We start from the raw sequence: 206,953 nt of genomic DNA, 5'->3' as shown, positions 1-206,953 counted from the left end.
ATATACAAATGATAAAGCTATGTACAAAACTTCATCTCAGGGGCGTAGGCTGGGGGGTGGGGGGTGGGGGGTGGAGTTGAAGCAAATGGTCCGCTTTCAGAACTAAAACATACAGGTTTATACATATGGAGTTTCTGGTGGTGCAACAACAAAATAAAAAAAAGGTCCACTTGGTTCATATTTGAACCTCCCCAGATCCAGATCACGCTATGCCCTTGCATCTTGATACCTCCAGGCTTTGCAAATATCAGGAAATTTATTTTTCACGTCCGTTAAAATGGGTAAATCGCCATGAAAGTCAAACTTGTAACAGTACGTGATAAACCTATACACAAAATCTGAAAAAAATAGAAAAAAGTCCGGCAAACAAATTTTGACATCTCCTAAGTTCACGGGCCATAACTCCGTCAAAAATGGGTAAATCGTCATGAAAGTCAAACTTGATCTGAAACAGTACATGATGAAACTATACACAAAATTTCAGCTCATTATCTCAAAACCTTCTGCAAAAAAAGAACATCCGGAAACCATGTGGGACAGACGAACGGACAGAGATGAAAACTATAGTCCCCTCCGGTTGGATCGGTAGGGGACGAATAATAATAAAAGCTCTTCATGCTGTACGTTTGTCTCTATGCTTTACCTCATTCAAGCAAAGATTTTAAGGGTTTGTTTATGTTGTTCGTTTTTGTAAAATTCGACAACCCCTCGCTTGTATTTGGATAGGCCTACTCCCAAATCTAACGTGGGCGGGACGTAGCCCAGTAAGCCTCCTTAGTAAAGTGCTCACCTGATCTAGGATCGTTAAAAGTTAAAGTTTGTTTTGTTTAACGACACCACTAGAGCACATTGATTTATTAATCATCAGCTATTGGATGTCAACAATTTGGCATTTTTGACATGGCCTACTCTTAGTACGGAAATCTTGCTACATGCTTCCTTTAGTAGCAACGGGATTTTTTATATGCACCATTCCACACAGGATAGCACATACCACAGCCTTTGATGTGCCAGTTGTGGAACACTGGCTGGAACGAGAAATAGCCCAATGATCGCTCGTAGATTGACAGCTCATCAGGATACCATTGGTCTACGTCCCGCCCATTTTTACATGGATTTGGTCAACTAATATTATTGTGGGTAGAATTATGGAAATAGGCCTACATGTTGAAAAGGTTTCGGACCAGCTCATTTTGTCAGAATTTACTTCAGCAATGGAGGGGGCAATATTCTTTCATCTGTGTCAAATAAAATATTCCTTCCATCCCAAACGTAACGAGGAGAGGCGGATCCAGAAATATTTTTCTGGGAGGACCAACATGAAAATGGGACAAATTAAAGAGAGAAAAAAAAGAAGAGGTCACTTTGTACGGGAGGGCGGGCTGTGGTCCCCTTGGTCTACACCCTCCTAGATTTACTTACGATACTTTTATGGGTTTTTCCAATAGTTCAAATAACGTTGTAGTCTTTCGACATGAATGGGTACACGAGGTTAGTATTCCAAATACAAATGTGTAGTGACTTTAGGGCTTTGTAAATCTTTTGGAAATTCCAATAATCTAAAACAAAATTTGGAATGGGTTTTTTTAATGTTCCAACTCGTGCCTCACGATTGGTGTACCAACGGCCGTGTTGTGTACTGTTCCGTCTCGTGGCCTACATATAAAATGGCTCGCGCTTCTTTTTCGGTAGTAGGCAATTTAGTTTTGGGAGCGGGTTTTCTCCATTTAAAACAATCTTCGCACAGTACTCACCGGCTCTTGTTGTTTCTTGTACAAGGGCAAGTTTTGTGGTTTTGCTTCGAATAGCACTGGCAAATTTCATTGATATATCTTTATATGTAATTATTTTGTTACACTTGCTCAACAGTATTTTTAACAAATATATATATACACATGTATATATATTTTTTGATGCGTTAAATCCTTTGCAAAAATAAAAATCTTCCAAATTTTTTTTTATTATTAAATATGGACCATTCACCCACATCCAGTTTATAATAATAATTATTATTGTTATTGGAAGTTAAAACAAATATATTTAGGCCTACAAAGCCCCTTATTAAGTATCAATCACATAAAATGACCACAAGGCTAAACAAGAATCGCCAAAATGTTAGGTTATCGGACATGGGGATCCCGTTATTAGGAGTCCATTTCATTATTACATACGTCAAGTATGTAAGCTTCTATATAGGATTTAAAAAAAAAATTTAAAAAAATTATTTAACGACGCACTCAACACATTTTATTTACGTTTATATGGCGTCAGACATATGGTTAAGGACCACACAGATTTTGAGAGGAAACCCGCTGTCGCCACTACATGGGCTACTCTTCCGATTGGCAGCAAGGTATCTTTTATTTGCGCTTCCCACAGGCAGGATAGCACAAACCATGGCCTTTGTTGAACCAGTTATGGATCACTGGTCGTTGCAAGTGGTTTACGCCTACCCATTGAGCCTTGCGGAGCACTCACTCAGGGTTTGGAGTCGGTATCCGAACCCACCTACCAGCCGGATTTTAAAAATGCAGTTAATAAAATCGCTGATTATTCTTCATTTTCTGTTAGGCTACTTAACTCGACCACATCAAAAAAAAAAAAAAAAAAAAAAAAAAAAAAATATAATAAACGTCACCTTGCAACAAAGGCGATGTAGAAAGAATATGTATAATCATGTCCATCCATTTAAAAACAATTTTTTTTTTTTAAATAAAGTAGATTCATTGTAAAAAGATTTACACTTGAAAGTCTATGAAAACTATTGTACTATCTTTTGTACCAGATTTTCTTCCCCTCGGTGCTGCCAATAGCAGATGGCACTTTGCAAGTCTAATGCTTTTGGAACGTAATGTTACCCAATGCTACGTTTGTTTAAAATTTAAAAAAAAACCTAATAACCCCCACCCCCACCCCCCCCCCCCCCCCACCCCCCCCCCCCCCCCAAAAAAAAACCCCTGAAATTAAAAAATATAAATTTAACCATCCAGATCGTTTTTCATGGATCAATCTTGCAGCACTTTCCAATCACATTTCACTAGAATCAACAAATGGAACACAAAAACCAGTGTGACAAATTTATTAACAGTATCCTGCAATTTTAATACCAAACCATACAATGGTGGTTTAAGTTATTTACAATACATGCTGTCAAGTCTGCATGTTTCGATATTCTTTTCTTTTTAATCGTTTTAATATTTGTAGCACCTTCAGTTATTTCCATTCAGAGTAGATAGATTAACAAAAAGTTTCAGCAGCACTGAAAGAGGTATTGCAATTTGCCATTTTTAATCCAACATTATCAAATAAAAAATATATTTACATATAATTTTACTGAAACACTTGGTATGAAAATTTACAAGATCTGCAGTCTTACAATATCAAAAAATAACGACTAGTGTGCAGACACAAAACAGATCGGTTTTGTTTTATTTTCACGAAAATACATCCCTGGGGTGGATTCGTTTCACAGTACTAGAATTTCTGGGTGTGGTCAATGATATAGTAAACATTTCCTGTAATAACAAACTTATAAATCATGGGCCACCAACCAGAATGTAAGGTCAACGCAACAGTCCACCATTCATTTACTTTTGAGGGGGGAGGAGGGGGGAGGGGGGGGGGGGGGAGAGACATACCAGGTTTTCAACATAAGGGCACTAATATTTCAGAATTTAATGGATACATTTTAGAGATTATATAAGGAGAACTGCAGCTTAAAATCGTCAAATACAGTATCCAATTTCAAAACATTTCAAACTGACAACCACCTAATAGTAACACTTATGGTCGTTTTGTATTCATTACATACCCTAAAATTATTTTCTGCCATGAAGCCTGTATATAATAACTAATAATTTAAATAAACAGCAGCTTTCTATTTTGACACATCTTGGCAAGTTCTCATTTTTTAAATTTTTTTTTTTTTTTTTTTTTTTTTGAGAGAACCATGATTTTAACATTGCCAGTTTGGGTCATCGGACCTTGGAATTTTAAAATTGTGTTATTACAGTGGACTCTGTCCACACCAGGGGCCTAATTCATTAAGGTCTCTTAGGCTCTGCTAGACAACAAAGCATCCTCTGCAAGTCTTTTAGCATTGCACTGTGAGATCGCAAAGTTGCAAGAGTTTAGTGAATTAGGCCCCAGCTATATATAATCCGGATTTCTGTGTAAACCGGCATGATTCTAAAGTTCTGTCAAGTGACAACAGCTGTGTATACTTGTACGTCAGTGACACTTGAATTCAGTTCAGACAGTCTACTGTATAGATAACAATTTACAAACAATTTTGTTAACTGGTGTTAAGAACCACTATTTAAAACCCAAATTAAGAGCATTTGTTAAACACATACCAAAAAACCCACCATATATATCTATATATATATATATATATACACAAACAATTAGTAGTCCCACAGGGTTGGCAACATACTGTCCCCCTGGTTATATCATACCATTACTGACCCCAAAACTATTTTCCCCAAGAACCTTTATGTGCATAGAGGATTTTAACAGCTGCAACAAATATGTACGGCTTCAATGGCTTCACATACCAAATTCAATGTGTCAAAAATTCTTTAAGATACAATTGCTTTGTTACATTTCCTTCATTGACCAATAATTAAAAGTGACCAATTTTAATTATTCCACTTTAATTTGACCCCACAAGTTTGAATTTTAAAAACAAAAATTGCATCCTGAACATCTGAAATGTGTCATGTAAATCATTGTCATCTGTCCTTGATTTTTATATATATAAAAACCTGCCTTTAATGAATCATGGCATAACTATCTTTAATACTACTGCATAGTCTAAAATATGGACACATTAAGCTAAAACATTGTTACAACTGGTTTAGATCAAAAGCAACATCCAATTCATCCCATTCACATTACATAGCTACTAACTTTGCCATAAAAAAATTGACTAGCACTTTGTCCAATTATACATTTTTTTGGTACAACTATTTGTTTTGTATTTCTCCTTTATAAATAAGCATTAAACAAGTCAAAACATCCTTGTGTAAAGCATAAAATGAAATTTTTCAAGAAAAAAAAGAAAGAAAGTCTTGTCACATTATTTCTTAACATTCCCACAGACGGGAAAGCACATACCACAGCCTTTCATTAGTTGTGGTGCACTGGTTGGAACAAGAGATTTATCTGACGAGTGAAATAGATTTAAAATGAATAGATAAATGTTATCCAATGGACATGAATGTAGTATTCTACTTTTTCTTACATTAGTCACAACCAGGTTTGAAATATTTTATTAAATGTCTTTCTCAACTAAAGCATATTTATGGCCTTTTCTCTTCGTTAACTTGTACGTCACAGAGAACATCTGCTTTAAAGCAGTGAATTTTGATGCTTTTTGATGCTTTCAATGGATGGTAGGTCATCATCTAGGAGCATCCAATTTTATATTTAAATCAGCATCACCAGTTATTTCAGTAGACCAAGCATATAGAGGACGACCACATCCCAGCACTAAAAACACCAGTGCTTATGGTTTCAAAGTCTATGGCGAGTACTAAAACTGCCCTCCTGAAATTATGTAGGAGAGTAATTGCTTTTAGTATACATATTCACAGTAATTTTGAGTAAATAAATTAGCGCCATCAATGTGTGACAAAGTGAGCAGTTTTTCACCCACAAGAAAATCATTTTGCACAAGAGTAATTTCTTGCATCAAACCATAATGATTGAAACACACTGTAGATTACTGAAGTAAACTGATCAAGATGCAAATTAGTCGTTACAATAAAACAATTTTTTTTAGTTTTAACAGTTTAAAAAAATTCCAAAAAAAAGAAGAAAAATCCCCCAGTAAGTGTTCTTATGATGTATAATGGTAATACCCGAGCAACAAAAAAACCTGGAGATTCCTGCAGGTAACAGATCAGGAACAACAATTAATTTCACAATTAGTTAATGTGCAAAGATTAAATAAACCCCCTTACCAAGTCAAATGCATACCAACCACAGACACGTTACTGGAAAATATAGATGGCCCCTGCAAGTAGACACCAAGACAATACAAGTGACTACAGATCATGGCAGGTCAATGCACGTTTAAGTAACGTTGTCAAACATTTAGAATGCTAAGAAATAAATCATAATTGTCTAAGAAAATAAAGATATTTCAGCACTTGTAATTTATTCTCTCTTGAAAATTACTAGATTTTAAATTTGTCTGCTCAACATGTGTAAATCTAAATGCATCCAACATTCTCCGAAGTCTTCTACATGTGACCAACATCAAACCTCTGCGTTAACATGCATTTGGTACATTTAGTGCTACAAATTCCAACAGCAAAAAATAAACAAATAATGTCTTGTAAAAAGACAACTATTGGGCATCAAGTGTTAACAAGAAAACAGAATGCAGCACATGAAATGTAAAGCACTTTTCACTTTTGATCATCACGACTTGCATGAAGTAGATTCGAGGCAAGAAAAATCAAACAAAAAATTGTCACTTCTCATTTATGTAAGCTAACACAACGAGCTAGGAACTTCTGCTTTCCATAAAAAAATAATCTTGCAAGTCATGCAATAAATCCAAAACTTCAGTGGGTTTTTTTTTTTTTTTTTTTTTTTTTTTGCATTCTATAAGAAACAAAAATACATCTTTGGAAAGTCCACCACAGAAAATTGCCACTCTTACTAAATTTTCTTATTCAGGTGACAACATCTGTCCTTCATTTACACAAACAATGAAGTCATTTTCAACAATGCAAGGGCACAAATGGCAGGATTTTTTTTTCCCCCCCATGTACCAACAACTGAATTTGCGTGGCAATCCTTGCAAACTATCACTGGTTCTAGGTTTTCCAAAATACCTTCATCACTGGTGCTAGGATGTCGCACAACACTACTTATCAGTGCTCAATATCCGTTAAAAGTACAACATACGTAACACTGGGACGATAATGAAATGTTGGTCACGACGACATGTGAATTAATAACTAGCCACTGTCAATACTGCCAGTAACACCAGTAATCAACCAGGTCACATTCCATCTCTGGAACAAAAACCAAGCAAATGCCACCTTTCAAACTTTCAGGTAACAGATTTTGGGCAGGCTTTAAGATTTGACACCAACTCTCTGAAATAAAATAAAATGTAAATTTAAAAATCATTTTACACTTAACACACTAGACATGTGATTAATAAATTATAAATTAAATATAAAAGTAAACATTAAAAAACTGAACCTCTTTTTGCAAATAAATATCCAATATGTTTAATCATTATCATATAAAATAATTGACGAAAAACAGAAAAAAACACAAAAAACTTGCAGGGCTAGCTCTGGGTTAGCAGAAGATTTCGCCAAATTATCTACTAAACTTCAAAAATGGCAGAAACCTAATTATTTTCTAACAAAATACGATTTATTTCATGAAATTATTCTTCCAAATTAAAATAAAATTTGCCAGTTTTTGAAATTTGCAATTTGGCGAATTTAGCGAGTACCAGAGTTAGCTGTGTCTTGGAAAGCTCTTTTTGGACATTTTTATTCTCCATTACAAATGTAGTCTACAAATTATGTTGGCATATCAAGTTAAACAATGAAACAAGCAAGCAACATAGTAAATGTAGAAAAGACTTTTACCTCACTATTTCTGTTTGATGGTGGACCTCTAGATGAATCATAATCATAATTAACCCAACCCTGATTTCGCCGTCCACCCCTTGCATAACCACCTCTTCCACCTATAAAATTAAATAATAAAATTATAAACAATGCAAGTGAAGACCAATAAATATTCGGGGGAAATCTTAAGTTTTTCGCAATGATTGGATAACAAAAAGAAATGATGAGCCAAACTATCAAAATCCAAACCTATGTTATGAAAAACAGGTCTAGACTATCAAATACACTTAAAACACTTGAGTGTAAATAAGATCAACTTACAAAATCTACCAAAGGAAATTAATGTTTATATATTAGTACATTTTGAACTACAGCTATTGTGAAATTGTTTATTTTCATAGGCTGAAACAAAGTTCGTTAGGTATTTAAATTCATGGATCAAAAAGGTAGCATCATAAATTTAGATATGTATACAGGGAATATTTTTGTTTTCAAAATCTTGATTAGTGATATTTCTAGTCAGTTGAAAATTGATTAGCAACTACTGCTTAATGTTTTAAAATTGTGTAGCAGCCTCTGAAACTTGCGTAGTGACGCAATACTGAACAAAATGTTGTGTTCTTTACATCATTGCCTTCACAAGTCCTCAAATTACACAATTAAACCATCACAAACAATAGTTATTTCACAGTATTTGGAAGGAATGAATGTTATATTTAACAATGCACTAAACACATTTTAGCTATATGGTATCAGACCATGGGTGTACGACCCGGCAAAACAGTGGGGAAAATTCGGGCAGTTTTTATCTGGGTAAAATTTCGGGCAAATCAACCCATCCAGCCCCCCTAAATCAAAGTCCCCCCAAACGCCCATGTATCAGACATATGGTTAAGGACCACACAATAAGAGAAAACCCACTACTTAATGGGCTACTCTTTCCAATTAACAGCAAGGGATCTTTTATATGTAGCATCTCCTGTACATACCACAGCCTTTGTTACGTCAAACGCCGAGCTCTGGCCGAGACCAGAAATAGTAGAGGAGGACCGATACTAGTCAGACCACACACCAAGCATACATGTTACTACTGGGCTACGTCCCTACCACAGTATTTGGTGTTCAACAGTTCTTTCGACATATGGTTGAAAAAACAAAATGCCACCACATAACTGGATCCCAGGACTCTTTCATTAAAATTGCAAGAAGGATAGTTTCATTCGCAAATCTAATTTAGCATAATCTAGTTTTACATGGACATAACAGGTTAAGCAAAAAAGAAAATGTGTTACCTGAATTATTTTTGCGTAAGCCATAAATGGTTTACGCAAATATCCAATTCTCATAGGCCTGAATCCTACCACCATTCAAAACTGAGGCAAGTAATCTACCACAGAGCAACATTCCACACCAGTAAACTATGATATCATGTGCAAGTATACAGATATCTTATGTTAAATTATCAACACTGCTTTTCATTAAAACGCAGCATGTAGCAGTAAAACAAACCTTTGATTTTAATTACCTCTGAAACCACCGTATCCTTGGTTAAAATCACCGTAACCTTGGTTTGAACCTCCCCAGCCCCCTCTGCCCCGACCTCGAAATCCTCCTCGTGGGTTGCCACGGTAACCACCTCTACCTCGCCAATTCCTTCGCCAACTATCTGCTACACCAAACGTTTCCACATTCAATTTTCGTTCATCTCGCCAACTCATTTTGGTATTGCTGCTGGAAAGAAGTATGGTTAAAATCAATATATCATAAATTTTATGCAAATTACCAACAGAAGTGTACTCATATCAGCAAAGATGAAAAAAAATGTTTTGTTTTAATGACACGACTAAAGCACAATGATCTATTAATCGGCATATGGTCATTTCTGACTCAGTCTCGGAGAAAACTTGCTATATTTTCAGAGACAGGACAGCAAACACGACCGATACATCAGTTGTGGTGCACTGGTTGGAACGAGAAAAACATCCAATAAGAGAATGGGTCCACCAAGGTGGTTCAATCCTATGACGTGGGGGCTCTGCTGACAGCTAGATCCTGTCCCCCAGCCAAGTAGAAAGTACAACGGACTGCTGACAAAGTGTAAAAAATTGCAGTTTTCAATGATCATAAATGGCCGTCAGTTAACCCGAGTACTGCAGGCGAGATATCTCGCCAGACGTCATGTCAGTCAATATACTGTACACAGTGCATTCCCCAATTCATATTTCCCGCCGTTTTGCACACGACACTCACCGGAAACGGAAATATAATTAAAGAAAAAAGATTTTGTTTCAAAATGGTGGCTTTTGTTTTGATTTTTTCAATTGAAAATACCTTGAAATTTTGAGTTCAAAAAGTGGTTTTCGGCAAGTATTTTCGCTTGACAACAATGGCGGCAAGTCGCTGTCATTTTCAAGGATCGATAGCTGATTGTGACAGCTAATTTGATAATAAATTTGATCGTTTTACCAACAACGAAAATTACCAAATATTGCAATATGAATCGTAGTTCGGGGTTTAAAAAAAAATTCTGGTCATTAAACCAGTTATCGGGAATAATGGACATAAATACTGGACAGCTGGCCAAAAATGCCCGTAAGTAAACACAACTTTTTCGATTTTTTGCCTAATTTTAATCACCATTAGCCGATCTAAAATAATAAAAATTACAAAAAAAGACACGAAAATAATACTTACCAATTCATATATGAACTTTATTTCATGTATTTATAAAACATTTAAGTGAATATATTTGAGTAAAAATTATAAACTTGTACCCACTCAACGTGGTTTTTGTTAAAAATTAATCAAGTAGTCTAAAGGTCAAGTTCATAGCACCAAGGTAACAATATTGTATTTATAATACAAGATGGGAGCAACTATATGGGACTTGTCACCAATAGTACCAAGTGATTAAACATCCTATACACAACGGTACTATTTTTTCAGTCTAAAGTTTCCCTTCAAAGACTGAAAGTTTGTCATTGACTGCATAATAAAATATAAAATCTACAAACCCTTTAGCCCTTTCACTTGCTTCACAGCTGATTTTGTCAAAAAATGATTTGTTCTTGTCGTAAAACACTTCCTCTGGCTCTGGCTCAACAGCTTCATTGGGTTCTTCTTCCCCTTCTTTCTCTTTTTCTCCATTTACAACTTTTTCATCACCTTTAAGAAAGAATTACTGTTATGAACAACCAATTGGTGAAACAATGCAAAGTAAGAAATATAATAGTTAAGTATCATTGAGCATCATATACTGACTGCATCTATATGGGCTGCGTTTTAACAGGAGTTCAGTCTTTGTTATAATGCCTACACAACATTAAAAGAACATATGTTAATGTCTGGCTTATGACATAAAATTTCTTTACAACTCAGTAGCAGTACACTATTTCTGAAATAGAAAACCATATTGAAACGAGAACTAAAAGAGTACTGCTAAAGCAATACATGTCCCCTACCAGACCCAACAAATATCCGTATCAAGGGCTATAACTTTGTGAACAAGAGTACCAGTGAGATACATAATATGACCGTCAGGAGACTGATGGAAAACCATAGGTAATGAATATATTACGGGTAAGATTCAATTTTAATTATGTGAAATGTTTGCAATGGGATGGATGAAGAGTTTGTTTTGGACCAATTACTGATGATATTGTATCCACTGGAGAAGGTACTGTCTGATTAATGAAGTTATTGCTCTTCATTAGAAACCTTGTGCATTGATCTGCTCTTCTGGGAAAGTAAACCATCCAGAAAAGTAAACAGTCCTGACTTCTTCAAAGGCTAAACAAGATTTTCCTATGATGTTCAGAATATAGCAGGGTGTGCACTTTACGGTTGCCCGATTGCCCATAGCGGGTCAAAATAGCATTGAGCAAGTCAAAACCTTATGTGTCGCCCACCTGGCTACCGAATTTTTTTGCATATTGTATTATGTATCAAAATGCAAATAACTAATGTCTGTAAGAAATTGGAAATATATTATTTATCGTTTTCAACAGGTTTCCTATTAGTATCTGCGCAACCAAACCCATTAGGATATAATAGCGACCACTTCCCCAGTCTATCGAACAGTCTGAAACCATTCGGAATTCCTCGGCCGGTTCTGATTATGTACTCGGTGAAAACCTCGGCACATAAATGTATTCGTAGGTTCAATCGGAACACCTCGGCCATGTCCGTCTTTACTTTCCATTTAGTTACTATCTGAACAACTCGTCACATTCTGCTACACTATGTTTCACAGAAAGATTTTGTTTACGAGCCTCAAGTTTTCCAAGTGACATTGTGTTGGAAAGTTTTCGTTTCATATGGAATATACCGATTCTACTAACCAAACACCCAATCGTCACTGCGGACAATGTCAACAACAGCTATCATTGCCTGTGCATGTGCGAGTGTTGTTAAATAGTGATTATGCCTGTAACTTGTGTTGTGTGTTTATTTCTCTAGCGGATGTGATTATTGTTTGTATAGATTGATGTCAGCTTAGTATTTTTTTAATTCCTCGTCATACGGCCATAAAAGCACCTTATTCATTCCAAGACCGAGCCTTGGTAAAACATTCCAGATGTACAAGTGTGTGGGTCCCATGACAACATAATAAGTATATTTTAATTACAACAGTTTGTAATAAAACTAAAACAAGTTCTGTTTCCTTCTTTTGTGTTGTTATTATTGTTTGTATGATATAACATGTTTTTAAAGTGCAATTTAAATTAAAAATTTACGAAATTTGGTCGCGGGTCATTCAAGAGTTGTACGGGCGAGTCAAAGTGTTGCTGTGAGTAGCCTGGTTGGCCAGTAAAAAAAAATCCTAAGTGGATACCCTGTATAGACAAATTATTTGATTTATTTGTATGACAGTGACCTAGTAATAGTATGCGACACACAGATATTCCGAAGTTGTTCCTACATGTGAGGTTTGATGGGTCCTGTATGCATCTAAGATATGGTCCGGACTAGAAAACATTAACGTAGACACGCATATAAAAATGGACAACTCACGGGAAAATTAATTTTCATTTTTTCCCCAAGTTAACTGAAAAATGTGTGTAAATCGCCATAACGTCAAACTTATCTGTAACGTTACACGATATAGCATTTCGTGTTATATATTACATTACATTTCAGCTCAACAACTTGAGGCATTCTGAAAAAAACAAGAAATGTGACACGTTGGACCAAAAACAATTTACATTCATAAAGGGCCTGTCACCACCTTTGTCAATGGTATATATTTTTTTTAGTTCATTGTTTTGTTTTTTGTTTTTACAAGGTTTTATCATGCTTTTATGAAAGCAATCCAGCAAACTCTATAGTGGAGTGTTAACACGCTATAATTTAATGCAGGTTATCAGTCTAAAAGCATAATTTGGCTTTGGTACAATAAAATACCAGTATTATCATATTATCGACTATAATCATATTTTATAACCATATTCTATAGATACAGCACCAAACAACAACTCACTAATGGTTAGCTTCTGTTTAAGCTCTTCCTCAATTTTTTCTTTATCAAACTGAGCATTAGAACTCTCAAAATCAAATTCGCCTTCGAATTTGAGTGGAGTTCGTTGTTGGCCTCCCCTGTTCCGGTTGCCAGCACTCCGTGGCATTCCTCTGGGACCTCCCCTAGGACTACCCCTGTACTGCTGCCCAACACTGCCATCTCGCCCACCTCCACCTCCACCTCCACCTGAGAAATAAAATTAATCTTTTAGATCATCCATCAATACTGACCCTGTGATGTAACTGAAACATCAAGGCCCAGGGCTCGCGCTGTCAGTAGCCAAATTAGCCATTGGCTAATTTTTACAAAAAATGGCTAATAAAATTTGCAAGTGGCTAAACTTTTGGCTAAGCCATTTTCTGTCTTCTGATGTGAACAAACGGTTACATAATCTATCCGACACCTCAAACATAATAATAATACCAAATATTAAATTAGCGTAATGGCGATCTCGCGACTGGTAACAAAAAAAAAGGTTATTAATTTTAACGGCATGCATTCAACATGTATGACAGCAATTTTCACTTTGTAAAATCTTTGAACCAAAGTAATAAAAACAGCCCGACAAAGCGTGTCAATTTTAATACACATGCCAGTTCAGGGCCAAAAGACATGTAGGCTATCTCAAGGGCAGTGCAAAACAAAACATTCGCTAGATTGGTTTGTGCGCTTCACGTTAAACCAAATGGACATGACGAACACCAATCAAATAGTTCGCGAACGTTAGGAAGAACGTTCATTGGCTGAACTGAGGACAGCTCTCGGTGCGAATATACGTCCCGCTTCAGTCAGCAGACACCCATGTGTCAAGAGATATCGTTGCGGACATTAAACAATACGATTACGCAAAAGTAAATCTTGATGTAAATTTATAGAAAAACAATAGTTGTTTGCACCTAACTGCAGTTTTTGTTTATTCCTTTGTCTTTGTTAATTTCGTACCCATGGTCGAGAGCACGCATGCAGATCGCTATCGCGGGAAATGAACATGCAGTATTTATACAAATTGCAGTTAAATGTACACTGAATAAAAGTAGTTTACAATAATCATATTTGTTAGATAATTTTAGCTATAAATTTGTAAGACTGAGGCGACATTTAATAAGTTAGCTGGATTTTAAAAAGACCGTACATTTTAATTTTATTAAAGTTTTTGGGGTTTTTGTTTTTTTTAAAAATGGAGTGTACTGTGAAGTCGGTATTCTTAGCAGAGGTAGGCCTATTTTGCAAGCAGAAATCACAAGCATTTAACACGACGCTGAAATCAACAGCAACAACATGACACAAATTATGAAATTGTTTGGGATGGGGAATTGATGGGTCACTTAATAATAATAAAAAAATAAAAAAATAAAAAAAAAACTATTCAAATTAACAAAGATTGCTATTTAAAGAAATAATGAGCTCTATATAAAAAAAAGCTCTCCAATTTTTATTTGGGAAAAAAGGAAGAAAGAAAAAACAATAAACATCCACCCACCCCCATATTTCTGTATGTTTGTTAATTTAATGTCATAGGCCTTAGAAGTGGGAGTGGGTGTATGGGGTACTGGCTTCAAACTCTGAAGATAATGCATAACCCCATCCCCACCGCACCCCACTCCCGCTGAAAAATCGAAGTAATATATTAACTGCCCCTACCCCCATTGAGGTTTTATTATTCCTATTTATTCCAGTTTGTACACAATTAGCTGAAAAAGATACATTTTCAAATTCATATATAAATACTCTATACAGTACTGCATAAAACAAATTTGGCTAAAGCATTTTCAATATGGCTAATAAAAATTCCATTTGGCTAATATTTTGGCTACAGGTATTTTTGATCCAGGGTGAGCCCTGAAGGCCCAGTGTTTATAAACTGTTTACGAGTCCAGACACAATCTCTGTTGACATCACACGCATACAATTTGTATGGCGTTGTCATGACAGTGTCTCGAGTCCAAGACTAAAAGTTTTATAAGCACCAGGCCAGTCTTAAGAAAAGTTTGTTTTGTTTAATGACACCACTAGAGCACAATGATTTATTAATTGGCCCATGAAAGGCAATAAATCCTGTGACCCATCGCAAATGACCACAGCTATAACCCACCACCAACACAATAAATTATTATCTGTCCACCCCCCCCCCCACAATGAGTTCAAAATTCAAACTGCAAAAAAAGCCTCGTCTACTAGATCAACTAAAGATGCTTTGTTAGAATAAACCTGTCCTAGTATTTAACATATCCCCATTTGCACACGTTCAGTTGGCCAGAAATAAATGTTATCCTATTTTAATAATTTTTATCTGCAACAGTAATTTGACATTTAATCGAGTGACATGGAAGTATATGTTTGTGGATAACCCGTTAACCTTCTGACTACTGCAGGCGAGATATCTCGCCTGACGTCACACCAGTCGACATACTGTACACAGTGCATTCCCCAATTCATATTTCCTCACAAGTATTTTCACTTGACAACAATGGTGCCACGTCGCGGTTATTCTTAGGGATCAATAGCTGAATGTGAAAACTAATTTAATAATAAATTTGATTCGTAGTTTGTTTTTACAGAAAATCAGAAAACCAATGTTATTTGGAATAATGGACATAAATACTCGACAGCTGTCCACAAATGCCCAATTCAAATATAAACTTTATTTTATGTACAATATTTATAAAACATTTAAGTGAATATATTTGAGTAAAATTATAAACTGGGACCCACTCAACGTGGTTTTTATCAAAAATGGAGAAAACTTGGAGTGTTTTCTCTTTTATAGATACATTACCTGTCCTCAAACAAGGGCACCCCCCCCCCCCCCCCCCCCCCCCACGCAAGTGGTCTGGTCTGAACATCCCAACAGCCAATGGGATGGCCTAAATTCTTTTACTGCATACTGCTCTCTAGTTCCAGTCACACGACTGTAACTTCCTTCTTTTTCCCTGAGCGCATCGCATGGAGAACAGGAAGCGGGGAGGCCCGGGCGGGATGAAATCTTGAGTACAGCATTCAACAGATGGTGGTGGGTGCCGAGATCCGTAGATGCTTGTGATAACTCCCCAAACCGGAAAGAGGCTGACTAGTGGAAGAATGAGGCCAACCCTGGTAAGCCCTCCTCCTAGGGATGCCCGTCACAGACCAATGCAGGTGATGTTAGTAACAACAACCAGAATGGTGGCATCCGTCAGCAGTGGCAGGTACGGTTCCCAGAACAAAGGACCAGGAGGCGGCTGCCATATCTCATGCTGGTTCAGACAGGGTGGGAATTCGTAGCCACCAGGGATGCAGGTGTCAGACAATAGTTGGCGAAGATGGAGTCCGTAGCCCGGAAACAACCAGTGATAATGTGCTGAATGGGTGTGTTGCAGTGCAGGAACATCGTGGCAGCCAAGGCACGGAGTTCATGCAGATTAGAAGCAGATGGAGCAGGTAAACCCTCCTTCTGATAGGCGGTCAGGATAGAAGACCGGATCCAGGTGGCCACCGTGTTTTTGGTAATATCCCTCAACCGACTCTGGTTACAGGAAAGGAAAAGTCTTTTGCGATGTTGTCGAAAAGATCTGGTCCTCTCGATGTACTGGTGCAGGGCTCTGACAGGGCACAACGCCAAGTCCTCAACGTCCGCTGGACCAACGATAGAGGAGAGGGCCTGCACAACATAAGAACGAGGCGCTTGGTCTGGTAACTGATTCTTTGCAACAAAGTTCATGAGTAACTCCAAGTTGACTGCACGCCGATCTCGGTGAAAACGTACCAAGTCTACATCAAGAGCATGGAGTTCTGAGACACGGGCAGCTGTGGCAAAACAGAGTAAAAACACCGTCTTCAACGTCAAGTCTTGCAGGGAAGAGGGTTCGATCGGCTTATAAGGTGCGGCCGATAACGCTCGTAACACCAGATTCAGGTCCCATCTTGGTAGCCGAAACCTGTGTACTTGATCATCAAGGCGAAACCCTTTGATCATCTTATGGATCTCAGGAATACCCGATAACTTCGTTCCAGTAGCAACATCACGAACAGTAGCGATGACCGAAACGTACCCAGCGATGGGTAGACCCCTTCAATCGTAAAGCAGTCCGCAGATACAGCAAAAATCAGCAAGACGAGGTATCTGGATCGTCTGAGGTTTGAGTTTTTGCCGGACACACCATCGGTGAAAGCAAAGTCATCTGACGTTGTAAGCCGCAGTAGTGATCTGTGCGCATTCAAAATGGCCGCCGTAGACTGAAGAAAAACCTTTCTTCCTCAAACTCTTGGAGAAAGTCCACGCGTGCAGTTGGAACAACTGCGGACGTGGATGGTATAGTCTTGACGTGGGATGCAGCAACAGATGATCCCAGTCTGGCAGCGGTAAAGGATGTGGATTGGCAAGACGTATTAGATCTGGATACCACATCCTGGATGGCCACATCGGAGCAATGAGCAACAGGCGACAATGGTACAGCTGAAACCTTTGAAGCACTCTTGGAAGGAGGATTGGTGGAGGAAAAGCGTACTCGTCCATCTGTTCCCAGCTGATGGCCAAGGCGTTGAGATCCAGAGCTTCGTGTGGCGAAGAGATCGATGTTTGGTGTCCAAAGTCTGTCGCACACCCATCAAAACGCTTCGGGATGGAGCATCCATTACATCGGCTGTGGAGACGACGGCCGAGACAGTGTGTCGGCTAGTACATGGGAAACCCCTGGAATATGGCGAGCCCAAAGTTGCAACGGAATCTCGTCGACCAGCTTGTAGAGACGATAAGTCGCTGGGTGAGTGCAAGAATGCTGTATATACAAAATTCCCATTTTGAGAAAACGAGCATTAAAAAATAATATCGCTGGGTCAGTGCAAAAATGTAGTATCTACAAAATGTTGATAAATAAGGTCTTAATTTTCACAATGTAATGGACCCTATATGTTCCAGAGCAAAAATGTTGTATGTTCATATAACAGGTCTGGTTGCTTAATTTGAAGTCAGCTAAACTGTTGTAAATGTATTGTAGTTGACTCGGAGCGAAAGTGTTTAAGTGTTATATCAGTGTATGCTGCTTCAGATTTTGGAGGAAACTATCAAAAGAAGAATACAAAAAGTCATGGCTTCCGCGATTATTTGATTAGTTTTTAATGCTCGTTTTCTCAAAATGGGAATTTTGTATATACAACATTCTTGCACTCACCCAGCGAAGTCAACTGCAGCAGACTGCTGGAGTAGGTTCCGCCCTGACGGTTGATGTAAGCCGCCACGGTGGTACTGTCTGTGGCCACCATGAGAGAGGCCCCTGTCAACATCTGTCGCCAATTAAGGATAACGTAGTAGACTGTCAGCAACTCTAGCCGGGAGTTCGCCGGGAGACCACAGCCCTGAAGTAGTCTGGTTGCTGAGATGAGCTCCCCAACCTTCCAGTGACGCGTCGACGAACAGGTGATGAGTGGCTAGGAAGGGCCGCATAGAGACACCGTCTAAGACGTTGATCGGAGCGTAGATTGTCCGGGAGCGAGATGATCAAGTCCGGATTGTTGAAACGAACAAACGGGTTGAGAAACATCTGCAAGCGCCGCAACTGGAGACGCCCTCTGAGTGTCAAATCCTGGGCAGAAGTGAGGAGACCCAGGAGACTGCCAACCGTGGAAGGTCATTGGAGCAGTGAGGGCTATGGCAATCATGGTCTGGATCTTCTCCCAACGGTCTAGAGGAACTTGAACGAGGCCCAGGTGTCAGGTCGAAGCCAAGCACCTATGAACTGTAGAGACCGCGTGGGAGCCAGTCGAGATTTCTCGATGTTGATAATCCAACCCAGATGCTTGAGAAAGTCCAATGAAGGCAACACGTGCAGTAAGCCCTGTCTTGATCTGACACTTCATCAAGCAATCGTCGAGGTACGGGTAATAGGATATACCTCTGCGATGCAGAAGCGGGACATCGGAGTCGTGATTCTGGTGAACAGCCATGGCGCCATGGATATCCCAAAGGGCAGGACTGTCTATTTGTAATGCCGACCCTGTAGCACGACCGGAGGTAGCGATGACAATCGGCATGCATCGGAACATGAAGGTAGGCATCCTTGAGATCTAGCGAGGCAAGCCAATCCCCCCGTTTGATCACGACAAGGACATCTCGCAACGTTAACATCTTGAAGGACGGAGGAGGAAGCAGGTAGTGGTCGTTGAAAAACGCCAAGTTGTGGATCATTTGCTGCTCCGGAGAATCTTTCTTCGGTACGAGGAAGATGTCCGAGTAAAAGCCGGGTGTTAGGCGTGCTTCCGAAATGCTGCGAACAGCTCCCTTCTCCACCAGTTTGTTGACGGACTCCTGTAGGACCTCGACTAGTGATACGGAATGCCGCGTTTCTCGAGGTGAAGTGGTCAATGGAGGGATGGCAGAGAATTGCAGACGATACCCTGTCTTCAAGATCGAAGTGACAAACGGATCTTGGCAAAGTGTCTGCCAGTTTCGCCAATAACGGCGAAGTCGACCCCTGGGTCCGAGCTGGAGGACCGGATGGTCATTTGTCCGGAAACCATCGAGAAGGTTCACCTCGAAAGGAACCTCTCCAGCGCTTAGATGGTGGTTGTGCAGTGAAAGTAGACTTTCGCTTCGTGGATTCCAACATCGAAATAAGTTGTAAAGCTTCGACAGTTGCTGTCGACTGTTGGTCCTTATCATTGGCCTAACCACATCAGAAACCTTGCCTGCAAACAGCTTTGTTGTGGACCACGGTTGAGCTAACGGCTCCTTATGCTGGAAATCCAAAGTGGACTTTTTCAGATAAGCCTGGCGACGGTACTGCATCAACATCGAGACAGGTAACCGAAGACGTCAGGAAAGCCAGCATCTGCGCCGATTGTTGAAACAGCGCGTAGCACCGTGCATCTTTTGCCTGGGTGGCCATCGCAGCAAGGAAAACGTCCAAGTAAGACAACACAAACGAGCAACGTCTCTGGGCAGTATCCATGGCTTGGACCTGTTTGTCCGTCAAATCCACAGTTGACGACTTCCCAAGACGGTGAACATCATCCACAGACGGAGCCCCATCCTTAAAGGGCACGTCAAACACTGGATACATACAGTGATTCCAAGACGGGAAGGTGACAAACGACGCCGTGTCTTTAAAGGTGCGGTCTAAATCCGTCGCCACGTCGGATACGAGTGTACCGGCTGCCAAGGAACGCATAACCACATCAGTCGCTATCGGTCCCTTCTTGGACGGCGTTGGTGGATTTGGCAAGGACGGCAACATGTCATAGACGGCCGCCAAGCAATCCCTCATAGTCATATGGTCAGGAGAGTCAGGCTCATCAATGATAGAAACCGCTGTAGGCGCTGCATCTCCAAAGTCTCGGAGCACTCGAGCACAGGCTAATCAATCTGCCGAAATGGAAGCCGCCGGTGGTCCCATCGAGAACCCTCGGAGGCCCTGGAAGTCATATCAATCGAAGGTTGGCGCTGACGATCCATGGAACCCGTAGGGAGCCGTGCAGGTCGTGGGGAATGGCTACGGTCCTGGCTCCGAAGATGACTTCCCCACCGAAGATCGGTGAGCCTTGGAGTCCGTGGAACCGCGCATGAGCCGGCTTGTCAGAGGGCTGTCATCCGAAGTCTTAGGTATCGGTAGAGCTGAAGAAGCCGCACCCCCTGAAGAGGGGACTTGCACCAGACTTGACCCCGAAACCGCCGGTTTGGGTAAGGTCGCCATTGACGCCATTGTTTCTTTCAGCATGGTCGGTAGAATTGAATGTAACACTTCCGCTACGGAGTCAGCAATTGAAGGCGAAGATTCCACTTTCTTAGTTCTCGTTGACACCACCTTCAGATAAGCCGCGAACTCGACATCAGACAACCCCGAACACAGGTCGCATCTCGAAGAGAGGCCACAAGGAACACGACAACCCGGACATAAATCATGAGGGTCGCCGCCGGCAGCAAATTTTTTACAGTGTAAACACCCTCGTACAAGTCGCTGAACATTAACATCAGACATGATAACAATCTTTCAATCTGTGAAAGAGAAAGAAAAAACCAACCATGACACAAACACAAAGCCGGTCAACAAAGACACCATTTTGCAAATAGCGTCCGACACGACGATCGGCAATATAAAAAAACATTTCATGTAAATAAACGCTTGGAAAGTCAAGCAAAATACGCGAAAAGACATACGAAAGCTAACGAAAACGAAGGTGAAACACATTTCACCCAAACACGAATACAAAACTAAAGGTCTTATTAAAAAAGTTGACTCCAAAACAGAGCCAAGCAAAAGAACATCCAGACCCTTTAGTGAAGAGAAAAAGAAGGAAGTTAGTCATGTGACCGAACTAGAGCAGTATGCAGTAGAAGAATTTAGGCCATCCCATTGGCTGTTGGGATGTTCGGACCAGACCACTTGCGTGTGTGTGGGGGGGGGGGGGGGGGGGGGGGGGGGGTGCCCTTGTTTGAGGACAGGTAATGTCTAAAAAAAATAATCCAGTAGTCTAAGGTTAAATAGAATGCACTGAAATGCATGGATGTGCTATGAGAAAAATTACTTGAAAGATTACGAATGGCTCACCACCTCGGTTTGGATGTGTAGGTGCACCTCCCCTATTGCTACTTCGTCCTCTGGAGTATGTTGTAGAGACAGGTTTGTTTTGCCGTTGTGATGGATGGACACGTTCGTTCTTCTGATCGTGTTGATGACCGTGCCTATTGGTGTGCTGTGAATGTGGTGCTTCGGTTACTGGACCCTTATCATTGCTGGAAATGCTGCCCGTTGATGACACTTGCGTACCTTGGTCGGATGTGGGCGACTTGCGGTTTGGCGGTGGTGTTGCTCCTCGTGATCCTACAAAATAGCAAGCAGAAATTAAGAGAACTAACAAAATATGTTTTAACCGCACATCTTTGAACAGGACAGAAAATACCATAGGCTTCACTGTAACTTGTTAAAGCACTTGTTGGAATAAGAAAAGCCTTTATGGGTCCACAAAGAGATCAATTCTATGATAAAGTGCTTCTTCACACCTGCCATTAAACAACTTTTTACATATATATTAAAATTACCACCAACTTAAGACAAATAGTTGCCGAATGAAATGGTATCCATAAGTATTTTTTGTTCATTTTAGCAGTTCACCAAGAAAAAATAAAAAAATAAACCAACCTAGTAAGCAAATTATTCAGATTTATTTTACCAAACTTGTCAATAAGTAATAGCATTTCTGATGCACACAACAGACAAGTCATTTTAGGCTTCACAAAACTAGCAATGCAGAAAATGCTTATAAAATGACAGAAAAAAAGTGTTTAGCAAAACAGGCCAAAACAAAATTAAAATTCAAGTACAGATTAACATTTTTAACTGTGCAAAATATTCAACAGTGCAGTTAAACAAAAGCAAAGCTTGGAAAGAGACCAATAAATCCAATATATGTGGAAAATTTACTATTTGTAATGTTTCATAATTAAAAACATTTAAAATTAAATGTGCCTTTTCCCCCAAAGCTATAACAAGAATTTCCGAAAATTTAATCTCTCGCGGACGTAACTTTTTCGTTGTTATCAATCGATGCTTTATAGGTTGAGGTGAAATGGAGCTATACTTATTTTGGCCACGAAGTTTATCACCTTAGCTTTGATGCAATCTAATTCCACGTAGTGAATGTTTTAGTCAAATTTTCTGTAAACAATTTAAGAACATTAAATATGATCAAAACAACTTATTGTGACCACAACAGTGGCACAGGTTCACTCTCTGGGTTGGTATTGCACTTAATGAGGCCATCCGCAAAATTCAAATTCAAACTGTAAACAACTGTTTATTTATTTGTATTTTAATTTGGCAGAAATGGTGTTTCTCTTTCATTTCTGAAGTTTAATAGATAATTTGGAAAATTTGTCTGCACACCTAGAGCTATCCCCATCAATGTAGAGAGATGTGTCCTTATGGCATTTTTAATTTGGCATCCTCAACATGTTCATTACTGTTGTGTTGTCATGTAAATAAAAAGATTTATGTAAACAAAACGAAAACAGGAGATTTAAACAAATTTTTACCAAAAAACCCAAAATGATTACAAAATCACTCGTAAAAATGGCACTCAAATTAAGTGCAGTTTGTTCAAACGAGGGACGTGATGTTTAGTCTCAGGTTCAAGTGACGGATATGCATGGTGCAGTCGTGCTTGCAAAAAACTGAAAGTGCAAATTAACTTCAAATTTCAAACAAGTGGGTTCACATGGTTCTTTGTTAACACAGACTGTAAAAACATGCACAAAGTAACCACACACAACCCAGTATGAGAAGTTCAATCGTAAAATAAGTTTGTTGCTGCAAAGATTAAAACAGTGAGTAGTTTGCAGAGGGGAAGACAAATAGTGCTGTTTTTACCCGGTCTCTTGGTCAACTGCTGGGGACCCACTTGTACCCCCTGATCCACTGTCGGGGACACACGATGCCTAATAGGCGAGGGGCCACGAGAACCTATAGGAAATTTAAATCCACCACTCAAAAACCAAATTATAAATCACAATTAAAAGGAAACAAGAGAGAAAAAAAGGAAATAAATTATGCAAAATTAATCATTTTAAAAAGCACACGCACACATGCCAAACAAAAATTGCATCAAAGGTGAAAAGTCAACAGATCACACCTATACACCAATCTAATTAAAATTAGCTCCACTATTACATGTGGATCTAACAGCAGCCAGTTGGAGCTCATGTCTACCAATCAAAACCTTACTTGCAGAATGATGCCAGTGATTTAAAAATAATTTGAAAACATTCTGAATTATCCTGAGGGTATACAACATGTTTCGTGTGAGTTACGAATGCCATAAAACATGTTTTATTTTATAAAATAAATAATTTGTAATGTAAAACTGAAGACTGATTTAGTTGGGGGGGTTTTAATAAATAAAATTGAAGACCGATAACCCATCCCGTACGTATTGGTATGGTTCGCTGTACTGCGGCCACTAAAATAGACTCGCCCGATATTTTTAGAATTTGTATGCTCCCAAATAACGTTATAAAAGGCGAAGTGTGATTGGTCAACATTTAAATTATTATTTACAGACGAAATGTTACCTGGACATTGGAGACTACGCATTATTAGCAATCCGATTAAAATTAGTTCTACTGGTCTAAAGAAGGCATTTGTAATTCACATGAAACATGTCGTATACCCTCAGGATAATTTGGAATGTTTTCAAATTATTTTCAAATCACTGGCATGATTCTGCAAGGTTTTGATTGGTGGACATGAGCTCCAACTGGATGCTGTTAGATCCACATGTAATAGTGGAGCTAATTTTAATTAGATTGACCTAGACACATGCACTTCATCAGTAATTGAATGTGTGTAATTCTTGAACTGTGCCATTCTAATACAATTCCACTGCTAGAAATTACTTTCCTTGGTAAAAAAATATATTCGATTCAAAGTTATGCAGAATGAATAAGTCTTTAGGACTAAGCACACCAACATGTCAGGGCTTCTAGAATTTTAATAAAAATTCACTAGTCGAGGGATAATTTATTTTTTAATTTATTAGCCACGATTACAAATTCACTAGCCCTACTTTAAGTAAATTTATACAATTTTACTAAATAGGAATAATTGGATAGAGCTTAATAACCCTTAGATTGGGGGGCAGGATATTCATATTTACAAAATACACTTAAATACAGCAGTTTACAAGTTCTTTGTTCTTCACTAGCCGTCAGGAGTGCCGATAGCAGTTATTTACCAGCCCAAAATTGACTATCACTAGCCATAGGAGTGTGGCTACCATATCTAGAAGCCCTCCATGGTTATGTGGATCTGTGAATTGCATGTTTGTAATGCTACAATATTACCTGGACCCCCTTGAGGTGGAAGACTTCCAAATGCTGCAGGTGGTGGTGGTGGTGGTGGTGCAGCTCCTGGAGCCTGGCTGTAATGGGGGTGTCCATACATTGGAGGTGGCGGTCCATACTGCTGGTAATTTGGCTGTCCAGGGAAACTCTGCGGGGCTTGGTGCTGAACATTTTGACCTTGTGCCTGAGAAGACTGTAAAAAATTAGTTATTATTGCATTTTAGTGTTAAAAAAAAAAAAAAACTATTTATACTTTTAAGACACACTTGAATGCATTCATCAATAGAAAGATTAAATGCATAATAAATAAAACCAACGGAATCTATTTTCTTTCTTTATACATTTGCAAATAACAGTAGTGCAATCTACTACTCTAATTAAAATTTCCAGGTGACAAAATTCAAATATGGAAAGCAGTTTCACAAATCAATTTATATTACATTAGTTTAAAACCACAGACATTAATTCTGCAAAATTAAATGTCTACCATAAACATATTCAGTGTTCTTCACATGCATAGATGTTTATCTCAACCATCGTATGTTAACAATAAAATTTATTAAATTATTTATTATTTTTAAACATCTGTAGTATAAATTCCATTTCAAAAGTTTATTTTAAAACTTAATTACTAAATTAAAAAACAAAGTTTCATTGATCTAGGAACTATTGTTTGTGAGAAAGAAAGAAAGAAATGTTTTATTTAACGACGCACTCAACACATTTTATTTACGGTTATATGGTGTCAGACATATGGTTACGGACCAGAGAGATTTTGAGAGGAAACCCGCTGTTGCCACTACATGGGCTAAGCTTTCCGATTAGCAGCAAGGGATCTTTTATTTGCGCTTCCCACAGGCAGGATAGCACAAACCATGGCCTTTGTTGAACCAGTTATGGATCACTGGTCGGTGCAAGTGGTTTACACCTACCCATTGAGCCTTGCGGAGCACCCACTCAGGGTTTGGAGTCGGTATCTGGATTAAAAATCCCATACCACAGCCTGTAGACCGATGGCCTACCACTACGCCGGTGTATTTTTTGTGAGATGCAACGTGAAAACTAACAAACAAAGCATCTTATTTAAAATGTTAATTTCTATACATAGATTAGAATGCCTCATTCCAAAAAATCCTGAATACACAGTAGCTCATTTAGAAAATTGTTTAAAAGGACAATATTTAGAAGGTTATAATAAAATGGGGGTATTTTTGAAAATATAATGGACTGAAAGGCCATTTCCTGGCATCTGTGTAAAAAAAAAAAAATCCTTTTCTAATTATTAATTAAGGGTTTTTTTGGTTGATTTTTATTTTTATTGTGGTTTGGCAATATTTTTAACTCTTAAATTTCACAATACAGTTTACATATTTTTTCAATAGTTGACATACATTAGTTAAAAACATCTTTGTTAAAAATGTGTAAAAGGACGTTTTCTACCATTCTTTTTGGTTTATTGCATGTCAAGACTTCAGATGTAGGCTAAATTTTACGTGCTGTTAACTTTCAGAAGTATTTTTTCCTCCATAGACTATATATTATTCAATATTATATTTAAATGATGCAGACGTAACAACAGCTGCCTTATTGGAATTTGCAAACAAATTTGTAACTTGTTTGTTTGGCTGGCAGGCAGGAATATGTTGGTTACGTAATGGCACATCGACCAGTGTTCGCCATTTTTGTTCAAACAAGTAGGCACATTTACACTGCTCACAAATCTCGTTAGATGAAAATGGACCAATGGTGATGAAGATAACATATGTGGATAGGTCTCACTACACAGATGTCATCTGCCACAGAAATTCATGTTAAAATGACCAACTTCAAATGAAGATTGCCAATAGAATGGGTTCTCGTTGGCAATAACATACACCATTGCAAACATACATTATATCATTGCAAGAAACCGTTTCCCTCTACAAATGACTACTTTAATTACCTTAACTATGGCTGGATCATGTGGCACTCCTTGCAATGGTTGAGTTTTTGGAGGTTCACAAACATGCAAGTCCTTGATGTCACTCCCACGGAAGATGATGTATTCGAAGATTTCATCACGAGGCGGTACAGGGCGATCTGTAGGACGATCTTCTGTACCAAATGATCTCACTGAAAATATACAAATTAACTGAAGTAGTCAAATTGGTATATAGATCTATATAACAATTTGACTACTTCAGACACTTTTTTATATTTATAACCAGGGGTGCAGAAAGTACTCTCCCGCTCGCCAAATGAGAGTAAAAATTCTAACTGTAAATTTAAATTTTATTTTTATGTTGAATCCGCGACTGCATCAGCCATGCCAGAATTCAAAACCATTCAAACAAAAGGGTCATGTACTGTATTGCTGACTTCGGAGTTCCAAACTACGCCGGCGTGACGTTCCAGAAACGGAACAGTGCCAAACGGCCCCAAACAAAAACAGAACCAAATTGAACAAAACGGGTCCAAAAATTTAAAAATGTACGGTTAAAACAGAATTACAAGCTGTGAAGGATGATATATTCAATAAAACAGCAGCTATATTAATTAGTTATTACTTTGTAACACAGTTTAACCCAATACATTGAAAAGACGTTATAGCTAAACAAAAAGAAAAGAAAAAGGTACCATTTTCGCAAATACACTTAGGTGCCATTGTAGCCAATTCGGTTCGGTTTTGGCCAACAAAAATGGTTCAGTTGTGATAGCAATTCCGATTAGCACAATTTCCCCAAAAAGTATTTCAAAGGTCAATATTTCCCTAAAAAGTATTTGTTTACATCCAGAGTATGTTGCCGGTGTATTTTGAATAGATTTTTTTTTTCATTAAATACTTTGAGAATGCCACTTGAATTTTGTAAATCTATATGAAAGAAATGTGTAAAGGTTAGTCTTCAGCAGTTGGTTCTAGTCCGGCAGGCTAGTGAAATATTTTCCATTTCTACACCCCCGTTTTATAACAAACAAATGCTGCATATTAACTTGATAAAGATGTTTTTATCAGTATATTATATTACAAACTTATTGGGTAACCAAAGAATTTTAAATCTGTCAGTATCTCCAAATTAAGTTTTTGACGATGTGATTAGAAAGCTACGTCAGGTTTTTTTAGAAAGATTTTACTGCAGCACTATCATGAATCCAAGTCTCAGTAGTACTTTTTTTACATCACATTTAAACGCATCTGTTGGGATTCGAACCAGACTACCTTGGCTCGCACGTCATTGCACTAACCACAGACTGAATCAGTGAACTGGTTTTGCGCATGTCACTTGATTGGTGGTGGTACTTGTTGGTTCAGTGTCTCCATCATAAGGAACTTTCCAACTACAAGTCCCGTCACATTGACTGTCCAATCATAAGGAATATTTGGAACTCAGGTCTTCGTCCACAAGAATTATCACGAAAAACACGTGCATTTTAGGGGATTTTCAACCAAAAGTTGTTCTTTGGAAAGTAGTGCCATGATTTCATGCAATAATGAAACAGCAGAATGCACATTAAAATTTGTATTTGCAGCCAAGAACAATATGGCACTTAAAAAAGAGAGAGAGAGAAGTACTGTATTGTTCCTTTTTGTAGCGCCCGGGCGCGATGCAAAACACAAAAGAGGGCGCGCTAATTAGAGTACTAGAACACGTTTTGTAATACGTGTGAAAAATCCTCGTATCAAACTGTCAATGCGTCTGGCTCGCTGAGACATCAAAAGCTTTGCCACCGAGTCACTCCACCAGCGACGTTTTCTTGTTGAAATGACGTAGTGTACTGTACATCATCAGCTGATTTATCGAAATACATGGTACTGTGCACGTAGGCATACAGGGCCTGCGGAGTGTATTTGATTGTCACTGTGTACACAAATTATTGTCATTTGACTCCAGTTTTAAGTTTAGTTAAAGTTATCATTTACCCGTTTTTTAAACGGTGTTATGGCATCGGTGTAAATACCTACCGGTATGTTTGTACTTCCGGTTTTAAACAGCGTTACCGGAGTGTCGTGCGTTCATTCTGCGTGGAGATAACAGCAACATACATTTGATAAACGACATGTGTGACATACTGTTCACCCATACTAGTGTCGTAGTGCTTCACCCGTTTGGATTTTATTTGTTTACCGATGATAATCATTGCAAATCGGCAGTCAGGTAAGCCAGTTTTACTATTTTACGGGTACCGTTTCATAATACATTTCTCGTGATCATAGGGGGCGCTTATATTAGAGGGGGCGCTACAAATAGGAACAATACGGTATTTCTTAATGCAGTACATACAATATACACAAGACAATTACCAAATCAATGAGACATGTGCCCTGATCATTCAACATCAATAGCATGAGATGTGTCATTGTAGTAACAAGTTTATTAAATATTTTTGCAAGTTGATAATGCATAGAAAAGCAACCCACTACATTGCAAAATGCTGTTTCATTGTGTAGGCACTTTCTGCACCAATTCCTTGTTCCTCGAATTGCATTCATGATACATCAATGTGGTTTCACGATTATCCATTCTAGCATACTTCTTCAAGAGGCAGCATAGACCATTGTAAACATTATGTTCAGATTTTAGCAAAAATGAATACATTCATAAGATGTTCTGGTATTATTGTTCCTGACAGAACTATAAATGTCCTGGGTATTGTAATATGAAATAAAGAAATATCTCCACTGATGTTTTGGCAGTAAAGGGATAATAAATGCATTCATCAACATGCATTGATGCAACATCAAATCAGATAACTAACAATAACATAAAAGTAACACGTTTTCAATTAACAACACTAACAACAAATTTCTTAACAATGAATAAGAATATTTAATTATCAACAATTCTTCTTATTATATTGTAACTACAGTCAAACCCACTTATTTGCATACCCTCGGTGCTGCTCGATTTTGTGCAATTAACCGGGTTAGTCGATTAACCGATAGAGTACCGACTTTCACTTTGTAACAGCCATTCAACTACAAAGTGGCATGGGAGACAGTCTAGCATAATGTGGTACTTCATACCGGAACTATTACAGTGAACACATGTCACATGCAGTTGGATATATATAAATGTAAAAAAATATATCGATCGATATATATATAATTAGCATGACGTTTTGTTTTAATCTGCCAGACCAGAAATCATTTTTAAAAAAACCCAACCCAACAACGTCCATCACTGGGCGTCGTTTTCTAAAAACACAAACTTTGTGCATTAAATAAAAAACACTGACCATCCACTCGTGTACACAAAGTGTATTAGCCATGTAGTTAATGAGATAAACTTGAAACAGAAACATCAAAAAGTTCACGTTTCATCGGTGCACGTGTTTACAAAATGACGTCAGTTTCCGGAATTACCGGGCTGTTGATTGACCGAATGCACCTTACCATAGAATTACGTGAACTTGTATGAATTTGCTGGTATGGTGTTCTTTCCCTCCCAAAAGATATGGCAAGCTTTGGTATTATTTGTGATCCCCAAATAATGATTTTGCTATTGTTAAGCAATTAAAGTTAAGCTCGGCTAGTGAGTCGTTATCAGTTCCAGCAGTCTGCATTGCATGCATGACCGGTATAACACAATTGACTGACCTTCATGGTGCGGTCCGACTGATTGGTGTCTAACAATATAGCAGAAACTTAGGGACGATCCATAAATAACGGTCTTTGTTATGTTTGTTTTTTGACGACCTCCCCCACCAGTCTTTTTTTTTCCGCTACATTTTTTGGGAAGCAAGTGATAAATCGTTTCTTTTGCGTTTAACAGATATAGCGTACACTGCATCTAATGAATAAGTTAACAACAACCCTTTCTCGGTCACATTTATTAAAAACATAACCGCCTAGGACGATTGATCTGTAATCTTTTAATTACTAACGAGGCTTCTCAACATAACATAATTGACACAGAACAATGATTGCCCTGAACACGTCAATCGAATAGGGCCTCAATAGTTGAGTGCGCATGCGTACAAGCACACAGGCGGTACTTCTAAAAATAATAGTCTGAGAGTTACCTGTTATTGAGATGGCCTCTGATTAACAGCAATATATTGCAAACAAAACATTAGGTCTTAGGTTTATTCAACTTATTTATGTCATTCTTAAATCTTGTAGTCGGGTATTGTGATTCACCAGTAGTAACGTGCACACCATGTCATTTGCATGTCACACGTCGACTCTGTAAACAGCGATTACAGTCAGCTTGCCACACTGAGCTCAAACAAAACACATTAATCGGTGATTTATTTGAGTTTTTTTGCCAAAGTTTGATAGACTTTCTCAGTCATTTGTGACATTAATTTAGCACAAAAAAACTTTATTTATATGTGCAAATAACCGATATATAGCCTGTAGTATGTGCAATTAACCGGATGTTTTGTAGTGTTATACGGGCAAATGGTTCCGTGTTGGGTGAAAATAGTCGATTAACCGAATTATGCTATAAACCGATATGCAAATAAGTGGATGACTGTATTTGCGAAATTATAATTACAATAAAAATAAAAAACGGATTCAAGAGTTACATTCTGGGAAACCAATATTTTTTTTTTAGGCCAAACCTCCACTCCTTGTGAATTTAGACTTACTCGTAGATTTGAGGACAATGAAACCAAGGCTAGGCCTGCGACAGATACATCAAATGCATGTTAGAAACTTAAAAGCAATAAGACGCTCTTTGGCCTACAATTCTTTGACACAATGTCATTTTGAATCTGCTAACCACACAGACCATCAACCTTTTCTATCTGGATCAATGGCTAGCAGATTACGGACTTTAAAACTGTATAAAAGAAAAATGAGGAGTCACTTGTTTAATATTGTACAAATCTGATGTGGCAAACTTGGTTGACAGCAGATGTATCAGACTAAAAGAGTACTGGAAAACATAACATCTTTAGATCTTACACACCAGTGTTACTGAGTGTAATTTTAAGTATAACCTGTTCAACATTAGGCCTACTGATTACAAATACTGACGACATGGCAATATTACAATATTTATTTTTAGATACAGTAGTATGAATTACTACTGCTACTGAGCTTTACTATACCTTTAAATAACAATTTTTAAAAAACCGGCATGATTGCACACAAACCTTTAAAAATATACAAGGAAGACACCAGACTGGTTTTTGGGTCAACTTTCGTTTTAGAATTTTACAAAGAAATGTCCAAACAGAAAAGCCACAGTTTGTACATATGACAAAGTAACCGCTTTGTTCATAATCATCATAGCATGCAATATTATTAACAAGCAGCTTCAATGGACAAAAAGCAAGAAATTGTTTGTAAGAAACCTTGTTTATCAACCTAATTTAACGCTTCTGTTCTCACCTTTGGCAAGAGCAACCGTCGATTCGTTTGGATCGATGGTGTACAATATGCCTTCATATCTAATTTCGGCTTTAGATATTAAGCTAATTTTACTGCCAAGATATGGAATGCCTCCACTCATGGTGTTAGCCTACAGAAAGGCTCACACTACGGAAGGATGGTGAAGGATTGTAACAAACTATCCCTTCTCTCTACAAATGGCGTTAAATTTACTCTTGTCACCAGATGGCGCGAGTCTTCAAAAACAACACACTTCGGAATTGATCGACTCTTTTCGGTCAACGTCGGAAAACCGAGTTTTGGTAGGATAAAGTTATCTTTCAAGAGTCAGAAACATCGAGCGGCCAGCGGGAGTTTTGAATACTGTACGAGATCAGATGCAGTTTTGTTGTCCTTTCTGCGATGATAATCAGGAACTGAGTTTATATCCTAAAACTTTTAAAAAGGAACACAAGAACACTAAATAAATATTTTGGATGAAAATGTTATTAATTAAAAGATATTTAGGCTAAGTTACCACATTGATCTTTTAAATTTTTTATTATTATTATTATTATCATTATTATTATTATTATTATTATTATTATTATTTATTTTTTTAAACTTAAGCCACGTTACAGGCACGGCGGAGCATTTTAAAAAAACTCATTGTAAGATAAACGGTACCTAACGACCGCTCAAGTTGTATTCTTTGTGTATATTATCAAAATTATGCTTCAAACGCATTTTATTTCATTTACCCCCCGAGTTAAACACAATCCTAATTTACTTACAATTGTTACCGGTATGTCATTTGTCCACATACTTAATATATATATTTAGGGGGGACCTGGGCCCCTGCCCCCCCCCCCCCTAGATCCGCCTCTGTGATGTGACATTTCTATAAGAAAATATTACGTTATTTATGCCTCTCAGTATATATACGTGTGTGTGTGTGTGTGTGTGTGTCTACTTTCTCACAAACAAAGCAGCATACACCACGGCATTTTACATACCGATTATGAGAAATTGGTTTTGGGACGTGAAAAAACAGTCAGAGAATGGATCCATCGACTGGATTCGATCCTTCGATCGAAGCACCTGAGGCGATCGCTTTATACCGACTTTAGAAGCTAGGTCCCGCACCTTGTACGGTCTTTGATATACTAAACATAGGGTTCTGGTTGGAAAAGGGAAACCCAATGGGTCCTCTAGGAGGAATGATCGATTTTACGAGTGATCTGAAAGAAAGGAATATTTACATAGCACCTCAGGACATCTATGGCTATTGTGTGTGTGTGTGTGTGTGTGTGTGTGTGTGTGTGTGTGTGTGTGTATGTATGTATGTATGTATGTATGTACTGTTATATAAAATATGGTAGGAGTATCCCGTATGACGGAAGAGAGATCTGTGTCTCTCTCTGTCTGTGTGTATCTCTCTTCTCTTCTCTCCCCCCCCCCCTCTCTCTCTCTCTCTCTCTCTCTCTCTCTCTCTCTCTCTCTCTCTCTCTCTCTCTCTCTCTCTCTCACACACATACACATTTTCGATCTCTTTCCCTCCTCTTCCCTCCCCCTCTATCTCACACACACTATCTCGAATGAGTGTACAACTGAGCTACATATATCATGCCTCCTTTGCGCCTGTTGCATCCCGCCCACTTACCCGTTAAAACTAAATAGCCAATTTACGTAGGTTTCTTTTCTTTTTTTTCTCTTTTTTTCTCCTTTTTTTCTTTTTCTTCTTTTTTTGTGTGGACCTGTTTTGGACACATCCACTGGGGAATCTTGGAGGATGCGTCCAAAAAGGTTGTGCTTCAACCTGCAGGGGACTTAAGCACGAGTTAAATGGTTGATTGATTGATTGGGGATTTTGTTGTTGTAGTTTTGTTTTGTTTTTGTTTTTTTCTTCGTTATCGTCATCATAATCGTTGTCGTTATCATCATCACTATCAGCATCATTATCATAAAAGTTGTCGGCATCGACATCATCATCATCTTCGTTATTATCATCATCATTATCATCACTATCGTTATCGTCATCATAATTATCAACACCATCTTCATCATCATCACAACCACCGTCATCTTCATCGTTGTCGTGGTCGCATCATCACCACTATCGTTATCACCACCATCGTTGTCGTATTCATCATAATCATCATCATTTTTATTATTATCATCATCGTCAACATCATCGTTGTGGTCATCACCATCTTCATGGTCGTCATTATCTTCTTCTTCTTCAGCGTTCGATAGGTTGTCCCGTGAGAGTCGCAAAAAGGGCTGTTAGGCGTAGATCTTTTGCAGAGCCCCACAGCTTAGCATACATCATAATACTCACAGGCCAGATTTGTTGCCTCTCTCTCTTATTGAGTGGACAGGACTGCAGGAAGTGTTGTGGTGTTTGGTCATCTTTTCCACAATCACAGAGAGTTGAGGGCTGAATTCCAATCTTTTTAAGATGTCCTTTCAGTCCGCAGTGACCTGTTCTCAGGCCAAAAAAAAATGTGTTTGCCCGTGGCGAGACAGTAGTTGGTGGAGAGGATCTTGATGTAGATTGTATCCGCCATTTGAAGCAAGGAAGGTGGATTTTTGCCTGTTGCGGATCAGAGTTCTGGTTTCTCTGTAAGATAGATCTGAGAGGGGCTGATCTTTTTTGCTTCCCTCCTTTGCCAGCAGATCGGCGATTTCATTGCCCGCTTTGCCTGTATGTGCAGGGATCCACTGCAGAGCAAGTTGATTGGACCTGCAATGCTGAAAGGGTACCTAAGAAGAAGACTGCTTTCTTGGGATTTCTTTCCTACAGTTTCAGAGTCTCTGTAGCGTTGCAGAATGCCAGGAGTTCAGCTTTATAGTTGGAGCACAGACTTCCACCTGGTTTTGACAGTGAAACGGGAGGCAATCCTGGGGCCATGTTCCCGAAGCTATCGTTGTACATAACGACATCGTTAAGGCGTCGTGGAGGAACAGTTGATGTGCCAGAAAGTGTCAGTTACTAGCGATATCGTTATTTTAACAAGAGCTCCTACCCTGTTGTTAGAGTGTCGTAAAGTAAAACGTTTGTCGTAGTTGAGCGTGAAAAACACGGAATATTGTTTTAAACATTCGACATCCTGCACAATGACAACTGCGATGGTTGTAATGCTTTGCAATTATGGCCGTTATAGAAGAAGACAGACGGTGCCAAGAGTCTTCAGGAATAGAAATAATCGTCTTGATTACATGGATGACATTGAATTACAAGACAGATACAGAATGGATAGGAGAGTAATATTGTATCTATGCAATACATTGCAAATGGATCTCGAGAGACAGACGCTCAGAAGTGGTGCGTTACCGGTGTCGATACAAATTGTAGCAGCCCTACGTTATTATGCTACAGGACATTTTCAGGTAGTAACGTGTGAGGTACATGGTATTAGCCGGTACTCCGTTTCTAGGTGCATAAACGCAGTTTCAAAGTCTATTGTCACCAAATTGCAGAACGTACATATAAAATTCCCTTACACGGATGCTGAAATGAGAAACACAAAAGAAGATTTCTTTAAATTGGCAAATTTCCCGAACGTTCTCGGGGCCTTAGATGGAACTCTCATCCCAGTGCAAGGTCCTTCACGTGACGAACACTTTTGTTTCAGCCACAAAGGATACCATGCTATCAACGTTCAGTGCACAATGTCAGCTAATGGTGTTTTCTTGGACATCGTGGCAAAATGGCCTGGTGCAGCACCTGATGCATTGATATGGAGAAAGTGGAATTGCGGAATTGTTTGAGAATGGTCAAGTTGATGGCGGTATGTTATTAGGGGATTCAGGATATCCTATAAGACCATGGTTAATGACTCCGTTCTTGCAGCCGGTATCATGACAAGAAAGAGCATACAATAGAGCCCATAAAACCACTAGAAGCTCCTGCGAGAGGGCATTTTGGTGTGTGGAAATCAAGATGGCGGATTCTACATAAGTCGTGAAGATGCATGATGTTTATTCCAAAGCGATGTGTCCTTGTCATCGTTGCAACTGCTGTTCTTGAGATCATTTGCAAAGGTATGTTGATCCCAGATCCCCCAAATGACGTCATTGATGACACAAGTGATACACAGGTGGTAGATCACGAAGTCAATGATGCTAGAGACGATCAATTGCGAAGAGATGGAATAGCTACCCGGAGTCGACTGTTATCGGCGCACTTCAACAACTAATGTGGCTTTGTCTGAACATTTCATTAGTTATCATAAATACAAGTAGCATGGACATTGTGATAACGAATCAAGATTACAGTAGACATGATAAAGCTGTTTCAGAATCACTCCCATCTCATCCTTGTTTCACGGAAATAAACCTTTCTATTGCGGCCAGTTTTAGTTTTTCTACAGCTAAGTCACATTTTTCAACTTCTAGACGTTCCTTTTCCACCGCAAGTCTTTGTTGGACAGTCTTCAGCCTTTCTCTTTTGATGGTGACGAGTTCGACAGCAGGGTCATCAGGCAAAGGGGCGGTTTTCCTAGGTGATGACGCAACAGATTTATGATCAATCGGTTTCCTGTAATATAAAAATGCAATTGTGATAAATCATATGAAATAGGGGCGGGACATAGCCAAGTAGTAAAGCGCTCGCTCGATGCGTGGTTGGTCTGGGATCGATCTTCGTCGGTGGGCCCATTGGGCTATTTCTCGTTCCAGCCTGTGCACCACGACTGGTATATGTGGTATGCACTACCCTGTCTGTGGGATGGTGCATATAAAAGATCCATTGCTGCTAATCGAAAAGAGTAGCCCATAAAGTGGCGACAGTGGGCTTCTTCTCCCAATACCTATGTTGTCCTTAACCATATGTCTGACGCCATATAACCGTAAATAAAATGTGTTGAGTGCGTCGTTAAATAAAACATTTCTTTCTTTCTTTATATATAAGTACGCAATATGACTTTTATCATGTTTAACCTAGCCACTAAAAGCAGCCTAGAAGTACGATAAAAACTGAATATAATATAATAGGTCATATAAAATTTAATTTCTGAGATAAGTTTCGCATCTATTTCGCACCTCTGTACCAAACGACACAGGGATTTCCCATGTTACGACATGCTTCCAACGACAGTATAACGATACTGTAACTGCACGTTCGACTAACTGTCGCTCAACCTATCGTTGTGGTGTCGTTATTGTACTTTTGCCACGTCGCTAGGGCATAACGACCGACAGCTTCGGGAACATGGCCCCTGGTCTCTTGATGTAGACGCCACATCATCCATTTCGTGTGGCATTTTTCTGCAGATCCATCATTGAAGATGTGGGTCCAGGTTATTGCACGGTAGCGTTTATCTATCTCCTTCATGGCCAGAGCCTTCAGCACAATGTCACTCTAGTTTTTGTTCACAGTGATGTCAGGGATGATGGTCCTGACCTCTCCTAGCAGAGTGTTTTGGGGCCAGGTGCTTGGGTTCAGTCTTTCGCATACCTTTGGATTGGCTGTCAGAATGTCAGCTCGTCTGCGTTGGTACTTTTTAACCAGGTGGTTCAGGCTTTTTCGTTTGAACATGTTTTTGGTGAGGTCCTGAAGCCTGTCGTGCAGTGGATGGTTTGGCTGTCTCTTCATCTTTTCGGCATGTGTGAGAAGCTTTGCCTGTCTCCTGCCCTCAAGAGGCTCGACTCCAGCTGGGGTTTTTTCCATTTTGGTAATGGGAGTACTTTTCATGGCTCCAAGGATTGTTCTTAAACCAACATTTTGGACACGGTCTAGTTTGTTGGTGTGTGTGTCTTGGCTGTGGTTGCCCATGCGCTGGTCCATATTCCAATGTTGGTCTGACTGCTCCTGTGTACACAGTCTTGAGTATCTCAGACTTAGCTCACCAGTGTGTTCCCAAGAGTTTTTTCAGCAGGCTAACTTCCTGATTCCTTTTGTCGTCATCATCATCATAATTATCATCACTAACGTTATCGTCATCATAATTAGCATCATCATTATCACAACCATCAACATCATCATCTTCGTCGTCGTGGTCGACATCATCATCATTACAATCTATATCATCGTCGTTATCGTCTTGATCATTATAATCACCGTCATCATCAGCTTGTCACGACAATAATCTTAGTAATGTGTTTTGGCATTATTCATTTAAATGGAGTTTAAATGGAGTTACATCTCTGTTATAGTCGCTTATGGCTGGTAGTTTTCTGACAATATAGACTCGAGTGTGCCATACATAGAACTGAGAGCTTATCAGCACCATCTTCAAGCAGAATATCTTGCTATGTTTTGGAGCACTCGCCTGATTCACGATTCACAAAACTGTATTTATATGCAATGAAGGCTCAGGCATGTCCACTCTAGACACAGTATCTGACTACCCCAGTGACTGTTTGAGGAGGACGGAATTTGCAGTAGAATTGAATAAGTTTCTAAAAGATTCATGAACGGTCATAAAGATCAAGGCCAAAAAGAATTTACTACTCTGGTTTTCAGGAGATTGTGAGTAAATTAAGACGTCTGCCAAACTAAAGTGTTTTAGACTATTTTAATTTTTTTTAGTAATAATAAAAAATAAATAATAATAAAAAATAAAAATAAAATAAATAAACACAAACATAAGATTTTGACGAGTTACCTAAATGGTTGCGGCGGCGAGGATCCGGAAGAGTCGGTAGTCATCTCACAATGTGAGGACCTTCGACCAGTAGGCGCTCAATGGAGTGGTTGTACATGTAGTGGTCTAGTCTAGCTTATTGATATAGCTTTCCTCTATGAACCGTCACGACCATCGAAGGTGTCCTGCCTGGTCCATGATGATAGGAGTTGACGTGGGTGCAGGTCTTCTGAAGATACTAGTATCGCCCGTAGCTTGCTGAGATCCAGCCGTATGAGGGAGGAGGTGTCTTGAAAACAGACTTTAATTTCCCGGTGATGTAAATTGGGCTCTGTAGCGATATATGATTATTTCCACATTCTATATGATGAACTAAATGTGGCATCGTTTTCATGTATACACAAAGGAGACGGATACTAAATTGGCAGTAAAAGCAAAATTGGCTAAATTTGTAGTGTTTTTATCCCGATGATTAGTCAAATTAATTCAAATAATTTCTAAAGTTTTTGCATGTTCTAAATCGATTACATATTCGAAAGTTGATATTTTGGTGTCAACTGATGTTTATATTGTTGATGATCCTGGATGAAATTCCATCCTTTTTTCAACACCAGTATAAAGTTAAAGGTTTGTTTTGTTTAACGACACCACTAGAGCACATTGATTAATCAATCATCGGCTATTGAATGTCAAACATTTGGTCAGTAAGGGATCTTTTATATACACTTTCCCAAAGATAGTTTGAGCAGTTGTGGTGAACTGGTTGGAACGAGAAAACCCCCAATCAGTTGAATGGATCTACCGATGTGGTTCGATCCTGTGGCGCAAGCATCTCAGGCGAGCACTCGACCGACTGAGCTAAATCCCATGCCCAACACTAGTATGTGCTTGGAGATAAAACTATATACCTGTATATCATATATGTAAGTGACGGAAATAGATTTATTTCCTTATTCTCTTGGGCGAGTCGTAACTCGTGTAAGGTGTTTCCTTGTTTCTTTGGTTGTTTTTTGTTTTGTTTTGTTTTCTTTTCTTTTGGGGTTTTTGCGTTTGCTATTTTTACTTAGGACATCGGCTCATCCGTCTCTTGTCCTCCCTCTCTGTTTATTCCTCCCTCCTCTCTCCCTTCCCTCCATAACCCCTCTCTATCTCTCTGACTCCCTCCTCCCTCCCTTTCTTTATTCCATCCCGCTCCCCCACCCACCCCTCCCTCTCTCCCTCTCCCATCTCTCTCTCTCTCTCCCTCTCCTTATTTCACCCCGCTCCCCTCTCCTTCCTCTCTCTCTCTGTCTGTCTCTGTCTCTCTCTCTCTGTCTGTCTGTCTGTCTGTCTGTCTGTCTCTCTCTCTCTCTCTCTCTCTCTCTCTCTCTCTCTCTCTCTCTCCTGTGTGTGTCTCTCTCTCTCTCTCTCTCTCTCTCTCTCTCTCTCTCTCTCTCTCTCTCTCTCTCTCTCTCTCTCTCTCTCTCTCTCTCTCTCTCTCTTCATTTATTTCTGTTTGCATGAGGTGCAATGGGTTGCAGATGTCAGTGATCTAGGGGTTTATCTCGTCTTAATCCACTGCTACGATTCCACAACGGCACAAAATGTTTGGTCACCTTTCCGCTATCGATAGAATCGACATCACCATCAGTGATACAAGTTTACCCGATTTTACCTTGTTACCAGTATATTTGAAAATGTTTCCGGTTTTAGACGAACTAAAATATGTCAATGTTTAGGTCCATAAAAAATATGGAAAAAGTTTATTTTTAAACCTAAATCATGTAATGTTTATTCAATGTTTATTAGTTATTGATAAAATTTCTCGACTTTCGTATACTTTTTTGTGAGATTTTGTAGACAAATTACTTCTTTCTTCATTTTAGTGTAATCTTTAGATAGAAGCCATAAACGAATCATAATCTAACCTGATAATAAATCTGACAGTTTTACCATAAAAAAAATTCAAAGTTAAAAGTTAAAAGTTTATTTTAATGAATGCCACTACTAGAGCACATTAATTTATTAATCATTCCCTATCGAGTATCAAATATTGGACTACCCTGACAAATTCTTTGAAAAAATCCCGTAAGAACTCAAGAATGAAAATGTATGGGTTGATTTTACCTACTCTGTGTAAAGTTACAAATATGACTGTGCCCCCCCCCCCCCCCCCCCCCCCCGCACTAGAGGTTGTGTCCTTCACTCCAGATATCATTCCTACGGGCATGAGTAAACGATCTTTTATGCGCACATTCTCAAAGGCAGGACCGATGAGGCAACTGGACCCCCCCCCCCCCCCTCCCCAAGTACTGGGGCAAATATACTCATTCGGGCAAAAACCTTGGTGACATTCGAGCAACATGAGCTGGCCTGAACACTTATCATCATGTATTTCCATCATTCTGTCGTGGTAAATTTTATTTGTAGAATGCAAGAAATTGCATTTCTAGTTTTCAAAATGTTCTGGGAAGGGATTCCTCGAATCTTTCTAGAGCTGACGTAAACTCTACCAAAAGTCATTGAACCATTTTAGCTTCTTCTTTTTTAAATAGGCTTACAAAGTCCTACATAGTAAATTGAAAAATTAATAGTACTTTGCAAAATAAATAAAAAATGTTTTATTAATATTCATTATTTGCTATGATTTGTAACTGTAATTGTAACAAATTATTGATTGCATCGTACAGTTGTTAATTATAAGTAATTATTTCATTTGATCCAATAATTTGGTAATCATAATGACTGGTGTTTATATAAATGTATATATTTTCAGCTATACATAAGTACATGTATACAAAAATATATTGTGGAAAATGCCAGGCTAATTTTGCCTCAAATTTGCCGCCTTTGAGCAACTTATATCTGTCTCTGATGGCCAAATCCAGTCAACTTGTCAGATTTTGTGGATTCGCCGATTTCCCAAGATGATTTTTACGATTTGAAAATACAGAAATTTTGTGAGTTTACACGGTATAAGCATATTACAATTTCGATATTCTTGAGTCAGTTATATATGCAAAGATTGTGTATGGGATCGATTCGTTTGCAGTTAAATCTAAAACTAACGAAATATGTCATTTGTAACTGAGATTATAGAACCTTCAATATCAAGGAATACAAATTAATCATATTGCCCTGGTTATTTTATTATATTATTCTGATATTAGAGTCGGTTGTTCACATTTTTGAAGTTTATTCCTTTTTATTACATTTTCGGAATTATTTGTAAATTATCTGTCCTAATCTAAGTTTTCCAGTGCTAATGTTTAATTCACTACTTATTTTTTAAACATTTTGTATATGGTTCACTTTCAGCTAAAGCATCAGCTGTTAAAAAGAAAAGAAAAACCTCACACAAACAAGAAAATATTCAATATTTTATTTTAAATGAATACACAGAAAAACTAAACCGTACACTGTTTTACTATATCTTATGACAAAACCAAACACAGGGTAGTGGACAAAACCGTTGAGTTGATTTTTGACATGCTGCTTATAAACAACCACTACATTCTACAGAATACACCAAACATTGCCATCATAATTGCATTTTAAAGATTAAAGATTGAATTTTCTTAAATAAAGCTAATACAAATTATAGTGGTTTATTAAATGGTATAAATTTATGTTAAATGTAAAAATGATGGAATTGAAAAGGTAAACATCACGTTACTTCGTTCATGTTTTAACTTTTTGGCAATATATGTACTGTAAATCGTATGGAACATAATGTCTTACATCCTGGCATGCGAAATACTTAATTTTAGCTCTCTATAACCAATATTCGTCATCGGTGTCTAGCCGTGTTTACACGCGGAGAATGATCGGAGGTGTGACCAAACATTTTGGGCCGTTGTGGAATCGTAACAGTGTAATCAGTGCCCCATGACTTGTAAATCAAATGATCCTGTCTATGAGGAAAGTAGGCTACATGTATATAAAAGATCCCTTGCTGCTTTATCGATAAGAATATAACATATGTGGTCGGAGCGGGTTTCCTCTACTCTTATCAACCACATATTGAAATAACCATATGGCAGCACCCGGTTTCAGAGTTGGGGCCAGTGTCCCCCCTGCCCCCCCCCCCCCCCCCCCCTACCTCGTTTCCGACGTCTATTTAAAAGGTGCGGAGGTGTCGATACATATTTCTTCCTTCCTGGTGCTGGATTTAGAAGACATACAAAAAGAATATCCCTACTGATCAGTAGACGTTACATATTTAGAAGATTTCGTTAAGCAAAAATAAACAAAACAAACTCATCTAACAAACCCATCATCCACACCACCAATGTCACTAATCGATATTATTAACAATATTGGACCTGTTTACCAGAAAATAGTATTCTTGCAGGTGGTCTCGATTAATCCCACAATTCCATTCTTTGCGCATGCTCAACTTCAGTCTAAAATTTGGCGAGCTAGGGAAATGGCGGACCCAGATTCTATAGAAGATTTTCTATCATCTGAGATAGATGAGTATGCAGTGAATGCGTTAGTTGGCTCTTTAGAGTCTCAGTTAGCGTCTCCAACAAATAAGGAACCACCAAGAACACTATCAGACAGTGTTGTAAATAACAATCACGTAGACAACACATCAACAAACAGTACCAGTGCTTCTTCACTTCCCCTGTTTTCTCAAAATCTCACAAACGTTGGCGCTGGCCATAAAATAGTGTCACAGCATAACAACAGCGCACTAAACTCACCCATTAACTCTGATGTGAAAGTCCATACTACTGGATCACAGATTATCGGTATAAGTTCTATAGATTCTCATTTAACCAGTGCTGGGGGTACCCACCATGTTAATGTAAACACTGTCAATGCAGTGAGGGGCAATGTAGTCATTTCAAATAAAGCCCCAAACACCCCACACACAGTACACATTATGGGACCTCAACATAATAATGCAATCAGTACAGGTGTGCCGAATGCTCTTATAAATGCAGGAAGGTATATAAACAATATTGCTAATAGTGATGTGCATACTGTGACAGCAAACAGTGTTACTAGCAGCAATCAGAATGTCACTCTTGGTGCAATATCTGGTAGTACAGCCAGCCACACAATGCATAATCTTGCTAGTATAGCATCTGAGCAAAAACCAATAAAGAACTCTCATAATGGGAGTCCTCATCAACAACCAGTTGTGTACCAGATTAAGCAGGAACCTTCCAATGTGCATCTTAACAAGAATGACAGTGCGCCAAACTCGCCATTTGTAATGAAGCGAGAGGTCAAGCAAGAACATTCGTTAAATAATATGACGCAGTCAAGCAGTCCGGGCCACATTCTGCCGGTGGTGACTCAAATCGGGCAGATGGTGAATACGACTATGAAACAACCTGGTTCCACCAACCCTAGTGTTATCACAGTGCGGGCTCAGGCCCCGCACCAACAGGTTACGGTTGTGAGACCACCACAGACACAGATTGTGAATCTTAGTACGGTATCGCCAGCAGGTCCCAGACCCCCTGGTGGTGCATATGCCAAGACAGGGCAGCGTGTTGTGACTCCTATTCGAATTGCAGCACACCAGCCTCAGATCAGCATTGCACCAAGACAGCCAGGTGCTACATCTGTGAGTATATTGGTTATGTTGCAAGCATGATCAAATACGGTTCTATAATAGTACTTAATTTATTGAAAACATGTCAACAGGTCATTCTATAGGAACTGTCACTATAGGTTTGTCAAACCTGTTAGAATTATGTATGTATACATGTATATTCATTAAAAAAAATTCTTAAACTGTTTCTTATTTAAATAAAATATTTATAATTTTAATGAATGTTGAATACTTTTACATGAACAAAAATGTAAATTTTTTAAAATATAAAATCAAAACTTTTTTTCACCTACTATCTTCAAATCAGTGAGAGAACATAACATTTGTTTGAAATGTTATTTTACAGAGGTCGATCTGGGGGGCCAGAGGCCAGAGGCCCGTCCCCCCTTAAATTTTGCTACAGTTATAATTTTAATTTTTTTTACGATCCCCCTCCAAACCTCCTGCAAAGTTCCCTTGGCATTCCACCTTATGTCATTGCCCCTCATCCCCAATGATTTTAGGAATAAAACCAAAAAAGTAATTATAGCCTACCTACCAACCATATGTTTTTTTTTTCACATACATGTTTACAACCAGAACCAAATATATTTTTAATTTGGCCTAAATATTATGAAGGATGTGCTGTGGCATCAGTGTTATTGTAATGGTCAGGCCTCATGTGAGCGGGGGAGTGAGCGAAAACATAGCTTTCATCAGCTTGACTTTCACCTGTCAATAACTGTTAGGCGAAATTGATAGATAAAATAGTGTTCACTTGCATTGTACACAGTGGCAGACAAATGGATTATATGTTATTTGTTGGAGACTAGTTTTATGCAGACTTTCTCACAACAAATAAATTGAATACACAAATGAAGATGTCAAAATTATAAAATAATATTGTGTTAATTAATTTACAGTTCTTTTTTTGTGTATTTTATTATATTATTTAAAAAAAAATTTAATCTAGTTTTTTTTCTGTTAATAACTTAAAGTTTGAGAGAAGTGACTTCGAGTTATAATGTAGACCTCACTTAAGACCTGATGGCTTTTTCACAATTTGTTTCTGGTAAAACTGTGAGTGAAATATAAATAATGGTAATTAAAGGCAGGAGAGTAATTTATCATAGGTGTTAACTATGTGGTTCCAGTCCTTTAGATTGCACCAGTTGAGATGCAACAGTTCCCAAATGGATATTTGGCCACCAGTAATCTATACCCCATCCCTGCCATGAATATACATGTATACCGATGTAAGTCCAACACTTTTGCCGTCATTTTTCTCTAACTACTGTCACCCAAACAGTTGTTACTCATAATAATGCAAACTGTGACAAGTCTATGAAGGTTGTATGTCACCATTTATGTTTGTGCACCTTCACATGTATTATTTAGTTTATTTTTAAAACATTTAATTACATTTAATACAATTTTCAAAACATGCAACAGAATATTTTTTAAGGGAATTATATATGATGAAATAACACAAATTTAACAACAATATTTTATTTTTGACTTACTATTTATTTGTGGGTGGGAGTATAATATTATATATACGCCTTTAAGAATATGACATTTTTGTTTGTGGCTGGGGGTGGGAAGGGTGAGTGATTTCCCATTACACATGTAAATAAATATTAGATACCAATTTAGAAGTAACAAAGCATGCATTTATTAGTGTTTAATATCATTCATTTGTTGATTGCCTAGATACTTAGCTAGATGTTTTATACCCAATAACCACACAGTATTCTTTATGCTGGGGTGTTATACATATATATATATATATATATATATATATATACAGGGATGTCATTAATAGCCGGCACCCAACGATTTTTCGCCGGCTATTGAATCAATTGTCGGCAGGTATCGAAATTCCAATAAACAATGCTTGTCGACTTTTTGTTGATTAATGGCCACCTATAATTTGATTTTCACCTGCTATTTTTATTTTTAATGACATCACTGATATATATATAATATATATATATATATATAGAGAGAGAGAGAGAGAGAGAGAGGTTATTACCAGAGTGTTTTTCGGTATCGTCAATAAAAATTGTATTATGCGAGCATAATACATTATTTTTATTCCTAATATATGATATTGACGATATCGAAATACACAAGGGTAATAATCTCTTTATCATATAATCTTAAGCTTAATAGTATAATACAACGTGTTTTTGTAAACCGTACACGCAACTTTAATTCCAGTCCGCCATTACTAGATATTCAAATGACGTAAGAATATGTGGCACGGTGTATTTTTGAATGGAAATGACGTCAAACTCGAATGACGTCATTTTGGATGTCCTTACATCAAAACAAACTAGGGCTTAACGGTTTTTTGTTTTCTGAATGCTGGACAGCTGTCAGTGTCAAATTGCCATTGAAATGTTTTTATTAGATGACTATGAATGCATACGTCAATTATGGAGTGTCACACAAGTACGTTTGCTTAAATGTCAACAAACCTAGTGCCGTGACCTCGATTAATTTACATCTAATTTGCAAAGTTATCAAATTCTTAAAGTATGTAATCTTAAAAATATCACACACTTTAATTGCACTGAAAATGTAAGATATTATATAATATATATATATATTATATATATTTATATAATATATGAACTTATTTGATTTTAAATGCAATTATTTTTGTGTTGTCAATTGTTATACAATTATTACCTCTGCAAATATGGATTTCATAATGGACTCTTCACATTTGTAGTGGACTCCCAATTTTAGTGATGAGTCCATGGACTCAGTATTTTTGGATGAATGAGAACCCTGAAGCCTTTGAAATATTAAGCTTTAATTAGACTAAAATTTAACGTGAAATACATTTCTGAACATCCACAACTCTTCAGCAGCTATTAATATTATTAACAATACAGCATTAAAAAGACCTTGCTGTGCTTGGAACAGAAAACACCTGGTGGTGCATGTATGTTTTTAACATGTGGCAGTTCACACAGTTCAATTGGGCTATTTCTTGTTCCAGCCAGTGCACCAAGGCTGTTGTATGTACTATCCTGTCTGTGGGATAGTGCATAAAAAATATCCCTTGCTACTAATGGAAAAATGTAGCAGGTTTCCTCTCTAAGACTATATGGAAAAATTTCCAAATGTTTTACGTCCAGTATTCGATGATTAATAAATCAATGTGCTCTAGTGGTGTCGTTAAATGAAACAAACGTTCTTTCTACAAATTGTCATTTGATGACCACTATGAATGAACACACTGCTCTGTGCTTCCCCATATCATCAGGTCTTCAGATCTAACTAATTTGGGCATGATGTTCTTTTTTTTCTTTTTTCATAAGAACACCAAGGTTGGTTAGTGTTGTTTGTTTGTTTGTTTTTGGGGGGGGGGGGGGGGGGGTCCCACCATAATATTATTAACAGCTGTTGGAGGATTATAGACATGAAGAGTTTATTTTCAAAGCATTTACCTCATTTTAAGAGAGTAAAAAATATTTTGCTGCAACATGCCATAGCATATATCATGAAGTGGTGACAGTTTTAAGTTTCTGGTTAATGTGTTTTGATGGAAACTCTGTTGTATTGTTAAGTTGTATCAACATCAGTATACCTTCACTGCTAACTGTAAATTTTGAAAGAGTATATTGTGTTTTGGAAATTAAAGTTACTTTAATGAAAGTAAAGCTCAACATTTCAATCCCTGACAATGGCTTTGAGGTGAAGGTTTATGGTCAATATGTTTGTACTTTTGGTTTGCTTATTTTAGGAATAGACTTCGCTACATTATAAAAGCCTAAATGTAAAAACTTTGCATAGGCTAAAATGGAGTTATGCCAAAAACATTTGCAATAATGCAGTGTTCTCGCTGGGTGAAAATTAAAGGAGGGCAGCCGCTCGGCATCACACCCTTTAAAAAAACCCCAATAAACGAAAAGCAAAAAAATAAAAAAAATAAAAAATAAGGTGGGGGGTCGTTTGGTTACCATATTGATGTGTGTTTGTAGACTTTGTGAAAAGACATATTCCTTATTTCCTTATTTTGCCTACAAAAAGGATTATAAATAAGAAATACAAGCAGACTCGTCTTTTAATTGAACCGAAGATAATATCGATCTGACATTCACAGGCAGTTCCGGTTTTGCTGAATCGATCAAAGTTTTAATATTATTATTTTTAATAAAGATTTCAAGATATACGAAAAACAATAAAGATGTTTGTAAAGTGGATCCCCTAATGTCGGATACATTTTTATTTATTTCTATGTTCATCAAATGAATCGATCGCTGTGATAAAATATTATCGCCAGCTAATAAACAGTAGTTTCGTTTTTGTAAAGGCAGTGTACATACTATTTGGCACTCAAGATAAATGATTTTAATGCTAAACACTACCACTTCCGTTGTGTTTATAAGCGTTCATCTCCCCAAAATGAAAAGTTTACAATATTTTATAAAGAACTGCTGAATAAACAGAATGACAGAAATGACAGAAAGTAAAAATCATCAGTTACAATGAATTATATCTGCAACTGAAGACAAAATATCAGACGATAAATGGAGCAGCGAGAACACTGTAATGTCTAAAAACTAAATAAAAAGACACATAATTACTAAAACTGATCATTCAGTAAATTTCATATTAATAACAAATTGGTCATATTGAAGGTTCCTAAAAGGGAACGAAGTCTTAGTCAACTTTGGGCAGAATGCATGCAACATACTAGGTGATCCGACACTTAGTTTTAGTAGAACTCTATATATACTCTTCCAAAAAAGTAGGGGAACTCTAATAAGAATTTACAGTTGCCAAAATTATACGGTATATTTGCTGTGGGGAATGGTTATATGATAATAGTGAATTAATTGGGCAAACATTGCAACCAGTAGTTCAGTATTACAGTAGGTTTTATGACCACCAAAGATCTTGAAGGATGATTGGGGTCTGAAGTGAAATTTGAAAGTTGACGGGTTTTTTATCAGTAGTGAGTGATACCGCCACGATGTGTCAGACATTCATTCAGTCGACGAGGCATACTGTGTATGAGTCTCCCAATGGCCATGTTGTTTTGGGATTGATCCCCTTCAGTGGGCCCATTGTGCTATTTCTCGCTTCAGCCAGTGCACCACGACTGGTACATCAAAGCCCATGGTATGTGTTATCCTGTCTGGGATGGTGCATATAAAAGATCCCATGCTACTAATCGAAAAGAATAGACAGCGGGTTTCCTCTCTCAATATCTGTGTGGTCCTTAGCCATATGTCTGACGCTGTATAACTGTAAATAAAATGTGTTGAGTGCATTGTTAAATAAAACATTTCCTTCCCAATGGCCATTTGAGGGAGTCTGTTCCACTCCTCTTGCAGCGCCTGACCAAGTTCCACTAACATGGTCAGAGGTCTTTGACGTTGACCATCACATCTCCCTATCATGTCCCAGACATGTTCAATGGGGAAAGGTCTGGGCTCATTGCTGGCCATGACATTCGATAGATGTTGTGCTGCTGAAGGTGAGCATTGACGATTCATGCACAGTGAGCACGGGCATTTTCGTCCTGAAAAACAAAAATCGTCGACCCACACGCCTAGCAAATGGGACGACAAAGGATGTCAGTATGTTGTCCCAGTAGTACTGCCCAGTGACCCTTCCTTGCAGAATATGGAGGGGGGTTTTGTCAGTCATAGTGATACCACCCCACACCATAACCGATCCACTGCCAAATCTGTCATAAAATCGCATTGTGACGTTGGCGTGCCATTCATTTTGTCGTCGCCAGACCCGACCACGCCTGTCAAGGAAGTCCAAAGTAAAATTGGATTCATCTGAAAACATGACACGTGACCAGCGACGAATACCCCAGTCCTGAGCCTCCCTACACCATTCACGTTTGTGGGCAATGTGACGATTTGTCAAGGTAGGCATAACCTGTGGCCATCGAACATGAAGATGGACTGCATGAAGACGATTTCTAATCGTCTGACCCGTAACTCAGACACCAGTAGCCTGATGAAGGTTTGCAACAATTTGATTTGCTGTTTGAGCTCTATTTCTTAGAGCCTGGTTACGGATGAATCGATCCTGTACTCCTGTCGTTACCTAAACGGGGTCGATCGTCAACATTTTGGGTTTGTTGGTACCTGTTCCACAGTCTGCTAATCACTGACTTCGAAACATTGAAGGTATTGGCCACTTCACACTGACTTCTGCCCGTTTGCAGCATGCCAATAGCCCGTAGACGCTCATCACATTGCATACAAGGCATCGCAAATTCAAACAATAAAAATGACTAAAAACAAAACAATAACAACTGTATGATCAACAGAATGAAAAAGATTGACAGAAATAATGTTCCACAGTGATTAATCGACCTTCCTGGAAATTGTCAAAATCGAGAATGACACCCAACGCACGAGTACGGGGCAACTGCGTGATGCATATGCAAACTATGGAATGTGTTTCGGTGTGTTGATAAACAGACCTGAATGTTCTTTACTAGGATGTATGTGGTCAAAACGTATGTTTGGTCTAATAGTTGATATTAATATTTCAGGTTTCCCTACTTTTTTTGAAGAGTATATATACAGTCAAACTTCAATAACTCAATCTTGAAGGGGGCGAGGAAATAGTTCAAGTTTCAGGAAGTTTAAGTTTTCGAAATTAATATATAAGAGTTCAAATTTGAAACAGGAAGTAGATGATATAATTAACATTGATGTATTTTGCAGATGTCAAAACATGGCAGAACGTAACAAACAAATAAAACACAGAATGCCGAATAACACTATTAAAAAGCACTAATGCAAATCAGGAACTAGTATATATATTTTAAAAAAAGAAACAGCGCTAACAATTATTACAAGTGCTCTTTGAAGTTAACCAGTCTATGTCTGTAAGTATGTATTAGTTTACGTAGCAAGACTATATATATGAATGTGAGAATAGAAATTTCATAGCATTATAAATTGTCAATTTTCAAATCTCAAATGATTAAAGGGTCGTTAAATATTGAGTTTAACATACAAATTTGTTATCAAATGAGATTCCTCAGTCTTTTAATTAAAAACAAAAAACTAAAAATATGTCGCGGGAAAATAATGTCCACAGCATTTGCCACGGTAGTTTTATCGTTAACATGTTTGCAACACTGGATTGTAAGTAAATCTGAATGAGTTTGTTATTTGTTTTGTTTGCCAATATGCTGTACGATTCATTTATACCAGTGGCGGTATTCACCGACTGAAAGTGACACACGCGAATGACACATGCACGATGAAGAATAATGGGGTTGTAAGGGGATGACACTTTATATATACAGCATAGTCAGTCCGCAGTGATGTGCCAGTTCAATCTTTATCTTATAATTATATTATATCATATCAAAGTCTCAGAATATATTTAATGCGATATACAATTAAAATAATTTTATTAATGGCATAATTTGTATTATTAGGAAATCTGTCACCAAGACAGAATGCCCTCCTTTCAAACCCAAGTAAATCAGTATAGTTTTTTTCTTTTGGATTAGGCCACTTGGCACCAGGCCATGTTTGTGCTACCCTGTCTGTGGGATAGTGCATATAAAAGATCCCTTGCTACTAATGGAAAAATGTAGCAGGTTTCCTCTTTATGACTGTTTTAAAAATTACCATATGTTTGACATCCAATAGCCGATGATTAATAAATCAATGTGTTTAATGGTGTCGTTGAACAAAACAAACTTCTTCTTCGTTACACTCCCAGTTCATCATATGATGCTAAAAATTGCTTCACTTTGAGCTACATGTAGTTAAGACTATATGTTAATTTTATTTTTTAGAATACGATCACTATTCCATCTGGTTTTCAACTACCACCCGGAACTCTTCTTATGAGAAATGAACAGGGGCAGCTCATGTTGGTGTCAACTACGAACCAAGGAGGAGCCGGGCCACATTCGGCTACAAAAATACAGGCAGTCAGAGTAAGTTGACGGTGTTGGTTTTTATTAAACCCAGGAGAGTAAGACTTCGCACTCCTCAAAATAATGGCTGCATAATCACTCCTGTAGTGTCTTGAGTGATATTAATGTATAACTTTCATAACTATGTAAAGAAGTGTTTTGTTGTTGTTAAAATGATGAAGTTGGAAAAAAGTAAATGCACAGTTTCTTTAAAGTTGTGCACACAGTGTTTGTCACCCCTGAATGCATGGTTAGTATATGACATCAACTTTATTATGAAGTTAACCTTTAATAATTAATGTCAAATCCTTTTCACATTACAATACGTGTATCCTATTTCTTTGACATTGAAGTTTTGTGATTTGCCTACAGAATATTTGATGGTGCATTGTTAGTCCCCTGCCAGTCTAATCGTTATGGGACTGTAGGTTTCATCTCTGTCCTCTCCATCCATCTGTCCCACTTAGTTTTTCACAATGAGCTGGAATCTTGTGTATGGCTGTATCAGATACTGTTACAGATCATGTTAGACGTTTACAGCAATGTACCCATTTTTCACAGAGTTATTGCCCATGGAATTTAGAAGATTTAAAAATTAGTTTTCCCTACATTTTTTTAGCAATGTCTCAAGATATTAGGATGTAATATTGTATATATCTGTATCATGTACTGTTACAGATCAAGTTTAACATTCATTATGATTTACCCATTTTTTTACAGAGTTGCAGCTCTTGAATTTAGGAGATTCAAACAATTTGGGGGGACATATATTGTTTTAACAGTACTTTCAGAATGCTAGTTGTATGTGGTAATACATATATTCTGCATATGATTCCAGGCAACCACAACACAACAGACCAGCAGGCCGACAGCTGGTCAGACGATCATGACTGTACAGCAGGGTCAGCCTCGCCAACACCAACCAAATGTGCTACAACACTCTACACCAGTGGGTGCACCACATCCCACCAGCTCTCCTCATAATATACAGTTGGTTGGCACTCCGCAGGCAGTCACAACCAGTGCATCTCAGATGGGTAAGAATTGTGCTGTATCTGTTGGATACTGCATTATATGATGATAACAGATACATTCAACTTCACTAAGGTACTAGGATCAATCCCTGTCGGTGGGCCCATTGGGCTATTTCTCGTTCCAGCCAGTGCTTCACAACTGGTGTAACAAAGGCTGTGGTATGTATTGTCCTGTCCGTGGGATGGTGCATATAAAAGATTCCTTGCTGCTAATCAGAAAAGAGTAGCCTATGAAGTGGTGACAGCAGGTTTCCTCTCTCAATACCTGTGTGGTCAATAACCATATGTCCGACACCATATAACCGTAAATAAAATGTGTAATGCGTTGTTAAAGAAAACATTTCCTTCTTCACTAAGGAAATTTGAGCCACAGACCATCAACGGACAGTTGAACTGATATGGGTCCTGACTGGGTTATAAATGTATTCTTGTGATAACAACACCCCAAGTCCCAACATCGGCTCCAAATGTGATAGATATATCAAACTCTTCTGAGGGGGATTTGAACCACAGACCCTCAGTATAAGAATCCTGTGCTCTACCAACATAGCTAATGGGTAAATCCCCACCAGCTACAGACAGTGGAACACTTTATACCAACACTACTACATGATGAGAATATGTGGTTTAACAATGATATTTCTTAATTTTTATAGAATTGATCACATGAAAGAGGTAGCAGGCAGTTTTTTGTTTTATACCCACCACTCACAAAATAAAACTAAACTATGTCTGCATAGATGGGGAAAAAAAGCTTCAGGTATAAAATAATAATTAAAGTACTATGTGATCACTTTTGGAAAAACCCTAAGTTTGAAATTTGTGATGTCGTACTTTTACATTATACAGAAAGTGTTTGTAAAATAACAAGGTATATATAACTGATACAACCCTGATAGATCAGAGGTAACAATTTATTACTCTCTTTATTTCAGGTCAATTGCCGCTTCCTGTATTTGAGAATGTCAAGAAGTGTAAGAATTTTCTCTCCACGTTGATAAAGCTTGCGTCGAGTCAGCCGCCGGAAACTGTACGCAACGTTCGAGATCTAATTCAGGGCCTTATTGTAAGCACATTCAGATCACTTTTTACTCTCTCTGTTTTGAATGTTTAATAGTGTTCAGCAGGGGTTGAAATAATATGTAGCGGTTCAAGGTGGGTCAAGTTAGGGGAACAGTTTTAGCAATAAGTGATGAGCGCTATTTTTTCTAAATGCAAAAGAAATGTGTCCAAGTGGCTGACGGTTTCAACACATGTCTTGTTTAAAACAACTTGATTCCGTTGATAATTGGAGCTGCAATCTTAAGTTTATTTTTAGGGTTCATACAGGTTATGGAATTTTTAAATGTCATTTTCCAGACCTTCAAAGTCATGGAATTTGTGAATTTGCAAGCCCAACAAATTTATTATAGAAAGTTATGGGAATTTTGTTGTTGTTGATGATGATAATTTTTACCCCCATTTTAAATAATAAAAGAAGAAATGAGAAGTTCTTGTCAAAACATTGTACACATAATATTTTATAAGATTATTTTTATGATTGTAGAAAAATCCTTTAAGGTCTTTAAAAAACGGTCTTGGAAAATACACTTAAAAAGTCATGCAAAGTTTAAAATAAACAGTTGTTTAGGAAAGTTACACACGACTAAGAAATAAATACCTTTTATAAATTCAGCCTATTAGATTTGAAAGCTTTATACTGCTAAATGACATTGCTAATTTTGTTTTTACATTTCTTTTGTTTTTTAGGATGGGAAGGTCGAACCAGAAATGTTTACTGAAAGGTTACAAGTCGAACTCAAGTCATCTCCACAACCATATTTAGTCCCATTTTTAAAGGTAAATATTTTTAAAATATTAATTTATAGGAGAAGACAAATATTTCTTGTGTGTTTTGAGTCGTTGAACCTAGTTTGTATTTAAAGCAATTTATCCCAATTCCCAAGGTACGTATCAGGGTTGTTTTTTAAAAATAAAATGAATTTTATAGGCACATGGATTAATCATGAAATGACATTCATTTGTACCAAGCGTCAAATTTTAACTCAACCACAATGGAGGGAATTCCAATTTGGCAATTTTCCTTTTTGAATCTTAAAACTCTTCTATGTGTGTAATGTCCAAGTTTATGGTTTAAAAAAGAAAGATATAATAGCCAAAACATTTTATACAGCCTAATAACTTTTGTGTTTAACTGCCCATGCCACTGAATGGTTCAGGGGCATATGGCTTGACAATCGTGCTTATCCAAAGTTATAAAATAATTCACTTTCAGGCATTTATAAATGAAGTTACAATGAAGAACATAAAACCTCGGAAGATGGAAATTGGCAGATGTCACACTGGAAAGAATTTTACTTTAGCCAGTTTTCAACTATGTACACTATTTGTTTGAAAATATTGAAAAGTGGAAGGACATTGGATCAGCCAGGTGATCATGGACTGGATCTTGTCCCACCGGTCGTTTGAAACTTGTAACTGAATTTTAGAAGTCGAATACTAAATGTTGTTGCCACTTTGTATAAAATTGAGCAATTTGGCAATGGGCAGGGTGAGCCCTGTATTGTCGACCCATGTTCATTAATAACTAAATGATCATTTACAGTTTAGGGTTCCAGTTCTTTGTGTATTTGTCTTGATTTCAGTTTGAATTCATTTCCTTCTTTCTGTTGTTTCTCTTTTCAGAAAAGTTTGCCCTTGTTGCGGCAGTGTTTGTTAAATAACAAAATGACGATAGAAGGGGTGCGGGCGCCCCCTCCAGAAGTCCTCAATCAGATGCAGCACCAGGCAATACAACCAGTTCCCAGTTCTTTACAGCAGCAAATGCAGCCCGCCCAAAGATTACCCATCCCACATAACATACAGGTCAAGGTAAAAAGAACTGTCAGTCCAACACTTTTTTAAAATCACATTATTTGAGGATTTCTCATTATTTATTGAAAATAACCCATAAAATATTTTTGTGCCAAAAAGTTTGAAACCTTTATTAATAATATTTATTTCACACTAGTTAATCTACATATTGTAATTAATATCAATTATAGTGTGGTGATTTCATAGTCATTGTAGGGTGGGTGGAGGCACAGTGGTTTTTTGGGGGGTTTTAAAATATTTTTGACATGTCCAATCAGAATAGAGTAAATCATACAACAACGGGAAGTTTGTATTACATACACACACACATATATATACATTAGTATATATATGTATATGTGTGTGTGTGTATATATATATATATATATGTGTGTGTGTGTGTGTTAATGAGTCTTTTATAGGATTCATATATGATTTGTTGTGTTTAAGTACAGACTGAGACTTATTTTAGGCTCAAAAACATTTCTTGCAGACAAAGGTTGGTGGCCAGGCTATCTCCTCATCTCCCCATATACAAATCCGACCAGGCAGCAAGTCTGTAGCTCTTCACAGCAGTCCACAGGCCATGCAGCCCCTGCAACGAAACAAACAGAACATCGTTGGCTCCATACCGTCCACAGTGAACGCCGCGGTGCAGGGGCACATGGGAGCGGTCAAGGTGGAGGGCAGTCCCGTGTCTGCACACAAAGACAAACGGAAATTTGAATCTCTGAAGTGAGTGATTATCACATTTTGAGATTAGCCCCAAGTTCATCCAGCACATGTTTTGCTAACATTCACAAACTATTTGATTGGTTCCCAACATGGCCATTTGGTTTATTATGAAGCACATAAACCAGTCTAGCGGACGTTTTTCCGCTCTGTCTGGCTGAACGCTGCCTAGCTAACATTTTGTTTTTAAATAATTTGATCGATGACAGTTGGTGATTAGTTGAAAACTGAGTAGCAACTACTATTTAACGTTTTAGAATTCTCTGAAATATGTGTAGCCAATTGCGGTGAAATACTGAAGAAAATGTTCCCAGATGTATATAAGATGGTTTGTTAGCTGGTGTTATTTGCTTAGTGGTTATACCATTGGCTAACTGATAATATACACTGGTTGTGTGTGTATTGGATTATATGCAGTTTAAGGTCAGCCAGTATTGTAATGGAATATTTCTGTTGTATTTGTAATACAATATCTGTATAATAGACTTACTTGCCTATAACTCATGGCTGTTGTATTTGTAATAGAATATCTGTATAATAGACTTACTTGCCTATAATAACTCATGGCTAGTTGTATTTGTAATAGAATATCTGTATAATAGACTTACTTGCCTATAACTCATGGCTGTTGTATTTGTAATAGAATATCTGTATAATAGACTTACTTGCCTATAACTCATGGCTGTTGTATTTGTAATAGAATATCTGTATAATAGACTTACTTGCCTATAACTCATGGCTAGTTGTATTTGTAATAGAATATCTGTATAATAGACTTACTTGCCTATAACTCATGGCTGTTGTATTTGTAATAGAATATCTGTATAATAGACTTACTTGCCTATAACTCATGGCTAGTTGTATTTGTAATAGAATATCTGTATAATAGACTTACTTGCCTATAACTCATGGCTAGTTGTAGGTAGTCGTACATTTTACCTGGGCGGGACGTAGCCCAGTGGTAAAGCGCTCGCTTGATGCGTGGTCGATTTAGGATCGATCTCCGCCGGTGGCTCCATTGGGCTATTTCTTGCTCCAGCCAATGCACCACAACTGGTGTAACAAAGACCATGGTATGTGCTATCCCATCGGTGGAATGGTGCATATAAAAGATCTCCTTGGTGCTAATCAATAAGAGTAGGTCATAAAGTGGCGACAGCGGGTTTCCTCTCTCTACATATATGTGTGGTCCTTAACCATATGTCTGACGCCATATAACCGTAAATAAAATGTGTTGAATGTGTCGTTAAATAAAACATTTCCTTCCGACATTAATGGCATAGCTGTTAATCTAAGTTTTACAGTTTATTTATAACTTAATTTTCTTTACTATAAGATGTTTCATTAAAAAGAAAATTCTAATTTATGGAGTATAATGCATAGCTTTGAATTATTTTTTTTAATTGTTAAAATGAAGGTTTAATTTTTTCTGATTTTGATTATTACAAACCAAACACCTCCATCTGTAATTGTTATCAACAGAATTGACAATTAAATGGAACAATGGATTTTTATTTATGTTATTAATTTGTTTTCAGGGATGATGATGATATAAACGATGTAGCAACAATGGGTGGTGTTAATTTATCAGAAGAATCTAAAAACATTTTAGCAACCAATGCAGAATTTATAGGAACCCAAATCAGGTCCTGTAAAGACGAAACCTTTCTTTATCATGGTCCATTATTTAACCGGATTCATTCAATAGGTAAGTTCATTTCTCTGTCTCTTTAATAGTTCTGTTTATTTTTCAGTCTTTAACATTAGCTATTATATACAGTATTCATGTAAACACATTTTCAGTACATATCCACTTATACATCCCTTCGTTCTTCAATCCAAACATCCATTTATACATTCCATCTTCCATCAAAACACTAAATTTTCTGTCTGTCCATCCATCCATCCATCCATCCATCCATCCATCCAAACACTGAAACATTTAATCCATATTGGAGCATTCATCCATCTACCTTAACCCAACAAACCATCCATCCATCCATCCATCCATCCATCATCCATCGATTGACCTTTAATCCATCCATCCATCCATGCCATTCATTCCATCAAAATTCCTATACATTTTTTGTCTATGCATCCATCCATTCAGCAAAACGCCTACACATTTTCAATCCATATTTCAAGCATTCATCTATCTACTTTTACTCAACCATCCATCCATCCATCCATCCATCCATCCACCAGTCCATTCATTTATTCATACATCCACACATTTTTAATCCATATTTATTTATCCAGTCAGCCACGTAATACATACATATATTCCTCCATCCACCCCATCCTTTCATCCACTGATCCATTCACACCTTTTAAAATATTTTAACTAGACCATTGTTTTCTTATTCTATCCAATGATATTAAATATTTTAATATTTTAAATTTAATTTTTAGCAAAAAAATATGGAATAGATGAAATATCACCCGATGTTGTAAATATTATATCCCATGCTACACAAGAGAGACTTCGAGATGTCACAGAAAAATTATCTACAATTGCAGAACATAGAATAGAAATGTATAAGGTTAGTAGGGTTCTTATTATTTAGCATCTGGCTTTGAGTATGAACCTTTTCCATGCTTTGACTTAAAATCTTTGTTTGAATAGATAATTGTTTTGTGTCATGATTTACATCTTGTACCTTATTCAATGTACACACTTCACATACTTGATTAGGGAAATAAAATGTCATGGTTGTAACTAGGAAGAGCAGTTCCCTCCCCTTCCTATTTTTGTTAAAGTTCTCTTTTAGTTAATAGTGCGCTTTTGGTCTAGCTAGGGAAGAATACGTTACTCTGCCCTGATTTTGTTCACACTGCACCCTCTACTTGTTATAAGTCGGGTACAACCCTAAATTTATGGATATTGCCTTTGTGACAGTGATATCTTTATGTGTCGTGAGGATGAATTGTCTCCCCTATTGTACATTTTATCATTTAAACAGGAATTAAAAATTTGCCCTGACAATACTTTTTGTTGTTAGTAACTTCTGGAAGGTGTTTTGTTCAAGTATTTAACAAATAATAAAAACAATAAGCTCATGGTGTAAAATTGTTTTTGGAAAAGACCTACGTATAAATGTAGTGCTGTGCGAAACGGTAATAGTTTGACAGCAGCTTTTGTTTAATATGATGACAAACAGTTTGAAGCTGTTATAGTGTTGTTGATTTACATTTGTGTTCTTACTGTTACACCATTCTTTGATATCCATTAGCTGTAGGCACTAATCTACATCAAGCAAAAAAGCATTTTGCTCTTGGAGGGTTCTTTTCCAATATTCTGAATTACCAACTATTAAAACCCCCATAGCTACAGACTTGTATGAAGGTCGTTGAAGAGAACTGTTGATGGACATATACAGATATATATGTACTGAAACTGTAGGTATGTTGTTGGTATTTGGCATTGGTAAATGATGTTAAAAATGATGTGAGATTGTCATTTTAACATTTGTATTTTAGGTGGACCCCAGATACGAGGTAACATCCGATACAAGGAGCCAGCTGAAGTTCATTGAAGAATTAGACAAGTTGGAGAAGAAGAGACACGAGGAGCAGGAAAGAGAAATTTTATTACGGGCAATCAAGGTGAGATTCTTTTAAAATATCCTCAATTGTCATCGGGTGATAAATGTTACATCTTCAGTATTACAGATAACTGATTTAAAAAAAAAAATCCTTTTTCATTAATGACTATTTGTGTATCTTCCATGAATATTTACCATTCTTGTACTTGCAATATTAGTGAAGCTTTTTGACAATGTCTGTGTTTATGTGCTGAATATGTGTTTGTTTACTCATGTAAAATAATAAACCTAACATGGGGTAATTCATGGGAAAATACAATTAATTTAGAAAAAAGACAAAATAAAGATAACTGCTAAATTAGGAGGAAGTATTCATGTATACTTTTGTTAATAGTTTATGAATTTCGGTATTTTCATTGTGAGGTTAAATAATGACACCATGGCAGTAATCTAATTTAAAATCTTTTTTCATCTATGTACAGTTTACCTTTGTTTGACACCCAATAGTTGATCATTAATTTATTCATCTACATACAGAGAAAGACCGATGAAACAAAATGTGACATACTCTAGGGATAAGTGTCTAACACATGTTTAACCATTTTGATTACAGAGTCGGTCTAAAAATGAAGACCCAGAACAATTAAAGCTCAAACAAAAGGCGAAGGAGGTAAGTTGAAGATCAGTTTAAATTACCTCTTACAGGGATGTGCCTACTTTAAGAAATTTGGGCTTCTTGCCCGGCACTAATATTTTGTCAGAAAAATAACCCCAAACTTAATTATTAAATAATATGCAAAAATTTCTATGAATATTTTACTAAACATTTGTTTCACTTCTTCAGACTTTTTATTGACGCACGGTCACAATTGCACTATTAACATTACAACTATATTAATATAATTTTAACTTCAGACAGAAAACCAGTCTAGCAAGCTTTGTACAATCGAAAAACAAAAAAGCTCGCTAGACTGTTTTTTGCACTATACGTTAAACCAAACGGCCACTTCGGGAACCAGTCCAATAGTTTGCCAACATTAGCACACATATCTCGGTACTGAAGACATTCGTAACCATTCGGCCATTCTTGTCAGCAGTGGAAAAACACTCTAACGGAGAATAGCGACTGATAATCCGAATGCTTCATCTGTCTTATTTATTCATTGGCTACTATAGAATATAACATCCAATCAAAACGCTAAATAAATTTTTTCTTTGCGACGTGACTAGTACTACTAGCAGACGATATGGTGAAAAATATCAACAATGTCTTTACTAAAATACTTCCAGAAAAGTGGCAAACAAAATTATAATAGTGAATGTGAAAAGATAGCTGAGCCTACAAGGTCTATTGTCGGCAATGAAACTACGTCGTCCGTTTTGAGGGAAAGTGTCCAATCTACCTGTATCAATACGTCCCCGGTTAGTGTTACGGGAACTGTCGAAGATGTTGACAAACGGCAAAATACATTCGAAAAAATTACACCGTGTTCTAAAAAAATGAAATGGGCAAAACCTTTTAATATAAAATGGAAATTAAACAGGCCCTGGTTAATAAATATTGATGGATTAGGAATGTTTTGTGAACTTTGCAAAAAGTATGACAAATGTCCTTTTGATCGCGATACTTGGAACAAACAACCATGTAGACGAATCCGACTCGAGAGTGTTGTCGATCGTGAAACATCCCATGGTCACATTGATGCAGTACAATTAGATCTTGCCCAATCACACACCAGTAACATCGCTGTTAGTATCATACCAGAAATACCACTGGCCGCCATGTGCCAAATTTTTGCATGCCTTTACTTTTTGTGTAAACAGAATAGCACATACAACGAACTTTGAACCATTACTTGATTTACTGGATTATTTAAAATTGAATTTGAGGTCAAAAATTAATGTTGGTCTTAATGCTATGTAAACAAGCAGGAAATCAATCCAGGACATGCTGAGTAAACTGAGAGAAAGTAACCACTTTTCTCTCATGTTCGATGAGACAACGGACTGTTCTGTGAAGGAACAAATGGTTTTAAGAACTCGATTTATTCATAATGGATCTATTGAGGTTAGGCTTTTGAAAATATTAGACTGCCTGAAAGTTCAGTCAAGTGTTTCAACTGAAAAAAATGACATTGCTGACAAACAGATGTTAATAACATTAAATGCTGATAATATATCTAAACATTTGAAATATACATGCCTGAGGGGCATTGAAACTGACGGTGCTGCTGTAATGACTGGTGTTCATAATGGGGCTGTTAAATTAATACAGAATAAACAGATTATTTCTCAAAATGCTGTGGGTGAATTACATAAATGTGAAGCAGTAAGCTTACACTGTGCTGCACATAAACTTAATTTAGCTGCATCTCAGGCTGGAGATGGCATACCATATGTCAATAAATTCAAAGCTATTCTTAGACATTTGTATCACTTTTATCATAATAGTGCTGTTAGGTCTGCAGGACTTAAAGCTGTCCAGCAACTGCTTGAAGAGCCTGAGCTTAAGATACTTGAGCCTTCATCAACAAGGTGGCTGAGTGTTGGAACATCAGTTGAACGTTTGAAGAATATTCTTAGCAGTGTGATTATCAGCCTTGGGCATGAATCTGAAGAAAGGGGGAATGCCACTGCCAATGGTTTATATACTCTACTGTTTTGTGATGTACTTCCAACTATTAACTGCCTATCCAAGATATTTCAAATCAGTAACCTTGATTATTCATTGGTTGCAAATGTAGTAGCTGCTACAATTAATAAGATTGAAAAACTGAAGGTAGATGATGGTGATAACCTAAAAAACATTACTGATTTCATCACAAAACTAGAAAGGTTAGGAGTTGATATAAAGTACAAAAGAAATCTTATGTCAACCAGATAATGATCTTGCCATAGTAGCAAAGTGTGACTTTGACAAACTTGTGAAGACTGTCTTTCTTGACAAAATCATTACAAACATTAAAAATCGATTTACCAACAATAATATCATGGAGGTTTTCAGCTTGTTTGACTCGCCAAAAAAATGATGGAAAAGCCGATGACTATGCAATTAGTCACATAAAAACACTAATCGAGAGGTTTGGTGGCTATGAAGAGGCAAATGCAGTTCAGGAGTTGGGTGATTTTAAACAATACATGAGTGACCACATGCATTCAAAAACTGCTTCAGATGTTGTTCATGATCTAGTTGCCAACAAAGGCTTAAAACTTGTTTATCCAATTATGGCATTTCTTGCAGAGATTTACATGGTTCTACCACCACATACAGCAGACTGTCAAAGAGACTTCTCCCAAATGAAACTGATAAAAACAATTCTTCGCAACAGAATGACAGAAACGACTTTAGACTCAATTATGAGAATTGCAATTGAGGGTCCTAAATTGGAAGATTTTCCATTTGAAACAGCTGTTAAAATATGGTCAGAAAAGAAAAACAGACGCCTTAAAGTTTAATACACTTTATTCAACTGTTAACTGATTGGCACCAAGTAGTAAGTTATTGCCTTTCAGCCTTTGTAAATACCAACACAGTACTTTCTGCTTTTTCTGGGATGTTATATCTTTTCATTTAGCAGCTCATATATTTGCTAAATAATATAAACCTGAGTTATAAATATAAATTAGAAAAGCTAATTAAAAATAACCCAAAAGACCGATAAGAGCATCTGCAATGTAAAAAAAACATCAATGGGGAGCATGCATTCAGCCCTCCTAAATTTATTGGACGGACCTTCGAATTTTGCCTGGCACCTAAATTTACCTAGGCACGTTCCTGCTCTTATAGGTAAACAAAGCAATTATATGGTAATATTAGTAGTAGTAATCCTTATGGTTAAAATGTTGGCACGGACGTCATATTTACTGATAACACACTTGCATTTTAGCAGTGATACAGGCTGTTGCTACATCTAGAACATGTAAGCTTTAAGAAGAGTAAGATATATTTACTTATACATTTGCTAATATGTCAACAGGATATTGTTACAATATATCTATAATGATAACCTCCATGAGATGTTGATCTTAATTGTTAGATCCCGTAGCTGATGATAAGTAAAATTTAAATATATCGAAAATAGACTTGTGGCTTAAGATGAGTTGTTTCCTATTTTATTCATCAGTAATCTTGTTTGTAATATGTACAGCGTCAGACAGTTATTACTTAATGTTGTATGCTTCTCTTTGTTTGACACCAATGTGTAATTCATACAGGAATGTCGGTGACAATTCATTTCATTTCATTGGTCTAGTACTTGATTTGGCTTGGAATGAGATAGATGAGTTAACTGTAGATAGGTTTGAGGTTTAAGATGCGTTCTTTACTGTTTATTCACTGGCAGTGTTACTACTTGTTTGTAATCTGTGCAGCAACAGAAATGGAGGAGATGTTAACTGTAGATAGGTTTGAGGTTTAAGATGCGTTGTTCACCATTTATTCACTGGTAACGTTACTACTTATTTGTAATCCAGGCAGCTCCAGGCAGCAGAAATGGAGGAGATGTTAACTGTAGATAGGTTTGAGGTTTAAGATGCGTTGTTCACCATTTATTCACTGGTAACGTTACTACTTATTTGTAATCCATGCAGCTCCAGGCAGCAGAAATGGAGGAGATGTTAACTGTAGATAGGTTTGAGGTTTAAGATGCGTTGTTCACCATTTATTCACTGGTAGCGTTACTACTTATTTGTAATCCAGGCAGCTCCAGGCAGCAGAAATGGAGGAGATGTTAACTGTAGATAGGTTTGAGGTTTAAGATGCGTTGTTCACCATTTATTCACTGGTAACGTTACTACTTATTTGTAATCCATGCAGCTCCAGGCAGCAGAAATGGAGGAGATGTTAACTGTAGATAGGTTTGAGGTTTAAGATGCGTTGTTCACCATTTATTCACTGGTAACGTTACTACTTATTTGTAATCCATGCAGCTCCAGGCAGCAGAAATGGAGGAGATGTTAACTGTAGATAGGTTTGAGGTTTAAGATGCGTTGTTCACCATTTATTCACTGGTAACGTTACTACTTATTTGTAATCCATGCAGCTCCAGGCAGCAGAAATGGAGGAGATGCGTCAGCGCGAAGCCAACATGACAGCTCTGGCAGCCATCGGTCCTCGGAAAAAACGTAAGCTGGAAGTACCAGGACAAGGAGTAAGTATCACAATGTTTGTCATTAGTTAGACTGGTCTTTTAAAAAACAGTGTTATAAAATCAATGTCTGTCTGTTTATATGAAGGAAGGGAGGAAATGTTTTATTTAACGACACTCAACATATTTTATTTACGGTTATATGGCGTCATACATATGGTTAAGGACCACACATGTTTTTAGAGAGAAAACCTGCTGTCGCCACTTTATGGGCTACTCTTTTCAATTTGCAGCAAGGGATCTTGTATATGCACCATCCCACAGACAGGTTAACACATACCACGGCCTTTGATATGCCTGTTTTTATGATCACAATAAGTGTTTTACTGAAGGCCATCTTGTCAGTGATGATTAAAAAGGCTTTTGATGAACATTAATGTTATGTGATGCATATTTAGTTAGTTTACATGAAGCTTAAGATTTTTGTATATATATAGTCTTATTCAACTTACCGTACTAGCACAACAACTATGCTATACGACCCTGAGTTATAACCTCCACTGCAGAATTATCTCCCCTTGCCGGATGTATAACCTACACCCGCGCATGGGTAGACCTTTGTTGTGCTAGTACTAGGTAAGTATGAATAATAATGAAAATTAGAAAAAAAAATTATAATGTACTTCTTTAATTAGGGAATTTTTAAGTTTGCTAATTGTAAAAAAGTAATCTTCGTAGATCTTCGTGTTTGCAACATAAAATGTTGCCGTTGCCATATGCTAACATATTGATTTTTGACTCAAATTAGGATATCTGCCTAGTAGAAAAAATAACTAGTCATCTGTTTTATTCATTTATTAAATCTACAGTACATTTTCTTTTACTTAATATTTAGAGAAGAATCTAAATATGGTGAACTTTTGTTAAATATATATGAATTGCTATGTTCAAGATGAACCATTTACTGAGTATTAAACATCTTGTTTCAGTCTGATTCCAGCACCAGTCCAGTAGCAAATGGTCCTGGCTCATCCTCACTAAGGCCTTCTGTAAGTGGTTTATTCTCAGCAGACCTTGCCATGAACAAAAATTAGCAGAGTGATTAATTGCTCCCCTTACTTAGATTATAGCAAGCCATATAAGATATTACCATATTGATACTGTATAAATTCACATGCTAAGGGGGTAAAAATTACTCTCCATGAACTAGTGTTTGGGGTGTGATCTAGCCATATAAGATATTACCATATTGATACTGTATAATGTTTTATGCTAAGGGGTGTTTAAAATTGCTCTCCTTGAACTAGTCTCAGGAGAGTGGTTGGGAACGGGAGTGATAGCTTCCCTTTAATGACAATGTCTGACTTGGTACTCGTCATTGTGATTGGCTGCAGATAATAATTCTTGAGGGTTTTTTCATTTCACAAATTTATGTAGAAAAAAATATAAGATTCTAGTTTAATGTGTAAAAACATGGTACGATATGTGTTATGTATAGTGTACGAATCCAGAAGGATAGTACCACGATGTCTTGTTATAGATGTCTTGCTTTATGATGCTTGTTATAGATGTCTTGCTTTATGATGCGTGGTTTGGTGGCATGATGTTAGACTATCAATATATGTTAAATTACAAATATCTGATGATTTAACTGCAGGGGTGTCGTAATTTTCTTGAATATATAAATGACCAACTCATTTCTCAAATTTTTGTGATCATATTTCAATGTACATTTCTTTTAACTTCCAGATGTCCAGACCCAGGATAAAACGTGCAAATCTCAGGGACTTAATATTTTTGCTGGAGCAGGAGCGGTCCTCCACCAAGTCAAACATACTCTACAAAACATTCCTTAAGTGAAGCGTGAACACTGTGAAATAAAACAAACAAAAAACATGTTTTGCTATTCCTACTGACGAGGCTCAGTTCCGTCGTCAGTCAGTGTTGGACTGCCACCGACACCCTGCTGTCCGGCAGTGTCAGTTGCCACGGTGATGTGTGAGGTTGTTGGCGTCATGCAGACATATCTGACTAACCTCTAGTGCTGTGTAGGGAATAGTCTTCACCGGTAGTTTGACCACCTTTGTTCGGTCCGGCTTAGAGCCTAGTAACCAATGGTGTTGGCTTCTTGAGGTGTATGACCTATATGATGATATCGTAGGACTGATTTTCTCCCAACTGTTAAAAAGTTAAGAACCTTCTTTTTTTTTTCCCCCAGTACCTGTTAAGGATGTCGTACTGGCATTTCTAGCCTTGTTAAGTATTTGAATTGGCTGTTTCCACTATGTTAAGAATTTGGAGCTCATGTCTCCAGTCTGCCTTGGTTAAGAATGTTGTTTCAATACCTGGTAACTGTGTTTCCAGAATGTTGTGATCAAGAGCTTTGTTCTAGAACTTGTAAGAATTTGGAACTAAAGCCTCCAGTTGGTTAAAGTTAAGAAATTAAAGTTTCAAGATTTGGAACATAATCTCCAGTGTTATAGTACCCGTTACAGATTTGGAACTCATGTTTCCAGTCCGTTAACTATGGAACTCATGTTTCCAGTCAATTAACTTTGGAACTTGTGTTTCCAATTGGTTTAGAATGTCTGACCGATATTTCCAATTTGTTAGGTTAAGAACTTTTGTTCTAGAACCTTGATCTGATGGTTCTAGACTTTTATGTTGAAGGACTTCAGAATCTAAGGCATTTCGAACTGGGATTTTCAAATTTAAAACTGTCTGACACCTGTGAAGAACATGGGTTTGGTACCAGGTGCATCGTCATCCGAGGTGGGAAAATATGATGTTTTATCGTCATGCAAGTTGGGATAATTCGAAGTTTAAACTATCAGCACGTAGAGGTTAGGAACTTGGTGGTGATACGATAGGAGAACTTCACATAGATACCGGCAGCTTGTAAAGGTTAAAAACGCCTGATGTTGTCAGATACGGTAAGGACACTGCACCAAGTGCAGTCAAACCTCTTGAAGTTGGTCATGTGGTTCTGAAGCCAGGCAAGAAGTTAGGGACGCTACACGTGTGAAGGCTGTGTGTGATTGTGATAAAACAGTGATAATTTGATGTGTGATAATCTTTAAAAGCAGTAACAGTGCGGTGTACTCATCAAGCTACGAGTAGCTAGAGAGTCACCAGTCGATGCAGCATCAAGACTGAAGATAAAAATTGAAGCAGCAAATTTATAGACATGGAGAACAAAGAGAGTCAATGTTATCGCAATAATAGGACAACGCAAGCATAGGGCTTGCTCGTAAATTTTGGCAAGCACTGCATACAAAACTTGAGAGTCTTGTGTGTGAAGTAAATTTAGAATTTACTGTGGTGATGGCATTGGATTGTGGTTCTTTTAAACGTTAAATTTATTATGTTTATCAGCAGTGTAGGCAGGTACATTTACTGTGCACTGTTCATGAGTGAAAAAAAGTAAAAATGAACAAACAAATAGATCTCTCGTTTATAAATTTTGGGTTAAAGTAAATCGACTTCCATCTTATAATATGTTGTAGCCTTTTTTGAAGTGTTTGCTGAAATTTACAGAATATGCAAATGTTTAAATACTAGTTCAACAGATGTGAAATATAATTTTGAAGAGTTGTTGCTGAAAGTTGTCTTATTTGATCTTTTTAACTTTTTTTCTTTTTTTTTATCACCATAAGAGCAAAGGATTCTCTCTTCCTCAGGAAATCTTTAAATATATATATATATATCAAAGAAAATGGTAGATTGTTTTTTAACTGGTGTAAATATCAGGGAATTTAGCTGTTATTACTCTTGCCAGGGTGGGTGGAATCTAGCTTAATTGGTAAAGCTCTTGTTTGAGATGCTTTCATTTTAGGATTGATCCGTAAGTGGACCCATTCTCTGATTGGGTGTTTTGTCCGTCCCAACCGGTGCTCCACAACTGGTATATCAAAGGCTGTGGTTTGTTGTGTCCTTTCTGGGGAAGTCCAATGTCTGACATCCAATAGCTGATGGTTAGGAAATCAATATGCCCTTGTGGTATTGTTAAACCAACATTTTAACTTTAATTGCTGCAGAGTTTTTAGTATACATTACTATAGTATTGGATAGTAATATCCGAAAATACTTTCCTCAAACTTCAACTTTCTTAGGAGATCACAAAATTTAAACATTGATTGAAAGCAGTTTACAAGCAACTTAAACAAAAACAATGTACAGGCATATTAGAAAATTGGGGTAACTTGTGGAATCCCAGTATGACACAATATTAGAAACCCTTTGCTGCAAGCTATTTATATTGTGTCCCCTTTATGTATTTCATTCTGACCAGCAAAACATAAAATATCTGCTTGTGTGCACATATCTGCTTGTGGGACTCCTTGATGCTGTGGGTTTACATTTATAACACTACTGATAGAAATAACTGTTAACTTTGGCCTTGTTCAGTACCATAGTTATTTCCATCAACCCATTCTTGGACTAGGCTCACCCTGTACATTGGCAAATTAGCCAATTGCTAATTGTTATACAAAGTGGCTACAAAATTTAGGCTTTGATTAATAATATTTTATTTAAATCGGCCACTTTTGAATAATTTTCAAAGAAAGACTACATATCTGAAAACTGGCAGAAAAAAATAAAACAAAATATCCAGTGTGAGCCCTGCTTGGTAATTCAGGGTTTTCTTGAAGGGTTTTCTTGAAGGGTTTTCAATTAACATTTTCTGAACTAAGGTTACCTATTTGGATGTTTCCATTGTTTTAACCTTTTGAATATTTGACCTTCACAATGATGTTGAAAAAGAAAGTATGTCGTATTAGTTTCTTTCGAGTTAAAATATTTAGTCTAATATTCTAATTATTACTATTAGCTATAGAAAAAGTTTTAAATAGTTTTAGGATAAATTTTTCTACTGTGTAATCCTTGCACAAATATAAGTGATGTTGGAGTTATAAAATTTAAGTTTATAAAATTGTAGAACCTATGATAAATTAGAAGGCATTATTGCTTTTACATTATGAGACCATGCTAGATATAGGAAAAGGATTATTTTGCCCCACTTTTATTGTTACACTACTGACCATTTAATTTTATTGCAGTTTATTTAACTATACAGATCTCGAATGACGACACTGACGGCAATTGCCATTGTTGAGATATAAATTGCTGATGGTCGGGAGCATCACCGATGGCACAACTATCGCAAAATGTATACACCTGATGTACATTATCTGTCAGGGTTGTGTATTTGAAATATGTCTACATACAGCAAAATAACCTTTTGGTCATGTTTATTTGCTGCAAAAGTAACTTTAAAAAAAATATATTGTAAACGGGGTCAAAATTGTCATCGGTGGGTCATTTTCACCTATGGCAATTAAACAAAAAATTGCTGTGAGAGACCAATTCTTAATTTTGAGCCCTGCCATATAACATAGATTAGGTTTGCATCACTACCATCTCCCATCTACATTTAAATCAGATTAATTTTTATTAATTCACTTCATACCTACGTGTGTATGTAGCCTTATTTTTTGGAATATTAACGACTGCAAACATATTATCATTCATCTTTGGAATCAGACTCTATTCCCACCTAGTCATATTGGTGATAGCAGGGAACATTTTGTTTTAAACATATGTTTAGTGATATTTGAAAATTGAGTAGCAATAACTATTGAACATTTTAGAATTGTGTAGTGATCTCTGAAATTTGCGATACTGAACAGAATGTTCCCTGGATAGTGTACCATGCTTGGCTGTTGCAACTGTCAGTATTAGTTCTTTGAACATGTACACATTTACCGTCAAATTTATTTGTATTATTCCACCATCTGTCGATTTCTTCAAAGCTTCAGTGCATCTGCATGAATACTTGTCAAAAGACTGGACTGAAATTTAATTACATGTATCATTATGTCTTTATCAAATATCTTTTTTTTACTTTTTTTTTTTTTTATAAACCACTTGTATTTTATATTTGATATACAATGAAACCTCTCAAAACTGGACCCTCTGTAAACCAGATTTCCCCCAAAACTGGTCTTTTTTTAAAAATCAGTACAGAAATTAACATATCTCAACCGGATAACTCCTAAAACGGGGCATTTGACTTGGTCCCCAGGGAGTCCAGTTTAGAGGGGTTTCACTGTATATTAGAACATTTTCAAAAATAAGTTGCCTGATTAATATAACGGCTGTTTTATTTTATATTACTTTGTTTCTTTTTTTTTCTACATTATACATAATTATAATCTGTATCTAACTTAATACTAATCATATATTATGGTCTCATTTATTATGAATGGACTATTTTTATTTTGAAATTAATAACTGGACCAACAGTGTGAATACATTTGATCCAATACATTGATAATGATATGATTAGGGTTGGACAATTTTGCATAGATTAGTATGAGCTTCATTCATGTTAGTAAAACTTGTACGCTCTAGTCTCATGCTCACTTTATAATTGTCATGCAGCTTTACTTCCACTTCACAATTAGATTCTTTAAATTGGCACAGACCCTGGTGAACAAATTATGAAACAAAAGCAATAAAGGCCAATCTTTAAAGAAAATTTAATAAAATGAGTTATTTATGATAACGTGACAAACTCATAAAAGTCATTTATTTTCCCTTGAATATATTTTTAATATTAAAATGGCAACAAGCTACATTTAACATGGTTCAACTTACAGGAAACCAAACATTGTTTTAATGAAGTGTGATCGATGTTTCAGCAAGATCGGATGTCAATTTTGGGATTTGTTCTCAGCAGTATCTTGTTTGTGTAGAATAATTGTATGTTAATTTGTGTATCTGTTACTATTATTATTATTACAATGATAAATAATTCTAAAGAAAAGTAAAGTGGTGGGTGTATACATTTTGTTTTTCTAATTATGTTTAGAAAATTTACCTAAGAAAACTTCAATACCCGGTACTAATGAGAAAACAGATTTTTATTTTGTTATATTTCAGAAAGTAGAAATCGTCACCAAAACCTAGTTATTATTATGCATATATAAGTAATATGAATATTTTATTGTCTAAGGAAAGTATCTTTAGGACAAATCCACAGTGATGTTACGGTTTTAACCAATTTTTTATTTCAAATACCTGTATTTCTTATTAGATTCATATCTGGTTCTGTGCTTGTAAAACTCTTAGGAGTCTTGATGACAGACTTTATACTTTAACACCATAGCAACACTACAAACTGTATGTGTATAATGCCATTACACATTTGAGTATGGACTTAACTTTTGTAAGCATGGGCCTAGTTAACCATAAACAGTTTTTCAGAAAGAAAGAAATATTTTTATTTAACGATGCCCTCAACACATTTTATTGACGGTTATATGGCGTCAGACATATGGTTAAGGACCATACAGATATTGAGAGATGAAACCCGCTGTCGCCACTTCATGGGCTACTCTTTTCGATTAGCAGTAAGGGATCTTTTATATGCACCATCCCACAGACAGGGTAGTACATACCACGGCCTTTGATATACCAGTCGTGGTGCACTGGCTGGAACGAAAAATAGCCCGATGGGCCCACTGACGGGGATTGATTCCAGACCGACCGCACATCGAGCGAGCGCTTTACCACTGGGCTACGTCCCACCCAGTTTTTTCAGATTATTCAGAATATCGGATTTTAAATCGTCTGTACAATGATTCTAGATTTTCCACTGTTTGTCCATAATTTACGATAAGGTTTTCAGATTATTCAGAATATCGGATTTTAAATCATCTGTACAATGATTCTAGATTTTCCACTGTTTGTCCATAATTTACGATAAGGTTTTCCGATTATTCAGAATATCGGATTTTAAATCGTCTGTACAATGATTCTAGATTTTCCACTGTTTGTCCATGATTTACGATAAGATTTCAGCTGATACTTTGCAGACATTCTGAATGGGTGCCTCCATTTTAGACATGATGCAACCATAACCAATGTTTTTGTCATAACCCACTTTCTTCTCTCATAAGGTGCATGGCGCCATATAACCATAAATAAAATGTGTTGAATGCGTTGTTAAATAAAATATTTCCTGATATGGCACATGTTGCTATCGCAGGAAATGTACAACCTACTTTAAGTAATATTTGGTGGCCATTTAATTTTTATACGGTCAATCTCAATGAAGTAAATGGCAACCAAAGACCACTTTAGACAGTCTGGTGAATCTTTTTCCAGCATTAAGTAATAGTAGTCGATGGTCTTGTGATATGAACCTAATAGCAAGAAATACATATATGTGTACCTGTATTTAAAAGCCAAAAAATTTGCCAGAATATCATTCATCCTTAAAACGTCACTCTAGAACACTGCTGATTAAGATTTATCCACAGATAAACTGTTCTTACTTAAGAATTTGTGTGTCATTGATAGTAACCTAGTGTTATCAAAGTTGTCTACAAAAGCATGGGAAAGTCTGCTATACAGTGTGTGGTAAATAACATTCTGGTTTCATTTCATATAAACATTAATAGCTTCTTTTTTTAAAGTTTATTTATTAGAGCATTCCAATTTTCATTTTTAAAATATTAAAACTTTTGTACACTGACTTGTTCTTGGAAAATTCTGTAGAACTTTCATCTTGGTGCATGTTATTTGTACAGATTTGGCAGTATTGTCATTGTGTGTAAAACAGTACTAGTAGATTTCTGTTGTGAACAAGGGGCAGTGTGTGTTAAAAAGTTCATATATGTGTATGATTGCAATTAACAGTTGAGAAATGTGTTGTTATATGGAAACATCTTCATAATAAATGTGCAGTGAAAAATGGCTATTATAAGCAATGATATTAAATATGCAAAAAAAGAAAGAAAAGAAATATGTTCTACAGAATATTGATGAAAACTTTTTTATTTGAGGTATTCATAGATACATGTAGGAATTAAGCAGATTTATTTAGTGAATGAAATAGAAAAATAGGTATTGTAAAGATTAGACATTGGTAATGAATAAAATGAGATAAATACTGGTCATTTTGGTATTTATTTTTCAGGTCTGTAGAAACTGGGGTTGGTTTGTGGACCCATGTCCACCCCAATCCCACCCCATCCACCACCCATTTGAGTCTATATTTTGAGGATACTTTACAGGAACACTATAATTATTTGAAGGAAATTCAGAAACTATATTGGAATATCACATTTAAGTGCTGGGTAATAATAACAATGTCCATCTTGCATTTTCATGAAGGGCTACTATTTGTTTTGTCCTACCAACCTTTTTGGTTTTCTGGTAACTGCAGTCTGTATATAGAAGTTAAATTAATTAATACTGATATTTTTGAATCAGTAATATCTTCCAGTTTTAATTAAGGTTTGGTCAGCTTATATTTAGTGTAAAAGTTTAAATATTTTAGCAAACAGACGTGGACCATCTGTCTCTTATAAAAAATGAAGACCGTTATTATACAAAATGTAAACTTCATAGCTTACAGAATGTACTTAACTATTAAAAAATCATTTATGATATTATTGTTTCAATATGGGGGTGGTATAACTTATTATAGTTGACATTTTTTGTACTGATTTGAAACATCACTATTGAAGCATTTTGTTTATTATTTGATACAGTTGGCAGCTTTATTATTTCTTTTAAAGTCATTCATATAAGTAAAAATCATTCTTGGGGAGGATTTCCTTAATAGAATTTTACCACTACTTAAAAAAACAAAACAAAAACATTATTTCAATGGAATAAAAGGTTGTGAATTAAGAAATAATATCTTTCAGGTGTATATTATGTTATTTTTATTGTATAACATATTTTTATATTGTTAACAAGGAACCATGTTACTTGTGTGTGCTAGTTTATGTAATGCTTTCTTTGTATGCATTTCATGTTGGTTGTTAGGTAAGATTAACAGTTCTCATTTATTAATAACATTTTGGAGTATTAAGACTGCTGTTTTACCAATGCAAATTTTCCTAAGTTTAATTACATCATAGCTTAAACAGAACAGTGCTTTCACCAGCTAACATTGCATATTATGTTTATTATGGTTGAATAATTTTAAAGTCCAAAGTTTTTTTATATTACTTTTTTTTTTTTCATTTATTATACAACTGTAATTGTTTTTATTTTTATTTTTTTAAAGAAAGCAGGATAATTCAGGTTACATCCAAACACTTTTAAGTATGGTTCCTGTATTTTTATTTTTTTAAAGAAAGCAGGATAATTCAGGTTACATCCAAACACTTTTAAGTATGGTTCCTGTATTTTTATGCAGCTACCAGAACTAAACTAGCTGCTTTTTCTTTGTAACTTCAATAGCCAAAAATGTCAATATACAGTTTGTGGGGTTTTTTTCATTAATGGTGTAATTGTAAAAAAAAATAATATATATATATATGTCTACTTCTTTATCTGTGATTTTTTTGGTATTTTCTGTACCATTAAACAATAAACCAACAAAACCATAATTAAAACCATAAAACAGGAGCTTAACAATGTACTTAGCAACTAAAAAAAACTATTTTGTTTTCTGATTTATGTTTATTCAATACTCTTTATAAGTTGATATAAATTATCTTTTACTGTTAGTTGCAGTTGTGATAAGAAATGAATGGGAGGGGGATATTGATTTTGGGTGTCTGTCCAGCGACGGTATCGTCCATCCCACTGGGAGCTGTAGTGTAACTTAATAATTACTGAATTTACTATTTGAAAGTTTGTTTGGAAGCATATTTTACCAGGTTATAACCTGGGATTCTTAGTGATAACATTAGCCTTTTTTTCTTTCTCTTTTTTTTTTTCTTTCTTTTTTCTTTCTTTTTTAAATAACAGACTTTTAAAACTTTGGTATTAAGTACAGATGTATTAGAAACTCTGTCTTATGATGTAACTGTTTGATTTTATTGCTTTTGACATTTCCTACGGTTCTCGTTTCTTTTATCTTTCTAATAAAATGATATACTGTTACTTAGCTTTTGAAATACATGCACATTTAAATTTTAAATACATGCAAATGTATTTCTTATGCTGCAGTCTCAATTTTCAAAGTTGTGATGTCATTTTGACATACAAATAAGCTCATAAGTGACTATAGAACAAAGCCAAGGTCATTAATTAGTTTATGGTTTCTAAAACTACTCAAAGCGGTGTCAGGGTTTGGTAATGTTTACCTTCTGTATTGTATTAAATGTAGAATATACCAGAAGATGCTTTTTCTTTAAAGAGATCTTTATTCCAAATTACCTTTTTAAATTGTACTTTTTTGGTGTGTGAAAGGAATAGTTAAATCCATCAACAAAGTTTCTATTTCTACCAAAAGGCCTGAATATTATTATTTGAAAAAATATATAATTTGTGTGGATTGGAAATATTATGCATGGAAAGAAAAGGTTACTATAGTTTAACAAGACATTTAACATCTCCATAGTTCTTGCATGCTGTTTTACTTATAGGTCATATACTGTATATATATATATATATTTCTGTTGAGCAGCATTGGAAGTGTACGAAAACTTCCAGTTACCCTGAGAGATACAAAGGAAGAACTTAGAAAGTCCTACATGATGCATCTACAAAGCATTATCATCATTTTGTACAAAACATTTCCTCATTCATCATTTGATCCATTCATCCATAATTAATATATTCAAGGGCCAAATTTGTTTTCATTGTTTTGTTATATTATAACAATTTGTATATTTTTACGAAAGAAGACATAAGATTGTTTTGCAGTGTTGTCTAAATTATTACAGATATTCATTGCTGTTTTTGTATATGTACATTGTAAGATACGCTAGCAGAGAACCACAGTCTAGCAAATTTAATTTTTCCAGTACTGGAAATGCATTATGTGATCATGTTTTTTTAAATTAAAAGAACGAAGACTTGATTCACAGTAATCGTATGTGGTTTGTTCATCTTTAGGTCACGTGAGCCAAAGGTTCGTGTAACCTGTTGCAAGCAGTTTTCATTTGTCTTTGTCCCTCGTCCAGGCAATATAGTGAAAGACCCATCACAAATTGCAAAAAGTTTGAACTTCAACTGTATTCAACTCTGTTATGTGTATAATACAAAATAACATCCAAAAAGTAGAACAATATAATTTGTGGAACAGTTTTAAATTCAACTGAAAATATGTTAGTGAAAATAAGTTTGGGATCACTAACATTTAATTTTTTATTTTATTTTATTTTATTTTTTGTATTTAATTGGTAACTCAATTAAACATGAGAATAACTTTAATAGCTAACTTACACTTCAAAAGTATTCGAAAATTAATGTGAATTGGAATTTAAAGAAACTAATGTATGTGTTATTGTAAATAGTTTTAATATGCAGTGTTAGCAAAAGCATGTGGGGTATACTCTACCTACTACCTGCAGTGATTGCCATTTCATTCTCATTGTTTGTTATTTCACGTGGAATATGCCTTACTGGCTTCATTGATGTAGTCCGTGGGTCACCGGTCTAAAGGCTGGTTGGTGCAGAGTTCGCACCCCAATAATGGCTCATACCCAGGGTTTTAATAGCTAACGGGGTGTAATGCCGTACACGATCCTTTAGAGGCAGCCAATATAGACGAGCTGTGTTGTACCTTAATTGGATATATGCACGAAATCAAGTGAAAATGAATGAAACTAATAAATATGCCTTTAGTATATACCACATATGTTCACTTGAGGCCTGTGAAAAATCCTTTTCAAATTTTGAAAACGCCTTGCTTATTGATGTCTGTAGTTAGTTTTCTGCATCTTGCCCGATCAAAGTTCGAAGTTTGACAAGTGTTGTTTCATTTGGCCACAAAACGTTATATTAATTTGAACTGGTATCGGTTTACGTACCTGGGAACAATTTCACAAAACATCGTAAGTTTACGTCTGCGACTAGCAGTTATAGCGGGCATATATTTACAAGTTTTTGGCATCTTATTTCACGAATATTAATTACATCATTAAAGAACAAGGAGCATTTTAAGGACAAAAAATGAATTATGTGTATTTCAAACTATATTTGTTGTACTATAATACTAATAAGAATTGTGGTTTAGTTATAGATTTACGTTTACGTGCAAAACTAGGCTTGTAAACGATGTTTTGTGAAATTGGCCTAGGTATTATTGCGTCTGTGTGGAACGGGGTAGCCAAGAGCGCTTTCTAGTACATATATCTCAAACTGGCATCATAACCTCATATTTTCTGATTTAAAGATGAAACGTTGCATGTAGCAGCTTTAGCAACATTGCTATCGCCGTCTATGAGATTTGATTTGCATATTTTAAAAGATGGTCAACACCTACTTTTATGGTGTGTTTCGCACCTGTACCTTTCAATCTGTCACTTAGTACATTTATGAGACATTAATTGTTTTCCCAACACATCGAGCCCTTTCACTAAATTCTGAGCAAACACTTAATTTTATTACTTTTGCAATTTGTGATGGGTATACCACATATTTGGGCATATATTGCCTGGACAATATGTGTAAACTTTTCACATTTTCGACTTATCGAGAACCACTTGACCAATTCCAATCAAATGCTGTGGGATGCTTCCTTGGAACATTGAGAAGTAAGTTTGTGAATCTGGTCATTCTGACCACTGAGAGGTGGGGCCAAAAAGGGAACATTAAGCCAACTTTTAAACATCGTCTCAAACTACTTAACCAGTTTTAACAAAATTTTATGGGAAGCTTCCTTGATTCATAAAGAAACAAATGTGTGAATTTTCTTTTCTCTCTCTCTCTCTCTCTCTCTCTCTCTCTCTCTCTCTCTCTCTCTCTCTCTCTCTCTCTCTCTCTAAAAAATGTTACAACTGAAGTCTTCACATATCAATAGATAATTATTGAATGTCATTTATCCTCGGGATGGAGGTGAAGTTTCGTACTAGAGTTCTATAGAGAAGTGCAATTAAACTAATTTTGTTTACAAAACTTCTAGAGCATTTCTAAGTAAATTTGGTACAAAGCTTTCTTGACCTATGGAAACAAAATCGTGAATATAGTTATTCTGATTCAGACCATTTCCAAATAAATTTGGTAGAAAGCTTTTTATGACCCATGAAAACAAAATCATGAATATAGTAATTCTGATCTAACCCCCTCTCTGGGTCTTGTAGGTGTGGTCAACAACTTACACAGATGACGTTTTAGCCCACTGGCCTCAAATAGTCATCATTTCCAATTAGTTGCCTATTTTAAGGTTTTAAAACCTGACTGTTTGGTACGTACTTCAGCTATCTGGCCTGTCTACCCAACGAGTCAACGTCACCTGGATTTGGCCAGTAATGTGCTATATTGTGTTTAATACCTGAAGATTTTCCTCGTCACATGATGACATTGTTGCTTAAAACTGGTAGCTGAACTAAAAAAAAAGAAAGAACAACACTACTAGAGCACATTGACTTATTAATCATCGGCTATTGGATGTCAAACATTTGGTAATTCTGACTTATAGTCTTAGAGGAAGGAAGGAAATGTTTTATTTAATGACGCACTCGACACATTTTTATTTATGGTTATATGGCGTCAGACATATGGTTACGGACCACCAGATATTAAGGGAGAAAACCCGCTGTCGCCACTTCATGGGCTACTCTTTTCAATTAGCAGCAAGGGATCTTTTATATGCACCATCCCACAGACAGCATAACACATACCACGGCTTTTGATATACCAGTCGTGGTACACTGGCTAGAGCGAGAAATAGCCCAATGGGCCCACTGACGGGGATCGATCCCAAAGCAACCGCGCATCAAGCGAACGCTTTACCACTGGGCTACATCCCGCCCCTATAGTCTTAGAGAGGAAGCCCGCTACATTTTCCCATTAGTAACAAGGAATCTTTTATATGCACCATCCCACAAACAGGACAGCACAGCACATACCATGGCCTTTGATATACCAATTGTGGTGAACTGGCTGGAAAGAGAAATAGCTCTATAGGCGGTATTGAACTGGAACTGTATGGTATCATAATGTATGAGTGGAAATTAGCTGATATAATTTTATGCTAGATATTGGGTTCGATATGATATGTTTTACAGGTGCTAATCCATAGACACGACAGTACTAGTGGGTCCTCTGAAGGTGACCCATCTCACCTCAGGCGAGTGCTCTAACCACTGGGTTACACCTTACCCACTATCAAAAGGAGAAGACTTGTCCACTGGCATTGACACAATGGTTGAACAAAATATTGCCTAAAAATATACTTATTTCATTTGTGCCGAAGTGTATTTTATTCAATATAACTAAACAATAAAAAGGTGCATAACCTGTTTACATAGTTTTTGCGAAGCTCCAAAGAAAAAGGCAGAAAGATATCAAACAACCAATCAACTATGGCAGCCTTTGCAAAATTTGCGTTTGGTTTTGAATGTTTTAGGATTTGTTGTAAATAAATGGTCACACATCACACAATATCACACACTTTCACGCGTAAAACATGTCTGACAATGAAGACGAACATGACGAAATTATGTCGGATGAAGATCCTGCGGTATGGTTGACGTTTTTTTGAAGCATTTTGTCAGGTCAGGTCAGGTCATTGGGTTTTACGTGCACATTCAGAACAAGCTGTTGTAGCGCACGCCCGTCGTCCATGACAGGAAAGGTGGGGGGAGGGGAGAGGAGGGACCGCCTGCACTGGCAGGTCCAAGGGAGCACCAGCAGCCCGATCGAATCGTTAGCAGGCGGGTGGGAGTGGTGGTGGTGCTATGGAATTTTGAATGGAGCTGTTAATGCCAAAGAGAAAGTGGTGTGCAATTTTGATTGAGGAAATTTGGAGCAATTTTGAACGGTCGGTCGAAAGGTAAATGGCGTTTATTGACATATATGCAAAGAGACAGAAGAAAGTATGTTTTTAACAAATACGAACAAATCAGTGTGAAATTTTCCGTTCTTTTGCAAGTTATAAAAACAAATATAAATCATGCGCCATTTTCACAAACCTTGAAATAGTAATTGATCCCCGTCTTATTATTTCCTTCCAAGTCACACTCCGACTTCCCACGTGTCCCAGGCCTGTTGTCTACTATTTGGAATTTTTTTGTAATGACGTGTTACGGCTTGTATGGAGGTGCATAAAGGCCACATAATATTCACATGAAACTGTAACGTCACACATTGTTGGTTGACTGAATCACGTAAAGAATGAGCGAGATCGTCAAAATATTTGTCACTTTAAACATATTATTATTTTTAAAATTATTTATAAGCACAGCTATAAATAATGAGGGGTACTGATAATAATATTTAAAAAAATAAAAAATAAAAATAAAATAAAAGTAAACAAAGCACTGAAAAGATGATAATTGGAAAGAACACAAAAAAACTTACCTTCATCACCCCAGCCTGGACCATCCACCTCAATGAAAACAATTCAGTTTTCCATGAGGAAAGTGAAGGGTCTGATTTGGAGGAATCGAAATGCTGTGTAATTTGTAAAGTTTTCTCTTCCGGCACACAGAGAGTGTAAATCTTGTGAATGTCAAGTGGGTACAATGTGATAAAGATGATCACTAGAAACGTTTTATATTCTCCATTGATACCAAGGTTGTAATGGCGGACAGCACGTTTCTGTGCCTTCATTGCATGCATAATATACTCAGCAAGTTTCTACAGTGTTACTGTTCTGTATATTGAAGTTTATGATTTGTTCCAGTTTAAAATATCTTGCATTCCATGATTTGTTCACAGATTATTTGTAAAGAGAATGTTTAAGTTATTGGTTTTAGGTACCTTTAACCATGATAATAGGATGTTAAAAGAACAAATTCTGGTGATATTCACATCAGGACTTGCTTGATGTTCACGCTCAATAATACAGTAACATTTATTAACATTTTGTCCATAACGGGCCTCCATACTAAACAATCACAACACCTGCGGTAACTGAGAGTTCCTTCCCTTTGCATATGTACGTCACTGCATCAAAACTGGTACATGTTTCTTACTGGAAATTAATGACTTGGGTGGGATTTTTTTTATTTCATTATATACATGAAAGCATGAATAACAAAACAGCAAAAAAAGTCGTTAGATTAGACAAATGTTTTTATTCAGAATCCCATTTTCCGATAAGCCACGCGGTGATAGGGCGTGCTATGCTAAATGCCTAAAATGGTTATTTCCCTTGTAATGTTACGGAATTTCAAGACCATTTAAAAGTATTTAAAGTGTGTTATTAAATTCAATTTAACTAATAAGTGTTAGCTAGGCGGTCGTTTAATGACAGTGAGGTTGATAAATTATTGGATTGATTCTTCATACAGGAGACCATTGGTAGCCTCTAAAATTAAGACTACCGCTACCATAGATGACAGTCACTTTTTGCACCCTAGTTATGGTGAAATGTGAAATTTCTGCAGAAAAAGTATTAAAACACTTCAGCCCCCATATCTGCTTAATGAACAATTTCAGTTTATTTTGTCAAGCAGCCAAATGTATCTAAATATGTATAAATTTAAAGTCCAAACCAAATTGTTAACAACTACAATAAATTACTCTTCTACCTTTAATTACCGTTACATTTCCACCAAATTTTGCCCAGACACAAATAGTGAAAAAACCATTACAGTGACACCGATTCCATATATGAGACTGTAATGGTGTCACTAATATCAACTTCGCTGAGATTGCATAGGGCAAAATACTTGCAGTTTTCTGCCGTCTGCCATTTTACTTTTTTATGGAATAGTCTTCAAGAAGGGTGAAAGCCTCCGAAGTATGTGATGTAATTAATATGAAATTAATGTGCTTTAGTGGTGTCTTTAAACAAAACAAACTTTAAAAAAAATTATATGACGTCATCACTGTAAGTAATGTAGCTTTATGTTACAAACACAATTGATCAAACCTCCTAAACAAACCAAGTTTCAGCTACAAAGTTCATTATACATGTGTATATATGGTCCTATAAACTGGTAAGAATTGTTAAAATCAATGAAGTTTCATTAAACTCACTATCATATAACATACCGTGTGACCAGAAATTATTCTTAACCTTTTAGAAGACAATTTTGCTTGTTACTGAATTACCAAACTGCTTATTTTTCTTTGTTTATTCACTTTCAGTCCCCGGACATGGAACATGAAACCGAGCATGATGAAGATGACGAAGAGGACATGCAGCTGGTGCAGCAGGAATGTCTCGAATCGTTTGCCAGCAAGGACTACATCATGGAGACCACAATATTCACCACTCTCAAAAGGTCAGGCCTGTTGAAGAAAAGTGGGGGAGTTGTTGACAGTTGCTCTCCCTTCCATATTAAATATGTTAAAAAGAAGTTTGTTTTGTTTAATGACACCACTACAGTACATTGATTTATTAATCATCGGCTATTGGATATCAAACAGTTGGTAATTTTGACACATAGTCTTAAATAGGAAACCTGCTACAGTTTTCCATTAGTAACAAGGGATTTTTTTTATATGCACCATCCCACAGACAGGATAGCACATACCACAGCCTTTGATATACCAGTCGTGGTGTACTGGCAGGAACGAGAAAATAGCCCAGTGGGCCCACTGATGGGAATCGATCCCACTACACTATGTCCTGCCAATCCAAGAGAAGAACCTATATTACTGTGCCACAAATATATTTTTCTATATGCCCACACCACACCAGTTATTTTAATGCAAATGCATCCCTGCATATTTGTGTAAAATCCTGTACAGATATTATGTAATATTTCACCACAAGCACATAGGTGCACTTTTCTGTCTTTACATATTGTTTCTTTATCTATTTATCCTTTAAAAACAAAACAAAAATAGTCCTTTTATTTATGTGTTGATTTACAAAAAGTGCTGTATTTGTCATTGCAGGGCTAGCTCTGCCACTCGACAAATTCACCAATTTTAGGAACAATTGGCAAATTTTATTTTCATTTGGCGAAAAATTTTAATGTAATAATTGGTGTTTTGTTGGAAAATAACTTTGGGTTTTGCATTTTTTGAGATGATTTGGCGAAATGTTTTACTCACCCAGAGCTAGAACCTGCATTGTGATTTATTACCTTTTATTTTCAGATTTTTGCAGGCAGGTGGGTCTCCGGAGAAAGTTGTGGAACTTCTGTCCACCAACTATATTGCTATGGCTCAGACAGTCAACCTGTTGGCAGAGTGGCTCATACAGGCAGGTCAGTCAGCAATACATAGTTATGTTTTCAGCTGAACAAGAGAACAAGAGATAAAATAACACCTTTCAGGCATTGGATGTGGGAATATTTAAAATGGATTCTGCCAGAATCATAAAATGATGTTATATCTATAGATATTTTAGGATTCTATCTCATATACTGTATTTGACCGGGAATAAGCCCATGCCTGTGAATAAGCCCACTCCCATTTTTAGCAGATCTAAAGAATTAGGCCCATATCCTTGAATAAGCCCATACCCAAATATGTAGTATGTTTGCTATCAAAATTCACTGAAAGTTCAAAAGATCGTTGGGTGACAAACTGGTCCCAAGATAACAAGTATTAAAATGATTTAAAACAATGTTGTAGTTTGTGTTGTTTTAATTTTTTATAGCTTAATAAATACGATTATATTACCAATAAAGTGCATACTTTTAGTACTATGTACCATCCCCCCACCCCACCCAGGCACAAACACACTACAGTCATATACAGTCAACAATTTCACTGTCGGCTATTGTACTTTGATCAACAAAGCGACCATTTCGTGAAACCTAAAGTATGTCTGTTTCACTTGTGTCTTTGATGAAAGCCGACCTTCCTGGCTTACAGTAAAAATAGCTACAACAAAAACCTTTCTGATTGGTTGATTTGTAATACTACTCGTGACGTCCCATGAACTGACTGTTGTGAGGTATGGAAGAGGGCGTGAAGACTGCCTTGATTGACAACCAACTCATGATTGGTTGAATGGTGTGGTAAGCATTTTAATTAATTGACTGTTGTTTTTGTTGTGAATTCTCAGTTGAGGCGCACTGACTCATTAATGAATAAAATAAAAGAAATAAGTGTTTAACACAAACGATGCAGCCACATCTATGTTTTTATAATATCATTAGATTTATTTAGTACTAATCACACATAAAACGAATTGAGAGAAAATATTATGCATCAAACAAAATGAATAGAAAAGGTGAGTAATATTGATAAACAAGCTCGCTTGGGGTAATTACTGAGAAATGCTATATAGTGGGTCTTAAAAATACACATAGTTTCTGTTTTCACCAATATACACTGAACATGCCTTTCGTACGCAAACGGTATACTGTAAAAGATAAGTTAGATGTTGTTGGCTGGTTTAGACGTAATGGCCGAAATCTGTCCGCGGCTGAAAGAGAATATGGCATTTCAAGAAAACAGGTTCGACTGTGGGACAAAGATTACGAGAAATTGCTGATGTTTTCGAAAGGCAAAGATAGCGAACGAAAGAATATTGGTAGTGGAGCGGAAGCAATGAACACCGAAATGGATCAAGCCGTCTTCGAATGGTTCAAGGATGAGCGGGCAGAAGGTAGATGCGTGTCAAACTACTTTCTGCAAAGCAAGGCCAGAGAAGTTGCCAGTCAGATTAGAGTACAGAAGTTCCAGGCATCAAACGGGTGGCTACGTAGGTGGAAGCAGCGATATTCGGTGGGAATCAGACGGGGGACAAACGACGCACAGAAAATCCCGAGTGATTACAAGGAGAAAATTTCAGGTTTTCATTCAGCAATCCGGGCTTTAAGACAGAAATGGGACTACACCGATTACAACATAGCGAATATGGACCAGACGATGGTTAGATTTGACACTGTACCGAAATACACAAATGAGGTCAAAGGAGCAAAGACTGTGCGAATCTCTCACACCGGCGGTGCTAAAAAGGGGTGTACAGTAGCTTTGACGGCGAGTGCTAATGGGGACAAACGAAAAGCTTTGATCATCTTCAAGGAGAAAAATGGTGTTATCGGCCCACGAGTGCTACCCACGTTGAAAGTGCCAGACAATGTATTGATTACTGCTACGGAGAACGGTTGGATGACAACAGCAAAAGTACACCATTTCATCCGACATGTCTGGGGACCAAACGACGACGACACTCGGCGACTTCTCATATTGGACGCATACAAGCCACACACGTGCCAGTCATCGACAGATCGTTTTGACGAGTACGAGACCGACATAGTAACAGTACCAGGAGGTATGTAAAAAATGTTTTTTTAATTTGATATTTTGTAATTTGATATTCAAATTTGTTTATTTATTTATTTATTCACAGCGGTTTTTACCTAGTCATCTACTATTAAATATGTTATGAAATGTAATCAAATTAACTAGCAATTATTTGGTCAGTCTCATTATTTTGATGATACATTAATTGCGTGAAGCAATGAACAAATGGTTTACAGTATTCAATATTTATTTTTCAGGCTGCACGGGACTTGTCCAGCCAATGGATACTCACGTGAACAAGGTGTTCAAAGAGAGAATAAAGCAACAGTGGTGCGAGTGGTTCAAGTTGGCAAAGCGGAACTGCAGAGGAAATTATGTACAACCTACAAGACAGAACATTATAGACTGGATAAGTGTCGCGTGGGAAGCTGTTGAGGAGGGAACCATCCGGGGGGCTTTTAAGTCCTGTGGGATTTCGCTACCATTGGATGGAAGCAGAAACTATCTGCTAAGTTCTCGCTTGGTCGACGATGTTGGACTGGAAATCAAGGAAGTGCCACCACATGAAGAGATCGAATCTGGAGTTCATTTCGACGATGAGGATGGCGACACTGATGACATCGAGTTTGTTGGGTGGGACCAGGATGAACTTGACATCTGATTATGTACTTTCACTTTGTGTGCTGGATTATGTGTGTTCATACGTTGTAAAATAAATTAAAAAACGATATTCTTTGGATGTTGAAATTAAATTTATTACCGCTTTTGTTGTTTTATTTATTGATAATTTCCAGGTTCTTTTACTCATTAGTGAACATTGGAAATTTTTAACAAAACTGGCCCCATGTCTGGAAATAAGCCCACCCCCAACAAAGCTACAAATGAGTTGTCTTGGCCCCCTGAGCTTATTCCCGGTCAAATACGGTAATCAAGATTGCGCTTCTGACATAAAATCTATGATTCATGAAACCACGGAAATTCTGCTAAATTCATAGCCTGTCTTTTTAGCTCTTGAATATTAGTGCACTGTCAATGCCAGTAGATGGGTCTTCTCCTTTTGATAGTGTGCAAGGTGTGGCCCAGTAGATAGAGCACTCGTCTGAGGTGAGATGGGTTGTCTGGGGTAAGATGAGTTGTCTCGGGTAAGATGAGTCATCTGAGGTTAGATGGGTCGTCTGAGGTGAGATGGGTTGTCTGGGGTGAGATGGGTTGTCTGGGGGAGATGGGTCGTCTGGGGTGAGATGGGTCGTCTGGGGTGAGATGGGTCGTCTGGGGTGAGATGGGGTGAGATGGGTCGTCTGGGGTGAGATGGGTTGTCTGAGGTGAGATGGGTCATCTGCGGTGAGATGGGTCGTCTGGGGTGAGATGGGTTGTCTGAGGTGAGATGGGTCATCTGCGGTGAGATGAGTTGTCTGAGGTGAGATGGGTCATCTGGGGTGAGATGGGTCACCCTCAGTGGTCAACCAGTACTGTCCTGTCCTGTCTATGGATTAGCACATATAAAACATATCATGCTGCTAATCTATAGGAGTAGCTTATGTGACGGCAGCAGCAATCTCCCTCTGTTATTCCCTAGATCACAACACCTTGAAATATTGAGCTATAATATTATGTATAGCCTTATCAGGTAGAGTTACAAATCAAATCTGAATTTCATGGTAATTTACCTATTTTTGACAGAGTTATGGCCCTTGAACTTCGAGGTACGGAAATGTATTGGGCTCGGTAGGGTACATGTATAGCTTTAGCAGTACTGTCGGAATGCCTGTTAATCACTGTGTGTATACGTTTGTTAGGAGTTTCCATTGAGGCGGTCCAGGAACTGGTGGAGAATCACTTGAAGTCTCTGATCATCAAACACTTCGATCCCAAGAAGGCTGACTCCATATTCACAGATGAGGGAGAGGTTCGTGTTTTGTATTTTTAATGTACAGTCATTTTCATTTCTCATTTATTTTAGTGCCTACGTCCTTAAAAAAATTCAAGAACTTTAAGGAAGAGGTTTGTTTTTCATGCTATTAGCATGCACTCATTTTTGTTTCTAAATTTTATTTTAATGCTTACATCCATGTAAGATTCAAGCAGTTTGAGAGAAAGATTGGTGTTTTGAGTTCTTAATACATCATTGTTTCATTTTGCTTTATATTTTCATGCGTATATCCAGTTAAAGTTGAAGCACACACCTCGGCTACCTGGGTTGTCTGTCTAGGAAAAAAGTTAATGTTGAGAAAAAACACTGGTGTATTAGCCTTACGCCTCCCAACTTAACTATAAAAACTTACTCTAGGTTAGAGCTGGAACTGTTTGATTAATACAATGTAGCATGCAGAGAAGGTTTGACACTAAAATACTCTAATAAAAACAAAAAGAACACTGTGGGTTATCTTACTAGTTCCAAATACATCAAAGCATCATTGATTATCCTAATTCCGCAAAAAAATTGTCAACTCAATCTTTGAGGCACCCCCATACATGTTTGAAGCACAAGAATACCTGATACACCAATACTAATTCCAGGAATGACTGGCCATTCGTAACAATTTATGACAGTAAGGCCTGTGACAGGGCACAATATTTCACAAGAACCATTGTTCTGTTCGTGTGTTGGTTATGCAATTTTAAAATCACGAGAACCACCAATCGGTTATGTGGTGAACAATTAAATTCTAAAATTAAAAGTACCATATATGAGTAATGAAAGTGAAAATCAATTTATGTTTTTAAATACATTTGAACCACCACTGTATCACAGAACCGTAGTTCAAGTGTTTTAGTATTAGGTAACTCTATTCATGTAACCGAACAATTAGTTACCTAAGTAGACCTCACGTAAACTAACTTCTGGTTATGGAAGATTTTGAAATATTGTCCCCTGCTGTAACATATCTCACTCATGGCAGGCATGGCACTTTCACCGGGTCAGATGCTGTTTAGTATACCAGGGCTAGAACTTAAGAATTTTTTCACCTACAGCAATTTTAAAATGTTTTTGCCATAGTGAAAATGCTCACCTATGGCAATTTTGAGCCTGACTACAGCAATTTGAAACCAGTAACTTTTTGTAATAAAAAAAAATAAATAATAATAATAATTATCCGATCAACAGAAGTCAATAATTTGTTTCCAGTGACTAAAACTGCTATCGGTAAAGCTCCTGACCAATGGCAGTTCTTATCACAACAATGGAAGTTGCCATCAGTGCAGTCGTTAAGTTCAAGCTCTGGTGTACTGTTACCAACACAACTGCTAGTAATAAATTTTAAAAAAAGTGTGTAAACCATGTGGTACAATTTTTAGCTGCATTAACCCATTGGGATGCTGTCTGGAATACTGTTACTAATTTTGTTTTAAAGTGGTGTTTAAACATTCCTTTCTTCTCTGTGTTTGTTTCCAGACTCCGTCCTGGTTGGCCGAGATGATTGAGTATCCAACATGGCGGTCTCTGTTCTACAAACTGGCCGAGGAGTATCCAGACTGTCTCATGCTCAACTTCACTATCAAGGTATGTGTGGGTAGATTCGCAGCAAGCACGTCAGGCAGCTGTCCACAGCACAAATAAATCATATGGGTAGTAGTAGCAATGTACCAATGAGGTTTTAAATAGAAGCCTTCCCTGGGCAGCCACATTTCTAGGTTAAACCATGTAGGAAGATGTTTATTGGTATATTTTATACAAGTTCTTGTATATATGCGCTTATGGCCTTACATACAATAAAATGATTGATTGAAGATGTTTATTTCTGACATGAGGCTAATATGAGGATGAGATGATAAAAGAATCTGATCATTGTAAGGTCTGCTGAAGTTTAATTTTTTTTTTTTTTAAATTACATAGTGATGAACTCTTGTGGTTTGTTGATTTGTTTATTTACACTTTAACCTTTTTTGCCATTTTCAAATATGTGGTGAATTTTACCTGCATATTACATTTTATTGTCAAAGATTTGACACTTTTCTTTATACTCTATCCTGACCTTTGACCGTGTGCATTTCCCCCTTTTTCCACAGCCGAATTGCTAGTTCCCATTATAATTATACATGTAGTAATAAAATAACGTGAATTACAACTCTATGTTCCAGTTGATATCTGATGCTGGGTACCAAGGGGAGATAACCAGTGTTTCAACAGCTTGTCACCAGATTGAAGTCTTCTCACGCGTGTTGCGGACATCGATATCAAGCTTTTTGGAAGCTGGGGAAGAGGCCATAGAGAAAAATCTCCCAGAATTCACCGTAATTATAAACTATTATTACCCATATGGTTACAAATATCTTGGTACATATCAAAGTGATACATCCCACTAGAACGCCAAGTGGAACGTAACACTTTTGACATCACACAATGACGTCATCAATTGATGCACTACTACCTAACACTGTAAGTTACAGGACCGTCTTCCAAACGAGTTGAGTGAGATAAATTAAGATCGATTATGGGTAATAAATTGGATATTAAACTCGCTACCATTTCGTATCATGTTTATGTCTCTCTTGAAATAATTTTCATTATCACTCGCTAAAGCTCCCGACAATTGAAAATTATTTCACTCGGGACATAAACATGATACGAAATGGAAGCTCGTTTAATATCCTATAATTACTGCATCTCATATTGAAAGTAATATAAATCATGAAAATTGTGTGACGTTAATTTAACAGAACACAAGCTGTAATAATCAAACATATTTTACTTTGTCTGACAGCAAGGCTGCTCTACTAAAGGGCAGTAAGTGATGAGTTAAAATCACTTTTTTGTGACTTGTATTCATCTGGTAAAGGCTTTATTAAGCAGCTGAATGGTTTTGTTTTTAAAGTCAGTCCTTCAGGAAGATATTTCTCTGGCATCTTGCCACATTATTTTGTGACTTGTATTCATCTGGTAAAGGCTTTATTAAGCAGCTGAATGGTTTTGTTTTTAAAGTCAGTCCTTCAGGAAGATATTTCTCTGGCATCTTGCCACATTATTTTGTGACTTGTATTCATCTGGTAAAGGCTTTATTAAGCAGCTGAATGGTTTTGTTTTTAAAGTCAGTCCTTCAGGAAGATATTTCTCTGGCATCTTGCCACATTATTTTGTGACTTGTATTCATCTGGTAAAGGCTTTATTAAGCAGCTGAATGGTTTTGTTTTTAAAGTCAGTCCTTCAGGAAGATATTTCTCTGGCATCTTGCTACATTATTTTGTGACTTGTATTCATCAGGTAAAGGCTTTATTAAGCAGCTGAATGGTTTTGTTTTAAAGTCAGTCCTTCAGGAAGATATTTCTCTGGCATCTTGCCACATTATTTTGTGACTTGTATTCATCTGGTAAAGGCTTTATTAAGCAGCTGAATGGTTTTGTTTTTAAAGTCAGTCCTTCAGGAAGATATTTCTCTGGCATCTTGCCACATTATTTTGTGACTTGTATTCATCTGGTAAAGGCTTTATTAAGCAGCTGAATGGTTTTGTTTTTAAAGTCAGTCCTTCAGGAAGATATTTCTCTGGCATCTTGCTACATTATTTTGTGACTTGTATTCATCTGGTAAAGGCTTTATTAAGCAGCTGAATGGTTTTGTTTTTAAAGTCAGTCCTTCAGGAAGATATTTCTCTGGCATCTTGCTACATTATTTTGTGACTTGTATTCATCTGGTAAAGGCTTTATTAAGCAGCTGAATGGTTTTGTTTTTAAAGTCAGTCCTTCAGGAAGATATTTCTCTGGCATCTTGCCACATTATTTTGTGACTTGTATTCATCTGGTAAAGGCTTTATTAAGCAGCTGAATGGTTTTGTTTTTAAAGTCAGTCCTTCAGGAAGATATTTCTCTGGCATCTTGCCACATTATTTTGTGACTTGTATTCATCTGGTAAAGGCTTTATTAAGCAGCTGAATGGTTTTGTTTTTAAAGTCAGTCCTTCAGGAAGATATTTCTCTGGCATCTTGCTACATTATTTTGTGACTTGTATTCATCTGGTAAAGGCTTTATTAAGCAGCTGAATGGTTTTGTTTTTAAAGTCAGTCCTTCAGGAAGATATTTCTCTGGCATCTTGCCACATTATTTTGTGACTTGTATTCATCTGGTAAAGGCTTTATTAAGCAGCTGAATGGTTTTGTTTTTAAAGTCAGTCCTTCAGGAAGATATTTCTCTGGCATCTTGCCACATTATTTTGTGACTTGTATTCATCAGGTAAAGGCTTTATTAAGCAGCTGAATGGTTTTGTTTTTAAAGTCAGTCCTTCAGGAAGATATTTCTCTGGCATCTTGCCACATTATTTTGTGACTTGTATTCATCAGGTAAAGGCTTTATTAAGCAGCTGAATGGTTTTGTTTTTAAAGTCAGTCCTTCAGGAAGATATTTCTCTGGCATCTTGCCACATTATTTTGTGACTTGTATTCATCAGGTAAAGGCTTTATTAAGCAGCTGAATGGTTTTGTTTTTAAAGTCAGTCCTTCAGGAAGATATTTCTCTGGCATCTTGCCACATTATTTTGTGACTTGTATTCATCAGGTAAAGGCTTTATTAAGCAGCTGAATGGTTTTGTTTTTAAAGTCAGTCCTTCAGGAAGATATTTCTCTCGCATCTTGCTACATTATTTTGATGAGGGCTAGACGTAGCCCAGTGGTAAAGCGCTCGCTTGATGCACGGTCGGTTTAGGATCGATCCCCGTCGGTGGCCCCATTGGGCTATTCCTCATACCAGCCAGTGCTCCGCAACTGGTATAACAAAGGCTGTGGTATGTACTATCCTGTCTGTGGGATGGTACATATAAAAGATCCCTTGATGCTAATCGAAAAGAGTAGCCTATGAAGTGGTGACAGCGTGTTTCCTCTCTCTATATCTGTGTGGTCCTTAACCATATGTCTGACGCCCTATAACTGTAAATAAAATGTTCTGAGTGTGTCGTTCCTTCATTCATTATTTTGATGCTTGTTTTAAAATTCCACAATTTGTACCTAATTATAATTTTTTGCCTTTTGTGTTAGCAGAACAGAACGGTCAGTGTCATTTTGCGAAAGAATAAATTACTGATCGTAACTCCTCACATCATACAAGCGTTCTAACACTGAGCTATAGCCTGCTTCTTTGTGGAACAGAGTTATTTCACATTTTGTATTTATTTCCTGAAATATACTCATTATTTCACTGTTTTTCTTTCATAGAAAATGGTGTGTCACGGAGAACACACCTATCTGTACAGCCAGGTGCTCATGCACGTGCTGGCTCAAGAACCAAAGGGAGGATCCAACATCAGACGTCTCTGCCAGGAACTCCAGAAATGTGCCAATGAAAGGTGAGCGACCCCTGTGGTCTATATTTATTTAAGTAAATACATTTGTTTTCTTCATTTTGATATGGTATTAAATTAAAATAATGATCACATACTGTGTTTGATTGGCAAGCCATGCATTGTTTGTATGCATACTAAGGTGTCGTATCAGCAACACTTAATATATTTATGGTTGTCGAGACATTTAATTCTGCAAAATTCTTGTTTATACATATCCTAAAAATATTTTTTGAGCAAAAACATTCCCCTAACACTTATCATCCATCACTTGCCTCTTCTCTTTCTTGTGTCTGTGTGTAGTGTGTAACCCATGCAGTCGTTACTCTGCTTTGATACCCAGCTGCCATGTTCCTCCCATGCACAAATCACTCAGCCTTTGTTGTAATGATTATTGTGTATATTATCAGAGGACTTGACGTCACCCCGATCACCATGGCACTGAGTGGAGCAGCGGCCTACCCGCGAGCCTGCCAAGCACTGTCCTCCATGCTGTCGAGACAGGCCCTCAACCCGGCAGACATCACAGTGGTTTGTGCCTTCACTATGTTACTTTTTAGTTTTTCGTCATTTAAAAAAACAAACAAAATCTTTAGTGTTTAGGCTATATGAAAAAAATCTGGGGAGCATTGTTCCCCAACTCATCTGAAGAGGCCCCTCACAATAAATGTTTTTAACCTTATCGTTTTGAATTTATGACCCACTGTTATGACCAATGTCACTCTTTAAAAACTAAAGGCACTGTAGAAATTTTTATAAAATACCATTACCTCTCAAATGTCACCAAAATCATTTGCTTACATGAAATATTGGAAAAAGCTTTCATTTGATGAAGTTCTTGCCTTGAAGAGCTTTTTCCAGTTTGTTTAAATAAAATACAAATAAAAACCTTCCACCTGCCTGTCCACAATTTTGTAAAAGAATGCTCACAAACTAGGTGTTTTTTTCAATGTGGTCTTATATCTATTTAAGGGTCAATAATGCTGTTAGGTATTAGTTGTTAATGGTTAGTGAAAGAAATGTCTGTGTAGTGGCCTAACCCATATCCACTGACACAATGAAATGTCCAAATTGGAACAGGTACTGACTTGTGATCCTAGTACCCAATACACTACTGATGTTGGGGCCATGCTCAATTTTGACATTATAATAGAACTTCTATTTACTGTATAAATCATTGTCAAATTGTTTTTGAAGAGAATATTTTAAATCTCGTATATCACAAATCTGAAATGTTAATGTCATATTTTTAAATGCAAAACATAAAGAATCATAAATACCTTTTATGACAAAACTTGTGTTTGGGTACACATATATGTGTTTCATCCCTAAAATATCAATAATATTTTTAATAATACAAATTTTATATCATTTTTTTGCAGCTATTCAAGATGTATTCCGAACATGACCCACCACCTGTTGACTTGATCAGAGTGCCTGCATTCTTGGGTAACTTTTGGTTAAGATGTTTCTGTTTTTACCTCCAGAAAAACCAAACCCAGAACTGATAAATATTGGAAGCAAAATGTCTGTTTCCACAAGCTTGGCATTAACTTTGGTCACTTTAAAGAAATAACAACTTTGTTAGTTTTTCAGGTCAGTTTCAGAAATATACAACATATTACATTTTTTCTTTATTTTTTTCAGACCTGTTGATTGACAACTTGTTTAAGCCAGGTGCGCGCCTCAATCCCGAACACAAGCACAAATACACTAACCTTCTGGCATACGCGGCCAGTGTGATCGATATCTACAAGAAGGTAATCATTGATTGTTAAGTGGGTGGGATTTAGCTCAGTTGGTAGAGTGCTCACCTGAAGTGCTTGGCTTGTAGGATCAAACCCCTTGGTGGACCCAGTGTGATCGATATCTACAAGAAGGTAATCATTGATTGTTAAGTGGGTGGGATTTAGCTCAGTTGGTAGAGTGCTCACCTGAAGTGCTTGGCTTGTAGGATCAAACCCCTTGGTGGACCCAGTGTGATCGATATCTACAAGAAGGTAATCATTGATTGTTAAGTGGGTGGGATTTAGCTCAGTTGGTAGAGTGCTCACCTGAAGTGCTTGACTTGTAAGATCGAACCCCTTGGTGGACCCAGTGTGATCGATATCTACAAGAAGGTAATCATTGATTGTTAAGTGGGTGGGATTTAGCTCAGTTGGTAGAGTGCTCATCTGAAGTGCTTGGCTTGTAGGATCAAACCCCTTGGTGGACCCACTGTTTTTTTTCTCCTTCCAACCATTCCCATAGCTGGTATATCAAAGGCTGTGGTATGTGCCGCCCCATCTGTGGGACAGTGCATATAAATGATCATTTGTTAATAATAGGAAAATGTAGCAGGTTTTCCTCTAAGACGTAACGTCAGAATTATCAAAGGTTTGACATCCAGTTGCCAATAGTTAATAAATCAAGGTGCTCTCATAAAGATATTCCTTACAAAATCAACATTTTGATGGAAAGAGGAATACGGTTTTTAAAAAAGTTTCTCTTTGTGTGCTTGTGAAAATGTTACTAATTATGAACAACCTGTACTACTTAATTGTTAGGAGTTGGAGGGGGAGATTTAATCTGAGCAATCTGAGAATTAATCTATGTAATTTTTTTTTTTTAAATAGCCCATGTAATATTTTATTGACATTTTAAAAATTATTCAATGAGTAATTATGTTCAGGGAGGAAGGAAGTCTGTGGATCGTAACGAGTTGAAGCCGACGGTGCAGGCCCTGGAGAAGACTCAGTCATTGTGCAGCGAGGGGAAGGGGGCATCCGAGCTGATAGCTGACGTCGCCACACTCTTCACCTGTCTCAGGTAAGATAGCACGCGGGAGAGAGAAATGTTTTATTTAAAGACACATTTTAATTACGGTTTTGTGTCGTTGGACATATAGTTATGGGTTACAGAGATAATTAGAGAGGAAACGGATAGAATAGTACATACCATATCCTTTGTTCCACCAGTTGTGGAGCACTGGCTGGAAAGGTAGCATGAAGACTCAATCGCCATCTGTTCACTATGGTTTATTACCCCATCCCAGCCAGTACCATACCAGTAGTACATCAAAGGCTGAAATGGTAATCATATTTATTTTGTTTGCATATAAGTGTTAACTGGGCACAAAATAAAAATAAAAAATGTTTTATTTAACGACGCACTCAGCACATTTTATTTACGGTTATATGGTGTGAGACATATGGTTAAGGACCACACAGATGTTGAGAGAGAAACCCGCTGTCGCCACTTCATGAGCTACTCTCTTCGATTAGCAGCGAGGTTTCTTTTATATGCACCATCCCACAGACAGGGTAGTACATACCACAGCCTTTGATATACACCGGTCGTGGTGCACTGGCTGGAACGAGAAATAGCCCAATGGGCCCACCGACGGGGATTGATCCCAGACCGACCGCACATCGAGCGAGCACTTTACCACTGGGCTACGTCCCACCCCAGGGCACCAAATAAGACATGTATCTGGTTAAACATGGTTTTCATAAATTATTATATATACACGGCTGTGTAATAAAAAAAAGTTAAAACTAAAAGTTTGTTTTGTTATTCATTATACCAGTCGTTGAACATTAATTGGAATGGGAAAAACACAATAAGGGAGTTCAATCATATGATCAAAGCACCTAAGGCGAGTGTTCTACCAACTGAGCCAAATACCACCCAATGTTTGTAATAGTATATATTCATTGTATACTTTTTTATTTTAATCAACATTTGTTTTTCTGTGTTTCTTTCAGATTTCCTGTTGTATCAATGGGGGTACTGAAGTGGGTGGACTACACGGTATCGGAAGCCAGCTACTTCAAACTAAACACCGACCACACGCCTCTTCATCTAGTCATGGTCGATGAGGTGCCTACTGTTTGATTTCTGTGTATTCACCATATAGACAGTTTGTTCATTGCTTTAAAAACATTTTTAAACATCTTTATTCTGAAATTGTGTTATCCTTGTCAAAATAATAGTCTTTTTTAAAGAAAATACTGCACTATAAACATGTCTCTGAAGAGTGTAAAAGAAATTCATAATAATCTCTTTGTAGATTATATAAAAATGTCAGCTTATTTTCAATTTTTTCTAGTGTTCCAACAATTCCAGATTTTAGCTTTGCCTAGAACTTGTTAAAAACTTTGCAAAATTGTTTGGATTTTTTATCCAGTTTCTTTGTTCAGGACTAGCTCTGGCACTCACCAAATTCGCCCATTGCAAATTTTAAACATAACTGGCAAATTTTATTTTAATTTGGCAAAAGAATTTCATGTAATAATTGATATTTTATTGAAAATAGTGATGGGTTTCTGCCATTATTTTACTTTAATAGATAATTTGGCAAAATTTTCTCCAGACCCAGAGCTAGCCCTGATTGTTATATCTGTTAGTGAATAATAAAATAAATCCCTGCTTTTTTTTTTTTCCTCAAAATATAAAATAAAATCCACCCTGTCCCTATTTGAAAAAAAAAAAAAAATCAATTGTGGATGCAAATTGGTATTTATTTAATTATGGACTTCGGTTGTTTTGTCTTTATAGTGTCTTGTTAGTGAGAATATGCTCATAAAAATCCTCTGCCACTTATAATCTTAAAATAATCAGTAACCTACCTGTATTTAAGGGACAGTAGGTTTATTTTATGTTTTGAAACATGACACGATTAACAATGTACAGGAGTGTTCTTGTTGTTTTGCTTTCTAAAGCCAGTGCTAAACTCTGTAATTTCTGTCTGTTTAAACCAGACTAGCCAACACTAATCATTCAAGATTTCTGTTTGTTTTTCAGATTGTCACAAATCATATTCTGCTTCACCAAAAAGCTTTAGACTTGCTCATCCGAGTGTTTAAGTCGTCTTTTGATGAACTGGATGTCTTGGTCAGAGTAAGTTCTAATGTTTATCTTCTAAGCCCAGTGGAAAAGCATTCGCTTGATGCACAGTCGGTCTGGGATCGATCCCATTCAGTAGGGCCATTACGCTATTTCTCACTCCAGCCAGTGCACCATAACTGGTATATCAAAGGCCGTGGTATGTGTTATCCTCTCTGTGGGATGGTGCATATAAAAGATCCCATGCTACTAATCGAAAAGAGTAGACCATGAAGTGGCGACAGCGGGTTTCCTCTCTCAATATTTGTGTGGGCTTTAAGCATATGTCCGACGCCATATAACTGTAAATAAAATGTGTTGAGTGCGTCGTTAAATAAAACATTTCCTTCCGTCCTTCTAAACCAGGGCTAAAACAATTATTGAATCTGCGAATCAGGATTCATGACAGAATTTGCACAACCATTAAGCCACATGGATTCATGTGAAATTTTTCTGAAAATTTATCCAGTATAAGAATCTGGTCATACAATGTCATCATACAAACTTTAGAAAAAATAAAATAAAATAAAATAGTCTTGTTCTCGAACTAAAGTAATAAAATAGTCTTGTTCTCGAACTAAAGTAATAAAATAGTCTTGTTCTCGAACTAAAGTAATAAAATAGTCTTGTTCTCGAACTAAAGTAATAAAATAGTCTTGTTCTCGAACTAAAGTAATAAAATAGTCTTGTTCTCGAACTAAAGTAATAAAATACTCTTGTTCTCGAACTAAAGTAATAAAATACTCTTGTTCTCGAACTAAAGTAATAAAATAGTCTTGTTCTCGAACTAAAGTAATAAAATAGTCTTGTTCTCGAACTAAAGTAATAAAATACTCTTGTTCTCGAACTAAAGTAATAAAATACTCTTGTTCTCGAACTAAAGTAATAAAATAGTCTTGTTCTCGAACTAAAGTAATAAAATAGTCTTGTTCTCGAACTAAAGTAATAAAATAGTCTTGTTCTCGAACTAAAGTAATAAAATAGTCTTGTTCTCGAACTAAAGTAATAAAATAGTCTTGTTTTCGAACTAAAGTAATAAAATAGTCTTGTTCTCAAACTAAAGTCTAAATTGGAAAATGCCTTTAAAAAGTAATTCATTAATAACAAAATGTGTGAACCTTGAATATTATGTCTGATAAAACAAATGTTTCTTTTAAGTTGGCTAAGTTTTTTTCAATGAATATGTTTGACAGCTGGAGTTGAAGAAGATGGTGCTGGACAGAATGATCCACCTGTTCAGTCGCGGCTGTGTCATCCCTGTCGTCAGCTACATACGGAAATGTTTTGACAGTGAAGATACCGACATCTCCTTAATACGACATTTTGTTACTGAGGTATGAAGAATATTTTGTATGCTAATTTATCACGACAATACTATAAAATGGGTAATTTTAAAATTTAAATATATATCAATTATTCAATAGATGAAATGAGCTGCATCACGTTGTAGGTCTATATAAATGCCTCTCCATGAGATGATCGTACATACTGTATAAAATTAATACCTATATCTTTGGCTTTTTCTTTTTAAAAAATGCATATAAAAGATCCCTTGCTGCAGATTTCGTCTCTCAATATTTGTGCGGTCCTTAATCATATGTCCGACGCCATATAACCGTAAATAAAATAAAATGTGTTGAGTGTGTCATTAAATAAAACATTTCCTTCCTTCCTTTAAAAAAATGTTTTGCGATTGTAATTTAGCTGATCCCAGACACTTACTCATCTAAGTTAAAACTGTTTGCTTAAGATCATTTTATGATTACTACCGTTTCAGCATTGTATAGATGTAGGTAACAATATTTAGATTTATTTTGCCTCTCAAAATAAACCGTTCATGGGGTATGCCAAAAAATATTATACGTAACCCATTTAATTTTGCAGTAACCATCATCACCATGTATTATATGATATCCTAATTTTTAACATGCAGATGAAAAATGGATTGGTAAACTTCGCAAAAACCAAAACTATCACTGGCAATTTCTAGGGGCCTGAACAATACCATAAACATTGTCAGATCTGAGGGGATGTAATAAAAACAAAACAGATCATAAGTATCCCTACTAGGTGGTTATGGGTTTGGAATCTTTTAAAATTGGACCCTGCATTTCGTGTACTTAGACAGATTTTAAACAAAAGTTCTCTAACTATAATCTTTCTAAAAAAAAAAAAATGTGTGTATTAATTTTTAAGATTTTACCCTTTGGACCCTGTGGCAGAAACCCTGTTAGATAAATGTGTATTTTATTAATAAGATTACTGACTGTCATCATACCACTGTCACATCAGACATTTGTTTTTGTTCAACAGGTTCTTGAAATAATAACACCGCCATACACCCCTGAGTTTGTCGTTCTGTTTTTACCCCTGATTGAGAGTGAGGAAATTACTGGTATGCTTCGGGCTGAGGATGGAAACGACCCCGTTTCTGAATTTGTTGGTACGACATCTTTTGAGATTTTTCAAATACAAGTACAGTGAAACCTCTGTAAACTGGACCCTCTGTAAACTGGAATTAACTCAAAACCGGATGTTTTTCATGGTCCGTTTAAATATCTGTACATAAGAGAACCTCTGTAAACCAGATACCTCATAAAAGCAGACTTTTTGCTTGGTCCTGAGCCTGTCCAGTTTAGAGGAGTTTCACTGTATTAATTTGGAACATTTTAACATAGCAATGGTAGAATGTGGTATCTACATTAATATGTTTTGCATGATAGTCACTGTTTTTACCATGCAGAACATTTTAACATAGCAATGGTAGAATTTGGTATCTACATCAATATGTTTTGCATGATAGTCACTGTTTTTACCATGCAGAACATTTTAACATAGCAATGGTAGAATTTGGTATCTACATCAATATGTTTTGCATGATAGTCACTGTTTTTACCATGCAGAACATTTTACTATTTGAATCTTATGTGATAACAGACAGTAGGATTTGTGACAACTTACTGAATGAAAAAGTCTAACTTCTGCAAATGTATATAACGAACTATTGCTATAGCGAACTGATGTGTCTGGTCCCTTGCAGTTCATTACAAGAGTACTTTACTGTATATCGTATTAATAAAAAGTTCTTAAAACATTTTAATACTTTCTTGAACAATTTTTTTAACACTTTCTTGAAAATGTGGACATCTTTTTTTGTCGGTGTAAAAAAATAAAATTCTATATTTGGCAAATATAATGGAAATTGTATGTACCAGTACATATTTTATTCTAATAGTTTAACACCAAATAGCAAATGTGCTGATGTGTTATTGAAGAAATAGTCCTCTTCTTTTTTCATAAACATTTGCCTTTTATTTGTTGATCATATAGTCTTTTTATTTAAATTTCAGGGCACTGTCGAACCAACTATCATGACATAACTACTTGAAATTGGTGCCATTCGTCGACATGGACATTTATCACAAACAGCATCAAGTCATCATAATCTTGGGACCACAGCGTGTCTGTTTTCCATGAAATTAAAATTGTCACTTGAACATCAAATCATACTTTCCGTCTGGGACCATTCCTCTTTACATGAACATAAATTGCTAAGATAGCAAAACCTAGTCTTAAGCACTGTCACACTGATTGTCTCAAAACAGTTTTGGCTTTCACTATCCCTTTAAGTGAAAGAAACAATATTCTAAGCAGAACTGATGTCTTTTTCGTGAAAATTAACAACAGTATTGAATATGCTAGGTTTTCATTATGTTCTAAAGGAAGAGTGGTGCTTATTCATAATGTTAAACATCTTCTGAAACTACTTAATTAGTCTGTAATGAAGCCGGAACATTGTACTTTTGTTTGAAGTAGAAGATGCAGACGTCACAAAAGCCAGTGAAATACGGCAGTTGCTGGCGGACTTTGACATACTTGCATTGGACATATATTTATTCTGCAAAACAAAAGTTGTTTTTATGAGGTTAAAAGTCTTCAAACTTTCTTTTAGATACATTGAACTTGCTCTTCAATGAATAAGTCTGCTTGATGTCTAAGCAGTTATGATGTTGTGAATAACTGAACCAAGTGATATTTTTACTGCCAGAAAAAAGAAGAAGATTTTTCTGGACACTGTTTCTGCCCTTGTTCTTTGATAAACTGATTATAACAATATCCTTCATTTCAAGACGAACCAAAGGTTTCCTGATTTATTTATTTTTGTATTCGAAGGTTCATTTTCATCTTGCTAAGGGCAAAAATGTGACTCTACCAAAAATAATGAAGCAATTATGAACTGTTGCAAATGTCAACATGGTTACAAGCAGCTGGGATGTGTAGTTATTAAAAATCAAAACAAGAAATTGTATATAACTTGGTGTTCCAAGCATCAGAAAATCATCCATTCATTGTGGTAGAAACTGAAACCTATGCTGTAGACTTCACAACCAAAAAGGCAACAACAGAAGTTTGATTATCTTCTCATAATGTGTATGTGCATCAAAATTCAATACATATACCTGGTTCATCAGTAGTCTGGAAATGGTTTGGGGAAATCGGAACATCTGTTTTATAGAAATCGGGATAGCTCTGAGTGAGAGAAACATTTCACCAAATTATCTTTAAAAATGTAAAATCCAGTTATTTTCCAACAAATATCTATTATGACATGAACATTTTTCACAAAATTAAAATAGCATTCGGCAATTGTTCCTAAATTCACAACTGGTGAATTTGGCAAGTGGCGGAGCTACCCCTGAAAATTGTAATTGTTCAACAGCAATTGACATGACATGCTGAAGGAGAGTAATCGGGATACAATGTGTTGCTCAAGAAATAAACCGTTCTGACAACATTCTAAACATAATCTACATCACAGGGGTACGGGCTCCCTTTTTTACAGGGGCAGGCTACTTTTGCCCAAATTAAACGAAAATGCTCAAATGTGGAAAAAAACATTTAATCATATTAACATTACTACCAAACAGCTATATAGGGTTTCAAATGGATGACTACCCATTTTGACATGGATTAAAACTAATTTTGAGGGTAGAATGTTGGAAATACATGGTAAAAAGGTCTCGGGTTAACACATTTTGCCCGAATATCTGTATAATTTTTGCCCGAATTTGAAGTTTTGCTCCAGCACTGGAGGGGATGGGGGAAGTTGCAACTGCCCCACCACCTCGTACACTTATGATCTAGATAACTTTCACAGTATCTAGAGAACATGTCACACTGGAACATGAAATATTTATTCTACAAACTAAACCAAAAATGTAGTGTCTGATGTTAGTCTTCAGACATGGGACCTGTTCTTTGATGAATAAATTTTATTGTAACTTATCGAACAACAAGCTGATGTCATTGTTATTTTGTTTCACAATACTTATCTTAACCTAACACTTGGCTGAACAGTGCCCTCCCTGCTTCAGTGTTCGACATATTTGAGAAAGTCACTAGCCCTCACAGAAGATAGAAATATTTTTGTCGAATGCCAAGACCCTGAATCTGTAGAAAAAATAATAACAGTATATCATGAAAAGAATGTTTTGGGTTTGGTTTGGTTTGACTTCTATTGGTTTAACTGTTTTTAGTTTTGTTGTTGTTGTTCATGGGGAGCTTGTGCATGATTTTAAAATCCAAGTCAAGAATATAGTGGGGAACAGATTACTGGTAAAATTGGGGGATGAAGGTGGGAGTAATGAGAGTGTGTCAATCGAACCATCTAGGAGTGTGACACCAGGCCAGAAATGGAATTGGTTTGTGAAACAAATAGTCCACCAATGGTGATCATTGTAGCAGAGGAATATTCTGCACAGCCGCATATTTCCAAATATGGTAAAGACTCCAAAACCAACCCATCCCAGTAGTTAACCCGCTCGCTCCAGTATTTAGTCAACTCGTCCCCAGATTTACCAGTTCTCCCGAATTTTGATGAATTTGTGCCAATGCTGATCAGGGCTCACACTAAAATCATTTATTTTTACTCCGTTTTTAAATATGTAGAACATTTCTTTAAAAATTATTAAAAAGTGGCTAATACGAACAGACTTTTATTAGCTAAATATTAAATGTTGTAGTCACTTTGTATTTTAAAAAAAAATCAGCAATAGGGTAATCTGTCAATGGGCAGGATGAGCCCACACATTTATGCTTATTGAATACAAAATGTTAACACTGCAATTCTTTGACCAAGTGTTTGTATTTCTACCTGTGAGACTGGGAACATAAATAAATGGAAGGTGGTTTGTTGGTTTTTAACAAAGTGGGAAAATCCCGCGATTCAACAGAATGCGAGTATATTTTTAATTTTTTAAAATATAAAATTGTAGTTTTTTTCGTAAATTGACGATTTTTCGGTCAATCCAGATTCGGTGTTTAGACGCCACCAAAATTGACTGGATCATAGTTACATTGCGCATTTATTGAAACAATATCAGTCCATATTATATCCACTTCCGGTATTGTTTTTGACGTGATGAAAAGTTAAGAAGTTTGTCAAAACTCGTGTAAGTATGATTATTAATGCTCCATACTTGGCCGTGAGAATAAAGGCAGCACGGTACAATTGTTCATTGGTTAATCAAATGTGTTTACGGTTGAGTTTGTATTTCATTACCGGCTCCAACCCAATTTTCACGTCCGTCCGTCCATCAAAATCGGGTGTCTGGCACCTTTATAAGTTTATAATTATACTTTATAGTTCGTCCCATCATTCCATAAATTAGCTTCAGTTTGGTTTGACGTAAGAAGAAAACTAAGGCAAGATTATAAGATATTAAACAGTAGTTGCTTATCAATTTTCAATTGACTAGAAATATTTCTAATCAAAGTTTTGAAAACAAAATGTTTCCTGCTTTATACTATTTTTCACACAAAATTGAAAATTGGTACTTTTAGTTTAATTTAACTAGATCCTACCATGTAACAAATGAAAGTAAACTATGCCCCACTTTTGTAGAATATATCTATAATAATTTTTTAAGCCAATTGTTTAATTAAGATGCCATTCATGAAGCAGACATCCTTTACTGTAGGTAAGTATTGCTGTTTTATCTTGACTGAAGTTGTCACAAATTACAATTAAAATTTGTTTGATGTAAACTTAATTAAAAAAAAAAAAACCTCTTATATTAAAGCTGCACACCCTAGTTCCATCCAGCGAAAATAAATTATAATTTGGTTAATCTACAAACCTGTAACACACTTAGATCACGTTTTTATCAAATGGAGTGAAAAAGCAGGTTTTATATCGATAAATACCATGGGAATCCCCATGTCCCAATTGCTTGAAATAATTTTGAAAGTTAGTATTCTGATGTCACCGGTAGATGTCGCTCGAAGCACAACAATGCCTACGTCACGACAAATTTCACAGACTTGGGGTGCGTTCGTTTCACCTCTCCTGGACATGTTCCAACTGTTCTGTCCTGGTTGTATCCCCTCTCCAGATATCGTAAGACTTAGCAAAATTATTGGTTTTAAGGGTTTGTAATGTTTTGTATTGAGACACTTACTTGTCTGAACTTTATTGTTACTGAAAATGTTCACGAACTGTGAAGAAAAATCTGACAAATGAACAACAACAAATCGGATGTTGATTGTGCGAACCGTGCACGAGAAAACAAACCGAACCAAAATGATAACGGTCACGTGATATACCAACGTCTGACATTGAAATGGAAATATCCCCTCTAAAAATAGATTGGACCTCGCTTGCTTAACGGTTTTATCTCGACAGAACATCTTGTGAAAAAATGCATTTCGTGGTTTTACAAACATCAGGATTACCAAAAAGCACTTCAGGTGAATGGAAATGTGTATTCTAAATAATAAAATGTAAGTAAATTGCAATTTTATTTGTGAAAAATGGGGTTTAATAGCGAAAAACAATGCCGTAATGGTTAACAAATAGCTGTAACTAGGGTGTGTCCCTTTAAAGCAAATTTAAACTGTTGACAAAAAACGGACAAAACAAAACAAAACAACGTGTCATGACAGAACATCACTAGTGGAAGCTGGGATAGGGTATAGTAAAGCATGACATTGTATTTATAGCATTTATGTAAAAAAGAAGACTGATATACAGACAAAACATTGAGTTTTTAAAGTGGATAGTTTTAAGGTAAAAGATTTTTCTTAGTGTTTTGGTTTGAAACTGCAGTGGTAAGAATTGCTCTTTAGGATTGGTTTGATTTTTGTTTCAGAAAAGCACAATGGTAATAGCCATAGGGTTTGAGGGAAGTGCAAACAAGCTGGGGATTGGGATTATTCAGGATGGAGTTGTTCTATCAAATCCCCGACACACATACATCACTCCTCCAGGAGAAGGTAAGTTAAAAAGGGGAGAAAATAAACAGTTGTCTGGGAATAAGCCCACCCCATGCTAAGCTCACAATGAGTTGTCTTGGCCCCCTGGGCTTATTTCTGGTCAAATACGGTACAATACAGGTTATTAAAGGGTGGACTCTTTTTGAGAGGGGTGAAAATAAATGAAGTAGGAATAAGTTTGTTTCAGTACAGATGTATTAGGAGTGATAAAAACCATTGTCATGTATTAGGAGTGATAAAAACACATTGTCATGTATTAGGAGTGATAAAAACACATTGTCATGGATTTAAAGACTGTATTTCTCTGATCATGGATTAGAAATGAAAATTACATTCCTTTAGATTATCAGACGTCACTGATTGAATCATGATATAAGGAAATCCATGTCAACCATCTCAGTAAATTTTGTTTTTAAATCTTGGAACTGTTCCAGGAGTCTAAAGAACATGAACTTGTGACCAATGTGGTGATATTGCATTTGCACAGTATTTTAGCATGCAAATTCACAGTTTTGTGTCAAACAAGACAATTAAAAAATATCTGACTAAATCCATTTTTTGTTTTGAAAGTAAATACGTAACATGCCGCCATTATTTTTATTAATTAGCTGAATGTAGCTGACAGACATGACAAGAAAGCACATGTGGCAACTAAAACATTGGACTAGTACACCTTTAGGTACACTTAAAAAAACCTTGTATTAATTCCTACGGCATGATTAATACTAATATATATTAAAATCCATGGCATATTCGGCATAATAATGAATGTTAAACAAAACAAACTTGAACTTTGTATTACATCAATTCCTCCTCCAAAAAAAGCTCAAAACAGTTAAACAATTACAAACAATACAAACGTGTATATACATATGCACAAATAAATTTCTTTCATCCTTTCTTTTATCTTCCATATAAGGATGTTCTTTTCTGATTTTATCAACAAAATAACCTTCAGAGTTTTGAGTGTTCATGCAGTCAGAATCTAGCAAAACAGAAGAAAGTTGAAAGTTTGTGATTATACATGTATATGTATGCTATTTTATTTAATAATTTTTAGGATTTCTTCCCAAAGACACAGCAAAACACCACCGGAAGTATGCATTAGAAATCCTTCAGAAGGCTTTGGATGAGGCCAACATTAAGCCTGACCAGATTGATGTCGTCTGTTACACAAAAGGTATTACATAATACACATGTACATTTATACAGTCAGATCTGTTGATATTATACAGTAGAATACAAAAGGTATTACATAATACACGTGTACATTTATACAGTCAGATCTGTTGATATTATACAGTAGAATATAAAATATATTACATAATACACATGTACATTTATACAGTCAAATCTGTTGATATTATACAGTAGAATACAAAAGGTATTACATAATACACATGTACATTTATACAGTCACATCTGTTGATATTATACAGTAGAATACAAAATGTATTACATAATACACATGTACGTTTATACAGTCAAATCTGTTGATATTAATCAGTAGAATACAAAAGGTATTATATAATACACATGTACATTTATAGTCAGAACTGTTGATATTATACAGTAGAATACAAAAGGTATTACATAATACACATGTACATTTATACAGTCAAATTAGTGCACGGGGCACATTAGGTCAATACTTTTCTTAACGTGCACGGCGAGTTGCTTCCCTCTATGTAGCATATTTAAAATGGCGGGGGACTTTTGACAGTTGTCGTTGGAAGATTTATTTTGTTAATAATGACACAAGTACTTCAATCAGGATTTAGTGAGTATGGTAGGTTAAAGGTAGGATCAACTCAAACAAGAGCCATATGTGTTGGAAAGATGCATACCCGGACCACCAACACATACTGACACTTTAGCAAATGAAAAACGCGTAATTTTAGAGTTAATAAAAAAACATGATTATTCCTGCTAACTGGGGGCAGCCATTTTGTTTAGTTTTTGTGACGTCCGGTGGGATAGCTTGGGGCGAAGTGACGTCAGCTCCTGACCATCTCCTGTAAACAAAAGCAGTAATTTTCGACAAGGCGCTTTTCTTTGATCAACCTGACTTGTAAAACAGCATAAATGACGTAATAATATAATAAACTATTTAACTAAATATATTTCAAGTTGCATTAACGGAAAAAAATGGGGTTATAGTATTTTTCTCTGTTTAATAATCCAAAGGAAAAATGTACACTATTAGGCCTATTGATATGCTACGTTGGAGCAAAAAACGACAACCCACGATACCCAAGCGCCAGATATTAGGCCTCAGACCACAATTAATTTCGCTATATGTTTCTATATAGCCTTAGTGGCTATAACATTTTTATTAATATCAGCAGGTCTGTGAAGTTTTGTGTGTACCTTTGCCTGCATGGGGGACACATACCCTGAAAAGGACAACCCCTGTTGTCCAGCTCTTTCTCCCAGCATATTGGTTTAAACAGACACACCCTCTAAACCAGGCCGGAGTACACCCATTTTACACAAAAAGCACTACTTTTGCATGGGCCGGTATTACCACAAACAAGTCTTCAATGTCAACAAGTTACACATGTTTACAAACTACATGCTATCCCCTGTCACTTCAGTCAAACAGTTGCCACTTCATAGCTGTCTGCCATGAAATAATCACAGTCAAACAGCAGACTACTTGCGCGGTCAAACTTCCGGATTTTGGACAACCAAATGGGAAGATAACTGTGATCTGAGGCCTATCAGTCCATTTTTCCCCCTAAAAACTGGCCCACACTAATGCATTCCAATGATATACATATTAAAGCAATGCTCAGTAAGTATCAGGATGTCACCTTTAAACTGAGAGTATATAGAGGCTGTGTTAAAACACCTACCACAGTGCCTTGCCATGGTCAATTTTAGCAATGGAAACTTGAGGGACACCAACTTCAAAATGTAATAACTTTATCAAATTTTGGAATTTCTTCATACAATGAGCAGTTATTTTTTCTTCTACATATGTTCTATCTGCACAGTGTTGTCTTGGAAAGATTTTGAAATATTTAAAGGAAAACAAATCGATCATTAGATTTTACTTCATTTTTAATTAAATATTAAACCTAAATTTAAATTTTTGAAAAAAATTAAAATCTAAAACTGTAAAATTTTGCATTTTAGATATGATAAGTGGAGGCTTATTAAAGATATGGTGACTGAATTCATGGTACATTATTAGAAATGTGTCAGAGGGATGGTGAAAGTCACAAAATTGAGGCCATTTGCAACACATTTTTACACACTAATTTCAGGGAAAATTAGACATGATAGACCTCAGATTCAATTTTGACCTGCTGTATTTACTTAATCTACTTCATTTACTGTATTAGACATGTAGCCACTTTGTAAAAGGCAAAACAGTCCTTATAAATGCATATTAATATGAATATGCCCTACAGATATTACTTAGGTATACACCATAATATGTTTTTTGTTGACGACAACTTTGAAAATGAAGATTTTGTCACAGAATGCTGATATAAATCCTACCAAGAGGTACTTGCACCATATTTTTCAGTTTCCAGTGATAACTGTTAACAAGTGTAGTCATGTGCCAGTGTCTTGGATACCTCAGTGTAGTATTTCTTGATTGGAAGGATGTTTGTAGTAATGACCACTGAATATGCATTATGGATTATTCTGCCATATGTATTACAAGCCAAATGTTAACCTTTTTGGCACATTTTCTGCAATAAACTTGACAAGTATACCAGCATCTGATTACTGAACACAATAAATACATTCAGACAGCATAGAATATTAGCCTATTAGATTTTCTAAGGATAAAAGACCATTTTTGAAAAATGACTGAAGTGTGTAATTTACATAAATGTAGGTGAAATGTATTATTAGAGTACTTAATCTTGTTAAAAACTGTATACTATTTATTTAAAGTGTTTAATTACATTTAGTAGTGATATATTCATTATATTTAGATCTTCTGTCCAATTGCAATAATTGAGACTCATTAAAATTCAATATGTAAAAAAAAAAAAAATCTCAATATTGACTAACAAAATCCAACTTTTGCTCTTTTTTACCAAATTATTAGCTCAAAACTGTTAAAAAATATTGCAACAACCTGTAGTAACATCAGAGGTCATTTTATGCTATTTTGGAGGATATTGAAATTTAAAAGTTGAAAATTTTAATTTTAAGTTTTAATAAATTTAAAAAAAATGTTTTTTAATTTAATAAAATATTGAGAAAATAAATAAATGAGTTTTCATATTCCTTGTGGTATTCACAATCAGTCTGTGTAATTTCACCTCTCTGGTTATAATACTTTCATCAGAATCAAGCATTTAACCGGTGTAATGTGTGAACTATATCAGGCCTCAGACCACAATTAATTTCGCTATATGTTTCTATATAGCCTTAGTGGCTATAACATTTTTATTAATATCAGCAGGTCTGTGAAGTTTTGTGTGTACCTTTGCCTGCATGGGGGACACATACCCTGAAAAGGACAACCCCTGTTGTCCAGCTCTTTCTCCCAGCATATTGGTTTAAACAGACACACCCTCTAAACCAGGCCGGAGTACACCCATTTTACACAAAAAGCACTACTTTTGCATGGGCCGGTATTACCACAAACAAGTCTTCAATGTCAACAAGTTACACATGTTTACAAACTACATGCTATCCCCTGTCACTTCAGTCAAACAGTTGCCACTTCATAGCTGTCTGCCATGAAATAATCACAGTCAAACAGCAGACTACTTGCGCGGTCAAACTTCCGGATTTTGGACAACCAAATGGGAAGATAACTGTGATCTGAGGCCATATTATGTTAGCAACCTTAGTTGGAGTTATCTCCCTTGATGTATTGGGTGAAAGTATTCGCCCTTGTTTTTCACTCTTCCTTCTCCTTTTGTATTTCTCAAGTAAAGTTGTGTTTCACTTTCTAAGTTTGTGTTTCTGATCAGTAACTATTAGGGTGGCAACTTTTCTCTTAACTGGCGTGGTGGCAGCAGGTATCGAAACCATGCGTCTGAACACAAGCAGACTTTCTCGTAAGCTGTCCTGTATAGTTTTACTACATCACGTAGCTGATCTGTTCGACGTTTAGCTCGGCTGTAACACACATTCTTTCATCGTAGTTCTACAACACAAACACACCATGGCACAGACACACCGCACTTCAAAACAATGGTCTCTAACAAAAGTAGAAACAGTAAATTCATTCGAAAACTGGCGTCAAAATATAATGTACACGTTGTCACTCGATCCCAACTTCAGCCGTTTCCTGGCCGATGGATATACGTGGGATAAGAAGTCCCGTGCAGAACCCACAAGAGGTTTCGCTGACGATGGTGAACATATCCCAGCAAGACAACGTCTTACAGCTCAACAAAAAAGCAACTACTTAGACTTGATGTTGGAACAAATTGCAAATTATTGCCCCATCATATCTCGCAACACCATAATCAAAACATGCACATCTCTGCCTTGCATCTGGCAGTCAATACGCCTACATTTTGGCTTCCAATCCACCGGGGGTCATTTTCTGGATTTTGATGAAATTCAACTACAGCCAGAGGAAAGACCGGAAGATCTCTTTCAGCACCTAACTGCATTCGTAGAAGACAATTTACTCACACATGATAGTGGCATCACTCACCATGGTGACCAGGTTGCTGGAGATGAGGAAATGTCTCCATCGCTTGAGAACTTCATTGTTCTTCAGTGGCTGAGACTTATCAATAAAGACCTACCTAGACTTGTCAAACAAAGGTATGGCACAGAACTTAGATCAAGAACTTTAGCATCAATCAAGCCAGAAATATCACAAGCTTTGCCGTCATTAATCGATGAATTACGCACATCTGAAGATGCAAAGGTCATGCGCTCTTCAGCATGGCGGTCGCAACAAATACCCAGACACCAACAGGCTAAACATTTTACCTCTCGGAGACCATCCAAAGTATGCCCCATATGCAAAGCAGCAGACCGTTCCTATGATCATTTCCTGAGCCGTTGCAAACACCTTCCTGAAAGTGATCGCAAATTCCTTCTAAAAGCTCGATAAATAATCAACATAGCTGACAACCAGGACTCTGCAGACACTGATGACGACGAACAAAACGAATCACCATCTGAATCTCACCAGTCTTCTAGTGCTTCTACACTGAGAGTGCAGATCAGACCGTCACCGTACATAAATGTGTTTTACAAACATAACAATGTTCGAGTAACTCTTGACACCGGCGCCACCGGAAACATGGTCAGGTTATCAACTGCACAAGCATTGGGATTCCACATCAAGAAAACATCACTATCAGCTCACCAAGCAGATGGCTCATCTCCGTTGAATGTGATTGGAGAAACTACTGCCACTTTCTCTCGGGGAGATAAGGAATTCCATTTTGAAGGCTTGATCGTGGAACAACTAGACGTAGACATACTTGCTGGTACACCATTTATGGAAAGTAACGACATCGGCATTCAACCTGCAAAGCGTCAGATAAGTGTTAAAGATGGTACACTTGTTCACTATGGCTCTATATCTGAAACAAAGGATCAACACACCATTCGCTGAGCTTGTGTACTCAGAGCACTACCCACTACTACCACAGTGTGGCCTGGTGACTATGTTGAAATATGTTGACTACGAACTTCAAGATGATTTGTATGCTGTAGAACCACGAACCGATAACATTCACGCTACACAAGCCAAAACATGGCCTCCACATAGTCTCCTCCAAAGTGTATCGGGGAGAATTCACATACCAAACACAACCGACAGTCCACAACTCCTGAGGAAAAATGAACATTTTTGCCAGATTTGACCAGTATTCATCCCAGAAGTTGACAATGTCAGTGACAAAGCACATCTCCCCAGAACATATACCAAATCACAGTCATATGGCAAGTTCTCAGATCAAATTCAAATAGACCCTCACCGTATTTTCTCTCCAGAAATCAGAAAGGAATTCAGTGCTCTGGTTCAGGAATATGATGATGTATTTGACCCTTCCATAGAATGCTATAATGGTGCCAGTGGTCCATTCCAAGCAGTAGTTAACATGGGTCCAGTACAACCTCCTCAGAGGAAGGGAAGAGTACCCCAGTACTCCAGAAAGCAACTCGGAGAACTTCAACAGATGTTCGACGACCTCGAGGACAAGGGAGTTTTCAAACGTCCTGAAGATGCAGGTATCAAGGTTGAATACGTTAACCCTTCCTTCCTTGTCAGAAAGCCATCAGGCGGCCATCGCCTGGTCACATCATTCGGTGATGTTGGTCGTTACACCAAACCTCAGCCGTCCCTGTTACCTGATGTAGATTCAACATTGAGACAAATCGGTCAATGGAAATATATTATTACCACTGATCTGTCCAGCGCTTTCTACCAAATACCACTTGACAAGAATTCCATGAAGTATTGTGGTGTCGCTACTCCGTTTCGCAGTATCCGTGTATACACCCGATCGGCAATGGGTATACCAGGTTCAGAAACTGCACTAGAGGAAATTATGTGTAGGGTTCTGGGAGATTTATTGACGGAAGGGGTTGTCACTAAACTCGCTGATGACTTGTATTGTGGCGGAAATACCCCTGAAGAATTAATCAACACTTGGCGTCGGTTGTTGACAGCCCTTCGACACAACAACTTAAGACTGTCAGCACACAAAACAATAATCACTCCACAATCAACCACAATCCTAGGATTGAATTGGCAACAAGGCTCTATTCAGGCTAGTCCTCACCGCATCACTACTTTAGCGTCGTGTTTGCCTCCCAACACAGTCTATGGTTTGCACTCATTCATTGGTGCATACAAAATTCTCGCCCGCGTTATACCCAGCTGTTCGAAGATCCTTGCCCCTTTTGATGATATTGTAGCAGGTCGCCAGTCAAAAGATGAAATAGTTTGGAGCAATGACCTTCATGATGCCTTTTCTCATGCCCAGACAATGCTCTCGTCAAACAAAGCAATCGTTTTCCCAAACCCAAAAGACCAACTTTGGATTGTTACAAATGAAGCTGTCAAGGACCCAGGCATAGGAGCAACCTTGTACGTAACTCGCCACAATCAACCTCGCGTTGCAGGATTCTTCAGCGCAAAACTCAGACCACGTCAAGTCACATGGTTACCATGTGAAATTGAAGCACTGTCGATTGCCGCTGCCACAAAGCACTTCAGTCCTTACATCATCCAGTCCAATCTGAAACCTATCATCCTCACTGACAACAAACCTTGCGTCCTTGCTTTTGAGAAGTTATGCCGTGGCGAATTTTCAGCAAGTCCTCGGGTTTCAACTTTTCTATCTACAGTCAGCAGATTTCAAGCCTCCGTCCGTCATCTAGCTGGTAATGCAAATATCCCATCAGACTTTGCTAGCCGAAATGCTCCAGAGTGTCACAATGAATCGTGTCAAATATGTACTTTCATCCAAGAAACTGAAAATTCTGTTGTTCGACACATTCTCATAGATGACATACTATCAGGTAAGACTCGGATACCCTTCACCACAAGATCAACTTGGCACTCACTACAAGAAGAGTGCAAGGATTTACGGCGTACCCATTCTCACCTGATTCAAGGTACTCGCCCTTCGAAGAAGCTCACCAACATCAAAGATGTTAAACGTTACATCAATACGGTAACCATTGCCAAAGATGGTCTCCTCGTCGTAAAGCGAACTGATCCACTATTCCCCACACGAGAATGTATTGTTGTTCCCCGACAAGTTCTAGAAGGTCTCCTCAATGCTTTACATATTCAGCTGAATCACCCATCAGCATTTCAACTGAAGAAGGTAGTTCAAAGATACTTCTTTGTGCTTGACATGGATCGTTCCATTGACTCTGTATCCAACAACTGCCATCAGTGTGCTGCTCTGCGCAAGACTCCATCTACCATTGTCGAACAAAGTTCAAGTAATCCACCTGAGACTGTAGGCAGTCTCTTTGCTGCGGATATCCTTAAACGAGAACGCCAAGTCATCATAGTTGTGAGGGAATGTGTTACATCCTTTACAGTCACCTATCTGATTGATAATGAACATAGTGATGTCATTCGACAGGCATTGATTCGTTTGTGCATAGAATTACGCCCTCTTGACGGACCCCCAGCAGTAATCCGCACAGATCCTGCTCCAGGCTTTCTCGCGCTGGCAGATGACAGTTTTCTACACAAACACAGAATCACTCTTGAAATCGGTAGGGTCAAGAACATAAACAAAAACCCAGTTGCGGAAAGAGCAATACAAGAATTGGAAAATGAACTCTGTCATCAAGATCCTACTCGTGGTCCTATTACTCCTACCGAGTTAGCCATAGTAGTCGCTAGTCTCAATTCCCGCATTCGAAACCGTGGCGTATCATCTCGTGAAATGTGGACTCAGAGAGACCAATTCACAAGCAGCCAATTACCCCTTTCTGACCAACAACTTATTACAGACCAACACTCCGCCAGATTATCAAACCACCCACACAGTGAGTTATCCAAGACTCCTAAAGGAATCCAGTCAACCATGCCTTCAGTACACATTGGTGATTTAGTGTATCTATATTGTGACAGAAATAAGACATGTGCACATAATCGATATCTTGTTGTGAACATTGATGGGCCATGGTGCGACATCCGCAAATTTGTTGGATCACAACTTAGAAATAACTGTTATCGTGTTAAACGTACTGAGTGTTACATAGTACCAAACAAGACTTGTCAAATTCCACAGTGTACTTCCGGTGACACAGATAATGATGATGAAACACCCCCAGATCCTGATGTTGACACAAGTTATGATCTTCCTCCGATTCCAACTGAGATTGCCTCGCCTCTACCAGACATATCTTCCCAATCACTGGACAACATCCTGGACACAACAACGGAGGACTCGCTACTCCCCTCCAGACCACGACGACGGATAACTCTACCAGGTCGATTTAAGGATTTTGTGTTGAACTAACATTCACCATGTTTTTGTTCTAACCACGACATAGAAATATACTGTGTCAGTGTCATGAATCTGCATTTAACTATCGTTTACCATGTTTTATTCCAGACCCCAATGACAAGAACATCTACTGCGTCGATTTTGATGATTTTGTGTTGGTTTAATAGTAACCATACATTTATTATATACTCACAGACAGTAAGTTCTAACCTTAACATTAACAGTACAAAAACAAAAAGAAGAAAAAAGTGGTTACGCCAGATATTATGTTAGCAACCTTAGTTGGAGTTATCTCCCTTGATGTATTGGGTGAAAGTAATCGCCCTTGTTTTTCACTCTTCCTTCTCCTTTTGTATTTCTCAAGTAAAGTTGTGTTTTACTTTCTAAGTTTGTGTTTCTGATCAGTAACTATTAGGGTGGCAACTTTTCTCTTAACTGGCGAAGTGATATTTTTTTTTTTCTTAGGGACTACGTAATTGGTCAGTTCTGTGGGTTTAGATGAAAAAGTCTACTTAATCAATAGTTTTACAGAACTATTTACAGTAATAAACCATGTCCATTACAATTTTAGGGGTGACAGGTAATATTCCACAATACCGGTATGTATTTTTGTGTCTAGACAGCGTCAGTTAATTGGCTCGTCTGGTTACCAATCAAATACACACCTGCCAATCAGGAATTACAGGTAGAAGCAACTAACAGCATAGACCAATTAACTAAGAAAACACTCCGTGTATCATTTCAGTACGTAGGTTAATGCATGGGCAAAACATTGTTAATTGTTTCGACTTGTGTAGCCACTTTAACAATGGTATTTTATTTTGTATTAAAACCAAATATATATAGTGCTGGATATACTTATTGCTGGCTTACTGGGATGTGTATTATTACAGAACATTGCAATGTATGACTATTTATCATCCCGCAAAAACCAGGTAGATTGTGTTTCTCTAGTTTAAGGCTCATTCCTGACGTGACGCGTTAAGTATTACGTAACCACCAGCTCGCCAGAGGGCGTACTCACTGAGATGGTACAAAATGGCTGCACCCGTTATATATTATAGCCGTCACATTTAACCGTTTTATTAATTAACTATACGATTATACGTGTTGATATTAAGCAATAATGTGCATTATATATCGTTGAATATGCATACCAGGCCAAATGCCTTAATTGTCCTCTCCTTTAAACATTTTTGGTTTGTGTGTCCATTTGTAGCATTATTTCAGTTGAGAAATGTTTGAAACATGGTGCCACAAGTTTTTAATACCAGCTACATATAGGGTATGTAACAAGGTTCAGATGAAGAAGAACCACACATTCTACATCCCTTCAGACTACGGTCAAATCTGTTGATGTTATACAGTAGAATATAAACAGTATTACATAATATACACACATTTATACAGTCAAATCTGTTGATATACAGTAGAATACAACAGGTATAGGTATTACATAAAACAGTCAAATATGTTGATATACAGTACACAACAGAACAGATAAGTAAGCTAGCAACCTACAGTTTGTTTCAAAAAGTCTTAGTGAGATTTATCTTCTATTGTTTCCAGATGGGGATATCAGACTTTTATTTTTGAGGGGTGCAAGGCAATTATTATTTTCTCTTGCTACTGACATATTTGCCAATCACAGTATCCCAGTCAACAATTTTGCGGGAGAGGTTTTGATTATTTTTCAGGAATCATTTTACATGGATGTTTTTTACATGGCTTTTTTTTAGTTAAAATATATTTATTATTTTATTATTATGCTTTTAAAATATATTTCATAGCATTAGTAATGATAATTAATTAAATATTTTTGTTTTGTAGGTCCAGGAATGGGAGCTCCACTTGTGTCTACAGCACTGGTAGCTAGAACAGTTGCACAGTTGTGGGGAAAACCCATTGTTGCTGTCAATCACTGCATTGGGCGTATCCTTGATATTTTAAGATCATCCTAACCTGTGTTAATGAATATTGAGAATCTTTGTTTATCAACGCCCCAGTATTTAATCCATGACTGATAGCTGTGTAACATGTTTATGGTGAGTGTGACATGGTCTAGAGATGGACTGAAGAAACCTACTGTATAAAATAGGCTATGCTTACTTATTAAATAACAGCAAGGGATCTTTTAGTGTCCACTTTCATAGACACAGCAGTGTTTGATATACTCTTTTACCCATTTTTCCATAAGTGAAAACGTATTAAGCACAATGGAAGATAAAAGTTAGTCTACTGTAATATGAACCTGTCCCCCTCTCCTAGTGTGTCTTTGAAACCTCTCTTCAAGAGAATCTTTAGGATTAAGAGTTATTGCTGATAACTTTATCAAACATTATACAATTGAAAAATGGTTGGGGCACTTACTTGAGTTGGGATCATAAATTAGGATCGTTGACCCTATTTATAACAAGTTTACCACAATTAGCTCCTTGCAAACAGTGGTAGGTATTGTCCTGTCTGTGGGGAAACTTCATATAAAAGATCTCTTGCTGCTTAATGGTAGCAGCAGGTTTTCTCTCTCTGTCCACTGCTGAAATAACCACATGTCACACTCTGGTTATGGTATTGTAATGGAAACTTTCACCTACCTTTTCAAATGTTGGCGTTACATTATCGTATCTAATTAGACACAGGATAAACATAGTTTAAAGTGTGTTGAGGCATCAATAAACAAATAGTCCATTTCATTCGTATTAAACGTATCAGTGTATTGGAAAACCCCAGCTTTAAAACCGCATTGTTTCCTTGATTAATACCACTAGACATTGAGATGGGTCGTCTTATAACTGGAGCTGTAAATCCCACTGTTCTCTACGTCAGTGGAGGCAACACTCAGGTAAGTTGATTTTGAACCACATTTTCAATGCATGAATACATAAAAATGCTTTTATTAAGGCAGATCATATACCTGATTACACAACGTAGATACAAAATATGTGAACTAATTACTAGTATTGGTATGTACAGTGTATTTCACCTATTCAAGATTATACAATATATAGAACGTGAACCAGGATAAAAATTAAGACTAGCAGCATTTAAATTGTACTTATTCTTGGTATTCGCGGTGGATCCATTCAGCTCATTGTTTTGTTTTTCTCGTTTCAACCAGTGCACCACAACTGGACAAAGGCCGTGGTATGTGCTTTCCTGTCTGTGGGAAAGTGCATATAAAAGATCCCTTTCTGCATTAGAAAAAAAGCGGGTTTCGTCTGATGAATATGAGTCACAATTACCAAATGTTTGACATCCAATAGCCGATTATTAATTAATCAATGTGCTCCAGTGGTGTCGTTAAACAAAACAAACTTTTTTTTTTATTCCTGATAATTTCTACTCACCTGGGGGGGGGGTGGGGGTGGGAGGTGGGGCAAGAGGATGAGTGTTTCATTCTACTCCTGTGAACTACAGTGAGTAATTTGTTTTTGGTATTTGGGTGGGTTATTTATTTTAAAACTAATCTGTAATTTAGAAACTTTTATCTTAGGTCATTGCTTATTCTCAACGAAGGTACCGAATATTTGGAGAAACAATCGATATTGCTGTTGGAAATTGTCTTGATAGATTTGCCAGAGTCCTCAAGGTATGTTTCTTAATAATTTTGATATCTTAATCATTAAATTTTCTTTTTGTTACTTTATGGCAATCTGATTGCTTGAATAGTGCTTACTTTCATATCTTGATGAATGAAAAAAAAAAATTAAGCTATGTCTCCTCCTCCCACAACTGTTTTCTACAACTAGTTGGATTATTTAGTCTGCTATATTTATATATTTTGAAGGAAACACGTGGAATATACAAACAACAATAAAATAATTACACATGTACAAAAGTGCTCAATAATAGTTTATTAATACTGAGTATCTATTTTATAGTTTACTAAATTTGAATTCATAATATTTGAAAAATGTTGTTTTATTTGATGGGATTTTTTTTTTGTACAGCTATCAAATGATCCAAGCCCAGGATACAACATTGAGCAGCTTGCTAAAAAGTAAGAAATGTTGAATTTATTATACTGATTCTAATTGTATACTGTGGAACCTGCCTAAGCAGGATTCTAATAAAACAGGATTCCTGTTAAAACCAGTTTTCTGTTAAAACCAGATTAGTGTTAAAAGCAATCAAATTTTTTGGTTCGGTTAATCATATATGACTGACTGCTTTTATACATAACCAATAATTAAAAATAATACATTCTTCCAGCAACTTGACAAAAAAAAGTGTTTTCCTTCAACATTGTTAATAAAAATATGATTTAATTTCAGGGGGTCCAAGTTTCTGGAGCTGCCATATGCTGTGAAAGGAATGGATGTGTCATTTTCTGGCTTGCTTTCCTATATCGAGGTATGACTGAGATTTTGTTTTTTATAAACATGGATAAAAAAACTCCAGATTTTTTTGATATCCTGGATTTCATTGGTCCCGTCCTTGTTCTGTGATGAAAATGTCACAGTAACCCCCCAGCTTTTTAAGATCCTGGAAAAGTTTCCCCATTTGATACGATAGATTTTTATTTCTCGTCATGTTTGAGTGTGGAATATATTTAGAGTTTTTGCCTGATGTGTGATGGGCGATGAGATTAATTACTATCGGTGGAATCAGGGGTTGTTTTTTTATCTCTTGGGGCAGTCTTGAACAAATTATTTAACCATTTTTTAATAGACCATACACATTAATTATCCTTGTGTTGAACACACTTATATTGCTTGTCTATACTCACTGTGTATGTCACATGAAAAAAGTGTATTCATTTGAAAACCAGGGTTATTAAAATTGTAGTTGTGGTTGTATTTATCATTAATGATACTATAATATGAAATGAAATTGTTTTTTGTTTTTTTGTTTAGGAGAAAGCTACGAAGCTGATAGAAAGTGGGGAGTACAGTCGGGAAGACCTTTGCTTCTCTCTACAGGAAACGGTTTTTGCCATGCTGATTGAAATTACAGGTAAAATGATTACATGTCATGTCATGTCATAGGGTTTTACGTGCAAATTCAGAACAAGCTGTTGTAGCGCACGCCTATCGTGGGCACAAGAGCCGGCCTTGGCCGGCTCCTCCGTCCATGACAGGAAAGGTGGGGGGAGGGGAGAGGAGGGACCGCCTGCACTGGCAGGTGCAAGGGAGCACCAGCAGCCCGATCAAATCGGTAGCAGGCGGGTGGTGGTGGTGGTGGTGGTGGTGCTATGGAATTTGAATGGAGCAGTTAAATGCCAAAGAGAAAAGGGTGTGCAATTTTGATTGAGGGAATTTGGCGCAATTTTGAACGGTCGGTCGAAAGGTAAATGGCCGAGCTAATATAGGTTTTAATATTAGTGAATTGAGAGTAGCTCGTTAATTTTAGACCTTTACGATGCTGTGGTGTCTCCCTAGGTTGCCCATAGGGCCCTTATAAAGGGCCTGACCGCTTCTGGTCGAGGCATCACCAAGTACCAAGTTATTACCTGCAGCAAGTATTGGGGGTTTGGGTGGGGGAGGCCGATATTCTTTTGTTCAGCTTCCCCCGGGTGCATTGCATTTGTGTACTCGGAACGGTGTTCTTTTGTCCAGTTCCTTATTAGAGTACGTGCTGGACCATTAAATGGGGGCGGATGCATTGTTATCATCAGTCAATGAACCCTGTGTACTGATGCAGTGAGCGTGTAGTCCGTGTGTGAATCCTAGTTTTGTGTTAAGGTTGTACCTAATTGTCTTAAGTCCCTATTCTAGTGAGTGCAACGGTCATTCATGACCACCAATCCCCCTCCGTCCTTGTATAGCATTGAATACAATGATGGAGGGGGAGTTAAACTAGCCTAGCTATCTAATTTGAAGGGTTAAACCCTTATAGTGTAGGTATTGGTTTAAAAAGCCTAGTGCTTGGCATACTTAACTTTATTACCAATGCAATAAATGAAACTAACGGTGGCAAGTAGCAATTGAATACATATATTCACCAATCTAGGTATTTAGTTTGAAGAATTTTGATTCCCGCCCCCTAAATATAGGATTTTAGTAGGCTTACTTGGTTTGTCTTCAGGCTATCTGGATAGTTGGGTATCGGTTTTCCTGCATGTCTTTGCTTCTGGAACCCTAGTTGACTTACCGGGTACCTTAGTTAGCTAGGATGGAATGCATCAGTAATAAAAAAAATAAAAAAATAAAAACATGGTGCGGGTGCAAAGACAAATTCGTGCAGTTTATTTACAGTTAGATGTAGTGGGGTTCTTGATCCGTGATTGGCTGGATTGGACCAATGAGAGTGCTGCAAAAAATAGGCGATAATTAGTGGTGTCCTATCTTGGTTGATTATCTAACGATGTTGATTGGCTGGTTAATTAGCCAATTGGGTTACTGCGACTTCGATCCTGTCTTAGTGAGAAAGACAGAAAGAAAAAAAAAAAAAAAAAAAACACGAAAAAAAAATAAAAATAATAATAATAATAATAATAATAATAATTAACGAAAATTAATAATAATGTGTCGTTAGCGGGTGGTGTATGCCAGTTGTCAATCACAAGCTTCAGAACATGAACATATTTACAGTAGAATAATATGGTTATCATGGTTAGGTCTGGATGGCATTGGCATATCTAGTGGTTATTAATCACTCGCTACCGTCCCGCCGTTAATCCCCAGGTTGGAGTGCCTGGTCGAGTGCTTAAGGTCGCTCTTCCATCCAAGGGATGTACAGGCGGGTGGTTTTGAGTAATTGTTAATTTATATTGCTAAATTTATGCCAACTAATTTGGTCAAGTATATGCTTTTACTTCTGTCGTTTCACCGTTCTCCCCCCGGGTTGGAATACGTGGTCTGTTCGAGTGCGTAGGGTGGATATTCCACCAAGGGGGTCACGATTCAAGCATTGTCATATCTAGCGGTTATTAAATCATTCGCTACCATCCCGCCGTTGATCCCCGGGTTGGAGTGCTTGTTTGGTCGAGTGCTTAAGGTCGCTCTTCCGTCCGAGAGATGTACAGGCGGGTGGTTTTGAGTAATTGTTAATTTATTGCTGAATTTGTGCCAGCTAATTTGGCTAGGTATATGCTTTTACTTTTGTCGTTTCACCGTTCTCTCCCCGGGTTGGAATACGTGGTCTGTTCGAGTGCGTAGGGTGGATGTTCCATCCAGGGAGTCACGAGTATCACAAGTTAAGCAGCGTATTAATTACGTATCTTAATTATAGATCGCCACCTTCCCTCCATTGGTCCCCTGGATTGGAGTGCAGAAGGTCGCTCTTCCCTCCGGGAGACGTACAGGCGATCATTTTCAAATTTTAGTTTTTAACTTTGACTGTCAGGAGCCCGATGGGTGTGCTACGGTTTCCCATCCTGCCTGCGATCAGTCGGGTTGGTGGTCCGCGTCGACCGAACGCTGGCAAGGCGGGCAGTACGTGGCACTTACAGTTTTGGTTTGGTGGACTGGACGAATTGATATACTACTTTGAAGGTTTTATGTTTTAGATATTTATCAGGGTTAAGTAAAAAGTTAGGTGTAATTGGTTTATTGTGGTTAGCTTCGGTTATTGATTCTATCATTAGTTTTCTCTGGCTGTTGTGTAGCATGCAATCCAGGAGATAGTGTTTCATGTCTTAAATAGTGGAAATGGAGTTGAATCCGTAGCTTGTTTAATTAGATATGGTGTGTGGCACTCGACTGGCTGATTGATATGGTATAGTGCCACTGGCGTGTTATCTATACCTACTTCTATTTCTATTTTACTAGCTTTAGTGGCGAAAGAATCATTAAGATTTTGATTGGTTTTGAATACTAGTCATGGTTTAGCTATGATAGGAGTGAGTTCCTGAACTGGGTGATCTAGTTTAAGAGAGTGGATTTTTAGATGATAATTAAGATGTTGAAGATTGCGACGATATTTCAGTGGCATAATGTTAAACTCAACTTCTAAGCTCTGTCCGCTGGTATTTGATGGAACTTTAGCTATGATTCTAAGAGCTTGGTTTTGATTAACATCTAATTTATGTAACAGTTTGGGGGTGGCGCAACTGTAGGCTTGGGCTCCATAATCGATTCTGGAGAGTATGCATGCTTTGTAAAATATAAGCATTGCCTCTGTTTGCGCTCCCCAACTGGTACCTGAGATGGCTCTTAACAAGTTTAGAGTATTTTTTGAGTTCCTGACTATGTCATTGATATGGTCACTAAAGGTTAGTTTTGAGTCAAAAGTTACACCTAGAAATTTAAATTTTTTGACTCTTGGAATTATTTTATCCCCTGATTTAAGTTGGTGATTATCTGATTTATTGACTTTATTAAAAAGCATATAGACAGTTTTAGTTTCTGATAGTTTAATGCCCCAGTCCAGGGCCCATTTGTTAAGTCTATTCATATCAGCTTGCATTAGGTGAAATAAATTAGTGGTTGTGTTGCCTGTGCGCCAGATGGCGCAATCATCGGCAAATAGTGCTGTGTTTAATGGCATGGTCGTTTTTGTTTTTCCTTTAGCATTAAGTGCTTTAGTTATGTCATTAATAAAAATGTTGAATAAGTTTGGTGAGAGGACCGAACCTTGTGGTATGCCATTAATTATTTCGGTTCTATCTGAATAGTGACCGTTCACTTTAACTGAGATTGATCTATTATGGATGAAATTGTTGATAAAATTAAACATATTACCTTTAATACCGTTACTCTGTAGTTTATTTAGTAGACCTTGACGCCATACCATATCAAAAGCTTTTTCAATATCTATGAATATTGTTAAAACCTTATGAGATTTTCGAAATGCATCATTAATACTATTTTGTAATCTAACTATTTGATCTATTGTTGAATGTTTAATTCTAAATCCACTCGTAGATTAGTTATTAGGTTATTTTCGAGTAGGTAATTGTTGAGTCGTTTATTGATAATAGTTTCTAAGGTTTTGCACATGTGGGACGTGAGTGTTATCGGTCTATAACTCCCTGGGAGGGAATGGTCTTTTCTCGCTTTAGGGAGACTAAAGCATTCTGCATGTTTCCACGCAGTGGGCATTTGACCCTCCCTCCAGATTCGGTTAAAGAGCGATAACACTACCTTTAGGGATACATCCGGCATATGCTTGAGTAATGTGTAACTTATTTGGTCAGGCCCGGTGGCAGTACTTTTTTTTAGCTTTAAGAGCTGTTTTTAATTCTAACATTGTTATCGGTTTATTAAATTCAAAATTATCAGTAGTTGGATGATTTGCTGTTTTTGTATCATTAGTTTGTAGAGAGTTATCTTTCTTAAGTTTCTCAAAAAATTGTTTAGGAAAATTTTCGTTACTACTGTTTTTACTGAAAGTTTTACTGAGAAGGTCGGCCTTTTGTTTATTAGTAGTTGCTATTTTATGTTTTTGAAGGACTGTGGAATTAGCGCGTTGTCCTTGAATAGCCTTAATTTTTTTCCACATTTCTCTAATCGATGTTCTGTTGTTAATTTCACCGCAAAATTTATGCCAGCTGGCATGTTTAGCATTGATGATAAGCTTACTTACTTAGTTTTTGGCTATTTTATATTTAGTGTGATAGTCTTGTTTCCCTGTTTTTTTATAAAGTTTACGCATCCTGTTCCTAAAGCCGCATTTGGATTTAATTTCGTCTGTCCACCAGTTAACTCGTCTATTTTTATTCAAGGGTTTAGTTTTAGGAATATTCTTTTCAGCTATTTCTATTATTTGGGTTGCAGTTTGTTTGATTAGGTTTCTTAATTTGATTTTCCTGAGGTTTTTTATTATTTAGTTGCCGAAGCGCTTTTTGATAGTAATGGCATCTGGTGTCATGTGCCATATGTTTGCTCAAGCAGTTTGGGCATTGGATCGGTTTTGTACATGGGGAGTTGCGAGAACTTCTCGCGTGCTTTTGGCCGCAACGATGGCATGTGGGCGGGTCTCTATGATTACGGCATTTGGCAGCACCATGCCCCCACTGTTGGCAGTGGTGGGACTTACTGGGCTTCCGTTCAAATGGAAGTAGGGGGTACCGGCGACCTTGTATGATGATGTGGTGGTCATCGTTGATATTGGTACTAACTAACACATAGCCGTTAGACCAGGTGGTGACATCTTTAAGTATGAGTCGGGGGTTGTTGGCTTTCAGTGTGGCCAGTGAAGTGGCTTGAGCTGGGAGGGGGTGTAGTTTTGCCAGCCATTTGTTGGTAGGGGGGAACAGGGAGTTTCCTTGGTTGAAGAGGTAGTGGAGGGGGGAGGTGGCGTTTGGCTATGGATTTGCGGCTGTTTGTTCAGGCAGCTAGCGATTTTGGCGGGTACTTCAATATAGAATGGTCCCGGGTTTTTGGGGGTGGGTGTAGCAGAGGGAACAGCGTTAGTAGTAGAATTGATGGTAGTGAGAGAAAAGTGGGTAGCACTGGTGAGTGGGAAGGTAAAGGTAGATGAAGGAGCAGAGGTAGGGGTGTAGGTAGCGGAGATATGGGTGTGGGAAGTGACAGTGGGAGCAGGAGGGGGTGGGGGGGTGAAGCGATGAGGGGAAGATCAGTGGAGGCTGAAGGAATGGCGGTAGGAGTGGGGGAGGTGACAGCGGTAGCAGGGGGGGTGCTGGTGGAAGAGAGCTTGAAAGTAGAAGAAAATGATTACAGTGATGTATCCCTTTTTATCCTATAACTTACCCATGATATCCATGTCATAAACCCATGTGTTAATTTACTTTATTAACCCGGTTAATAATGGTATGCAAATTTGCAAGGTCTCTAGGTAATTAGTTGCTGTGGATGGGTCATTTGCTTACAAGCCAACAAGACCCGTGTACCTGAGCGTAACGTTTTAACGTTTAAAATGCGTGATGTCAAACTAATCTGTGCTAATCGTGATGACGTCATATTATCGATGGCGGCGACTTTAGTACTGTGATTTTCTAAAAAAAAAGTAATTAGAATGTTATTTTAGAAGTGTTATAGGATAAATAGAATTAGCTACTCGTGTTTTTTAATATGTAAAATATCAACCTCGTCTAGTTAATCAGTATTTGTCTCGGCAGAGCCTCGACAAATACCGATTAACATAGACTTGGTTGATATTTTCCATATTAAAAAATACTCGTGACGAATCCTCTATTTATTCTTTAGAAACAAAAAGTATTAAAGGGGCACAAAAAGTATTAAAGTGGCAGTTCCGACTCTATAGCCTTTTTACACATTTCCAGCTAACAGGTCTTTTTTAACGATTAAAATTATATATTAAACACATTTTCTCATTTAGAATATCAATGTCTGAATACATTCTGGTTTCCACAATGTTTGTTGAAGCTCAAATTAGATTAACTCGTTCAAGATTTTAAAATAAATAAAGTGAAATCCCTCTGTAAACTGGAATTCCCTTTTTAAATAGCGGTACAGAACGGAACCTCTCTAAACTAAATACCTCTTAATATCAGATTATTTAAGGCTGTCCAGTTTAGAGTGGTTTCACAGTGTAAAAAAAACAGTTACCAAAATGTTTGCAGTAGCTTAAAGGAACAGACCCTAGTTTTTAAACACTACAGCATATTTCTCACTATTATAGCCATTTATGATCACTGAAATCAAACATTACTTCTATTTTATTGTTTAGACTATTCATTTCTGTACTATCGAAGTGTTTCTGGTCATCCTGGTGTTTCTAATACCACAGAATGCATTTTTCATATTTTTAAAAACACACGTACGTCTGAGAAGTAACGGTGATGGAGTCACATTTTAGTCTATTTTTAAGGGTATTTCAACATCACAGACTCTTGTTTCACTCTGTTGTATCCAAATTTGTTACAGGTTTGTAAATTAACCAAACTTAGTGTCAATTGTTACGGGTTGAAACTAGAGTTTAGGTGAAAAATATACCTTAGTGTTTTAAAGCTAGGGTCTGTCCCTTTAAGTTGGATTAACTCATCTAATATTTCTTTATAAATAGAGGATATTTCATGTTTTTTTGTCAAATATGATTTATATCTCATCTCGTGAAGTTTGCAATCATATCTCACGAGTTTGCAATCATATCTCACGAGTTTGCAATCATATCTCACGAGTTTGCAATCATATCTCACGAGTTTGCAATCATGTCTCACGAGTTTGCAATCATATCTCACGAGTTTGCAATCATATCTCACGAGTCGCACTTACGCTACAAGTGTGATATGATTGCAAACTTCACTCGATGAGATATAAATCATATTTGACAAAAACATGAAATTTTCTATTTATTATATAACTTTTGGCAGTTTACCTTTATTTTGAAAATGCCAGCAGCAAAATAGTGTGGGCTTTCTTACAGTGAAGATAACACTTTCTACAGTGACAATAACACATTTTAGAGTGAAATAGTGATATTTTCACTCTAAAATGTGTTATCATCACTGAGTGACTGATAACACTTTATTTCACTGATATTTTAAAATATTTCACTAAATGTTATATAATAAGTATGATTATTGGAGTGTAGAATCCAGTTCGAACTACTACAAACAATAGGATAACCAGAAACGCACTGGATATACAGACACCAATAAACTAAACAAGTAATACATTATTTTATAGAAAGATATTATTGGCTCAAAATAAGTTAGTGTAACAAAGTGAAAAATATTGCTTAAAATAATGTTTTCATGATTACAGTTGTGTTCTTTTACAGCAAGTTAACAGAGACCAAGCTAAGTTAGACCTTGCAGAATCCATTTGGATACATAAACTGAATACTGTTCACCCCAATGGCCTCAATGAGTACAGCCCTACTGGCTTAGGTCAGGTCAGGTCATAGGGTTTTACGTGCACATTCAGAGCAAGCTGTTGTAGTGCACGCCTGTCATGGGCACAAGAGCCGGCCTTGGCCGGCCCCTTTGTCCAAGACAGGAAGGGGGGGGGGGGGGGGGGGGAGGGGGGACCACCTGCACTGACAGGTGCAAGGGAGCACCAGCAGTCCGATTGAATCGGTAGCAAGCGGGTGCTACTGGCTTTAACAACTAAGACTTTTTATACTCCTTTGTTCTTTAATTTTATTGTTATGCTATTGGTCAGCTCCTGCCTTGTTACCTAGCTTTGTGTTTTTAACTTCCAAGCTGACATTCTCTATTTTATACCTTACTGGTTATATGCCCAGCACTTTGTTTGTTTATTCTCCTGAGGATGTTGGTTTTTAGACTTAACGAAACGTCGAATATTTTAAATATTTTTATGTAATTTAAAATTTTAAGGTGGTTTCAGTGGAAACATATTTTTATATGTACTTTTTTTAAAATAATGTTTTATCATACATTACTATGAATTTATATTTGGACAATGCATACTGTAAATGATAACTTTTTTGGTATGATGGTATAATAAGTGAAGATTTAGAAAAATGTCTTCTGTAATTAACCAGAATAAATAAAATTAATTAACATTAAAATGTTGTTCTACAATGCATAAACTAAATAATGCTTATGATTATTTTTACCATTTTTGGCAAACAACTTTCTTGGTAGGAAATGTTTGATGATTAATTACCCTCCTTTCAGAAAGAGCTATGGCACACTGTGGGTCACAAGAAGTGCTGATTGTTGGTGGAGTTGGATGTAAGTTATTATCTGCTTAGAGAATTTTTAGATTTAGTAAACTTGGTATACAATATAAAGATTTTTCCAGCATTGATGACGGTGGGTAAGGGCAAATAGGGTACTGTAATTATTATTTTATGCTTCTATACATAAACTTATTCAGTTGCATTCATAGGTGTCCATCTTAATGCATTTAAAAAAAAACCAAAAAAACAGAGATTAATATTCATAGATATATTATATAACCATGAACTTCAGGTTCATTGATATGGGACTTACGTTTTTGAGAAATGGAGCTAAATATGAAACATTAACATTGAGCTAAACACAAACATGCACACTCCACCATCTTGGCTGTTGCCGTCAGAAAAGTAATTTTTATATAAAGCATAAAAGCAAGACACAAAATTGCCCCCCATGTGATCTGGAACAACCATAAACCACTAATTTTACTTTGAGGTCTTTGATTAGTAGTACGTAGTCTAAATCAGATTTATATGAGCCTGTCAGCAAATTATAATAAGTGCTTTACACGGAGTGCTACATTAGGCTGAGTTCTCTGTGTACTTTTTTCCTTAATTTTACTCAGGTAACAAACATTTGCAAGAGATGATGGGTAAAATGGCTGAAGAAAGAGGAGCAACTCTGTATGCCACAGATGAAAGGTAAATATGACTTAAAATATTGATGGGTGTGTTTGTGAATTTAGTGTATTTGTCTATTTCTGTGTTTGTGTGTGTGTGTGTGTACACATTGTGTGTGTGTGTGTACACATTGTGTGTGTGTGTGTATGTGTGTGTACACATTGTGTGTGTGTGTGTACACATTGTGTGTGTGTGTGTGTACACATTGTGTGTGTGTGTGTGTACACATTGTGTGTGTGTGTGTGTACACATTGTGTGTGTGTGTGTGTGTCTATATAGATCTAGATCTAGATATATATGAATGAAATGCAGACGTATTGGGATGGGATGGATGTAGCCCAGTGGTAAAGTGCTTGCCTGATGTGTAGGATCGAACCCATTTGGCTATTTCTCTCTGTGTGTGTGTGTGTGTGTGTCTATATAGATCTAGATCTAGATATATATGAATGAAATGCAGACATATTGGGATGGGATGGATGTAGCCGAGTGGTAAAGTGCTTGCCTGATGTGTAGACAGTGTAGGATCGAACCCATTTGGCTATTTCTCTCTGTGTGTGTGTGTGTGTGTGTCTATATAGATCTAGATCTAGATATATATGAATGAAATGCAGACGTATTGGGATGGGATGGACGTAGCCCAGTGGTAAAGTGCTTGCCTGATGTGTAGACAGTGTAGGATCGAACCCATTTGGCTATTTCTGTGTGTGTGTGTGTGTGTCTATATAGATCTAGATCTAGATATATATGAATGAAATGCAGACGTATTGGGATGGGATGGATGTAGCCCAGTGGTAAAGTGCTTGCCTGATGTGTAGTCAGTGTAGGATCGAACCCATTTGGCTATTTCTGTGTGTGTGTGTGTGTGTGTCTATATAGATCTAGATCTAGATATATATGAATGAAATGCAGACGTATTGGGATGGGATGGACGTAGCCCAGTGGTAAAGTGCTTGCCTGATGTGTAGACAGTGTAGGATCGAACCCATTTGGCTATTTCTGTGTGTGTGTGTGTGTGTCTATATAGATCTAGATCTAGATATATATGAATGAAATGCAGACGTATTGGGATGGGATGGATGTAGCCCAGTGGTAAAGTGCTTGCCGGATGTGTAGTCAGTGTAGGATCAAACCCATTTGGCTATTTTTTTTTTTTCAGCCAGTGAACCATGACTGGTATATCAAAGGCCATGGTATGTGCTGTCTGAGATGGTGCATATAAAAGATCCTTTGCTACTAATGGAAAATTTTTTGCAGGTTTCCTTTTTTAGACTATGTAAAAAATTACCAAATGTTTCACATCCGATAGCCGATGATAAATAAATCAATGTGCTCTAGTGGTGTTGTTAAACAAAACAAACTTTAACTGATTACACGAGATCTAATTTACTCACTATATTGATATTTTCTGTAATAACTTTCTAAAACATTTGAATGACTTCATTACATGTACACATGTAATCTTTTCAGATTTTGTATAGATAATGGAGCGATGATTGCGCAGGCAGGTTACGAAATGTTCAAAGCAGGGGCAGTAACTCCACTGGAAGAAACCACTTGCACACAAAGGTAAAATAATGAAAATAATGTTTTAGACTCTTTTTAAAAGTGTACCAAACTATAGTATGTACCAACCAGTACTCAATAACTGATATATCAAATGCTATCCTGTCTGTGGAAAAATGCACATAAGAGAGAGATCCTTTGCTGTGATTAACAAATGCAATTTCTATTCACTCATAATTATTGTGTTTTATCCCAACCAGTGCCATGTGACTGTTACATCAAATGCTGTGGTAGGTGCTGGCCTCTCTATGGGAAAGTGTATGTTAAAGATCACTTGCTGCTGCTTGGGTAGACTGGCCTGGGTGGTATTGTGGTTAAGCCATTGGCCTTAAGGTTGGTAGGTGCTGGCCTCTCTATGGGAAAGTGTATGTTAAAGATCACTTGCTGCTGCTTGGGTAGACTGGCCTGGGTGGTATTGTGGTTAAGCCATTGGCCTTAAAGTTGGTAGGCTCTGGGTTCGCACCCAGGTATCAGCTTCCACCCAGAGCTCATTAGAAAGCTGTAATTGTAATTTATGACTGTAATCAAAAGTTGATTGGTAGATGCCAACCTATTATAATTGATAATCGAGGATCAGGTCCTAATCTAGACTTGAAAAAGTAGAAGTGACTTCTCCCTTCCCAGAAGAAAGGGTAGAGGTGTGATTAAAAATAGGTGAAGTGAACATATATCGGTACATTTTGTAATGTTTTGTCATGTTCCACATTCATTCAGAAAGGCTCTGAATTAGACACTCGGTTTAAATAGATAATAACTAGTTAATGACGTCGGATATCTGCTTTATTCTGTGAAGATAAGACTGCGTCATTTCTCATTCGGCCTGAACAGGATACAGCAGATATCCGACGTAAGTAACTAGTTATTATCTTTATCATGCAGACCATAAAAATTAAAGGGAAAAGCTATTATTTCTATTATTTCTGTTTCAGCCACATTGTACGATGACCAAGACGTCAAATGAGCAATTTTGTAATGTAGCTATGTGTATGCATATGAGTGACGTCAAAAGTGATAATCTGCTAGTATACGTTTATAACTTTGCTTGAATCGGTCATCATAATCTGTCAATAGAAACAGTGGTTGCAGGATAAATCGTAATATTTTGTTATCAAATACTACTACTTCCGGTACATTTTTAAAAGCAAACAATTAAATATTTTCATTAAACCACGATAATAAATAAATGATAATTAATACGTCATTGTTACATTAAAATAAAAATAACAATGAGTATTGTCTGACATTACTTGAAATTTGCCTGAAAACTACACAATGCTTGACTGGTCACTGCAAATGACATGATGTGTTGATGTAGTCGAAATAAAACAACAGAGTGACCAGGTGTTATGTGAGATGGTGTTATGTGAGATGTGACATTTAACAAGTTGGTGTCTTAACATATACTGAACAAAATAAGAAACTTCCGCTAACTTTGCTTGAACATAACTTGATGAAAACAAACCGGGGGAATAATTGTTATATATGCGTTTAAAGAGTGTTTCATGATGCATCGTTTGGTGCAAAAATCACGGCCATAGGTTAACAGAAACTGGGAGAAATTTTGGTAGGGGTTCAAAAAAACAAAAAAACTTAATAACGGGTATGACCACCTCTTGAATTGACCACTGCAGTGCATCGCAGGCGCATAGAATTGACTAAAGTGTTGATTTCTGCCTGTGGAATATTGTTCCATTCCTGAATGAGCACTTGACGAAGTTCGTTGACGTTAGCAGGTGGGTTGGGACGACGCCTCAATCGTCTGTCCAGACTATCCCAGACATGCTCGATGGGGTTGAGATAAGGACTTTTAGCGGGCCAGTCATCAATGTTATTTGTCCTAAGAAAATTTACAGTGTCTCTAGCTGTATAAGAGGTGGCATTATCATGCTGAAAAATCGAGATGTTGGAGTTGCTATGAAACAGGAATGACGTGATGAGCGAGAATGTCATCGCGGTAACGTTGAGCATTTAAATTGCCATCAATGACGACTAGTGGTGAACGATAACCATGACAGAACCCCCACCCCCGAAACGATCTCGTTCAAGAACACAACAGTCAGCATAGCGTTCATTTCTCCTACGGTAGACGCGCACCCTGCCATCACCACGTTGTAAAGAAAATCTGGATTCATCCGAAAAAAGAAGGGTATTCCAGCGACGCTGTATCCAACGAGTGTGTACACGTGCCCAATTAAGACGATGACATTGCGTTAAAACGCATCCGACGTAAGGACGTCATCCATGTAAACCTTTCTGCCGCAGACGATTACGAACAGTTTGCCTACTGATTCGGTTATTATGAAGCCCAGGTGTGTTAGCAGCAGTAGCAGTGGCAGTTTGGAATCGATTGCGCAAATGCGTGTTCATGATATAGCGGTCTTGACCACGCGGACGTCCACGACGTGGCAAGTTGTTGGTGCTTCCTGTCGTTCGAAATCTTACGCGAAGATTTCGTATCGCTCGACTAGAACTCCCAACATGCCTTGCAACGTCGTCTGTCGACATGCCAGCATCAAGCATGTCAATCACTCATTCGCGAAAATTATTGGGTATTCTTGGCATACTGAAAATGCTACAATGTAAAAAAACGTTTTTTTTTTTACAAATGTTGAAGCGTTTCCGTTCACTTGACAACAATGTCAGTAAGACAAGTAAAACAAATTGACCGAATACTACACGGGACATGTCGAACCATGCATGCACGTGCAAATTGAGTTTCACGTTGTCGACGATTAACAATGCAAAAATAATTGATAAAATTCATGAATCCTGATAATACAGCTCAAGGCTAATACTACCTATATAATTTCATTACACAATGAATTCTTTAACACAACAAATACTATATGTACAAATCGGAAATTTCTTTTTTGTGTTCAGTATATGTTGTGTGGTTTTGTTTTGGAAATCGGATTAGACCCAGAATATTATGACAACTTCAACTCAACACTAATACTAATAACTCAGCAAATTGAGCCTACTAAAAAAAAAACTCCATTTCACATGCTAAAATAGGGCTTGGATGATGAAATTCCCACCGATTTCCAACACTATGGTGGCAGTAGGTTTCCTCTCTCTAGACTAAGTGTTGAAATAACCATGTGCTGGACACTGAACAGTCATAGTTTAAAATGTTCCAAGGTGTCATTAAACAAATATCTCTTTCTTTGTCTTCCTAATTAACATGTTGCCATTGTTATTTATCATTGACTTATTTGTAAAATATTTTTCAGATTCCGGACAGATGAAGTAGAAGTAACATGGCGAAGTTAACAGCATATAATCACATATTATTTTCTCTTCGTCACATTTTCATCATCTTGTACCCCGGTATATAAAACATTATGTTTTGCAGCTCATGACTTGTTTTTATTGATTATATTTATATTAAAATAATAAAATATTGCAATTATTATTTATTTTACTATTTTGTTGAGTAGAATGAAAGTTTCTGAGAATTCATGAAAAGAATTTATAGGCATTTGAAGTGGGGGTGTAGATGTGAGAAGGCCAGGGTGCGCCAGTTGAAAAGGAATTTAAATATGGATTTTAATGAATATTTTGGGGTTATTTTTACTCAGACAGTTCACAAGAATTAAGCCCATAATTCTGCATGTTATTACAACACTGTTTTAATATGAGATGACCAAAGTTTATTATAAACATTCTACATTGTTTTATAACAATTATGTTATGTACGTGGCCTGTTAGGCTATTACTAGCAGTCATGGATATTTGGGGTTATTCTACCTTGTTTTATAACAATTATGTTATGTACTTGGCCTGTTACGCTATTACTAGCAGTCATGGATATTTGGGGATATTCTACATTGTTTTATAACAATTATGTTATGTACTTGGCCTGTTACGCTATTACGTACTAGCAGTCATGGATATTTGGGGATATTCTACATTGTTTTATAACAATTATGTTATGTACTTGGCCTGTTACGCTATTACGTACTAGCAGTCATGGATATTTGGGGATATTCTACATTGTTTTATAACAATTATGTTACCAACTGTTATCCTGTCTATGGTATGGTGCATTAAAAAAAATCCCTTGCTGGTAATCGAAAAGAGTAGTCCATGAAGTGGCGACAGCGGGTTTCCTCTCTCAATATCTGTGTGGTCCTTAACCATATGTTCGACGTCATATAACCGTAAATACATTTGTGTTGAGTGCGTTGTTAAATAAAACATTTCCTTCCTTGCTTCCTCTGTGTGCCGTTAACAACTCATTCTTGGTGGAACCCAGCAATGAGATGTGACATGAGCGATCTATCACCGTTGGTAGGCCCATTGGACTATTTCTCATTCCACCCAGTGCTCCACAACTGGTACAACAAAGGCTGTGGTATTTATTATCCCGTCAGGGATGGTGCATATAAAAGATCCCTTGCTGCTAATCGAAAAGAGTAGCCCATGAAGTGGCAACAGCGTGTTTCCTCTCTAAATATGTTATGTGAAAGAAGACGACGGTACCAGTCGAAATGTTCATGAGCACTCTGCCTCCTGAACACTTCAATGACACATGCTGCCAGTGCAATACTTTTAGTGTGTTATCATTTCTATATTAGCCACAATTTAACTTATTAAACGGTGGCGTACTACTGTAAGAACCCCCCTACCCACCCAAAAAAAAAAAAAAAAAAAGAAGATCAAACTAAATAAAAAAAATTAAAATGTATTCTAGTAGTATTAAAGCTGGGACCGGTATACTAGCATCATGCTAAAATGGTATTAAGTATCGAATACGTCTTTCGTTCTAAAGGTTGTACTGTACCAAATAAAATCCCATAGGCGACAATGTTAACGTAGTTAAAAACGCCATCAATTCATCTGCCATTTGAGTTATCGACAGATGTATCGGACTATATTTCGAACCAAACAGAAACCATGGCCCATAAATATGAATCCTCCAACCCCCCCCCCCCCCCCCCCCCCCAAGTATTACCTTAATTTTACTGGAACCCCATACGTTTCAAGCACAATTACACGTGACACAGTGGTACTAGATGCAATAAAATTGCATACATTTATTGTCAAAATTATTGTAATTTGTTTTTTTAATTCATAACAAACACTGTCACATTTATTACTACAGTATATGGCAGGACTGGTGGTATTAGCTGCTCTATTAAAAGTGTGGTGCATCTCGAACTTTCATACATCCAGATGGTTTTTTTGGCTTAGCGCTACCTATATATACTCTTCAAAAAAAAAGTAGAGGAACCTGAACTATTAATGTTAATATTAACCATTAGACCGAACATACGTTTTGACCACAGACATCCTAGTAAAGAACGTTCAGGTCTGTTTATCATCACACCGTGACACATTCCATAGTTTGCACGTGCATCACGCAGTTGCCCAGTACACGTGCGTGGAGTGTCATTCTCGTTTTGACAATTTCCAGGAAGGTCGATTAATCACTGTGGGACATTATTTCTGTCAATCTTTTCCATTCTGTTGATCATACAGTTGTTATTGTTTTGTTTTTAGTCATTTTTATTGTTTGAATTTGCGATGCGGCGTATACTACTGATAAAAAAAAAGTCAACTTTAAAATGTTACTTCTGACCCCATCCTTCAAGATCTTTGGTGGTCATAAAACCTACTGTAATACTGAACTACTAGTTGTAATGTTTGCCCAATTAAGTCACTATTATCATATAACCATTCCCCACAGCTAATATACCTTACAATTTTGGCAATTGTAAATTCTTATTTGAGTTCCCCTACTTTTTTTTGAAGAGTATATATTTGTTCACTATATTATATTAGTTTACTAAGCTACTACAGTGATATGCCAAAAGTTTGTTCCTTGTATATCTTGTGTATTTTTGAAACAGCTCTTGTTAACTTATAAATAGGCATATTGTTTTCACTCCACGAGCTGTGTGACAATGTTTAACGATACCCCAGCTGATAGGCTATTGGGCATCAAACAAAGGTAAGTACTCGTGAACGAGCAGACGCATGGACGCTAAGATCCGAAAATTCTCTTCTTAACCGTTTTAGGAGTTTTAGACTATTAACTACTCAATTGCCTCCCCCCTCCCCCCTCCCCCCCCAAAAAAAAAAATCCAAAAAAATCATAGTTACGGCCCTGTAATGTGACAATGGGCTTGTTCTCATAGATGTAAATTTATGTTCTGAACAAAGTGAAAATAAATGAAGATATAAATATCTTCGGAATGGTGTGTGCCATTAGTGCTAAAGAGAACTCGTTCTGTTAACAATTCTGATTTGAAATTGTGCAGTTTAGCATGGATTTCAATAGTAGATGGCATCTGTTCAATGGGACCGAAGTTTAATATTATAAGTACCCCCCCCCCCCCCCCCCCCCCCCCCCCCCCCCCCCCCCCCCCCCCCAAAAAAAAGAAAAGAAAAAGAAGATCAAACTAAATACATTTTTTAAAAACCTAGTGTATTTTGCACATAATAATCTACTTGGCGGCCGTTTGGTTGTTGAAAATTGTCACAGAATGCACTGGGGCACTCGAGCTAAATTATCAGATGTTTGATATTCAGTAGTCTATTATTAATTAATTAATCTATGTGCTCTAGTGGTCAAAACAACAACAACAACAACCATTTTCAGCCGTCAATGATTAATTAATCCATGTGCTCAAAAAAAATAGAAGAAAAAAAAAGGCCACATTTTTTTTATAGTCTGTAGTCGATTAATTAATCCATGTCCTTTAGTGGTGTTGGTGAAAAAACAAACAAAAAACATACAACAAACAAACAAAAAGGAAAAAAAGCAATAACAAAATCGACCCCCCACCCACCCAAAGCCTTTGTTAAATGATGAAGAGATGAGATTTGAGCTTTGCTCTCGTATTCATGGATATTGTCCGACAGTGTTTCACGGCTCCTTTCTTTTATCCATCTGCATGGATTCCAAAACTTCGTAAGAATCCATATAAGGAGAGATATATCGCGGGGTCAGCAAATGCACCACTAATCTTTGTCTCAAAGACATACTATTATCCTGATCACTACTAAGGATGGCCTTTCTAGGTACTGCCAAAATGTTTTCGAGGCAAGTGGTGTTAATCGCATGTGGATTCCAGGTGTTCACGAAAGATGAGCATATCCTGCCCCACCGGTGGCATCCATCATAAGTACTGCCATCACAGATGTCAAGTCTGTCACTTCATCTAAAACGATGAAGAAATATATGTACAAGTGTTTCACTAAAGAGATGAAACAGTATGTGCAAGTTCAAAATATGGAATAGCATCAGTCATCATTTTGGTCAGTGATGCATCGCATTTAGTAGATATAGACTCCATATATCTACCATAAAACATTTTGAATGCACACAGGAGTCCCAGGCATAACCCTCAGGCATGACGAAAGCAAGTAGACATGGGGGTGGGGTGGGGGTGGTGGGTGGCTGACTAAGATTGAGGACACAAAGCAAAGTTTCTAGGGGATTTGAAGGTATGTTCCCCGTAAAATTTTGAAAACCAGATGTCCTGAAATGCAATTTCCTGCATTGTACAAATAAAGTTAATTTCTGCCTTAAAATTTACTACCGCCGTACTTGACCCTGACCTTGATGGAAGAACTTCTTTGCCAGAATGAAAAAGGCGTTGTTTGAAATCAACATACAACAAGCATGTCCTAAGGTATCTTAGAAGTTGTGATAATATGTAGACACCAAAAGTTAAATAATATTAAAACTTGATTTTTCAACATTGTACACAACAGTCCTTCACGGCAAACTTAAGGAAAAAGTGATTAATCAAGGGGGCATTTGTTACAAATTACTGTGAACGAAATTATAAATACGTATTTGTTTTCCACGGGTCTGGGCAATTTGTAAGGGCCGAGTGTGAATCCAGACCAAAGTATACTGAGAAAGACAGATGTCAGATTTTTTTTTTTTTACTGATTCAGGGTGAAGTTCAATTCATACATACAGATGAACATGGACAGTGATCTATAATATAACTATTGTTATAATCCGAGATTTAAACGGGAACAGAGAAAATATCGAATAAGAAGGATGAGAATCAGAAAAGGATTTAGAAGAAGAAGAAGAAAAATACAAGACAGATATAGATGGCATAAGAAGAAGGAAAGAAGTTATTCATGTTTATGTCAGATTTGGGGATATGGACAGGAAGTAGGAATCCCCATGGACACCAACGGTTTTTCACTACTCGCCGATTTGTTTTTCTATGCACATGAATCCGGTTAAATCAAAACAAAGGAATATGGCTAAAAAATCTTTTTAACGTTACTTTCCGCTATATTGATGAACTTATATCATTCGATAATAGCAGGATTACAAATTACCTTCCACTGATTTACCCATAAGTTAGAAATAAAGAATCATACGAAGGCATCAAATCAGCTTCATACCTCGATATATACATAGAGATTAAAAGCGACACTGACAAAAGGGATGACTTGAACTTTCCAATCGTCAATTTTCCCTTTATGTCGAGCAATTTACCTTGTTTGTTCTTCAGATTCCAGTAGCTGAAGATACTTGCAGATTTTCAAAACAATGCCATATCATTCTAGCGCAGAACGTATTCCATCAGGGTTATGATGTCCAGAGACTCCTGAGGACATTCAAAAAAGGTTTATGGTCTACAGACATTTGGAGGCTGCACTACAAAATATGATGCATCACTGACCAAAATGATGGCTGAATGAATGAATGAATGAATGTTTAACGACACCCCAGCACGAAAAATACATCGGCTATTGGGTGTCAAACTATGGTAATGCAAATAAATAAAGTGATGATCAACATCAATATAAAAATTCAAAAACAGTGTAAAGAACTGTGCAAAAACACAAATATCACAGAATTTTACGGACACCGAATTTTACTCAAAACTTCAATTTTGTGCTGTATTGGCCATTCTCAAAGAGAATGTTACACCCCTGCACCACGGTGAAAAAATGATGGCTGATGCTATTGCATCGTTTGCATGAAGTGAAGGATTTGACAGCTGTGGTGGGGCAGGATATGCTCATCTTTCGCCTAATATCATCAGTGTTTTGAAAGTGATTCATGAGTGCATGCCTTCACAGCTATATTTATATTCCAATGAGCTCTGTCCTGTGCTAGTTTTGATTTAGTAAACTACTCTGGGAGTGGCAGTCCTCTGAGCAGTGAGGAAGGGTGTATTGTCAAGAAAAAAGTTCAATAAAAAATACATTTTGGAGAGACACATTGGTTAGTTGGTTAAGAATATAAGAAAAACAAATTCCAGTAAACGTAGATGATATTCTCCAGATCAATATTTGGTTCAACAGTAAAATATGTATAGATAAAAAGCCATTTATACTAAAACGATATATCTCAAAAGGTATTATCTTTATTAACGATTTGTTGAAAGAACAAGGACACTTTCTAACATATGAACAGTTCATAGAGAAATACGACATAATTACCAATTTTCTGGAATATGCTTCATTGGTCAGTGCTATAAAATCATTCATTTACAACCTAGATAATTTAAATGATGACGTTTTTATAGCATTACAAAATCCTGTTCTTCCATATAACTTAAAGGTTTTGTTCAAAGATCAGAAAGGTTGCAAACCTATATATGATTTACTGAACACTCAAACCACCATTCCAAAATCACAAATAAAATATTCTAAAGAAGGATATATCTATGATATATATGATTGGGGAAAATATTACATTCTACCCTTTAGATCTGTCAAAAGCACAACATTATCTTGGTTTCAGTATAAAATCATACACCGAATTCTTACAACTAACAAATTTCGAAATATGATTAATTATATTGATTCCAATGTCTGTAGTTTTTGCAACAAATCCCCTGAAACCATACAACACCTTCTATTTGAATGTAGTTTAGTACATTCTCTGTGGGAAGCAATAGAAGAATGGATAAGAAATGAAACTGGAATTAATCACTCTAAGCAGAGACATAGTTATGTTAGGCATGATCAACAACGAAAAAGGTGATTTTGTAAATTGGCTGACTGTTAACATAAAATATTATATTTACAGTATGAAAATACAAAAAAGAAATTTACATGTCAATGCCGCGAAAAATATTCTACAAAATAATTTTGAAATAGAAAAATATATTTATTACAAAAATTGCAATTATGAAGCATTTCATAAGCAATGGACACCCTATAAAACACTCTTTGAAAGAATGTTTTAATTAAAAATAATGATTTGAAAGTTCACTTGGAAATAGAGTACTAATTAAAATGTCATTCTCTAATACTCTCTCAATATCCCCACAACTTCTTTATACTTATCTACTGCTGTTGCACCCTCTCTCTCTCTCTCTCTCTCTCTCTCTCTCTCTCTCTCTCTCTCTCTCTCTCTCTCTCTCTCTCTCTCTCTCTCTCTTTCCGTCTTATAAATACCACAGAAAGCATTAACATATTTAAATAGCATATTTTGTTTAGATACTATTGTTTAAATATGTACTTTGTAAGGCAGTGACCACGGCTCCCCAATCTAATTAAGATTGCACGGCTCCCCAACCTGTTCACTGTCTATGTTCTGGGGGCAATAAATCTTTAAAAAAAAGAAAGAAAAAAAAGAGAACAAAAAGGATAACCTCGGTAATGGCTGTCTTATAGACGAGGCACTACATAGATTCATGGAATCAACTATTATTTTGCCAAATGCCCTTCAATTGGACAGTGTGCAAAGATACGGTTTTGACCAAGCATTTATAACGGTTTTGTCGTTCAGAGCCGTAGATACTTTAAAAAATCTAACTGTGACGTCACAGGTATGTACGTGAACGCTTTAAGCCACATGTCTACTTGATCGAATGGACATGTAATTTAAGGTCTCACTACACAGATCACTTACGGGTGAGAGTTCATTGATGACGTCCACTATAGTTCCTAATTGTGACACATGTTATGGTTCACATATTCACTTCTAGGAAATGGTGAAGAATTAAAAAACATATGTATGTTTAATGGTAAGCCTTCTGGCTGTATTTTACCCATGCTATTTTGTAACATTGTACATCGACCTCTTGGACATGGGTATATAGTGCAAGAGACAGCCGGAGTGAATCGGTTAATGAACCATCTGCTCAGACCGGTACTACAGCCAGAGACGGAAATGTTTTCAATTTTGGAGTGAAAATAAATGCTTATATAATGTATGTTCGCAATGGTGTATGTTGTTAGTGCCAACGAGAACCCGTTCTATTGGCAGTCTTCATTTGAAGTTAGGCAATTTAACATGGGTTTCAATGGCAGAAATAGTAGTGAGACCATATAGCTTACACGTTTATCACGTGTCTGCCAACTACTGCTGAAAATGTACTAGATGATTCGTACAGGTTAGGTCCAAAAGGATCCTGTCACTTTGGTTATTGTTTTGTTTGTTGTTGTGTTGTTGTTGTTTGTTGTTGTTGTTGTTGTGGGGGTTTTAATATTCCTTAGGAATTAAACCAATATTTTCCTTAAAGTCCCGTTATAAAAAAAATAACGGATTAAGTTGGAAAATGCACTTGAAAGTGTGAATTAATGTAAAAAAAAAAAAAAAAAAAAAATATATATATATATATATATATAAAATCCGGGATGCAGTCGATTCGTCCACTGGACAATTCGTCCACGGACGATTCGTCCACTGAAAATTCGTCCACCGAGGAACTCGAGACGATTCGTCCACTACCAAAAATCAGTACCGGACGATTCGTCCACTGGGTTTTTATTTCGTCCAATATTACCCCATATTTTCTTGCTGTGTCATAAATTTATGAAAATAAATTATATTGCATTAGATTACGCTTGGTTGATGTTTTTGTAACAATGCTCTGCAGATATAATTCTTTGGCGTTTCTATTTATTCGGTTATTGTTTGTTTCTATAATGTACGCCTTTCACGCTACATGTCGTAGGGTGTTTTTAGTACAATGTGCCCAGTAAAGATAATCTTTAGTCCTTCCCTTTCAACGTGGTAAATGTACAGGTGTCCTCTATTGTGATATTGTGAAGTAATTAGCAATGCAGGCTCATTACTGCTTAAGCTTGTTTCACCAAGTTGGGTCCAGTAGCGTCTAAAACAACGCAACTTATTTCAAAGCTGCACCGCTAACTACCTGTATGTTACATGTCGTAGGATGTTTTTAGTACAATATGCCCAATAAAGATAATCTTTAGCCCTTCCCTTTCAACTTGTCTGGTTTCTGTTTGCTTTACCAATTATCAACTATCAAATCATTTATTTCCATATATGCATCATACAGAAATGTACATAAACATAAACTAGTAGTGCTAATAATGATGCTACCATCATGAACATGTTATAATGTTACATAAAACTCTAAAATGAATTGCCTTTATGCATGAATATAAAATAACATACAGATATAAATGCATACATGAAAGAGTGTACAGAAGTAATTATGATAAATGTTTCACCAAGTTGAATCAAGTCGCGTCTAAAACAACGCGCCTTGTTTTCTCCACTCCATACTGCGAGTAGAAGACGACATAAAACTCCAATTCTTGTCCGATGTTGTTCATTTTGGTTTCTTTTCCCTATACAATGAGCAATATCTGTATTTCGTGCAAAAAGTGTGTTCGACCCCGCCAGGAAGGATTGCTGTGTGATGGGTGCTTTAAGTGGCAGCATCGAGTTTGCGATTCCGGTGAGTTGATATTTATTTCGTTATTATCGTCATAAACATATACATGTGGTGTTTACTCTTGAAATTAAAATAAAGATGTCAGTAAACAGGTGATTTGTGACCTTTATTAAAGATTCTATTTTCTACTCGTAGATAAAATTATTTTGTTTGAATCATTTGTGGGCATATTAGTGTAGTTACTTAGAAATGTCTACAAATATTGGAGAGGGATAGGGGTAAACCGTCATCAGAGACAGTCAGGGGTAAATTATCATTAAATAGATATTTACTAAATGTTTACTTGTCTGTTTAATATGAAAAACATATTCGACGAAAATTATTTTTATTCCATTTCCAACACTACTATAGACGTTTTTAATGTTTATATTACTGAAGTAAATTAAAATATGCATATTGTGGTTATTTTTAACAAATTGAATCAGCTCATTACATTTGATAATATCGGATATTTACACAGGTGTATCGCGCCAAGTATATAAGGCGGCTGTAAAGAATGGGACAGAAATTGATTGGAAATGTCTGAATTGCGTGCGTTTGCCACCGCCACCAACACGGAGTCTTCCCTCGCCACCAGGTCTACCGCCTCCACCACAGAGTCTTCCCTCGCCACCAGGTCTACCGCCTCCACCACAGAGTCTTCCCTCGCCACCAGGTCTACCGCCTCCACCTCAGAGTCTTCCGTCGCCACCGGGTCTACCGCCGCCACCACAGAGTCTTCCGTTGCCGCCACCAGGTCTACCGCCGCCACCACATAGTCTACCGTCGCCGCCACCAGGTCTACCGCCGCCAACACCAAGAGTACAGACAGTATGTTTTTAATATATGTTAGCTAGTTTATTAAAACTGTAAACTATTAAATCTAGTCTGTGTAATTTGTGCATTATTAAGTCTGTCGCCACATTTAATATATATGTCAATTTGTTTATTATAAATTACCTATAAATACTTCAAATCAATTTGTTTTTAAATGTGTGCATACATTTTTTTCAGAATACAACGGTACTATCAGAGTTTGATGTGGGGTCATTTGCGGTCCAACTTGCCAATTCAAGTCTCCTAGGCGAGCCGCGCGGTGAAAGCACACGGCTTTCCATCGACTGTGGGGAGGTTTTGCAGTACTTACCAGAGGTTCCCTCTATACCAACAAGGCCAAATCTCTCCTCTTATGCGCTACAAGAAGAGTAAATATTATGATTGGTAGCATTTAGAATTTTATTAATATTATCGTTATATTAGTTATATCATTATATCATTTTATTAGTAGTATTTGGTATTATTAATAGTACTTGTATTATGTGTCATTATGTTAAGTGTCATTTAAAATAATTTTATTTATAGGTCCCTGGTTGATATCCGGCCGATGGAGATATCTGAAACAGAAACATTAATTCCTGAATTTTATATTGTCGACGAAGGGACAGAAAGAAGCAAGTCGAAGTTGATTGAAACGACTGGATATTCATATACCAAAAAGGTAATATATCATATAATTTCAAACAAGTAATATAGATATAACATGTTGACCTGTTATATTTAACAAATCAATATTTGCTACCCATTAAATGTAAACAAAATTATTAGAAAGTGAACGGCGTACGAACAAACTGGACATGCAGTTAATATGTTTGAAAAAAATGCAGTCATCGAGTGGACGAATTGTCCGAGGTGAGTGGACGAATCGTCTGTGGACAAATTGTCCAGTGGACGAATCGACTGGAAAGCTAAAATCCCGCCCCAACATTCTTCACTGCAAAAATGTACTAGCCTACATCCGGCATAAATCTGACAAAGTGCAAGTCTACCACACACATCCTCACAAGCAAATACAGCTACTTTCCAGAGATTTTACGATTCGTAAACTGAATAATAGTACGAGGTACACGCTATACCGATGTGAGTATGTTGTCAGTTAGCCATGGCAAAATAGAACGAACCAAAGAGTAGCCTACTGTAAACAAGCTAAGATGTGGCAGATATATGCCAGATGTAAGCTACGGTAATACATTTTTGCATCTGAAAACGGAAGTTACTAGGAAGTTATAAGGCTACTACACTAACGTACCAAAGATTTTTCTCAGGTATTTTGAGGCAGTAAGCAATGATTCTATTCAAATGAGGAGTTGGTGGTTTTCAACAAAGTGATAGTTTTCGAAACAAATCTTGGTATGTGCATTTAAACAATATTAAATAATGGTGCAGTGTGACTGGGGCTTTGAACCCGTATCGTCAACGTCCCTAACTGCGTTATGCTTCCAACTCCGTTCAGTTTGGTTTCTCATAGTGTTGTCTGCTTGTTGTTCATTTGTGAGGTTTTTCTTCATAGTTCTAAAACATTTTCAGGTACAAACTCAATATCAAATTTTGGTTACAATGGTAAACACTAATGTGATTAAAAAAGAGAGAGAGAGAGAGAGAAAAAAACCCCTCACAAGTGGGGGAGGGGCACGTGCCCCCCCCCCCCCCCCCGGTTCCTACGGGCCTTGAATATGTTCTGCATTCGCCACGCTCAAGGAAACCCATGAGAATGTTGCCACCCCTGCACCACGATGAGAAACAGCACAACGCAGCCTGGGTGTGGTAAAAAATTCTATATTTGTTTGTTTTGACATGGGTATGTTCTGCCCAACATTTTAGTCACCTCGGTTTATTGATGAATTTAAAATAATAATAATAATAATAATAATAATAATGATAATCAAAAAAACAAAAACAATTTGAGTCTCAGAACTGGAATTTTACTAATTTAAACATCTTCGTTACAGGCAAATATCAAACATTATAGCTATAGAGCCTGCTACAAAAGATATATCCTCGTCGACTGCTTGAAAACACCGATTGTTATTACCTCAGCTTTATAGATTGGAAATCAAAGATCGTGCACTGTACATATGCACTGTCCTGTCTATGGGTAGGTGCACATAAAACCTCTTTGTGACAAATTGTGGAAGTGTAGTACGTAGCTGAAACCAATCTGTCGATATTAGAAATTATGCGAACCGTAAGCGACATGTTAAATAGTACTCTACTTTTTCCTTTATTGAGAAAGCGTTTTTTTGTTTAATGACTTAACTAGGGCACATTGATTTATTAATCATCTGTTATTGGATGCCAAACATTTCATAATTCAGACATGTAGTCTTAGAGTTGAGGAAATGTTTTTTCCCTCTCAAACTAATCCATTAACCCAGCCCCCTTTGTTCTGGACATACGGCCTAGGCAGTCGAGCTGCGTACCAAGGATAGCATGCTTGAAGTATACCATCTTCATCATCATCATCATCATCTTCTTCTTCATTGTCGTTGTCATCATCATCATCATCATCATCATCAATGTTTTAACTTGTTGCATCAGTGTTTATTTAAAACAAAATTGTTATGTATATTTTTACTTTTACTTGTAGGTTGAATGGATAAACAGATAACAAAATGGCATCCGAATGCAAGGACACATGGAATACCCTTCCGGAACACATCGTGGTCCGAATTCTATCATATCTGCCACAGTATGACCGATACGTGGCAGGCTTGACTTGCAGTTACTGGCAATCTTGTTTCAAATCACCTTATTTGTGGCAGAAATTTTTATTTTCGTTTCAAAATCCCTCAGACGAAAAACAGATTAGCTGTGTGACATCCCTAGGTCATCACATGAAATACGTCTCTATAGAACTTGACCAGTTTGAAGCTTACAACAGAACAAATGCGTGTCGTGTGTTAAACGAACTGGCGGCTTTAAAAGAAAAGAAACTTGTCGCTTTGACAATCCGCTTCACAGGAGAAAACCCCTTATTCTACGCAGGATTAGAGTTCGTTGATTCTTTAAATTGTGTGTTTGGGGACCCTGGTAACACTGCGTGTAAAAACGTTGTTGGCCTGACGTTTGTTGATTTGAGTGGTTTGACAATCGCTTATGATGACATTGTCATAGACATACTGTCAGAAAACAATCCCCATTTAGAATACTTAAACATTCAGAACAGCAACCTAGTCTGTAAAGTGACTCCGGACTCGATCACACGTCTTGTTCAACGTTGTAAACACCTGCAATATCTTTTCGTCTACCATTACAGCGTCTGCGACCACACACTACTCGCTCTGGCAGAGCAGGACACGCGATCGATCAAACACCTGTCCATCATTTGCAGGCGTGAACAGAAGTTTAGCGAAGACCTCTCCGAAGAGGCTTGGTCTTCTTTGATAATGAGTTGTCCGAATCTTCGAGTGACCTTGGGATTCGACCATACATGTCCTCTGTTTAGAGTTTCAGAGATAATGAAGCCTGCAATCCCAGTGAGTGTGCTTAGACTGGAAACGTTTACTACGATATTTGAAGAGGTGAGGCTGGCTACCATTCGGCCGCCATTTTGGATCTGTGTTCCAAGTGCCACCAACTGCAGTCTCTGTTGGTGTACTGCGTTTTAGACAAAGAGACGGTCGATGCGATTCTAGAGATGAAACCCGAGATGAAGCAGAGAGGATCGTATATTTTAAAATGGGAACTGGAGCCGGAACCATGGATCGTAGGATATGAAGATGATTCTATTCCGGAACAGTTGTTAAATATCTGATTACTGTTAACTCGTATTTCTTTGGTATAAACATAGCACACTTTTGTATCAGAATCAAAATTTGCTGGAGTGAATAATAAATTACCAAATCATCTTGTTTTATGGGTTTTTTCTCCTACGACCACTGGAACTACTAGTAAACATTGTGAAACAAAATTTGAAAACACACACACACACACACACACACACACTCTCTCTCTCTCTCTCTCTCTCTCTCTCTCTCTCTCTCTCTCTCTCTCTCTCTCTCTCTCTCTCTCTCTCTCTCTCTCTCTCTCTCTCTCTCTCTCTCTCTCTCTCTCTATATATATATATTGTTTTATATGCCAACGTGGTTTAAACCAGTTATTACATAATAAAAATATATCTGTATTCTTATTGGTCAAAAACCAGTCACATGACCGTCCGTAAATAGTGATATTGTCTTGAGACGGTCTCACCGGTCCATCAAAAGTGATATTGCCCTGACCAATGACAATAAAGATGAGACAAAAATCTATCCAATAAATGATTAGATAACGTAATGCAACGTCAACTGCTAATTCTAATGTAAACGAGCACAAACTTGTGAAAGAAACGTTTTGCTGTCCTTCAGCAAAAAGATAACATCTTTAGTCATACTGAGTTTAATTCCGCAAATACGACAAAAACAAGGTCAGTAATCGCCAAATTGTGTATAGAATATATCGCAGATTTAGAAACGTACATGATACATCAAAATGCAGTTGGAATCGGCACTCTCAGGATTTTATGTTAAAATAAAAAATGCATTTGAAGGTAATCGGTAACTGTTCTGTATAAATGTATGTTCAAATTTATCACATTTTGTGTTTTATTTTGCTATTAATATGATTTGGGCACTCTTGCTGGTTATAATGTCTCGAATTTGATTTTTTGTCTTGGTAACGGTTTATTTACGCATTCCTCTGCGTATCATACGTCATAGGATTACGTAACGTCACTAAATCCCATCAGTTTTAACGCATTGCGGGAAATTATAAGCGTTGGCGCATTTCGATTCTGATAAACAAAGCAGGAATGTACGAGACTTATGGATGAGATTATGTAATAAAACATTTATTGACCACATTTCAGGCAATATTATGTTTTATGGACCGAAGAAATTGATATTGACCTCGGTCAGTATCAATTTCTTCGGTCCATAAAACATGATATTGCCCTCAATGATGGTCAATAATTGATAAATATTAAGTTTTTACATTATTCTGTATTTTTTGTATTTACAGAAATGACATGAATATGTGCGATTCCAGTTCCATAGTTACCATACATTTTCAGTTTCCATAGAATACATTAGATAAGGATATGGCAGTGTTACTTGTACTTGTAGTATTTCAATATCCTTTTATACACAGAACATTACTTTCAGTGTTTTCACCGTTTTGTATTCATGATATAGGAGCGAGACGTAGCCCAGTGTTCAAGCACTCGATGTGCGGTCGGTTTGGGATCAATCTGTCAGTGGGCCCATTGGACTATTTCTCGCTCATGCCAGTGCACCACGACTGATACATCAAAGGCCGTGGTATGTACTACCCTGTCTATGGGATGGTGCATATAAAAGATCCCTCGTTGCTAATCGAAAAAGAGTAGCCCATGAAGTGGCAACAGCGGGTTTCCTCCCTCAGCATGTGTGTGGTCCTTAACCATATGTCCGATGCCATATAACCGTAAATAAACCATAAACCATTTCCTTCCTTGTATTCACGATATGGTAACATTTACTTGCGAAGTACGTCACGTGATCAAAACTAGATGCTGCTTAATCAATTTCCTGCTGTATATTATATAGGACAATAGTGTAAAAGTGTTGGGGTCTTCAATAGGGATGTCCACAAGCACAAAAAAGAAAGCATTCTGAGAAGTTTTGTTCCACAAAAATATGTCCTACGTGTATGGTACGGATTTATTTTAGCAGTAAAACGAGGCAACTATAACGTATGAAAAAACCCCAACCCAAAATAAACAAAGAAAAAAGAAAAGGGAAGACGAGTGTAAATGCATGTAGCGGGTTTCCTCTCTTGACTACGAGTCAAAATTACCAAATGTTTGACATCCCAATAGCCAATGATCAATATGCTCTAGTGGTGTTGTTAAACAAAACAAACATTCAATACAGAATAACGGCTAAACGCGGATAAACTAGCATAATGTGGCCATTCATTTGGCATGTGTGGAAATCTTAAGTATCCATTTCATTTTGCTTATCCGTGTGTGCAACATACACTAAACAGAATAGGTCTAAACAAACAACACAACAACGACTCAAGAGAGATTAATTTTATTAAATATACAACCGGAATGGATTATATATTGCGACTTCCATACATTATCAAATATATGTTAATAAATGTAAGCATACTGGTACTCATAATAATTGTCCTATTTTCCTCCTATTTCACAATGTATCTGTTTTAAGACGTATCTGAAATGCAATAACCTTTATACAACTATAGATATAAAAATTGGGTTAAATATTGACAAAATATACAAATACTCGATGATTATTTTACATATAATTCCTATGTACAACTAAAATACAACTATAGGGGCCTATGTATTTACAAATTGAATTTTGAATTCTTGTTACCATATTTTGAACTGTACACGTCAGTAAAATCATATTCTTGATATACCTTGTTTAAGTTTTACTGGATATCACAGGGTGTACTATCAGAACAGAACCACAGGATCTCGGATGAGGCAACACTGTCATAGTACGTGTTGCTGATTTTAAGATACAATGAAATTGTGTTTCATGCCATAAAGTTTTGGAAGTATTTCTATCAATTGGTCAACCTATTCATCAATGATTCCACCTTTTGCCATAGCATGTTTTCTGATTTTAAAATACAACGACATTGTATTTCGTGCCATAAAAGTTTGGAAGTATTCCTATCAATAGGTCAACCTATTCATCAATGATTCCACTTGTTTTTTTAAGCATCCTTCCAGGGGGCTTTGTAGGGTAGGTTCAATAGTAAGCACTTGTATATCAAACTAAATATTAATTATATATACATTGTTAGTTTTCATACATAAACTGTATCACATCAGCAAGCATAAGAATTTTTCTTCAACAGTTCAAGTAAAAGGGCCGAGAGGTGAAGTTTGATCCATGGAATAACTACACTAAAATAAAGACTTATAAATATGTTCATGAGAAAAATGGTGGATGGTGGGTACAGCCAAGGCCATAGCTAATGTACTTCCTTGTGGATGAGAACAAAATGACAGAAAAGAAAGGAATGTTTTAATAGCACCTCAGCACATTTAAAACCACAGCTATTAGATATCTGACACATTACTGTAAGGTCAGGCCTGGAAAATGAGAGGAAACATGCTGCACTTTTCTACAGACAAATGTTTGGCAGAATTGCTTCATTGTGAAGCAATACCTGTGTAAATGCTTATGTCGATGCCAAATTATTCTTTTGTACATATTATGTACATTTTACTGTACATACATATACACAAAATACATAAACTAAATCCTTAAAATCAAACTTGGAATACATTAATATGCACAAAATACATTTTTGCAATATACATGTCTATTTATAAGTGTACAGTTTACAATAAATGAAAGCACTTAACGTGGCCTAAGCTGTTGTACCTTATTTCCGTGATAGGTATATAAAGCGAAGACAGTTTACTTCCTGGAATACTTGATGATTGTAGAAGATTTGTATTGTCAAAAGACAAGATACAATCATCATTCATTTTTATTTAATGAACACACTGGTACTTTCAAACATTAATTGTTTTACTTAAAAAAGTTATAATTTTAATCTCAAATAATAATAAAAATTGATAATTTAGGCAAGGTCTCATAAAATAATGTATTTTAATAAATTAAACCCCTGAGCGCCTCAGTATTATTGCTACAGACAACTTGCTGATAAAAATAATTTAAAAAAAAATAGTTCAAGACTTGACAGAATTAATGAACAATTTTTAATCAATGCAACAACATCGTTTAAAATTATCAACAGAATGAATGAATGAATGAATGAATGAATGAATGTGTAACAACACCCCAGCAAGAAAAATACACTGGCAAGTTATCAACAGCTGCTTTAGATTTGTATACATAACATGAGGATATTACAACATCTGAAGGCACAAGGTGCTCTCATAAAAACACCTGTAGATGTTCCTCATAGACAATTATTGAGTTAGTTATAAAACAGTGCAATTAAATCAGTTATAAATAACATTATTCAATCTGAAGTAAGCAACAGTTGAGATATTTTCAGTTACCAGTGAGCAATTATGGAAAAATAACAGTAAATTTTATTAACATATTTAAATGAACTGGATTTTTAAAAACCTATTTATATTTCATATTTTATATTCACTTGTAATGGAATCATTTAAGCAAATGATTTTCAACACATTTATATGAAAAGAGTTTAAAAATATAATTATACTTTAGATCTGAATAATTTAGTAAGCAGCAAATACAGAATCTCTTTAAAGGAAATAAATTTTAAAAAATTACTTGAGTAATACTTCATATTCAAAATAGTAACAGCAAACATGGAATGTTTGTAGCCAATGGCATTGAGTTGTTAAAGTAAAATATATTTTAATATAATGCATAATCTTAATGCTTCTTGAATTGTAATTACAATATTATATAACTGGATTAAACAATTCCTGCATTACAAATGTTAGTTTTATACATATACACATGCACATTCAAAAGAACACACAAAAATGGAATATGTCCATTTGCTTTTGTTTTGAGCAATGTTTTTTTGTTGTTCATACTTTAAAACAAAAGTGGATATTATGTTAATTACAGTAGTTTAATATCAATAGATGGTTAATATCACTCATACATCACAGGCAAATGTAACAACCAATAAAATAATGTGTAGTTTTCATGTAATTTTTTTTTTTTAAATGAAGTTGTGACCTTGACCTTCAATGCAGAACAAATATGTAATAGGTGATTAATCCTCTCGTTATGCTAATTTTAATTTTTATTAAAGTATGATGGAAGGTTTAAATTTTATTCAAGACCAATAAAAATTTTCTATATGTAGATGTATAAACTACGGATAATATTACCATAGTTATTTAACACAATACTGTATTTCCTCTATAAATACGACCATATTTTTTTCTAAAAATTATTTGTAATTTTTCTTTTTGTTTCATTGTTACAGTTACTTCGAGGCATTAACCAAGTAAGTAGTAAAAGTTGTACCTGAATTGTGAATATGAGACCGGTTCATTAAAGACTGAACATCGAAATTTACCCTGAAATTTTGAGACCCAACTAAACAGTCTACACCTCATAGACCCTGTCAATAGATGGCTTGGTGCATCCTACATTAAAACTAACACCCATTTACACTTGCTAATAGAGTAAGAAAGGAAAGGAATATTTGTTTAATAGATCAGCAGTTTGAACTACAGCTATTAACATACACAGGGAGTCGAAACCCTCATTGGTGAAGTGAATTTTCTCTTTTTGTGATGGATTTCCCAGGGGAGAATAGCTCGACATTACTAGAAAATTTATTCGCCATAGACTAGACCCCTCCCTGTATACATTTCTGCACACACGCCTGGTACGATTACTTTAACACTTAGTTTAGATAAAAGGAGGGGGAACTTGCTTCCACAGAACAGACTACTCTTAACAAAAAAGAAGAAAGAGATTCTGAATATGTATTTTTCAGGGGTGGGAATTGGAGAACTGTAAAAAAGATGAAATCTAGAGGGGTCCTGGAAATTCTTGAAATCCTGGGTTAAAATCTGTGCCATCTGACACATTTTGGAGGAAAGGACGATTAAAATGCGAGGAAACGCAATGTTCCATGAGAGGAAAACAGCTGATCCGAGGAGAATTCCCACCTCTGATTTTTCCCACAAAAAGGGCAGTACATACCAAGACCTTTGACAAACCAATTGTGTAGTGCTGGTTGGGACGAGGTGAGTGATCAATCCTATAATATATCGCACCCAGGTAAGAAATGCTATATCCAAAGAGAAAAATATTTCTAAGTAAAATCAAAGCATGTCCACTTCTGCTAAAACTACATGTTAAAAACACTAACAACAAGTCTCAAATTATATAATTCCTAAATTTGACTTGAGACTAGCAAAATTTAGAATTTTAATTTTAACTTCCCCAGACCATTAAATAAAAAAAAAATTAAAGTATAAACTGAAAGGTTACATGTCTTTTAATACATATTTACTAGTTTTCTTTTAAACAATAAGACCTAGAAATAATATAGCTTTACCCCTAGTTTGAGAAAAAAATACATATTATAAGTCTTGTAAGCTAATATAACTGACATACATACAGAATTGTAATACCGGTATATGTAGTCTTTCAAACTTTTTAACCACCTGTAATCAAAATTGCTTAATTAATCACATACCATGCTAGTCATTTGTTTCAAATTAATTCCTTCTGAGTTGATTACCAAACTTAATAAATAGATGCTTTTAATTTTGGAGTGAAGTCCATATCCTATTAAATCTTTGAAAATAGATGCCTCAAAACACTTACTAAGAGAGTTAATGGATATTTTAATGACCTTGACTACAGAGCAATTAAAAACATTGCATTGACATTATTATACATAAATTAACAATCTGTGTTATATATACAATATAAACAAGAATTAAAAATATCTGTGTAAGCTATAACAATGACAAAAATCATTTATGTACACCATTAAAAATAACAATTGTATATTTGAAGCAAGAATGATGAAATTGCTATGCTAGATTTCAATATTAACATGCTACGTATAATGTGACATATATACACACATAACATTATGTATGATTTGATAATCTGTTTTGAGCTTTGCATGATATTAATGAAATTGCAAGAATTCTGACAGCTTCTGCTTATACACATCACTGACCCACCAACAAGACCGTGTGACATTCAATACAACTCGTATGTACACATCTGATTACAAAGACATTCTACAATAACATACAAAGAATATAAAACAGATAAATTACCAAAAGCAATGCGATACCTACTTAAAAATAAAACTTTAAACGATCCTTTAAAAAATGAAAACTCTATGCCATAGGGTTTTCCCCCCAAGCATTCCAATCAAATTCAGTCCACATTGTAAACATTATTTTTAAATATGCCAATAAATACATCAATAAATTAAACACTAAAAATAACTGATATTCATTAAAAAGCTGTAAAACCATATCCCTGATCTAATAATAGGTATTCTTGAATTTGTTTTACAAGGCTAAAGTGGGTTTTTTAATGGAGCCTTGTGTGTGTGTTTTGTTGTTTTAATTTTGCAATAAACAGGTACTTTCTAACATTCTGATGTTCTGCAAATGTCAGCAATCAACTGACAAGGAAATAATATTTCATACAGCAATTACAATTGGTTTGGCATTTTGACGCATAACAATTTTATAAAGCATTTTTATTTGCAATACCACAGAAATCAGAACTAGAACTTTCATGATTTCTTTTCTCACTATTTTTTAATTCAATTAATAACGGACAATTCTGTACCTGTTACCAATTGTATGTTATATTTATTCTCATATTGAAATCATTCAATGAAGGCAAGTAGGATAAATGTGATCATCAATAAAATTTAGAATGAACACCTATGGCTCACCTAAACAATGAATCTGTATTTTTTGCATTTTCACTTGAATTTCAAGCTTTTTAATTGCCAGAATGTCTTAATAAATGCTTCAGCAGCTAATAAAAAAGCTATCTTGAAAGCAAATGAAAAAAAAAGAGCAAAAAAAAAAGCAACAGCAGCATATTTGGTAATATATATAATACGGTATTATGTAATCTTGTATAAATAAACTGGTTTCTATTCAATCAACACAGAAACATCAGCTTCTGCTATAAATGAATCTGGGATAACTGATAAAACTTGCTAGCATTTCGCGTAAAGAATATGTTCTTCCGAACACAATATTCACTTGTTAATAACTGAATAACAAACTTTATCTTATAAAAATACAGAGAATGTTTCACTATTGTTTTAACATTGCCTACTTAACAATTCTCTGATCTGAATGAGTCTGAAAGACTTCTTTCTGCACTTTTGAAATTAACACATGGAACTGAATTCACTTAAAAATATTATATGTAACACATGGCTAAACCTTTTAATCATAAGTATCGCTTGTTGCATTTAACTTTTCTGAATTTTTTCTACCCATAAAAAAGAAAGAGAAAAATCCAACCTTCACCTAACAAAAAACAAATCTCCTATACCCCAAATATTTTTTATGTTCAATTAAGTTGTGAGCATTCAATATAAATTTAAACAAATAATATATAACACACACACCTTTTAAAAAGACACCCTACCCCAAAAAAAAAGGAAAAAAGAAAAAATGCAAAGAAAAATCATAGAAAATAACAAAACAAAAGATTCTAAATAAAAGCAAGAAAAAAGATGGATGGAATAGTCAACTGGAATGTATACAGTATATATAATTCCATTTATTAAAAACTGTTATTACTGAAAATATCTCAGTTGTATAATGCAATTAAAGGCGTGTTCTCACAATGTCACAGTAATCATCTGTTGTATACTATCAATCACATTAAATCAAATCGTATATCAAATCAGTTTTAGATGCATACTACAGTGACTTGTTAAACCAATTAGTATTTCTTCTAATTTCCACAACTTAGCTTATGCTAACTACATGCTGTGACTCATCGCTATATGGTGCATCATGGGAACAGACCTATCATTTAAAAACAAGATACAATTAACCATATTTTAAATTCATAATTTTTAACATTTTATATTCATATTATTATACGATAATTATGATACAGTGATTCTTTCAAACATTTACTGGAAAATAATTTACAGAATCAAAATATGATTTCTGTTGGTTCTGATATGTAGAATAAAATTTATAAAATTTCTGAAAACTCGGACCTATTTTAAACTTTTAATTTTGTTTGTCGCCTTACTATGCTATGGTCCGACGACTGATTTGTGAACAATCTATCTTGTATAATAAATGCACTTATCATTAAAACACTGCATGATGATTTACACATTATATTACAGATCTTTATGCTTACAAATAGATTGCAAGTTATACTGATTACTAAGTTTTACAATATACATCTCTTTCTGTCATAAAACAAGTGTTCGTCATGGGTGTTTAAAGATAACATGGTAATTAATGCATGATATTACTGCTATCATAGCAGGTATTCAATAAGATAGAGTTGATGAAAATGGACTGATGTGGCACACTAATACAGCATTGTGTTGCCTACCAGATAAGATATAGGCCTAACCATGTTTACAGGAATGATAGATTATTCTTTTGGCAAAGCTGATAAATCCAACTACGGTACTTCTGTTGTGATACAGAAAGATAAATCTGCATTTCCTTACAAATCAATAGCCGAGACACAGAATGATGTCAAAAATTATCACTGTGTTTTATGTTTACAGTTTATCCCCAATGTCAATAAAATAACATCTGTTGAATCTTGGGTAGTATGAATTTTCTAAGATTATTTGACATAAGACGGTATGTGTAACTAGCATAAGGGTATCTATTCTACAACTACAAGCACTGGTGCAAAAAGCAGCTAATTAAATTACATCATTGGTCTGTGTAAAGACAATGTCATTTCATTTACGTCACTTGTGTCTAATGGAGATGGGGAAAATCACAATCCTAAAGATAAACAGTTTATCTCTTGGGCTGGGATTTCCAGAGTCTGCAAACAACATTCATAATAGATTATTTTTGTTCCTTTCCCTAGAAGAACACAAGTCATACATGCTGGTCTGCTGCATAACGTCATTAAAAATACATCACCAGTCAACATAATCCTACTGTGTCGTTTGTATTTTTTAAAGCTTGCTGGACATTTTAAAATCGATGTTCAATTTTTTTTCTAGGTTTTTTTTTTTTTTACAATATATTCTTTTTGAAACCTTTTAAGAAATTACCTTTGAAGATTAAACATGGTTATGATTAATACTGGAGGCATTTTGGAATTAGATATTTACTATACATTTTAGAAATGTAAAAACTTAAAACACTTTTAACATTTTCAATACTTAGTTTTTGTAACTGTAAGTTATAAATATAGTTGGGTGGAACAAAAAATCACCCACCTCTCATGTTTGATGCTAGCAAAACCTAACTCTCAAGATAAAACAGTGATGGCTGAAACTTTTCAAGATTCTCCTCAGACAAAATACTTTTTCTCAGGTTGGGATTTCTTAAAGATTCGTTGATAGATTCTCTTTGTCTTTGAATTTGAAACAGAATTTTGTTTTTATTGATGAAAGGTAGGGACATTCTGATCTGATTGCATTAACTAATCAAACAACACCAAATGTATGACAAAACCATTAAACCCTATGCTGTTAAACAACTGACATTTTTGTCTTTTGTCTATTTTTTTTAATCAAAAATCCTCTATTAAAACCACTTGATCAAATGTGGCAGAAGCTACACTGAAAAAAACTAAATCCCAATCAATTCACACTAGAGGCAAAGCAGCTAGAATGTTTGCTATAAAATACACCTTTTATTTAGAAACTGCCAGTACAAATGGCATCTTTATTATTTTCCCTAATAACTGAAACTACATTACTATAGTATAGAAATTCAAAGCAGCAACTATATTATAGCAAAGACTTGGCAAGAGGAAATTAATTAACGTATCTAGGTCATTAAATGTGTTCCACCACAACCATTGTGGGCAGAGGGTTCAACTTTGATCAAACCGTTTGCCATGAAGATATATGGCCAGCAATTTTAAATACCGTAGACCACAGTGGCCTCAAACTGTGGTACTGATGAACATGTCACCAGCAACTTCAGGTAAACTTTAATACTTATGAGAAAAATCTCTCATAAGCAATTTTAAGTAGATCATACTGGTCCCTGACAGAGATTCTGATGAACTTTTATCTGACGTAAGTCACATTCAGCAGACCATATTGGAGTTGACCTAACTGGCCATGGACAGTGATTCTTATGACATAAAATAACGTAAGACACCAGTGATAATGAGGTCAGATAAATAACCACTAACAGTGGTTCCTAATGAATATATCTCGATGTAAGTGACCACTGACACTTAGCAGACCATATAAACGGCCTCCGACAGTGATTCTCATTCAACATGATAATGTTTCAGTTACATTAAGTAGACCATAATTGCTGTGATGAAAATCGTGTGTGACACAACTCTCCCCTACAATTTTAACTTTTAAAAAATCAGACCAGTCTGATATTAATAATGAATTCAATCACCAGCGACTTTCAGTGGACCACTCTGAAACTATGACACTGATCCTGCAGAAGACAACTCACTTTGTTCAAATCACTCACATCTAGAAACAAAAACCCCACACTATCTCTCTCACTTTCGCTTGCTTTCATCACATTATCACACAACAGGATGTTTTGTCCTCATCACCACCAACGATCGCGGCATGGTTGGGCGCGGTGAAGCGACGTAGCTGTCCATCATTCATGTATGCACGGTTGGGCGGCGACGAGCTCAGACTGTTGTTGTTATTATGCCCATTCGTCTTGTCCTTCTTGCCGTTGCTTGGAAGAATACTAGTGTTGGCGTTGGCATTGGCGTTGGCAGTCGGCCTCATGTCTGACTGGAGACTCTGGAGAAACATGCTCTGAACCTGAGCTTCCAAATTGTCTCGACGCTGAGTGTACGGATCGACCACCTCCACCTGCCGCTGATCCGTCCTCTGTTTCTTCAAGTCGGATAGCGACACGGATGACACGCCTGATGGGTACCGCGGCACGGACCCTGACCCAGCGAAGTTTCCAGGTGGCATCTGGCTGGCATCGGTATCAGTGGGTTTGGATTGTGATGTTGTTGTTGTTGTTGTTGTTGTTGTTGTTGATGATGATGATGATGACTCGGCTAAAGTAGTAGTTGCAGATGAAGGCACATGTTTTGATTGAGTCTTTGCGGTGGACGTGGTGGTGTCTGTTGTTGATGCGTTTGTCCTGGATGCTGCTGCTGTTGTAGTTGTCTTCTTCAAGCTGTTGGAGGACATTTCCTCCACACTGGCTGATATCTTTCTCTTCAGTGACTGCTCCTGTGTTGAAGAGTTTGCTGCCGCCAATACCGCCAATACATTCTCGTTCTGTTTTCCCAGTGGAAGGTCTCGTTCTGGTGATTTTGTCTTTTTGGCAGGACGGTCCTTTTCAGAATCTCCAATATTTGATTCTTCGGATAACACAATGAGTGCGACATCATCGATGTTTGTTGCTGGTAGATTTTCCTTGCCTTCGGTGTCATCCTAAACAAATAACCAGAATATTTGTAATAGGAAAACACAATGAATATAAAAATTAAATAGTTAAATTACAGGGCTCTGGCTCTGGCACTCACCAAATTCACCAATTGCGAATGTCAAAAACAATCGGCGAATTTATTTTAATTTGGCAAAATAATTTCATGGAATAATTGATATTTTGTTACAAAATAACTGGGTTTCTGCAATTTTTGAAGTTTAATAGATAATTTGGTGAAATGTTTTGCTAACCCAGAGCTAGCCTTGAATTAAAGCACAATGTAAAGATCCGTGCAATATAAATGTCAAAAAATTAAATATTTCAAATAAAGTGTCCAATGCATCCATCACATTCACATTAATAACTTGCTCTCTCTACGTTTATGATTTATAATAATAATAATAATATAAACAATAATATAATAAAATAATACAACTAAAATTTTAAAAATCATTTGCAATCTCCATGGAAACAACATACATTCAGATCATCATCGTCTTCCATTGTCCGCAGACCAAAATGAAGAGCTTCCTCCTTTGCTTCCTTCTTGAACAGTGAACTTTTCTCTCCACGCAAACTACTTCGCCGTAATGAGGCACTACAAAGAGAAATTAATTTATTTTATAATAATTATTTATGAAGTTGCAAAACTAATGTTATGAGAACAGCAAAATAAATTTAATCCTGCAAAATGTAAAATTATGTGACCTAACGAACATTTCAAGCCCAGATACATCACTCGTACCATTAGAATAACTTTTAGTTACAAATGTCTAGTTCTACTTTAAAAAAAACCCACAACACCCCCCCCCCCCAAAAAAAAAAACCCTCCTAAAACACTAGGATTTAAAAATAAAAAATTCTGTAATATTTACAGACCCTTTATACCTGATACACACCCAAAAAAAACCAACAACCCCAAAACACAAGGAATTAAAAAAAAAATCCTGCAATAGTTGCAGACCCTTTTATACCCGATACCCAAAAAAAAATAATACAACCCCCCACACACACACACAAAAAAACAAACACAAAAATAAACCTTCCACCAACCCCAACAAAATTAATGTAACCGAAGTATTTGTTTTAAGATAAAAAGCTAAATTTAATTCGGCCTTGATTAACAATTCACAATCTGAGTTTAACAGGGTTCTGACAATTTGGTTAAAACTGAGTTATGTATATCATGGGATTCAAACCTCTTGGTTCTCTCATTTCCTGTACTATATCACTGATTGAGTGGTGAATATACTCTCTCAACATTGCATAATCAGAATTACAAAGTGGTGGAATGTACCACAGATGAAAGAAATTTCAGATCCTTTCAATTCAAAAATACAAATATGTCTTAGAACCCTTTTTTTTTCAGCTTGCGAGTAATGTTTTAACATTTATTTAAGCACTAAATATGGTGTTTGTAAAAGTAATTTATGTTAATAATTTAAATTTGATTGTAATAATGTATCACTAATGTTTTACCCCCACCAATTACAATTACAATTTAAATTGTTTTTATTTAATTGTTTATGTAGGATATCAGTTATCTAAAATTTTATATATTTATATAATTCTTACAAACTATGTTGATCTTTAAAATATTAAAATGTAAGAGCCATAACTTTAAAAACCCCAAACATATATACACAAAAAGAAAATAAAAAAATGTAAACTACAATCAAAGCATACTAAACCACAAGCAGTAACACTTTTGGCAGCATTATTAGCCACAGTATACTAAATATATATTTTCATATCAATAAAACACAATAAAAAAGGACTGCTATCACAGTATATTAAGTGTAGAAAAAGACACATGAATAAAAATGAAAAGACTCCAAGGATAAAATAGGATGTGCATTCCATGAAAATGCCATGTGGTCAAAATATGATGTGCATTCCAAGAAAACCCCATGAATACAAGATGAAGTGAGTCTATGAACAAGATCCCATGGATGAAGGCCTCAAGCATAAATAAATAACATTCATATATGGATGGATGGATGGATGGATGGAATAGATGGTAAGGCATGCAGGTGTACAAAGGAAACAAGTCCACCAACATTCACCTGACAGTCTCTAAAACCAAATGAATACAACGGATACAAACATTCATAAACAAGGCATCCATATTAAACCTGATAAATAAATATATGCACCATTTTGAAAAAAGTAAATAACACTGGTTTTATATGTGGTAGTAACGCTCCCCTTGCCGTGCTACACATATGCATTTGAAAGCATATGGCATAAACCAATTATAACAAAACAGGATTTCATGTTTTTTAAATAAAACAAAAACCAAAAATAAAGAAAATGACCCCCATCTAATATTCATTTTAAAATTATTTCTAGTCCAACATAAATAAAAGGAAAACGAATATTTGTTTTTAAAATGACTCCTCGGCACATTTTAAACTACAGCTATCTGGTGTCTAACATATGGTTATTTTGACAGTGAGTTGATTACGAGAGAGAGGAAATCTGCTGCCGCCACATGAACTATTACTATTATTCTGGAAAAAGCAGCAAGGAATCTTTTACAGACCACAGCCCTTGATGCACCAGTTGCGGAACACTGGTTGGGATAGAAAACACTCATAGGTCCACCAAGGGCAATCGATCTTGCAATCCATCGCACATTAGGAAAACTGCTAGATAAATGATTTAATGTTAAATTAAAAAATTTATTTTAATGAAATCCTGTCTATTCACCAATTCTGATCATGCGCGACGGCACATACACACATACCGAACTTCGGACGTGTCACCAGACAGTAATGTCTTGCTCCAGTGTCCACTTTAAAAACAACAACATAGCAGAGATTTCATTTCATTCATTTTAATTTATATTATTTTGGTGCTTATAATCCAATAAAGGTTCATGCAAGATGTCATGGGCATACACCTCAGCTACCTACCCAGTGTGTTTGTTATAACTCAGTTCTGTGGGGGAGTTGGTACCAGGATGCGAACCCAGTACCCACCATCCTTAAGTACAAAAGCTTAACCATTAAGACATCGAAACTGAGAGGTCTTCGTATGCTTAAATGTTCTTCGTGTTCTTAAGCCTCACCTCACCGTTTTTATAACATCTTTTACTATTACAAAATACAAGCTCAACCAGTTATAATAAACTCACAAGCTTACCTCATCGTATTCTAACATTATTCCCTGATACAAAATACAAACACAACTACAATTTTAATAAACCTGTGTGTTATTGCTATCACTATCACAGTATCAGATGCCTTCATTCAACATACAAGTCTGCTGGCAAGATTTGAATACTTTAAAACACAAAACTGTGGAATAGTGTTGAAACGAAGAATAACATTTTTATATAACCTAGATTAGCAAGTTTAACCAAAGAATATCAAAGAATTGTGTGCAATGTTCAGCTAGAAAATGGACATGGACCCTCTAGCCTTAACGTTTAAATAATATATTTAAAACTGGAGCTTTAATAGTTTTCTTTCAAATGCAGTCAACCATAACATGCAAACCATGGTAACCTAATTGTTACCCAACTTGGGATGGGAAAAAAAAGAAAAAAAGGGACTACATTAACTGTAAGTAAGTACATGTAGATAAAATATGTGTACAAAATACAAACTGAACTGAAATAAAGTAAGAAACATGCATTTAACAAGGTACAGACGATGAAAGACTGAAAAGAAAACACGTATAAAACAACGATGCTGTTAATGACAACACATTATTGCATGACCACAAAAAATATATGAATTTATAATGTAAGAAATGATGATACGACGTCATTGCAGTTATTGATGTATTAAATGACAAATGAAGACAAACTAAACATATACAATCCAAACTGTGTAAAACAAAAAGTATTTTATAAACTTAATAAAAGATTTGTAAAATTATTGTATACAGTGAAACCCCTCTAAACCGGACACCCTCGAGACCAAGTAAAATGTCCGGTTTTGAGAGGTTAAGTTCTGTATTGATTTTAAAAAAAAGACTGTTAAAAATGTCTGGTTTTGGGGGAATTCCAGTTTACAGAGGGTCGGCTTTTGAGAAGTTTCACTATGTATTAAACATTTCAAAACGCATGTTATGCGATTTTCTTTTCAATTAAAGAAAAATTTGCCTGTTATTTGGTGGCTTTACAATAAAGGATGAAATTTACACAAAATGTATTTATGTTGTCATTAATGGGGGTTAGACTTTATATGTTGACACTATATCATGTGTATGGAGCAAATAAATATAGCAGCTAAATAAAACAACATACACATGCACCTGATGCTGTGAACTGGTATACATAGGGTATATACACATAGACTAAATGTTTACTTAAAGCAAATACATTTTAAGTTATTTTTATCGGCATGCATTGTATGCTATTATTGGTACAAATATATTATAAAAATTTCTACATTTTAACAGATGAAGTTTCTTGCTTTATCAAAAATATGGTTAACTTCATGCGTGCATACTATAAACCAAGATACATGTGTACATGTCATAATGAGTATAATATATTTTTTTATCCAATTTAAGGATAACTGGATATCTAAAGAATTGCTCAAATCATAAGTTAACCCATATGCCCTGCCTTATTTAAATGTGAGGATAGGGCTAGAGCATACATAGGGTTGAAAACTGTGAATTTCAACAACCAAACAGCCACTAAGTACTGTATCTAAAATGGAATTTGTGCAAAAGTAGGACCTCTGAATTTTTTTTTAGATCCCTCATGGAACTGAAACACAACTGAAACACAACTGAAACAAGAGCTAAATGGCAGATGAGATCATTTCTATTTCACCCATTAATAAATAGTAGGTCAAGGTCTAAAAAAATGGGCTGCTTTTCTCAAATCACTATTTTCAGCCCTGGATTTAGGAATTTTGTTAGAGAACTAAAGTTTCAGTGCAGAATAAGTATTACACACTAATACAGTTAAATCCCGTTGGCTAGAACCTCGTCGGTGCTCGAGAAAGTGCTTGGCCTATTGTACAGTTCGACCTAACCATTCAGGTAAGTGTAATTTGGGACTTCGTTTTTGGTTCAAGCGTTGCAGTGTATTCGACCCTTCCGAGTTCCACCCAACGAGATTCTACTGTATATACTTCTAATTCTCCATATATATTACTTGATACATTTGGTTATTCACATTCACAAGCTTGCATCAGTACAGCATAATAAATACATTCACTGAAAGATACGTACTACAAAGCAATGGAAAATATGTACAAATCTACACATTAATTCTACCTGGTTTGCTATAGTTCGTCCCATCATTCTATAAAACTGTCTTTTGTAAATAATTTCAGTTTGGTTTCATGTAAGAAGACAAATAAAAGTGTTTTGGAAATAATTTTAAAAAATATGATTTTTGTGTGCAACTTACAAATCAGTCTGCTCAGAAATAAATAATTTGTAGTAAATTCCATAGCATGAAAAAAGGTGTTTTCTGTGGGACGGACTACAGACACAGCCACAACATGTAAACAGACTACGGTAGACGAGTGCAGTACTGTGCATAAAGATGATATATACACCAAAACAGTGATGGGTCAAGTCCATGAGACACTAGACAAGCAGATGATAAATAATCTAGATGAAAAATGTCTATATATGATGTTAAGGGTGGGATGTGTTAGTGGTTATACAGTAAATATGTGCACATTATAGTACTCAGCAGTCAAACCTTTACTGCATGGCCACGTGATACAGGAAGAACTCAAATGATGTTACTCTTTATATAATCAATAAAGTCAGATTGTAAATTGTTGCAAAATTCGTAGTATATTCATTCTTTACAACAAAAAAAAAACAAAAACAAAAACAAAAAGAGAGAAAGAAAAAAGGATTTGTTTTGGTTTTTTCTCTCTGTATTTTGTAACTAATGGGCATGAAATACATGTATATTGATGTTTAGCATCACAATAAGTATTTTCATTAAACATAATGGCACTTTTGTCAGCTCTGCATACTCCCTCATCCCATCCCATGTGCCTTTAATCCAATTATGACAGTACAAGAAATCTCAAATTCTTTCTTCATAAAAGATTCGACTGAAATTTACCAAATGGAAAAAGAAAAAAAGAAAAAAAAGAAAAACAAAAGCACCCCAGAAACCCCAACTAAAACTGATTTTAACACTGACTATAATCATTAGACGTAACTGAACTTTATATAATTACTGACAAAAACAAAACAAAAACAAGACTAAAAATTCACCTTCCCAAAAATGTATAATCAAAATTAATTAAGGACCTTCAGACTTTTTGGTTCATTTTTTGCTAGCATTATATTACAGTATTTTAGCAAGTTTTGATCAAAAATTATTTCTAAACTTTGTTTGAGTAAACTGCAAAATCATGCCCAAGCAAGATAAGTCTTTCTTAATTTGTACCATTATTTATATAAAAAAAATGCCAAAACATATCTACTGGCCCTCCATTAATTTTTTTTAAAATTATATTTCTTTCTTGATGCTCGCGTATGCAGTAAAGGTTTGACTGCGCCCCGAGAGGATGGCAGGATACAGGAAGCTAGAGCTACTAGGCGTGACACTGCTGGTTGCTAACCTGTGCGGGGATTTGTCGGTCAGCGAGGAGTTGGAGCTATACAACCACCCAGGAGATTGGGCGAGGCTGAAATGAAGTAGCAGTTATCCCACTTGAAACAACTCACTACAAACACTACAAGGAACGCATCATCTACTAGATAAACAAAACTGGCTTTCAATGTTAAAGACATTGTTAACTTGCTTTGGTAAGTAATGTCATTTTTGTATGCTGATCAAAGAGGAAAATTTAAGGCATCAACTACAAAAGCTAAAACTAAAGGAATGCATTATCTATTGGCGAAACAAAACTGGGTTTTAATGTTAAAGATGTCTCGTTTTTGTAAATAAGGTCATTTGGTTTTTTTTACAAAAACTAAATGGAATGCATAATCAACTACTGGTGCTAACTAAATAAATCTGTTTTTTAACTTTTGGTAAGTAAGCTTCTCAATAGAAAAATTTAATGCATCAACTACAAAAGCTAAATGGAATTCATAATGTACTAGCTAAACAAATATGGTTTTCGATGTTAAAGACACTGTCAACATGCTTTGGTAAGTAATGTCATTTCTGTATGCTGATCAAGATGAAAATTTAAGGCATCAACTATTAGCGAAACTATAAAAACTAAAAGGAATGCATAATCTAGCGCTAAACAAAACTGGTTTTTAATGTTAGACTTTGCCAACTGGCTTTGGTAAGTAACCTAATTTTTGTATGCTATCACAAGGAATACTTAAGGCATCAACTACAAAAGGTAAAAGGAATGCATGATCTACTACTAGTACTGTACTAGCTAAACAAATCTGTTTTTTAACGTTATAGGTGGCTTGTTTTGGTAAGTAACATGATTTCTGTTTGCTTATCAATAGAAAAATTTAAGACATCAATTACAAAAACTAAAAGGAATGCAAAATCTACTAGCGAACAAAACTGGTTTTCAATGTTAATTAAAGACGGCTTGTTTTGGTAAGAAATGTAATTTTTGTATGCTGATGAAGAGGAAAATTTAAGGCATCAACTACAAAAGCTAATAAGAATGCATAATCTACTAGCTAAACAAAATTGGTTTTTAATGTTAAAGACAAATTTTCTAAAAAAAAATAAAAATTATCAGCTGATGAAGACGAAAAACTAAAAGGTAAGCAAGGTGAGCAGGCTAAAACAATATGGGTTTTAACAGTAAAAACTTGCTTCTCAGTAAATAATGGGATTTTCGTATTACCGGGGTAATAGCCTTCGATCAATCAGGATCATCCAACAATGGAAGTAATGATGTTGTGACATATTTCCTGTGACCCTTTTTGCATCGTCCAAATTTTACATTAATTTCAATACTGAGCAATCAGCTTTTTCCTCATTTCCAGAAAATTGACCGTTAACCTATGAGTCATGTGGCTCAATCTTTTGTTTGGCGGAAAGACTGCAGCTGTGGCCACGTCAGTGGTTAAATTTCTCAACTGCACATGAAAGTTGACAGTGTTTCAGTTAAGCGATGTCATTAACCATTTGTGAGCCCTTTTCTTTTTGGAGGGAATTATTCTTGTAACATTCTGTGATTTTCGCATGACTTTAAGTGAATATACTGAGTAAAAATTATACACTTGTACCCACTAAACGTGGTTTTTGTCAAAAATTAATCCAGTAGTCTAAAGGTTAATATACTAAAACATTACTGTTAAAATTAAATAATAATATATTGTACACAACTATTCCTCAACAATTGTTTTTCCCTAAAAAAAAATCCCGTCTGCTGACTCATTTGATTGCTTCAAATACATTTTATTCCATTTCAAAATTTTCATGCATTTGTTTTCTTATTTATTATAATTAATTTTATTTCCAAGAACTGAATTTCATTGGCGAAGCCATGAAACTACATGCATGATCAACTCAATTTTGGACCTTCTATTTTCAAAGCCATGCAAAATTCTGTTCACAGAAATACTGGTATATAATATACAGAGATGTTAGTTTGTAATTTGTCAACTCTAATAATATGATCTTCACACTCTACAAAATTAACATATTTAATTTAATAATACTTTTTACATACTACGGTAAGTATTCATGGCATGTTATATGTAATAAGTATGCAAGTTTCTAGTTTCACTCTCAGCTCTAGTAATTATGGTTTTCACATTTTACCAACATCATTATTAGTAATACTGTGCAATTTACAAAAATATAATATGTCATACATCACTAGGCATGGCACTATACATTTAGTTGTAATCGTAATGTTAGTTATAAGCTCATAGTTGACTCTGATATTATGTGTTTTAAATATATGCAGCATAATCTATAACACTATAATATATAAATTAAAGGTTATTAGCCAACTCCAAAATCATACACGCCTTAAAGTGTAATTACATACAGAAAATTAAAACAGAATTATTCCGACCAGTAAGAAAGTCAGTTATTAGTATTTATTGATTATGAGACTATTTTTGTCTTATTGAAAGCTAAACATTGTATGATAATTTAAAAGCAATTTTTGTTTGTCGAAAAGTCTGAAATCCGTGCTAGATATATGAGAACAAGAAAAACCAACAGAAGAAAAGCCAAAAAATAGCTCTTTAAAAAACCGGTTGTAATACATGTTAAAGGAAATTAATAGATACTAATTCCATTACAATGACACATTATTAGAACAAACTAGACACAGAGTTAAGATAATGCTTGGGAAAGTACCATGCAAAGAAAATGTTACCTTTGATAATTTCTGTTAAACCAACAAAACAAAACAAAATTTACCAAAAAAGAAGAAATAAAATAAAATCACCAAATAGTATTTTCTTTAATAAATTCACACACAATTGGAAAAGCAGGGTTTTTGCTAATAACCAGTTCTAATAATTAATCTACAGGAGTTACCATTAGTAATGCCTGAGCAGGCACACTGGAAAGTTTCAATCTCTAATTTAAGCTTACAGTCATAATCATAACTTGGTTTTATGGGGACTTAACTTTTAATGAGCAAGCCACAAGCATTATAACGAGCAAGCTTGGGTAAAGAAATAGAGGATTTAGTAATCTATTGTAGATGTCATCATGATGAAAACTGTTTCAAAACATTTTGGGGCAGTTTTTAATCTAAAATGCTCCTTTTTTCTTTTTAATTGAAAAAAGAAGAAGAAAAGAAGAAAATAAAATAAAGTATGACCCCAAAATACCCAATCCTAAAAGTAAATTTCCATCATTTGCTGCATGTTGATTCATTAACTCACACAAAAAATGACAGATTTATTTTGGTTATTATGCTCACATATATATTTTTTATTTCCTGCTTTCTTCAGTATAATGGTCATACATGAATGCCCACAAATTTACAAATATAATCACCACAGTCAGAGATGACCACTAAACCAACAATATCATGTTAGAAAACCAGCTCAAAATGTAAGTAGGAATGGTTAAAACTAAAAAGCAGTAAAAAAAAGAGAGCATGGGTTGAAACTATAAAAATACATCAACAATCTACAATTTATTATGCGCAACTTAGGACTGATAAAAGCTAAAAACAAAAGAAAGTAAAAAGTTAGACTTTAAATCTACTGAGTTGTTAGAATAGATTGCTGTGGTCTGTGCATGTTACAATCAACTCAAGATCCGGACAACAAACTGGTTGTTCCAAAGTGTTTTCAAAACCCCCATTATTTATTCCAATAAATAAAGTGGGTCGGCAAACAGGCAATCTACTTTATTTATTTGAATAAATATTGTTACAAAGTATAAACACCATTTTCTTTCTCTGTGATCTAGAGGACATGATAATTAAACAGAAAATAACAACTAGACAATATGCCACAAAACCACCAATGATCTTGGTTTGTGAAATCTGTTCAACAGATTTAGATTAATAATTGATGTCAGATAGTTAAAAAGTTTGTTTTGTTTGACATCCAACAGCCGATGTTCTAGTGGTGTTGTTAAACAAAACAAACTTTACTTTAAACAGTGTCAATTGAAGCCCGCTGCCACAACAGTCTACTTTTATTAATTAGTAGCACAACAGATAGGACATACCATGGTCTTTGACAATGTAGGCAAGATAGGACATACACTGGTCTTTGACAATATCATGGTCTGACAATGTAGGCAAGACAGGACATATTATGGTCTTTGACAATGTAGGCAAGATAGGACATACCATGGTCTGACAATGTAGGCAAGACAGGACATATTATGGTCTTTGACAATGTAGGCAAGATAGGACATACCATGGTCTTTGACAATGTAGGCAAGATAGGACATACCATGGTCTTTGACAATGTAGGTAAGATAGGACATACCATGGTCTTTGACAATGTAGGCAAGATAGGACACACCATGGTCTTTGACAATGTAGGCAAGATAGGACACACCATGGTCTTTGACAATGTAAGCAAGATAGGACATACCATGGTCTTTGACAATGTAGGCAAGACATACCATGGTCTTTGACAATGTAGGCAAGATAGGACATGTCATGGTCTTTGACAATGTAGGCAAGATAGGACATGTCATGGTCTTTGACAATGTAGGCAAGATAGGACACACCATGGTCTTTGACAATGTAGGCAAGATAGGACATACCATGGTCCTTGACAATGTAGGCAAGATAGGACATACCATGGTCCTTGACAATGTAGGCAAGATAGGACACGCCATGGTCCTTGACAATGTAGGCAAGATAGGACACGCCATGGTCTTTGACAATGTAGGCAAGATAGGACACGCCATGGTCTTTGACAATGTAGGCAAGATAGGACACGCCATGGTCTTTGACAATGTAGGCAAGATAGGACACGCCATGGTCTTTGACAATGTAGGCAAGATAGGACACGCCATGGTCTTTGACAATGTAGGCAAGATAGGACACACCATGGTCTTTGACAATGTAGGCAAGATAGGACATGTCATGGTCCTTGACAATGTAGGCAAGATAGGACATACCATGGTCTTTGACAATGTAGGCAAGATAGGACATACCATGGTCTTTGACAATGTAGGCAAGATAGGACATACCATGGTCTTTGACAATATCATGGTCTGACAATGTAGGCAAGACAGGACATATTATGGTCTTTGACACAATGTAGGCAAGATAGGACATACCATGGTCTTTGACAATACCATGGTCTGACAATGTAGGCAAGACAGGACATATTATGGTCCTTGACAATGTAGGCAAGATAGGACATACCATGGTCTTTGACAATACCATGGTCTGACAATGTAGGCAAGATAGGACATACCATGGTCTTTGACAATGTAGGCAAGATAGGACATACCATGGTCTTTGACAATGTAGGCAAGATAAGACATACCATGGTCTTTGACAATGTAGGTAAGATAGGACATACCATGGTCTTTGACAATGTAGGCAAGATAGGACACACCATGGTCTTTGACAATGTAGGCAAGATAGGACACACCATGGTATTTGACAATGTAGGCAAGATAGGACACACCATGGTCTTTGACAATGTAGGCAAGATAGGACATACCATGGTCTTTGACAATGTAGGCAAGATATGACATACTATGGTCTTTGACAATGTAGGCAAGATAGGGCATACCATGGTCTTTGACAATGTAGGCAAGATAGGACATGTCATGGTCCTTGACAATGTAGGCAAGATAGGACATACCATGGTCTTTGATAATGTAGGCAAGATAGCACATACTATGGTCTTTAACAATGTAGGCAAGATAGGACATACCATGGTCTTTAACAATGTAGGCAAGATAGGACATACCAAGGTCTTTGACAATGCAGGCAAGGACAACTGGTTAAACATGTAGGATTTTGTTTTTAAAGGCATCACACTTTAGGAGAACCCTCTACAACTAAGTTTGATAGTGACTCCAGGTTTTCAAGGCTTGTACAATGGTAATTTAAGGTTATTTGATGTATAACAAAAAAAGACAGTATGAAAGACATGCAAATTAACCTTCTTTCTCTTTTTTTAAAATTTGGAACAACCAATCAATCTGGTTAAATAAGATTGCCTGTGCATTGGTTGGTTAAAACATCCAATACAGGTGATAGATCGAAAATGAAATGAAAATGAAAAAGCGCTGAAAAGAAAATACAAAATATACCCCCAAAACCCTGAACAAAATAATAATCCTTTCAATGGGTGAGGAAAAGAAAGGGGATTATTTGATAACATGTACAAAATATATTCCTTATTAAACAATACTGAAACAAAACAAAAAAGTGTGAAAACATGCTGCTGCCAAAATTAGAGAAAACTCAAGGTGTTTTCTCTTTTATGGATACATTACCTGTCCTCAAACAAGTGCACTCCCACCCCCCCTACGGCTAGTAGTCTGGTCCGAACATCCCAAAAGCCAATGGGATGGCCTAAATTCTTTTACTGTATGCTCCCTCTAGTTCCGGACATGTGACTAACTTCCTTCTTTTTTCCTTCACTGTTTGGTTTGGACGTTTTTTATTTTATTTGGCTCTGATTTATTCGGAGTCATTTATCGGTTTTTCTTATCTTCATTGCTTGTATTATGTGGGGAACTCTTCCTACATATTGTTACAACCTGATAGTGATTTTATTTTGGCGTAATTTACTTGTTTGAGGACAGGTAATGTTGAAAAGAAAATATTATTAATTAAATTAGGATAAAAATGCAAACTGTCATTGTTAACATAATATACACTGTTAACAACAGCCACCAAATATATACTACAAAGGAGAAAAAATCAGATACAAATCAACTTAATACCCAGTTTAGTATCCAAATTTGTCAAAAAGTCTAACAACGCAAGTTTTACTTACTTAAGACCTATTGTATGAATGGCTTTCGGCATTTTGCTAATAGCTGGTTTTAACCTGTACTAGTATCAAGTTAAAATGTCCGATTACAAGAAAACAAAACACAGACAGAAGACTAGTACCTGACTGTGTATAAATGTCTACAATGGCAGTATATGTAACTCACGGACAGTAAGCTATGGGTATTCGATGTCTAACAAATGATTATTCTGACAATTGGTTGAGAGAAGAAAGCTGCTGCCGTCACATACACAACTATTACCAAAAACAGTAAAGGATCTTTTATATGCACGTTCCCATAGTAATGACAGTACATACCACAGCTTTTTTTGTACCAGTAGTGGAATACTGGTTGCTAAATCAGTGAAAGAAAATTCTAATTCTAAAATTCACTTAATGATTATTTTTCCACAAGAAAAAAAAATGTTTGTCAACAGATATATTTGTTATCTAAAGTAACAAACACTACTGACTACTGTTTAAAACCACACCCATCTAGGGCTACCATCCTACCTGCGTGTACTTATTCTATGCGGCTTGGTCATGTTGTGTGGTTGATGTGATTTGTTTGTTTCTATCTCATCCTTCATGTCCAAAATCTTCTGTTTTAGTTCGGGGTCTTCACACAAATCTGTAAACAATAGAGAAAAATTAAGGGCATAATATTTCACATCAACCGTCGTTCCCATTCGTGCATCGGTTATGCAATTTTAAATCCATGCAAAATGCCAACTGAATGAATGAATTTATGTTTAATGGAGTGTGCGACAAATGTTTGAGGATAGTACAGGTGAAACTGTAAAAAGTGCCAGAGAGGCATGACCAGTCCTGATCTCTGTTGGCAGAATCCTGGCACATACAAAATGCACACTTACATACAAGCCAAATATTATTTCAAAGAACTAACTTCCATTTTTTTTCAAAGAAACATGGTAACTAATGAAAACAACAATTAGTCGATACATTCATATTTTAGTAATTTATAACCTATAGGGTTGGGGGGTTTTCACAGCTAAATATCAAGATATGAAACAAGAAGAAACAATTATAACAGATACTGTACCAAAAGCCGTTTCGCCATTCCTTGTTTTCGCATCAAGATTTGCGCCATGTTCAACTAGCATCTGCAACATTTCTGGCTGTAAACGCAAACAGAATTAAAACCTGTACTATATATATATATTTTTTAAAGTTAGTTTGTTTTGTTTAATGACACAACAATAGCACATTGATTTATTAATCATCGGCTATCAAACATTTGGTAATTTTAACATAAAAAAATAGTCCAATCATGCATCAGGCAAGCACTTTACCACTGGGCTACGTCTCGTCCCTATATATCAAAATGTCACAGCTTAAGTTGGTATTTTAATAGACAGACTAATAATAAATAACACAAACAAATGTGTTTTATGTACAAAGCTTTTTTCTTTTTCTTTTAAACCCGTTATATCAATTCCCTCCTCTCTGTTAATATTGTAAAACATAACACTGATATCTGAAGCACACAACAACCACCAAAGTTCACAGAAGTATTTTTTATTGTAAAAACATGTACACAAATCCAAAATCAATTTAATCAGGGCTTCTAGATTATGGTAGCCCACTCTTATGGCTAGTGATATTCAATGTTGGGCTAGTAAATAACTACTATCGCCATGCCCGATGGCTAGTGAAAAAAAGTTGTCAAATGCTGCATTTAAGTATATTTTGTAAATATGAATATTCTGTCCTTACCCCCCCAATGTTAGTGTTTTTAACCGCTATCTCCCTCTTTAGGTGACATATCTGATTATTACTATTATTGAGTAAAATTGTATTAGCTTAAAATAAACTAGGGCAGGAGAATTTTTAATCGTGACTAGTAAATATTTTAAATCACTGATCCCATGGCTAGTGGATTTAAAAACATTTCTAGAAGCCCTGATTTAATACATTTCATCATAATCAAATATTGCCATTAAAACATCAGATGAAGGTGTCCATGCATAAAAGGTGCAGGGCATGGCTATGTACCATTCCAAATTACTGCCCAATACTTTCAACCATGTTAGACTTTTTGTTTAGTATTAGTATTTTATAAGTATTTAATTAGAGCAAATTCATGGAGGGGCATACCCAGACACCCCCCCCCCCCCCACACACCCCTCTTAAACATTTTGAATGCTTACTCTTCTTCAGTATTCAAAATTGTCTAATTACAATCCCTATCAATGACAAAGGAAAATATTAATATTAAGAATAATGTTATTTATATAATATATCAAGAAGAATTCTTCAGAATTAAATTTATTATCCACATGGTTCAACATAACCAAGTTAATTATAATCATACGAAGCACACGTGTAATAACCTAATTTTGGGAAGCGACGTCATAACATGACCCTGTTTTCCCCCAGTCCTAGCTCAGACGTTGCATAAAATATGACATCATTTCGTCGGCTCCTTCTAGTTGTGGTTGAAACATTTTGAGATTGTCCTTGTTATTCATAAAAAAATAACAATAATAATCCGGATGATAAAGAAATTACTGCACTCGCGTGCGAGTCTTACTGATTTTAAGAAACCTTTACTCAGGTAATACTAAAATCCTGACACTCGTTTCATAAAATCAGTTTGATACACAAGCTTGTATAATAATCTCTATATCTCACCTACCACAAACCTTTTTGGTGCACTGTGGTGAACATCTGTATGTGCAACTATAAACCAAGTTTCAGTGACTTAGGATGTATAGTTTGTACGGAATTTTAACAAAACTTTAATGCAAAATTTGATGACATCACTTCCTCCGCCGCCATCACCACCACCACTACCACTACCACCACCACTACCACCACCAGAAAAGTAATACATATATATATATATATCGTCTTGTTATTTCATAAATGCGAATATACATTATTTTTATTCTTGGTCTATACCGTATAACCTGAAATTTCCGTGGATTTCAATTTTTCATGGGTTTCTAGGGTAAGTGGGCAGCCTTGAAAATATGAAACCTTAAAAATATCAACAATGTCTATGAAAAATATTCTTGTTGTCATAAATAAAAATCACAGGAAAGTACAAGTGTAAAGACAACAAGTTAGTATATTCCGTAGAGTAAAATACTGGTATGTGTGCTATGTTTGTATACTGAGCTAGCTTACTACACAAGACCACAAGTTATTATATTCCGTAGAGTAAAATACTGGTGTGTGTGCTATGTTTGTATACTGAGCTAGCTTACTACACAAGACCACAAGTTATTATATTCCGTAGAGTAAAATACTGGTGTGTGTGCTATGTTTGTATACTGAGCTAGCTTACTACACAAGACCACAAGTTATTATATTCCGTAGAGTAAAATACTGGTGTGTGTGCTATGTTTGTATATTGAGTAGGGTCTCCACGAGTACTCGGGCACGGGTTGAGTCTAGCAAGACTCGAGTCCGTTCACAGGACTTGAGTATTCGTATGAGGTGGAATACAATGATCAGCTATAACACAATGGACAATGTAGGACAATATTTTCAGCAGGAGATAATCAATTATATAAGTTACACAATAATTATATGATCATGCACTAGTTTCTTTTTTTAAACTAGCCGTCCGTCCATTACAACGCTGAATGTAACAACAGGTTTGTAAATGCAACACAATGGCATGATTTGGCATCTATGTTCAGCACTGGAATTGAGATTCATTATGCTATTTTACTTTATTCCTTAATCTCATCATCAGTGTAAGTGTCGGGTACGGGTCAAGTTTGACCCTCGAGTACTCGAGTGCAATATTTTGGACTCTTGGAGGCCCTAATACTAAGCCATCTTACTACACAAGGATGAGGATGAAGAAGGAAATGTTTCAAGCTCAGATTAGACACTACACAGTCTGACTTCTCACACAAACGAATAGAACAGAATATTCAATATGCAAAACCACAAAAATAAAAACACTCTCATTTCATAGTTGGCAAACCTTGAAATGTTTTCAGTCCTTCAACCACAAAAGTTTTAGACCACGAAAATTTCCAGTCGTACGGTATTTGAAAACAACACGTACAATGCGTTTTCTTACCTGTCCCCAGAATGCAGCAGCATGGATAGGCTGCCAGGAATCGTCATCGCGTGGCGACACTGAGCAACGATTTGACAATAGAAAGTGACCAACTTCTAAATAGCCATTTGCTGCAGCTATGTGAAGCTGTAATAATAAAAATAAAGAAAACAGGGGCATACAATAAGCAGTACAATATACAATACATGTAGGTTACTGCCAGCTAAAAGTCAGGAACCCTAGCTTCTTAAATATGTACCATTTCTGTTTCAAGTAAAATGCATTTTTGTGGAAAATAGCAATAGGTTTTGCATTTTTTAAAGATAATTTGGTGAAATTTTATGATTACCCAGAGCTAGCCCTGTAATATTTTAGAATCCTCATAATCATATCCAAAGAAACATGACATGTGGTCATCAAAAGCTATGAAAGCACATGCAAAGATCACATCGTTATAACAAATCTGGTTTATGTTGTGTTATTATGCTTTCAATTTTAACTTTTGTAAACCATGTGCTACGATTCTAACTGAATTATCTTAAAACTTACCGGTGTCACACCATTTTCATCTTTCTTTTCAAGTGCTTTTCTGTCTTTGGCTACCTTTTTCAGATCATTAAGCATCAACTTCTCTATCTGTAGTCTCGTTTCATCTATTTCTTCTTGTGTAATACCTAGACAACAAAGATTAACCAATGAAGTTAAACATTTAGTGAGTATACAGCAGTGTATCACGCATACAACCCAACAATCAAACTAAATGCAACATCATTTTTGTTTAATACATGTTTTCTATTCTGCATATTTCAACAAGTGATATCATTAAGATGTTAGTATGTTATGGCCATATTAACACACAACTGGTATTAACACTTATGTGCAATATGGACTTTTATTTCCATGTCAATCACTTTTAGGACTCGCCCTCTCAGATTTTAATGAAATTTGGTACACATATAGTTGTTAGTGAGAAAACTTCTGAACCACAATTTTAGTCTTTTAGATCAATTAGTCTTTGAACTCGTTGAACTCGTTCGCCATATCATTTATTTTTAAAAGGGTGTAATCTTTTTACTAACTGAGGTAGAGAAAATTGTTTAATGCTTTGTTAAGTCTTGAACAGACAAGTAAATTTTATTATACACCGAACAGTCAAAAGTTACCACACCCCAAAAGTTACAGTTCCCTTATAACATCAACACTTTTTATAAGAGGGTTGTGAAGGGATTACAAAAGAGATTTTTTGTACGCATGTAAATATGTTGACAATTGTGAAAAGCCCTATAAAAAAATACATGAAACCGAGAGCAATTTGCATACCTCTTTTTGACATTTCTGTTTCTATATAATCTAATGTTTCTTCATCCTCACAGATATCATACGGCATATTCCCATCAGCATTCACAGCTAGCAATTCAGCTTCCCTGGAGAGAGAAATACAGTCAGGGGTTTCCCTAGAGCGATAAGCCGACACGGCCCGTGCTCTCTTAGCCAGCCAAGTAAGCGCCTTCATGTCTGGTAAGCGCCTTAACTGCAGGACCGTGTCGGCTTAATTTGTAACATGTATACAAAACAATGGAGCTGTGATCCGTAACGTCATTCACCACACATCACACTTCCATTTGGTATCTCTGCAATTCTTTAGATGTTCACTTTGAGGTCCATTGATCGCACCGTTTTAATTGTTGGCGGGCTTGTGCTGGTCACGTGGTACAGGTTATCCCAAGGGCTGAGTTCAGCCAGACCGAGCGAAAACAAAACGTTCGCTACACTGGTTTGTGTGCTTCACGTTAAACCAAATGGACATGACAGACACCAATCAAATAGTTCGCGAACATTAGGAAGAACGTTCGTTGGCTGAACTGAGGAAAGCTCTTGGCGTAATATACGTCACGTTTCAGAGTTAGCTGACACCCACGTGTCAAGAGACATCGTTGCGGACATTAAACAGTACAGTTTAAGTCAGTTACACAGAAGTAAATCTTGATGTAAATTTGTAGAAAAACAATAGTTGTTTGCATCAATGAATACCTAACTGCAGTTTCGGTTATTTCCTTTGTCTTTGTTAATTTTGTACCTATGGTCGTGAGCACGCATGCAGATCGTGATCGCGGGAAATGAACATGCAGTATTTATACAAATTGCAGTTACACGTATACTGAATTAGTTTACAATAATCATATTTGTTAGATAATGCTAGATATATATTTGTAAAACTGTGAGGTGACATTTAATAATTTAGCTGGATTTTAAAGACCGTGAAATTTAATTTTATTACCTTTTTTTTCTTTTTTTATAAATGAATATACTGTGACGTCAGCATTCTTAGCTTAGGTATTTTACAATCAGAAATCACAACAAGCACTTAACATGATGCTGAAATCAACAGCAACAACATGGCCCAAATTATGAAATTGTTGAGGGTGGGGAATTGATCGTTTTTTGTTTTTTTAAGTTTTACCCCCCCCCCCCAAAAAAAAAAAACCCCAACATGATTTGATGGATTGAAGGCTGTTTTCAACCCACTACCCCACTTCTTTTGGCTTGATTTTTGTCTTATAATGATGCTAAATATGTAAGCGCCTTAAAAAAATCCTGGGGAAAGGCCTGACAGTGACACATTTATATAGAGCAAGTTAGAGAGAACTCTGAAATATTACAGTGCAAAAAAGAAGGTGGCTGGAAAGGTGACAAAGCATTCATTGATTAGTAGGAAAAAGGTGGTAATTCTTTGTGGCAAATGCTGCCATTACCGCAGTCTACTTTTCATACTGAGAGAGAGAGAGAGAGAGAGAGAGAGAGAGAGAGAGAGAGAGAGAGAGAGAGAGAGAGAGAGAGAGAGAGAGAGAGAGAGAGAGAGAGAGAGAGAGAGAGAGAGAGAGAGAGAGAGAGAGAGAGAGAGAGAGAGAGAGTGAGACAGAGACAGAGACACTTACACAAGCACAAATAAGCATTCTCTTATAGACAAGGCAATACATTCATTTCAAATTATGACAGGCCATATGATTTCAAATTTCATGGGAAACACTTTTTCGGTTCCGTGCCTTGTGATCATGTAAACCCATTGGAACCTGTTTTTTTAAATAATTATATGTATATTATTTTTATTCAATAATCATACTCGATATAATAATCATGGGAAATGAAATTTTGGTTCTGTCATTTTATCAATACAGTACTGGAAATGATCTGTTATGATAAATTATATGTGTGACTTTGGTATAACCACGTAATAAAATTCAATACATTAACAACAGATCAGCCATCAAGTTAGTTTAATGACATACCTGCTTATTAAATATTTGCATAGATGAATGTGTCCACAGGTTGCGGCAGCATGCAGTGGCGTCCACAACTCACTGTCTTTAGCATTTACATTGGCATTGTACTCCAGTAGCAACTTCAACAACTCTTCATTGCCATCAATACAACACTGATGCACGATAAACAAGAATTCCACAGAATTAAACATAAAACCTATTCCACAGAATTAAACATAAAACCTATTCCACAGAATTAAACATAAAATGTATTCCACAGAATTAAACATAAAACCTATTCCACAGAATTAAACATAAAATGTATTCCACAGAATTAAACATAAAACCTATTCCACAGAATTAAACATAAAACCTATCACAAACTGATTGAGTGAATAAAGGAAATACATGTAATATGTGATTTAACATTGAGCATTCATCTACTTAAAAAAAATACTGAAAGTAAATTCTAAAATTTAAAAAAAGAAGAACATTCATAGATGCAACTTAAAACCAAGCTTCATTGATCTAACACTAGTAGCTGACTTAATGTAAACGTGAAAACTCAATGTAGGAACTAGTACTTGTAAATGCAAAGTTGACATTGTCAATTTTTTCAATATAAATGTTTTTAAGTGTACCAGCAAATGAACTTATTGTATTGTAGGTTTTTTTTATTGGCATTTAACATTTTAAAAATAATGGTTTCTTTATATTTTTATATCTGAAGCATTATGATAATATTTGCATAATGAAGTGGAACGTAGGTTGGAGTGAGAAAAAAGCAGGGGCAATGTTATAAAAAAGTAGTATATGTGATTATAAATTTACAAAATTATGACCAGGGTCCTATTCCACGAAGTGATCTTACTTTAATATCACATTAAAGGGACAGACCCTAGTTTTTAAACACTGAGGCATATTTCTCACTATTCGAGCCATTTATGATCACTGAAATCAAACATTACTTATATTTTATTGTTTAGATTATTAATTTCCGTACAACCAAAGTGTTTCTGGTTATCCTGATGTTTCTAATACCACAAAATGCATTTTTCATATTTTAAAAAATGCACGTGCGTGTAACAAATAATGGTTATGGAGTCACATTTTAGTCTATTTTTAAGGGTATTTCAACGTCACTGACTCTTGTTCACTCTGTTGTATCCAAATTTGTTACAGGTTTATAAATTAACCAAACTTAGTGTCCATTTTTATGTGTTAAAACTAGGTTCTGGGTTAAAAATATACCTTACTATTTAAAAACTAGGGTCTTTCCCTTTAATATGATCTTAGTGCAAAGATCACTTCATGGAACGGGCCCAGAAAGCAGGGTTCATACACTTAAAACATTTACATTTTCCAGGACTTTAAAGCACCATTTTGGTTCATTTTCCAGGACTTTTTTTTTACATTTTTCCAGGAGTCTGAATATATTACCTGGAAAAGATTTTTTTAACGGCACCCTAGTAAACTGTTTATTCAGTGGTTGTTATGTCTCAAACATAAGCTACACATAATCTAGATATATCACATGGGTGCTAAAGTTGTAAAAATACATAAAATAAAAAATATTGTAGTGTGCAGATTTTTTTTTTTTACTGTGTGTGTGCGGGTGTGCATGCATCTGTGTTTCAATGCTGGATCTTATAGCAAAACACTCCATAACCATAATACATATCTAACCACATTGTGTTAATGTTGTCGAGGGTTTCAATTATTTTGGTCAAGATTCACTTATTTTTAGTCATAATTCAGAAAAAAATTATGTTTAATTTATATTATCCAGATTTTTTTAATTAAAAAAATCACTCTTCTACCCAAAACTATCAAGAAAAAGAGACAGTAATGTTTAAATACCAGTATTACCAGATCTATTATTTCCAACAAAATAATAATAATAATAGTAATTAAAAAAAATTAAAAACCCATACATTTAAGGTATTACGTTTATAGGTCAGTGCATGTATGTACTTTAAATCATTATTTATTTGTGTTTGTTAAAAAGTACCTAATAACAAAATTACATAAATCATATAAACATGTTTTATTTTCATTAATACTTATTTTAAACTCATTAGTGACATCGTGTTTCAAATATGAAATTTACTGGAATAATACCCATTTCCGTGAGAAACTAAATGTCAACCACATTATTCATTGATAGCATAAAAATAATCTGGACTCTTTGTTACCACCAATTTATATCACAAACAATCAAAACTAACCCATAAAATGATTGTTTATTTAGTTAATTGGACGCTTCGATGACATGCCTTGACATGTGGATACCGTTTTGCTGTGTATTGGGTCTAACACTTCAATGGAGATCAAAAGAACATGTGTCAACTACAAGTTCTCAATTTGTGCACGAGTCTCGATGCACAGAAGCATAGCTGATATAAGCCTTAGGAGTATTTGTTTTGTTGGAAGGCGTTGGTTACAGCTATCTACTAAATTATTTATCTTTGACAGTAGTTTCGAACTCACAAAAGTCAGAAACAAGACTGCTTACAGTTACATAATTTATTCAACCAATCACAAGTTGTGTTCATTTATGTCCACACCTTCTTACATTTTAACAGTTGACCAATGGCAGTTGACCTCTTATAATTACTGTTGCATGGATATAGTTTGGAACCAAACGTCAAATGCGATTATTTATAAATATATTTTCCAAATAATTATTATTAAATGAAAAAAATATATATATAAAAAACAGTAAAATTCCAGGACTTTCCTGGCGGTTATTTCATTTATCCAGGAGTTTTAAGCACTTTCCAGTATGAAAATAAATTTAAGCACTTACCAGGGTTTTCCAGGATATGTGCGAACCCTAAGAAATTCTAAAGATAAATTATGTGTACACTTGGACATGAAACTAAAGAGTCGAAAGTTTTCAGTCAACCCAGTGGTACACTGAGCACTACAGCTGATACTAAAGTAGTGTCAGAAATAGAATAAAACTGATTTTCATCGATTATGTCTTTCATATTAAATTGACAAGTAAATGTATGGTATATTTAATAATACTCTACCTAATTTAGCATTTACTTGTTTGGGTTCTCATTATGTACAAGGTGGTGTTTACTCTTGAAATTAAAAGAAAGATGTAATCGACGAATATCAGTTTTATTCTATTTCCGACACTACTTTCGTAAATCTCATCAGACATGGGACCCTGACAAAAAGTCCTGGATAAATCCCTGGGCTATGCACACTTGCTAAATGTATATGCGTAGAACTTGACACATTTTGGGGGGGGGGGGGGGGGGGGGGGGGGGGGGCAAATATACAGGTAGCCTCAGGATTAAGATGAAGCAAAAATAAAAGTCAACCGATCACAAGTAATAAAGGCAAATCACGTCCGTAGGAATAAAATCTAAGTGGAAGCACGTGCAAACATTTATTTTTGGTTGACTTAAAACACATATATTTCCTAGTATCTGATGCACAAAATGGCAATCTTTTGGATGAGATTTTGCAGTCATTTTAAAGGTGATTTTAGTTTATATGTACATAGTATGGTATGAAACAAAAATGTAAATGATGTAATAAAGTTTGGTAGATCTGTTTTTAAAGATAATAATTGTACATATGCTACATGTACCTGGTGTAATGCTGTCAAACCGTCTTCATTTGTTTCATCTGGGCTAACACCTGATTGTAGTAGTCGACGCACTGAAACAAAATATCACATTTAATTACATGTACACATAAATATGTTTTAAACTATCTTATTTTAAAAGAAATTAAAAATATCAGAACATAATTAAGTTTCCATTACATTCATTACAACATAACGTCATTTCATTGGTCCGGATGTCGCAAAGGAAGTTTGTTCATTTTCTGATGAATGTAAAAATGGAGAAAACTTGAGGTGTTTATGCCATCCCATTGGGGAATATGCATTTGCTTGAGGACAGGTAAAGTTGAAAAGAAATTACTACGTCAGGGAACGTCATATCTGACGACATCATTTATGAATATATTTAACTTGCTACTATGAACTGAAAACAATTTTTAAAAAAAGAAAAAAGAAAAGAAAAGTAAAAAAAAACCAAGAGGGAATAATTAACGTCTTCTATTATGTAAACATGTATATATTTAACACAGTGACTAAGCATACAATTAAAACATCATTTAACTCTGTAGTATGTACAGATGTATATAAAATGTAACACTAAACTGTTTTCTATATGTAATCAGGGGTAGTTTTGCAATTAATGATAACTACCGCATATGAATATTATATTAATACCTATTGTTAATATTTATATATCCTACATTTATTTCAGTTACACTTTTAATAGTGTCACGACAGGTTGCATAATTATTTTATCAGTTGTCTATCAGTTGGTTAGCTGTGTTGTGTTTTATGCAGTTGGGTGTGAGATCAGGCACGTGAAGTTAGTGACAGTTACGCTTGACTGAACACTCTGACACATGCCAGGTAGCAATGCATGCTGGTAAAAATCCGATCTTTTTCCCCGCCAAAAATAACCACACCTTGGGCACTTCCATCTTTTTCTTGGGACATCGAGATGCAAAGGTAGAGCTACATGAAGTGAAAACTAAACTGTAGATCTTAACAGACTGCAAAGTCGTTAATTGTTTATATATATATGTAATTTATTCGTTTATATATATATATATATATATATATATATATTATATATATATATATATATATATATATACGAGTTCTGTGTTTGGTGCGAGCTGAACGAGATGTTCTGGTGAGGAAATTGTATTGTTTTTTATGTGTGCACGCGACGACGCGTAAATTGAACTTTTTATATATTGTCTCGCATCCATATGTGTTACAAACTAAATGTTAAGGATGCTTTGTTTTTATGTATTTTAGGTTTTTCTCTATGGTTTTTTGATTCTCTTGAATAAAAATGGCTGAGCCTATGCCAAGGTGTTGTTGTTCACATTACTTCAACCGAGTGAGGGTTACAGATGGTGCCCAACGTTTTTGACCATGGAAAACCAGACATCTGCACGTGCGCCGGAGTTCCGATCAATGTTTGAACGACGACGCGGAACCACAACAGATTCATCTTGTGAGGTACATATCGACTTCTCGTGGTGTGTTTTGTGTTTTCGTGAGGAAAAAAAAGAAAGAAAAAAGTGCTAGCTAGCAGACTATATTTGTGATTGCGAGGTCAACATTTATTCTTTATTTTGTGTTCAATTCATTTGTGGAGAATTGCAAGTGAGTGTTGCTGTTGTTATAGCAACGGAAGTGGCAGTCGAAAGACATGCGCAGTAACAGTTGACAGTATTTCCGGTGACGTGAGCACTAGTTTTGTTTTCCTAGCAACTTTGAAGTTTGACTAAACTGATGTACCATATTGTTCCTATTTGTAGCGCGATGCAAAACACAAAGGGGGCGTGCTAATTAGAGTACTAGAACATGTTTCGTAATACGTGTGAAAACTCCTCGTATCAAACTGTCAATGCGTCTGGCTTGCTCAGACATCAAAAGCTTTGCCGCCGAGTCACTCCACCAGTGACGTTTTCTTGTTGAAATGACGTAGCGTACCGTACATCGTCAGCTGATTTATCGAAATACATGGTACTGTGCACGTAGGCATATAGGGCCTGTGGAGTGTATTTGAAAGTGGGGTGGGGGAGGGGTGTGTGCTTGAGACCCCTCATACTCGCCCACTTCATTTTGTCATCCAGCCCAGTCTGAATATATTTTTATTTAGCAAACATTGCGAGCACTAGTAGTTCAATGTCGCGCAGGTCTTATACCGCTGCGTTTAAACTGAAAGTCATTTCCGTTGCTGAAGAAAAAGGCAAGCATCATGCTGCAAAATTGTTTGGTGTCCACCGCAAACGGGTCCAAGATTGGTGTAAATTGAAAGAACACCTTAAATCGACAAAGAAAACAGAAAAAAGAAAGCCAGGCGCCGGAAGACCAGTTAAGTACACTGATATTGAAAACACTTTGCTGTCTTGGTTTAATGAGTGTCGGTTGGCGGGTGTGCGCGTTACAGGTAAGGCACTCAAATATGAAGCCTTGCGACTTCATAAGATTAATGGCAACCAGTCATTCAAAGCTTCACAGGGTTGGTTTTCAAAATTTAAGAAACGTCACGGTTTTACTTTTCGGCGCACAACCCACATGTCTCAGCATGTTGCTGCTATAACTGACGATAAAGTGGACAAATTTCTACGTTTCGTTATCAAGTTAAGGAAGCTTCGCAGATATGATGACAGAGATATTATTAATATGGACGAAACCCCTGTTTGGCTAGAAATGCCCGGAAAATCGACATCAATGTAAAAGGTGTTCATGAAGTTGCTATGTCGTCGACGGGCCACGAGAAGCAGCGCATTACAGTGACATTAGGTGCGTATGCTGACGGCACAAAGCTTTCACCACTAGTTCACCTACCAGGGCTTAGGCCACTGCCCAAGAATGATGTCCCTAGTGGAATCATTGTATACATGTGCGGGGCTGGAAAGAAGTCATGGGCAGACGAGACTAGTATAAAATTTTGGTTGAGCAAGTTGTATGGTCTCAACAATCTCCGCCGTCGTCTACTGGTGTAGGATGCCTTTCGTGGGCACCTCACTCAATCTGTAAAATCGAGTGTGAAAACAACGTACAACACCGACATGGCAGTAATACCAGGAGGTTGCACTTCAAAACTACAGCCTGCCGATGTGTCCTGGAACCGCCCTTTTAAGGCTCGGCTTTCGGAACTATACGACAAGTGGTTATTCAACGGGCCTGTTGAAAACACTCGATTCGGTAATCGTAAAGCTCCGCCTAAACCGTTATTGCTACGATGGGTGAAAGAAGCATGGGCGGCAATCACCCCTGACATCATCAGAAAGTCTTTCAAAAAGTGCGGCATCACTAGTGCCTTAGACGGCTGTGAAGACTACCTTTTTAACTGCATTAACGATGATGACGATGATGACGACCAATTTGACGGGTTTTCCCCTGAAGATGTGGAAATGGACGAACAGTTACTGGAAGCTATGAACGCGCCAGCTGTTCTATCCAACGACGATCCCACAGACGACGAGGATCATCAGTCAGACAGCACAGACTACGATAGCTCTGGCCGGTAGTTTGTAACTGACACATTTCGATTGTCACTGTGTACACAAATTATTGTCATTTGACTCCAGTTTTAAGTTTAGTTAAAGTTAAATTGTTGACATTGGACTCCAGTTTGCAGTTTAGTTAAAGTTATCATTTACCCATTTTTTAAACGGTGTTACGGTGTCGGTGTAAATACCTACCGGTATGTTTGTACTTCCGGTTTTGAACAGCGTTAACGGAGTGTCGTGCGTTCATTCTGCGTGGAGATAACAGCGACATACATTTGATAAACGACGTGTGACATATTGTTCGCCCATACTAGTGTCGTAGTGCTTCACCTGTTTGGATTTTATTTGTTTACCGATTATAATCATTGCAAGTCGGCAGTCAGGTAAGCCAGTTTTACTATTTTACGGGTACCATTTCATGATACATTTCTCGTGATAATAGGGGGCGCTTATATTAGAGGGGGCACTACAAATAGGAACAATACGGTATGTATGTTTGTTTAAATTGCCTCTAATTTTTAATTTATGAAGTGTATAGTGTTTGTATTAGACACACTTTAAATATGTTAAGTCATGATTTAGCTGCTTGTAAAGAGTAGTTGACATGTAATTGTGTTATTAGATAACTGAATTAATTTCACAAGTTGAAACATTGGTGAATACATTTTTTTTTTTTTGGATTGACATTTAATATTTTTGTGAACTTGAAGCATTTATTTTTGAGTTTTTGGTAGACAAGTTTCCGGTGTCAGTGTAGACTGGTAGTTTTGTTTTGTTTTGTTTACTTTGTTCTTTTTTTTTCGATTGATATTGTTTATTAGGTCTTGGTTATTTATTTATTTTCTTTGAAGTTATTTATTTAATATATATATTTTTAATTTATAATTTTTTTATTTTTTTTATTTTTTATTTATTTTGTTGTTGAAATTTTTATTTTTTTTATTTTTTGAAATTTGAATTTTTTTTTTAATTTGTGTGTGTGTGTGTGTGTGTGTGTGTGTGTGTGTGCATATATTCCATTTTGTAACATACTGAAAAGTGTCATAGGCCTATGATTAGGGTTATTTACACACTTTATTGTTAATTGCAGTCAGATCAGAGTTAAAGGTACACTATCTGCATACATCAACATTTATTAGGTTATTCTCTTCTTTCTTATACATCCTTACTAACAACCAGTGACTGATACAGCTTGGACAGATTGATGCTGGACATGTAATGGTTATATAGGTGTTGTAATATGAAGTTTGGTGGTTGGTGAGTGGTTTGCTGCTCCAAGGTTGTAGCCATTTTCTGTATTCTGGTGAATCAATTATTAATTTATTGAGTATTAGTCCGATCAGTTATTAATTTATCGAGTATTAGACTGAAATTTAATTTTGTTTTCAGGACTTGGCAAAATATTTTACCCAATATAATGAATTGGTAGTTTGATATTATTTTAGTTCAATATTGATGATACTAAAATTAATGCTTTTTCATGTCTTGATGTTTCCATAATAGTTTTATATTTCAGGTGGACTGCATATACAATGATGTAACATATACTAATTACACATAGATGAGTTTCCATAATAAATTTGTTTCCACAGGTTGACAGATACACATACTGCTAAGCGCTAATTATATTAAGTGAGTTGTTTCATTTGAATGTTTTCACTTTGCTTTTGTTGATAATTAACCTTTTCTAGTTGTCGTATATGATGTAGTAGGCTGTTTTTCTTTTAGGCATATTTGTATTATCATATCAGATACGGGTATGGGTTGTTGATAGCGGTATTGTCAGGAATCAAGATTTAAAGGAAACATGTCACGAGACCATATTATAGCTCATTTTAAAAGCAAAATGATATAAAAATAATATACAAATAAGTTTATAACAAGAAAATATGTGTAGTTAACTTAAAATGAAGAAATTACGCCAATCAGTATCAAAGTACGATTTATGCATATTTATTCGTGAGCGTTCGAAAAAAAAGGGAAGTGACGTCAGAGCCGCTATACTCTTCCATTGTTGTTAACTGTTTATATATGGAGTAAGGGCCTTACGATCTTTTCAGTCCAGCAGTGCCGTACTGCGCGGCCTTTGGGTGTAAAAATAAACAGTTTAAACGACGGGATTGTCTTTTTACGGTTTTCCAAAGGATTGTATCCGAAGAAAGACGCGTGTATTTTATCGCAAAACAAAAGATTGGACACCAACACCGCATAGTACTTTGGTGTCGGCCTATTTTAGTATTTACAGCCCGGAGCCCGAACGTTACCCAGAGACAAAAACAGTACTCGGTTGCGAATGCCGAGGTGTACATTGTACATGTATATTTGGCACAAAGATACACCTCAGCATGATGTATTTATATATGTTAAAACAAAAATGTCAATTTTTTTTTTTTTTTTTATTATTATATTCTCAAGTCATTTATGTTGTTTTACAAGTCAGGTTAATGAAAGTGAAGCGCCTTGTAAATTAGAGCATTTGTTTACACTGTGCATACAGATTTCATTATGTACAGCCCGAACATGTAAAATGCGATATTTAAAAAAACAACAAAAAAATAAATGTTTGTCCTACATTTATATTTTTTACATATTTAAATACATCATATCGAGGTGTATCTTTATGCTAAATATGAACAGTATACACCTCGGCATTAGCATCCGAGTTTTGGTTTTGTCTTCGGGTTACTTTCGGGCTCCGGGCTGTAAATTGGTCGACCGGTCTGGTCTGGCACCATCGGTTTCTCCACCCTCCGACTCGCTATCCGTTTTTTCTTCAGTATCACTGTTGTAAGTAAATGTGTGTCTTTCTTCATTTACTAACAGCTCAAATTGATACGGCAAAACGTTTTGCGAACGAACACTCATTGTTTTGGTAAGCTGTGCAAGTCTTAGATTCTTTATGAGTGGTACAGACTAATGCTTTTAAGTGTAAGGCTTCAGATCAAGCGATGCGTCTCTGACGTCACGGACCTCGTGATTGCCCTGCTCATTAAAGATCGGCAATTTCCGCTAAGAGCTTGTATCTGGAGGTTTTTTTATTGAGATATTTTAAGTAATTAATTTTAAAAAATTTTTTTTTTTAGGTGATTCAATTTATAATTAATTGTACATGTTTGGTGCCAAATATAGGTCACGTGACATGTTTCCTTTAATTTTTATAAAATATGTATTTGTTCTGATCTACTTGTAATGGTAGAGTGATTATGCTTTATTGATCATTCAGTGTTGATCACAGGTTATTGATCTGGTGTTCTGTATTTTAAATTGGAATATCAGTTGATTGGAATATATTTCATGTTTTTATACATGTTGATATATTTTACGAGGTGTAAAAGTATTCTTTGAGGTGTAGATATATGCTTTGAGGTTGTAAATATTTTCGAGTTGTTGGTAGTTGACAGTACCTGTAAATAGTTGACACTAGTACCAGTTGTTAGTTACACACCCATTATGACACATGGTATGTCTGAGGAAGACATGGTTGAGACTCTGAATGCTAGTAGCAGATATCATGTTACTCCAAAAGCAGAAAGAGAACCTGTGGCCAGAAGTCCTCCGCCTAGAGCTACTCCCTGGAAAGATAGGGCACGGGGTGGAGACGCCAGGTTAACAAGACTTAGAGACTGAGCCATTTTTGAATAAGTTGGGAGTCATCGACTAATAATCCTGCTTTGGAATCTACTCATGCTTTTAAATCATCTTATGTTCCGAAACTACCACAGTTTTCTGGAGATGATCCACCTCAGAAAGGTGATGTTGTTTATAGTGAGTGGAAGTTTGAGGTGAAATGTTTAACGATTGATCCTGAGTTAGTCCTAATGTTATGCTTCAGGCAATTAGGAGATCTTTGCGAGGGGTTGCTCGTAGAATGTTAATTCCTTTAGGAGAGAGAGCAAGCGTGGATGATATTTTGTCGAAACTTGATGTATTGTTTGGTGACATTTCAACAAATGGCATGGTTATGCAGGAATTTTTTAATTCTTTTCAAAAACCTGATGAAACGGTAACAACCTTTGATTGTAGATTGGAGTCAATGCTACAGATCGCAATTGATGGTGGGTATTTGGAAAGAGAATCCAAAAATGAGTTGTTACGGCATAAATTTTGGACTTCATTGTATTCGGAAAAGTTGAAAAGCCAGACTCGACACAAATATGACACAATCAAAGATTACAAAGAGGTTGATGGAGAAATGTATGGGAGAAATGCACTTAAAGACATGTTTGATTTTTATTGATGACATATTGATATTTTCAAAAATATTTGATGAACATGTGAGACGTTTAGAAGCGGTCTTTGCCAGACTTGTTCAACACAACTTGAAATTAAAACCATCCAAGTGTGAATTCTTTAAAATGTCTGTGACTTATCTTGGACATGTGGTGTCGGAGGATGGTATTTCGACTGACCCGGAGAAGACTTCAGCTGTTAAGGATTGGCCTGTTCACACTAACATCAAGGAGCTTCAACAGTTTTTGGGGTTTGCAGATTACTATCGGCGTTTCATCAAAGATTATGCCAAAATAGTGCAACCTTTGAACATCTTACTACAAGGTCATGGTACGTGTCCTGCGGCGAAAAAGTCCAAGAAGAAGAGGAAACCTATTGCTGAGTACAGGTGGGAAGATGATCAGCAGTTAGCTTTTGAGAAGATTAAAAGGATGTTAACACAACCTCCTGTGTTAGCCTACGCTGATTATTCTTTGCCATTTATTGTGCATACAGATTCCAGTGGAACAGGATTAGGAGCTGTTCTTTACCAGAAGCAAAATGGTGTAGAGAGAGTGGTGGCTTATGCGAGTCGAGGGCTAAGGCCAAGTGAACATAATTATGCGGCACATAAGTAGGAATTTCTGTTTTTGAAGTGGGCCATAACTGATAAGTTCCATGATTATCTTTATGGTAATACTTTTCATGTGGTTACAGACAACAACCCGCTTACTTATGTATTAACAAAGGCGAAGCTGGATGCCACAAGTCATCGATGGGTTGCTTCGTTAGCAAATTATGACTTTACTTTATCATATCGAGCAGGTAAGTTAAATGCTGATGCTGATGGTCTATCTAGAAAGCCAGATTTATTTGCAGATGTGGTGAAAGTGGTATGCTATGCAGCAACATCCTCAGTACCTTTAGTTGAAAGTGTATCCAGTCAGATCATTCATCATTCGGCCGGTGAGAATGTAAGTCCCATGGATACTTTCAACAATATTGATTGGAAGACTGAGCAGGCAAGGGATGGAGCCATTTCCAGAGTTGTCCATCTTGTAAGAAGTCGTTTGTTTCCCAGGGGAGAAGACACGAGGAGAGAGGTTCCAGCTGTAGAGAAGTACTTGAGAGAAAGAAAGAATTTGGAGTTGGCCAATGGTATTCTGTACAGAAACGCTTCTTTGGATGGACAAAAGGTGAAACAACTTGTGTTACCAGTGCTGCACAGGAATACAGCATTCAAGAGTATCCACGATGATGTTGGTCACCAAGGGAAGGAAAAGACTTTGTGGTTGGCAAAGCAACGTTTTTACTGGCCTGGTCTTGAAACTAATATCAACAGGAGAGTGGAGCATTGCGGGCGGTGTATCAGGTGGAAGACGCCAGTGCGACCTTCTGCAGGATTAGTTCCCGTGGAAACTACGAGACCCATGGAACTCGTCTGTATGGATTTTTTAAGCTTGGAAACATCGAAAGGGGGCTACGAAAACATTTTGGTTATCACTGACCATTTCACTAGATATGCTCAAGCGATACCATGCCGGAATCAAACAGCTCACACTACAGCTAAAGCCCTTTATGAAAACTTTATCCTGTTTTACAGTTTTCCTGAACGACTTCATAGCGATCAAGGCAGAAACTTCGAGAGCAAAGTGATAAAGGAGCTTTGCAAGCTGGCTCAAATCCAGAAGTCAAGGACCATACCTTATCACCCAATGGGAAATGGATCGGTGGAACGTTTTAACCAATCATTACTAAAAATGTTGGCGACATTGGAGGAAAATCAGAAGGTTGATTGGAAATCGTATGTAGCTCCGATGGTCCAAGCCTACAATGTAACAAAGAGTGACGCCACTGGTTATTCACCGCATTTCTTAATGTTCAGTTGGAACCCAAGATTATCTGTCGACACATTCTTGTGCACAGAACCTCAGAGTGAAAGAGCACCGGATCAGAAGTCTTACGTACAGAAGCTGCGGAAGAGAATGCAGTTTGCCTATCAAGCAGCAGCAAATGAAGCTATAAAATCTTCTGACAAGAATAAAGAGAGATACGACAAACGAGTTCAAGATTCCAAGTTGGAGATTGGAGACAGAGTGCTGGTTAGGAAAGTTGGTGTGAAGGGAAAACACAAACTAGCTGACAGATGGGAGCAGGAACCGTATTTGGAAACTTACATTCCAAATATTGACATTCCAGTGTACAGGGTACAGAGTGAGACCAAGAAAGGGCCCTTTCGGACACTTCACCGTAACATGTTACTGCCCTTTAACACTTTACCATCTGAGGAACTTGTTGAAGTTAACCGCAAGGTTAAACCTATGCGTCTGGTCAGGAATCGAACAAGAGTTGAGTCTGTGTCGAGTTCCGAGTCTTCCAGTTCAGGAAGCGACAGTTCTCAGACATACGTGAAGTATGTTATTCCCCAGCGAAGAACATTGCCAGTATCTTTGGAGACATCAATTCAACTAGAAGAGGATACTTCTAGGGAGCTGGTGATTGACAGTTTCCAGAGACGTAAGGGGACAATTCTGGTGAAATACTTGCTGTATTCCACTTAACTTCGCCATGTTAAGCACATAGGCGAAATCCGCTTTGCCTTTGATTTCGCAGAGATAAATATCATTACATCATCGATAATATGATCACCACGAAAACAGACTGCAACAGTGTTTTTGCCAAACGAAGTCAAATTTTAAAATGTATAATATCAGAGTAAAATATATGTAAATAGTTTCTTGTTACACCATATGACACACTTTATTTAAAACGAAAGTAAAAGTTTGTAACAAAACATTACAATCATATCAAAAACTTAAATAAAAAGTTGATCATAAATATCATTACATCATCGATAATATGATCACCACGAAAACAGACTGCAACAGTGTTTTTGCCAAACGAAGTCAAATTTTAAAATGTATAATATCAGAGTAAAATATATGTAAATAGTTTCTTGTTACACCATATGACACACTTTATTTAAAACGAAAGTAAAAGTTTGTAACAAAACATTACAATCATATCAAAAACTTAAATAAAAAGTTGATCATGTGATTAACATTAACTGGGATCTCGGTCAACTTTTTTTTATACAGCACACAAACTCATCGTCAGCATAAATTAGAAAACCAATGAACTATCGGCGAATCCAGAATATATACTACGATTCCTGATTGTATTACTCGCAATGATACGACTACGCCCTCCCCCCCCACACACACCCCCACACACACTTTTCCATGGAAAATACTTACCAGTAGTACTTCTTTCTTTTAAAAATCTTATTTGTTACAAATAAATTTTAAAATGTGTCAATAATATAAGAATTAAAAAGCAAAGGAAAATAATTTTCAAACTTGTTTTTCTGCTTATCACAAATTTATAACAGCATACATCAATGAATTTAAATACTGTTTTGTGTTTCGTATATAGGACGACTGCCACTGTCCAGTGATGCATTCTAATAAAGTTGTTTTAATCAAATTATTACAATCAAGTTGTTATGGTATAGACTTAGAATTTACTTTCTGATGTAATACTCAACAGACAATTACAGATACTAAAGTTAGCAATATAAAAATTGCACGGTTGTTTCTCTGATACACTTCATGCTTTTCAAAGTTCTTTAATATTAGCACCAATGGTTTACACACACTCGCATAGACACACACAAACACACAGATATATTCATACATGTACATACATACTCTACATACATTCATACCTAAACTCTATGGGTATATAAACACGGCTCCTAATTTTGTTATTTGACGGCTAAAAAATAGAAGTAGGGGTCATCTGGCTCCTGGACAGAAACGTTATCGGATTCTATAAAAATCTTACACTTCTTAGAACTAAGAATACTGTTTTACCTTCATCAATATCATTGCGCGCTGTAGCCTCCAGTAATGTGACAGAGGGTTCAAACTGTACTCTTTCTTCCTTCTTTTTGCGAACTTTGTGTACAGCGTTATCCTGCTTCTTCTTCTTTTTACTGCTTTCCTTTTCCAGCTGCTTTTCATACTGTGAGAATTTCTTCAACTGCTGCAACCGCCGTTTACGTGCGTGCTTCAGTCGTTCTGCAGTAGACAACCGTTCCACAGAACTCATTTCACCAACCAATTCAGAATGATCAGCCATTTTTATGAATGTTTCTTTTAACAACTAAAAAGTAGGTGTTTGTATGTCCTGTGTCTGCATTCAAATAAAATCAAGTGACGATATAATGGGTGTATATTCCATTAAATAAGTTCATCTTCTTGGGAGAAAAAGTAGTTTCAAAGGGAAAACGTAGTTCTGAAGAAAACAAACTTGGAACAGCAGCAATACATGCAGTTTAATCCAAGCAGAATGGCTCAAATCACTTCAATTGGTATGTTAAGTACACATCCATGATGAACGATGGCAATCCTGCCATGCACCAAGTCTGAAAAAGTAATAAATTGCAAAATAATTAGTAAATAAAAACAACTAAAACAAGGGCCTTGTAAGTTAGTAAACTTGTGCCTGATCCTGTTGTTCTTTGTGCAATAAAATGTTTCAAAAGTACGGGTAAAACAAAAAACAATCTTTGCCATGAGCAAAATCAAGGTGAGTTCCCTCGCTCACTCTCGCCAACTTATTTTCGTTCTTATATCCAATTAAGGTTCAAGTGCGTTGTCCTAGTGGGTTAGTTGCTAGTGGTTAGTGATAGAAAAAGTGGGTGTAGTGGTCTTACACCTACCCATTGTGTCGTTAAAACTCACTCTGGGTGGGAGCTGGTACTGGGCTGCGAACCCTATACCTACCAGCCGTATGTCCGATGGCGTAACCATGACACCACCGAGGCTGGTACCGTGCTGCGAATCCTATACCTACCAGCCATATGTCCAATGGCTTAACCACGACACCACCGAGGCCAGTACCGTGCTGTGAACCCAGTACCTACCAGCCTTATGTCCGATGCCTTAACCACGACACCACCGAGGCCGGTACCGTGCTGCGAACCCAGTACCTACCAGCCTTATGTCCGATGGCGTAACCACGACACCACCGAGGCCGGTACCGTGCTGCAAACCCAGTACCTACCAGCCTTATGTCCGATGGCGTAACCACGACACCACCGAGGCCGGTACCGTGTTGCGAACCCTATACCTCCAGCCCTATGTCCGATGGCTTAACCACGACACCACCGAGGCCGGTACAGTGCTGCGAACCCAGTACCTACCAGCCTTATGTTCGATGGCGTAACCACGACACCACCGACACCAGTAAATGTGAGCCGAGATTGCTCTCCTAATATACAGTGTTTGACACATGATATTTCAAATAAAAGTTATTAAATTTCCTCAAATTATGGAATTATCACTTGCCCTTCTTAATCTTGAAATAGTCATCTCTTCAAATAACTATGAAATTTATTTTTGAGTATATATAGTTACATGTAAACATTTGTCCAGCATTCCAAAATACAAAATATTCAAAACATTTAATAACTTTTATTTGAGACATCATGTGCCTAGCACTATATCAAATCTTATCTGCAGATGAATAAATGCTTTTGTTCGTCATCATTTGAATTGAAGTGGGTTGAACTTTGAATAAGTGGAGTGGGGGTTTATCATGGGTGTGAGGGATACCTCCACATCTACAGGTACAAGTAACTCTCAGGCCTCCCAGCCACTTGAACATATTAAAATATAGGAAATATAGGAATTTGCATACCAATTATAGGAATTTTGAGGTCAAATATAGGAAAATTTGGACCGATTATCATGATTATAGGCATTTTACACAGATTTTTAAAGACATTTACATTACTAATGGTATGTTCTTATCTTGCATATGTACACAAGATATATCTACAATACTATCTCAACAAACAGGGTTGAAAATTAGTAGTTGCCTGGTTGCCCGTAGCGACTTTTATTGGCTATGGGCGACTATGAATTTCACAAAGGTAGTCTGGCGAATATGGTACCAGGTGAAAAATTAACGCACTAAAACTGAATCAAATGTGACAAAACACACCGCTATTGTGCTGGCGCGAACTACATATCTGGCAACAGACAACATTATAGAACATGTTCTATATTTTGACAACGCTAGACTTACCACTCAGCCTCAGCTACTGCGATTAATGGTCCGAGGCTTTAAAAAATATAGCTCAAAACGTTTTAGTTTTTTTGAAGTTGTCGGATTAATGGACTGTATATGCTATAATTATTTAGTAGACCTACTTTTTGACATTCAATGTTATGGTACAAATTAATCGTATTTAATTAGCTTATATTATTCAGGGACAAAATCAAATTTTAACATGTACTTTTAACTCACACTAACAATGAAATGTTCCATTACTACATGGATTATTTCAAAAGTCAGTTAACTGGCATGTAGGCCTAGAAACATATTAATTTATTAAATTGTAAAGCCATATTATCTGAAATAACATTTTTGAGGGTAAAACATTCAGTGTAAATAAAAACAAATATATTTATAAAACTGCATAGGATAAATCCAACGTAATCTGAACGACAAAAATCGTAATATGAGATCAGGACCGTATCTCTGCACAATGCAGAGTCGATTGGGTATTTGGCAAAATAGTGGATGATTCATGAATCTTTATCTAGTGCCTCGTCTTTAGAAGGACAGTCACTCCCAAAGAGATCCTTTACTGGAGAGTTCTCCATATTGAACCACCTCTCACAGGTGCACAAAGAAGACTCATTTCCAGACTAATATACTTGCATTATCGATAACTTCAGAGACAATGCAAGTGAAGCTGCAGTCCTGGGCTATTCTAGCTTTTTTTCTTTTTTTTCGTATCCCTGTATTAAAAATTATATTTAATCTGTATCATTTAATGATAACTTTTAAAGTAACTTTTATTTATACTGGACTATTTTTTTTCTCTTTAAATGTAATTTGGGTTGGTATGGGTTTAAAACTTAATAATATGTTTCTAATATGAATTTTAACTTTATTCGTTATGAAGTTACATTGTCAATTCATTGGTTTCCTTTCGACACAAATGGACTATATACATGGTTATTATTATACATGGTTATTATTCAACAAAGAACATTCTAGTTTTGATTTTGGCTGTGCAGTTAAATTGGAGGGCTAATTGAATTTGAGAAGGGCCAGTAAGATTTTTCTTCAACTGGACCTGCTGGTGACCATGGTTTTCATGTCTGGCTGCCTTTCACTGCGAATATATTTTATTCATCAGCATTTTGGCAAAGCAATTGAGTCAAATATAGGAAATGAATCTCAATATAGGAGTTTTATAGGATCCTATAAAAAAAAAAGGAGGAAATATAGGAGGTCTGGGAGGCCTGAACTCTGATGACTGCCCTGATAATGCAATATGTTTGAAATTTTTTCTAGCCATTCTTCTTATAGTAGTGGAGCAGAATGCACGTTAGTGGTACTGATAGAGCACCTGTCTGGAGTGTGTTGGTATTAAGATCAATCCAAGTTGGAAGACCAACTAGGTTGGTCTGTATTGCAACCAGTGGTCCATGCAGGGTTCCACAAATTCACTAGCCCGTGGTCTCGGCTACAAGACACTAATGAATTTTGGTCTGCACTACAGAAAATTATCAACTGTAGGGCACTAACTAGAGCTTATATAAGGGCTAGTGAAGGGAACATTTAGTTTTTGAAAATATTGATTAAGTGATATTTCTAGTCAATTGAAAATTGATTAACAACTACTGTTTAATGTTTTAAAATGGTGCTGCGAGTTCTGAAACTTGTGTATCGAATCGCAATGAGATACTGTACAAAATGTTCCCTGTAGAGACCTTCTCAAATGCTGCCCATTGGTCTATTTCTCCATCCAACCAGTGTACCACGACAGGTATATCAAAGGCTATCCTGTCTGTGGAAACATGTAGCAGGTTTCCTCTCTAAGACTACATATAAAAATTACCAAATGTTTCACATCCAATAGCCGATCATTAATAAATCAATGTGCTCTATTGATGTTGTTAAACAAAACAAACTTTAACTTCTAAAATATTTGTCAAACACTGACTCCATATTTGATATGTCAACGGTCATGCTAGCTGCAGTCCTGCACATTCATAATCATATAAAATACCTTCTGCTGCTATATGAAAGAAGTGACTGTACTTATATGTGTACATGCAACATCAGTGCACTCTTCTAGATCCAGCAATCCCATATATGCTTAACAGCCATGGGAATGAATGAATGAATGAATGTTTAACAACACCCCAGCACTAAAAATACATCGGCTATTAGGTGTCAATGGGATGAGAATTCTTCAAAGTTATGCAAGTGTATGCAAGAGAAATGGTTAACAAACATATATACAATAATATATACATGTAGTCATGAATTGTTCAGCTTAGCTGATTATATGTATATGATTAACAAACAAGAATGTATACAGGGATTTATCCAGGTGCTCTATGGGTCCGGACATAGGCCCCTTCCCAAACCTCGGTCCTCACAAAAACATTTTGTCCCTTTGGTTGGAATTGCCGTATCTACACCTCATAACAGTGATTCATTCTGTTAATATATGTACAGGGTTTCTGCCAGAGGGTAAAACGATGGCACCAAACCCACATTTTTTGCAGATTGTTTTATTTTTAGTTAACCTTTTGACAAAATTAATTACTCTTGTCATTACTATCTGATTTTCTTAACCCATTTTCTTTCTGACCCTAAACTGCTACATACATAATGTTGATAAGTTTAACTTTCTAAAATAAAATAATTTCCATGATTTATAGCACATATTTTAAATTAATTTATATTGTTTTGTTTATTTTATGTCTTTGACAACACTTAAAGTTAAAGGGACAGACTCTAGTTTCAGCCCATGAAAATTCACACTAAGTTTAGTTAATCTACCAATCTGTAAACACATTTGGATAACGTTACAAGTGAGTGAAATATGAGTCTGTAACTTTGAAATGGTGAAACACCCTCTTAAAAATAGACAAAAACTTGACTTCACAACTTTTACTTCTCAGACGCACATGCATTTTTTAAAATATGAGAAATGCATTTTGTGATATTAAAAAGACCAGGATGACCAAAAACACTTCGAATGTACGGAAATGGATAATCTAAACAATAAAATCTAAGTAAAGTATGATTTCAGTTATCAAAAACACTTCTAATAGTAAAAAATATGCCTTAGTGTTTAAAAACTATGGTATGTCCCTTTAACATACAAATGTAGCATATTGAAGATCAGAGTAAATGCTATGTACATGTATTTACTACCTACAATAGAAAACTGAAATTGTCAGGTCCAACATAGGAATCGGAAAGTTTATGGTAGCGTGATGGGTGATCATACGTGTCATTAATGTTCGGACTCATGTTCTGAATAGATCCAACCAGAATTAGCATTGGCATATCTTGTCCAAATAGGGAGTCTGGGAGGTGTTAGCACAGTAGTAGCCACCACTTGCTCCCAATTATGGAATTGACCATTTTTCAAGGCAAAGACTTTATTTGTTTATGTCATAGATTGATTGTTACTTTAGAAATATACTGATGGAAAGAAAAAAGGGAACACATCGAACTGTAGACCAAATGCAATTCATTACTAGCATACAAAGTTGTAATGTGGGATTGAATGTCTTTAGTGTTGAATGTGCTGCCTATATGTTCGCAGTCAACTTCTGACAATATAAATTGATTTTTGATGGTCATTATTTCTTGTTGCTATCTGTGTGATCCTTTATTTCTGTCCATCAGTATATATGTAGGGTAATGCCTTCTGACCCTCAGTATAGTACCATCATCCCTTATCCATGTGAGCATTAGTGACTACTTATGTAGTTATTTATGATCTTATATGTTATTAACATGACATGTTTGTTGTGGTATGAAACGTATAATTTGGAATTGGGTTCCTTGGATGTGCACTTCTGAATTTTAACTCACATTAGCAAACTAGTCCGAAGGGACGTAGAATGTGTGGTTCTTCTACGTCCAAACCGTGTTACATACCCTATATGTAGCTGGTATTAAAAACTTGTGGCATCATGTTTCAAACGTTTCTCAACCGAAGTAGTACAACAAATGGACACACAAACCAAATATGCAAAACCTACTGTACTCACTAAATCCCAACTGAAGTACTTGTGTCATTATTAACAAAATAAATCTTCCAATGACAACCGTCAAAAGTCCACCGTCATTTTAAATATGCTACATCGAGGGAAGCAACTCAATGTGCACGTTAAGAAAAGTATTGAAGTAATGTGCCCTGTGCACTGATTAGCAAACCACAAGGGCACAACCTAAACTACAAATCCACAACACAAATATTTTTGTTATAATGGCCTTTTTTTTTTCTACAGAAATAACTTTTGAACAGTTGTCTTCATAATTAAAGCTAACTCTAAAGCCAAACAAGTACATGATATGTGCTGAGAAATGAAGACTGGTATAAAATATCCATTCTTACGTGGATACATGGAGGTGCGAATGTAATAACATTAAGAGGAAGCAACATAAAATCGACCCATATACTAACAAAACATCGGGGGACAACTCACGACGCGACAATTTCAACATCATGCGCCTTGTTTACAGCGAATCGGCCATCGTTCATCTTAATCCAGAAGTCGACCGACTTCGTCAACGTCTGGTCAAGTCTACATCATCTATACAAACCTTATTTTGCTTCCATCGTCACACAAAACCGGTCGCTTTCCTAAATATAACTTCGGACGACATCTTGCCTGTAGAGGGCGCTGCGCGGATGTGGGTCATGTGACAGGTGTCACTGCACTCCGTCTCAGGTGTGTTAATATTTGGGGGGAAATTGGAATGTAATCAATATTTGGAAATGATTATTTTTCAGTTTACATATGTTAAACTGCCAGACGTGTAGTTACAGGAATGGTATTAACTTTTAAATTTTTTAAATGTAAATAAACAAAATGATCAATAATTAGAGAAAATGTTTTAAAGTTTATTTTGTGATAGGGAGGCATATGGCATGACGTGCATGTAGCCAACGTCTGCTCCAAGGATACTATAATCCTAATTCAAACGGATCGTTTTGCGTCTACGAACATTAATGATTGATATTATTCACTATTGACACATCTACATAAAAACCTAACTATAGGAAAACCGTCAAAATTGTTCAGTCAAAGGATCATTAATTTTGTTATAAGAATGGTGAACGAAGAAATACATATTTTACTATCTTCCTTGAATCTAGACAGTTTGTTAGAGCTAAAAATATAGGTCCAGACAAAGGTATTCAGACAGACATGTGAAATGCTTGACTTCCTCATTGACATTAACATTTCAAAAACATTTTATTGCTGTTTTGATGTGGGTTTTTTTTTTTTTTTTTATCACGCACCATTTTAATATTAAGTCATATATCAAAACGAAACTTTTAGCATCAATAGGGCCTACACAATACAATAAACGGGTTTTGTATAACATTTTCTTCTTTTATCTTTTTCTTCTTCTTCTTTTTTTTTTGAATCAAAATTTAATTTTAAAAAATGTCGACTTGGAATACGGCAAAGTCCCTATACTACATGTTCCAGACACACACTTGTTAATATTCTGCCTATAATGCAGTTCCAATGCAGACGGAGTACTAGCTGGGTGCCGATTATTTACTGAATTCCAACATTAGGTGATGATGGTGATCTACATCCATTAGGATATTATAGTTTTGGCTTTTGACCTGGAATAAATTATATGATAAAAGGGATGTCTTCAGATTTCCAGTAACTCTTTTTTCTTTATGATGAGCAATATTCTTTCTGTCCCAGCTTTTGGTGTCCACAGATCGCAACTTCGTAAATACGCCTGACCGGGTTCGCCGATTGCAAACAACGCCGTATTATTATGGCACAGAAGTTGTCTCAGGATATTGTGCTCATGGCGGGTGCCACCGGTGGGGCAGGATATGCTCTACTTTCGCGAAAAACCTAATATCATCACTGTTTTTACGGTGTTTAATGAGTGCATGTCATCACATCTGTATACATTCCATTGGGCTCTATCCTGTGTTTCTAAGTTAGTCTTGGGAAGGAAATGTTTTATTTAACGACGCACTCAGCACATTTTATTTACGGTTATATGGCGTCGGACATATGATTAAGGACTACACAGATATTCAGAGAGGAAACCCGCTGTCGCCACTTCATGGGCTACTCCTTTTGATTAGCAGCATCATGCGAACGCTTTACCACTGGGCTATGTCCCGCCCTCTTGTCTTGGGAGTGACTACAACAGGCCGCGGTGCAGGATGGGTGAGACATCCTAGGGTAGTGGCGATCCTCCTGAGGACGAGTTCGTGATAATGGATCATGGAAGCAATCACGATTTTCCCTAACTTCCTTTCGACTGCCTTGTGCAGAGATACGGTTTAGTAATTCAGATTCGAGGACTCCTGAAATTAATTAACTGTGTTATTTGTCTGAACTAATATTTCCAAAGGTTAGGCCCCATTAAGTTATTTATTATATTTGAACGTTAATATATCAGGAAGCTTGAAAACACAGTGTGGACAAGTACGGAAGTAAGGTTTACCCAGCTTCTATAATTTCATTTTGTTACAAATGCAGGCCCTACACATTATACGAATTGTAAGATAAACATTATGTGATTTGAACTTGTATGCATGCATGGTTAATGTTATTACGCAAACATGTTGACTCGGTTACGTTTGTGCATGTAACAACTGCATTATTGTGGATATTTTATCTCAAGAGAAACCAGTTTGACAAGTGATCCAACATACGTTGCTCTTCCTGTTATTAAAATAGCTAGTCGCGTAGGTCTCGCGACTCCGTATGCAAATAAGAGATTAGATTACTCCGTGTGTAGATCTATGTAT

The 206,953-nt window shown here is 36.3% G+C and overlaps 7 protein-coding genes across 13 annotated transcripts; 5 read left to right on the top strand and 2 right to left on the bottom strand.

The window, feature by feature from the left end:
- Positions 1 to 3,065: 3,065 nt before the first annotated feature.
- LOC121388570 (protein LSM14 homolog B-like) lies at positions 3,066 to 32,480 on the bottom strand. 5 transcript variants are annotated; one of them, XM_041519953.1, is made up of 10 exons: positions 32,256 to 32,480; positions 26,877 to 27,046; positions 24,935 to 25,127; positions 23,463 to 23,555; positions 21,645 to 21,917; positions 13,087 to 13,311; positions 10,622 to 10,772; positions 9,133 to 9,338; positions 7,626 to 7,726; positions 3,066 to 7,115 (listed from the first exon to the last, which is right to left on the bottom strand). In XM_041519953.1, exons 1-10 carry the CDS (start codon positions 32,374 to 32,376, stop codon positions 7,095 to 7,097), a joined length of 1,554 nt encoding a protein of 517 aa, XP_041375887.1. In that variant the 5' UTR covers positions 32,377 to 32,480; the 3' UTR covers positions 3,066 to 7,094. The 5 variants fall into 5 exon arrangements, with proteins under 5 accessions (XP_041375887.1, XP_041375888.1, XP_041375889.1 ...); XM_041519954.1 differs by having other exon boundaries at positions 9,133 to 9,335; XM_041519955.1 differs by having other exon boundaries at positions 21,648 to 21,917.
- A 10,751-nt stretch (positions 32,481 to 43,231) lies between these two features.
- LOC121388852 (transcription initiation factor TFIID subunit 4-like) lies at positions 43,232 to 72,912 on the top strand. The gene is made up of 14 exons (XM_041520368.1): positions 43,232 to 44,387; positions 52,162 to 52,305; positions 53,123 to 53,321; positions 54,254 to 54,384; positions 55,068 to 55,157; positions 56,004 to 56,189; positions 56,665 to 56,906; positions 58,442 to 58,611; positions 59,316 to 59,446; positions 60,384 to 60,509; positions 61,062 to 61,118; positions 65,491 to 65,598; positions 66,525 to 66,584; positions 67,285 to 72,912. The coding sequence occupies exons 1-14, from the start codon at positions 43,233 to 43,235 to the stop codon at positions 67,393 to 67,395; spliced, it is 2,910 nt and encodes a 969-aa protein (XP_041376302.1). The 5' UTR covers position 43,232; the 3' UTR covers positions 67,396 to 72,912.
- A 7,897-nt stretch (positions 72,913 to 80,809) lies between these two features.
- Positions 80,810 to 104,037, top strand: LOC121388477 (negative elongation factor D-like). Of its 2 annotated transcripts, none has more exons than XM_041519828.1 (16): positions 80,810 to 80,974; positions 83,551 to 83,687; positions 84,511 to 84,620; positions 88,410 to 88,519; positions 90,008 to 90,115; positions 90,694 to 90,846; positions 93,750 to 93,880; positions 94,285 to 94,405; positions 95,257 to 95,323; positions 95,522 to 95,634; positions 96,546 to 96,682; positions 97,621 to 97,735; positions 98,660 to 98,755; positions 99,934 to 100,074; positions 101,054 to 101,183; positions 102,091 to 104,037. In XM_041519828.1, the coding sequence occupies exons 1-16, from the start codon at positions 80,921 to 80,923 to the stop codon at positions 102,126 to 102,128; spliced, it is 1,761 nt and encodes a 586-aa protein (XP_041375762.1). In that variant the 5' UTR covers positions 80,810 to 80,920; the 3' UTR covers positions 102,129 to 104,037. The 2 variants fall into 2 exon arrangements, with proteins under 2 accessions (XP_041375762.1, XP_041375763.1); XM_041519829.1 differs by lacking the exon at positions 80,810 to 80,974 and adding an exon at positions 81,227 to 81,286.
- LOC121388478 (tigger transposable element-derived protein 6-like) lies at positions 84,627 to 87,731 on the top strand. Its single transcript, XM_041519830.1, has 2 exons — positions 84,627 to 86,641; positions 86,871 to 87,731. Exons 1-2 carry the CDS (start codon positions 85,702 to 85,704, stop codon positions 87,272 to 87,274), a joined length of 1,344 nt encoding a protein of 447 aa, XP_041375764.1. The 5' UTR covers positions 84,627 to 85,701; the 3' UTR covers positions 87,275 to 87,731.
- Positions 104,038 to 105,119: 1,082 nt separating the features above from the next.
- Positions 105,120 to 135,993, top strand: LOC121388935 (probable tRNA N6-adenosine threonylcarbamoyltransferase). Its single transcript, XM_041520483.1, has 13 exons — positions 105,120 to 105,192; positions 106,891 to 107,014; positions 108,075 to 108,194; positions 118,774 to 118,875; positions 119,712 to 119,785; positions 120,437 to 120,532; positions 120,894 to 120,943; positions 121,218 to 121,296; positions 121,800 to 121,899; positions 130,394 to 130,450; positions 131,022 to 131,097; positions 132,544 to 132,642; positions 135,873 to 135,993. Exons 2-13 carry the CDS (start codon positions 106,900 to 106,902, stop codon positions 135,910 to 135,912), a joined length of 1,008 nt encoding a protein of 335 aa, XP_041376417.1. The 5' UTR covers positions 105,120 to 105,192; positions 106,891 to 106,899; the 3' UTR covers positions 135,913 to 135,993.
- A 12,005-nt stretch (positions 135,994 to 147,998) lies between these two features.
- Positions 147,999 to 149,949, top strand: LOC121388713 (F-box/LRR-repeat protein 8-like). Its single transcript, XM_041520180.1, is given in 3 exon segments — positions 147,999 to 148,197; positions 148,690 to 149,639; positions 149,642 to 149,949. Coding segments are annotated over 2 exon segments (1,140 nt in total). The 5' UTR covers positions 147,999 to 148,197; positions 148,690 to 148,714; the 3' UTR covers positions 149,857 to 149,949.
- A 2,190-nt stretch (positions 149,950 to 152,139) lies between these two features.
- On the bottom strand, positions 152,140 to 204,837 carry LOC121389406 (protein phosphatase 1 regulatory subunit 16A-like). Of its 2 annotated transcripts, XM_041521019.1 has the most exons (12): positions 204,757 to 204,837; positions 197,973 to 198,526; positions 186,419 to 186,489; positions 182,836 to 182,981; positions 180,869 to 180,972; positions 180,098 to 180,222; positions 179,570 to 179,695; positions 176,570 to 176,645; positions 176,020 to 176,137; positions 168,744 to 168,809; positions 162,661 to 162,778; positions 152,140 to 162,185 (listed from the first exon to the last, which is right to left on the bottom strand). In XM_041521019.1, the coding sequence occupies exons 2-12, from the start codon at positions 198,238 to 198,240 to the stop codon at positions 161,295 to 161,297; spliced, it is 2,109 nt and encodes a 702-aa protein (XP_041376953.1). In that variant the 5' UTR covers positions 198,241 to 198,526; positions 204,757 to 204,837; the 3' UTR covers positions 152,140 to 161,294. The 2 variants fall into 2 exon arrangements, with proteins under 2 accessions (XP_041376953.1, XP_041376954.1); XM_041521020.1 differs by lacking the exon at positions 168,744 to 168,809.
- Between the last annotated feature and the right edge of the window lie 2,116 nt (positions 204,838 to 206,953).

This window comes from Gigantopelta aegis, chromosome 14, assembly GCF_016097555.1.
Source record: "Gigantopelta aegis isolate Gae_Host chromosome 14, Gae_host_genome, whole genome shotgun sequence".
Classification (NCBI taxonomy): domain Eukaryota; kingdom Metazoa; phylum Mollusca; class Gastropoda; order Neomphalida; family Peltospiridae; genus Gigantopelta; species Gigantopelta aegis.
This window is presented reverse-complemented; position numbering and strand designations above follow the sequence as displayed.

What these genes read in the sequence shown, in the direction of transcription:
- LOC121388570 (XM_041519953.1), bottom strand. Translation starts at nt 32,376, where the DNA reads ATGAGTGGAGGCATTCCATATCTTGGCAGTAAAATTAGCTTAATATCT. An exon ending in GCAAGTGAAAGGGCTAAAGG is followed by an intron (nt 9,339 to 10,621) that starts GTTTGTAGATTT and finishes ACTTCTTTCCAG; the next exon opens with CAGCAATACCAAAATGAGTT. An exon ending in CATCAAACAGAAATAGTGAG is followed by an intron (nt 7,116 to 7,625) that starts GTAAAAGTCTTT and finishes ATTTTATTTCAG; the next exon opens with AGAGTTGGTGTCAAATCTTA.
- LOC121388852 (XM_041520368.1), top strand. Translation starts at nt 43,233, where the DNA reads ATGGCGGACCCAGATTCTATAGAAGATTTTCTATCATCTGAGATAGAT. An exon ending in CGGAAATTTGAATCTCTGAA is followed by an intron (nt 56,907 to 58,441) that starts GTGAGTGATTAT and finishes ATTTGTTTTCAG; the next exon opens with GGATGATGATGATATAAACG. An exon ending in CATCCTCACTAAGGCCTTCT is followed by an intron (nt 66,585 to 67,284) that starts GTAAGTGGTTTA and finishes TTTAACTTCCAG; the next exon opens with ATGTCCAGACCCAGGATAAA.
- LOC121388477 (XM_041519828.1), top strand. Translation starts at nt 80,921, where the DNA reads ATGTCTGACAATGAAGACGAACATGACGAAATTATGTCGGATGAAGAT. An exon ending in ACACTCTTCACCTGTCTCAG is followed by an intron (nt 96,683 to 97,620) that starts GTAAGATAGCAC and finishes TGTTTCTTTCAG; the next exon opens with ATTTCCTGTTGTATCAATGG. An exon ending in AACTGGATGTCTTGGTCAGA is followed by an intron (nt 98,756 to 99,933) that starts GTAAGTTCTAAT and finishes TATGTTTGACAG; the next exon opens with CTGGAGTTGAAGAAGATGGT.
- LOC121388478 (XM_041519830.1), top strand. Translation starts at nt 85,702, where the DNA reads ATGCCTTTCGTACGCAAACGGTATACTGTAAAAGATAAGTTAGATGTT. An exon ending in CATAGTAACAGTACCAGGAG is followed by an intron (nt 86,642 to 86,870) that starts GTATGTAAAAAA and finishes TTTATTTTTCAG; the next exon opens with GCTGCACGGGACTTGTCCAG.
- LOC121388935 (XM_041520483.1), top strand. Translation starts at nt 106,900, where the DNA reads ATGGTAATAGCCATAGGGTTTGAGGGAAGTGCAAACAAGCTGGGGATT. An exon ending in TGTCAATCACTGCATTGGGC is followed by an intron (nt 118,876 to 119,711) that starts GTATCCTTGATA and finishes TAATACCACTAG; the next exon opens with ACATTGAGATGGGTCGTCTT. An exon ending in GCTTGCTTTCCTATATCGAG is followed by an intron (nt 121,297 to 121,799) that starts GTATGACTGAGA and finishes TTTTTTGTTTAG; the next exon opens with GAGAAAGCTACGAAGCTGAT.
- LOC121389406 (XM_041521019.1), bottom strand. Translation starts at nt 198,240, where the DNA reads ATGGCTGATCATTCTGAATTGGTTGGTGAAATGAGTTCTGTGGAACGG. An exon ending in ATGAAAATGGTGTGACACCG is followed by an intron (nt 179,696 to 180,097) that starts GTAAGTTTTAAG and finishes TTATTATTACAG; the next exon opens with CTTCACATAGCTGCAGCAAA. An exon ending in AAGACGATGATGATCTGAAT is followed by an intron (nt 162,186 to 162,660) that starts GTATGTTGTTTC and finishes TTATTTGTTTAG; the next exon opens with GATGACACCGAAGGCAAGGA.